General features: G+C 38.9%; 5 protein-coding genes across 22 annotated transcripts; 2 read left to right on the top strand and 3 right to left on the bottom strand.

The window, feature by feature from the left end:
• The first annotated feature begins 75,079 nt into the window (after window positions 1-75,079).
• On the top strand, window positions 75,080-91,043 carry THBS1 (thrombospondin 1). Its single transcript, XM_061998230.1, has 22 exons — window positions 75,080-75,187; window positions 75,385-75,476; window positions 76,198-76,775; window positions 77,318-77,393; window positions 77,640-77,836; window positions 78,022-78,147; window positions 79,702-79,795; window positions 80,055-80,228; window positions 80,604-80,780; window positions 81,091-81,264; window positions 81,448-81,575; window positions 81,695-81,847; window positions 82,245-82,463; window positions 83,021-83,128; window positions 83,506-83,665; window positions 84,033-84,151; window positions 85,894-86,128; window positions 86,487-86,714; window positions 86,868-87,139; window positions 87,797-87,894; window positions 88,005-88,144; window positions 88,799-91,043. The coding sequence occupies exons 2-22, from the start codon at window positions 75,410-75,412 to the stop codon at window positions 88,804-88,806; spliced, it is 3,531 nt and encodes a 1,176-aa protein (XP_061854214.1). The 5' UTR covers window positions 75,080-75,187; window positions 75,385-75,409; the 3' UTR covers window positions 88,807-91,043.
• Window positions 91,044-98,985: 7,942 nt separating this feature from the next.
• Window positions 98,986-176,626, bottom strand: FSIP1 (fibrous sheath interacting protein 1). 6 transcript variants are annotated; one of them, XM_061998572.1, is made up of 13 exons: window positions 176,277-176,626; window positions 175,908-176,138; window positions 175,050-175,181; window positions 173,064-173,139; window positions 170,266-170,364; window positions 168,692-168,882; window positions 167,713-167,797; window positions 163,770-163,868; window positions 160,780-160,880; window positions 159,968-160,075; window positions 153,646-153,810; window positions 143,759-143,896; window positions 98,986-99,997 (listed from the first exon to the last, which is right to left on the bottom strand). In XM_061998572.1, exons 3-13 carry the CDS (start codon window positions 175,173-175,175, stop codon window positions 99,422-99,424), a joined length of 1,764 nt encoding a protein of 587 aa, XP_061854556.1. In that variant the 5' UTR covers window positions 175,176-175,181; window positions 175,908-176,138; window positions 176,277-176,626; the 3' UTR covers window positions 98,986-99,421. The 6 variants fall into 6 exon arrangements, with proteins under 6 accessions (XP_061854556.1, XP_061854558.1, XP_061854557.1 ...); XM_061998574.1 differs by lacking the exon at window positions 153,646-153,810; XM_061998573.1 differs by lacking the exon at window positions 175,908-176,138.
• A 9,022-nt stretch (window positions 176,627-185,648) lies between these two features.
• On the bottom strand, window positions 185,649-229,384 carry GPR176 (G protein-coupled receptor 176). The gene is made up of 3 exons (XM_061998352.1): window positions 228,492-229,384; window positions 188,452-188,704; window positions 185,649-186,884 (listed from the first exon to the last, which is right to left on the bottom strand). The coding sequence occupies exons 1-3, from the start codon at window positions 228,718-228,720 to the stop codon at window positions 185,777-185,779; spliced, it is 1,590 nt and encodes a 529-aa protein (XP_061854336.1). The 5' UTR covers window positions 228,721-229,384; the 3' UTR covers window positions 185,649-185,776.
• Window positions 229,385-233,269: 3,885 nt separating this feature from the next.
• Window positions 233,270-275,326, top strand: EIF2AK4 (eukaryotic translation initiation factor 2 alpha kinase 4). 13 transcript variants are annotated; one of them, XM_061998681.1, is made up of 39 exons: window positions 233,270-233,526; window positions 235,956-236,071; window positions 237,149-237,251; window positions 239,674-239,847; window positions 240,269-240,349; window positions 240,808-240,956; window positions 244,646-244,761; window positions 245,726-245,883; window positions 246,284-246,819; window positions 247,215-247,324; window positions 247,846-248,003; window positions 248,262-248,674; window positions 249,366-249,435; window positions 250,468-250,551; window positions 251,592-251,714; window positions 252,159-252,263; window positions 252,499-252,556; window positions 253,247-253,326; window positions 254,233-254,334; window positions 254,836-254,886; window positions 255,778-256,014; window positions 256,565-256,640; window positions 258,114-258,235; window positions 260,088-260,137; window positions 260,231-260,399; window positions 260,845-260,961; window positions 261,585-261,650; window positions 261,994-262,164; window positions 262,773-262,907; window positions 263,036-263,143; window positions 263,897-264,025; window positions 265,978-266,064; window positions 267,340-267,452; window positions 268,997-269,055; window positions 270,119-270,213; window positions 270,879-270,947; window positions 271,557-271,601; window positions 272,870-272,994; window positions 273,936-275,326. In XM_061998681.1, the coding sequence occupies exons 1-39, from the start codon at window positions 233,371-233,373 to the stop codon at window positions 273,988-273,990; spliced, it is 4,971 nt and encodes a 1,656-aa protein (XP_061854665.1). In that variant the 5' UTR covers window positions 233,270-233,370; the 3' UTR covers window positions 273,991-275,326. The 13 variants fall into 13 exon arrangements, 11 of the variants coding, with proteins under 11 accessions (XP_061854665.1, XP_061854668.1, XP_061854671.1 ...); XM_061998682.1 differs by having other exon boundaries at window positions 233,271-233,523; XM_061998683.1 differs by lacking the exons at window positions 233,270-233,526; window positions 237,149-237,251 and having other exon boundaries at window positions 235,996-236,071.
• A 731-nt stretch (window positions 275,327-276,057) lies between these two features.
• SRP14 (signal recognition particle 14) lies at window positions 276,058-280,023 on the bottom strand. Its single transcript, XM_061998693.1, has 5 exons — window positions 279,916-280,023; window positions 279,354-279,426; window positions 278,075-278,187; window positions 277,280-277,312; window positions 276,058-276,940 (listed from the first exon to the last, which is right to left on the bottom strand). Exons 1-5 carry the CDS (start codon window positions 279,937-279,939, stop codon window positions 276,851-276,853), a joined length of 333 nt encoding a protein of 110 aa, XP_061854677.1. The 5' UTR covers window positions 279,940-280,023; the 3' UTR covers window positions 276,058-276,850.
• Window positions 280,024-288,358: the final 8,335 nt, after the last annotated feature.

Genomic DNA, 288,358 nt, shown 5'->3' with positions numbered 1-288,358 from the left:
TGTGGTGTGCAAGCCCAATTACTTTTCCTAAACAGTTCAGGATTCTCTTGGACTCATAAGTGAAAAACAAATTACACTTGTCTGATATAATTGTGGTTGGATTTCTACTTTCACAATCTGGTTGCACTCAGTATTATTCTTCCCATTTCCAAATTTAGGTTAATGGAAATTATCTACTTCAAATAAGATCATTCACTGAAGCCCCACCAAGAATCCTGCAGGCTGGAACTTTCAGTGTTGTTTAAACTAAAGCCATCTTCTACATTATTCATTTCAAAACCCAAAGCTTTTCATTGTGTGCAAGGAGTTGGAAAAACATGTATAAAAGAAAATATTCCGCAAATCAACTTTACTGACAATTCAAAATTTCCATTAGCCAAAAAGGTTTTGGAGTCTTTTCTAGATATTCTGATAATATTACAGGAATTTAACATGTGGCTGCTGGCTATGACAATGTAAGTTTAAAATGTACATTTTGAAATTCTACAGCCCATGGAGATAGCTACATATTGTTGCACAATAACCAGATCCACAGGTGTGTTAGTAACTAGGTACAGGGCAAATCAAAAAGCCACGTCACAAACTGCACTTAGCACATGGCTTTGACCACTTTGCTTCTGCCAACAAATCCATTTTCTCTCAGACTATTTCTGACATTCCAGTCTGCTGAACAATTCTAAACAACCATTGTTTTCCAAACATCAGCATGCCACAAAAATGCTTTTGACTTTCCCCTCTAAATACAAAGTTTCTCTCAGAAAATAATTCCGACTTGATGTTGACATTGAGCAATATTTATTCCTGCAGATCTAGAGACCTATGATGCCTTTCTGTAACTAGCAAAAAAGTGAGGTTTAGATTATGGGAAGAAAATCAAGCCTTTGATGTCAAAGATTGAGGGGGGAGTGTAATATAAAAGCTTATTTTTGCAACATTTTATTTTAGTCAACTCATCTATCAATCAGGTTTCTGATCTGCTTCTGCAGATTTTAAGCGTAGAGATCCATCTCCAGAATAGAAATCATAGAATCATAGGATGGTAAGGGTTGGAAGGGACCTTTAGACATCATCTAGTCCAACCCCTCTGCTGGAACAGGTCCACCTAGATCAGGTTGCACAGGAACACATCCAGGAACCTCCAGAGAAGGAGACTCCACATCCTCCCTGGGAAGCTTGTGCCAGGGCTCCCTCCTCTTCACAGTAAAATAGCATTTTCTTATATTTAAATGCAACTTTTTGTGTTCCAGCTTGTGCCCATTACTCCTTGTCCTGTCACTAGATACAATAGAAAAAAGGGATGCCCCAACCAATTGACATTTACCACTTAGATATTTGTAAATATTAATGAGATCCCCCCATAGTCTCTTCTTCTCTAGACTAAGCAGTCCCAGTTCCCACAATCTTTCCTCATATGAAAGACGCTCCAGTCCCCTGATCATCTTAGTGGCCCTGCGCTGGACTGTCTCCAGAAGTTCTCTGTCCCTCTTGAGCTGAGGAGCCCAGAACTGGACACAGGACTCCAGATGAGGCCTCACCAGGGCAAAGGAGAGAAGAACATCCCTCCAGCTGCTGGCCACACTCCTCTTGGCCACGAGGGCACATTGCTGGCTCGTGGTTAGCTTCTTATCAATCAGGACTCCCAGGTCTCTGCAGAGTTGTTCTCCCACAGGTCAATCCCCAGCCTGTACTGGTGCATGGGGTTGTTCCTTCCCAGACGCAGGACTCTGCACTTGTCCTTATTGAACTTCATGAGGTTCCTCTCTGCCCAGCTCTCAAGCCGGTTGAGATCCCGCTGAATGGCAGCACAGCCTTCTGGGGAATCAGACAGTCCTCCCAGTTCGGTGTCATCAGGGCACTTGCTGAGGGTACACTCTGTCCTCTCATCCAGGTCATTGATGAAGATGTTGAACAAAACTGGCCCCAGAACAAAATCCTTGTGGAACTCCACTGGTCACAGGCCTCCAACTCGATTCCGTGCCATTGATCACCACCCTCTGGGTTCTGTCATTCAGCCAGCTCTCGATCCACCTCACTGTCCACTCATCCAAGTCACACTGCTTGAGCTTTCTGATGAGGATGTTCTGGGAGACAGTGTCAAAAGTTTTGCTGAAGTCAAGGTAGATGACATCTGCTGCTCTCCCCTCATCAAGGCAGACAGTTATACCCGTATAGAAGGACATTAGGTTTGTCAAACAGGATCTCCCTTTGGGGAGATCATCCTGATAATCATCTTTTCCATCATAAGTTTATTAACAACATTCAGGATGAGTTATTCCATCACCTTTCCAGGGATGGGGGTGAGGGTGACCATCCTGTATTTTCCCAGGTCATCATTCTTGCCCTTTTTGAAGACTGGAGTGACATTGGCCCTTGTCCAGTCCTCAGGCACCTCACCTGTCCTCCATGATTGTTCAAAAATGATGGAGAGAGGCTTAGCAATCACATCAGCCAGCTCCATCAGCACACTAGGATGCATCCCATCAGGACCCATGGACTTATGAACCTTAAGCTTGGCCAACAAGTCTTTAAGCTCTTCCTCATCCACCTAGGGTGAGTCCTCTGTTGTCTAGACCATCCTGCTATCCTTACTGGACTGGGCTTCCCGAGCGTTGGCCTTGGCCATAAAGACCAAAGCAAAGAAGGCATTCAGTAGTTCAGCCTTCTCTGCATCCTCGGTCACAGGGTACCCTCTGTGTTCAGCAGCGGGCCCACATTCTCCCTAATCTTCCTTTTGCTGCTAATGTACCTGAAAAACTCCTTCTTGTTTTCCTTACCTTTTCTAGCCAGGTTTAATTCTAAAGGGCTTTAGCCTTCCTGGTTGCAGATAGTCCAAGAGGGAGCTTTTAGAGTTTTTTAAAAGATGAAACTGAAGAATTTTCCTAGAGTTCTTGATTTTATTTACTTCCTCTCTAATTAGGTATAGTGAAGGCCTGCCTATTTTGACTCAAATTTTCACTGCTCTGAAAAGAATTATTGCTTTCACCAAAGGATGGTGTTTATTATGATATTCCTTATTTTGCCCCCAAAAAACTGTAACTTTTTATTTTGTTTTCCATGATATTAATATTCTTTATAATCTGCACAACTCTTTTTTTCCAGTCTGTACTATGCGTAAATTACAAGAAGGTACTAGTTTTCCACTCTGAGAAGAACGCTGAATTTTCTACTAGAGCTCAGTTCCATTAGAAAATTTCTACGATGACTTCAAATGAAAACAAATTCTCTTTCACTGGGGCTATTTTTCAGGAAGGAGTTGCAGTCCACTAGAAAACAAACATTTTTAACAATGGTTTAAATGACAAGCCTTTTCCATAATCTGAACTTAAGAAGGATGTGGCAACTACTCAAGAGATTTTGGCTACTGAATTATTTAAGCAGTTTGCTGTTCCTGGCTTAATATCCTGTGGTTCTCATCCTAGTTGTAGCCTAACTCAGTCTTGTTGAAAATAGTACTGTCATCTAACTTAGGCATAAAGACACACAGAAAACTTATTTATCTAGATGGAGAATGAATGAGATGCCTAGTCTGACACACTTTTTTAAAATCCGATTCAGGTATCAATCTGGAAATTCAATCTAGAAAAGAAATGATATAATTAGGAAATTCGTGTCTGCCAGGTTTGTTACACCTGTAAACATAAAACTGCAGACTATGGTATGAGGAAAGAAGAACTAGGGTAAATCAATACCTTTTTAAGCATCTTCAAAAGACCTGGATGCTGAAAGAACTCTGATATGACATCATCAGAAAAAGAAAAAGATTAAGGACCATGAGAAATGAACAAACAGGTTTTACCAAGCAGGTATAGCACAATCTTAGGTAAAACAATTAGTGAAGGAGCAAGTAAATACCTTATAGGATTGATATTTATATATTAACAGGGCAAGAAATATTGACAAAAAATTAGGCAATCAATTAGTAACTTTTTGATCCAGATTGAAAAGAATATATTCAGGTTTGGAGATGTCATAGATTTGGCAACAATAAATTCAGTAGGCAAAACAGCCTAAGTAAAGCAAAGTACTTCTAATTAAATACTTTTCCTTAAAAGACACTTACAAAACTCAGCAATGTTAGACCCTTAGACTGCTTAGAGTAATGGAAATTGGCAAATAAAAGCATGAGCATTACATCCAGACTGACATTTGTTTCTTCCAAAGTGTCAAGAACAATAAATAATAATAACTTGAACAACAGTAGAAAAAGGTAACTTTCTTTCAAAATATATATACCATTGATCCAAGAAAACGTAGTAAAAAAGGATGTCATTTATTAGAAATGTGTACTAGTAGGAGAATACTCTTCAAAAATAGTTAGTTCAGCACACCAGATTGTAGAAGCAGCACAGTGTGAAAATATTCAATGGTCCACAAAGACAACAAGCAGATACAAAATACTATAAAAACATCATGAGACACACTGCATAGGAAGTAGTGCACTAAATAAAGAGGATGAAAATGAGCTAGGAGGAATGTGCTTAATACACATAAATTAAAACAATGAGAATTTTTTGCTCACATTTTGTATGAAGATCACTGAAAAGCAAATTGAACATCAATCAAATTCACTTTTTTAAAAAAAATCTAAATTACAAAGAGAAACATTTACTATAGATTGCAACACATGGGATAGGCTGTCTTCTCTTTAAGTGCTGAAGGGTAAATGCTAAAATCTTCATTTTCGGAGCTCTGTAAAGTATAGACTTCTATTGACTTTACAGAGGATCCAAAGAGCTTGGCTTTTCAGAATTGAAGAGTTATCCTCCAAGTATAACTAGCAGTGACAAGATAGGCCTAAATCCATCCTAATAAAATCCTCGTTTTTTTTTCAAATAGAGTGACTGGTTAAAAGGGGTGAAAGAGTTACTGCTCTGGAAATTAGTTAGATGTTTTTAATATTAAAAATGATAAAACAGATAACCTAATAAAAGTACTATTAAAGTTAAGCCCTTCTGTGGTGTTAGCATACCGAAAACAAACATGCATTTAAGAACAAAGTACTCCAAGGAGATTTAAAGAATATCAATACAAAACAATAGATTAGACCATGAAGATCCTACTTAATTTGTCCTGAGGGAAAACTTTGAACAAATTTAATTAGTCTTTAAAAGCCAGAGAGTTTAAGCAATAAGATTAAATCCTATCACTAAAGTAAAATAGTATTATGACAAAGTTTTTGTTTCAGAACAAGAAGTCCAAACAGCAGAAACAGAAAAAAAATCTCTATTTTGTTAAAAAGTTGCTTTTCATAGTTTCTGAATTGTTCCTCTAGTAAGGACACACATTTGCCTGCATTTTACAGATTAAAAACTGACACATATGGAGAAAAAGAGGCAGTTGTTTAACACCATTTAGATAGTTAAAAAGTAGACAGGCATGTAAATAATATAAAAATCTGTTCCTTCGTGACTTGCTGTCAAATGGTTGAGAACACTGCAAGCATAACACTGTGTCTGCCTCCAGAGCCTCAGCTCTGGGAAGATAAAGGGAGAAGCAAAAGAGCTAGTGACAGATGGAGATAAAAAAGCAGATTTTAGCCTTTCTTCAATATTTTTGCAAGTATGTGTAACATGGAAAACCTGGAGTGCTCCTCCTCTCTTTTTATATGCATCAGTATAGAAGATATACTAGTGACTCCAGTGCTGGATTGTTAAATATATAATCTCTAGAGTAGCCAAACCAAGGCACATGTAGTTGCATTGAAAAAAAAAAAAAAAATGAAAATCCCACATCAATGTACTTGAAAACCACTGGTAAGACTTCTGGGAACATCTCTTTGTTCTTCAGCAAAACAAGTGGCTTTAAAATTCCCACTGAATTTATTTAGTAAGGGTTTCAACGTTTTCTCATATACAACACCTTTTGGACATGAGCAAGCAATGTACCCTTGGAGCAAAGAAGGCCAACAGCCTCTTGAGTTGCATTAGGAACATCAGCTCCATCAGGCTGAAGGAGACAATCCTTTCCCTCTAATCAGCATCAGTGAGACTGCAACAGGAGCAATGAGTTCAGCATAAGAGGGACAAGGAGCAAGTTCAACAAAGGGCTACAAATATCATTAAGAAATTGGATTATCTCTCATACAGCATGTCTCATACAAGCAACGGTTGAGAGTGCCAGGACTGTTCAGCCTAGAAAAAGAGCAGACTTAGGAGGGAGTTATATCAATGTGTAAAAATACCCCATGGTGGGAGTAAATACAACAGTCACAGTGAGAGGACTTGAATCAATGGCCACATACTGAAGACATTAACAAACAAAGGGACACAGACCTGAGCAACCTGCCTTAGTCGACCTTGATTTGAGCAGGAAGGGTGGGACTAGATGATCTCCAAAGCTCCTTTGCAAACTCAGATGGTTTATTCAGGGAATATTGTGCAAGGGAGGCAGCCAGATCACTATTAACATGTAAATGTCGTGTCTATTTCTTTCACTGAAAATTATTATTCTCATTAAATGAGTATTTAATCTCTAATTTATATCCCACACCAGGCTAGCTAGTCCAAACTTAAAGCAACACTGGTTGGGGAAGAAAGTTGCTCCTCTATGAATGGGAGTTGAGTAAACGGGAAACCTAAATGCACATATTCCTTCCCTTCAAACATGACTCAGTTTAACCACTGATATAAGATAGGTAAGAGAAGTCATACTGCAAAATGTAACTTGGGGTATGCTGCATTACTGCTGGCAAGATGTTCTAATACAATCTTACAGTTGACCAGCTAACACCCTTCATTCCCCAATGAACAGCCTATGCCTGTTAGATGCAGCATTATGCTCATGAGTGGTTGCATAAAAACAAAGCTAATACTAGGGGAAATCTTTGGGTCACAACCACAGTCCATAGTGAGAGCACCACTGGATTAAAAACAATAAAAAATTTAAAATGTTGAAGTTGTAATTTCACTGCACGAGAGCTAGATGTACCCATCCTGTCTTAAGAACATTTCAGCCTTAAGAGCATTGCCACACCACAGTGTGCAACAGTTGTTATAACTTTCAGAGAGTCAGTCCTATAAACTGTTTGGAAAACATGCCCAGCTAAAGCAAGCTGGCAAAAACTAGGTTAAGCTAATACTGGAGTCGAATTCTCTGCATTGCACACACTAGTTACGTTCAGAAGTTAAATTCACCACCAGTACACATTAAAAGTTTTTCAGATATAAAGAGGTATTATGCTCTTTAACATTTTTGTGACATTAGTAATTAATCCCTAGGGATTAATTATGCTCTTCCATTTCAGTTCTTTTATTTTTTTTCCTCATAATGAAGATAATTCCCACCTTTTTTTTACCTCCCTGCAGCACAAGTCCCACAGAAAAATTCAGTAGAACTGAACAAAAAAAAAAACCAGAATTTTGTAAATATTGGATGACATCTTGCCAAATTTAAGAATCATATCATCATATAATACTTTTCAATGGTGTAGGAAATTGCTACTGAAGACATTTGAAATACTTACTAATGGATATGTACAAATAAAGACAACAGAAGCCTTTAGAATCACTGAAGCTAACTCCTACTGTTGCAGTTGATTGTATATTAACTTCTTTCCATTAGTCATAACACCTTTACCCCAAAATATCAAAAGCTTTGGAGTTCAAGATAGCAAGGGTGCCAAAAGAAAAATAAAAGGGAGACCTTAAGAGAAAAGCAAAGCTCTGCCTTTCAAGTCCAAGTTAATTCTGGCTGCCTAAAGACACACTTGTGTACTCTGACCAACATGAATTCAGTAAAGTTGCTCTGATCCTATCATCCTTATCTCAGAATTACTTAGCTTTTGTTAGTTTTGGTCAGCCCTATAATGCTTTTTAAATTTGTAGAGTTTATTTTTGTTTAAAGAAAAAGCAAACTGACCTTTTTTTTTTATCCAAAGACACAATAGTGTCTTTAACAAAAAGCTTCTGCTGAAATAACATTAGCTGTTGGGGACATATTCCGAAATCGGCCTTGTATATGGCTTCTTACATTTGTCTTTGAATTGAGATAAAGGAAACAAAGATAAAACAGATTTGTGTATCAATTCCCAGTAGTTTAAGCAGGGCAAATGAGCAATGAGCTCAGCTCACTGGAAAGAGTTGCCCAGTGAAAAAAGCTCTGTGCAATTTTCTAAACAGAAGAAAATAGATCGTTTCAATGGTTTTCAGAATTTCAAGGATGCTGCAGCCTGGAGTGTTTGAAAATGTTTTTATGGGGAGATTGCATTGATTTCATCTCTGATTTGGTGTTATTTGAGGATTAAGAAGGTTGTTGGATCTGAGAAATAAACACAATACCACCTACTAAGTACAGGTTTTCTTTCACAGGACTGTCTGCAGCAGGAAAGCTCTGAGCAGAGACTTGACATTTTCACTCTTTGAGTGACACCTTGGAAAAACTTGCAGCTATCTTAACAGGTGTTCCAACAGACCTGGCCAGGAACAAGCTAACAAATGACGGAAATACACTCCAAAGCAAAGTAGTGCAACATTGGTTTAGGAATTCTAAGTCCATGAAGGCTCACATGGAGCAACATAGGGTTTTTATGAACAGCATGCTCTGTTTTCAACTCTGCATTAGACCTTTCTTTTTAAAAGATTTAGGACAGACTATACCTTTGCTTTTATCAAAACCTCATTGTTCAACGAAAATAAACTTAGAATACTTGGGATGGAATATCAGAGCACTACCTGATAGACTGGATGCTTATGTGAGGGAAAAAAAATCTTCAACACAGTAATTTCAAAGACATCAAACCACTTGCACTCTGTTTAAAACAATAAATAGTTCATTCATTTTCCCCTTTAAAAATCAGATGATGAACTCCAGAGTTCCCAAGCTCTGATAAACTTAGAGCAGTAGGAAGCAGAAAATGGGGATAGAGTCTTGGCTCTACTGACTGGACTAACTCAGTGGTACCATCAGAATCCTGTAACAGCAACTTAAAGATCTTCTGTTACTCCACATTATCTTTTCTTTATAGTGACTTTAAAAAGCCTCACCCAATAATAACTATTGCCTAGTTGTCTACTTAAACAAATAGGTTATTCTTTTTATTGAGTTAAATCTCCATTTCTTCTCATAATTTCAGTTGTTTTCTGCAGTGCTAACACTACAGGGAAAAAATCAGGACATTCCTGTCTTAGATAAGTAACTTATCCACGGATAAAGCTACCAAACTTTAGATCCCTACTTTGGGAATAGGTTTTTCATAACCCTCTTGTAATTTAAAACCCTAGTTAAGAATGAAAGCAGTAAAGAGAAAAAAAGAAAAATCAATATCCAAAGGATTTTTATATAAGAGGCAAGCAAGAGGAACTATCTACCATGAAGCAAAATACAAAGATGATATACAAAAAATAAAGCACATGGGTCCTTTTAATAATATGCCCCATTCAAGAATTTTGCATTTTCTGATCTATATCTATTTCTGTTCAAGATAGCCAAAGACTCTCCTTACTTGAGAAACATTTGAATTAGGCTCTTAATGAAGAGCTCTGAGCCACATTAAAAATATGAGTGACAGTTGCTTTAAAAAAAGTACTTTTTATTGTGAAATGTTCCTTTAGACTTACAAAAGGAAAATGCTTTGCATTTTTTTCTCCTAAAAGAATAGGCCCCAGACATTTGGAAAATATCTGCACTGAGTCACAGGCACAGGAGTCTGCAAAGTACTTCTTTATGCAATCAAAGACACTCACCCTTCCAGAGTTATATGCACGTCAGTACATCAGATGCACTATTTCAGTTGCTCCACAGGCACTCTGACATCAGATACGGTCTTGGCAAACTTTACAAATCATGTCTCAGCCTGATCCGACACTTCAACCTCACAAAGCTGGAGTTTCAAAACGTTACCATGTCACCGAGCAGGGATCTCAGCACAGAGACTCAAACATATCAAAGAATCCTTTGACTGCCAAGTTATGAGACTCCCTTCTCCTGAGCAAAGGGTCTGGGGAAAGAAACAACATATTTGCTCTGTTAGCTTTAGAAGTCATACACTCTTTGCAGAAGGGGTTATCTTGTGTCCACATTCTCTGATCTAAGCTAATGCTTGTTTACAGAGACTCTAAAGCAGGAGAGCAGGAATGTTTCACAGTATTACTTGTGGTCTCCTCTATAAAGGTGTCTTTGAGACAACCTTTCAGGGTGTGGGGGGAGAAGTCACCTGTAACAGCCACACCAGGAGATGTCTATTTCCAGGAAAAAAAAGTCTAACACACTTTGCAGGATATGAGTGTTCATTTGGATGCATATTTTGCTTTCAATGCTTTCATAGAAAGAGGAAAATAAACCATGAAGAGTATTACAGCTCAGTTTAATCATCTTTACAGTTGGTGAGCCTAATATCCAAAATCAAATACTCCAAATCATCTACTGGTTCAGTGGCTTCCAACTATTTTTTTCGCTTGCTACTACTCACCTTGGGTGGTGTCTGGAATTCTTTGGCCCACGTTTTCAAAGAAAAATGACCCTCCAAAAGTCTTGAATGATAAAATGCTGATAATTCAGTCATTACTAGCATAAATTACTGTTTGATCACAAAAAATAGAACCCTCTGCATCATGATTTTCAGTTTCTACTTCTCTAAAATATTTTTAATTACTCCTTCCAAAAGCTAAATTACGTTCACCAGTAGCATGGATGCTGTTATGTTGATACTCATTAAATTTTAATGAACAAAGCAAACTCCCAAAGCATAACACTGTTCAGTCTCCCATGGAAAGAATCTTGGGATCACTCTGAATTTTAGATAAAAATACAGGTTGAGTTCCTCAATGTCATGGTTTGACATGAAGTTGCTTCTGGTAAGAGGGAAGGGGCTATAAAGATGGCCCAAAACTCTTCCCAGCTCTGAGCCAGACCCACTTCTGGGGCTGAGCCAATTGGATGCCTCCACGATCACTTTTTAAGAAGAAGTCGGAAGTTCTTCCTGTTTCTTCCTTCTTCTTTTCCCTTCTTCTTTTCCGGCTGGTGGTGGTGCAAGGAGTGGGAAGAGAGAGAGAAGCAACCATGTGGACTCCAAGGTCAGTGAAGGGAGAGAGGAGGAGGTGTGCTGGCGCAGAGACTCCCCTGCATTCTACAGAGAGGACTGGTGAAGCTGAGATTTGCTTGCATTTCATTAGAGACCCAGCATCAGGGGCAGGCTAAAGACCCCACATTAGAGGCAATGACTCATTTTACTAAAGACCTGATATTCACAGAAGCTGTAACTGTGGGGAAGAACTCACGTCAAAGAAGCTCGTTAAAACTACGGCCAGAGGAGACTGTGTCCTGAGTGAGGGACCCCATATTCACAGAAGCTGTAACTGTGGGGAGGAACCCACACCAAAGTAGCTCATTAAAATTATGCCCAGAAGAGGCCACGTCCAGTGGGAGGGACCTTGGATCTGCAGAAGCTGCAACTGTCGGGAAGAATCCATGCCAGAGATATTCACTAAGGACTGAGTATCGTGTGAAGGACCCTGTATCAGCAGAAGCCGCGGCTGCTGGGAACAACCCACACCAGAGAAGTTCCTTAAGGATTGTTTCTGGTGGGAGGGACCCGGTATTGGAGCAGGGGAAGAATGCCAGGAGTTCTCGTCTTCTGAGAAGAGAGGAGCGGCAGAGACCATCTGTGAGAGACTGACCTCATCCCCCATTTCCTTCCTCCCCTACCCCGAGCCATTAATGGGGAAGAAGGTAGAAATACCTGGAGAAGTGAGCTAGGCCTGGGGAGAAAGGAGGGGTAGGGGAGGGAGATTTTAAAGTGCTGGTTGTAATATTTCTCAATCATCCTACTCCCTTTTTGCTTTTTGTTCTGTTCTGTTTCTTGTAGAATAAACTTTCCTTACTGTCCTCTCTAAGCCAAGTACTGGAGTCTGTTTTGCCCAGAACTGTAACTGGCAGCGAGCCCTCCCTGCTCCTGTCTTAATCCACAACCACCTTGGTTATCTTTTTCCTCCCATCTTACTGGGGCCTCTGCCATTGTAAGAGGGTAGGGGTGGATGGGGGGGCACTGAACGAGAGACTGTCATGGTACTTCTTTGCTAGCTGGGCCAAACCGTGACACTCAGGTACTACTTTTATTATTGTTAGCCCCCCTGTTTGAAAAAGGAATTAGAAAAAAACTTTAAAAATTTAGCATCAATAGCAGCTTGTTAAGACTATTAGAGCAGATCTCCACTGCACTAACAGGTAATGAAAATATTTTTTGAATGGGGAGAAAATTTTTGTGGCTCGGGGCTACTTTCATATTCTGAGGTGTCTTCTGAGCATCCAACAAATCTGTGATTTGCACAGCGCATCCAGTTTGTCACCTGGAAAATATTACAAGGCAATGCAGCTATCTTGATTTATCAATGATTCTTTTACCCTAAAGGACCGCCAGGAATACAGGCCCAGTCCTGCCCTGGATGCATTAGGGCATGATGGAGCTCTCATGTATGTAGTTCTTATCTTGCACCTGTATAAATCACACTTAATAGTCCTCAAAACCAAGGAAAGACTGTCACTTCTATAGGTACATGTGTTTTAATAAGAGCTTGGGGCTATTCTATTCATATAAAATCCACCAATGACATTTTGTCTTGCAGTTAATATAGACATAAATGTCTGCTCACAGTGGTTTTCAATCAAACAGAAACTTACAAAAACATCAGGGGGTGTTGATACTGTTTTAGCAATAGTATTATTAGCTGTTAATTACTGTTTGGTTATCTGGATTTTTTTCTGTGCTAGCTTCACTGATTGGTTCATGAAATATTCTATGCACATTTTTATTGGCATTGTTTAGATCAAATTTCCCTGTGTAGTAAGAAAAATTCAGGTTGCAGTCTGTAACAAGCGCTCTTTACTTTTAGTTCTTCATGCCCTGTGAACATTGGAAAGCACCTTTACTTATTTAAAAAGACACTGCTCTAAGAAAATAATACTATCTGCACTAGCCCAATGCCATTGTACCAATTCCAGAAACACAGGGGAACAGGGTCTTTTTAAGTAGGGAAAGACTGCTTTAAATTTTATTTTATTTAGAATGATTTTACAAAGAAGTTAGGAAAACATTTCAATAAAATATCTCCAAAAAGCATTATCAAAAGCTTCTCCAGTGTCCTTTTGCAAGTGCTATGCTAGTACCAGGCCTGATTTGGGTATAACTTACTTGCAAGTGACTGAAAGGTTGAGAGGACAGACACATCCAAGAACACTTAATGCACTATGTGATCTCTTTATCATAGAATCATAGAATGGTTAGAAGGGACCTTTAGAGATTTTCTAGTCCAACCCCTCTGTCACAGCAGTTCCACCTAGATCAGGTTACACAGAACGCACCCAGGAAGGTTTTGAAAACCTCCAGAGGAGACTCCACACCCTCCCTGGGCAGCCTGTGCCAGGGCTCCCTCACTCTCACAGTGAAATTGTTTTTTCTAATGTTTAAATGGAACATTTTGTGTTCCAGATTCACCTTATCATCCCTTGTCCTGTTACTACATGCAATAAAAAAAAAAAAAAGGACTGTCCCAATCTTGTGACATCCATCATTTAAATATTTGAAAATATTGAGATCAACCTGCAGTCTCCTCTTCTCCAGACTAAACAGCCCCAGTTCCTGTAGCCTTTCCTCATAAGGAAGATGTTCCAGTCCCCTGATCATCTTGGTGGCCCTGTGCTGGACTTTCTCCAGTAGTTCCCTGTCCCTCTTGAGCAAGGGAGCCCAGAACTGGACACAGGACTCTGGATGAGACCTCACATCCTGTCACAGGTGATTGAGGAATCAACAAGGAGGGGTGTGCTGCTGAACCTAGTGCTGACAAATAAGTCGTAGATTTCCTTTCAGACACTGAGGAATATACTCCAGTAACTGATATCAAGATGGGAGAAGGCATTGAAATATTATTTCAACCTGCATTGTTCTGACAATCTGATGCTCTAGGTTGTACATAAGAAGAGCTAAGCAAGCATAGTGGAAAAGTAACACAGACTGGGAAGGGCTTAGGTTGAGCCATATAGCTGAATGGCTACAACTTGTGTCAGAGTTTGGGAAAGCAGGTGGGAATTATATTAGACATATTCAAAACAAATTTATTTTATTGCTTTAAAGATACATGGAAGGGAGTAGGAGGAAGGCTTTAAGGAATGCCTCAATCAAGTAATCCTGGTAAAACTAAAATATCAAATAATTTTTTTTTTAATGGGAAAATACTTAACTTTGTGCTCTACAGAAACAATTTATCATTCTTTAGCCATGACTTACACAGATTTGGGACATAGAGTAAGAAGTAGGATATTTTTAATTGTAGCACGCTTTGTGATATCTGTCCTTCCTCAACAAAACCCATTCCAGACTGAATGAAACATTAATAAATAATAGTAAACTAACAAGCCCAGGTAACTAGCATCCTGTCCATAAGGCCTTCACTCCTTTCCAACAGCAATCTTTAGCCTAGAGAGATATTTAGCTCTTGTTTTCTCAAGTACAGAATGGAATCCTTTATAAAGCAATGTTGAAGACCAAGGTGACTCTTACAGTTTTAAAATCATAATTCATAAAGGAAATTAAAAGTTTGTTCTCTTAAGAGGAAAGTCATGTTTTTCATCGGTAGGATAAAAAAAAAGCAGCCAAATGTATCTTTTAGAAAAGTAATATCTGAAAAACACTCATATAATATCAGAAGGCATTTAATCCTTGATTATGTCCAATTCGGTCACAAACACATTTGATTTTTAAGGAAAACAGAATCATATTTAATATGATTCCAGGAAAAAAAAAAATTGATGCTGTTTCCATCATTGAAGATCAATTTAGTTTATAACTCCCTTCAAAAAAACCCCACCAAAAAACCCCTTTTTTTCACTGTAAATATTTTCTCTACTTTAAAAAATATTTTTTACTTTTGTTAACTATTTCCTACTCAAAAGTAAGCAAGTGCTAGATTTTGCAATATCTACTGAAAGTGAATTTTAATTTATAACTTCAATCAATCTTTAGATCTCGTAGGATCTAAATCTACACTTGGTCTTAAGATTTTCAAGACACATAAGCAACAGAAATACCTATTGTGTCCATTTCACCTATACATATCCACAAAGAGAGATGAAGAGTCTGAGTTATACCACATCAGTAGCCTTGCAGAATTATGCTTTTTTATAGTTTATAACCTGGAAAACCTAAACATGCAAGGAAGGTATTTTCCAAAATGTATCTGATTCCTTACAACATTTCTTAAAGTCAGCAATACAAGCTGTAGGTGAGAATTCACATTTGTCATAAAAATTCCCATTTCTATGATAAACAGCCTTTAGAGGAAAGGACTATTTTTTTAGTAAATGAGATATTCTTCAGAAAGTTTAAGTGGAACTGCAGTATTCAGAGAGGTACCATTTACACAATGAACTCAGGATTACTAGTGCCCTTTCTATTTTTAAAATATTTAAAATAGTTTCCACACAGATTTGTCCAATTTTTGTGGAAAAAAAAAAAAAGCAAAAAAAGAGATCTGTTTCCTGCTGGATTCTGTAGTACGGGGCATTCTTGGAAAAAAGGGAGCTGGAGTAAAGCAAAAAGAAAAACATCCAAACATTTAGTTCTCCTTAATCCAGGAGAGTAAGTTAGAAAGGAAGATTTGAACTGTTCCTCAACTTTGACAAACTAATTTATTCATATCATCTTTGCACTTCCTTGGTGAAATATCTTTTTCCTTACCCTGTTTCACAATCGGTACAGGTAGGTGGTCATAAATTGTTCTCTGTGACTACTGCATGCTTAAGCTTAGCCTTTGAAAAAGTCTTAAAACTTTTAGTCTTCTACAGTGTGATCCTAAGTATTCTGAAGCTGTAATTTCATTATTTTTTCATATTCAGGTTAAGAGTAATTTCTAGTATTGCTGAGATCGGAAACAGTAAAGTCCTAATTGAATTTATACATTCATAGTATGTGCTTATTTTGCAAGTAACCACAAGCCCTGTGTAAGTTACAATTTTGTCTCCTTTTCACCATCAGTATCTTCCTTTCTAAGCTCTTTTGTTAGTGTTATTTCCATCTTTTTACTGATATGAGAGGTTCTCAGAAAGGGGAATTGAAGACTCAGAGGCCTTTACACAAGTCATGGGAACCTACTGCTGCTACAGAGCCAAAGGTCCATTAGTTCAACAAGCAAATTATGAGTCATTTTTCAGCACATAGAGACAAGACTCATAGAAATGGCTTTGCTTCACTTTTTGGGGATGCACTGCTTTTTTTTTCTCTGCAGTATCTGGAACAAAATTCCTGTATTTTACCATCAGTAGCCAGGAGTGAAAGCACTCCAAACAGTCTAGCTGGTAGCAACAAGAGTTTCTCAGAAATGTTTTTTGTTTTATCCTGGAGAGCAGCCAGGAAGAGGGTTTTCTGCATTTGTTTCTAAAGGGCAACATTCATGTTGTAACATTGAAGACCAGTTAAATCATAAAGTCCTCCTCACAAAGCCCCTAAAGAAACATGTTAACACATAGCTACAAGAAAAAAAAGTGTGTAGAAAATCCTTTTTTTTCCTCTTAAACTATGTTTTGCAAGCAGTAGAACCTCAATAAGCTGTCACAGTATTAGCATGACATGCCATTGCTAACCTGCTGGACTGCCTGTGCAAGCCTAGAAAGACCTTCTCTAAGGAATCCCACTCTACAGTCTATGTTCTTGCCCATGAAGGTTGTCAAGAACACCAGATGATGCACTGGTACTTAGTACCAAGACCATGGTTCTTGAAGACTGGATGGAGAATTTCAGCCTCATTATTTCAAGCTGAATTCAGAGGGTCATTTCAGCCATTCAGTTTTAAGTTAACATCTCCCCATGTGACCAAAAAAAAAATAGTGAAGCACAAAGTAAGGAATACTTCTAGAATTTTTAAAGTGGCATCCATGGACAAAAGTACATTGAAAATTTAGGGATCACAAGTCAAAAGTCTTTCCATATCTTATTCATTGTGCGATGCTTGTTTAAAATACATTCATATAACACAAAGATGGATCAGAAGGGATTATCCATACTACTATTTAATTATGTTGATAGCTGCTTGAAGTAGTTCAAACTGATCTCAGAGAAAGGGTTTTTCAAGTTTTTGTTCAAAGTACAGAATGTACTGGGTAGATCAAGTTCTAGTGTGTCATTCACCCTCCACACAACCCTTAGCCTAAAATGGGGAATGGCTTAAAGGCATGAGGTTTGTGAATGACAGCATTGCTGAGATATGCATACCATTTTTTACACCACAAAAAAACCCAACTAAAATATAGCATATTAGATCAAGTCAATCAAGGTCACAGCAGCAGCAAAATACTCAGTTACTAGATTACATGTAGTATGAAAAAAAAAAAAAAAATTGGGATCTCTTATGAAACCCGAGCCTGCAAGATTTTGTGTGTATACATTTATATGAATATACTATACCTCTTTCACTCTTCAAATATTTTTCAGTTTATAGACACTTCAGTCTTCTTCATAAAGAGCAAAAAGTTTTGTTACATTATACTTAAGCTAAACAGTAGCTAAAAGCTCACTTACTAAATAAAGGTCCTTCAAATGAAGGACAATTTATATGGACAAGGATTTGCCCAGCATTACACAGGGCAGCCACAGGATCAGAAACAAAACTCGTCATTTTATAACTCCAGTTTCTCCTCTGTGCTCTCCAGAGTTCTGGTAAGCTCCACGTGACATCATGCAGCACTGCTGAAATCATGAAAACTCTTAAGTAGAGGGAAATGGCACTATTAACTTGTGAAGCCTAGTTATGAACACACAATCATTCTAAGGATGGGACATTCACAAAGATAACTGGATCCCAAACAATACGATATCACAAGTGGCATACAGGAGGTTTCACCCCCAGCCCAGATTTTCACAATATTTCTGACACTGGAGTATCACAGTTTTTCTAGTGTAGAAGTATTGTCTATATCAAAATGAGATAAACCTGAGCAAATGCAGCAAACTAGAAACAAGATGGATCCCGATGTAGATGTGACATAATGAAAGGTCAAAAAAAAAAAAAAGATGTGTGGAAACATGAGGTAGTGGCATCTTTAGAGCCAAGCATTTGTGTTCCCAAGGAAGCTGACTCCAGGCTTTAGAAAAATCTAGAACACAAGCACTTTGTGAGCCAGGGTTGACTGCCTTCTGCTTTAAGCAGGATCAGAAAGCTGGTCCAAGTTCCACACTTAAGCTTTATAATATGCCATCACATGCATGATCTACTTAAGGAGACTCAGGACAGGCTTGTTCACAGACTGGCAAAGGTGAGAGATTACTCATTCCACAAGGTTTTCCCATTACTGCTAGTCAGTTAAGAATGTAAGACATGCACACATCAGTAAGATGCCCTTACGGCTTAAAAGTTACAAGCAAAGGATGGATCACTTGCTCTACAGATCCAGAGAAAGGAAAAAGTGAAAACTTTCTGGAGTGCCCTAAAACTATTCCTGGCAATGGAAGAATGTTGAAATGAGTAGATCTATTTATTGTCATGTACATTCTTATGGAACATTGGCATCTGTAAATGAAGTATTGGGTAATAACAGAACTCATAACCAGCTCTCAGTACATCCACTGTAACGAGGAAAAGAGAGTACAGCATCTAAAGTTTTAAGATCTTTATCATCAGTCAATTTGTTGGTCAAAATCAAGCAATGAAGCAGCAAGGATCTTTAATCCAAAGAAAGTTTAAAAAAAAATAAGGAAAAATCAATGCCCTGCATCAGTAGAGAATAAGAAGGACAAACTATAATTCAACTGAAAGAAAGAACTGGTAAAACATAGTATCATTTTCTGTTCTCCTCATGGTAATACCTTTTGGGTTTCCCGATAAAGACACTGATGAACTGCAGTAAGTTTAGCAGACAACTGCCAAGATAGCTGGGACACTTTCCAAGTAAGGAGAAGCTGAGGGAACCAGGCCTGCTCTGCCTGCACAAGAGACGGCCTGCCAGTATCTGGAGCAAGAAGCCACGTATTAAAAGGTCCCCATTTCTTCATAGTGGTATATGGAGGCAGGACAAGAGACAAGAAGCATCATTTGAAACAAGATAGGTCCAGATTGGATATAAGTAAGATTTTCACCATGAGGCCAGTCAGGCAGTGAAGGAGGTTGCCCAGAGAAAAGGTGTAATCTCCAGCCTCAGATGTTTTCAAGATTAGAATGGATAAAGCCCTGAGATACTTGGTTTCTGACCTCATAGTTGACCCTGCTTTGATATTGGACTAGAAACTTCGCAAGATCCTTTCCAACCTGAACTTTCCCACACATACATACAACACAGGGCTGCAACATTATGTATTTTCAATTTACTATGTACAATTAAACATTCAGCAGCTATAGAGAACACAGCTATCCATACTGCAGAAGCAAATTCTAAGCTGATTGTGTTTATACAGATATCTAAAAATAAGTAGTATACTTACATTACTCAACTATTGTGTTACTGTTACATTTTTATAATTCTAATCCCCTCAAACAATTAATTTATAAGGACTGTCTTTTCTGACATCTTTCTAAATCTACATAGTAGTTACTTCTTATATTACTACTCAATCTAGATTGAAATATTCCCTCTAACTACTAGTCCTCCAAAAGTCCTCCATGAAAAAAAGACAAAACCATCTCCATTCTGTTTTGAGGTTGGTTTGCTTGTTTGGGTTTTTTTCTTTTTCTCAGGATTTGCCATTTCTACCAGGCTATGCTCTCAGGTTTCTCACCACATCACATTTTACTTATCAAAATGCTGTTGAGCTGTTAAAAATGCAATAATGTGAAACTGGTCGAATTTCCTCTTTGATCTATAACAGCAGCTGCTTCAGGATACTAATGTAGGGAAAGTAAAACAAATTAGGCAAGCAGAACAGAAGATAGGTTTTTTTCTCCGCTGTTAGCCTCATTTCATATCAGAACCCCTTCTCATATCTCTTCTGAATAAATATATTAATTTGCAAAATATTTACCCTCACCAACAAAAAACCATTAAATGGTAGCAAAAAGTGAAAACTGTCAAAGTTTCAGCCTGAGATGTGGGATTCAAACTTCTTTCAAGACAAGAAGAGAAAGGGTAAGTGATCATCTAGTCTACTCACCAGACTCTCACGCTGGGCCAAAACTTCCTTCAGTGCATTTCCTCCCATCCACTCCCACAAAGAGCAATTCTGGTTTGACCCCTCTGCTTGAAAAAAATGTAAAATTTACTTGAAATCCAGGTCCAGATTCCAATCTCACTGCCAAGAAAAGAAGGGGAAAAAAATGGAGAAAAGAATAAAAAATAGTTTATGGTTGAGATTCATGTGTCTAAAAGTAAGAAGGACATAGATTAAACTCCTTTTGCAGAGTAAGATGCATATGAGAAATCACAGAGTTCAAGATAATAATTTAATGGGAAGATTAATTGGCCAGTTTCTAGAAGTACAGAAAAAAAAAGCAAGTTTTTCTTCCTTCTTTGAGATCTCTTATCAGGGCTTCTCATCCCTGAAATTCCTCAAAACAGAACAAGTGGTGAGACAAAACAAAACAGATTAAGCAGCTAGATGCTATGTATGAAGCATGTCTTCTAATTTTGCAAGGGAAAGAGCTTACGAACTCCATTACTGTAATTATTTCCATTTAATGTCAGAGGCAAAATGTGACCTTGAATATAAAAGCAAAGTTACCAGTATCGAGTTCTGAAGTTGCTATAGGGCTTGCTAATGTCATATTGAAGAACATCCGATCCCGCAAGCACTATCATAATGGGACCACTCAGATAGGAAATACAGAATTGGGGTTTTAATACATGGCCTGGAGTGAATCAGTTAACATACGTGACGTACAATTTGTCGAACAGGAACAAAACCAACAATCTACCTGATATAGATTGTTGTAAAGTGATCTCAGATCTGTAGCACCAAGGAAAACCAAATACTACTGAAATGCTTAGCATTATATCCACTGGAGCTGGATGTTGCTGTTACTTGAAAATGCTGCAGTTCCTCTTTGATTATTTGAGGATTATTCTTTGTAGCACCCAGTAACTCCAAAAACTCGCTGTATACCAGAAAGTACCAAGTGAACAGAAGTCATGAATCATTTATTTTATGAATGCCCTGATATCTAATTAAATGCAATATAGACTGCATCTACATTAAGCTGTTGGTTTTCACTTCTTTTGTATGAAGTTTTTAAGTAGTAGCCTTATTCTTTTAGTTACTGACTTATGGTATAGACAGAGGTAGTTGCAGGAGATTGTCCCATGGTATAAAATGGCACAGAATCTCTGAAGGCAATGAAAGGATGACAATTCATATCCTCTGGCTATCTGGCCATCTTCAGTTACAAGCACAACTCTTAAGTTATTTAAGTTGAACAATGTTTTCAGACTGCACTCATCTTTGAGAGCACTAGTAAACTGTCTACCTACAAAAGTCCCTGTACTTTCTGCACAAATACTGCCTTAGTCAGACTGACAAAAGATTATAGGAAAACAGTAATAGGCCTGTTTTCTTCCTGTGAATTCTTAAAGTCACATAGGAAAAGAACATCGGCATAAGAGGGTGAATACATATACCTCTGGTAAAACAAAACTTTGTACCAAATATCCTGTCCTGTCTTTTACACAATTGTCAAAAATGCAAAGAAATACTGGATCAGAGACTCTCCTGCTAGATGACACAGCAAGGTACTTGACTTTATCATTGAATTTAACGAGATACATTGTAATTTCTTCTAAATACAATATGCAGTTCAACACAAAAGATACTGTTTTGCTCTCTTTGGATGTCTAAATCCTCCTTCCAGTTTCATGCTTTTCAAATATCAATTTCTTAAATTCATGGGCTTATATAAAACCAGATAACAGTGGTCTCCTACCAGCCCAACATTTCTATCAATTAATCCAGGCCCCTCAGACAGCAGGCAACATATATCCTGGATATCAATGTGATTTTAGTAACAATCCTGGCAAAATGAAGACTTCTCCCTCATACTGCAAAATGGGAAACAGATCAACTAAACACAGCCTGGGCCTCTTGCCACTAAAGCAAATATGACTTTCATTACTCTTCTCAAAACTCTGAATTCTTTCACAAGGATAGTAATGCATGATGCAACTGCTCACCACCTACTAACCAATGTCCAAGCAGCATCACACCAATTCCTCCCAGTTTCTGTACTGGTTATGATGCTTTATAGTATGGAATAGCTAGTTCAGGTCAGCTGTCCTGGACAGGCTCCCTCCCAGCTTATTGTGCCCCCCTAGCCTCCTTGCTGTCATTGCAGAGTGAGAAGCTAAAAAGTCCTCAATGCTGTGAAAGCACTGCTCAGACAATAACCAAGACATTCCTATATTATCAACACTATTCTCAGTACAAATCCAAAACATAGCCTGTCCTGGTTTAGGCCCATCAAGGGACAAAAGACCACCATTAGACTCAAGTACCAAAGACCTGAGAATTGCCAAAGGGCAGGGAGGGCTTAATTGCCCCTTATGGACTGGAAAGAAACAGACCAGGCTACTCAGCTTGGGGAAGAAAATAGACAATAATTTAATTCAACATCAACTAAAACATAACCATAAAACCCCAAAACACAACCAACACAAAACAACACAGAGTGGTACAACGCTGAAGAGTACAACCAGCCCTTTAAGACCACCTTCTCCCCAGCCCTCCCCTCCTCCCAGGCTCAGAGCCCTGATCCCAGTGTCTTTATCTCCTCGCCTGCTGAATGGCTCTGGGGGGCAGGGAATGGGAGTTTCAGTCAGTCTGTTCTCGATGGTTTTTTCTGGTTGCCTTTCCTCAGCAGGTGGGCTCTGCACCAGTCCTCCCTGTACCTCACACACCCAGTAGCCGTGCACAGGCCGCTCCAACATGTGTTCATCCCAAAGGCTGCAGCTCCTCTCTGCCTCTCTGCCTCTCGTGTGGGTCTGCTCTGCGGGTCTCTGATCTGCTGTTCCTCCTCTAACTGTGACGTCCATGTGGTCGCCTCTATCTTCTACCACTCTTACATCTCCTCCCAAGCACTTCAAATTCTCGCCCAAATTCCTGATCACAGAGGCGTCAGACTGGCCCAGCCAGGTCGGAGGTGGGTCAGAACCCAAGAGCCTGGGGAGAGTCCGAGAACTCTTTACCAGGTCTTCACTGCAACTCACTCCCCGTTACCACGCAAAAGCGACTCCTCACCGAACCATGACACAGCCCTATACCAGTACTAGGAAGAAAATTAACTCTATCTCAGCCAAAACCAGGGCAAGGTCACAGAAGGAAGACTGGGAGGTTTTAGCCATTCTCAGTCTGGTTAGAAAGGTTAACTTCTCATACAATAAAAAAGAATTTCCAGTATACTAAAACTCCTGCAAGAATTCCGGCATTTGTACCTTCACAATTTTTTTCAGTAAGCCCTACTGACAGAAAATTAATCAACAGACTAAAATCAAACATGTTCTGGGGCAAAGGCAAGAACAGGCACTCAAAGTCAAGAGTCATCTCAAATATTATCACAATATCTGTCACAATGTCAAGCCAAACAAGACTGGTATAGTTAGTGGAGGGAGATGTTAACAATAACCAAACTGTGTGCTCTAAGTCAACATGTGAGGTACTTCAGAGAAGGGAACTGAATACAGCATCTGTTACAGCATGAAGTAGAAGACATAGGCATATTTGGCTGCAAATCAAGTCAGACATCTTTAGTATCATATTACCACACAAAGTCTCCCCAAAGAACCAAACTAGTAACTTCAGAAAATCTTGCAAAGGCTTTTCTTATGCAGGAAGATGGTGATCCTAGAGTCTTGTGTACACTGCTAGCAGTTAATCTCACTAGAATAAAAAAGGTAACTGTAGTCTTTATTCATTGTGACTTAGCACTAAGCCATCCTGGAGCAAGGAAGCACTGGTAAGAAAGGAATGGCTTTGAGAATATCTCTGTGAAATGGACACTTTTGATGAATAAAAATAAACACATTTTCCAAAAATAACTTTGTTATTTATATCTAAATTTTTATTATGTGGTCATTCATAAGCGAAATCCATGTCTTACAGAAAATAATTAGGACATTTCCTTTCAACGGCTACAGTCTTCGGTTATGAGAGTTCATCAAGGGTTGTTCATGCATCAGGAATCCCAAATATGCATCCATATATAACACAGATAAGTCATAGCATGATGCATTCAACAGAAATGAGTCAACATATTCAACAGTCTAAACCATGTATGGGGAAAGTCCTTCCTGTTCATTAATGATTAACATTAGTCAGCCCTACTAAACAGAACCAAGGGAAAAGCGTTTGCAACAATTTACTGCCTCGTCTTATTATTTATTTATTAAACAAAGGTTTCTGGAGTTCATGCTGCCTACATAATGGTATTTGAGCCTCGGATACACGATTTCTTGAGGTCTGGGTTTTCATTTCTTTAAAATCACAGCTATAATAACCCAGACCCTGGAATTCACTAGGTCATGTTATTATACCTATCACTTAAATAAACAGAATATCCTATCAGAGAAAGCTGCAAGCAGAAAGCCCTGATTTATCACATTTTACTACTGTTAAGTCCTATTTTTATATACCAATACACATTTTTTCATCAAGCAGCTCCACGTTAACAACATTATGCAAACACCACAGGTACCTGGTGAACAAACTAGCTTCTATTCACCAGAGTACTGTTCTTAAATATCAAAATCATAGGAACTGGATATTAGAAAACAAAAGACAAATGCAGTTTGAAGATTTTAATTTTCAGTAGAAAAGTATCACCCTCTCATAACTATATCACAGAAAAATGTTTTGTTCAAATTGAGGTTGATATAGAGAGGTATTTTAAAACTTCAAGTGATCAGCCAAAGGTTTTACTGCTTCAGGTCACGCTACATCTTGAGCTCCTGTACATTTGTATACTTGAGTTCTGTGAAGTCGTGTTCAATTTACTAACTGAACTATATATTTTGGCAATATTTCTATTTCAAAGGGGTAATTTCTCAGCAAAGTTGAATGGTAAAACATCCATGAAATGGTTAAAAAACTGCAGCTGAGCTACCCAGAAAAGAATTTAACTTTATTAAATCACTGGCATTAATAATGTTCAAGGATAATTTTTAGACTCTGTGTCAGAAAAGCAATTAGGCCTGACTTTGATTAAATATACAATACCACCCAAATTGATTAAAACAGGATGGGGTAGTAGCTGGAGTATCATTTTAAATTGGGAATGCTTTTCTGAATCAGACATTAACACAGAATAACAAACTTCCAAGCAATCATGTAAGGGTTTCTTAATACATGAACAGGTAAGCCCTGTCAGACAGAGCTCCAGCCTCATGGCAGCAGACATTCCAGAGCAAGCAGTGGGATAGAACATGAGCATATACTTCAGCCTTCCCAGAACAAAATCTATTTCCTCCAAGCTGCAGAACTAGATCATTCTCTCCCACTGACCCTATTACAGAAATAGCAACCTCCAGCAGGCAATAGGAGCAGTAGGGCTTTAATTTTTCAAACCACGAAACAAGATTTTCTGCAGCTCATCTGTCAACACACTTATTCCTGTGACATTTGGGGTGACAAATGTGGTGGCCAAGAATTTACTGCAGCTTATTTCCACTGCTAGGCTTCAGCTAAAACACATAAGTCCAAGGGATTCCATGACTAATATTCTCTTCTGTTTAAAATGTGTGATCTCTTACTTAATTGATAGTTAATTAAAGGTTCTAGAATATTGTCACTGCAGACTGAAGTCCTCTCTAGAGGCAGCATAGTAAGCCACAACACAGTTTTCCCCATGGCATCTCCTTGCATTTATCATCTCAGAGCAGACAGGTTTTGTCTCTGGGGTAAGAGCAAAGTTCACCAACTGTTTGGTCATCCCCTTCTTCTGAGCCTGACGTGAAGAACAGCAATTACTTCCAGCTGAGAATAGGCTGAAAGCTGGGTAGAGGTCATCAGTTTCCTAGAGCTCAGCTCTAAGAAAAAAAACCCTTTAAGATAATCAGACTGTAGTAAAATGGGATTTAGCTAGTTCATTTGGAAAACAGTACGTATAACTGAAGGAAAAGAAAATGCAGCTGCTACTTATAAATGACAGTCATCAAGCCATTTGCGTTCTCCTTTTATTCTTGCCAGTTCCTCAGTCACTAACCATTTCCGATCTAGTATAACAGCTGTAATATTGTATATAAATCTACTAATGCTCTAGGGAGATGTTCTGTTTAGGAGAACACATATTTATACATAGCAAAAAGAAAACCTAAAATGATTATTTAAGTTAGCTATCTCAGTACTGATGATTTACAGATTTCACAGGAAGCCTGCTATCAGCCAAGGCATGACCGCACAACCAAAGAATCTCTATATTTCAAGGAAACGTGTAGGCCAATTGTTTGTTGGAAAATGTACAGCTGTAATCTGGGAATGCTCAAGATTCAGTGATGGGTGGTTTTTTTCTTTTTGTTATGTTTTTTTGCAGATACTCTGCTTCCACCGGAACAGTAGCCTTATATGTAGAAACATGGGCTGTAACTTCCTATGACGTACAACACGCCACCATACATGCTTTCCCTTTAACTCATCAAGTTTTCCAGGCTCCTGCCCACTCTCTGAGGAAAGGAATGTCACTCTGCGTACTACTCTAACTCACTGCAGTGCTTGAGACCTCACCAGATTTCACATCTACAAAGGTGTGTACTGCAGGGCAAATACTGCCATGGATTTGGGCCAGGAGACAGGGTTTTTGGTTTTTTTTTTTTTTTAATAGCTGATGTCTTAACAAGATTTTTAAATATACTGTCTAAGAGTATATGTGTCTCTGAAGATTTCTTGACTATGCTACACTTGAAATAACAAAGCAAGAAAGCCCAGGATACATCATGATGATCAAATTATTCCAGTAGGGAACAAGTGGCAAAAAAAGCCTAAAAAGAAAATGGAGGGCTTTGAATTTGAAATAAGAAAAATCCACAATACAGCATATGATTTTCAGTCTCTGCTCATATCATAATAAATGCAATATTTAATTGTATTTTCCTTTGGGAAATAGGAATAAGGACATTCCAATAATATAATCCAGTAGGGTGATGATTTAAAGCAATGCAGAAACAATCAACCCGAGGTGAAGCATCTACTATGCCATTGTTATCTACTTCAAAAGGAAGAAAGTAAGTAATTCCCATAAGACCTTATTGCAGTATGATACCTAAGCTATTCAATACATCAGGAGTGAACAGCACTGAGAAGTTACGGACTTCAAAAGTGTGCAGCCTCACTGGAACTTTACTGTGTTAATCAAAATTAAACTAAAAATCTGAACCTATGAAAGACATTCACAAATGAGAAACAAGGTAAGATAAATTCTACTCATTAATTAAACAACAGAACACATAACAAAGAAGTTTCATCACTGGTTGTTCACACCTTAAGCTTCTCAAATCTGTGCTCAAGTATACTCCTTTCTCTTCTATTTGCTTGCTTTGGTTTGCTTATTTCTCTTCTAACTGCTTCTTATCAGTTTTCCTGCTGTCTCTTAATTATCCATTTTGCTTTTCAAACTACCATGTCCAGATTAAGGTTTAATTTAAATCACAGTGCAGAGCACTGACAGCCTTCAAACTAATAGGTCAACCAAACAATTTTCCACGATTCAGCTCTTTTTCTTATGTGTTTTGTTAGAACATGTTCTGTACATGTTAAAACTGTTCTGTAACCCGTTGGGTTCTTTTTCTCTCCTATGATTTCTATTGGTTACTTTGTTCCACATTAGCATGACAAAACAAAGGGGCAAGTAAACTTTCATAATGTCTTCATAATTCTAAAAACAGTGAACTACTGTAGCCTCTCAAACACAGATAATAAAACATGAAAACATAATGACCAATAATTACTTCTGTAAGTCTATCACAGTTTCATTAAGCAGATTAGAGGAGGACAGTGCCTCTGATTACAAACAAGTGTAAGAAGAAAACACAGCTTTAGCTTTTTTCTTGAAAATGAGGGAGCCACTAATCAACACAAGCCAGTCTGTCACTGTATTTCACCCTCAGTCTTTTGCTATATGCAATGATGAAAAGGTAAAGAAACTCAAGACATCAAAACATGTACTGTTTTACTGTAAATGTAACTATTGCTTGTTAAGTAATAATTATCATCAAGTAATAATAGTTATTACTTACTGTGATGTTTCCTTTCTTGTTGATTGCATTTCAGATGTGAAAGAATCGCAGGGTGATGGCTAGTTCAGCTTACCCCACAACTTCAGAGGCAAAACAGCTGTTGCAGATTTAACCTAGTAACACTGCCACCACCATTTCACAGAGTTACAGACTTATTACTTATAAAGATAGTATTAGTTTATTTGTTTTTAAAAGCTATTACAACAGTAGGAGATAAAGCAGAGACAATTAATACAGATACATTTGTTTAGTGAAGCTTCTGTAATTAAATCATATAAAATTTCAACAAATTCAACAAAACGTAGATCTGAATGCCATAATGTGAAAAACAACCAGACCATAAATGAACTAGAAAACAAATAACAAATATCTGTGTAGCAGAAAAGCAGGTAAAATAATTTTCTATTGCAATATTTTTGCTCATCTTTAAGCCTGTCTGAACAACGTTATGACTCATTGTTTATATTTGCTATATTCAGGAAAAAAGTTAGGGACTCATCCAGTCCTAATGAGTGAAGCATTCCAGTTCACTGCATTCACACTGGACTCTCACCAGTGTCTTCAGATTCAAGTAGTAGGGAATCAAAGCCAGGACCTTCTTCGGCTTCAAATCTAGGATCTACCTTTCTCACTGATTTGATACAGGTAGGTTTGGCAATTTTTAGGCAGGCCAAAGGAAAACCAATAAGCTGTCAATCACTCACAACATTTTAAACTTTTGTTTTCCTTTGATGTTTTTCATAACATAATCCAAGATCAAAGCTTTTCCTTTTTTTTTTTTTTGCCATTACTAAACAATGAAAATACCAATCATATTATGAAGAGTTTTCAGAGTTCATTTCTTAAAGAAATTCATTAAGGAATTTCATCAGATTTGTTCTTACAATCCAGGAGACACTTGGGGTTTGTCCTTACAAGTCCCTATTGCTTTGGTTTGCATTTTTCTCTGTATCTACAGTGAGAGATGTAATCATAAATCCAGTAAATACATGAGAAGGTACCTTTTTCTTCCTGTTTTTAAGCAGGAAAGAAAGAACTAGAATGAGGAGAAAAAGATCACACAAAATCTACTCCAAAACATGACCTAGAGAAGCCATACAACTTCCATAAAGTACGAGATAAAGAACATTGATGGAAAGAATTTTTCAGAAGTAATTCCCTGGTTACTATGTCTGTTTCTCCACAAGTTTCTTCAGGCTGGAGGCTGAAGGGACCATACAAGATGGTAGACTGTGGTCAAGAACATGAAATCAATTTGCTGCAGCTTTTGCTCAGAGACACAAAAGCTGCCAGAATCTGATGTTTGGGAAGAGGAGACAAGCTGGCAGTCAAAGATGAAAGCAAAGGACAAATTCAATAGAGCGCTGGTTAGAGAAAAAACCATTCTAGGGCTGCTCCAGAGTTTGTGCATGGGACAGGTTACCTAACATACACATCCCAAACCTGCATAGGTCATGTATCTGGCCGCCTCCTGATATTTAGCATTCCTATTGCATGCTTTATGAGGGTATAAATACATTGACTTATGTGTACTTTTCTGTGAAGCAAGAACTACCTTGTTTGTAAGCCTTTCAATGCATCTTACCGTGTGCTCTTTTATTTAGTAAATTACTGTTTCAAAGCTTTATGCTCTGTGAAAATAGAATCTTCCAAAAAGTGGGAAATGTCTGTTTTCTTCACTTAGCATGCAGATACCTGAATGATGAGAACTCTGGTGGAAGTAAACTGGCACAGTTCAAAGTCAGAAAACTTTTTGGGTAGAAGACGGTTACTTTCTGGCTTGCACATCACATTCCAGTCTAATAATGAACAGAAATAGGGTACCTAACCACAAAGCTTGTCAGCTTACACAACAGCATAAAGAAATTTCTCTTTCTATTGCATGCACCATTTCCCTGAAAATACTAAAGCTGTAAACTCATTGTTTTTGGAAGCACTCTGGCAAAATGTTATCTAGCACCTGACTGCACTTGTGCTCAAAATCCAAATTTCTTTAAGGTTTTGTTTGCAGCTTACTTCTATGATTGCAGGTAATCAATTGCTTACTGGAGATTCAGGCAGACAGTAATGCTTAAACAGCTCCCCGCAGGATATTTATAAAACTTAGAGGTTAATTGTAACATTGGATGGACCAAGCAGTTTAAAATGGATTAAAAAACAGCTTCTCTCCTGTCATATAACTGGCATAAACGCCCTCCAGTTATCTGAAGTGGGTGTTTCACTCAAGCAATATTTGTCAATAGGCATAGACATGGATTTACCAATGTGAATAATACCCAATCCATCCAATTGTCTTCCACAATAACAAGACTGGATTTGTGGATGAGGAGGAGCAGAGGATATCAGTTACCTCAACTTCAGCAAGACTTTCAAGCACTTTCTCTCACAATATTCTTGCGCCCAAGTAGGAACATTTCTCTCTGAATAAGTGGATGGCTACATGGGTGAACAGAATGGGTCTATCATGGGATCATCCTGGTTGACACCTTCATCAATCAGGAGGACATGTTGGAATGAGTTTTTGTCAAGTCTGCAGGTTGTATCAAACTGATGGAACCGGACAACGTACTTGAGAACAGGGCTGCCACCTAGAGAGACCTCAACAGGGTAGAGGCAGAAACTTCATCAATTTCAACCAGGACAAATGGACTGACCCACAGCTGGGAAGGAAGAGACTCTTGCACTTATGGAGGCAGGAATTGACTGAGAATCAGTACAACTGAAAAGGACCTGGTAGACAGGGAGGAGGTCAAGCAGCACAAAAGCCAGCAGTATGCCTTACCAGGAGAAATGTCTTACCAAAAGCATCCTGGGCTGTATTTGCAGAAGAATAGCAAGGGAAGCAATCACCCCTCTATTCAAAGCACTTGTTAGACCACATTTAGATCCTGCATCCAGTTCTAGACCCTGCAGTATATCAAAGGACATTAATAAACTGCAGCAAGTTCCGCAGAGAGACCAAGATGATGGCGAGCTGGAGCACTCGCCCAGTGAGGAGAGGCTGAGGGAACTGGCCTTGCTCAGTCTGCACAAGATATGGCTTTGGGAGGACCAAAGAGCAACCTGTCAGAGGGAGAAAGATGGAGTAAAAGTACTGTTAGTTACCAATACATATATATAAACATGTAGAGTAAAAGCAAGAACCATGACCTCTCTCCAGAAGAAGAAATGGTTCTCTGCTGTGCTGTACAGCAGCCATTTTGCTGTCTGCTACATGACTGAGATGGAACATCTAAGACAGTAAACCATACATCTTGGAAATACAGCTCAACTTGGTCACGCTCTGTGTGCTTATCTCCTATGAAATCAAGGTGATAAAAGAAACAAGATAAAGACTCCAGAAAAAAAAAAAAAAGCCATCAGCAATTAACAATAAGATTCATGTTGCTCCTACATAGAGCCACAAATATTATTCATATTCTGAGCACCAGCTTCTAACACCCTACTATAAACCTGTGGATGCACAGCCAAACATGCACAGGTTCACCCTCAGACAACAATAGGCCTTAAATTTTATTGTACAGAATAGTATCTTTTTCTTCTAGAGTAGGTTCATGTCCCACTCTCCCAGAGTCCAAGTTCAAACCAGGACTGGGACTTTCTGCTCTATATGGCTACCTGAAAAAGTAGATACTAGTTATTTTCAGCTCTGCTGAGCCCCTAGCAGAGTACGTCAGAGAGCCTGAACTAGTTGTATCTGCAAGAAGTAACAGGTCAGGCAGCAGCTCCCTGATTCCCGTAGTTGTGACAAGCAGCCTGCAGTAACCATAGCCCAGAACCAGCACACTACCTGACACCAGTCCACAAGTTTCCTCAAAAAATCGGCTCTGTTCAAATACTTGGGCTGACTGCAACTGCTTGGACTCCTCCACTTCTAAGCTCAGGTCCACCTCTCTTCTACCACAAGTCACATAACAAATTCCACTTTCCCACAGCCAGAGAACATAAGAAATGAGCAAAGCTACTCATGGCTCAGTGAAAACATCACTGCAGCTTTTCCATTCAGCCAGTGCTGTGGAGTAGGACTTCAGAAGACACAGGTGTTCTTGGAGACTTCCAGGCATGGCTAAACCTCTTCTTCCCTCCCTGAAACATGGTCCCATTTTATAGGTCACCCAAAGAGAGGCTTCTTCTGAGCACTGGCTGTCCTCTCTGCTGGAGGAGGCAGCAACTTGTCCATCTTAGCACAGCCACACCTGCTGCCACCATGCTCAGCTCCGTCCTGCCCTTCCAACATTCACAGTAGCCAGCTGAGGCACCTCAGGGCTTGCCACTTAGTCCTTCGCCTGCCACTCTGTGCATGCACAACCCCTGCCAGCCACAAAAATTTAGTCAGAGACAGGTCCTCATGTGAAATCACTAGTATTTATTAAATTCTGCAATTTCTGTCTTTGTTATAGAAACTTGGCCTTTAATCAGGCAAAATTTTCTCCCTGCTGTGATTTTTCCTTACTTATCATTTTATGTAATAGAATACTTGGGCAAAATTTGTGCAAGCCTCTCACAAATGTAAAATGCACAAAGGACAAAAAGTAGAGATCAGTAGCAATCAAGGCCTATGACTCGGCTCCTGATTGCCATCAGCTCTGCATTCATTGTGTTAAACCAAGAGAAAAAGCCAAAAGCCATGGTGCAGAGGACAAAAGAGGCCCTGGGGCAGAATGAGGGGAGAGCTTCGAGGATTGTTAGATCTAAAAGAGATTTTGCATATCCTTTCCTCTGAATTTGTTAGAAAGATGCTCTTTCGTTTCCCTGAAATGACTCTTGCTTTTGGGGCACTGTGTATCTGTAACACTAACCAGGGCTTTACCACCTGTATTGTTTTTACGGCCTGCTGTTATTATGTGCTCAACACTGAAATAACCTTTTCTCCACGGGTTATAGGCAATTTTGCAATAGCAAACTACAAGCTTAAGCAAGGGTGTACAGAAATAAATACCTGCTTCTGTCTTGAATTCTACCAATGCACATAATGTTTTAGTAACATTCCTATGAGGAACAAGAAGACTCTGAAGCATTTTTTTTTTCCTGTTGTAATGACATCTCAGAATTAAATCGTCATTATAAGATGTTTGACAATTCATGGGAAGGGCCTTCAGCTAGTGTCCATCCCTGTGGCTCCACTGAGCTCTGTAGAAAGCCTCCAAATCCCCAAAAAGCAATTAAAAAAGCTTAGGACCACATAAGACACGATGCAAGCTCAGCACAATGATGAAAAATAGCTTTGGAAAACGTGTGTGCTTTAGCAGACCAGTGTTGCTGGGGCTCCACTGGTTAATGCTTTTTTTCCATTTGATCCATCTTTTTCCCTTTTTCATCTATTAATACCCTCCTCTCCTTTTTTAGCCTTTGTATTTATTTCTCACTCCCTGCTTTCTCATAACCTTCCCTTTGCTACCAGCTGTTTTCCAGTGAAAAGTGACACAAGGTGGGGATCCTGGATGACAGAAGTGTCTTTGATCCTTCTCTTGCTAGTTCATTGAACTGCACAGAAAGAAAAATCCCCACTGTTGGTCATGCAAAAAGTTGTCTAACTTTGAAGGAACAATAGATCTTAGTCTCAACAGACCTACTCATTCATTCTTTGTGCATACTACCAGGTTGCTTTTGTCACATTTATACAAATCAGAGAAGGGGTTTGGTCCTGTATTCTATCAACAGAACTAAGCTCAGAGATTTCCTTCCATTTGTATTTCCTCCTGAATAATATTCTCAACATCTTCTTTCACCTTAGCCCAGATATTTTGCATTCTTTTAATAAAGACTAAATAAAGAAATAACTAACAAAACAACAACCACAACAAACCCAACCATTTTTTTTCAACTCTGTAGACATTGATATTTTGATGTAACATAATATGGTTTCCTGGAATTCAAAAGCTTACCATTCCTAGACATGCAATGATGCAACACCATGGATAACCCATTTTCAGCCCTTAATGTTTGGCAGCTATGATTGGCATGATCTGCCATGAATAAACTTAAATGAAAGCTCTGACACTGCTCCTTCAGATTTCTCTTTACTTCTTGTCAACAGGATAAGGGCGAGATATACGCTCTAAATGCTGAAGCTTCACCAGCCAAACCTGCAACTCATGTGGTAAATAGTGAATGAATAGCTGTGGTAAACAGCTCCTAAACAGCCTACCAGCTATGGATGTCACAGAAATAGGTGAATACTCAGCTGAAGACTCTCTTCAGTACTGGATGCTGTGTTCCACAGCTGCTAACAGTTCACAAATTCAGAAAAATCAGTCTGTTCACAGCAAGCTGGCAAGCAGGAAATAGGACTAAAATCACTACATGAAGAACCTATGTAGGGCTCGCTGTTCATAGGATGAAATCTGTGTCAGCAAAGCAAGATGACTTCTGTGCTTGTTTGTGGTCCTGGCTGTTTTTGACTAGCAAAGTTTAAGTTCTCAGCAATATCCAATCACCTATGATATTTATGCAAAGACATCATTTACCATCATTTTATCTTGGTTAACAGAAACAGGGTTGGAAGCAGTAGGAGACAAACTAAGAGTGTCCGGCAAGATTTGTCTCTTTTGTCCTTAACACTTTTTCTGCCAACACAGGTGTCTATAAGCATACATGTAGGAAAGGGCTCTGTAACACATTTATGCAATCACAGCATGTCACGCTCCAGGAAGAATGTCATCCACATCAGCATAACTGCTTCAATTAGAAGACTGTAAAGATATGGATATTAGTTTCTCAGTGTTTGTAAAACATTTACTGAAGAAGGGACCCAAGCGGTGCCAGATTTTATCAGCTTTGTGAAGGCTGTGGAATAGTAGTGTGTTATATTCTTTGTTGAAATCAGTTTCATGTAACTCTATGTCTTTTTTCTTTTTTCTTGAACATTGTTATAAGAGTGCAGCATCATATAAATAAGCTGAACAAGAGTTTTGAATATCTGCTGCTGTACGTTCAGTGTTAAGATAGTAGTGTGTCCAATCTACAATATGGAGTGGTTTTTTTTATATTCATGATTAAGCCAATGGTAGCTTTGCTTTGATTACTGTGTGCTGCCGCATTACAGAGATATGTTTTCACCAACATACCTTATCTGAACTATCTTTGGTGTCCCTTTTTATCAGTTCTGGCTCCAAATCCCCATCAAATTTGAGGATTACTTCCAGACAGAATCCCAAAATCTACCAGTTAAGTCATAATGAAATAAGGAATTATCCAGCAATTAGGAGTCTTGATACCTAATATTATTCCGTAAAACAGTAATTTCCTGTATGAGAACAAACTGTTGAACTTTGCTTCCTTGAAGAATCAAAACAGGTTTTCTCCTAAGGTGACTGTTTAGATTGTAGTTACCAAAGCAGTCAAAACAAACATACAGGAACACTGGAGTCCTGTTCTTCCTTACAACTGATCCATGTTAAATAAATACATAAATAGTTAAAAATAGTTTAGAATTTAAATAAACAAAATACAGACATTTTATCATTGCCACATGTTTCAATGCAAGGACTCTTTTGTTATTTATGATCTATTAAAACATAACAACAACACTATATTCCAATGAAAGTGTGCAAATATTTGTAATCTTTATTCATTTTAGTGTCATCCTGGGACACTAACTTTTAAAAATAAAACTCTGTCCTTTTCATCATCATAGAGAACAGGAGTCTCTGCACAGGAAGACTGAATTGGTTTGTGGCTCAAGAACAATTACCAGAATATTCAAATTTGTTAGCTGTATCTACTGAAATTCCCTGTAACCTATAGTCAAGATCACCTGCACACTTGCAAAGTAGATGTGAAACAGTGAGATCGTGGGCCTCCCCTGTATTACACAAGCGTGGTGATTTTAGCAGCCAATAAAAGGAAAACAAACCAAGAGCGATCACAAGAGACAGAGTTGAAAATCTATTCCAGAGCTCTTGGATCCCTTCCAGCATCTTTTTCACTAGAACATGTTGATTCCAACAAACATGGACCAAGATGTGATTAACAAGCTATTATCAAGGGACTTCTTGGGCATTTGTGTAAGCCAGCATATGGTTTTATGGTATTTATCAAGAATAAAATTTCTAATTTTGAGATTTAAATCAATCTATTGATTTATCTTGCTTAGTGTTTATGACAGGGTGATGAACACTCATGAATTGTTTTCTACCAATGGCCTCAGCTAACCAATAATCTCAAGTGAACAATAACATGACATTATCTTTGGCCTGGTTTCCTAGAAAAGTGACAACTAAATGATCAAGATATTTCACTGTCTGTCTGCACTTTCCCCAGGAACTTTTGATCATCCTGGCTATCTTCATCCAAGTTTGAACATGAAGTGAACATCTTAAAGGCAGATGAATTTTGTAAAAAATTATTGAAGTGGGTAAAAGAGAGAGACATTCAAATTAGTGCCCTAGGAGAGCCTGGCAAGCAGAATTCAGTTATCTCATATTCTGTTTGGCAGTAGATATTGAGCTAGTCAGCAGAGGGTTTGAGACCAAAATATTCAGTACATGTGCTGTTGCCAGCCTGTGGGATGCTGTACGGAATGCAGGGAAATCTAAGATTACTTTGGTGTTGAGGATTAGGTTGTAAATGTGAACTCGGACATAAACCTACGTGAAACTGTACTTCCTTAACTTCACTACTTGTATAGAGCTTTTATATTCCTTCCACAGTGGCAAGACTGTGCTAAGCATTTTTTCAGAGAGGAAAAAGAGAAGCTCCCAGCCCCAAAGCTTTCGTAAGCTAAAAAATAATGGCAACATCACTGATATTGCCGAGATAAATAACAAAAAACTAAAGATTTCTAGTAACAATCATTAACTGCTATTTTTATTTTATCACTGTATATTCCACTTCCTTTTTTTCCTCTCTTACATTCTTTTTTACACAAACTGCTACAAAGCTTTCTAAAATAAAAGTAAATTAGTGAGCAAACTTTTCACTTCTCTGTTTTATTCTGTGTAAATAAACTTGAACTTTAGCCACAGCAACTTCCACCTTATTTAGCCTTCAGATAATTCTTCCCAAGTTTCCCCAGTTCACTCCAAGATGACTTTTGCAGTCAGTCAGGAACCATCCAGAGATTATGAGCACTCAGTTGCTTTGAAGCCCCATGGAGCTGGTGCCAGTGGCAAAGAACACTAGCTTTTATTTTGCTTTTAATCAATTTTCAGAGAAAGAAAGATTGTTTAAAGGGAGTTTACATTCCTAGTCCTGCCTTTTTTATAGGCTTGATTTATAGTGACTACAACAGGATGCTGCATGAGCATTAAGACTGGATCTTTACATGTAATTCACACTATGCTGCTGCTACTGTTTTATTTGATCTCATAGAATCATAGAATGGTAGAGATTGAAAGGGATCTTTAGATATCATCTAGTCCAAACCCCTACTGAAGCAGGTCCACCTAGACCTGGTCACACAGGAACACATCCAGGCAGGTTTTGAAAACCTCCAAGGAAGGAGACTCCACACCCTCCCTGGGCAGCCTGTGCCAGGGCTCCCTCACCCTCACAGTTAAATTGTTTTTTCTTATGTTTAAATGGAACTTTTTGTGTTCCAGCTCATGCCCATTACTCCTTTTCCTGTCACTAGATACAACAGAAAAAAGGGATGCCCCAACCTCCTGACACCCACCATTTAGATCCTTATGAATGTTAATGAGATCCCCCTGCAGTCTCCTCTTCTCTAGACTAAACAGTCCAAGTTCCTGCAACCTTTCCTCATAAGGAAGATGCTCCAGTCCCCTGATCATCTTGGTGTCCCTGCACTAGACTATCTCCAGAAGTTCCCTGCCGCTCTTGAGCTGAGGAGCCCAGAACTGGACACAGGACTCCAGATGAGGCCTCACCAAGGCAGAGGAGAGGGGGAGAACCTCCCTTGACTTGCTGGCCACACTCTTCTCGATGCATCCCAGAATGCCATTGGCCTTCTTGGCCATGAGGGCACATTCCTGGCTCAAGTTTAGTTTATTATCAATCAGCACTCCCAGGTCATTCTCTGAAGAGCTGCTCTCCAGCAGGTCAAACCCCAGCCTGTACTGGTGCATGGGGTTGTTCCTTCCCAAATGCAGGACTCTGCACCTGTCCTTATTGAACCTCAGGAGCTTCCTCTCTGCCCAACTCTCAAGCTGGTCAAGATCCTGCTGAATGGCAGCACAGCCTTCTGGGGAATCAGCCAGTCCTCCCACTTTGGGTTTGAATTTGCTGCGGGTACACTCTGTCCCCTCATCCAGGTTGTTGATGAAGATGTTGAACAAGACTGGCCCCAGAACTGTGATACTCCACTGGCCACAGGCCTCCAACTTGATTGCATGCCGTTGATCACCACCCTCTGGGCTCTGTCATTCAGCCATCTCTCGATCTACCTCACTGTCTACTCATCTGAGCCACACTCCCTGAGCTTTCTGATGAGGATATTATCTATTCAATACTGATCTATTCAATACTACTTCAGGATATAAAAATCTCGACTATTTTAACAGCTCTACCAAAAGCAAGGTTTAGCTTCTGATGTGAGGAAGCTTTCTTTATCACAGATGTGGCTGGTTAGTTTACCTCATGTACACCTTTAAACATAGAAGTGGTACAAATTTCCAAAACAATTTGTGGAGTAATCTCATGAATCAGCAGAAATGCTTTAAACTTACCATTGGCATCCTGGTTCTCATAGTTTTGCTCTTGAACAAAAACAGTGGAGTTGTTCATAAAAACATTGGTTTTGATGAGGAATTAATAGTTCTTGGTATAAAGAAAGCATATGGAACACATTGAGCTTCTTCAGGAAGGGAACCACTAACATTATGAAAAGTCTGACCTTTCTCAGCTTCCACTTCTAGTCCTCACTATAGGAATTTGCTAAATCTCCCACTTGCATTTGAAATATTCTGCACCAGATGTTTGTACTCCTACTATTCCAGGGTTTTTCCATTTATCAGGGTTTGAAGTTTTTGCCCTAGTTTCTTACCTAGGCCAGTCTGTTACCTCATGTGAGTCTGGAAATTACCCACTTGTAAGGAAGCTCTTAGTTCTTCTCTTTTATGCTCACATGCCCCTCTGCTGACACTCAGCTCTCCACTCTGTCCTCATGGATAAGGAAGTATGGAAAGTGCTGATAAGAGGATTAGCTGATGAAAAAAAACCCAGACAGGCATTTGCAAGCATATAGCATTTGTGTATAGCACCATGAAGGCTGCATCTCTGAAGAGGGATATATCTCACCTAGATATTGCTATCTCAAAGTGGGCCAATTAGCCTAGGTTTTTCATCTAGGCTTCCTCTGTGTCAATGGGGAGAGAAACAAATGTCCTCTGGGAGAGGCAAATCTGTCCACCTATCTTAACCGCCCACCTTAGGAGGATATCATCCACCTCCCTTCATGGCCAATGGATGCCTGGTGGTAAGACAGCTAAAATTAGCCACTACAGAGTTTAAAAAGAACAAGTGGAGACTTCCACACTTCCAAGAGGGAGAAGAATAAGCATTCCAGGAAAACAGCAGGTTGTGTTAAGGATCACTCTTGCACTTCGTGTCAGCGATTGCCTTCCTAGATCTAAAGCTTCAGATATGGACAGCAGAGGAAATAAACAACACGTACTTCATTCGAACTGCATGAGGTGGGTGTACACATATTAAAAGAAACTGGAAAAACATATGGTCCTTGGGAGCCAGGAGAGCCATCTGCAGAGGAAGTGTACAAGAGAGCATGCGAAGCAGCAAGCGGCAAATACTCCCGAAGAGCTGCGCGTGTCTCGCACAGCAGCACATGTGACACAGACCACATGAAAGAGCCCTGGCTGCTCTCAGCCGTCACAACTGCCAAAACAAGCAGGCGTGGGGTGAGTGCAAGCAACAGCATGGTCACAAGCACACAGCACAGATACACTGCTAGAAGGGGAATGTCTGAACTGCAACAAGCAGAAAGAAAATCATAGTGGTGCTTTGAACTCCAAAAATTATTTTTGCTATCCAAAACTAGGGTTAATTTTATCTCCTTCTGTTTGCTGATGACTGAACTACACTGTAGGATTTTTGTGTTTGGTTCATGACTGAAGTTCCAAGCAGAGCCTAAGAAATCCAAGATAATAATAATGCACTTGAGATAGGAACTTTGCACAACCAAGCTAGAAATAATGTTAGAAGCCATGTTTTCATGCTAGCTCAGCACATCTAACAGTTCCATTTGAAAAGAAAACAACAAAAACAGTCAATTATGTGTTTGTGAGCCTAAGGAAAAAGCAGAAACCTGTTTTTTCTTTTTTCTTAGTAGGGGTAGGAGAGTTATCAGTACTTTTGTTGAATGCTATTTTATCTGATCTTGCTCATCCATCACAAAGTACTGCTGCTGTTGTCATGGAAGTAGAATCTGGTATCAAAGTGAGATTTTATCACTATGGATCTAACAAGAACTTCTGAAATAAAATAAAAAAGTACAGCTAGCTGGTATTTAGAAGACACAGCAACTTATTTCCTAAAGTCTTCAAGCACTTTAGGATTTGATATTAAAATCCTTATGTGACTTGACACTAAAATGACCTGCCAGAACACTCCAATTGAGTTCCAGCAGAGCTATATGTGGCACATCAAGTGTAGTTATAATACACCAACAGTAGGGAAGAAATCTCATTGGCAACAGTCTCTAATGTATTTGCACAAAATTTACTCCTGTACATTTCCTTTTCTGACCCTACGTACTCTCACAGAAGAACAGAAGTACTCCTGGAAAGTCTCTGTCAAGATCCTACACAATGAGTTGAGAGCATGCCCTCAGCCTTTCATTATAGAAAGGTCCTTGTAATTCATTCTGCTCATATTTTAATAAGAGGAAAATTAGGTGTTTAATAACTCCTCATCTGAATCTGGCTTTGTTTTGTGACATGATAAAGGACGGAAAATTATACCCTTACGAGTAATAAAATCGATTCTAAAGACAAGTGAACATTTATTTTTGTGTTTATTTTATTAAGATATGTCATAAAGCTAAAAAAAAGGCTTAATTTTTGCTTTTTCTCAAAGCTTAATTTGTGAGACAAGATTTCTCATTAAGACTTAAAAGAAATACTGTATCAGTTAGCTCAATGCAATTTCCCTCCGTGCTGCCTGCTCTTCCAGCCATTGCATAGGTACGGATCAGTGCACCTGAAACTCAGAGAGAAGGACATTTTCAAGCATAGTCTAAGGGTTTTACTCAGACTGTAAAGACAAGTAGTATTTAAAACTGAATGCAGAGCTTAAATGTAGCAGAATGTAGGGCCTAGAATGCTCCAGAATAGATTCCTCTCTTTTTGAAATCAAAGAAATAAAATAATATGTTTACTTCTGTTGGCTGACAAACTGAATGAATGCTTAGGTTGCTGTTTCTTTCCCTAATGCAGTTAGGTACCTCGCAGTACATACAAAAGCTTATTTTAGCTACAGATCTCTGCAGCTCCTGACAAAAATTCTTATCCCTTGCTATGTTTGTTCTAGTGTCAAACATGACACGCTGTGGTGACAAAAGAGTGCTCCCCTCAGTATCCCAGCTGCATCCACTGCAGAATCCCTGTCCCAGGCTTCAAGAGAGGCTGCAAGAAGACTGGCCTCTGACTATGACAGCTATCGTAATGATTTCACAAGAAAAAAGGTCCTTCCTTTCTTTCTTTTGAATGTTTTTCATTTATCATAGAGGAGTTCTAAGCAGCACCAAAAAATATTAGGATCAGTACGAACATATTAAAACTCTCAAAAAAAAATCAATACAAGTAAAAACAATCAGTGACAGGGTTAAAAAGTAAAATGAGTTGGTGGGGAGGGATATCAGAGAAATATAAATGTATTTTGTTGAATAAAATATCGAGTAGCTGTTGCTTGTTTTACAGTGTACACAGAATCACTGAATCACAGTCCAAGTTTGATCAGGTTACACAGGAACGAATCCAGGTAGGTTTTGAAAACCTCCAGAGGAGACTCCACACCCTCTGTGGGCAGCCTGTGCCAGGGCTCCCTCACTTCAACAGTAAAAAATTTTTTCCTTATGTTTCCAATACGCACGTCCACGAGAAAAAAAAATGAAGGAAATATCAAATCAGCATGGTTCTCAAATGTGTGCATGTCTATGCTCAATGCAGTAAGTATCATTAACATCTGAGTAGGGCAGCAAAACAAAAAAGGTCCTGTATACTGTAGACTATGTACACAGAAGACTGTGTATGCTAGGTCATAGCTCATTTTTATACCATTTAACTACCTAACCTGAATCCAGTTACATTTTTCTCATGAAGTGCCATTATGAATTGTATTTAGATTTTTCAGTTCCAAATTCTCCCTATATGACACCCCCTGTCAGAGAGCCAAGCAGAACAAAATGGCCATTGTGAAAATATCGATCTAGAAGGAGCTACTCCATCATTTTATTAATTATGAGGGGACTAGCAACTGATTGGATAGCAAGCAATCAGTGAAAGCATGACAAAGGGGAAGTTTACAATGCTGAGAAACATGACAGTGATACAAGTTCCTGCTTCGCGGATGTTCTCTAGCATCATTACCAAGCAGTGAAGTAAAATTCAGGCCAGTATAAACAGGATGCTGAACTACGATGAAGCTGCACAGAACTACCATTGATTTGCTTTAGCAATACTCCTTTCCCTTTTCCACTCATGGTAGCCAGATGTTGGGCCCGTATTTTCAACAAGCTTTGCAAGTACTTTGGACTAAACATCATCACAACCCGTGCAGCAAATATTTCCTATACCAGTGATATCTCTTGGGATTGTTGGTTGTTTCTGAAGACACCATAATGCTAGTGCCAGCTTAAGCAACACACTGGCCTGCATATGTTTTCACAAATCTTATTTTCCTTTCCTCTTCCACAGTGGATGAGAGGATCTGTTGTATCTTCACTATCTGCTTTCCATACATGCAGTAGACTACACTAATGCTAGCTCCTGCATCTATGCTTACATTTATCTGTTTCTGAGATAAATTCCTCCTGATTCATCCCTAGGATGCAGCAACTGTTTTCTCACTCAGTCAGTCTCCCCAGTCAGTTTCTCCATCTGTTCCCTAGAAGCCTAGAATCCTGTTCATATCCTTTGTGCCTTAGCTTTGACCTCTAGGAATAGCATCAGAGCTAGTCCTGCATTCCACTCCCCGTCTGTGTTTATATATTCAATGTTATGGTGCTGTGGTAACACCCAGCTTCCATCATCAGCCCATTGAGGAACATCTTTCAGAGCTACTAGATTTATTCTTCTGCAATAGGTGTATTTATGCCTATGTGGGTAATTTCCAGAGACATACCTTTGGGACAGGCACAGGGAAGGTTATAGGAGGTTCAGATGGATTTCAGAGCACTACAGTAGAGATGGAGTGCTTAAAGTGTAGATAACAGTCAAAGTGCAGTCATAGAATCATAGAACCACAGAATGGTAGGGGTTCAAAGGAACCTTTAGAGATCACCTAGTCCAACTCTCCTGCTGAAGCAGGTTCACCTAGATCAGGTCACACAGGAATACATCCAGGCAGGTTTTGAAGACCGCCAGAGAAGGAGACTCCACACGCTCCCTGGGCAGCCTGTGCCAGGGCTCTCTCATCCTCACAGTGAAATTGTTTTTTCTTATGTTTAAATGGAATTTTTTTGTTCCAGCATGTGCCCATTACCCCTTGTCCTGTCATTAGATAGAATAGAAAAAAGGGATGTCCCAACCTCTTGACATCCACCAGTTAGATATTTGTAAATATTAATAAGATTCCTCAGAGTTTCCTCTTCTCTAAACAGTCCCAGTTTCTGCAGCCTTTCCTCATAAGGAAGAATCTCCAGTCTCTTGATCATCTTGGTGGCCCAGCACTGGACTCTCTCCAGCAGTTCTCTGTCCCTCTTGAGTTGAGGAGCCCAGAACTAGACACAGGACTCCAGATGAGGCCTCATCAGGGTAGAGGAGAGGGGGAGGAGTACCTCCCTTGACCTACTGGCCACACTCTTCTTGATGCAAATCAGACTCTTAATATCAATGTGCCAAGAACAGATGTCTTGTAAATTTAAAGAAAGTCCATTTAAAACATGAAATTCAGCTTTGTTCTTGTAGCTGGATTAAAACCATGCTGACCTTAAAACAATGCAAAATCTTCAATGAATCTGTCCAACCTGTACAAACAGCTGAGAACCTTGACTAGTGTGCCCCTTTGTGCACACTTAACCTTAAGCAACTGGACTGTCCCTAACTTAATGCACAGGAGCAGTCATATCAAGTTCACTGCAACTTCCCACATTCAGGAAGTGAAGTATGAGAACACTTTGCAGGCATTTTGGCCCTCGTGTACATATTAAAGGCACACAGCATTAACAATAAGAATATTTTTCATCTCAAAAGTGTTTCAGAACATTTGCTTCCAATGCCCCACACAAATTTATATTGAATAGTCACTAATTCCTGCCCTGAATTCAGAGACTTCACCCCATTTTGTAGAAGCTGACCTAAGGGAATGAATCTTTACTCAATCTTATATTAAAATATTAGTTATGATTGGTTAGAGTAGTATCTGTTAGCAGCAATATGTTGCATGCTACTTTGAAAGATTTCAGTAAATCAACAACAATTTTCATTGTTAGAAGTCCCCTCTCTTGAACCAAACAAGGAATCTTCTTTTTTGCTTTTGCCAATGACAACAACAACAACAAAGTATTTTTCAAATAAATGCACACAAAATGGCCACGCTGTGGTCTGACCCAAAAGCTGAGGCAGGTTTGAATCTACATTTTTCAAAGACTTCCAGCTACATCTGAATTGATACTCGCAAAATATTGAGTTTGTGAAAAAAAAATTACCACAGTTTCAATGGAATTGCTGTGTGTATGACTTAGCTCTAGAATAAACCAGTTTTTTAAAAACAGTAATCACTGATGTTGGTCTAGTAGAGAAGAAACATAGTCAAGATAGCACTCATTATGGCTTTTCATGTTTGACTAATAAATTCTGCTTCTGTAATTATTCCTTCTGTTCGTTGGTACTACAATGTTATACAGGACTATTGAGCTTCAGATACTTTACAAAACCTGAAGATAGTCAATAAAATGTTCAAACTCTTTTATGTTCACATAGCTATATAGTTCCATAGAATCAGCCATTAAGCCCAGTCCCGGTGTCATCAGGACAAAGTTTCTGAATTAAGTAGATTGAAATCTCAGTTGGGAAGTTTAAATGAAATTTAACTAACCTCTCACACTATAAAATGCTATTATTATTAAGGCAATATTAAATATATTTTTAGATTCCATAGATGAGGTTAAAATATACCTATAAAGCTACATAGCATTTGTTAAGAAACAGGAGAAAAAAGAAGAAAAAGGGAGAGAGAATCTGAGATAGACAGGAGAAGAACAAAAAAAAAGGAAGCTACAAGAAAGACATCAAGAGAGATTCCAGCAGTTCTGCAAGAGAGCAAAGTATTTCAAGAAAAGGAAAGAGCGAGATGTTATTTACAACAAGAAATTTTCATAGATAAGAAAAAATAAATGAGTCACAGTGACACAATATGATGGAATTTAATCCAGCTGTTTGTGTCCTAGGGCAACCTGAGATAAGCAATATCAGAAAAATTAATTAGGAAATCCAGATGGCAATAAATAATATTCTCAACAATAAAGAACAGATGCCTAAAGTACTTTTGACATATAAATACTATTTTACTGTGTTCTTGTCTTCTGGCTATGACAGTTTAAAGATTGAACAAGACAATGTTGATCTCTTTTTTTAAGTTACTTCACATGCTACTCTTACTGTGTCGTATGCTTGTGTTACTGTGTTAATCCCCTCCTGCAAATTAACAAACATAGGTAGGTTCATCCTTTATTTTATAATAAACCTTCTAATCTAGTGACTTTACAATGCTATATAGGAGCAATTTTCAACAAATTTTATCTTTATGTAACGTGGTAATAGCATAGTAATTGTGTAGCACCATTCTGGAATCCAAATGCTTTAATGGACATTCTGGTAATTTTTTTTTCTCTGAAGCTCTCAAAACATTTGTCTTTAAAAGATAATTTTCCTCAAATTACGTGAGAAACTAAGAAAATATTTTCCATTATGAAAGCTGCCTGTACCACCTGTGCCACTAGAGAAGGGGAAAAGTATTGCTATTCCTAAATTCCAGCTCCTCTAGGAGACATAGGTGGGCCTGGTAATTATGGTAAAATATCACTGTGGAAAGCTGAAAGATTTTCAGTGGAGGCCATCAAACCTAGCATGCTGTACAAGTTAAAATGAAACAAGACACCTCACTGCTCCCCAAGGCATTTTTATTTAAAGACAGGTGAAATATTAAACCACAAACTGAGAAATTGCATCTGCATCAGAAAGACATGTTTAAATAATAAATCAAAACAGAAATAGTTGTCAGCTTGTTGTCTCTTCCCTACTGGAAATTGTCTAAAGGGAAGTATCTACCTCTGAAATATGTCCATAAGACTGAGAACTCTCCAGTGACAGTAAGCAGCGCATTACCATCTTTCCTCAGATATCTGCATCTAACTCCTTCTGCCTTGAAATTCTGCCTAGTTACCACATAGAACAGTTGAAGGATGCATCATGGAGATGTACCACAGAGGTGGCAGTTCCCATCCAGCTACAGAATAGGCCACAGGTCAGTTTTTGCCAAGTCCTGCTCTTCACAGAAAAAAAAAAAAAGAAATTATTTGAGGTGCACAAAACTAGTAAAAGCTTGTGGTTTTTTTTGGCTAATCCATAGCAAAAGTACTGAGTGATGAACAAAGAGTTCTGTATGGTACCTCCAGATGTAAGGGCTATTTAGATAAAACTGATCCAGCACTTAGGCTTCTGGATAAAGACAATTTGAACTAAAGGATATTCTCAACACATCCAAGGAAAAATCAGTTGGATTCAGTTTGATGGGTCTGTCACAGCAGTATTTTCTCCGTACAGAAAAGAATGATGTCTAAAAGCAATCTCCTTCGGGAAGGCCAAACTATATATCAACTTTATAGGAGGAAATGCAAAGTATTTCCTAGGGAAAAATTTGTAATGTGGCAATGCATGAGTATAATTTCCTCTCTTTCCCAGATGGATATTTGCATTCAGAAGCTTTCCTTTGACACTGGTGAGCTATCTGGATGGTGAGCATCTAGAATTGCTTACTCCTTTTAAATTGGGGCATATTTATCTCTTAGATTTAACGCTACAATACTGGCCATCTGAGTGAAACAAACTCTATGTTTGTGTGATACCTCCTGCAGTGCTTGCAAAGAGACTTCAAAGTACTCACCAAAATTACCCTTAGTTTTACCTGAGAAATTTTACTTTCTACCTCAAATTCCCATGTTTGCCATCAGGAAACTTTATCTGCCTAACCAAGAGAGTATTTAATTCATAAATGCTAATGGCAGCAGGATGTGCAGACAGGATGTACATACAGACATCTAAGTGCATAATTATCACTGCATATTTATCCATTGCCTAAACTGTGTTCTAAGAATATAAGCAATCACAATGAGGGAAAAAAATTTCCTTAAACATAACAAAAATGCAACACAGCTCAACCCCATTCTCAGAACATGACCGTGGATGACGGAGATACATGCAAGTATAAGAAGGCCAGTAGAGGTTTGTAGGTTGAAATACATAGCTGAGCATTATTTATCTGCATTTTTCATAATGTCTTCACAAGCAAGATTCTGATTGCTACAGTGTTAACAAGCCTTTCAATAGCAGCAGTTCAAGGCTGCTGTCATTTTTTAGGCAGGTGTAACAGAAAAGATGCACTAGAGGCATATAAGAGACCTATACTTACACTGTAGTACTTCTTTGCTGAATTTAGATGGCTATCTGGAATATTTGGCAGCAAAGAAAGTATCAATTAGAGCCAGGTCACTGTAGCATGAGTGAAGCTGGCTCTGGCCAAAAGGGAACTTTTCCAAGTTCTCTTCTTTTTAATTGCTTCTGACATCTCATGACAACAATAACAAAAAGCATTTTGGGGGGAAAAAAAAAGTTGATTCTGTTTGCATTTCAGATACTCCGGGGGAAAAAGGGAGGAATAAATTCTCACCTGTTGCTTATTAAGAAGAAATACAGAAAAGTCAAGAAAATCGGTCTCTTTGGTACCTATTTCTTCTTGTCTCTTACACTCCAAAGCTGCACAAAAGCCTGAGCTCTGCATAAATCTGTTTATAAAGACAATATTGTGGATAGGCCCTGAAGTTGACTTGTGACCACTAATGTCCACCAAGGGGACACAGATGACAATATTACAAGTTCAATAAACAAAAAACCCATCAAAGGCATAAAACAAAAGTACTATAGATAGTTTCAGAAATCAAGATATCTAAATCTCTTAGTCTTAAATGACACAGGACTGCTTTTAACCATTACACTTGTAACAGCTGCATGGCTCTAAGGAATTTTAAGTGGTCAGATAATGTTCCTGTTGCTCAGACAGGAGGGTATTTCATACTTTAGTATCACACTGGTTGCTTACCTATTCTGACTTTTTAAGTGAGATATATAGTGTCACAAACTTCCATGCACTGATGGTTAGGCCATCACTCCTGACTAGCTTGATTCAACTTAATACCATCCACAGCATCTGTATCAACAGAGACACTGCCTCTAGGGAGGGATTCAGTTCATCTAAAACCTGAGTGTCTAGCCTATATTAGTTTTCCATGTCACTTCTATAATCATTGGAAAGAGACAGGACCACCCAGAAAGTGAATCCTTCCAGATATGTTAGGCATTTTTTTTCAGAGATGAGTCACTTGCTGGAAGTGTCCATCTCTCTCTAGTGCTTAGAAGAGATGCTCAGTCACATAGATTAGATGCTTAACTTTCAGTTGCCTAAAACCAGCAGTGATGGATCCCACTTAAAACACAATACTGACAATTTCAGAACACACCAGTACACTACCAGCTTTTTTTTTTCTTTTTTGTATTTGAAGCTTTTCTCCAAAATCCAATCTACTTTCTCTCTGTGTTCATGAGCAGACAGACATATTGCTTAGCAAATGTATTTTTAGAGACCATGCTGTCCCAGATGAAGGGATGGTATTAGTGGTCTCTAAGTGCTAAACTCATATCCATCAGATTTGAAGTCAGATCTTCATATGACTAAAAACACAAGGACTGTGACCAATTTAAACTTCCTTTTTAGATTGTTCTCATGTTTCCAAATAACTACAAGAATGAACTTGTATGAACTCAATCTGATCTTTCATATTACTGTACTGAGATTCCTCAGTAAGACTGCTTCTTTGTGCTAGCAATGCTGTCCCGTTAGAAACTCCTGAGATATAGAAAGAGACTTCTTAGTAACATCACTGAGGAAAATGATGTTTACATCTCTGCTCTTCCTCAAAAGCGATTGTTTCATGAACAATGACAAATATCTAGGCATTAATATCCATCACATCCTTAACCTTTAGGAGACTGCAAATAATTTTTGTTCTCTAGGCATGGAGATTTCTGCACAGAATGACCATTATTATTCAGACTTCTGTTGTTTTCTGCCTTATATTACAGCAGAAACTCTCATCTCTCCAAAAACTCCAAGAGAAGAAAAAGGAGAGCAAATGTCACATATTTGCTATATCAACTCATAAAACCACAACACAGACAAGAAATGGGTTTAAGCCAAAAAGGCTGGAGTCATATCCCGATCTAAGCTCTCCCACAGAATGAGCAGACTGAGATACTCTGTTCTGGTCTGGATTCAATTCTGCTGTAGATGGAAATCATTTATACTGATTAAGAAGAGACTTGCCAGAAAAACACAACAATGCCGCTAAGTTCGAATTCAATCTCTTCAAGTCTCTCCAAGTCCATAAAGTGTCTAAGAACATGCAAAGCTGACTCTACTCCTTGGAAGTGAATCTCTGGGGAAGAAGGCAGGAACTGGCAGACCTTCCTGTAGAACTTCTTAGCTATCCACTAAGTTGACCAATTAACTCATTGACACCACCCTACACATTGTTTCTGCACTAAACATTGCCTTCTTGACTTTGTGCTGCACCTGGTTCTCAAACTGGAGTTCTGGATGCTGATGGTGTAGTGGTGCTACAACTTCTGAGGGTTCCTTCTCCAACCAGATAGTGATTGGCTACAGTTATATTTTGCTCCTTTGAACGTTGGGGAGGAAAAGGATTTGTATCAGCCTGTTCAGCCTCCTAATTAATACATTTGCAAAAACTCCAGACAGTTCAGAATTACATCACTTCCCAGCCCACTGTCCATTCAAATGAAGGCTTGTGCGGCTGCCTTTAAAGAGATCAATGACTAGACTCATTTCTACTATTTGGCACTAACAGACCTACCACAGGGGGAAAAAACATTATTCATACCATAACGACCATTACATGACTTCCTTCATTAAAATTTGCTTGTGGTTCCATACGTGAGATCCTCAAAGACTGTCTTGGATGAAAGCTGATAGAAGACACTTGAGTTAAAAATTCTCTGTTTCTCCTGGTGCTTTCTCTTCTGGCATCAATTGCTTGCCTTAGGACAAGAAAGAGAGCTGGGTGAGGATTCCTAAGGAAGCTCTGAATGTACTCTGGAGATTCTCACATCAGCAGGTAAAATTCCACCTTTGACAAGCAGGTACTTTACCATAGCATCAAGGAATTAGTAGCACCAAGGTCTGTGCTATAGCAAACATCAAAACTACCAGCTTCTACTTCTTTGGCTTGAAATGGTCAAAAATCAATGAGGACAAATGCAAGGGAATTCTTCTTCAGCAAATATTTACACATACACTAAAATCAATTTTAGTTTTACTATTATCTAAGTTGCCACTCTTATTTTTAAAATTCTTTGTACAGTTCCTTCATAGTTTTTAGTTTGTGGGTGAGAGTATTTAATTAATGTAGATCCAGATCACTGGATCTGATTGGACATCCTAAAACACCTAGTATCACTATAAGGAAGATTCACTGAAAATTAAGATCGAACTAAGAGGTTCCAGTATTATCTCATACCTGAATTTACCTTAATGTCTAAAAAACTGAAGAATCACAATGCACTGGTTGGTCCCACAATTACTACTTCAGGGAAGACAAGAAGTACCTCCTGCCTTAAATAAGTCACCAAATCAGAAAAGACTGAATAGTCACATCACTCACCCTTGACATTAAGACTCAAAATTAAATCCATATGCAAAACTGTAATATTGGTGATCTATATTTTACTCTCAACTGACTCAATTGGACTCTCAGTGGAAAATGAAGGGACCTAGATCCACTACAAGGGAAAGAGCATATTGGCTTATTTCCTTACATAAACACCTTCTGATTAAAATAATAACAGCATCACCTTATGCTATAGCCTGGTATAACGCAGCAAATAGCAACAAATATAGAAAAATAAATCTGCACATAATTTTTCTATATGCCCAGGAAAACAAATGATAACATCTGAAATGGTTACTCCAGGCATGCAAGTTCAGCTAAAGTTCCTGTATCACCTTCTGTCAAAATCACGTAGCTTCCTGGTGTTAACATACTGTGTGACAGACATTGTGATATTTCCAGCCATCCTTCTGCTTTAGACATGGGATATATATGGGGAAGTCATGAAACAACAAACAGAAGTTGTTTACAAACAATGGGCACTGGTGCAAGTAGATCCTGCTCACTGATAGCTTTTTCAGAAATATGAGGCATTAGGAAAGATTGGGGTGACTAAAGGACAAGTAGGGATTTACTGATCCTATTGATGTTGAACATCCTCAAGGATGTAACCTCATCTCTTCTCTTATGATAGCACAGATATTCATATCTTGGAAGTGCAAGCTGACACAAGGATCTGAGGTTGAACTGCAGATGCCAAAGTCAAAACTTTTAACACAAAAACAAGTAACTACTATGGCAATTGGACTGAATCAATATTTGGAATTGGCTTGTTTTTTTTCATCTTCTGCTCTCCAACAAAGATGGCCCTACAGCCTCTTAACACTGTAAAGGCTGGAGGTCAAATGTAGGTCTGATGCAGGTCATCAACAAGCTGGCTATGTTTTTCACACTGCCACATCAGGAATTAAAACCACTTTGCCCAGACAGAGGTCCAGTAATCAACAAGTCTGCTGCTACATTTTGCTTCTCTAAGGACTCTGAATCATCCTGTTCTTTTGTGTACTCCTCCCACATGCAAGGTCTCACACGAGCAGCCTATCCTTCCTAGCAAGGAAGGCTACACAGAGATTCCCTTGTGAGCATGTGTAATACTGCTGCTGAATTGGCTAACGATGTAAGGCAGAGCACTAAGAGATTGAGCACAAAGCAAGCTTGGGAGCAAAGACCAGAGCCTTGAACCACAGTTCCACCAAGCTCTATACGGTAGCATGGGAGGAGGTCAGCTGTATATCAGATTACTGAGTGCTCTACAGACAGTGGAATGCTAAGCAGGCAAACAGCCTCATTTTCTTGCATTATGTTTTTCTGTCCTTCAGGGGTGAAGGAAAAAAAATCTGATCTGGCTCAAAACCTATTTGTTTTCCGATAGCATTTATCATGTCAACTTCAGCAATTCATTCCTTGTGCAAAATTATATTGGATCACTCTCAGAAAATGTTTCTGAAATTATATCTGAGCTGAGTAGTGAGGAAGACCCACAGATATTTTTTTTCATGTTTCTAACTGTAATTTTGAGCATATCAAGTAAATGTGATAACTGTGTTGATGCTGTCAATTTACATTTCTTACAGGCTCTTCTATCTTTAAGTCATTCAGGAATTGATTCATTAAGCTGTGAGAGGCAGATAAGACAATATGGAAGATAGCAGCACCACCTAACAATGCACAGTAATGGCATTTTCCATGACACAGCAGTATTCAAAAATACTGCATTCTACTGAGTCTTACATTTCATGAAAGGATTAAGCTCAGAAATTAGTCATGCTAAACTGTGGGGAAAAAAACCCCACCAGAATCATTACTCCATACCTATTATGTGCAGAATACATCTTTATGGACTTGCCAAATAATTGAGATCTTGCTTTTGTTTAAAATCTGATGAAAAAGTGTTTTAGCACCAATGAAAAAGTATGTGTTAGCCCTCCAAGAGACACCAGTATAAGGCAGTGTGGATGGATAGGGCAGCACCCACTGGATTCCTGCTTCATTTCAATTTCATATGTGTGGTCTCCAGCATTGCTAACTGAATCACTCCTCTGGAATTGAAGGTCGTTCACAGTTTTTCAGAGGGCAAAGTTAAACTATTTTTGAACATTTGTTTTAAATCATGTTGTATCCAAAAGTGAAGTGACATCTATGCAACTTCGGTTCCGGGCATATATTAAAAAATCATCTTGAATTTTCATGTTTTACGGAATCAGGAAATTTAAAAGTAACAGCAGAAGCAGGTAAGACCTTGCATCATGCTGGGAAGTGGGCATAACAATTCAATTAGCATGGATTTTTAACGGAAAACATTTTCACACATCCCTTCAAAAGATGCTTCAATTGGAAGAATGTTTGGGTCTGTAACATTTCAGTAAATTAGAAAAGTTTCACATGGAAATTAATTTTTAAATTATTGGCTACTTTGAGTTTGTGGGAAGCTGAGATGGGAGGACCTTTGGCAGACAGAAGGATTTTTGGGGGTTTAGGGAAGGTTCTTTTAGTCACCAGACTTGTTGAAAATCTCCTGTTTTAGGAAAGATTAGTTTTGTTGTGTTTGTTTAGTTTTCCAAAGGCTTGTCCCTGCTCAAGGGAGTAACAAACTTCAGGGAGCTTTAGGGAATTCATTGTCTGATTTTTTTATACATACTGCAGTATCCTAAAGGGGAAAAAAATTAACAATCTCAGCATTATGGTGACATGTTGAAGGATGATCTTTTGCCATGCTAATGGAAGAACTCAGAAATCTAGTAAGTCATTTCCAGTTGCCATTTCTATGACTCTTGTATTTTCAGTGTGATGTAGTTCAAATGTTGCTGTCATACAGAGAGAATGTAATCCAGAAATAAGTTTATTAGCTCTTTGGGGACCAAAGATTCATGACTGTGTACTGAAGACTTGCATTAATCCACTCTGGAAAGCCAGAGAAGAAAAGAGAAAAATATGTTTGCCTCCAGGATAGAAAACAATGTTAGCTAAATTACATATATCAAAATGGAATAATATTTATTAATGTTTCATAGATTTCTTTTCCTCCTTACACCTCCAGAATTTTGTAATGAGTTCATCATTTTCCAATAAAACTCTGTACCAAAGTACCTAAATAATACTTGAGAATAGTGTTAGAGCTGAAGAATAAAGTCATCTTAATACTAGACGAGACAGCATGAATACAACAACCTCATTTCATGTGTGTCAATGCATACACATTGAAGTTTGACAAGTCAAAAAGCCCGATATTGAAAGGAAATTAACTTGAAAATAGCTTCCATCTAAAATACTGTCAAGACAACATTTCTTCTGAGCCTCACTCAAAACATCTGAAACCATTTAGGCTTTTAAAGTCTCACTGAGCAGTTAACAAACTATAGACTTCCTCCATCCACTTAAAGTGACAATAGATAAAGAGAAAAGAATGGACGTTTCAGGACATGAACTTTTCACTGGCATCTGACTGATCATTAACAGCTTTAGCATTTATTTAAAAGTAAGCAGACACATACCATAGATTGGGAAACAGAAGTATTCTGAGAGAGTAATCTAACCTGAAGGGTACCACAAAAGCTGTGAAAGAACATGATAAGCAACATTTCAGAGCAGTGTGCTAGGTGACTTAAATCTTCAGACAACGTTTGGTGTAGACACTAATTTACTGATGATTTGCAAGAGATCTGTCCTAACTGCATCTATCTACATTGCATAAATGAAAAGCAAACGCAAAAACAAATTGTATCGCATGCTACTGTCAATAGCATCAGTTCTTGTCCATACTACCTCAGGACGAAATTACCAATGCTATCATGTGCAAATGCTTTCTCCCAGCCCCTCTTCCTAGGGATGTGCGAGTTTGACTTTGTGAAAACTCACAGAAGGCTGGCCAACTGTTGAGCAAGGAAAGGGAAGCTGTGATTAAGAGAGAAATGCCTAAAGGACCTGGTTCCCTTCAGAGCCTGAAGTGCCTGGAAGGTGCTGATGGCTCACTGGTGGTTTACAAGATGCTGTCTGTAAAAAGGTTTTCTCTGGATTTGTTTGGAAATCAAGCTTTTACTTTGACTTTGGTACCTGTATACAAAATTGGCATAGGAGATGTATTCGTGCAGATGGGCCAGGCTATATTTCTGTCACTGAATGACTTATCTCAAAAGGACAATGTGTCCTGATCCTGTCACACAAAAATTTTATCTCTTCCAGCTCTTCACAAATTCTGAGGCCAATTTTCTGATACTTTGCCAAGTAGTAAAATTAGTAGATTTTACTGAAATGAAATATGTGAGCTAGTTGCTGAAGATAAAAAATGTTCATCTTAGAGAGAAATTGCAAACAAGCAAGACATGAATCAAGCCAGCTACACATAAGGTCAGAAGAGTGCAAGATGAGACTGAGCTCTATCAAACCTTTTGCGACAGTTTAATACCAGTTTAAGGTTTGTTCACAAATACTGCAACAGTTGTTTGGAAAAGGACAACATTGGAATCATGCTGTTTCTTACTATATACTTAGTAACTTTTTCTTCACTTTGTTCTTTCATAAATACATTGGCTGAGAATTGTTATTTTGCAGCTGCCAGATGCACTAAATCTCCCAGTACACTCACACTCCCAGCTTTAGCTTATTCTCAAAGAAAAGGCAAACACTGTAAGATTTAGTAAACAACTAGTCTGCAAACTGAAAACGCCCCAGAGTCCTGCCTGGTAAAGTCAGTCACACAGGATCAAAATCAGCTTGAAGCAGCAGCTGGCCAGGAGAGGAAGGGGTAATGTGTGTTTTCCAGTTTTAATTACTTGGGCAAAATGAAGACTTTTTAAAATTTTACTTCTGAGTTTGTTAGCTTTTGTTGTGATATGCACAATGGTAGTGCTAGTCAGTGGCATTGCTTCGCCAGAGACAGAGGGGAATGGGAACTGGTCATGGCAAAATGGAAGGGGTTTGGTGCAGCTGCTGGACAGAAACACCCCTGAACATCAGGAAGGGCTGAATTTGGATCTAGCATTCAGAGTTTGGTCTCATTTCTGGAACAAATAGTTCTGCTGTGCATGCTGCAAAGAATGGATGAGTGATTCACTACAACACACTGGCCTAAAACAAAGCATCTACTCTGTTTGGAAGTTGAGGTTCCAAGATGAGCCTGCAACAGGGCAAGATCCTGAGTTAAAATTAACCAAAGACAGTGAGAGATTTCTGGTGGCTCTTAGTGGGTGTGATTCAGACAAACTCTTCTCCATGCCTCAAATACTCTTCACTCTTCATCCAGACTTGCACATCACCAAGGAAACGTGTTGGAGAAGCCCAGAGGACAAGGCTGAAACTGGTAGGACTTAGCAAAAGCTCTGAGAGAGTCCAGTCCCCTTCTTCATCTTGCTAGCAGCCTTCCTTTTTTTCCTTAGTGTTGATGTTCCCCCTTGTTTTCCAGATTTTACTTTGGTCATGTCATTTGGATTTAAAACACTCTGGAATTGCAATCCTTCCACATTTTTGCCTTGAAGACAACTATAAACAATGATATGTTAATGAGATTCATACTGAAGCAGATTATATGGGCAAATCATGGGGGAAACTGTGACAATGATGCAAAACCCACTGTGTGAAAATCCACTGGGTAAGATGACTTTCAGAATTTTCTACGAATACCCTGAAACTATTCTTTAAACTAATGCTTTCATCCAACAGCCACTAACAACTGGGGAGTTTATAGGTCTATTATAAGTCTGCCAAGAGTACTGTGGTCATGGTCAAATCCAAATAGCCTAGCAGAAAAAAAATCCACAATGGGACAAAATGAAATAAGTTTGGTTTCTATGATATTTGGAGGGAGAAGAATGAAAGAAAATTCAGTGCATAACTAACAATTGCCATCTGCTGTGCTAGGACTTGGTATTTTAAATTCCCAAGATAAAAACAATAGGCTGATATGAGGATCTTACTCATGACTGCAAGAGGCTATTTTGAAGGGGAGGCTGGTTGTGAATTTAAACACTAAAAACTAACTTTAAATTAGCTCACAAATCACAACTTTCAGGGTAAACATCCAAGGGATGAGGAGGGAAGATGGTAAATTCTGACTGAACTACTCTGGGCCTTTTGCACAGAGTTGTCAGTAAAGAAAAAAAAGAAAAAAAGAAAAAAATCAAGAACCACACTATGAGCATAGGCAATGATGCAATGATTCAGCCCAAGGATAAATTTATACTGCAGTCCGGAATAGAAATGGGATAAAAGTGCCAAATAGGCATCCATTTTTCTGCAGTTGCTATTGGAACTTAAAACACAAACCTCACTCTGTACTGAGGTCTCCACAGTGAAAACTGCCAAAGATCTAGATTTTCAGTGATATCCTCCAGGCCCAGGAGCTGGGAATTAGCAGAATAGGAGAGGGTTCACCTAAGCTTTACATTGACCTCTGTTGTGTTGAAGGCCATTTCTCCTGTTACTCTCCACAACTGGACAGTGCAACTTGAAGAGCTATTTTCTTCTGCTCTTCAAAACCAATTGGACTAGACTTTGAGATCACTTCCAGTATCTATCAAAGGACAGATGGAAATACCAGTTTCCACAGGCAGGCCATGTTCATCTGTTGCAGAAAATGGTCTCTGCTGGTCTCTTGCCAGCTCAAATAATCTGCCAGTGACATTTAACCACTGCCATTTCCTATGTCAGGTTAATAGTCCTAAGATTTTGTGTCTACTGTTCATGCCAGGCCATTGTGCTCTGTGACATTGCTACAGGACTCTGCTCAGGCTCAATGATTCTTGCAAGATAAACATGGCCATAGGTAGTATGCTAAAGAGATTAACTAATCTAGGAATAACTCCCCTTTTAGAGGCATTTCTTCACAATTAAAATTAAAGGAAAGGGGGTAGGTAGAGGTCAGGAGCAAAAATGAACACCTAATGAATGTAATCCTGACTGACTGATGTGACATGCTGTACTGATTCACCTGGAGGGTGTAAGCATGTGTGTGTACATATGTTTATTTGAGAGAGAACACACACATCCTGAAACTGTTAGCAAAAACACAGCACTCTATCAGCTACCAGGAAGAAAATTAACTCTGTCCCAAATGAAACCACACCACCTCAGAAATTTCATGAGAAGATTAGTGTATATTGAATACAGAACAAAATGCCACAGGACCTATTTTTTTCTTTTCCTGGAAGTTTCAGCCATGACATCTTTGGCATCTTACCAAGAACCTTTACTTCATGCATGTCATTTTTTGAACTTAATTTTTTAAACCTAATTTTGGCCAGTGTAAGATCCTGTATCAGTCTTCCTTCTCTATGTAAACAGCAAAATACCCAGTTGAGGTCATACTTCTTTTGAGTCTATCATCAGAATATATTACTTCCTTTAACAGGGATAAAAGTCAAGTTTCTTTGCTGGCCACTGACAAAAGTTGTATGTAACTTTCAGGCACTTAAAGCATAAATGCCCAGTTGGTTCAGAGTCATGGGTCTCTTCCCTAAAATGCAGTCTAGGAAAGAGATTAAGATATCTTGTTAATTCACATACATAAGACACTTACATGGAACACTTGCTGGTGTTAACATATAAAGAAATTTCTGGGAGAGCAGCAGTTAGGAAGAGGCCTTTACTGCAAGGAGATTTTTCAGTAGTGATATAATGACTGAATGGCATTTTGACCACTGTCTATCCCATCATAAGGTTATCAAAATGCACAAGGCTGGAGAAAAAAAATTAAATCCTGTTTCTTTTTGCCACATTGAGTGATGGGTCATATCATTTGAAATAATTACATGTATTTGTCAGTTTATTTCTAGATAACCAAGGTCAATGACAACAGAAAAGGCATGGCAAAGGCCTCCCCTGGGGACAGTATACAAGCCTGGTCATTTTTATCCAGGACACACAAATAATACAAAAGGAAAAGTAGCAATCTAGACCACAAGGAACCTTTGTTAAAACTACCTAGAAGGACTTCAGAGCCTAAAATTCCATCTCCAAAAAATATTTTGACCTTCAGTTTCCATACACTTTTGCAAGTCATTGGATTAAAGCTGTAAGTCACATTAGACCACCAATGGTACAGCAAAATGTCACCAAAAACCAAGGTCGAGCAATGTTTGAAGGTTTTTTTTATACCAAAAGGTACAGGTGAAAAAATTAGAGAAGGTTTCACTTACACAAACTCTTTGTGAGCCTAAGAAGCTTCAAGCGTTGTAAACAATTGTACTCTCACTATCTTTCCTCATTTTGTGCCTTATCATCATCTTTGAATGGATATCAACTTCTGACCCAACTAGAACTTTAAAGCAGACTTTTATTTGGAACAATAACCTTGCCTCAAAACCCATAATACTATCTTGCTCAATTTAGTAACAGCAACAAAGCCCAATTAATGACTGAATCTCTACCAAAATGAAAAGCTGGGTTGATTATTTTGTAGAAAAACCTGTTAAGGATTTAATACAACTGCAAGAGTCTTGCTTTTCGCAGCTACATTTACTCTTCAAACAAATTAGAAGAGGTAGACCACTACCACCACCAAAGGGAAAATAACTAGCATTGTTCTCTAGCAACATAGCAACTGTTCATTATTCTGGCCATTGCAACACGGGCAACCACTCTACTCTTCATATGATATGATATAGTCATGCTGTCAGTGATACTCCTCCCATCCCAAGAGGATTATTTTGTATTTGTTTCTGAGGTCTTTTCAAAAACAAACATTTGTTCCTATTCGGCACATTGTGCGAGCTGATCCCATACTCTTTTGCTAGGAAAGCATATTTCAGTGTATGTCCTTTGTATTAATAATTTCTACAGTAATCTACTTTCCCCACATGACTGGATTAAAGTTTTATGGGGCCCAGGGTAAAACCAAACAATAAAAGTAACCTTCCTGTCATCGTCACCAAGTTTCACAGTGATTCTGTCCTCATGTTTTCCTCATTCTATCCTTTCCCTCCTCCTTTTTTCAGAAAATTAATTTCTCTACTTGCTGTCCCTCAGTCTGAAGTCTTCCCTGCTGCTCACATGAAAGAGTGTAAGTTACTGACTGTTGAAAACTTCAGCTGAAACGCAGTCAGGTCAAGATGAGGTTATATAAAAGTCTAAAGGCAACTTTTTTAGGTCACATTCTCAGCAGTGCAAATTCCAAATGTTTCAGTAAGCAGACTACACTTAACACTCTAGCTGACAGTATTCATTAAATTAATACTGTGTCTACAGACAGTTCTTAAAGTGCATTTCTATCATGTACACCCCACGAGCACATGCTGTACTTGTACGAATCTCAGACTACCTATACAGCCAGAATTTATTTGTACTCATGAACAGAGAGGAAGAAACTTTAAAGTAGTTGTCTTTCCAAAAATAATTTTATAATAAAACTATAGTTTTTATTTTCTTTTTTTTCTCACTATATAGAGAGTAATCAATCTTTGAAATTATAAACAAAAGGAAAAGCCTAGTCATCCTAAATACTTTATACTGTGCATGCTTGTTTTGCTTTCCTAACAACATTCCGTCTGCTAACTCTCATCGCTGCGAGGAATCTCCAATACAAAAAAAGGAGATTATTTCACTTTTTTTCCTTAGTAAAATGGCTTTTAGAGTGTTTTGGTTAAGCATTCTTATGACCGGAGATTTATCTGAAGGTTTTAGATGTGAAACTTCTTGGGGACTCTTGGGAATGCATTCAGTTTGGTTGCAAATCCTGAGCAAATGTGTTTATTTGCTCATAGTTTCACTAACTTAAATATAGCCTGTGACTGTAGGCATGAATGGATCATAAGAGACCAATAATATAGCTCTAACAGTAGCTGCAAAACATATCCTTCAGGAAAAAAAATACATTTTCCTTGTGCATTCCTTTACATTATACTCATATAATCCTATACTATATGTCTGCAGACACTGTTTTCTAACGGTTAGTATGCTCACGAGAATTTTACAGTATTTTATGAGCTTAGGGTGTACAGTACCTCACTCCAGATCCCATCATACATTACTCACTCTTCTGTGATTGGTTTTTCAGGTAAATTGGCCACATCAATGACTACAGTTTTGCATCATACATCTAGCTATACCCTTTGCTAAAATTTCAATAATGACATCTATCTCCAAACAAAAAATTAGCTTTGAGGAACAAATGCTTTTCTCACTGAAAACTTGGAAAGAGAACATAGACCCAGAGCAAAACACAAATCACAGGGAAAAAGTGAATTCTGACACTTGATCATCAGGCCAAAGATGTTCACTGTACCCACATGTATCAGTTTTCTTATTTTACTACATTAACACTCCAGTATAATTCCCTGGGATTTTCTTAGCATCACATCCCATGTGAACAATCAGAAAAGAAGAGACAGTTAAAAAAGAGATCCTGTAAGTAAGATTTAGATTGTCATCCAGAATCAGAGCCCAGGCTGTTGGTGACAGTTTGCTATTTCTGTCCTCATTGGTGACTCTCTACCTCCGTAAAGATATATCCCGGGAGGGGCACAGTAGCATGGCAGCTAGAGCTAGGTTATAATGTGTAAACAGACCCCATCAAGATGCTGGGCAGGGAATGCAGATTCAGAAGCCTGCAAAACACAAAGTTAAATTTTGGACCAAGGATAGAAAATAATCTCTGCCTTAAAAATACAAAGTGTGCAAAAGCACCTATAATTATTGACAAATCCTTAATCAAAATCCCTTGCAAGGTTTTCGTATGGTAAATATAAAAAAGACCAGACAAGAAGCCCTCTTCTATCTAGCCCTGCTCTCTCAGCATCATCTTCAACCATTCCATCCTTTAGAAACCTCCCTGAGCCTTCAGTTCTTGGCCCATGTCTTGTTACCTCAGTTCAGACAGCTGCATAAGGTTTAAATAAGGTTTCCACTAAAGCCTCCTCACTTCCTCCAGTTCCAACAGTACAGGGGTTTTTTTAACTGTTCTAAAGAAGAAGAATAACTTATCACCCTCTTTCTCCTGCTGGCTCTTGACTGAAATGAATAAATAGAAGTTTGGTGGAATGTGTAATATGATGTATTATTTGACAGAGATATAATTTATTCAAACTCTTTGAATTCATAACAGTATCATATCTTTGATATGCCATATGTATTTCAAGACTATCCTGCTGTTTGTGTTACTGTCCTCATTGAAGAGATGGGCAATCTGAGGTATGGAAAACTGATTTGGCTTGTCACACAGTAAGCAAAACAAGGCAACGGCAAGACCCAGATGTGTAGACTCTCCATTTTTCATACTCCCACCAAATGCTCCCACAAACGTTCTTTTCCTTTTTCCTACTCAAGTTCAAAATTTTCACTTCTTACCTGACTTCATAGTTGTTCACTTTTAGGTGGAAACCTCTGTGGTCATTTTTCAGCTAGACAAATCTAAGTTTCAATAATTGCCTATGCCAAAATTACACAACCCGGGAAGGCAAAGAATGAAGTACAAAACCAACATTCCAAAACAGGGTGAGCTTCCCAGTGTAGAAATAACAATGGTAATTAAAGAGGGGTTTTGAAATGATAAAAATGCTTTAACTATGAAGAGGAAATAAATGAAAATACTTTTGGTGTTGCTAAGATCCTTGTGTGATGAAACAACTACAAGCTAGTGTTCTTAAAGTGTCATTTACAGGGAGAAAGTAATGAGCCAACAGGCTCTAAAAGCAGACGGACTGCCATACATGAGTTAGTGTTTCCCCCATAAATGTATCAATGAATGCCTTATAAATACTGTCAAAACTTCCCTTTTGTGGTTACAACTGGTATGCCAATTAAACACCCCATAACCTTTCTTTACATACTTTCTGCATTTCAGTTGTATGTCTTCAGTTATTTGGTCCTCTTTACCCTCTTAATATACATAGTATCTCGTTTATGTATTAAGAAGTTCAAGACACAGAATGTCTTTTTTGACTGAAGAAAACTTCTCTTTTCTCCTTTCCATCAGAATGAGATGCGGTTAGCAATCTGTTCTACTTCATGAAGTCTCATTAAAGAAGAAAAGGACTGTTTTGACTGAATCCTCTATGCATGAAAAACACACAGGTCATGATGCAGTCAATAGCAGCGAGCTCATTCAGGGTCAGGTCTCTAATGGTTATAAGTGGTAGAACAATATCTGAACACTATTACATTACAATTTGTTAAAACTAATGCTTTCTCACAACCACATGTTCATCCATATTAAGGTGCAAAAAGGTGTGTAGAATTATCTGCTTCCAGTTCAATGTCATATATTTAATTGCTTGCTTCCAACATTCGGAGACCTGAGCTGCTCAGAGAATTTCTCCACAAATATGATTTTCTTTAATGTATCATCAGCATTGCAGTTTGAGTTTATGGGTTGATTTTTTTTTTTCTTTTCGGCCTACCTGATGTCAAATAACATCTTCTAACAGAGAAAAAAAGGAAGTTGTGAAGGGAAATGCCTGCTTTTTCATGCCAATCACACATTCGACTGCCTTTTTACTTTCTGTCTCCTGAAAGCTCTGGTTAAGCGTGGCTTCCTACTTGTTCATAGAAAGGTTATTTTGTATGGAGTATCACTGGCTCAGAAATAAACATCTTGTCAAATACAAAGCAACACAACTGATTCATTCAGCAATACAGAGGTGGTTTCTAGTATCTGATAAACTGAAAAGCTACATGCAGGTTTATTAGCTCCAGAAACTAAATGTCTTCCTGATTTTAATCTTATCTATTTTTATCTAAACCCAGAGATACTCTGTTTATCTCTCCTGAGGACATATACCTTATTAAATGCAATATATGGGTGCTTTATCTGCTTATGTTTCTGCAAGTGAATGTACTTTATCCCTGGCTTGTGACTATTGTTCATGTTCTGAAATATGTTCTAGCAGTTGTGGTTTTCTTGTATCTGTATGTTAAATAATAATCTCTTTTTAGCATGGCAAAAAAAAAATGTTCACAGCCACAAAGGCAGTATTTTGTTTTGTTGAGGTTCTTAGTGTATGAAGTAGTTTTGCAGGAAGGGTCAAAGGAGGAAAGTATATATACTGTTATTCACACAGTGCCTACAGATGTTTCTCAATAAGTAAATTCAGTGATGAGAGAGAAAAGCAGAAAGAATTCAGAAAGCCCAAAAAGGATTGGCACTTTGGATCAAAAGTCATGTCTTTCAAACCTGCATGTCTGATACTGAGTAAGGATACTCGATGTGCACACATGCATGCAACACTAAATAACTTATAGGAGTACCTCTACATTGAAGAATCGACTTTTTTGATAATTTAGTATCACTCCACACAAAGAAACCTCAGGTAGGTAAAAGCTCCAAAGAGAAAATTGCAGTTTGTATCCTCAAATCTTGACACTCATTGCTCGTGAAAAATGTTAGGCTGCCAACGTAAGGCAGTACAGCGCTTCATCTACCCACAGAGGATAAGACTGAAAACAAAGATTCAGCATTTACCTAAATGGACAATGGAGGTAGCCTTCTGTTAGCCTCTAACTGAGCCAGCTAGACATGTACCAGCTGTGGTATAGAGACACTGCCGTTCAGTGTTGTGCCTGCCTGACTTAATAAGCATAGCTGCAAGCCTGTTATTTTACTTCAAACACTTTGCCAAGATATAAGATAGTGTGTACCTGTAGATACAGACACCTGAATTGCATTCCAATTTCTGCCTTGGTTTGATGTTTTCAGATAGGTTCCTTTGGTCAAAATTTTCCAAACAGCCTTCAAGTTTGGACGCCCTCATCATCGCAGGAAATTGGTTTTCTCTTAGGAAGCAAATTGCTTACATTTGGCTGATACATCTAAGGCTGTTTTGCAGGAATGCAAAACCCACATCGTCTGTTTTTTAAAAAGTTGCTGTCAAAACCTTCATGCCTCCAATTTCCAACACTGCAACTGAAGAATATAGCTCTCTACAAATATTTAAAGAATATTCTTGAGCACTTCTGTAATAACTGCTATAATTATAATAATATCCAAATTCAAGATAAGCTTTCCTGGCTTGCTATGTGTATCACACTATTGCAAAATACATATTAATGACCCAACACTGTTTAATTAAAATTAAAGGAAAGAAAAAGTAGATCATCATCATGCCAGCTTATGTCACCAGGAATATTCTGTATAAAAGACAGTGATTGTTTTTTTTCACTAAGTCTCACTAAGGCTTCAGCTGGAACATTGCATTGCATAAGAGTTAGGGTTACCCCGCTTTTCAAAAAGCTAAAGAAAAGCTGGATAAAGTCCAAAGTGGAGAAGAGCTTCAAAAAATATGACATATGAAAAGAGATTGAAGAAACTGCGTTTGTTTAGTCTAAAAGACTGAAGGGAGACACAATAATAGGCTTTCATGTATGAAAGATTGCTTGTAAGGGGACAGTAACCAATCTCCCTCTATGTCCACTGAAGGAAGGACAAGAAATTACAGTGATTGGCAATAAAGAAAACCATATTAAGAAAGCCGTTCTACAAGTAGAGAGGTGTAAGCAAACTGCATGGAGAAGCTGTGGAATTTTATTGAACCAAAAGTTCACAAAGACAGGTTGGGCAATTACCCCTTTGGGATAGCCTATACTTGAGCCTGGTTTATTATAGAAGAGTGGATTAGGCAGACAATCATCTGAGATCTCAACCCCAATTTATTTTTCCTCATATTGCTGCTATCTACAACAAAGAATTATTACAAAAATGAGCATGAGTTTAAGTTCCTTTGTACTTGTACACCATGTTGCATATCTTCTCATCTCACATAGCTCGCTGTGCTCTGAGATGCCATTTGACAACTCCAGTTCCTCCTCACTTTGACAACCTGCTCTATCTACCCCGTGCCCTCAGTTCCCCACATACTTTAGCAGCATGTTGCCTGGGAATAAAGAAGCAAATATTGGGGCAAGCGTGGATGGAGCTCCCAACTGGCCATCCAGTAGCTGACTGGTTCACAGAAGCAGCCAACTGACGCCTTTACCTGTGTAATTTCCATTGCCTGTCTTTACCCTGCTGCCAATTCTCACATGACTTGTTAGAATTTCCTTAAAATTTCTGCTCCCCTGTCAGATTTGTGTTTTGAAAACAATTAAAGTTATCAGGTGGGAAGCAAAAGCTCCCTCTGTTACACAGACACAGCCAAACATAGAGGATGATCACACATGCCCCATGTCCTTACAAAATTAAGCAAGAAAAAGATCTACCCCTACTAACTCCACTTCATTCATATCATAGATACTGTAATCTGGGTGTCTACATTCTCAGGCCCTAGCAACTACTTCTACTACCATATTCATTAGACTGAGATGCTCATTAAAAAATTGAGGCTATAAAGGAATATGCTAGGCTGTGAATTTAAGGCCCACATGTCCCACAGTTATCTGCTAGAGGACTTTGCTATTATTGAATGAAAGCATTCTTAGGCAGAACAGTTGCAGAACGGTGCTTCTGCTTTAGTTATTTTTTGCAAGCCAAGCCTTTAGCCTTGAGATTAGTTTTATTTTTTCAGAGGAGAGACGGACGTATGTGCTACACATCATACTTGTTTATCGCCTGAATGACTCTCTCCAGAGCAGCTTACTCTGCTCCACATCCTGTGCAACCAGGTAAAAGTCAAACAAACTGCAAAGCTAACTTTCCAAATTTCCTCCCATTCCCAATAGTAATTAATGTAACACAATTTGGGAGATGACTATAGCTGCTACAGGTATCATGGTATATGTGATTTGAATTTAGAAAGCATGAATCACAGGGGGCTGCACTTCTAATAAAGCAGTGTAAGAACCTGATTCTGAAGTATTTATTGACACTAGCAGTCCTTATTCATATAAGCAAGTCAACAAGGCTAATGATGTATTTAAAAATTACAGGAATGAGAAAGGCTTTGCAAGATTCAACACTGCTGTTATGACCTCTGGAGTGAAGAAAAGGCTAAATAGAATCTGAAATTGCAAGAAACGTGCCCATATTTTCTGTGCACATTTCATTTCACAGACATACAGTACGCAGCTTGCAGTTTCACTAAGTAGCATACTGCAAGGGATTTTCTACCAGGGCGTGTCAAGGATTCTTAGTCATAAAGTTCATAGATCATTTTATTTGCTCAAAATAATCTCTTGGCAAGACATCTTACTTCCCTGCCCCCAAGACATTGTTTGTAATAAAAGTCTGCAAATAACTGTACCAGGCAATTTGGTTATCCAGTCTCCTTCCTCAACATGAAACAGAATCTATTCCAGTCTGTGTTCCCCCTGAAGTGTCTACTGTTACTCTGTATGTGCACATTGTGCAACAGCTGCCGCATCAAGCTGCTGCAGATACTTGGGCAGAATAAGGGAATGACTAAATGTTAGTACTTTGTATTTTACATCGAAGTTCAGCATTTCCCTTATCTTGTTAATCTAGACCAAGTTCCTAATACAGATAAACTGCAATATAAGATGCTTCATCATTTCTGTGAAGGTAGAAAAAAGCAGATAGATACATCTGTTGTGGCAACACAGAGAGGACTCTGGAAATGACAAGATAGGCTTTTTATTTTATTTTTCCGTCCCTTCTAGACACTACATTTTAGGCAATTGGCCCTGGAGAAGCTCCCAGGCAGGTCCTAGCACAAAGTTAATCTTCCTCCTCAGGAGCACATTATTGTTTATTCATCACTTCTCTTAGTTATTTTAAATACATATCTTTCAAGTTGTGTAATGACAGCACAGTCCTTTTTTAATATACATGTTATCCACTTTCTCTACCACATGACTGCCAGCAACACCCAGCTACATATTGAACAGACCATTCAATGCTTTTTTCCCTGATGGTTAGAAGCTATTATGCAATGTTAAGTAATGGCAGTATTAGGAGCATTGTATTGGGCCCACGAATAATTGATTGCTTCTGACTAATTAAAAGAAGAAAAGAACACAGTAAAAGTTTGTACATGTCACGGCATTTTGTTCAAATGTGGTTTCATGTCATTGGTAAAATCTGTGTGTTCTGTCTCGTGTATAACTGAGTCTTGCTTGTGCAAGGCGAAGTTAACACTGAAGAGGAGAGATGCACTGTTTGACAGGTAAACATAAACTTAAGGCTCTTTTTTGCTTCATCTGTGATTATCTTGAGAGGAATATAAGCTCTGCAGCTGCTTGTTTACAACACACAAAAACACACTGGGACACAGGTTGCTAACAGATAGATGCAGATGAGCAGCTCTCATTCACTTTATGGGATCAAAGGTCCAGTATATAAATGTACAAAACATATGTACTTATGTTCACCTCTGCTGAGTAAAACATTTGAAAATGCATGTCCACAAATATGCTCTGAATTCCAATGAAAACCAAGGAAACTCTACCACCCACTTGAATTTGAATGCATGCTCTAATGATTCACTGACTAAAAATACCTTACTGAGGCAGAGACTAGGTGCCTATATCTAAGGTTACCTTTGATCCACTGCTGACAAAGGATGTACAAGAAAAAGCCTTTTGACTGAGAATACTAGATTTTTTTCCTCTTTATTCTTTGTAGACAAAAGAAACCCCCTTGAACTTTGAGGTACAGTAAACAGCTTTTTGTTTTAGGAATAGAAAAGGGAGGGGTTTTTTGCTTCACGCTGCATTTTTTTTTTCCTTCTAGGGAAAAAAGACTGAAAAAATATTGAATGGCTTCACTTTTTCTCTGGTATTACAGTAGTACAAAACTGTATCCAACTCCTGTGAGAAAAGCCTATCACTACAATTAACTCACTTAAAGCATATTCCTTTCATCAAACTGGAGTATCCTTCCCCAAGCTCAAAATCCTACTCATAGTAAAAAAAATGTGCTGCACACTCATAATTCAAAAGAAATTCTGCTACAAATATCTATGCTTATTAAGAGGTTAATGATCAGCTCCAAAAGCTAGCTATCCATTAATCGGGCACTACAATTTCCCACATATTTTTTATACAGGAACAGGTCTGCATTTGCTGCAAGAACTTCAAAGATAAAAAAATGTCCAGCCTGACGTGTACACTGGAAGCTCATGGACATGGTTTGCACAGGGAATACACCTGCAAAGGAACAGCACCAATAAGCAGGGTATACTTCTCAAGCATATATCATAGAATCATAGAATAGTAGGGGTTGGAAGGGACCTTTAGAGATCATCTAGTCCAACTCCCCTGCAGAAGCAGGTTCACCTAGATCAGGTTGCATAGGAACATGTCCAGGCGGGTCTTGAAGACCTCCAAGGAAGGAGACTCCACAACCCCTCTGGGCAGCCTGTGCCAGGGCTCCCTCACCCTCATAGTGAAGTAGTTTTTTCTTATATTTAAGTAGAACTTTTTGTGTTCCAGCTTCATCCCATTACCCCTTGTCCTGTTGCTAGCTACTATAGAAAAAAGGGATGTCGCAACTTCTGACACCCACCCTTTAGATATTTGTAAATGTTAATAAGATCTCCCCTCAGTCTCCTCCAGACTAAACAGTCCCAGTTCCTGCAGCCTTTCCTCGCATGAAAGATATTCCAGTCCCCTGATCATCTTGGTGGCCCTACACTGGACTCTCTCTAGCACTTCTCTGTCCCTCTTGAGCTGAGGAGCCCAGAACTGGACACAGGACTCCAGACGAGGCCTCACCAGGGCAGAGAAGAGGGGGAGAAGAACCTCCCTTGACCTGCTGGCCACACTCTTCTTGATGCATCCCAGGATGCCATTGGACTTCTTGGCCATGACAACACATTGCTAGCTCATATTTAGCTTATTATCAATCAGGACTCCCAGGTCTCTCTTTGTAGAGCTGCTCTTCAGCAGTTTGACCCCCAGTTTGTACTGGTGCGTGGGGTTGTCCCTTCCCAGATGCAGGACTCTGCACTTGTCCTTGTTGAACCTCAGAAGCTTCCTCTCTGCCCAGCTCTCAGATCCCGCTGAATGGCAGCACAGACTTCTGGGGAATCAGCCAGTCCTCCCAGTTTGGTGTCATCAGCCAACTTGCTGAGGGTACACTCTGTCCCCTCATCCAGGTCATTGATGAAAATGTTGAACAAGACTGGCCCCAGAACTGATCCCTGTGGAACTCCATTGGCCACAGGTCTCCAACTTGATTCTGTGCCACTCGATTCTGTTCACCACCCTCTGGGCTCTGTCATTGAGCCAGCTCTTGATCCACCTCACTGTCCACTCATCCAAGCCACACGATCTGAGCTTTCAGATGAGGATGTTATGGGAGACAGTGTCAAAAGCCTTGCTGAAGTCAAGGTAGATGACATCCGCTCTCCCCTCATCTAGTCAGCTGGTTATGCACTCATAGAAGGATATTAGGTTGGTCAAACAGGATTTCCCCTTGGTGACGCCATGTTGCCTTCCCCTGATAACCATCTTTTCCTTCATATGTTCACTGATAACATTCAGGATGAGTTGTTCCATCACTTTTCCAGGGATGGAGGTGAGGCTGATTGGCCTGTACTTTCCTGGGAAAGACTGGAGTGTCATTGGCCTTTTTCCACTCCTCAGGCATCTCACCTGTCCTCCATGATTGTTCAAAAATTATGGAGAGAGGCTTTGCAATCACCTCAGCCAGTTCCCTCAGCACTCTAGGATGCATCCCATCAGGACCCATGGACTTATGAGCCTTAAGCTTGGCCAACAAGCCTTTAACCTCTTTCACCCAGGGCAAGTCCTCTGCTGTCCTGACCATCCTGTTATCCTTGCTGGACTGGGCTTCCCAAGGGCCAGCCTTGGCTGTAAAGACTGAAGCAAAGAAGGCATTCAGTACTTTGGCCTTCTCTGCATCCTCAGACACAAGGGCACCCTCTGTGTTTAGCAGCGGGCCCACATTCCCCCTCGTCTTCTTTCTGCTATTGATGTACTTGAAAAATGCCTTACTACTGTCCTTAACATCCCTGGCTAAATTTAATTCTAGAAGGGCTCTAGCCTTCCTAGTTGCACCCCTGCATGCCCTGGCAATGTTCCTATACTCTTCTCAAGAAGCTAGCCCGTTTCCACCTCTCATAGATGGCTGCTTTCTGCCTGAGTTGTCCCAACATATACACCAATGTACTTTTTAATACTAATTTATGTAGAGTGAGTCTTTCCTGGAATCCGTCTGAGGAGACGGGTTATACTCTGCATTCAGATCTGCATGCCTCCAACAGGTATCTCTCCCCTTTGGGAGCTAACCATTAGTTTCCTTACTAACAGCACAAAAAATGCCAACAGGGAATACGTCACAGAAAGTTGCAAATGTTGAGGTCCTTCTCATCTGATTTTAGCCACTAAAACTAAAGGAGCTATCTGTTTCTTTAGGAAACACAGAGCAGCACTAGGAGGGTATTCGTACCATCCTGAAATAAACAAGATCTTCTGAAGACTCTATTTAACCGAGGAATAGGCTTAGCAGCAAACCTGGACTAAAAGTCTACCTTTCAAATAGCAGACAAAGTTAACTCCATCAAAAACAAGCCAAAAGCATTTTATGCATCATAAAAACTGTGTAGATCTTTGCTAAATTGTAAAATGATAATAATATAAATGACCCAACTCTCTGTTGGCATTTCATATATTGATACATTCATAGTCATATACTTTATACTTTTATAGAAAGATACCTTGTCTATTTCTAAAGCTTCCCTTTTATGTGATCCTAACATATCAGATAAACTGGTGTGAATTGTTTTAATACTATGCATTTTGGCAGCATCATTCCAAAGGACATTGTCTGTCCTGTTATCCCTAAATTATAGTTTCAGCTTAAGTTAAAATTTTTACTCCTTTTTCTATATGTGTAACATTAAATTAAAAAAAAAACAAACAAAACACAACAACATTTACCATTATGCTTATGGACATGAATCATAATATCTGATACAATATATCACACTCACTTTGCTCTTCAGCTTTCTGCTGAGGAGGATATTGACTGCAAGAATGGAGCAAAATAATCTCAACTAGTATAAACTCTGAGCTAGTGCAGAACTCAGACAAGTTGAAGATCCAGTTTTATATTTCTTGGGTTTTGTTTCCAACACGAGCACTTCAGAAACCACACTCTTATCAATACTTCATTTCCACACCTGCCACTCAAAATTAATCTGTTTATTTAAGTCAATAAAGAGTTTACAAAAAGCTCTGACATTTTTCACTAAAGGCCTTATGCAGTAAGAAAAACTATTCTGTGTACAATACTTTGTACAAGTCCAAATAAATTCTGCATGCATTACCAATTAAAAGAATACATTAGAAATTAGTTATTCAAATTCTGAGGATATCATGAACATATTAATTAAGTCTGAGCCAAAGATTACAATGGAGTGAGACCACATTTACACTGACAGAAGTGAAACCATTAACAATGTTCTCCCAAATATTTAGTGTATAGCCATTATTTTTTTCCAACTACTTTAACGGTCTCAAATGAAGATATACAAAGAAGCTTTGGACTTGTAAACATATTCTGCTATGAATGCTCGATGGAAACAGAAAATGACTGTGAACTCAAGAGAAAGTAAGGAACAGGATGTGACTCCAGAATTCATGGCAAAAGAGTGAATAAAACATCCATCAAATAAAACATCCATGCACTTCCAACACCTGGCTACCAATTTTAACTAAGCTCACATTCTTGAATACATCCAAATGACCACGGTAAATCACACTTAAAAGTGCACTTAAATTGCATTTTAAAGTGTTTCAGTCATCCCTTCCCTACTAGAGCAGAGCTGAGTGTCAAATTCTGACACCAGCTGTAAGTGTGTAAATTGCTATTAGCTTCACAGAAGTCAACAAAGCTAGTTTTACACTGTGGCAAGAATTTGAACCTAGAAGTGTAGGATGTGCTGAAATTAGGGGTCAGATTTTGGCCTCAATCGTTGTGGTAATCAGATCATTCAAAGTCAAACTAATCCTTTAAACGCATTCTTTAAAATTTAAAGATGGGTCCAAATTACAAAATCTTACAATATCCATCAAGCAGGGGTAACCTGACAAACGATTCCAGACTTGTCTGTACACCTTTGGATGAAATAAAGAGATAAATTTTGAACATTATTTTTCATTTTGAAGTGGGTAGTTCCTGGTTGCTGGCCCCGATCTCCTCGCTTAACGTAAAAACACTTTTAATGTTCTCTCACTCCTTTCAAATCTAACCTCAGCTTGACTTACTGCCATATGAAGGAAAGCTTGATTCTAACACTTCAGGCTCCAAGGTATAAGCTCACATCAGCAGCAGCCCCTTTAGCTTCCATGAGACAATCCATCAGAGAAACTCACCGTTATATAAAGGGCTTAGTGGGCTGACTACTAAGAATTAAAAAGTACCTGTCAATTGAACCTGCCCAGGCAGAAGTAGTCAGTGTTCAGTGTTTCTTTCTTGCACTCTTTCTTGCTGGTTTTCTTTTGCCTGGTGGGGCTCTCATCACCACCATCAACTTTTTTATCTTGACACACTTGACATGTTTCTTATATATCATTATACAATCAAGCAGCCAACTTCAGATGGCGTACTCTTAAAGTAATCTTAATCTTAATCTCTTAAATAAAACAGGCAGACAATCACTATGGCTTTACCCTAATATACACAATTCTGCAGTTATCTCATTCTTTGGGTCAAGAATTTCCCAAGGCATTTTCTGGGATAATCTGCAGAGCAATAATGCCTCCACATACATGAGCCAGTTCAATTGCCTGATGTGTTTTACACAGCTCAGTTTAGAGCCTAGTCACTGTTTGGGGTTAAAAAGCTCACTCCAATTTTCCCTCCACACACATACAACTGCCTGACAAGATCCTTCTCATTCACGGACACAGCTTTCTGCAGGAGCACATGCCAAGCATACAAAGGCCAGGGAATGCAGAGGAATTAACCATTTTTGGAATTTTATTACTTCAAGGCTGTCTCACACACTCAAGTCACTTTTGGTCATGCAGAGTATGACATGACACAAAGAATCTGTCTTTTCAACCTTTTAAAGCTTTCCTCTTACCTGAAATCTATATTATAGGGGAAATTCTGAGCTGAAGTACTATTAGTCACTTTGTTCATTAAACAAAGCCGCCACGGAGATTCTCAGCTGCAGTACAGCATTAGTCATTGCATTCCTTAGGTGATGTCGTTAACTGGGGGTCACCCCGACACACTCTTCTGCAGCGAAATGTTAGGAGCATTGCATGAAAGCCAAGGCGCCAGGCCTGCGTTTCCCTGGCCTGCCTTCCTTCACACCACCTTTCCCTCTCTGCCCATACACCACCCATCGCGTGCCGGTCTCCAGGGTCACGGGAAGACCTCAGCACAATTTACGCTATTCCCCCTTTTGTGGGCTCAGTGTCCCATGTGCAGTGTAGTGCGACTGGTGGGCAGGGAGAGAAGCTTTTAATTGAGTTAATTAAGCTAAGATTGCTCTCATTAAGTGACTCAGACAGCGGGAGGCAGCGGCCTCTGTGCGTACTGCCGCTGCACCGCGCAGCCGGGCCGCCGGCACACGCCCGCACGGCCATCCTCGCCCCTCGGCGCGGGGCAGGGGTCAGTGCGAGCGGCGGAAGCCGAGGGGCCGGGGGGGCAGGGCCGGAACGCCGGGCGGGTAACGGGCGGCCGGCGCGACTCACGGCCGGGCCGGGGCGCCGAGGGCCCGGCCGCTGCCAAGGAAAAGTCTCAGGGACCGGCGGCGTCGCGCGCGGGCCCCGGAGCGCGGCCGCCGTCCGAGCTCGCGGGGCGCCCCCAAGCGGCGCGGCCGCGCCGGCCAGCAGCGGCTCCGCAGCCGCCCGCTGCCCCCGGCGGCCGGGGCTCGGCGGCGGCAGCGAGCCCGTCCCCACCCCCCGTGGAAAGTTGTCTCTGGCCGCGGAGCCGCCCGGCTCCCGCCTCCCGTTTCCTGCCCCGCCGCCGCCGATTGGCCCGCCGCGTGCCCAGGAATGCGAGCCACCCTTTAAAAGCGCGCGCGGCGCCTGGCGCCTGCAGTTCTGCAGCGGTGTGGCTCTGGTTGCTTGTACTTCTTTGCCGGGATAGTCGGGAGCTGCCTGAGGGGATTAGCCGCCCGGTACTCGGAAGGTGCGGGAGGCCTGCGCTGCCAGCCCGGATCGCTCTCCCCAGAGGTAAGTGCTGAAGCGGCTCCAGACGCGCTCGCTGTCCATTCCGAGGGCGGCGGGGGGCACCTGTCCGGTCCCCGCCGCCTCTCGCCGCGCAGTCTTCCTGCTGCCGGGACGCCTCGGGAGCCGCCGCCGGTGCGCCGGGCGGTGCGTCCTGGGTGCGACGGCAGCAGAGTGACCTTCTTCCTTGTGCCTGTCCCCAGGCTGGTTTAGAGACAGACCTTTGCCATGAGGCCAACGACTGTTCTTTGCCTCCTCGTCGTTCTCGGCGTCTCCGAGGCCAAGCGCACCGCAGGTAAGCCTGGCTCTGCGCTGCTTCTCGGAGCTGGCAGGGAAACGGGGGTAGGGGGGAAAAAGGAAAACACTCCCGGTGTCTGTGCAGGCAGCTGAAACTGTGCTTGGTCGGGGAAGAGCTCCAGACCTTTCAAAGAACAAAAAGCTTTTTAACCAAAGGATTGGCTAGTTAGTAAGAGGAAACTTTCTCTGGTGTAGAATTCATGTAACCTTTGGAAATACAAATGCAGGGTCTTCAGGACTTGAACTCATAGTTGTCTTCCTCTGTGTTGGGCAGAGGAATGTGGGAACACAGCGTAGGAACGGACCAAAGAAGGAATGGGGCAGTAGGCTACTGGCATGCTACTACAGATAAGCGGTTACTGTGCTTGCTGTCACCCATCTGGACTAAGTAAGCAGAGGAACATTGCAGTCTGGGTTTCTGCGCTCTGTTTCTCTGCTAGAGTCTAATCAGGTGCCAGAAGAAGCTGCTATTTGGTGTGTCAAGCGAGTACCTGGCACTCCTGTGTTGCCTGGCTCCTGTACAAAAATGCCAACGTTCTGCTGCTCAGCAGCTCCTGGAGGAACTGCTGTAGCATCAGCACGGCTGTCTGTGCTCCCATACTAGACACTGTACCTACTGCTATGTGCACCACGAGTCTGCATGGTAAGCAGTGCTGGGAGACAGACAAATACTCTCTTCTTGTCCCTTGCTCACGATGCATGTTCTGATCCCTCTACAGAGTCCAGGAGTGATGACAACAGCGTCTTTGACCTCTTTGAACTCATCGGCTTCATTCGGAAGGGAGCTGGGCGCCGGGCACCTGGGGTGCACCTGGTGAAGGGACCAGAAACCTCCAGCCCTGCTTACCGCATTGAAGATGCCAGTCGCATCCCCCCTGTCCCAGACTCCAAGTTCCAAGACTTACTTGATGCCATCCATGCTGAGAAAGGCTTCATCCTCCTGGCCACTCTCCGGCAAGCCAAGAAGAGTAGAGGCACACTGCTGTCTGTGGAACAGAAAGATGGCTCTGGTCACGTCTTTAGTCTAGTATCAAATGGCAAGGCAGGCACCCTGGACTTGAGCCTTTCTGGTGATGGCAAGCAACAACTAGTGTCAGTAGAGGATGCCTTGCTGGCTACAGGACATTGGAAGAATATCACTCTGTTTGTGCAGGATGACCGGGCTCAGCTCTATGTGGGATGTGAGAAAATGGAGAATGCTGAACTGGACATCCCCATCCAGAACATCTTCACTAGGGACCTGGCCAGCAGTGCCAGACTCCGTATTGCCAAAGGGGGACTCAATGACAACTTCCAGGTAAGACCGTCACTGATGTTTTTGTCTAGTGTATTCAGTCATCTGCATTAAAAGTGCAGTAGCTTCTCAACCAGCCTAAACAGCTACAAAGACATGGGTAATAGGGAGAAATGGTTCCACCACTGACTGTACACATCTGATACGGACCACCTCTAAACCTACTAAGCTTTAGTAATGGATTCTGAAGGGTAAAGCATAATTGGCAGGCATAGAATTTTCTGCAGCACAAAGATGACACTGAAGCTTCCGAACAGGTAGTTGTAACTTCATTGCTCAGCTTCTTATACAAGATTCAGAAGTTCATGGGGTTTTTCGTTCCTGGAGAGTTGCCAGGTCCTTGTGGACAACAATGATAATTTTAAGAAGCAGGGCTGATTATCACTAAGGAGAACAAAGCAATAACTTTCAGTTTACCATTTGTCTGTCATGAAATCCCCCTTAATGATCTAAAGTGACCTTAATTGCCTACAAGCTCTCTCCATGCAAGTTGTACCTCTTTCCCTTGCAGTTAAAAGTCACTGTAATCCTTCCTCTGTCCTCAGGGGCTGCTGCAGAATGTGCGGTTTGTGTTTGGAACTACTCTGGAAACTATCCTGAGGAACAAAGGCTGCTCCAGCTGTAAGTTTCCAGTCTTCTGAATGCAATGACCTATTAAAATTAAGATTCCTCGTGATGTTAGAAAGACAAGTTGAAACAGAACTCGAAGTATGCTGACATGCAAATCCACATTGCATAAGAAATAAGATTATCTTTCTGCAGGCACCCTAGTGAGTCTGGTGGCAGCTGTTTAGCAGGTGTTACCTTGAAAGGATACATGCACATGGTAAAAAATGCATTTACTTTATGCCTGTTTTTATTTTTTAGCCACTAGTGCAATCATTACTTTGGACAACCCCATCAATGGTTCCAGCCCAGCTATCCGCACTAACTACATTGGCCATAAAACAAAGGACATCCAAGCAGTCTGTGGTTTTTCCTGTGATGAACTAACAAATATGTTTGTGGAACTGCAAGGGCTCCGTTCCATGGTTACAACACTTCAAGACAGAGTTCGCAAAGTGGTGAGTGTTGGTTAAATTCATGGTACCTTTCATTAACTGGTACTTAGTGAAATGAATTATAACCTGCCCTGGGAGAGCCTGGGTAAACGATAACTATACTATGACCTAAGTGGAAAAGGGTTTTTTCTGTAATAACTTCTAAATATCTTCTCTCTGCTTCTCTCCCATGCCCTGCCCCTCCCAAGACTGAAGAAAATGAACTCATTGCCAAAGTGGTCCAGATCACTCCCGGAGTATGCATTCATAATGGAATCTTGCACAAAAATAAAGAAGAGTGGACTATTGACAGCTGCACTGAATGTACCTGCCAGGTAAGATTGCTCTCGTTCATTAAATTCTCTGTAGATGAACTCCTGAGTTGGAATTAACAGATTATTTCTAAATGACTTTCTTTGTTAGAGTGAATCCTACACAGAACTGGGCATACTGCAGTATCCAGAGAACTACTCAGTTCAATTCATCCTACTAGCTCTCTAGTATCAAGGGCAGCTTTCATACAGTGTTTTATAACAGCAGTATTTTAGAAAATGATACAAACTATCACTCCATTACAGCTGTTTAACACACTTCTGGCCCTGTAATCTGGGGAATGCCTGTGTTCTTTAGGTAAGCCCATGAGCAAACTAGAAGTCAGCATCAATAGAACAAATTTATAGTACTATCAGCTTTGCTCCCTGAAATAGTTTAGATCTACCTTCTGTCCTTGCTGAACCTCCCACTGGCTTAGTGAACGTAAAAGACATTTTAGTACTCTCCTAACAAACTTAATGAGATTTTTTTCTAACAAATGCTTCTAGGCTGTGTATTAGCTGTTACATATTATATGGAACAGCAATCCCTTTCAGACTTCAGTTTAGCTGTTTAAATCCCAGGATCACCTGGCAAGATATTATACTTTGTGTTCCGCTTCTGCAGAATGGTGTAAAAGTACAGCAAAACATACAGTTTCAGTTTCTTTGAACTCTTTGCTTGCTTCTTTTAACTGTAGGTACACCATAGCAAAAGCATAGTGGAGTATCAGTCTACCAAAGAGTGGGTTAACTAGCATGCCTCTGAGAAACTACACGAGTACATGTGCACATATCGATGTCTTCTGCATCTGCTTCTATAGGTCTCTACATCACTTGTCTTGCAGAAGGCAGAAGTCAGTATCATTTTCTGACTACATTTGCCTCTTTCCTACCAATGCTGTTACCCAGTGTTTCTAGTAATTGTCCTAATGTAGTCATTTGCTTGAGGAGATTAGAGTAGTAATCATGAGAGCATTCTTCTGGCCAAGCTGCTACCTTCAAGAAGCAAAACTGCCGGCTGCCCTTTAGCTCTCACTGAGATTGGAAGTGGATGTTCTTATCCTGCCTGCTTGGCTTAAAGATCAAAGATCTCTAAGTGCAAGTTATAGATTTCATGGCTCTTAAAGTGAGTTTAGTGAACTCTGCTCATCTTTACCATATAATCAGCTTAAATGCATATTATCTGAAGAGAAAGCTGGGTTCTCATTCTTGTTTCATTCCCTTGAAGTCTGAACTTATACTTTGGGTATCGTGTGATAGAGTGAAAAGACTATCTGGCATCTTTTACTATAACTGGCATCTTGTAGCTACTCTTGGTCAACTTCTGCAAAACCAAAGTACTTCCATTCTTGGCTGAAAAATAGTGGGTGAGAATGGGAATGAGATGAAGTTTGACTAAAAATACTTGTGACTACCCTTGGGTTGTGTTAGTTCTGCATACATCAGTCTCTGCTTTGGATGTGCTGACAAGTCTTTAAGTAATGCAAAAAAGTTCTCCATCAGAGAGTTCTCAACCAGAATCTAGACATTGTTTATACTCCACTTGCTTATTGCAATGCTCACAATTCTTTATAGAACTCTGCCACTATATGCCGGAAAGTGTCCTGTCCTCTCATGCCTTGTTCCAATGCCACAGTTCCTGATGGGGAGTGCTGCCCCCGATGCTGGCGTAAGTACTTCATACCTTCTTGCTTCTATAGCAATTGGATTTGTCTAGCTAGGACACGCCACTGGAGTAAGGTTAGCCCGATGCTGCTTTGAGGTTAGTCACTTAGGTGATGAATGTGAGCACTTGAAATATTTGAGTTCATGGCCTTTATCTTGTGAAATGCATGTGGCTTTTGAGGATAGTTGTGTCCTTCTTTTATTTTTTGTGGAGGTGTGGGAGAAAGGACTGGAGTCTTATTTAGAGTTGTATCCCCCTGCAGCTAGTGATTATGCGGATGATGGATGGTCTCCTTGGTCTGAATGGACATCATGTTCTGTGACCTGTGGGAATGGGATTCAGCAGAGAGGGCGATCCTGTGACAGTCTCAACAACCGCTGTGAAGGGTCTTCTGTACAGACTCGGACATGCCATCTTCAGGAGTGCGATAAGAGATGTGAGTACTTCATCCAATCACACTGGTAATAAAACACAGGCTGCTTTTATTGGCTTAACACTAACAGCAAAGACTACCTCTGTCACTGGGATGGAGCACTGGCTTCTAGTTTTAAGGACTTAGGTTATTTAGGGCAAGGGAAGCAGATAGTTAATGCAATAAGTGAGCATATTTGGGCACCACTCCCAGAACAAAACTTGAGGGCAGTTTAGCTCTGCCATTCCTCTAGTGACAAAGTAACTTTGTCTATGGTGGTGCTGAGACTACCCAATATATATGGAGACTTTGGTACAGTTCTGGCACTGGCTATGTCCTAGGTGCTGTGCAGCTGAAGTGTGTTCTACAGAAGCTATTAATAACAAATCTCTCCTGCAGTTAAACAGGATGGTGGCTGGAGTCACTGGTCACCATGGTCATCATGTTCAGTCACTTGTGGCACGGGCATCATCACTAGAATTCGTCTCTGTAACTCTCCAGTACCACAACTCAATGGAAAACCTTGTGAGGGTGAGGCAAGAGAAAACAAATCCTGCCAGAAAGATCCTTGCCCAAGTAAGTATGTTTAAGTGGTAACTGCTATTCAGTAGCTTAAACGATGAACTTCCTGAAGTAGTTGCTATATAATCTAGTTCTAGTAACCTTTTCTAGTAACTTAAAGATAGGCTTGGCAAAACCTCACAGGTTAGTTTCAGATGAAGCTAAACTGGTTTAAACTATTTTCTCTGGCACTTCCATGGAGTCTCTTAATTCTGTCACGTCTGAACAATGTCTGAAGTGCTCTCACTGCAAAGTAGCAGTCTTTAGGTAGAAAATAATTGTGCCCCTGAACTTACCATGTCTTCTAACTTCTGTCTCCCTCTAGTTAATGGCAACTGGGGACCATGGTCTCCATGGGATGCTTGCACAGTAACATGTGGAGGAGGACTTCAAAAACGTAGCCGTCTCTGCAATAATCCTGAGCCCCAGTATGGTGGGAAGACTTGTGTAGGTGAAGCTAGAGGGACTCAGGTCTGCAACAAACAAGACTGTCCAATTGGTGAGTAACCATTTTCTCAAACAGCTGAACGTTGTAGACAATGTTGAAAACACCTATTAAAAATATTTTGAGCTAAGTCTAACCCAAGTGCTAGAATTTTAAACTGGCGTATCAGCCAAATAAAGTAACATAGCAGCATAGTTAAGTGTCCCCCATCATAACAATTTCTCATTTGTTTCTCAGATGGGTGTCTGTCTAATCCCTGCTTTGCGGGGACTACGTGTACCAGCTCCCCTGATGGTTCCTGGAAATGTGGTGCCTGTCCTGCTGGCTACCATGGTGATGGCATCCACTGCCAAGATATAGATGAGGTGAGAAGACTAGAGTTTGCCCCTTGAAAGAGAATGAAAGAAAATGGGAAAGGAGAATAAAATCCTGACATCTTATCACTCTAACTGTTGCTTTCCTCTATCTGGAACTCATATTTCAGTGTAAAGAGGTTCCTGATGCCTGCTTTGTCTTCAATGGAGTGCACAGGTGTGAGAATACTGAACCTGGATACAACTGTCTGCCTTGTCCACCACGTTTCACTGGGACACAGCCATTTGGTCGCAGTGTTGAGGATGCCATGGCCAACAAACAGGTATTGTCAACTTGAGATCTGTGCTGGGTTATGAAGTCTCAAAGTTTCTAAACAGAAAGCGCCTATGCATTTCAGGGAAGAAGGACTTAGTATAGTTAATAAAACAGCATCCTCTGTGATTCAGAACAGGAGGAGTGTTAAGCAGCTAGTCCTCGAGTGCCTTAGATAGTTTAGTGCTTGGTTCCGTTTGAAAAATAAAGGTTCAAACAACAAAAATATTAGTGCTAAGACTGCTACTGTAGTTGGGAGTGAAAGCAAATATGAGGCTTTTTTCCTGATTGTAGGGTCTCTGATCAAAACAAGCATGTATTTTCCATGTTTTATTTGAATCCCTAGACAAAAAAATAAGGGATAAAAAGATATTTCCAGTGGATTTAATTTCTCTGTGGTCATCTAGGTCTGCAAGCCACGTAATCCATGCACAGATGGAACACATGACTGCAATAAGAATGCCAAATGCAATTACCTTGGCCACTTCAGTGACCCCATGTATCGCTGTGAATGTAAACCTGGCTATGCTGGCAATGGCATAATCTGTGGAGAAGATACTGACTTGGATGGGTGGCCAAATGAGAACCTTGTTTGTGTTGCCAATGCTACTTACCACTGTAAAAAAGTAAGTTTATCCTGTTTTCCCATCTGATTATAACAGCCTCATTCTCTGAGGAAGAGACAGCATATGTTAGGTTTGTGGTATAAATCAAGTCTCTACCTAGTTAAAGCTATTCAAATCCTCTCTGCAAATAAAACCAGTAAAATACTCCTCTGTGTAGGGATACTATTGTCAGGGTATTGCTAGGAGACTTTTGCTGTTGCTTTAAATATTCCTGCATTATGGGAAAAACTTAAGTCTGATGCAATTATGAATGTTTGTTATAATAAGGGGAGGACCCTATTTTAGGCTATACCAATATCAGCTTTACTCTGACAGCTATCTATATCCAAAGGAAGAAAGAGGATAAGATCCTCAAAAGCAACTCAGCTTCAAAACCAGAAGTTATTTGCTACAGCTTTAAGACTTATCCTCACAGTGACAGTTAGCTAAAATTGAGAGAATTACAGTAAGATAACACCTACCTGGGGCATTATGATTTTGCCTAATGATTAGATCTCACCTGCTAAAATCTCTATTGTAATCATGCCAGGGCTAAACACATTTTTTCTGTTTTCTAGGATAACTGCCCTAACCTGCCAAACTCTGGACAGGAAGACTATGATAAGGATGGGATTGGTGATGCCTGTGACAGTGATGATGATGATGATGGTATTCCTGATGACCGGGTAAGATGACACAAAAGAACAGCCTTTGAGAATGTAGCTCTCCCATTCCCTTCCTAAGGCTGGGGTCTAGCTTCTAACCTTAGTCTTAAGAGGACTATAGAAAATTGCTGGCACTTACAGCTATCCTAGAAAACTTTAGACATGCATAACATAACTATGCAGACAAACTTTCTGCAGCTGGCTGAGCTTTGGAAGTGAATCTTCAGTCTTATTCAGCCATTCCATACTTGTGCAAGCAACAGGGTATTTTGAGATTAGAACCATTCCAGTTTTAACTGTGCCCTTGCCTTGCCTTTCTCATTTCACACAGGGGAACAAGCATAAGCTTTAACTGCACTCATTTTTTTAAAAGCTTGACTTCTTTCTTGCTCTTGCAGGACAACTGTCCATTTATCTACAACCCACAGCAGTATGATTATGACAGGGATGATGTTGGTGACCGCTGTGATAACTGCCCCTACAATCACAACCCTGATCAAACTGACACTGACAACAATGGAGAAGGAGATGCATGTGCAGTGGATATCGATGGAGATGGTAAGTGGCCTTTAGATGGTTTTGTATCAGAAACTAGTTACAGATCAGTGGTACATTTGATCAGAGTTTCCTCCCTGGACAGAGGTTCCACTCTAGTATCTTCAGGACATAAAGACTACTGAAGTAATGGCTACAGCTAATAGAAACTTGAAATACATAACTTTTGGCACAGTTAAGTTCTAGCTCTATTCTCAGAAGCAGTAATAACAGGAGTGCGTGACAGGTAGTGATGAAGCAAGCTTCAAAGCTTTCAAATATGGTCAAAACTCTTTCAAAAACATACCAAGAAGTATGTGGTGGCTTCATGTAGTCCTTTGCAGAATTTAGATGTCTGATTTCCATTCATGAACTCTCCTTAACTTTGCAGGAGTCCTTAATGAAAGGGACAACTGCCAGTATGTCTACAATGTAGACCAGAGGGATACAGACTTGGATGGTGTTGGAGATCAGTGTGATAACTGTCCACTGGAACACAATCCTGACCAGGTAAGGGATTGTGTTATATGAGTAGAAGACTGGTATTAATTAAAAAATGTAGCATGTTGGGTACTGTAGAAAATATTTGAACAACAATTTTATAGCTTTGATCTGTGACAAGTGAAATTGTTCTCAATAATTTGCCAAATAGTGCCTTTATCAAATTATATTCTGTCAGAGTTTATAAGTTGCTAGATATTTTCTGAAAAGTAACTCTAGTGAAGGTCTTTGATACTACTGCATGCTCTAGTCTCCTAAACACTTCTTAGGTTTGTCAGGTATGGTGATTCTCATAGAGAAGATGTGAAATCCGTGGAAGCATTGTATGAAATCTAGATTGGTAGGAACTACCCTCTTCATAGCCTGTAGTGCTGTGTTCACTTGAAAACAAAGTTGCTCTTTAATCTCTGTCCTTAAGTTTGAAACAGCTGCATTTGAAACAACTTTTTAACTAGTAAATCAAAGGCAGTACAGGTTGCTTTTTCTCTAAGGAAAAGGCATATTCTGACACTTAAAATTTCTCTTCATAAACATCTAGTGAGACCCAGCCTCTGTGATGCTTCAAAAACATTTGAAGGCAGTAAATAAAACCTGTGCCATCCTGTCAAGTGTAAGGCTGTAAGTTTAGTAGCTTCAGGGACGTAACTGGAATGTTTGAAGGGTTAGAAAAGCTATAGCGAATCTGTGGAATCTAGTGTAGTATGGTCATCTAGCCTAAAAGCACTGTTACTTGAGGGATTTAAACAGGTAATATAAAGTTTCTTAGTCTTCTGAACTTGCTTTACTACTTCTCTACCTGAGGGTAGAAAGTGTCTGAAGATCCTTTCAGGCAATGCTTCTCTTAACGCTTTGAAATCTTAATACAAGACTAATTTTCTTTTTCAAACACTTTTCTATTCAAGTTCTAGAAGCAAAGATACTAGATTTCAAAGGACAGAACTAGTAGCTATTCAAACTGATGTGCCTTCTGTCTACACCAACATCAGGGTGATGACGAGTTGACAAGACTACTAGACTAAACCTTCAAGCAGCCTCAGTGACAACTGAATTGTTGTTCTTATTTCACAAGCTCTCTAAGCAAATGACTGGCTAAAATAGGTAATTGGGAAGCACCAATAGTTCCTGTACTCCTTCACCACTAAGGAAAAAATTGTCTTTAATGAGTCAAGGCGCATGGAGAGCATTATAGGTTTTTTTATTATGAAAATTATGACATTGTGCAGAAGCTGAAAAACCAAGACTTATTAGACTTTGTTTTAATATTACAGTCTCTACTGGCTAGGTACAGAGTAGCCCTACCCTGTCTGGCCCTTGAAACCAGGGAGCTACTAGACACAGATACCCTGTATTTAGTATCGTGGACTGGTAACAGAAGGCAGAAGGGAGACAAGATAATGACTACATTGCTTTTGGCTGCTGTAGAGTCAAACTCAAATCAGAATAATCATAGAATGGTAGGGAATGGAAGGGTACTTTAGAGATCATCTAGTCCAACCCCCCTGCAGAAGCAGGTTCACCTAGATCAGGTCACATAGGAACATGTCCAGGCAGGTCTTGAAGACCTCCAAGGATACTAAAATAGCTTAAAAAAAAACGTAGACTGCTTTATGTAAGCATATATAAATACTAGTACCTCACTATATCTATCTTGGCTCTTGCTAAAGCAATGGGAAGTCCCAATTAACTGCAATTATTCAGCCTTTTTTAAGTGTTTTTTTTAAAACATTTGCTGCTTCTCTACCCTTTCTTAGGAAGACACAGATTCTGACCGCATAGGTGATGAATGTGACAACAACCAGGACATAGATGAAGATGGGCATCAAAATAATCTTGATAACTGCCCCTATGTGCCTAATGCCAATCAAGCTGACCATGATAAGGATGGAAAAGGTGATGCCTGTGACCATGATGATGACAATGATGGTATCCCTGATGACAAAGATAACTGCAGATTGGTTGCCAATCCAGATCAAGCTGATTCTGATGGTAAGATGGCCTATATCATAGTAACACTTTACAAATATCTTCCAATAGTTTGATGCATTTTTTTCCCCCACTATTTAGGATTGGACAAAACTTTCAAGTAACAAAGACAGAATGTCTGTACTGTTGTTACAGTGCTCCTCAGGAGTAAGGAGCAATATAAAAATGATCATATATCTAACTTATTCCTAAATCCCTATCAGGCTGGAGTGAAAAAGCATTTATATGGTAGCTGTTGTGGCTTGTGTAGTGTCTGCCAGCAGTACCTGAGCAGTCAGGGATCTGCAATTGAGATTTCAACTCTTAAGTCTGAGAAGCAAAGATCAGTGGTGGTATAATGGTGAAATTACCTGTCCTGCAGGTGATGGACGTGGAGATGCTTGCAAAGATGACTTTGACCAAGACAGTGTGCCAGACATTGATGATATTTGCCCTGAAAATGTTGACATTAGTGAGACTGATTTCCGAAGATTTCAGATGATTCCCCTGGATCCCAAAGGAACATCTCAAAATGATCCAAACTGGGTTGTTCGTCACCAGGGTAAAGAACTGGTTCAGACAGTCAACTGTGATCCCGGCCTCGCAGTTGGTAAGGGGGAAACTTTAAAAGGCATTATTACACTGTTTAGTTTTTGTTTGGAGTGGAGTGGTGGGAAGGAGGAGGATCTGAGAAATTAAGGAGTTGTTTATGAATTGCAAAAAAACACAATGCCTAAAACTTTCTCCTTTAATTCCTCTATAGGTTTTGATGAATTCAATGCTGTGGACTTCAGTGGCACCTTCTTCATAAATACAGAACGAGATGATGATTATGCTGGCTTTGTTTTTGGCTACCAGTCTAGCAGTCGTTTCTATGTTGTCATGTGGAAGCAGATCACCCAGTCCTACTGGGACTCAACACCAACCAAAGCTCAAGGCTACTCGGGTCTCTCCATCAAAGTTGTGAATTCCACTACTGGTCCAGGAGAACACCTTCGTAATGCCCTGTGGCACACAGGAAACACTCCTGGCCAGGTAAGTGGCAGCCTGCTTTTCTGCACTATAAGGCACGCTGTTCTTGCAAGTTAGATGTCAACAGGAGGTCTGCACATGCTAATCAGAATGGCATAGTCTTCTTGGCAAAGACAACCAACTTTGTAATTAGCTCAAATCATGAAAAATGCTGCATAAAATTAACAGAATTGCATGCTGCAGACAGGCTTTTCAGCAGCAGTGAATCAATTGTTTCTGGAACGGTGAAGGAATATTCTATTTGCATACTTAAATGGGAATTTCATGGAATCATAGAATGGTGGGGTTGGAAGGGACCTTTAGAGATCATCTAGTCCAACCCCCCTGCAGCAGCAGGTCCACCTAGATCAGGTCGCATAGGAACATGTTCAGGTGGGTCTTGAAGACCTCCAAGGAAGGAGACTCTACACTCTCCCTGGGCAGCCTGTTTCCAGGGCTCCATCACCCTCACAGTAAAATAGTTTCTTCTTATATTTAAATGAAAGTTTTTTGTGTTCCAGCTTCATCCCAATTTAAATGTGGTTGACCTCAAAAGGCCCCACTACAGTGCCTAATGACTTTAAAACTTTGAGTCATCATAATGATGAAGGCATCTCCATGTTACTATAATTGCTATGTTATCTCTGGCTTTTGGTTAATAAAAGAAATACTCTTTCATAGGTGAGAACTCTGTGGCATGACCCTCGTCACATAGGCTGGAAAGACTTCACTGCATACAGATGGCGTCTGAGCCATAGACCAAAGACTGGCTACATCAGGTGAGCATCATCCTTTTATCTGAAGTAATTATCACAAGGAAAGTGGATGTCTTTAAAGATGAGCTTAACAACAACTTGTCAAAGATGGCTGACCTATTGTCTCTTTGTAGGGTTGTAATGTATGAAGGGAAGAAAATCATGGCAGACTCAGGACCAATCTACGATAAAACTTATGCTGGTGGTCGGCTAGGATTATTTGTTTTCTCTCAAGAAATGGTGTTCTTCTCAGATCTTAAATATGAATGCAGAGGTAAGGAAGACATTGTATTTAAGAGATCGGTATAAAAAAATTTGTTCAAGCAAGCTGCTCTCAGGACAATGGATGGAGAAATAAGAGCTATGAGAAAGTTCACCCATGATCTTTCATGGCTTGATCTCAAATGAGTGCTGCAGGCAGAAATAGGACACATTGATACACTCTTCACAGTTAAAAGGTTAAATGTGTAAAATCTAAGTGTGTTTTTATCCAGTTACTTCAAAGTATCAGAAATCTGTGTTAAGTTACAGATGTTTCCTGTCTTAAATCTCCTTTAAAATGCTGACCTGAATCAATCAACACAGCTGACAGGCCAAGGTGCAAATGCAAAATATTGACTTTAGCAAGCAAGAGGGTAGTGTCTGACATGAAAAACCAGGTTGTCTGAAAAGCAAGCTAAGTACAAATGAGTCCATATATTGCATACATGCAGTTCAGTGAATGTAAGTGCATATGACTAGTTCTAGGTGCCTTAGTCTTCTTAAACGGTGACTTGACTATGTAATGGTAGATTAGATTCTGAAGTCTAACTTAAGCACTTTCAGTTGTCTTTACCAATATGTCCTTTACAACTGCCTCTAGGGATTAATGTCCTAGACACCATCATGCATAATAGAAGTATTTAAATATTTTTTTTCTTTTTCACAGATTCATAATCACAAAGCTGTTGGATCCAGAGACTGTTTAAAAATGCTGGTATTGCACCTTCTGAAACGTTTAGCCTTACAAATCCTGGGACCATTATATTATTCCTTCCTTTCTTCTTTCTGCGTAAATGTGGACTCGAAACACATGACCTGCCTCAAGAGAATGTTTTTGGGAGAATGAAAGTGAGAGCATACCAAGTATCTGACCTCTGAAGTGGAAGGAAACAAACGTGTCTTGCAAATGAGAATTGTCTTTACTGAACAAGCATACTTCACTTCTTTCAGTAGGAAAGACATTTGTTTGCTGTTTATCACATTGCAGTGTCACTGCCTCTCAAACTGGAGGTCCCATGGAGTAGCATTTTATAAAATGAACATCTTTGGATGTGCTGTGGACTACTAAAACTGAAGACCTTTCATTGTGTGGGGAAAAGGGGTTTTGGGTGGGAGGGTGAACTCCTTTTTGTAGAGGAGAAGAGTTTTTTAATGAGGGCTGTGCTACCTTGGTTTACATCCATTTAACTTGGAGAAATTATTGTTTTATATGTTATCTTTCAGATGAACATACAGCCTGTTACTCTGTGGTGAGCAAGGTTAGCTGCTCTACCACACATGATAAAACAGATATCTTAAAAGTGACTTCTGTGGTGGGAAGGGGTAAGAATAAAAACTGGCACACTGGATCACACCAGCTTTGGGAAAACTGGGATTTACAACTAGATTCTGGTGTGTTTTTTTTGTTTTTTTTTCCTGATGCAGATCTTTCTTTCTTTTAAATGTTTTGTTTCAGAGATGGTGCCAGAAGGCACCACCATCTCAGCTAGCACTGTGCTGTCCCTTGAGGAAACCAGCAAGTGCTTCACTTTTTTATGGTTAAAAAGGCACAAAAATAATGAAAACATTCCTTCTCTACATGCCATAGATGCTTTAAACCCTCCCTGCAGAGTGGAAGGGGCCTGTAGATAAAATACTGAAATTGTAAAATATTTATTTTTACCTGTCCTTAATGTTATAATGACTGAGGGATTCTTACAACAACAAGAAATGCGTCAAGACAATCTACTTAATCATTGTTACAAGGTCTTCATGACTGTAAGATTGTAAATACAGATTATTTATTAACTCTGTTCTCTATTGAAACCAGAGGGGTTTTAGTTAAGAAAAAAAAAAATCTTGTCTGGAGCAGATAGTGGGGATGTATTTGTTAAAGAGCAATTTTCCCATAAAGGCTTTGAGGTGCAGAAAAAAAAAGTGGTGGGGTGGGGAACAGGATGTTTGTTTTTTCTCAGTCTAAGCTCAATGTTGGCTTCTCCTTTCTTTGTGCAAGGCAGTTTACTAGCCTACTAGGGAACTGTTCTGCAGTGCTAAAAGTTGAGTCCTGTCACATGGTAGCAGTTCTTGTCTCATCTATTGTGCCAGAGAGGAGGGGCTGCTGTCTTAGCAGTTTAGTGTTGGGAGTACCTGCCCTGAGGAGAGTGCAGAGGCACAATGACCCCACTCAGTAACTGTTCAAGCTGGCTATTTTGTGCTGATGCACACTATTATAGATAGTGATGTGCAACTACAAAAGAAGGAAATCTTCACAAACTCCCTGGAGCAAAGGGAGGCTTGATGTACATTAATAGAAGATTGTGTTTTCCCCAACCAAAGGGCTACCATCCTTACCCCTACAATATTTTATCTTTTCAAAAAAGGAAAAGACATGAATACAGTGAAAGTTTTACATACAAATATTACCTCATTGTTGTGTGACTGAGGAAAAACCTTTGGATTAAGCAGAGTTCAAATGTCTAACAAACTTTAAAGCTACTGTAGTACTAAAAAGTTAATGCTGTACATAGTCAAAATTTCTTTGCAGAAAATGTATTCCCAGTATGGAAATAGCATCAGAATAAAGTCAAACACAATTTCTAGTGTTGTGTTATATTTTTTCCTGTCATCTTCTATACCAGTGCTTGTATTTTTATAAATTATTTTTCTCATTGCCTTTGTAATAGTTATTCACATAATTGTGTAATATGCTATTTAAATAATTTATCAGGAAATGCTACCTGTAGAGTTAGTATTTCTATTTTTATAAAATGTTTGCACACTGAAGATTGGTTTTTTTGCTTCCCTCCTCCTGATGTTTTTGCTAGCATAATTTTCTAAGAACATGCTTTTTTGTAAACATTTTTAACCATTTTCCATTTTAAAGTTGTGTAAGTTGTATAATAAAGCTTCTTACCTACAACGAACAATAAACCACCAAGGACACTTACACTTCTTTGTGCTCTAGTCTCATTTGTATTTTGTAATACTTCTGTCAATCACTGACACTAATCCTGGCAATTTGGGCTACTCTACATTAAAGCTCTAACCGTGGCTGCACCTATGCTTTCACCCCAGGTGTAACAGCTTTTCTAACTCCAGGCCTTTCTGCACTGAGAGAGCAGGCACAGCTGCCAAAGTTGACTCTGCAGGCTTCACTCAATACTTCTGTTAAGTGTAGATGGAGCCATGCTGCCATTCATACAGCCCCAAGGCAAAATTCTGAGGTATTTCAATCACTCCTAAACAGGCCTACCTCCTCTTTCTTTTTTCCCCATGAAAAGAGGCAGCATGATTGCTAGCTGCAGAGGTGGATGAATATCTGTTAATATCTCTTAAAGATTGAGACTGCTAGTGTGATCAAAAAGCTGATGATGTGGCACTGTATCAACTGCTAGAACATGCTGTTTTAATGAAAGAGCAGTTAAGATGATTTTCTTACTCTTTCCTTGCAACAGCTGTTTGTCTCATGATCTCTTTAGCAAAACCAGATGCTACCATTATGAATGGTAGACAGCTCCATGGAAGTGTTATTTAAGGAGTCCTGAAGATATACAAAAACGAATCTTTACATCTCTCTTTCCTGAGGAGGAAGCTTTTTTCTATGAAGCTTTTTTCCTGGTTTTCTGTCACTGAACTTTTTATGACAGTCTTCTCTGTTTTATCTCAATGAGAACAAGGAGGAAAAAAGACAAAGAATGCCTGAACTGTTGTTTCCAAAATACTAGTGGCTGCTGAAATGCTGCCTTCACTAGTTAAGAGAATTATCTGCTTCACTTGTCTAAGAGCGGGACATGGTAGTTTTCTCTGGGAGTGCCCTGTCAGTGTAACCCGTCTGATACTATCTGAGCCTACTGCACCCAATGTGATACAGGTCTGGTCTCAAACACTCTTCTTACCTCCCAGGGGCAACAAGAAGAGTGAGAAATATGAAAACCATAGAAAGTTGCCAGCTGGACAAATCTCTCTCTGCACTTGCAGGAAGTATGGCTTCCTAAATCCAGTGTATTTCAATCAGTTGTATCAGCAGATATAATTATATATGGATATACATAGAAGCTTAAAATCAGAAGCTTAAAAAATAGAACTACTATTGACGCTGGGAAAGATGGCCTTTAGCAGCCCATTCCAATGTTCTGAGCCCAAGCCAAACTTTCATGCTAATTTACTGCATGTGTTTATGTAGCTTATATCAATGTAGTATCTGAATTACAGATGTTACATGTCTTAGAATAATAAAGGCAAGTCATATGCCTCGTTTTAACCCATTTACATCCACTGACTCATTGCTTGGGCAGTGTAGATACAGCAGGACAAAAGAGTGAGCTATGGCTGAAGTAAGTTAGGCCTATAGTTGCCAAAACAACTGTCTAAGAAAAAATAAACTGGAAAAGCATGAAATATGGCCACCCTTCACAGGGTAAAATCTCCATAGGTGAAGCCTGTGAGAAATACGTTGTTCCTAGTCTTGGAGACTCATCAATGGGACACACAAGTGTATCAACCAATGCATGCCACTTCCAGGGTTATTGGGTACTTGGCCAATGTTTTTTTCATATATAATCTTTTCGAGTTTCATGGTATTGCAGAGTGCAATGTTCTCTTACCATAGTACGCTCTTCTCAGAGCCCATGCTAATACAGTAGTTTAAGGTTTCAAGTGGTCATCTGTACCAACCTATGTTCAAGAGCTGTGTGTAGTAGTTTGATAATCTGTGGAGATAGTGAGATGACCATAGCAAAACCAGTATCATTTTTACCAAAATTGTCATGATTTTGTGATGAAGTTTGTAGTATGGCAATTGGCAGATTTTCAACATAAATTCATTATGGAATGCCAAGAATATATGAGAACTTCTTACTATATCCATGAAGTTCTAGCTCTTATTGCTCATCTTTTCCAAGAGAGAAAGAATATGTGCACAAAGTTGCACCGGAATATTTGAACAGAGTTATGACAAGAGGAAGAGAACCCATTAGAGAAAAAGTTTTGGCCAGCAAAGATAAAATCTTCCATAGAAAATCTATAAAATTAGGCAAACATCACAGAGATGACCTGGATTTTCAAATTCAGACAAATCCTAGGTAGCCCAGCCACCACTTAATCTTGTCTTTAATTTTTCATCTGCTTTCAAATTCAAGAACTGCTAGCCTAGGCAACACATACAAGAGCACAGCTGCTTAAATACTGTGTCAATGTCCTTTGATGACTTCACTCACAAAATGCACACAGAGAGACCGTTTTAGTTATTGTAAAATTAGGGTAGAATGCCTCTGGCAATACCCTTCCCACCAAAACTATGCATACCAAACACACAAAGCAAACAATGGGAAAATAATGGCATAGAACAGTATTTTCACAAGACAGCAAATTTTTAAGTAGAGGAAAAAAAAAAAGAGTTCTAAATGCAGAACACTTGCTTATAAATAAAAAATATTCATGCACTTTAGCACTCCAGAAATTAACATATACTTGTGATTATTCCAGTTTGCTAGGGTTTTGTAAGCATAATAGAAAAGGTATTGCAGACTCAGTTGCAAGCAGTGAAATATTTCACATAGACTTAAATGACAGGCAGCCTTTTATTCTAAGTACTGCACCTGGATTCCAGCCAAACCCTCAGTGAAACATATAATTGGATAACCGTAGGTTATAGTATTAGTACTATTCAAGTGCCTCTATTCTATTTAAAAAGGAAACAGTTTTCTTGACCTTTAAATCTGGCTACAGATAAAACAGAAATTATTTCTCAATAAATATATTTGTTGATTTTTTTCTAGAAAAAGTTATTATTTTTCCTAGATTTCCAAAACTTTCCTAATTTAACAACTTCCCAAGCATCTTCCAAATCACCTTGTCTTCGGAGTTCACCTTCAAACTGTGAGATTCCCAGTGAAGAGACTCTTTTTTTGATAAATGAGGGAGGAAGCATACTTTGAAGTGTAAAAATTGTAGTCTGTTTTGCACCTAAAAAGAGAGAGAAAGATGTCCCGTAAAACTGTGGTTAGAAAGCCTTTCTAAGGAGCATACCAAATAGAAGAGGTGCATTCTCATTTTTTTTGCTGAAATTTTATCCAGAAAACAGGGGGGTTAACAAAAAAGAAAAATTCTAATATTCTTGAAATTACAGAAATGGAGCTGCAAACAACAGCCTTTCACCTATCCCTCCCTGATTTGGAGGTAAAATTGTATCCTTTCTGGCATATGATTTTTTTTCCTTCTTCCAGACTAGTCCTTGCTACTCTGATTACATGTTTAAGGAGCCCTTTCCTCTCTGATCTATGCAGCAGATAATTTTTGCACAGCCTGCTTTCACTCTGTGCTCAGCATGTCCACTGACTCTGCAGGAGTTCTGCTCGGGAAGTAAGTGGGAAAGCATGCACTACAGATCCACAAAGTAGATACCAGCCATGGTGTGGCTTGAGAAAAAGCATTTGGCAGAGAATTTTTCTGGGGTCTTTTTTTTTGGTTGGTTGGTTGTTTTGTTGGTTTTTTTTTTTTTTTTATGATGAAGCTGAAAGTTCTTTCATCTCTTGATAGAACTACTTTAATTTAAACTTGAATTCTGGACGTATAAGAATAACTTCACTCATCTTGTCATTGTTTATAATCAATGGCCACAAATCGCTTACAAATAGATGCAAGCACACCAAAATCTTCTCTTCATTGTTCTGTTGCTTTCACCAATATTAAAGTTTTGGAACAAAACTTTATCCATCTCTGCTGTAAAAACATAGCAGGAAATAAGGAGCACCTAAAATTATATGCACACACAAAATTTCTTATTCCTCAGTATAAAACATCTCAAAGCTCCAAAATCAGAAAGCTAACTTTAAAAACCAGTTTCCTCTGCCTTGCTGTGTTTTGGGATGAAAGGAGCTAGGAAAGACTATGAAGAAGTCAGTTAGCAGCCTCTTCTACCACATATAACTTAGCCTAAAAGAAGACATGTATTTTGGAAAACCTGCTTCAAAATTCTGAGTTAGGCTGGAAGTGAAAATTCATTTAAATGTCTTAATCATCACTGCTGCATCACTCCCTGAGGAGAAGCCATCGCATTCCAGTGCAGCTGGAATTCCAGAGGCAAGGCTGGTGGAGGGGTTATAGCAGGTCACAACACAGACACATTGGAAAAAACAAATCAAAACCCATGAATCCTCCTGGGCTCAACTTTCGTTTTACCCTGATATTGGCAACATTTCAGCAAATGATATTGTCACTGTATTTTACATAATATCTCTGTTTGTACCTCATACCAGTAATCATGTTTTACCAAATAATTTTACTTCCTACGGTCTTACTTAAAACTGAAAATAAATAAATTAAATAGGGCTTTAATCGATATTTCATCTCTAATAAGAAGAAATAAAATCTTTGTGCTATTCAATATAATGCACTAGAAAACATGCACAGTTAACTATTAGGTCACTAATTTTTGGCAGTTGGAATTTGTGTACTGGCCCCACGTACCTTTGAAACCAGATTTCATGGATGTTAGTGCCCTGCAGTTTGCAGTGAAGACTGGTTCAGAGTGGTCAGCACCTCCCAAGGACCTGAAGTAACAGTGTTCCTATTGGAACATACACTTGAAGGTAATAGTCATTTAAACTTACTTGTTTATCCCTGAAATGCCAAATGTGAAAAAACGTATTCATGGCTTCAGGAAACTTGTAAAGCTTAGTTAGCAACAGCCTCTTCATTGAGGGTGCTAGAAAAAGCATTTTTGTAATATTGAGATATTTAACAAAATACAACAGAAAAGTAATAATTCATTAGTATATCTCTTAATATACTTTGTAGATAATCTACATATAAACTTGAAACAGAACTTAGTTATCTTCAAAAACTGAGCACTTTAACACTGTTTCTGAGAAGGACTCTATAAAACACAAGTTCCATGTGAAAATAACTGGAATGTGGAAAGATCACAGCCAGTGGACAGTCCTGCAAAAATATCATACAGGCACAGAAAATACTGCTGAAAAAATGTGTTGATAGTGCTTTGATTATATTTATGGTAAATAAAGTATGATGCAGGCTTAATTTTTTTAAGGTAATACATCCAGGTAAGATTTGCAAAGCTGCATGACGCATGCTTACATCAACCTTATGCAGAGCAATGGGACTATGCAGAATGCTCAGTACCTATGAGTTTATGTTGCAGAACAAGGAAAAAGTTCAGAATGATAAAACAATAAATAGAGCTTGCTTGTCTCAAATATAAGGTCCTATTTACATTTTTAATTAGAGGAAAATAGGTTAGGTTCTAGTGTCTCTTACATCCACACAAGTACCACTTTCTCAGGGATGTACAGCCACTCAGACTGGCAACTCTGTAAATGAAATGAAAACCTAGGCAAATATGTGCCTTAATTTAAACACTCAGACTAATTCAAGTAAACCTTATGCCATTAACACTGCCATTGTATAGTTAATCTTCTATCCATACATCCTCTCTTGTTGAATGTTAAATGGCTAGTGTAGTATCTGAGAAAGAATTTGTCCTTTCAGTTTGTGTCAAATGAAAACTAATCAGTGGGAAAATCTATTGAGTTTTCTCTGCTAGAATATCTCTTCCCCCTCAGAAAAAAATTTGAAAAGATAACCATGTATTTTTAATAACATCTTCTTATTCTGACACTGCAGTGCATGAATTGAAAACCTAACCATCAGTAAATAAGTAGGAAATTCAGGAGAAATAGTATTTAAAGAGTAGGCAAGCAAAAACTTGTAATGACTCTTTACTACTACCTCAAACAGCTGTATTACCTCCCCCTGCCCCACTAGCCATTACTATAATGGTTTCACAACCCAGTAACTGCTAGAGCAAACTTCTGAAACCTTGTCACTTTTAGCCACATCAAGCCTTCACCAGTGACTTCAATCCTTCATCACTTAGTTATGTTTCTTAAATACTCTTTGCCAGACCAAGAATTGGAGGCAGCTGATCTCTGCAGGTCTCCAGTCAATCCAGTAGACAGCGCAGAAGCAGAAAACTGAGTACCATTTAGGTCCTTCACCAAGTCAGGGCACGGTAATCAGACAGGCTGCAAGCGCCACTGAACTGCACAAGGCTAACAGAGGCCAGGTTTCAGCTAATTTAATGAAAAAGTATATTGTGTGTAAAGGAAGAAAAACAAAATTATTATCTTTATTTCACATTCACTAACGAAGTCTCATCAGTAGAAACTGAGCTTTGTAAGTCATATTTTACATTTTTCATTAACACATGCATGTTTTATCAGACACACAGCTACACAATTATGTAAGTACATTATTTATTAGATAGAACACTCCCAGGAAATTTAATAACATGCAAGAGTTTATTTCAAAATCAATTGCAACAATATATCACAATACTAATTGTCTCTTAAGAATAAATAAGCCCACGGTACAACTTTCAATTATGGTAATTCATTCCCTTTAGGTTCATAGAATAACAGAATGGTTGGAAGGGGCCTTTAGAGATCATCTAGTCCAACCCCCTGCTGAAGCAGGTCCACCTAGATCAGGTCACACAGGAACATGTCAGGTGGGTTTTGAAAACCTCCAGAGAAGGAGACTCCACACGCTCCCTGGGCAGCCTGTGCAAGTGCTCCATCCCCTTACAGTAAAATAGACTTTTCTTATTTTTAAATGGAACATTTTGTGTTCCAGCTTCATTCCATTACCCCTTGTCCTGTCACTAGATACAACAGAAAAAAGTGATGCCCCAACCTCCTGACACCCACCATTTATATACTTGTAAATATTAATGAGATTTCCCCTCAGTCTCCTCCAGTCTAAACAGCCCCAGATCCTGCAGCCTTTTCTCGTAAGGAAGATGCTTCAGTCCCCTGATCATCTTGGTGGCCCTGTGCTGGCCTCTCTCCAGGAGTTCAGTGTCCCTCTTGAGCTGGGGAGCCCAGAACTGTCTCCAGATGAGCCCTCATCTGGGCAGAATAGAGGGGTAGGAGAACCTCCCTCCACCTGCTGGCCACACTCTTCTTGATGCACATCCCAGGATGCCATTGGCCTTCCTGGCCACAAGGGCACATTGCTGGCTAATGGTTAGTTTATTATCAACCAGGACTCTCAGATCTCTCTCTGCAGAGCTGCTCTCCAGCAGAACAATCCCCAGTCTGTACTAGTGCATGGGGTTGTTCCTTCCCAGGTGCAGCTGTTGTTCCTCCCTATTGCAGTTGTGGCTTAAATCTCATAATGGGCAAATATGGCAGGTGAGTCTTGATACAAAGTTTGTCAGGCAGTATAAAACCAGCATTAATAAGCCTCCTTGCTTTCTGACAGGTAGAATCACTTTGAAAAAATACCAACTTTCCCTTCACTGTAGAAAGCTTAAGTACAATCAAAGAAACAGTTGTGACTATAGTTAAGAAATTATAACACAGTATAGAGGTACCAGGATGTTCCTTTACATTAGCAATGAATGGGAAAAAGTTTCTCCAAATCAGAAACAGATCAGAACAGAGTACCACTATAACAAAGATGGTGCCTTGATCAACCTAGAAAAATTTAATAGAATCATAGAATTGTTTCAGGTGGAAGAGACCTTTAGCACTTCAATCACAAATGTCTTCATACTGTCACATCTTTAATGAAATAAATTAAATATATAGATGTACCTGTGTAAAACCTGGGTTATTTGAACAGTTTGCTTTCCAGAAAGAGAAGTGGTTGTAGGTCAAAAAATCTAAATGTAGATTTAGATTACAATATCACTACACAACTGTATTTAAGTAAAGGACAAAAACCACAGACATTTCCAAAATATTTTTATTATCATAAAGTGAATTTTTGCTGGTTAAAGTCTGTTCTTTCTTTTACTGAACTAAAAGTATTTTATAGAAACTATGCAGTATATATTCATTTTAATATCTTCTATGTGTAAATTTGAGCATCCAGAAAGCAATTTACTATTTTTAATATAGCTAGGTCATGTTTTTTTCTATACTATTGAGTTTTTATTAATAGCACTTGAATTTTTGTGTGAGTTGTTATACCAACTGCTGGGAGAATATTTGCTCCCCACAAAACACTTTTACTACCAAAAAGATAATCTATATGTATTGTCAATATGGTTTTCCGGTTGACAGAATTAATCAGCATCAATATTATAGTTCATAAGTGTTTAGCCTTACAGTCACTTATGTGAGGACAAGAATTTTAATAAACATCCTGCTATTTTATGTGTATTATTATTGGCACAGCTTTATGTTTTATAAAAGTACATCTTTGCCAACCATAACAAGCAGCATGTATGGGTGCATACCTTTGGTGAGAACCTGCCTGGGTTTTTTTCATCATAATCAAAAGCCTATTCTAAAGGGTTGTTAAGAGTCTCACCTCCTTTGGTTTGCAGTGGTATGCTGAGAATGTCAGCCTCTGTGGATCGCTCATTGTTCATGCTGATGCAATATAATGGTTCATCCAAAAAAGAAGGTTTCTTCAACCTTTTTGTGTTGAGTGCTCTTGACATAAAGTAATGTTCAGTAATTCTCTTATCTCTCATTTTCTGTAAACCTTCTAGGTCATCAAGTTCCTCTGTCTGGGCCAATGAATCCTTTGATAAGTGACTATCAGCCAATGTTTTGCTGATATAGTAGCCAGTGATTTCACTTTCTGCATTAACACATAAGCTTTTGTCTTCCAGTCCAGCCTTTTCCTGAGCCATTAACATCCCTACAATATGGTCTTCAACTAACATTTTGGAAAGAGTAGATTTGGAGTGAAGAGCGGAGTCTTGACTTGTGTAACAAGGGGGACTTAATCCAAGAGAAAGAGATTCCTGAGACTTTGGCATGGTAACGTTGCTTATTGTTCTCTGAGGCTGCATACATTCTTCCAGAAGGGTCTTAAGCTGCTCTTCTGAGAGGCGTGTTTGTTCTTCAGTCTGAAAAAAAATAAGAGGGAAAGAATTTCTTCTGTGAAAAATATAATTTATGAAAATCAATGCCATAAATAAAAGCACTGGTAGAACTCTTAAACTGATATCAATGTTTTTCAATTAAAACTGAATGTAAATACAATTTACATAATTACACAATTTATATAACATCTTCACTAGGTTCTAGATAGATTAGATGCTAAAACTTGGGAAAGAAGTCTGATGTCCACAAGGCACTGAGAGGCCTTTGATTTTGCTTAGTGTTCCACTAGATATCACTGGGTTTTAACTATCAAAGCACACACTTTTTCATGTATCTTGGTTTGCTGTGTATACATACAGACATACGCACAGACTTTAAGATTTTAGCTACTGAAAGCTAAACAGAGTATTGCTAAGATTTTCAGCTGTTGGGAGTCATGCAATTGGAGTAAAAAATGGTTATGAACAGCACTAGCCCACAAAGATTGTCACATACAGACTGAAGTATTCCCAGCCACTCACTGTACAAATGCAACACGACCTCCCTCAACCATGTGATAAAAAACACATCAGGTACTCATCTACAGGCCCTATCATGTCAAGTATATCCCATGGCATGTGACAGAAGAAATCCTCATCTGTATGACAGTTTTACTGCTTTCTACAAGCTGCACTGCTTGGATAGCTCACAGATGTATCTTTTCAGTTTCTTGTTCAGACAGCATCACACTTCCATCCTTTTTATCAGGCAGGTTTCCTTTACTGGACATTTCTTAACATTTTACATTAAAGATAATGACTGATACTAGCTGGTAATGGTGTAAAATAACGAAGGATATTTTGTTTAGAGAGGTTTGCAATGCAGAATTACTTCCAGCCTTTACAATCCTTAATGCTTCTTGGTAATAGAGAAACACAATGCTCCCTGAAAATTTAAAGACTAAAATGAAAAGTAAAGACATATTTTAGATAGGTACATTACCTTTGCCCATGAAATATGAGATATACAAGATATAGTAATAGATACTATAAAGGTTATAAAGCTATAAAGGTTATAGCTACATGTAATGGAAAAATACGCTTTCCTTAAGCAAACCTCAGTTTTACGTAACCTCCAAGAGACAAAGGACTGGTTAACAAGCTGATCAGCTCCTTAAGGCTGCAGTGATTTATGTCAAACGATGACTTTATTCACTATGTAATGACTGTTACACAGAATTTGCTTTAAAATGTGATACAGCACAGAGCTACTGTCATTTCATCAGTATCAGATGCCTAGCTGAGGTTTTTTTGGCCCTGAGGGCCTCTTATCCAACTACAGGAGTGATATGATGAGATTGCAGCATGGGGTGTATGGATTACGTCTGAAAATGATTATTCATATTCATGAATGGGGACAGTTTGCAGTCATGAAGGAAAATGTTTTGGTTTTGTTTTAAACTTCTTGTGGCTATTAAAAATTAAATGGTAACACTACAAAATAAACAAATACAGACATCAATACTTATAATCACCATCCCGTATTTACATTTTCAAACATTAATAATATCTAAGAACTGCTACTATAGACTGATTACAGTTCAGGCACTAGCTGATGTAATTAAATTCAGTTTTACAGATTTATTCAACTTACTAGTCTTTTTCTGTACAGACCAACTACCCTCCCAGAGACACTTTGAGTACACTTCCTACACACATAAGAGAACAGCATTAAAGAAATTGAGATGTTAAGGGCTTTTAAACAAAAATAAAAACAAAGAACATCGACAGACTACCATTGTTTGTAGAAAGCTTTATTTAGGTGAATATAATATCAGGCAGTTACATTGAGATTCCACGTAACAATCAATGTACTTTTGATAATACAAGTCAAACCACAACTGTATTCAGATAACAAAGAAAAATTTATGACCTCTTTAAACTTTTCTCAGGCTTTTAAATTTTAATCCTGTGCAGAAAGTACTTATTAATGAAAAATAAATTAGAGAAAAACAATTAGTACAAAAAACAAGAGGCATTCACTCAAGCAGAGCACAACAGAAATATACCACTACTGGAAGCACAGCTGCAACTACAGTATATCCGCAGAGCAGAATGTTACGCTACAGAAACATCCTTGTATCACAGAAAATTCTCCCATCTGGAAACTCACATGGATTTCCATATGTTTTTTAGTGTGTGGTTCTATAATAACATATTTCAAAGCTCTTGGCCAAGATCATTCAAAGCTAATTTTATGTTAATGACAAGGCAATTCATGCACTGCAGAAAAGAATCTTGCATCTGGAGTAAATAAATTACTGAATACAAAATGTGTTTTGTATTGATAATTAGTTCACAGATTACCTTGCCAGGTGAGGAGATTTAGAGCTTAAAGTGAATGGGGAGGAGAATAACAGCTATAGAGTGAAAAAGTTTGTTAACTTGTTGGTTTGTTTCCCTCCAGAGCTATGGGCCTGCAGGGAAAGCAGACAGTGTAAAACGTGACCTATATTTGTTCTTTCTTAACCTCCTTCTTCCTTTGTATTGCTGCTCGAAAGGATGAAAAGATAAGGAAAGTATTTAATACAGTTGTCCATAAATTGCATTTTAAAGTACTAAAAGCTCACTGTTCACAATTTTCTTGTGCCAAATTCACTTTAGGGTTAAAAATATACAATAGAGGACAAGATAGCTCTTAAATAGTCATCAGTCATCCACCAGCAGCAAGAAATTTACATTGAAATGAGAGCAGAAAAGCTGCTGCTGAAATCAGAAAACTGAGTTTAAGGAAACACGTAATACCCTAAGGAGAGACACATAATACAAAAAAAGGCTCTGCATTTGCAACTAAATGAGGATTTTAATTCATGGGATTGCATCAGGAGTATTAGTAATTAGATCACATTAATCGTATTAGGAGTTTGCAAAGTATACATTTGCACACACTAGAAGAAATGCTGCCACAGCTAACTGTACTATTTTAGTGACAAAATTTGAAATCAGTAACTGAGTCTCAGGGAGACATAAGATTCCACTTCTCCCAAGCTTTCACTGCCCTCACTGTAAATAATTTACAACTTCTATTCAGAAAAAATACTTCAGGATATTTCCTTAAAAATACAAGGATATAAAATTAATGTAATTCAAAGTGCAGAAAGCCCACCAGACAAGGGAAAATGAGGTATTAGATGTGGTTCCCATTAGAAATTGGAAAACCTTTTAATTGTTCTGGCTAATTTTTAATAGGACAGTGAGTCCTATTCATTTCCTAGGCTTTTTACCGTTAATGATCCAAAAACCTAATTCCTATCCAGGAGTTAAAGGAGCCTGCTAATGACCTTTACTGTTTATGTGTGGCTAGTTTTTCACACACTTGTGGCCCTTCCCTGACTGAATATTTCTTGTTCCTTTCTGAATTCCTCAGTGACATGGGACTATAGAGAAAACCTTACTGCATGTAGCAGGAATGCAAACTCGTAGATTGTTGTGGATAGACCTGCTGTGACCATAGGCTTGCAAGTTCAAAGCTTTACGCTTGTTTTCCACATCTACACAGTAACAGAAACAGACTAACACCAAAAGGCCTTATCAGATTTTAGCATAGGGAAAAAGATAATGTATCAAGGTTGTTTCTAATTGTAGTAAATAATCAAAAAATGAGACACAGTAAATGAATAAGCAATAGAAAGCCAAGACTACTGAAGGACTCTGTAGTTGACATGTCTATAAATATGACTATTTTTTTGCTTTATCTGAAAGTATTACAATCAACAGCTCTCACGATACTTTATTTTCTTGAAACAATTTAACTCAATGCTCTAATTTACTTACATTTTTACTGATCTGTAGGTCTGCAACAGTCAATTCTAAGTGCTCTCTTCCTGATGAAAAAAGAGAGTACACTGATCTATTGAGACAACATTCAGATTGTTGACATATCAGCACAGGAAGGTTTTGTAAGTTTTAGTTATAGTTTCTCAAACAGCATTATTCTGCTTTGAAAAGGGAATCCTTGACTTCTATCTCCACTCTACTCGACATGCATCATGAATTCCAAAGTCTCAACTTTATGCATCACACCGAAGCATCACACACTTGTCTACAAACAAGTGTGCTACTGTGGCGTATTACTAATATGCTGCACGAAAAACCAGACACACCACATCATTGTGTAAGGATTGTTTACAGAAATAGTAAATGTCCAAAGTTCTTCTGCACCACAAAAGTCTAGACTGGTGTCTATAACTTCTAAACTAATTTTAGTTGTGCAAGTATGTCCTTAAAAGGCTGTTGTGGGTTAACCCCAGTAGACAGCTAAGCTACCACCCTGCTTCCCTATCCCAGTGGAACACAGGAAGAGGAAAGGAAGCGTAAAAGAAATAAAACTTTTAGATCAACATTAAAAAATGTTTAACAAGCAAAGGAGAAAGGAAAGAAGAAAACAGAACAACACTCACAATCTCCCATGGGTAGATCAATTCACGGCCAGTTCCTGCGCAAAAGATGGGTAACTTTCTAGAAACTTCTCTATTCCCTTTTCATCTGTTCAGCATGGAATATCCCTTTGGTTTGTTCAGATCATGGGCCTCGTTGTGCCTCCTCTCAATTCTCCCCACTGGGAGGGCAGAGTGAGAAACCTCATGCTGTTTACCAACAGCTAAACCATGGGTGTATCTTCAGCATTGTTTCAGTCACAAATCCAAAACACAAGAACATACCAGCTGCTCTGAAGAGAATTAACTCTGAGATCCATACACCCACTTTTACAAAGAAATTGTGTCCAGCATGTCATGTTACATCTTTTAGTGCTTGCTTGTTTCTTTCAAAAACACTACATTACTAGAAAGAGCTTAATGAATGTGAAAGAAAAAGTTAATCCTCCTGAAATAGCCTTACTGTGGGAAGATTATTATAGAACGTTATGAGGAAAAAAAGTAACAAGAGTAGTTCAAAACATGCTTAAAACTCAGTGAGCATGTTTCTGGAGAGGACAGTAATGTGTATCAATTTGATAATGATAAAAATTAAGACTGGAAGCTGAATAATGCATTTGGAAATTAAGAGATCCGTGTGCTACAATCACAAATTACCATCTGGTGGTCCTGTGCTTATGTCAGTTTTCATGGGTTTGGAGACTTCTGTATTGTTTCAGGAAAGAAAAAAATCTTTAAGAATGAACAAGATTCCTAAGTCATAGGAGAAAATATCTTGGTTTTGCTCTTCTCCTCCTGCTGTCTTTCCTTCAGATGGTTACATTTTCCCTTCTTGTATTTTTTCCACTGTTTGTGTAAGGGCTGAATGAAAAGGTCAGCTAGTCAATTTTCTGAAGTTGCTGCTGCTAAGAGCCAGAAAACAGAAAGGACAGAAGTACTTGGGCAACAAAACTGGAGGACCAGAGGAAAAAGAGATTAGAGGGCATGTGGCAACATCACTATCTGAAAAGAAAATTCATCTTGTTATATCATGAGTGATCAGAACCACAAAATCAGCCTCATGGAATTAAATACAATCTACATTGAAAAATAATTTTAAAAGAGTATAAAATTTAAGAAGAGAAAGTGAACTTTGGTAATAAATTATAAATTAAAAACGCAAAAGGATTTTTCCCCCAATCCTGTTAAGAGCTCTCTTTGTCAGAGAAATCAAAAGTGGACATGACTTTATACCATTTTGCTCTTATTTAGAGTAGCAATGTAAGTAAAAAATTGTGAAAAGACGTGGTAATTGCAGCAGTTATTTGTTTTTGATCTTTAAGATAGCCTACAGGTTATACAAGTAAAAATAATTATGACAAGTTTTTGCAGGCAAAGCTAATTTAAACATCCATATTTTAGTCATTACAAAGAGGCATACATTGTTTTTACATTATCCTTCTCAAAAATATCCAGCCAATTGCTTGTGGTTTGAATGTGAAAATAATCAAAAACTGCTTCATCAGCTATGGCACACCAGTAGACTTTAGAAAAAGAAAGTAACTGGTTGCCAGAGGTGAAAAAGCAGGGAAAAAAAAGAAAGCTAAAATACATTTTGCCATCATTTTCTTCTCATTTGATACAATAAACACTAAGCTACATTTGTTGCAGCTGCAGAGGTTGCATGGTACTACACTAGATTATAATTAATACGTTTCAGTGGCTCTAAGTGTGAATTTCTTCTTGGAAGCATATGGAAATGATTTTATAACTTTTGGAGGTCCAAAAAGCTTTATTTCTGAATTGCTACAAGTTATACTTTTTACTCTTTATTTTCTGAAGCTTACATTCAATTTTAGCTTCATTTCATGGTAGGTTTTTATCTTGAGGTTATATAACATTTTCTAGATGCCTGCATATTAGCAATGAAGTTTTCACCAACAGATAACAAAGTCTAAATTTCTATGTCCTCACATATATATCAGTAAAAAATTTAGGATTTTTAAAGTAAATGAAGATTATTCTACATTATTTTTTTCTCTATTGCCTATGTATGTATTAGAGGAAGACTATGACTCTGAAGTTCCACTGTCAGTAACTGAACCAAATATAGTCTTTTTCAACTTTAAAACCTAAACTATGATAAAAATTTCTTACTTAAATCACTTTGAATTTAAAATCTATCTACTTCATGTTTGTCCATAGATGTTTGCCAATAATTCAGCTTTTCCAACTTCTGATTAGTTCGACATTTAGTTCATCTATCTACTGTATTTATAGAAAGAAAAAAAATATTTTTCTCTCATTTCTAAAATCTTTCTCAACAAATGGATAGCTCCCTGCCTTTAGACCACTTGATTGAATACATTTTCAAGTATTCTTAGTTTAACAAGAAGGCTGTTCTTAATTGAATGCATTGAACATGTGCAAAAATGTAAGGTACAAATTCCTGAACTGGTATTTACAATCATCCTGAATAAGACACTTTCTATCCTCTACTGAAAAAGCATAATTTCTGCAATCTAGGCTATTTAGTATTCAAAAACAGTTTCCTAAACATCCTATTTTACGTTTTTAACTGTTTGTTATTAAGCACTTAACAGATTTCATTCCATAGAAATATCTTACTTGAATATTATTAAGTTGTGGCTTTAATTTTCAGAAAAGCCAGTAGGGTAGACAAAAATGCCTTGATGTGGTTGCAGCTGTTTTTTGTTACAAAAACACATTTATTTTTCTTTTTTTGGTCAAGTTGGCTTTTATTTTTCCACGAAATAGATACACTGTAGCATAACAGTACCACAGTATCTTACTGTAACAATTTTAAAACTCTGCAAACAAAGTCTCTTTAGATTTCAAGAATATTTACAGGTCTAAAATCTCTTGGGGTAACAGAAAATATTAATTGCAATAAAACTAAGGGCATGGAGATTTGCTTCTTCATAACGTAAGAAACTTCCCTGCAAATGCTAAAACAGCAATAAAACTCACAAAATGCCTCCATCCAGTAAGATGAAAGACAGGGAAGCCACAAGCACATGATCTAGATGACCTATGTAAGTTAGGTGCAGTTTAGTCCCGCTAAAATCAAGGAAGTCTGGCCCGTGGAGCAGTAAGCCATAAAGACTCATCAAAAGCAAGTAGACAGAAGCTTAGAAAATAATGAAATAATATCTTGTGTATTCTAGGAATTCAGGCCACATTTCCTGATATGCTTTGGGGATATCTTTTAAAGTAACTCTTCTTAATTGGCCCTGTGTATCAATAGCAACGGGCACCTCTGAATACTGATGTTTTTCTCTATGACATATAGATGCATATAGTAAGCGTGAGCTGTAATACATATCTTGGAGACAAAAATATTCTCTCCCAATAGCAGAAGTATGTTATGAAAGAAACTCTGCTATATGTGGAATAAAAAGATACAAAAATCCACAGTGAAGTAATATAGATGGTGTACTCCATTATCTGAGTTGAGGAAAAAGCACAGAGTTTCTTTTATAAACGTTGTTTTCTTACAGAGTTTTTGACCCTGCATCAAACACAGATGATAGTATTCCTTTCTTTGTTTCACATGCCATCTAAATCAAGAACCTCAGCCAAGTCAGCTGTCAACTCTAGTGCCCTACTGTGCTCACAGGTGGCAGAGACATCAGCACCTCAGATTGTAACTCAACCTAGCTAAAATCTAAAGAATGAACACTTAGAATTTTAGTTACAAATTATTGCTTTAAAACTGCCTTTCTGAAGACACAATTCAAAGCAAAACGGGATTGAATAGGTAGAATGAGAGATTAATATTACAGCAGAAATTTGGTAAATTAGTAAAAGGTATATAGGACACTTCTTCTCAAAAACTGGTTTCTAGAAATCTGTTGCAGTATGGAATTGTGAAGACATCTAGTTTTAAATAATAAGACCCATAATGTACCACACTGGCTTGGCTTTTGTTATCTTCTTGATGCAGTTCCTCCCATAAGCTCAATACAACAGCATGTACAGTATTGTCAAATGCAAACACTCATATACTGAGGGCCAGGACATCTCTCCAAAAATATCAGGTCTAACACATTTGAAACTTTAAATTTTTTCTTGCTTTGATATTTTAATTGTTACAGTTTTAAAGAAAGGTTTAGGTTTGTCTCTTTTTTAATACGTGCAAGAATCCTAATGCAATTATAGCACTGCAATAAGCTAGAGCTTTAACAGTATCAAAAATTACATGACTTGTGGGAAAAAGAAAGACAAGTTAGCAATATTTGCACTTATGAGAATTGCAAATATAGAATCTTACCTCATAATGGTAGAACCATTAAGTCTCTTAAAAAAGAAAAAAACCCACAAGTTCCTATTTACTATTCATGGAATGTTTCTGACCTTTTCAATTCACAGCATGAATAATTATACTCGCTGAGGACCAGCCCACCTAAAATCTATGAAATTGTCATTGCTTTTGAGAAAAAAATTACTGTACATGATAAATGGGTAAGGGTAGGGATAGTTTTGCCACCTCTCAGTCTCCGTTTATGAGACATTAGGGAAAGAACTGATAAAGAATCTGATTTTCTTTTTGTGTTTGGTGAGGCTTGTTGCCACAAGACAAGTGCAAAGTTTCTATAGGGGACATCAGGTTGCAGCTGTGCTTGTCGATGAGAGCATATATTATATGGAGTGCTGAAAAAAACATTTTTAAAAAAAGAAAGAGAATCATGAAGAATTGTTTCCTTTTCTAAAAGACTATTTTGAAATGAGATACCTGCATCTGGCTCTTCTATCTCCATTCAAAACGAAAACTCAAAACCCTTTAGAAAGAATGTCATGAACAATACTGCCCTGGGCAAAACGTTTTATTTGGAGTTTCAAGCCTGCCTGCACCCATTCTTGATTTTAAGGAAAGTCGGGGTAGATCCTTTCAGTAAGTACAAGAGCAGGAGGTAAACCTTGAAACATTCAAATATACATTACCAGAAAATTTACATTTACCACATAACAATAAAAAAGCTAAGACTGAGATAAAACAACTGCAAATCTATTATTATTACTTGATGTTTGACACTGTTTTTTGTGGGTTTTTTTTTAAAGTAAAATAAGAATAGTAATTTTTTTGGTGTAATTACAAAGCTCACACTTCAGAAGGTCTAGTTAAAGTAAATCTTAGTTTTGATTGTTTATTAAAATTCCTACTGTTTTTCCTCAACCTTGCTTAACACATATAGTAAATGTGCAACAGTACTTATGACCAATATTCCTGCTAGCATGGTAAATTTCCTATATTATTATCATCACCAAAATCCATGTATTTTATGTCTGTGCCAAATTAGAAACAGCATAAAAAAATTAAGACCAGATAGGACAGCCAACATCCTTCTTTTTCTTCTGAGACAATTAGGAAAAATGTCACAGGTAGTCTGCTAAGTTTATAGTAGTTTTTGATTCTCTGGGCTTTAGAAATAAAAAAAAACCCTTTCAGCATCTTCTGTTCAGTTTCTCAGTCACAGAACCTTTATCATGTCTCAGAACCATGACATATCAAAAAGTATAAGAATTCAAAATGTAGCAGTTTTTACCATTATTATCCTGGTTCATATCATTGGAAGCACAGGTATCTACATACAGATAAAAAGCAAGAAAGCCTTTACTCACTTTCAGAGACAGCAGGTCTATGGAAGCTATAGATCAATACGTACATAATGCAGCATTGTAGTACACGTTTCTTTCCCTCCCCTTAATCAGTTCCTGGTAAATAAGAGATGTCTACGTGTTTGTAACTCAAAGCAACGGCAGCATTCGACACACAATCAGCTAAACATGATCCTGTACTTACTCCTCATCACCAAAAAGAATGTCACAAGCCAAGTGGCCAGTGTACAGGAAACCAGATAGCCCAAATAGCATATAATAAGCATAAGCACACCAGCTTTCCTGTACCGGGGACAAAAAATACTTATGCTCCTGGAGAAATCTAAAAGCTTCACAGTAAAAAGCCTCAGTTTTACAAATATTGTCTTGATGATAAAGGAACATCAGTGTTTGAAATTTTCAACCATTTTCTGCAGAACATGCTCAAAACAGCTGTGTAAACACTGATTCTGAGAAATTTTTGGTTTAGGGAAATAAATACAATTCTAGAAACAACAAACAAATTATCACCATGTAAAATGGTACAGCTGCATGTAGCACACAGAAAAGTTATTGTTTTGCAGTTCGAAATCTATTAATGTTTATATGAACAGCTAAAATGTTTCTTTAAATGAAGCTTGGGAAAAATCCATTTATACTCAATAGTGTACATCACTGCACAAAAGAAAGGAAAAAAAGTCTCATATTTCCCTTAGTAAAAGACATGAAAGAGACATGAGTCACCAAGACACTCATGTTTTTCAAAAGAAAGTTATGTAAATTTATCATGTGTTTGGGATACAGGTGACTCTACTGGAGCTAGAGTCTGTCTTTTGCCCATGAAGTCAAAGATCACGTCACTCATAAGAACTGAAAGATTAATTTACAAAAAGTCTGTGTGATCACATTACAAGGTCAATGGCTTAAACACAAAGCACTATGTACCCCAGTTGCTTGGAACTTACTTTACTGCACATTGGAATGTTTTTGCCCGGTTGCTTTGGTAAAAAAAAAACAACCAAAATTCACAGCTGTGTTTCTGATGAATTAATGATGACATTGTTGGTTTTAGAGGACACTACATTACACTACTCTCAGTTATGTGGAATCACAGCTACTGAATCAGTAGGGAATGACACAGTCAAGTGTGCTTCTTCCAGGCAGTTAGCAGAAAGCTACTTACTCATTAGGCTAATTCAGACAGAGAGATCCTGTTGAAATACATTGAGAAAAGAACCAATTACACTTTTTGAAACAAGAAGTAGAAGCTTAAGGTGGATGATAAATACTGAAAAGTCATAACTTCTTCAACTAAGGACATTCATTGCTTAGGTTAACATGCTTTTCCATTAAGCTTATTAATATTTCAAATTTTTAAAGGAGTTTCAGGATAGATGGGCAAATTATTAAAGTCAAATGTACCAAGGATCTGATTGGAACACAGTTCATAAGAAAAGGATAACAGATGTTCAAAGAAAAATCATATTTTAGCAGCAGTTTCTAGTAGAATTATACTGCACAAGGTGTAATAAGAGAATGTTAGAAGAGATGGAAGTTCGAAGTATCTGATTTTTTTTTAAGCTAATGACAAGAATAAAGACATATATAAAGATCTAGCCTGTTGCTGTTACAGATATAAAAATCTACATAAATACCAAGACTGGATACAGCTGCAACATGGAAGGATAATACTATGCAGTTGCATAGCCTCTACAATGTGATTATGTCTGTGTATACCAGACTGGTTGGCAGGACTTGAGACCTATATCTAATTGCTAGAATCAATGAGTTTTAAGAAAGAAACATCATGGTTCTGAGCCACATAGTGATATTCTATACTTTTCAGAGACATCAGAAATCCATTCCTTCAGGAATTTTAAGAATGAGTTGTTGTGGCTCTCACTGGTCTGACTGGCAGGAGACACAATAAACTCGGTTTTGACTTGTGGAACTTGTTCATGCAGGTATCCCCTCATGGTACTAAGCATCACTTGATAACAGGATCTCCTCTAATGCACCTGGTGGATTTTATGTAGACTATGCTTTACTTTATACATTATTGGAAGTATTTTCCTTACATGAGTCTTTTTTTATAGCTTAATGTTGGCTAGTGAATCAATTTTCAATGACAGCCATGAATAGTGCTGCACTGAATCTATTCTATAGCTTATTGAGGACAGATTGTTTTCTCTTAGAAATTTCTATCACAGACGTAGTTAGAAACAGAAGGCTTACAAAGAAATAAATTTAGTTCTTCTATTGCTAGACAAATGTTTGAATTGTTAGATACATGGAGTAATTATAAGAGCTTTCCTTGTTTGAAGCAACTGTTTTAAATGTGCCTAGTTTCCTGACTGAAGGCAAGATGAAATACCTAAACTCCAGAAAGAGTGAGAGTCTAGCCAGGTTTGAGTTTGGGGTTAGAGGGGTTTTTTTTTTCTGTTATAAATTAGCTTTAGGCTGTTCCCAGTTTAGTAAACTGGCTGCTCTGAATATTATTCTAAACCACATAATCCTCATTCTGAACTGCAGAGAAAGCCTAGGAATTAACATATATTCACTCAACAGAGCTTTAACTGACTTGCCCAAGGTGGGAGCGCAGAGAGTTAGGTGAGCCACTCTACCCATCTTTCTCTCCTGATGTTCTCAGATCCTGCTCAGTAGAAATTCTGTCTTGTTTAAAAAAAAAACAACAGCAAAAAAAAAAGTCTCACTAATGAAAACAATTCAGTGATTTATGACTCTCTCATGCACCAATCTGGAGTGGGGGGTCAGGGTGTGCAAGTGTGTATGCATACACCCACCACCCTAATGCATGAATGTAATCACTTACTGGCTTCTTCAAAAAAACAGAAATATGTACCAGGATGCACACAGGAAGAGGATACAAATAAAAAACAGTATAAGATAACAAAATATTAAGAATAAATTAGTAAGCGAAGTGGATGCATAAAAATCAAATTTCTATTCTTCAATATTAGGTAGTCAATTATATAATTTTTTTAAATCCCCATATTTGACTTCAGGACATGCAGAGAAAATTTGGATCGCTGTATCTCAAAACCACAAAATAGACCCATATGTTCATGAGATAAACCATATGGAAAAAATCCATCTTTTAAAAACACTCATGAATACAAGACTCATCAAAGAATTCTAGTAATTTCTATAATGAGGAAGTTAAGATTTTTTTTTTTCATGACACATTAAAAAAGCTCATGCTGAAAGCCTTAAAAGGTTACTCTGATGGAACAAAAAAATAAGAAAAGTTGCAGTTATTCATTAATACAACAAATATAATGACAAAATAATTAAAAAGACAACCTCCCATCTCCAAATGAAGCCTGTTTATTTTCAATGAGAAGTACTTGGTTGAGAGTTCAACCAAGAGGGAATCTTCTGGCTTTTGGACTCTATTTCCTATGCAAAAAGTAGCATACTATGACAATGAGATGAGAGAAAGCCTTGCATAGCTACAGTAGAAAACCATACTTGTCCAAAGTCACAGCATCACAGGAAAGGTGCAAAAGGTTTGGGGATAAGGACAATTTGAGAACCACAAAACTAACAATCCATCTCAATCTCTTATCCTGACACAAAAGTGAACCTGATCCTAAATTTAAAAAACATCTGTAGCTATTCTGAAGCTGTTGGAAATTAAACAGGAGGAGTTTAACCTGCTAAACTTCAATTGCTAATAAAAGTTCTACATACAGTTTTTCTGTTCAGCCATTTACTGTACCTCAGGTTATCTGAAAAAAAAAAAAGTCATTTAAGAGACAAAATGGCTAAATCAAATGCTGGACTGGAAAGCTCTCAGTTCCCAAATAAAAGATATTATAGGAAAAAAAATCAATATGGGCAAGCTATGCAATGCAATATTATAGTATATGCTTAAAATGAGAACTCAGACTTAGAATTCACTTCATACCGTCCTGTGTCTTCATTTGTATAAGTGATTGCAAAATTGAGATTACAGCAAAAAAAATTAGTTTGAGAAAGGTAAGCACAAAAAACATCAAACAATTAAGAGAAAATTGCCTTCTATATTTCTTCTGAAAACATAAATTATAAACTAGAACACTGCAAGTGATTAAGTGCTACATTATTTGAACATTAATGTAAAATATTTTATTAAGAAGCATACAATGGTAACATTCCTAAAAAATAATGGAAAGAGAAAAACATACTGACAAAGAGGGCCAAAAATTAGAGGCAACATATATTCTAAAAATCAAGGACTGTTTCATTCAACCTCCTGAATTATTGCTGCCTTCATAAAACATTTCTATAATTTAGGACTGGTTACTTGTACTATCATTTTCTCTTCACACAAAGAAAAATAACAGAAGCAAATGGACTACAGCCTATTCATCAGCACACATCTTTCAATCTCTGCATATGCATTGACACAGACTGTAATCACGTCTGATTTGTTAGTCCAGTTCAGTGAATCTTTTATTGCTATTTAATCCTGACTGCTATATATCCCATGACTGCCAACTATCTACACAGCCTTTATTGGACATCTGACATCCTAAAAGGACAAAACTATAATTAAAATTACATTACTAGATATACTAAATGCATTCCTAAAGAAGAGTGCCAAGTTCTGAATGCAATTACCTTGCACAGTTTACAGTACTATCTGAAGACAATATTTTGAACATATTTTGAACATATGAACAATTCAGATGACAGAAAATAACGATGAGGTAATGCCACGGCATATTGATACACACTTTCCACCTGCATATTTCAGAATTCTGGTCATAAACTGACAAGGAGCTTGAGCAGAGCCACAGACGATATCCAGATGTGAGATTATGTACGACAGACCTTTAAATAACATCATGGAAATTCCCTGCTGTCATGGCTTGACATGACAGCTGTTTTTGGTAATGGGGAAGGGGCTGTAAAGATGGCTCCTGTAAGAAGTTGCTCAAATCTCTCCCCAGCTCTGAGCCAGACCCACTTCTGGGGCTGAGCCAATTAGACGCCTCCATGATCACTTTTTAACAAGAAGCTGGAAGAGGAGGGTGATCCAGCGATTTGCCCTCATGGCCAAGGCGGCCTCCCTTGACCTGCTGGCCACACTCTTCTTGATGAATCCCAGAATGCCATTGACCTCCAGCTCCTACCATTCTATGATTCTATGAGTCATTGCTGGCGGGGCAAAACCACAACACCTGCTAGAGATGATTTTTTTCCTGTAAAACATGAGACCTTTATAGTTCCTATATATCCTGTAGCACTTTTACCTAGGGTATTTTCACCTCAAGAGATTAACATATCTAGACAAAATTCCACTCTTACAATTTTCAGACATGTATCTTATCCCAACCTTGGCAGAAGTCAAGGATTACTGTCACTAGATTTTACCATGATACCATTTGGGGGAATAAGATTTCAAGTATGCTGCTCATACAATCAAAAAAAGACTCTTATTCATGCTTTTAAAGCATTTCCCCCTTTCTTGATATCCATTAAGAATACTAGGCTTGTCTGACTTCATTCAGCATGAAACAGTCAGTGAATATATTACGTCCAATAAAATAATGAAGTTTTAAAAAATAAATACAAATATCCATTGTTTCAAAGAAGCTTATGTAAGTATACATCAACCATTCCATCAGATTTCTTCAAAAGTATCAACATATTTTATCAGATATAGAATCATAGCATAGGTCCCTTGGAAGGGACCTCTGATAACTGCCTAGTCCAAACACCCTGCTCAAAGCAGAGTCAACTAGAGTAGGCTGCTCAGGGTTGTGTCCAGTCAGGTTTTGAGCATGAAGACTCCACAAATTCTTAGCCACCTGTTCTAGTGTTCAAACTGTTTTACAGGTTTGGGGTTTTTTAAACCTGATGTTTAAAAGGAATGTCTTGTATTTCAATTTGTACCCATCTTTCTTTTCTCTGCAGGAAAAGATGTGAAAATAATGTTTGTGAAGCATGATTTAAGAGCTGGTTTCCACCAAATCCATTCTGATTCCAGTTAAACAATAATAAACTTGAAATACTTAAAGGAGTGTCTGAAAAAAAATTTGCACAATGCCAGGAATTTAGTACTCTTAACCAATACAAGATTTTAAAGCTTGTCCTTAAAAAACTAAAACAATATGTGTCACCACCAATAAGAGCAAGGAATAAGGAAGACTCTCACATTTCACCTTCTAACACCAAGTTAATTTGTTTTCCTTTAACAGTCTCAGTAAATCATCATAAAATTTTAACAACATATTGTTCACAAACATTTACATCCTTTTTTGGTCTTGCTAGAGTTACTATTCGCTTGACTACTCTAAAAAACACAACATCATCAGCTAATGGTTGGGTTACAGAACATGGCTGAAAAACAAGTCTTAAAAAAAAAAAGCAAACCCACACATGTTAAATTCTAAATACATAAAAAATGTATGAAATTCATATGAGTTTTACACTTTAATTTGTTGTCAAGATAAACATTTGCCAAGTACATTTTAATACAAAACTGTGTGTCAAATGTATCAAATGCACATGCAAGTCTAAAGTTCAGTCTGGACTGCCACTCTAAAGGAGAGCTGCTGTTTATCCAGCCACACATAAACTATCTTGAAAACTGCTGTTAGCAGACAAACCATGGCAACAGAGAATTCAACTTGGGCTAGCTATTATGGATTCTACTCAGGATTTCTTAGACAGCATTTGCAACCCTTAGTGAAACCACTCAAATGACAGCTCCATAATCAGTATTGGCACCACTGGTTCAGTCGTATTTCAGGACTCCACAGTTAGAGGTGACACAGGTGATACAACACTCATATTCTTAATGTTGCATTAACTCATAAAGAAATTGCATACTTCTGTGTTATCTTTCAACCCTATCATGACAATGGGTCCTCTCTGCCCATCTTGCTGATTGCTACCTTCATATATTTTTTTTTTCCTCTCCAGATGGTTTTAAGGGCAGCAGACTTGCCAAGCACTTACCAAATTTGTGCTAAACATTTTATCTATTTCCACAGTGCACAGACAAGTGACTTCAGAGCCCCAGCTTCCTCCAGTTGATAGTGTTTCTTCAACCACAAGCCCCAGACAAGAAGTTAGGAAAAACTCCAGAGATTTCTAGTATGACATCTGCACAATAAAACTAAAAAGCTATAGCTTCTCATGAAATCCAAGTGAATCATATAGCTCAAAGATTATTTTAAGCCTCTCAGCTTTGTCTGAAAGCTCTTATTTTATTCATGAAACTATAAGTTAATAATAACACTCAATTGACTTCTTCAAAGTCTCCAATGTTTTTCTTCCTATCTCTTCTTTTAAATATCAGTACAAAAATGAGAAGTTTGTCTCACTGATGACTAATGCAGTGGGTTTCTTTAACAATAAGAAATTTACTAGATGTGCCTTTGTAGACCAATAATTCTATTTCATGAATCAGGAAATACTGTTCTGTACTGGGGTTATATAATGAATCACTTAGGAAAAAATGTAACAATAAGGTATTCACATTATGAAACCAAGTGCAGGTCTCAGGTTTAGTTAATTCTGCACATCCTAAGATGCAAAATATTTTCAAATTTTCCTGGAGCTTCACAACTGTTCAAAGAATCAAATCCATACATAATGCTTTCAAATGCAATAGAAGTAGGAATAGAATAAGAGATATATCAAAGAAAACATTTACTTGGCAATGTTATATAGTTTGTTAACATACATGAAAAATAAATTACATTACACATTACATAGTACATGTTGATCAATCTTCTTTTAATAAAATAATGCTTATCTTAATTCTCTGCTTTACTACCTGAGGATGTTTTACACACACTTCACAGATGACAGTTACTGAATTGCTTTCAGTTGTACAATGGTTTGTATTCAACATTTTACAGGTAAAGACATACCGACAATTTAAGGAAACTGTAGCCTTCCCACAATGTCTTGTGCAGCATATCCACACCAGGTCTTGTAATAATTATTTCCTTTAAGGACTGCAGTTTCGCTATTGCTATTGTCTGACCTGTTAGCTTTAGCTTGTAAGAAATTCTGTGACATTTCCCTTGCCCATGTAAAAAAATTAGACATTTTGAAAACAAGCATAAAAAATCAACTAGAAGATACTAGAAGAGATCACCTCCAGAAATAAATTTCAACTATCCTCATGCTATTTCCAATACAACTTTTCCCTAATTTCTTTTCAAGTCTCTAGCCAATGGAGGTTATATAAGAACCCTATTGACTTATTGTTTTCTTTATCTCACAGAAACACAGAATTGTTTCAGTTAGAAAAGACTTTTAAGACTGTAGAGTCCAACTGTTAATCCACCACTGCTAAGTCCTCCACTAAACCACGTCCATAAGTGACACCAGTCTTCCAAATACCTCCAGATATGGTGACTCATTCACTTCTCTGGGCAGCCTGTTCTTATGCTTGACAATCATTTCAGAGAAGAAATTTTTCCTAACATCTGACCTAAACCTCTCCTGGAGCAACTTGAAGGCTTTTCCTTTCATCCTGTTGTTTGTTACCCCATCACAACCTCCTTTCAGGTAGTTATAGAGGGCAATAAGGTCTCCCCTCAGCCTCTTCTTCTCCAGACTCAACAATCCCAAATGTTCTTAATTTAAGATGTAGAAATTTAGAATAATATGAACTATTTCTGGAAGAAAGGCAGTAATTGCATGTGAAGTATTCCCAACTCCCAGTGAATAAACTGAAATGCAGTAATGCATTTCATACATATACAAGTTTATCCTCAAAAAGGACATAAATTTGCCCAAAGTTGGGAAGGCAAAAATCTGTAAAGTGGATGGTAACCTAAATAGTAGTAGACAATATTCTCAGTGTTTGTAAATACAAAAATAAGATAGAAAAATAAGATAAATCACTTTAAACAAGAAAATATCACATAATCATAAAAATTTAACAATTACTGTAAATGAACCTGATGTTAAAATTACTTTCATATCAAAGTAAACTTTCACAGGAGATAAAGAAATGAACTTTGACTTCAGAAATAAGTCGGAGAACATCCAAAGTTTAGTTATTAAACGGATTTTACAACTACCCATTTATTAATATTCAGATGATGTGAACATATGGAGAACTGCATACTCCAAAAGGCAAACTCGAGACAATTATGGATGTGGTTGTTCAGTTCTTCAGATGGCATTTAATATGCACGCTGGAGTCCTAACCTCTTGCTTCTGATTTTAGCTTTGTCATATTAAAGGAGCTCTCAATATGACTTCCTTCTCAGGTGAACAACTTTGCTTCTACCCTTGCTGAATTTCTGTTTCCTCTAACTCCTCCAACTTGCTGAATTTTCTCTGGATGGCAGCCCTGTCCTCAAGTATATTGACGGGTGTCACCTCCCCACCTGCCCAAGTACGTCCTCTATGTAAATAATTCTTCCCAGATTCATCCTATTTGAAAATATATTATCCAAGCTAAGAAGCCCATGATTAAGTAAAATCTAGACTCTCGAGAAAGTGTCCATATCCCTTGCATCTCCAATTAGTAGCTAAATCATATTTACTTTTCTAAAGTGATAGAATTTTATGTACTAACTGAAGCTTTATATCCAGCTTAAACCAACTCTGTTACAACAAGAGAACCTGAAGTTATACGCTTTCTCTGACTGGCTGGATTTCTGCCATTCATGCTTACTATACAACACAATACCATTAATTGATGTCACAGTAGAGGTATTTTCCTCCCCAGGAGTCACATAATCTAGAGAGAGCATTCAGGACAAATAAAAAATTCGGTACCCAATTGCAAGTTCATGCCAATAAAGACTGAAGCAAAGAAAGAAAAAAAATTATAGCTATATTAATAATCACAGCATTACTCCAAATTTTAAAAAAGTCTCTGTAATTTATATTCACAATACTTCCCCATAAGATGAAGTTAGAAGTGACAATGGACCGAGCCTTTCTCATTGAGGGGAATTTGGGCAGAAATAACAATGTATGCTGCATTGAGAGCAATAATGCAAGAAACAACAGGGGTTGGAGGATTAAAAACAGTTTGAATTTAGACAACAAATAGACAAAGATACCAAAAGAATAACTTCACTTTAAAAAAAAAAAATCTTAAAGTATTAGTCAGTGATCCACTGTGTGCTATTTAATTCTTATTTCTGAATGAAGAAAAGAATCTCATCAGGGTAGGTACTGTGAAGTGGAATTCAACAAAGCATTGTTCACAGACATTGTCTATTCATCTCTGCCACCTGGTTTTGAATCCAGTTTCACTAATGGCAACTAAAAGCTTCTTGAATTCAAAAGCTTTACAGACTAAAAGCGGTATAAATGTATACAGCATCAGTGGAGTTTCAACCAAACAGTGATTCATGCTGTGTTTTAAACAAGAACAGCAAGTAGCATCCTTGGATTCACCTGAAGTGAGGATTTTACATTTCAAGAATTGTAAAATTCTACTCTTCTCAAAAATCTAGTAGCAAAACAATTACGTAAAGTATGGTTGTAACTCTATTTATTAGATATGAACACCTTACCTTGTTGATAGATCAACACCATACATCATACACCATCAGATATGAACACCATACCATGTTAAAGGACTCAGTAATCATAACTTCTCTTTTTAAACAGATTTTTAAATTTCAAGCCTTCAGTTAACTCTCCCTTTTTTACAATACCCACAAAAATGTTCTCATTTATAATTTCAAATAAAGATCTCCAGTGTCAATGACAAGAAAATCAGACAGTTGAATGGCAGTAAAGAAATTTTAAGAGCAGGGGGGTTGGACTATATGATCTCTAAAGGTCCCTTCCAACCCCTACCATCCTATGATTCTATGATTTATAAAAATCACTGGACAAAGCAATTTTTTCCATAAAACAGACTACAAACTTTTTTTCCTGAGTTGCAAATCATCTGGATAGTGGCTTGAAGATCCAAATCTTTGAAACGGAACTCTATTTTGGATTACTTGGAAAAGATAGTCAGGCCTGCTAATTTGATCTGGGTACAGATTGTCAAGCTGTTTCCCTACTAGGGAAAAAGTGCTTGTAAGAACCTATTGAGAGCAGGGCAAGAATTTCCCATTCTGGTTCTATCTCTTTCTTGCAACAAGAGGAGAAAAAGAGTCCAAATGAAATATTATGTTTTGTTTATCTATTCTTACACTCCTCTCTCTACCTTCTCTACAAATATTTGTTTCTACAGTGACTAAAAATCAGAAATTTCTTGCAAGAGACATGGAAGAGAAAGAGCAAGCAGGGACAAAAAAGGGAAGATAAATAAACTGAAGGAGACAACATAAAGCACGAGGCAGTGTTAATGATGGAAAGATACTGTAAGAAATTAAGAGATGAGATGAGTCAAAAAAGACCATGCCTGTTGTGGGGAAAGAGAAAGAAGGCAAGAGGAAACGAATATGACATCAGAAGAGGCAAACAGGTGTTCATGTGCGAAATACCAAAAAATACAACACAACTCAAATTTAACAAACAAGAGGTGGGGGGGGAAAAACCCACAAAAATATTTTCCACTTAAAATACTGATTTACCTCAAAATTTTATCAAGATCCAAGAATCAGAAGCCACAGTTCTGTTCACCTTACTGATTGCCCTGCTACTTTGTGCCACGTGAAATCATCTATAGAAAAAAGAGTAAGGTGCAAGAGGCAACTCTGCACTAAACAAAAAAAAAGGCAAGTCATGATAAAAACAAGCAGTAAACCCCAAATTTTCAGAAAACAGTACGAATGCTGAATGTTCCCTGTTACAGTGTCATTTCACCAAGTGAAAGCTGTAAGCCTCTTATTACTGGTGTACTACAATAAGAAATGATAAGAATATCATAAAAATGATAAGAATATCATAAATGGATAGAGATGTTCTTGCATTCCCTTGCATTCTGGCTAGTATTACAATGCTTTTAATATGACAACATTATATTTAATAATTAAAGTCAGTAACATAACTATATTTATTATGGCTTCCTTTGTGGCATAGTGTTACTTGGATGATTTCCAAACACAAAGTTCTCATGGACATTTGATACCTAGAGTGCTAGAATGACTTCTAAAATGTTCCATAAGACTGTGCCTTCAGCCACAGAGAAGGCTGTGAGTCAAGAGAAAATGTGGGGCATTGTTTGGAGTTTTCCCCAATATGAAATGAATCTGGAAGGAGTTGCTGGTTCAGCAGAAGACTGTGCTACCATTCAGCAGATCTTGATTGCCTTTGAGAGTTGGATAGAGAGGAACTTCATGAGGTTCAACAAGGACAAGTGCAGAGTCCTGCACTTGGGGAGGAACAACTCCATGCACCAGTACAGGCTGGGGGTTGATCTGCTGGAGAGCAGCTCTGTAGAGAGAGACCAGGGAGTCCTGGTTGATAATAAACTGAACATGAGCCAGTAATGGGCCCTTGTGGACAAGAGGGCCAAATGCATAAGAAGAGTGTGGCCAGCAGGTGGAGGGAGGTTCTTCTCCACCCTCTCCTCTGCCCTGGTGAGGCCTCATCTGGAGTACTGTGTCCAGTGTTGACCTCCCCAGTTCAAGAGTGATGGAAAACTTCTGGAGAGAGTCCAGCAAAGGGCTGCCAAGATGATCAGGGGACTGGAACTTCTCTCTTACGAGGGAAGGCCATAAGACCCGAGGCCATTTAGCCTGGAGAAGAGAACACGGAGAGAGGATCTTATCAACATTTATAAATACTTAAAAAGTAGATGTTGAGTGGATGGGAATGTTTTTTCTATAGCACCCATTGTCAGGAGAAAGAGTAACGGGCACAAGCTGCAACACAAGAATTGTGAACATGAACATGAGGAGGCACTTCTTTCCTATGAAGGTGAGAGAGCCCTGGTACCTCCTGGCCAGAGAGGTTGTGGAGTCTCCTTCTCTGGAAGTTTTCAAAACCTAGTTGGATGTGTTCCTTTATGACTTGATCTAGGTGACTGTTTTAGCAAGGGGTTGGACTGGATGACCTCTAGAGATCCCTTCCAACCCCCACCATTCTGTGATTCTGTGATGGCATTCTCTCTAAAAGACTCATTCTTTATTTAAAGGCATCTACACACAGTACTCCTCCTTCTGGACTTAACCACATGAGTTTATTGAGCTTACTGACATGGTAATATACTCATGGTTTGAAGACAGAACCAAAGTAGTAAAATTAACATATTTCCCTGAAATAATCTAAAAAGACAAAACCAAAAATCCATGGAAGCAACCAAAGGTGAATAAAATAAAAATCACAAAAAAAAGAGGCAAACTTGTAACCAGTTAAGTACTCATGTTCTGACCCGAGTATAGAGGTCTCGATGACTCAGTGAGTCAGTCCAAATAGAATCATAATTACCAGTTAAACACATGAATAGGTCTAGAAAACAAGTATTTTAACCCTACACAACGAGATTTATAAAACTAATTAGGCAATCAAATTCCAATGACCTCAGCATGAGCTGTGCAATTTAATTACTCCAAAAAATCTCCAGCCCTAGAAATTGTATTTCCCCCTTTGAAACAGTGCATACATCTCATTGCTACCTCCTCAGTCAGTGTTCAACTTTAGACATAATTGGCACAAGTCAAGTACTGTTCTCCCACACTTTTACTCCTGATGTTTGTAAAAATTCCAGATGTTATTAAAAGAATTCCTAAAAAGATAAACAATAATAAAAGACAGAAGTTTTGCGCAGTCAAATGTTATTAGAAATTTGATGCAAAATGCTTTGTAGTGTATCATGATCCTGTACTAGTACTTTGTACCCAGGGTTTAAAAGTAATAATACTGTAAATTTGAAAGTGAAAACATGAATAATCATATTTGCTAACTATATTTCCTAAAGACCTCGGATTTTTCTAATTGCTATGTGACCTTAACAGATTAGCACTGAGATTTTCATAACCAGAGGGTTCTAGAAAAAATGAGAGTGAATATTTCTGTGCTTATCCAAATCCTAATCTTCTTCTAAATATTTTCTTCTAAATTTAAAAAATATCTTTATGGAATATGTATTTATACAGTGTACTTCTGAACAGCAGTTAACTCATCTGCCTAATTTTTTATCTCTAACTGTCATTAATATTTCTAATAACAAACAAGTACTCAAAAGTTTTTATATAAGACCTCAAATTGAAAGGTATCTGCTAACATAAAAATGGTATTCAATTAAATATTTTTAGTATTAGTAACACAAAAAATGGACTCCTGCCAACCCAAGTATTTTATTAAAGATGAACATTAAGAGTTAAATTCATTATCTAAATAACAATTGCTAGCTAAAATTTTCAGATCCAGGAGAAGCAGTCACAGAGTTCATATTAATTTTCTTCAAAAGCATTAACTGCAGGGTAATTGCTGTCTCACCACAGCATGTCTGCTGCACACTGACTAATGGCTTGAAGTTCTTTTAATATATAATTTCTCATATGTTTATCTTACTACCATATTTTTCCTCTGAAATAAAGTTGAAAACTAGGAAATAATACCAACAAAATCCTATTAATAAAAAGGGTGTCAGGGATTTTGCTAGGTAAACATAAACTATCATCTCCTTAAAGTAATGACACATATCCAATTCAGAAGAGGTTATATATGCACTGCCTATTTATATTACAGTTAGTGATGCAAGTGGACCTATATTTCTCTCGCATTGCTGTTTTCCTGCCTAATATTTGTATGTAAGTTTCTTAAGAGTACGATAAACTTACATATCTTTCAACAAGTTTCTGAGCATCTCCAATTTCTGCTGTCATTACCATAAGCAAAACACATTCAGCAATGTGTTGCAGCTATATTTGCACTACGTACCTATACTTGGTAAAGTCATTGGAAGTATACAGGCATGGAACAAATGCTTATAAACAGGAACAAATGCACAAAAGCAAAATGTTAATCATATGAGCAACTGAAAGGTTTAACTTTATGACTTTAGCGCTCTCTTTTAGAAATATATTTCTCCAACAAAAGATTAAGCAACAGCTTAACAGTCAGATATACTCCTTACAGCTACACAATTTAAGAAACAATATTAAATCTTAGCAGTAAACTATCTTCAATATTTTGCGTGCCTTTGATATTGAATTTTACATCTGCAGTTAGGAGAAAAAAAGACAATCGTCTCACTATTACTCAGCAGGATACAGATTCCTTTTTGTAAGTGGAATTCCAGACATTCCATCTGTTTCCCATAAAAGAAGAAAATAGTTGGTCTTAAAGTAGATCAGTAATACTACATCTGTGAAGGTAGAAACCACATCCAGGCAAACAGCACATCTATAGCAAAAAACTTCCTCATTCATTTATACAAAATTCCTGTACATGAACCATTGCTTAAGGATTTACATGTGAGAAGACTGATATTTCTTGACCAGTAAAGAAAATGAACTTTTTAAAGTCAGATTTACAAAATGACTGAATATAACAGACAACTACCAAAACAGAAACAAAGAAACATCTAACCTGTTTTCACTGTCTTTTTCACCTTCCATCTCAAAGGGCTATAGCTACCATGTAATGTCGCATCTGTCCACGCAAAAGCTTTTTTCACATAATCAGAGTTATGCATCTAATTTATTATTATACAGAATGGACACTATCCTATTGTAAAAGCAAATCTCCATGTTACTATGTTAAAAACAATATGCAAACATTAACTTTCATGAGAAAATGACTCCACACACAGAATAAGTGCCCTGTGCACAGTTTAGTGATATGATCCTGTTTCAGAAATGTTGCCCTGGTTTCTTTTGCCTCACTAGGAAAGACAGCATTCTAGGCAAGCATACACATGTACGTGTACAAAGCTCATCTACTGATAATTTTAAAGTCACACAAAAATCAGACTTCACACATAGGATTGTCATAATTCTTCTCTTCAGTTTTTGGTGCAACAGGAGCAAGCTCAAAATTAAGTTATTGTCATAAAGGAAATGTAAAATCTAACTATCCCACTTACTATATATGACCAGACAACTGAAAAAATGAGAAAAAGTTATGTCTAGAAATATTGCTCTATATTGCTATATCTTTCATATATGATATGAAGAAACTCAATAATATTTCTCTAAAGTAAAACACTTTGAAATCCAACATGAATTCTTAATCACCTTAACTGTTTAGTCTACTTGTCACACTAACAAAATCCCACTTACAGCAAGGCTTCCAGTTTTATTACAGATGGTTGTGTAGATATATGTCAATATATCATAGACATAATTAAGGGATGTCAAGAGCTAGAAATAAACTATTGACATTTCAGACACACTGAGCCAAACTATCATCCTGCTTTTATAAACAATATACTTGAGTAGCATGTCTGTGATTTGTATATACGGTTTTCCACAGAAAATAAGTCTAGGACATTTCCTACTAGTTTAGGTTTTTTATATGAACAGTCCTGATAAATCTGTCAGGATGAAAATTATACTACCTTACTAACATCTATATAATCACAGCTTTAATATTCCCTTTTTTCCAACAAAAGTAACCCAAGTGTTAACTTTGAAAAACTGAGAAGATAAAAAAAGTGTACTGAACTAAATATACATCATTCATTGTGTTCATGACAAGGGGTAATGGGATGAAGCTGGAACACAAAAAGTTCCACTTAAATACAAGAAAAAACTATTTCACTGTGAGGGTGAGGGAGCAGTGGAACAGGCTGCCCAGGGGGGTTGTGAAGTCTCCTTCCTTGGAGGTCTTCAAGACGCGCCTGGACATGTTCTTATGCGACCTGATCTAGGTGAACCTGCTTCTGCAGGGGGGTTGAACTAGGTGATCTCTAAAGGTGCCTTCCAACCCCTACCATTCTATGATTCTATGATTCTGTACTGTACCACTGACTCATTATATTTTGAATAGCTACTTCCTTTTCTTTTCTACTTTGCACAATTGTGGTATTAATAATGCTAAAACACTACAGTATTTTATTTATTGATAATTTTACTATGTACTAAGTCATCAGAATCAAAGAAGAGGAGCAAAGAACCTGGTGGAATGGTCTAAAGCACATGTCTTATGAGCAGAGGCTGAGGGAATTGGGGTTGTTTAGCCCTGAGAAGAAGAGGCTGAGGGTAGACATTATCACTCTCAAAAGCCAGGTGGGTGTCAGTCTCTTCTTCCAAGTAGCAAACAATAGGACAAGAGGAAACAGCCTCAAGCTGCTCGGGGGGGGGGGGGGGAGAAGGGGCTGTAAAGATGTCTTCTGTAAGAAGTTGCTCTAAACTCTCCCCAGCTCTGAGCCAGACCCACTTCTGGGGCTGAGCCAATTAGATGCCTCCACAATCACTTTTTAAGAAGAAGCCGGAAGAGGAGGCTGCTTCCTTCTTCTTCTCTGCTTGTTCTTTTCTGGCTGGTGGTGGTGCAAGAAGTTGGAAGAGACAGAAAAGCAACCATGCAGACTCCAAGGTCAGTGATGAAAGAGAGGAGGAGGTGTGCTGGAGCAGACATTCCCCTGCATCCTGGAGAGAGGACTGGTGAAGAAAAGATTTGTATGCATTTTGTTAAAGACACCACATCGGGGGCAGCGATTCTCTTCATTAAAGACCCCATGCCAGGGGCAGTGACTATGGCCAGAGGAGGTTGTGTCCCGTGGGAGGGACTCTATATTCACAGAAGCTGTATGAGGAAGAACCCATGCCAGAGATGTTTGGTAAGGACTGTGTCCTGTGGAAGGGACCCTATACTGGTGCAGGAGCCTATCTGTGAGAGACTGACCACATCCCCCATTCCCTACCCCTCCCTGAGCTGTTGAGGGGGGAGGAGGTAGAGATATCAGGAGCAGTGAGCTAGGCCCAGGAAGAAAGGAGGGATGGGGGAGGGAGATCTTAAAGTGCTGGTAGTAATGTGCTCATCATCCTACCCTCTTTTTGCTTTTTTTTCCTGTTCTGTTTCTTGTAGGTATTAGAATAAGCTTTTCTTATTTTCCTCTCTACGTCGAGTACTGGAGTCTGTTTTGCCTGGAACTGTAATTGCCAGTGAGCCCTCCCTGTCCTCGTCTCAATCCACAACATCCTTGGTTATCTTTTTTCCTCCCATTTTGTTGGAGCCTGCAACATCCTAACGAGGGTGGGGTTGAATGGGGGGCACCAAGCAAGAGACTGTTGTGGTGCTTCATTGCTGGCTGGGCAAAACCACAACATATGCGATACAAATATTTGTGATACTTAGATAAACATTTTGAAAAACTTGTACATTACCAGCTCACTAAGTCCACTATTTCTATTATCTCTAGTTTTCTATTCCAGAACTCATTGTGATGACTTCTGTGTTCAAACAAAAAATATCTACAAAGAGGAAGAAGATAAATTTTTTCAAGAAAATTAATTTGGTTTGGAATTTTCTTTTCTCAAATATATATTCTGCTCTTTCTCTGTCACAATAAGAAAAATATAACAAAGAATAAGGCTCTTCATTCTCCAGCATGAACATTTGTGATAAACTCTGTTCCAAACCCACAAAGATTACAGTTCATTAAACAATTAACTACTTTACCTGTAAAGATTACTATTCATGTATGTTTGTATCTAAATAAAATTGTTAGCTTTAAAAAGAAGCAGTAATTCTGAGTGACTAATTTACAAAGTTTTAAGAAAGCATAAGAAGCAGCAGAGTATCAGGCTACCCTCCCCACCCCCCTCTGCCAAAAGACATTAAAGAAATCTATGCCACAGGTAATATATTCCACTTGATTCATTCAAAGTTTAGAGAGGCAATAAATGCTGAAGGAAATTACCACATAAATGGCATTCCTTGAAACTACATGGGCCTGAAAATGAAAGAGTTATTTTATCTAAGTAATAATACTCATCCTGTACTCCAAATGAAAGGACAGCTCTCTACATTCTAGTTCTTTGGAAGGTAAATTGGTAAAAATCAGTCTAACAGACATTTTAATGTTACTAATGGCAGTCACGAGCACAGATTATGACTAGCTTTAGCTTGGAACCTTAAACTGACTTAGACTTGTTAACAAGCCCCTTAAACATTTCAAGCACAAACTATGGAACTGCAAGAGATTTTTTTTTTATACCTTTTAAGCAACTCGATGTCTAAGCACAAACAGTATGCATAGACAGCACGTGAATGCACATGCAGGACCACAGCTGTATGAAATTAAATTAATTCCACTTTCTTACATTATGCACTTGTTTATATAACATCAAGGTTTTCTATAGTTACCATTCTTTTAACGATTTAAGCACTTATGTGTAGCTTATTTGAAATAGATGCAGTTTTTAATAGAAGATGAATTACCAGATTATTCAGGAAAAAAAAAAAAACAACTTAACTACCCATGGAAAAAAGAATATATGGACTTATAAATGATGTGCAAGGAATTTTACTTTTCTGAACTTATCTGATACCTGCCTAACCCAGTGCAACTTCACTTAGAACCTTCAGAGTAGAGCAAGATGCATACTATGCTTTCCACACATAGGCATTCTGTGAAGGATATGGCAGTACAGAGAACTTTAGTCAGACTTCCCCTTTCTTGACAAAAATAAATTCAAAAGCCTGAAAGAACACTAGCTTTCAAAAGTGTGATCTCAGTACTAAAAGAAATCTAGTTTATTCTTGTTTTAATTATTGTTTAATTATTTGCAGACTGCATTTTTTGTGCCAGTGTAATACTAGTTCATCAAGTTGAAATATGCATGTTAACTACTTTAAAGCATATTATGCTAGACAGCTATGCAAGAATGATTCAAAGAACATTCCTGCAATTTCAGTCCAAATTAATATTTAAGTGTGATTTTAAGAAGTTTTTTCTCTTTTTTTCTTGCAATAAAAACTAACCAAGAATGGAATGTTTTTCTTCAAAGCAGAAACTACCCACAGTTTTCAGCTTGGGCTGACAAGAGGCTGTTGTGAAAAAAAAAAAGGCCAAAGTAAACTCATTGCAGGGGACATTCATTTCACAAAGCTGTGTTAATGATTAATTGGACTGCACTTGAAATGCTGTCCTATAGACATTGTTTAGCTAGTTCAGTCAAACCAATTGTTAAAATTACCGTGTTCAAAATTTAGCTCACTATGCCATAAAACCCACAAGAACAGGCATTTTTCAGTCTTACATATTATATTGTTCTTATACTGAATTGTTTTACTTGCTTTTACCTTCAACTAAAACTTTTATTAAGAACATTAGTATCACAGAATCTTAAGGGTTGGAAGGGACTTTGAAAGATCATCTAGCTGAATCCCCCATGCCAGAGCAGGACCTCCTAGAGTATGTCACACAGGAACTCATCCAGGTGGGTTTTGAAAGTCCTCAGAGAAGGAGACTCCACAGCCCCTCTGGGCAGCCCCTTCCAGTGCTCCCTCACCCTCACACTGAACAAATTCTTCCTTATATTTCTTTGGAACATCATCTGTTCCAGCTTGTACCCATTGCCCTTTGTCCTGTCATTGGACATCACTGAGAAGAGCTTCGCTCCATCTTCCTGACACCCACCTTTTACATTAGTAGTTTCATTGTATTAAAGAGATCAAAGTCATTCCCATCTTTACTTTGTATAGTTTGTTTTCTTTTGTCTACATCCCATTTGGTTATGTTTAGAAGAGTAGTAGGCTCTTTTAAGGCAATATTTTTTCTATTTTAGTGAAAATGACCTAGTAATGCCTAAAGACATGGAGAAAAATTAACACATGGCACTTAACTGTTCATAGAATCATAGAATGGTAGGGGTTGGAAGGGACCTTTACAGATCATCTAGTCCAACCATCCTCCAGAAGCAGGTTCACGTAGATCAGGTCGCATAGGAACATGTCCAGGCAGGTCTTGAAGACTTCCAAGGAAGGAGACTCCACAACCCCTCTGGGCAGTCTGTTCCACTGCTCCATCACTCTCATAGTGAAATAGTCCTTTCTTATGTTTAAGTGGAACTTTTTGTGTTCCAGCTTCAACCCATTACCCCTTGTCCTCTAGCTTTCATGAAAACATAAATAAATTCACTTATTTCTGCATGAGATTCTGATGTTCTGTACCAAAAGTGTATATCGACACTATTTCATTTAAACTAACCTTAAAGTTGACATATAAATTTGCACATCACCTGTCAGCTTATAGGTCAAGAGTTATTATTAGGTAAACTACAGAAATGGTTTAATATGGAGACAAGTAAGAGCCAATTGAATTAGAAAGTGTTTGTTGCATGCTGTGTTCTAGAAAAAAAATTAGGGAAACCTATAAATCAGTATTAAATTTGCACATTAAAATACGTTGTCCTCACAGTTTACTTTTTCAGTTATTTTTATGCTAAACATAAGAGGAACAGCACAGAACCATAGGTGGGGCTCAGATCTACCATTGCCCCCCTCCCACTCAGTGTTGTTAATCTAGTCACACACTTTGAAATGCAAAGAGAAGCACTACAAATGACAATAAACAGAAGACAGAAAGCCTGAGAGACAATAGAGAAGGAAAAGCAACGGCAACAGCTGTGAAGAGTACTTTCCAAATAATCCACTCTCTGGAGTTACTGTCATAGGTTCTGCCAATGTTTACACTACCTGCATCAAATAGTCTGTGACACAATGTCAGGTGTTACAAATAATTTACTTGTATTTAAAAGTATTTTTGGTAAAGGAATAACAAGTTGTGAATGAAGAACATTTAAGAGTGAAGGTGGAATGCAATTTTTCAGACAAACAATACTGTTAGCAGATATTCAAACACACTTTTCCCCACAAAATATTCTTTCCTATGTTTTTTGTTTGGTTGGATTGCAGGTTTTTTTCCCCTTCATTGGATTACACATAGGTCAACTGTGAAAGTACAAGTAAGACTTAATATAATCATTTTCTACCTGGAAAAATTCCAGATAATAAGTCAAGAAGCATAATACAATTAGTAGCTTGGAGTTGTTTTGTTTCATGTATTTGCCTGTGAAGCACGCTTAACTGTTTCAGATTTTAATGAAAGATACCTCTAATGATCAAGGTCTTCCCTTCCCATAGTCTCAGCATGAATTAATTGATTTTATCCATTGTTAGCTGAATTCTCAGATAATTTATGTCAAGCACCAAAAATACTATCATGAAGGTCTTACCAAACCAGAGGGCAGGCTACCAAAGCCTGGCTGCTAAACTAGGCATTTACTGAAAGACCCAAGTACCAAAACCAAGAGGTTTTAAACCTTTAAATTTTAAAAAGACTCTGCCCATGAAGATCTCTGTGACCACTCATACACCTCCAGGAATTCTCTACACATTCTGTGGGATTATACCATGTCTTAATTGATTTAAAGTCTAAGAAAATGCAAACACAGAATAGTATGACAGTAATTATGAAGCAATATGTATTAATTATGAAGTGATTAGGTAGTAATAATTAATAATGCACAGCACAGATACACATATAGAAAATAATTATTTAAACAGTTCATCTAATTTTCCCTTCTTCTCAGAAATGACTTAGAAAAATGAGAAAAAGATTCTCAAAACCAAAAAGAGTCATTGAATGTCATGTACCATCTGTCTGGTAGATTAGAGGTACCTCTTCTTTAACTGTATCAAAATGCATTCAATACATAAAGATTACTCTTATATTTAACAATTCAAATATTTAACAACTCAAAATAAGCTACTCAAATAACTTTTACTTAACAAATGATTTTAGCATATTTGTTTCTAGAGACTATTGCATCAAACTATTTAAATTGTCAGTTATAAAAATATGTCAACTCTTGAGCAGTGCATATGATTAGAAAGAAAATAAAAAGAAACCCAACCAACTAACATACAACTGACAGAAAAAGAAACATCTGACATGAGAGAGTAGTTTAAGTAGGAATACTAAAGTTATCTGAGCTAGAATTGGCTCTGGCATTGATGTTTGTTTATTTCTACCATAGCTAAATATAATGCTGCCACTTAAATATTAAAAATCCTATTATTTCAGTTCTGTTTCGCTGTTTACATTGTTACTTCCATGTCAAGAACGTTGAAGGAAATCCGAGTGCTCCAGTTTAAGAAAATCACCAAAACAATGAAAACAGGTTCTAGTCCAAAAGAATATTGAAAGTTGAGAAGATAGGAACTCTATTTTTATTCTGTTTTTTTTCTTCTAATAAACATAATAAATTTTAAAAATATCTTGCAACTTTTTTCCCTCAAGAGCTGAAAAGTAAGCACAGAATCAAAATCACTATTTTTTTCCATCTTATTAAAAGAAGTTATGTCTGAAGCAGTGAATAGTTTTCAGTCTAGTAATAAAGAAAATCATCTAGTAAAGAAAAAGTTAGTTAATTGTAGCCTAATGCTGATGACATTAGTTTCTACTCTAGTTCTTTCCATTACACCAAATTTGAAAGGTATAGTTGCATCATCAACTTTGTCACCAGCTCACCAAGACTCTGGCCACACTTCTTTGTGTCCACTATAGCATTCATAACGTATTCAGCTTCCTAAAATGCTTTGACTTCTCTAACACAATACCAGAACAAAATAATTATGTAATACACTATTGTTCTTTTGAGGCTTTTATTTTCCAACATAATTTTTCTGATTTTACAAAGCATTAGTCGCTCACATCATTTTCATTTTTTTTGCCCACTCTTGACACATAGTGTTCACATGAAGGAAAATGTCTGGTTTATCACTATCATTTGAGGAATTTGCATTTGGACTCTTCATTTTAAAATTTCCAAGGCTTCTCCAATGAGCATAATTAACTGAATTAGGAAAAAACCCACACAGTAAAAGAAAACAAGTCTACTCATTTCAGCTCACTTTCCTAGACTTTCTATAGTAGTTTAATCGCATAAAATCCAAAGTAAAGCCTGTTAGGTACTAAAGAAAAGTGCAAGCTCCCAATTTAAGGACTAGTTACAACTCATTAAAGTAAGTACACATATAATTTGAAGCATCAGAATGTTTGCTAAAATATAATCAGTGGCTATGCATTAAACCTGGATGGATTAAACTAATTCCTGGAATGCTATTATGGAGAGTACCTTGTGGAGAAAGAATGATCCTTCTGTTTGAACAGCAACTAAACAGCTTCAATTTACTTTTAAAATTGACTTGAATAGAGATAAAGGCCGAGCATTTCAAAATGTGGCCTTCTAAATATAATCAGCCTGAATTATGCCTGTTTCACACTGTGATACTTGCAACCTGGTTACAGGCAGCAGGGATAAGGCTGCACTCAGCTTACTTCACTGCTTAATTTATATGGTAATTACCACACCACAGCCAGAATGGAGAGCATCTGCCAAAACTGAAGGCCCCAGAATAATAAAACTGACATATGCTGTGATATTGTTGAAGTGCTGACTAAGAAACTTCTTTTATCTCCTCTTGAAGCTATAAAATGGTATTCGTGTTATTACTAGCAGGGAATTTTAACAGCCTTGCATTGACAGCAATTATGTAACACATGCACAAAACAATAGAGTTTCACATCACTTAATAAATCCTTGAGCTCTCTTAGCTCCAGATCTCTCGCTGGCTGGATTTTATGGTCTGGTAGTTCTATCTGACCCTCAGAACACTGAAGTGTACAAACAACAAAAGTGGCTTTTCTCACTGTTAGATCTATTTAATGAAGAAGGCATGATACATAAACATGGAGGTTAATTAAAAGATTTGCTCACTCACTTTTCTCTGTAGCTAAATGCACTTGTGAACTCCTGGTATTAAAACATGCAAGATACAGATATTACTTTTCCTACTAATCTAAAATTATCCTCTTATTAAGCAACACTTGCACCTGATTTTTCCTGCTGATATTGTCAAATCAGTTTATAATATTGTGCTTTAATATTTTAGCTTTAATATTTTTGCACCTGAATCTCCTAGTCAGTACCAAAGCTTCAAAAACAAACTAGAAACATTCTATTATAAAGGTTTTAAAACACCAAATTTTCAATTATCTTAAATGAAAAATAGGTAGAAGATACTGAACATAAGCAACAATTCTAGCAACAAACAACTGTACTTTCCCAATTACATCTGTACACCTGTTAAATACATGATAAATCCAAAAACTTTTTAAATGTGCTATATTTACATGCAAACCTTTTTAACCTAATATAAGAATATTTGGATTTTTCTTAATGAGAAAGAACATTAACTGCAAAAGCCTGCATTAGCAAAAGCTTCTCCATAAGAAGGTTCTGTGAAATTGAGAAAGTAACACACATGGCTTCAACAAAAAAGGTAAAGTCCTGTAGACTGCTCCTCACAAACCTGGAGCTTCCCACATCTACTTCTATTACACTTAAGCCAGTAGCAGAGGATAGGCATAAAATGTATGTTTCCTGTAGAATGAAGACTCTCTACTGAGAAACATCACTTTTCCTTGAGATTTATTTGACAGAAACCTTTGATTTGCAGAAAGAAAATTTGTAGTAAGAATAAAAGTTCTGCTACAACCACATGTTCATGTTTGGGTAAGCAGTTATGATTACACTACTTTGCAACTAGGCATTACAGAAAATTAATTCACTCAGAAGAAAAATATATACCCTCTAACAAAAAATAGTTTAGGCAGAAAAGACTAAATAATGAACACCTAACAGATCCCACCAGAAAGGGATGGGGAGCCCCCTGCACATCAGAAAATTTAGACTACCACATGAAGAATGTGAAGGTGGCCTAAAAAAAGGACAGTCACACAGGGTATACAATGGGAGACTTTTAGTATGGAGGTGTGTCTAACTTTGACTGCTTTTTGCAGTTCTTTTTTGGGAAAAAGAACTGACTATGTGATTTGGTTTAGTCTTTAAATTACAAAGAAGTAAAAAAAAGGCCCTGTGAAGACACAGTGCAAGTACTCTTGAAGGAGTAATTTAAAACTGTGGGACTCTTAAATATAATTGGCAGAGTAGGAAAATAAAAACAGGTCTTATTAAGTAGCAGAATAAAACCTGTCTTACAAAGTCCAGTGAGTATCTTCAGTATTCCAATACCAATTTAATATAACGGACTTCTTTTTTAGGTACTATCTGAAGAGAAGAAACTAAAGGTTTCTTCTAAGCAACTTAATAAGCATATCTCCATAAATAAGTCCTCCAAAAGCAAAAATTTGTAAAGATATTCACTATCATGTAGCATTATGTACCAACATATATTTCTCAGTACTTGTAAGCAGACAAGTACCAAAAAGAAGAGATAAAGGGAAATCAAATCAAAAACTAAATCAGACAACAGAAAAAAGAGCCAAAGAGAAGAGCCTATAACCCTCCTTCTTTCAGAATCAGATGACTGTGCTAAAGATTACGATTTATTACAATGTGGCCATGCCTTTTAGGTACACACAATCGATTTGTGTTACAACAATTACACTTGCATGTCATAGTTACAAAAGTACATGCTCCAAGGGTAATTTCTAAGTCTCAACCTAATTCCCCTTTTTATGAGATAAGACCTCGACAACAAAGATACAGGCAAGTCTGAAGAAAAACTCTCTTCACCACAACCCTGAAACAAGGCATCAGATAAACCAAAATTTATAGTGTTACAAACCACTAACCTACATCAACAGTGAGATTACCACCTGCAAAAATCAAGTGCCTAGTCCCCACACAATAATCTGATTATGCTTTTTGCATGAGAGAATCAAAGTTTGTACAAGCAATGCTCAGAATGTTATCTTCCTTTCTTCCAGAGGCACATTCTGCCCACCACTGCGCTCAACAAATATTGTCTTTCTAATTTATGCTGGTTTGGCCCAGAAATTGTGTTTCCAGATTAGTGTCTTCATCTCACCATGGGAGAAATTATGTCTTTCCTTCTTTCAAACTTCTCAAAAAACTATGTAGGGATTTTCACTCGTGTTAAAAAAAAAATAAAAATGACACAAGGTTACTTAGATTACATTGTTGAGAGTGAAAAAAGTGGAGAAGCACTCCAAGACAGATGCTAACTTCCTAGGTTGTGTTTGTGAAAGAAAATCTTGATCATGACTGGTAACATGCTTTGCACTCATGGCTGCTTGGGTATATTGGCATGCTCTCAGCACATCTAGCAAGCAGCCCATAGACAAAAGAATGCTCAGTCTGGAAATTAAAAAACAGACTTACGCATGAAATAGGCCATGAGATACCCAACTCTGCCAAAATGGCAACCAGCATGAATACTCAGTAGCAGAATGTTAGGTATCTACATAATTTTTCCATCAAAAGTTTATATGCCCCCAGCTCATCAGATTCTAACAATAGGGAACATTTTAAGCTAAGATTCCATGAAAAAGGGACATCATAGCTTCCTAAATATTTTTTATGCTAGCCTGTACTGTGCAGCATAGCTAAAAAAATATTCTGTGTAATTAGACAATTTAGATCAAGACAAAACATTGAAAGCTTTTCTCTAACCAACTCCAGAAACTACAGTCATTGCATTGAATGTGATGCTAAATGTTGTATGAATACCTAAAGGGAAAGGAGAAAAGAAAATCCCAAATCTTTATGTATATCCATACAAAAGCTACATATACACAAGTAGTCAAGTACTAGGAGAACACTGAAACTCCACTCATCAATATGCTTGACTGTTTTAAACCAGAAAAGTGTTCTGGAAAGACTTTAGGCACAAGGGAAGCAGAGAAATATGCAATTGTTTGAAAACAAAACAATTGTGTGTTGAAGGGCACTCTCCTGCTTCAAAGCCTCATATTATCTCAAGCATTAGATGATATTCTCAACTAAAGATGACATGTTGAGAGAAAGGGAATTAAGAAGTAATGAAAAAGAGCCTTGCAAGTGTATATATGTAACCTAGTTTAGACCTGATGGTAGGAGAAGTCAAGGCGCAGAAAAATAAATGGCATAGTAAAAAAAGTAATAGCAAATATGGGAACACTGTTACATCATTATTTGTTGAGGCTGGAGAGGATAGAAAGTGTAGCAAAGGATATACTGAAAGAATAACATAAGAACATAGAAGCAAATCATTTTTCATATATTCTGTCATCATGTAAGACTATATATTTTCAATAAGAATCTGTTTGATGGTGTTGAATGCCACCTATAAAGACAAACTAAGTAGTGCAGTTACAGTTAAATCCTGTTAGAGACGCAAAACTGAAGGAGATTGAACAGACTGCAAATAGCACTACATTAATTTAGAGATGAGTGGCTATGGTTTGTTTCTTGTTTTAAGATGTCAAACATCATTATACTCAGGAGAAAAAAAAGGATGAGAAAGCTCAATTCTACTGAAGAAAATGAGACCATACACAAGACATTGGGAAAGATAATGGTAATATAGTAGTTGGAGGGAAAAAAAAGACAAGACCAAGAGTTTTCTTTGTTCAATATCAGCTGAGAGAAGTACAAGAAAGGAGATGCTTCTCAGTCTTCTACACAATTTGAGGCAAATGATTAACAGAGTCATTGTCTCATCTGGAAACTCTCTATGTTTTGTCGCAGGAGGATCAGTAAACCGAATGACAGAGAATATGACCATTGTTGTCTAGAAACCTATTACATTTAAACCTGATCTTATTGCAGATATTACATTCCAGCAATGAAATATCACAGAATTATAGAATGGTAGGGATTGTAAGGGACCTCTAGAGATCACCTAGTCCAATCCCCCTCTGAAGCAGGTCCAACTAGATCAGGTCACACAGGAACGTGTCCAGGAAGGTTTTGAAAGCCTCCAGAGAAGGAGACTCCCCACCCTCCCTGGGCAGCCTGCACCAGGGCTCCGTCACCCTTACAGTTGAGTAGTTTTTCCTTAGGTTTAAGTGGAACTTAACTTTTGTCCATTACCCCTTGTCCTGCTACTTGAGACAACAGAAAAACATGCCACCCCATCCTCTTGATATACACTTTTTAAATAATTGTAAGTGGTAATGAGATACCTCCTCAGTCTTCTCTAGGCTGAACAGTCTCAGGTCCCACGGTCTTTCCTTGTAAGAAAGATGCTCCAGTCTCCATTGATATACATTATCAATGCATAACTAACATTATGATACACGTTGACAATGTCATTTACCATCATATGGATGTCATTCAATTTCACTGTCTCTAGAATCTATAAAAATAATACTTAAATATTTTTCCATATAAACTAGTTACAATTTTACATGTTAAATTTACATTTATGCTTTTTGGCAGCTGCTTCATTCTTGCCCACAGTATTGTGAAAAAGTCAACAAATAAGAAATTTATTTTAATCGTATGAGTGAAATATTTAAAAGTTATCAATCTGCTATTAATATTATTGCTCTCTGCATGGGTATAGTAGCTGTTAACTGAAGAGAACAAGGTTTTCATATTAATATTTTCTTTCAGGTGGAAACATTACTATATTTCATTCTGAAACAATTTTGTAGAATCACATAACAAAAATGAATTCCATTAAAACTTGAATAAACAAGATCTGTTTGAAGCTTGGCAACAACTTGGAAATCAACCTTAGGAACTGTCAGATATTTTCTGAAGGAATGATGCAGAAAGTGGTATATATTACTGTTCAGAAACCAGACACTACATATTATTATGGAAGCGAAATAAAGACATTTGGTATTTATATGTTACTACACAGATATCAGAAGAACTTAGAAGGACTACTGATGCACAATGTAAAGTACCAAAAAAATATGCTCCTGTGGTCAAAGCTATTAACAATTAATTTCTGCAGACATTGTGATTGGATTGAAAACCATATTTTGGGATTGTCTAGTTGGCAAATTACTCTCTAAATATATGATAGGACTTTATTTTGCCCTCTTCTTCCCTGTAAATGGGAAGAAAAGAATTATGGTATAAGTCAGGAACAAATTATTCTCATTTTCTGTAAAGTGCCTAATAAAAGCTCAGGATTAGGTGCATTGAATTTAATTAGTTTCAGTGGAAAAGCGGAAATAAATATAACAAACCCTCTCATCATCTTGATGCAGGGTAAACCACAAAATGGTGTGCGAGACTCTTTCCAGCACTATCAGTAATTAATTTTACCCTGAGGTTTCCTTCCCCACAGATATACATTATTCTGCCCCAACACCATAAGAATGCCTTTCAGATTAAGCTCCTGCAGGTAAATCAGCGATCTAGACTGTTTATATATTCACTACTTTTCAATTTTGGTTCTTCACCATCCACACCAATTACTCACCTTCTTGCAAAGTTCATCTACTCAGATAATACATACATTCATACTATTTGATACTAAAAAAGACCTCAATAATTAACAATCACATACTGTGTTTGGACACCAAATTTCGGATACTTGTGAAAAATCTAATTTGCAGAGATGCACAGACACATGACGATAAATTTCAATTTAAGACTATGTAAACTAGACTTAGCCTGTGTCTTATAAGTACTTAGCAGACTTGTTTTAGAAATTGGGTATCAGTATCTCAATCATTCTAAGGGGTAACACTATTTATACATATATGTATGCATACATACAATTATATGACTATATATCCAATATGCATTTGAAATCTTTCTAAATTAATTCGTTTAACCAAACCCCTGAAACAGGCACTTGTGGCTGGACTGTGGCAGGGAAGAATCAGCTTCCAGTGTAAGATATTTGAAATAAACACATATATAGCCAGCAAAGGTGAAACTATTTTAGTTAAAGCTTGTTTGTATGTGCATTTATAGCTACTGCCATGAAGTAATTCAACACATTATCAAACATGCTAGTTGAGTATTGCAAATAGCCAACTAGTAGAAGCCATAATTGAAAAAAATATCTACATTTATTATCCTTTCTATATAAAATTCTTTTCATTAATGCTGAGCAACACGCATTTGGCAGCTGAATGTTTTTTTTAAGCAGTGGTTAACAATGCAATTCACAAAACAAAGATAAGCTCAATGGTTTCCAGGAAACTGAAAGATGAAAGAATGTGGAGAGAGTCAGCCATGGTTTCAAATGAAGAACAAGTGAACTAAGGTCAAACTAAAACCTAAAAGAAATTCAGCAAGGGCCCAGAAACCATGGTCAAATACATTTCAGTTAGATTGAAATTTCACAATGCATTTCAACAATGCACACAATGCATTCTTTGGTATATTAATTCACTGGTGACATTTTTTTCACAAGAAGAAGAAAATATTTTCTGAGAGATTTTTTAAAATACCGTCTAAAATACATCTGAATAGTCATGTAATAAAACACATTTTTAAAGTAATCTGTCAGGCATGAAATTTGTACAACATTTTAAAACTATAAAAACCAGTGTATCCATGCATGCAGAAATAACATTCCTACCTGCTGATAAATCACCTCCTCTGCTCAGAGTAGAGAATTTATTTCCAGTTTTACACAGGGAATTACAGTGGTTTAGTGCAGAGTAAAGGATAAATTTAAATGCAATGTCAATTTTAGATTGATAATTTAATTAGTTGAACTAAATAAAAAACTGAATGTTAAAGCTGAAGACCTGAAATTTTGCCAAAAGGGAGAGGCAGTCTCTGACAGCCTGTATCTTATACCACAGAAGTGACATTTTCACCAGTAATAACATCCTGGTGAACCATGTCTAGGCAGTCTCCCTCTGACACACAGTGAAGAGTGCCACCTATTGAATAACAAACAGTATGTCTAGAAATAATTAAATTATTCTGGAAAACTGTCATGTATATACTCTCCTCAACCCAAGCCTTCAGCTTAGCTTTTCATTGTGCATTTCCCTGTCAGAGATCAGTTTTGCTGCTAATGTTAAAGAACTGATGACCAAAATGCTACTTTGGTATAGAAACAAGGCACCAAATCCACACTGCATAGGTGTTTAATTTTTAGACACTCCTACATCAAGTAAGAAAAATTTTATTCAATTATGCATGCTGTATCAGAAGGTGATATCACACTGGTTTGTCCCATCTTCTCTAGTAATAACTGTATTTTTCATAAATAGGATTAGAAGGTATCAAGGACATGAAACTAAAAAGTAAAGAGGGCTGTTCTTTGACCATGTTTTCTACATATTTTACTGTTAGAAGGAAAAACTTATTTTCATGCAGAGTTGGATACTTTATTTACACTAGCAACCAAAGTATCTCACAGAGGACCTAATACACAAATATTTTATATCCATATGAATCTGTTATCTCAGAGTCATGCCACAGAGCAACAACTGAAAAGACAGTACAGTATGTCCTGTTACATCATTACACTCTATTGATTTAGAGTTCTAAATACACACAATCTGGCCAAGGAAAAATATGTGGTATGTTGCAAGAGTCTGTGTGTAATATGATACCAAACAATACTGCTATAACACAACCAAGACTTGGAACTGACCCATTTATATACAAAACATTTGAATGAGTCAGCACCCCACTGTATTTCCCAGGCCTGCTGTAGACTATCACCCAGTTCCCAGACACACTTCCTCAAATTGTGTTTGCCTCATGAACAAGGTCAGTAGCGTCAAGAAGTGATACAAAGGTCAATGACTAGGAAAAGATGGCAATTCATAGACTTTATCTGTTTGTTTATCTGTTTACCTATTAACCTAGTCAATATGCTAAAGTTCTACAGAATTCCTCCAGTTACTTGCCTTCCACCTTTTAACTGACTAATATAATAGAGCAATATATTAAAATGAAGGTCTATCGTTTTAGTACTGTGAACAGACAAAAGCCAAATATGCTGCCTTACTGTACTCACACATACATACAAGAACAGTCTCAAAAGCAATCACTCTCTTCTTGTCTGAAGTCTCTGTTCCCATACTCTGTGAGCATTTAAAATTAACTAACATCAAGGAAGGATTTGTCAGCTACCCTTTTTTCCCAAACCAAAGATCAGATTGCATAATTGTATCCAAATTAACCTTAAACCTGCTAAAGGACTAACCATACTGGCTGTGCAGTTCCAGCACTGCCAGCATAAACTCTGCATATGCAGACAGTGGCTGAAATTTTTGCAACTGTAGCAACAGTGCTATCCTTAACTGAAATTACGTTATCTGAATCACAACAGTTTTTATCCACACTGGAGATCCCTTTTTGAGGGTGATAAAAGGTAACTGGAACAGTATTTGTCCTCATTACTGCCTAAGGCAAGCCTAACGCTGAACAAAGACATCCACACACCAAAGGTAGACTAAATGGATTTTTGGTCTGACACAACAAACTCATCTATTAATGTTTTATTAAAAATTTCAGGAGTTTTTTTAAGGGGGAAAATTAACTCTGTCCTCACCAAAACCAGGACATAAATACATGAAAAAAACCCAATAAATCAGCTACATACAAGAAACAAATTTGTACAATGTACAGCCATGAAGAATTATTATTTTTCCTTCACTGTAGTGATATTACATCCCATTGCTTAGTGGTCCTGCCTGCCAGCTTACAGAGAGAACTAGTCATTTCTTCAAAGGCTTCAATCATGCTCACTATTCCAAATCACCACATTTTTCATTTGCATAACTCTTATGTCAATTAACTATACTGATGCCTCTTGCTAATGCATACAAATACTTGTGGTTTCCTAGTTAAAATTCAACTTCATCAGGTTACCTATGCCAGCTGTCATCTCACCTCAGTCTCTTGTACACTACTGCACTAGTTTGTCTTGTCCACATAGTACATTCTATGGGGAAACAAAAGCTTTCTCATCTCAAAGCAAAAAAAATAACACAGATGTTAAAATCTTTAGAATATGCATATATATATATATATCTCTCCAGTATTTGTACCACTATTGCCAACTCAGTAATGCAGTGATATAATATTTATTTGCAGTAATGTATGTTTCTTTGCAGATTCCTTTGGGAAATCACACAAGGTTGAGAATTTGATTTAAGATACATGGTATGATAAACTCCAAAGTTTTCAAACTGAGAGAAAAAGAAATGGGACAAAAATAGGAGACTTACAAGATTTCTCCCCAGGGATTTCAGCTGATGATCTATTTCTTTCAGACGATTCTGTTGATCACGTTGTTCCTTATTGTCTCGCAGAACCTTTTCACCTGGAACTGCTTCCATGCTTCTGTTTGCATAAACTAGAGACTCCTGACAAAAGTAAGAATGGGCAGAAATTAAACATATGACTTTATATTGCTTCAAAGCCAAATGAGTGTTCTTTTTATTTCTCTCAGGAAACCACTCAAGTGTTTAGAATAATATGATCATTTCAAATTTGTCAAATGTATGAATTTCATTATGCGCATTTTCAAATACAATAGCTAAACATCAGCTGGATTTATTTCAATAAAATAATTCTTCCCCTTCACATTTTAAACGGAATTTCTTAGTCACCAGAGCTAACACTTTGATGCTTAAAGTCTACTACAACAATAATAATGCACTGAGAATCAAGGAGATTGAATGAGGGGTTTAAAGCATGCTCCTATTAACAATATCAGGATCAGAACTATGATAGAAAGGAAAGGAAGAACTGAACTGAAATGACTGTAGGTTTTGTTTACAAGATAACACGGTAAATGAGAAGTAACCCCTCTCTCTGTAAGTTAGAATTAGACTTACAATCATTATTAACCATTTGGGCTACACATTCTCATGTGCTTCAGTAAATTTGGATCAGATTTTCAATTTTCTATCAGTCCTGAATACATTCAAGGTTCAATATTACATGTACTTTAGATCATCAAAAAGAACAAGTATTAGCAAAACAACAATGTTATGTTGTAATTGAAAAAATTGTGCTTTCTCTTGCAAATCAAAGATTCTGTAGAAGGTAAAATTCAAATAATGGTAGAGGGAAACTAACCAATCAACTCATCATCCCACCCCCCCATTAGTCAATTCAATCCAAAGGAACATGAGCAACCATTTAATAAGAACAAACTCCATTCTCATTTCCAGAAGCAGCTCAAGCAATTTTAAAAAACACACACAAGGAAAATAATTTCAAGTAGCACATCTAGTTGGAAGGAAAAACCTTTGCAATTTAACGTTCAACAGAAAATTCCACAACTACAATATAGCAAAAATTGACAGCATCTGTAAACAACTTTTTCTAAACATCCAATAATTCTGAGTTCTGACACTTAAACCAAACTATTAGTTGCCTGAAAATAGACATATTTTAACATAGTACAAATCTTTAAATACTTACAATCAATGATAGCTGGCAGTATCATAATGCTAGCAAATTTTTCTATAACACATGTAAACACAAACATGTTTAGTGACCAGAATGACTAGAATTTCTCCAAACTGGACTGAAGTTTAATGTGGGCCCCTTAAAGACAAACTTTTAATATTGAGAGTTTTAAAGTTAGGCTTCTAAATACAGAGAAAGGTCTTTTAATTAAATATAATACTCAATGGCAGGAAACCACCAGGACTGATAAAAATTGAAAACTAAAAGAAAACAAAGGACTTATTTAAACTTGTCCTTATTAATACATGAAACAAGGACATGACCTTTATATCTGAAACATATAGAGTTGGCAAAGGAGCTCAATGTGTAACAATTAAAGCTCCCTCTAAGAAGAGGCGTTGCTTTTATATGGCTCTGTTCTTCCAATAATTTTAATACAAGTGAAATTGTTCACGGAAGGGCAGGGAGGAAGATGATGGCATTGCAGATCTTTTCCTTTTTAAAAAAAGTTATAGATATTTTTGGAATTACATTCGCAAATCAAGACTTTTGGTCTGTGCATACATAGAGACATTGATGTGCGAGCAGTTAGTGCTCTGTATTGATCAGAGCTGTGACTATGATTTGTGTTAAAAAGAAATGTTATGCATACACCTATAAGAATATGCTCCAAATACTACATTGTACATCCCAATATATTATTTTGGGGTTGTATGCACAGATTACTAGTTGATAACTGATTGATATTTTTACATGAACTCAGTCGTCAGTGAAGAAGAGAGCTCAAATTGCAAACAGCATCTCTGAAAATATTATCACCACAATACTAGTTAGATATTAAAGGTAATAGTGAGATGAGCCATACAATAAAAAAAGTTACTATCTTCAAATTTCTTGCTTTCTTTTCCATGCACATTTCTGAGTAAAGCTTTATGTAGATCTCTGTCTTAAGTATTTCAAATAGTTTCAGGCATACATGTTTCATTTTACAGACAGATCAGGTGCGGAAAGCACTTAGAAGCATCTCTTCAAACTTTACAAAAACGATGTATCGTAAGTTATTTTTCCTTTTATTACACTCAGTATGATTTTAATCATGGTTGCTTCTCTAACAAGGCAATCTTGTTCTATCAAAATAAATACTTAATTGAGATAAACATGATGATTACTCTCTGTAAACTTTTCTAGAATATTATATCTGCCATGATACCTAACCAGTTCTTATCTGACTGCTAGATAAAACTTGAACTATGAACATTTACCAGAAAACAGAAGTAAAAAGTACTTTTTTCAATATTTCTCCAACATCAGCATCAACTACTGATATAATTCTATTTAGAAGAGATGGTAAAAAAAATTGTTACTTTTACTCTCTATCAGTATAATTGTACATACTTCAATCACCTGCTCTGTTCTGTTTTCCTTCCATAACTGTTCCCAATAATCTACTTGATATTTGACCACTATGAAGTATTAAGCTGCTGCTTTCACAGAAGCAGTTCTTACAGTTTCATTTCTGTTATCCCTGAATAGTAACTGATCAGAACTCGCATCACATGAGCAAATGAAGACTTTTCCTCACTATTTTTTTAAAATATTTTTCTCAAAGTACCATGAAATAAATGTAGGAAGTTTTATAGCACAGTAAACATTTTATTGTCCATGTTTCAAATGTTTCAAAATATTTTATGCTTCAATTACACAGCAAATGTAGGTACTGGAAGTCTATTTGAGATTAATAAAGAACTAAAAATCTTAAAGATTAGGTAGAAAATAAAACAGATAGGTTATACACGGGAAGATATAAGTACTTAGAGATAGCCGAAGTTGTAATGGTCATAATGTAAAATTATGCATTTGAAAAGGTTAAAATTATTTGTGGCACTCAATGTGACCTGATCTAGGTGGACCTGCTGTGACTAGATGATCTCTAAAGGTCCCTTCCAACCCTCAGCATTCTATGATTCTATAATTTTCTTCAAAATAAATAAAAACATCCACCTAATGAAAGAGATTATGTTCTTGAGACACAAAACTGTCTCATCAGCTTCTAAGAGATACCTGTCAAAATTGTCTGGCTTGGTGAACTATAGGCTATCAAAAAGTTGCTTAATTGAAACAGTAGGGCACTTTCAGAATTTTGTATCATTTTGAGTATTTATTTAAACTGTAAACTATAATCTACTGCTATTATTGAAAAATGGAATCTTTTTCTGATAAAAGAATTCCAATTAGGTATGACAGAACTCACCAGAGTAATATAATTACTTCATTACATTATAATATTGTGTAAGACAAGCAAGATATTACTGTTTCTTTAAATATCATCTTCATTTGCATTTATTTTCAGATAGTTGTCCAGTTTTTCAAGCTGGAAACTGTCCTCACCACACACAGTCTTACACTTCATATTCTTCATCCTATGATTTTCCTGTCTCTTCCAGGATTAAATTCAACTTAATTTGTTCTTTCCCAAAAATATTAAGACAGAAGCATTTTTAAATATTTTTAAAAGTTGGCACCAGACCAAAGAAATATTTCAGAGAAAAATACAGTTCTGATCATAGAATCATAGAATCACAGAATGGTAGGGGTTAGAAGGGATCTTTAGAGATCATCTAGTTCAACTCATTTGCCAAAGCAGGTCCACCTAGATCAGGTCACACAGGAATGCATCCAGGCAGGTTTTGAAGACCTCCAGAGAAGTAGACTCCACACGCTCCCTGAGCAGCCTGTGCCAGGGCTCCCTCATCCTCACCGTAAAATAGTTTTTTCTTATGTTTAAATCGATTTTTTTGTGTTCCAGCTTCATCCCATTACCCCTTGTCCTGTTGCTAGACACAACAGAAAAAAGGGATGCCCCAACCTCCTCACATCCACCATTTATATCCTGGTAAATATTAATGAGATCCCCCCTCAGTCTCCTCTTCTCTAGAGTAAAAAGCCCAGTTCCTGCAGCCCTTCCTCATATGGAAGACGCTTCAATCCCCTGATCATCTTGGTGGCCCTACGCTGGACTCTCTCCAGAAGTTCCTTGTCCCTCTTGAGCTGGGAAGCCCAAAACTTGACACAGTACTCCAATGAGATGAGAAAAAATTCCATGTAAAACAGAATATTAGTAATGGAGAAGCATTCTGAATCCAGCTGGACTCACTGCACAAAAAGATGAATCTGTATGCTTCTCTATAACAGCTCAGTTACGGTACTGTAGAATAATTAAAGCCAGTTGTTTAAAGTTTTCAGAGTCAGAGCATAGGTCCTATATCCTGTCAAACTATCTACCAGTGGCAGAAAGAAAGCTCTCCCACTGAGCCAGTGGTGATTAAGTGTTTGCATTTTGAAAGTTATACCTAATGCAATTCTTGGAATAAAAGAATGTGCAGCTTTATGATAAGAAATTCTAAGCTGGTTTTAATTACTCTTAAAACTCTAAATGAAATTCCAAGCAGATGATTTACACTGACAGTTTTTCCCAACGTTCCCACCACTAAAGCATTATACCCTACTCAACCATAACAGACAAATAAGATCTCATGGAAATCAGAAAGGATTTCAGCACTTATTTTTAGAAGTAAGATTAATGTCATTGAAGTCAGTCAAAGAAAAGGACATCCATGTTCCAAATCAAGATATGTGTCTTGTAACAACTAGATTCATTCAAAATAAATTCTGTATGTTCAAAATTTTTTTAGCTCTCTTTTGGCACCTTAATTAAAAAAACAACAACAAAAACCTTTTAAAAACCAACCAAACTCCTAAGAAACAAGTATTGCCGTGCATTCAAATTCGCATTTCATACAATCTGTGCCAACATCTTTATCTACTACTTAAGTTTATAGAATGTACATCAGTTATAGGAAAAGTAGTTATACAATCTAAGCTGAAACTGAAAAAAAGTCAGTAGAAACTTATGTGAGACTTGAACAATACCATATTATCACTATCAGTTTTTAATACTACAGGTCCACAGTTTCATCAACAAAAGTATTGCCTCTCATAAAGTTTAAAAGAATAATCATCAGGGTCAGTAAATAGGGCAATTCCTGCATATTTAATTCACTCTATTAGTGTGTTCCACTTTTAACTAGTTTTACAGAGGGTAGCTGTACTTCCTCATTTACTTGCTGTGGTCAAATGAAGAAGCAATTGACAATCTTGTTACTGGACACTTGAAATGAAACTAAACAGGAAGTAGACAACCAAAACTCTTACTGTCCTTGTCACCAAGGAACTGAGAGTACACTCTTCATCCAGGTTGCTGATGAAGATGTTGAACAAGATTGGCCCCAGAATCGATCCCTGTGGAACTCCACTGGCCACAGGCCTCCAACTCAATTCTGTGCCGTTGATCACCACCCTCTGGGCTCTGTCATTCAGCCAGCTCTCAATCCACCCTACTGTTCACTCATAGAACCCAAAGTCTGAGCTTTCTGATGAGGATGTTATGGGCGACAGTGTTAAAAGCCTTGCTGAAGTCAAGGTAGATGACATCCATTGCTCTCCCCTCATCTAGCCAGACAGTTATGCCCTCGTAGAGGCCTATCAGATTGTTCAAACAGGACTTCCCCTTGGTGAGTCCATGTTGACTCCCTCTGATAACCATCTTTGCTTTCATGTGTCTAGTGACAACATTCAGGATGAGCTGTTCTATCATGTTCCCAGGGATGGAGGTGAGGCTGACCGGCCTGTAGTTTCCTGGGTCGTCCTTCCTGCCCTTTTTGAAGACTGGAGTGACACTGGCCTTTCTCCAGTCCTCAGGCACCTCACCTGTCCTCCATGATTGTTAAAAAAATGATGGAAAGCAGCTTAGCAATCATATCACCCAGTTCCCTCAGCACTCTTGGATGCATCCCATCAGGATCCATTGATTTATGAGAGTTAAGCTTGGCCAACAAGTTTTCAATCTCTTCCCCTTCCTCCCAGGGCAAGTCCTCTGCTGTCCAGACCATCCTACCATCCTTGCTGGACTGGACTTCCTGAGGGCCAGCCTTCGCTGTAAAGACTGAAGCAAAGAAGACATTCAGTAGTTTAGCCTTCTCTGCATCCTCAGACACCAGGGTACTCTCTGTGTTCAGCAGCACATCCACATTCCCTAATCTTCCTTTTGCTGCCAATGTAACAGAAAAACACATTATTATTTTCCTTATCTTTCCTGGCTAGGTTTAACTCTATAAGGGCTTTAGACTTCCTGGTTGCACCCCTGCATGCTCTGGCAAAGTTCCTGTACTGTTCCCAAGAAATCAGGCCCTGTTTCCACTTCTCATAGATGGCTGCTTTTACCCTGAGTTGTCCCAGCAGATCCTTGCTCATTCATGGAGGCCTGCTGCCTCCTTTTCCTGCTTTCTTAAATGTGGAGACACGCTGATCCTGGGCTTAGACGAAGCTCTCTTGGGCACTTCAACCTTTTAGGATCTTATCCCATGAGATCCCTCCCAGTAGGTCTTTGAAGAGGCTAAAGTTATATAATCATACAATGGTAGGGTTAGAAGAGACCTTTAGAGATCATCTAGTCCAATCCCCCTGCAGAAGCAGGTCAACCTAGATCAGGTCACACAGGAACATGTCCAGGCAGGTCTTGAAATCCTCCAAGGAAGGAGACTCCATAACCCCTCTGGGCAGCCTGTTCCAATGCTCTGTCACCCTCATAGTAAAATATTTTTTTCTTATATTTAAATAGAACTTTTTGTGTTGCAGCTTCATCCAGGTCGGCTCGCCTGAAATCCAGGATCACGTTCCTGCTTTGTGCTCTGCCTCTTCCACATGGCATTTTGAACTCTACCATCTCATGGTCACTGCAGCCGAGGTTGCCTCCAACCTTCACATCCCCAATCAGACCTTCGTTATTTGTCAGTACCAGTTCCAGCAGCACACTGCTCCTTGTTGGTTCATCAATCACCTGTTACTGGAAGTTGTCGTCAGCCATCTGTAGGAACCTCCTGGACTGTGTGTGCTTGGCTGAGTGGCTTTGCCAGCAAATATCAGTGAGATTGAAGTCTCCCATGAGGACCAGGGACTGAGACTGTGAGGCAGCTCTCAATTATTCGTAGAAGGCCTCATTCACTTCCTCCCCCGATCAGGTGGCCTGTAGCAAACTCCTACAACATCATCTATCTTACCCTGCCCCTTGATTTTCACCCATAAGCACTCAACCTGCCCCTCATCCCCACCCAGACAGAGCTCAATGCACATTAATTGCTAACTCACATAAAGAGCAACTCCACCTTTTCACTTTGTTAGACTGTCTTTCCTGAACAATATACAGCCCTCCATGACTGTGCTCCAGTCATGGCAGCTGTCCCATCACGTCTCTGTGACTGCAATGACGTCGTAGCCCCGCAGCTGCACCCACATCTCCAGTTCCTCCTCCTTATTCCCCAGGCTGTGTGCATTGGTGTAGAGGCAACACAGTGGCTTACTCAAATACACAGGTTTCCCTGGACGGATGCAGGAGGATCCTCCCTGGTTTGGCTCCCCCTCAGGGTGGTCAGCCCTCTGCATCTCAACTCACTAAATTCAAAATAGTCACCAATTTCTTGGCTACCACAGCACATTATTTCTTGTTTTCTTGAAAACGCAACCGTTCGAGGAATTTCAAAACAAAAGCTGTTGAGAATGAAATCACATTATCAAGCTCAGATCTTGTCCTATTGTTATTGGTATGTATGAAGAGGTACTTTTTTTACCTACTAAAACAAAAGTAACTATAACCAAGAACATAAGACTACAGGCTAACCCTGGTACAAAGCTTCTGCAGTAAGCAGTCAACTTCCTTAAATTTGAGACAACTATTTTCTCCTCTACCTACCATAAAATTAAAAAAAAACTATTGAAATTCTATGTAAGTATAAACAAGGCCTGTCATGTCACACTGACAAATAAAATCAGATTGCATCTATCAAATCAGGCTTCATGAAGAATGTAACACTGACTTGCCTAAGGACTGGACCACAATGAAACTAAAGCAGCTACTAGACACCTTGTCCTCTAATGAGAGAAGCAGCTCAGGACACACAGAGCAGGCATTTGGAAATCAAAACACTTCTAGAATTAGAGAGCTGCAGAGTGAAGGGTTTGCTTTTGCTGTTTGTTTTGTTGAGTTTCTTTCAATTAAATTTGGAATTATACAATTAGTGTCCTTCTAAATCCAGTTTTAAATAACTAAAGCCTCCTACTCACTTCAACTTAAAATTATTCTGTGTAGTCTTTCTCTAAATTTATAACACACCTTTAAATAGTCTTATTCTTTGGTAGCTTTCAAAAAAATAATTCACACATTTTAAGTTTATCTGAACAAAACAAAAAATGACAAGTGTAATCCTAGAAGTGTTTCCCACAACTGCAATACCTGAAAGCCTTTTTTACACAGTGCAAAACAAAGTTGAAAGGCAACTGCTAATGATGGGTAATTAATGGAATTAACTATCTGATTTCAGTTGTTAAGTTTAATAGCATTCAAAAAGAAAATGTATCTCTCTTCAATAAGCATACACATAAATGCAGGTTTCCCTTGCAAATACTGCCTAGTTTTTACCTGCAAAGCAAGCAACAACAACCATTTGGATAAACGTTTCCAAACAGAGCGTTAATTATCACAAGCAGTGATGCATCGTAACAGCAAACACACGATGCAGCAGTCTTTGGCAAGAAACTGACGTTACGGGGTAAGAACTGCCTTTAAGTGATCACCCACTAGATGGAGTCGCCATTTCACACATTACAGTTGGAAACTGATTCCCAGCAAAGCGTGACACCTCTCTGCAACGGCCACGGCAACAGAAAAAAGTACTGTAGACAAAATAAGACCTGAAGTTCAGAAATAAGTCAGTACAAAAAATGGCATTAAAGTGCTTTCAGAAAAAGAAAACAAAAACCACCCCGCAGGTATTTTAGCCATTCAAAGAGATGTTTCTCATATATTGATAACTGAAAACATAGTTTTGCCTTCTGTTATACCTGTTCTGGCTATAAACTGTAAAGTTTACAGAAGTAAATAAGCTTTGTACAAATTAGTGCAAAATAGGAATTATTGTATTTTATGTTGTATTTCCCCCATTATATCAGGAGCAACATTACTGGGACATGGGATAAATTAGTTTCCTATGTACAAAGTTCAAACAATCATTTCTCTAGGCTAAGAACCAAAGGCTCTTAATATTGACAGCAAAGGAAAAAGACAATGGCCATTAAAACCAAGAGACGTACAATTTCAATTGATTTTCCAGTCTTGAACCTTGCTTATCGGTAATTGGTTTATCTTTCAGATCATAGACAAAGAGGCACTTTTGGAATAAGAGATAAGAGGAAATCTAATTCTAATTCCCAAAGATGAATTGTCAAGGGTAATGTTTTACTGTGCTGACAAAACCACTGAGGCCCTCATGCAGATAAAAATGTCTGAGTTATCAATTCCTGCGTATGAAATTAATGGTGAAAGTGTAGAATTAACAAATGTTAAAAACAAGAGTCCTTGAATTATAGACCAGATAGCGACATACTATTCTTCCATATTTCTGTAGCCAAGGATTTCATTTTACTCTTTAACATATATACACTTTGAGAACAAATACAAGATACTAAAAGAAATGCAAAAAAATACAAATACAGACACAAAGTGTATTTTCATTTCTATCACATCACATCTCAACAAACACTACAAACACAAAATCAGCAACATAATCTTTGTTATGTAATATACCTGATAAATCTGGCTTGGAGATTTTGAGCAAGAGCTAGAAATGGCAGAAAAACTCCCATCTGATAGCAGAACTTGAAGCTTAATGTCTATCTCACTTAGGCGATGAAATTCCATCGGTTCAGGTGTATATCCTTCTCCTGGTGTTAGCCAGACAGATATATCCTCCTGTTGTAGAAAATGTAGAAAATATTTAATCTTCACTTCTAAAGGAAACAGACTTTAAAGACAGTTACACATTAAGGGTATTGAATTTTTCAAATAAACCACACTTCAAAAGAAAATCTAAGTATTCATCCATCTCAGTACATAGTTAAAATCTGCCATATATTCATTTTCCTAGCATACACAACAGCAGATACAGAAGAACAATTAGAGGCCGACATTTTTCATTTCTAAATATAAACAAGCCTACAACTCTAAATGGACTTCAAAATACGTGTATTTATTTTTAGAAAGCACACGCATCTATATGCATTGTTAAAGTGTACTAACAAAAGGTACTGTGTTAAGCCAAAAAGACTTCTGCTAGTATTTTACTTCTATAAAGTACAAAAAAGCCTGTGTCCTCACTGACTTATCTTTCAGAAGCCCTAAATAAAAATTGCTCTAAAGCCAGACACTTTTCTTCCATGTCAGCTGGCCAAAGAGCAGTCAGACAGCTCTCAAGTTCCCCATCCATTCTTCTGAAGGTTATAAAATTCCCTGGTTCTCTGATGCCCAAGAGAAGCACTTTGGATAGCTGACCCCTTTTTCTTAACAATGCGCCTCACTTTACAATCTTTTAGCCAAGTTGGTCAAACTTTTAAGTTTGATGGCACACTCTGTCTTTTGCAGCTCCCTTCCATGGATGCAAATTCTTCCCATGTTATGGTTTCCGTGGTTGTTCAACATGGTAGCCCCAGGACCCTTTTGAAGGAATAATTTCTTGTCATCATCTAAATTGCATTTAGATCATGCCATCCAGTGCTGCACAGTAAGCATCACTGTGATGCTGCCATGAAAATCAGTTCAGTAGTGTTCTCCTTCGCAAGACAGTGCAGAGGTTAGAGATGAACAGGAAAGCATCTGGCAGATGTAGATCCACCGGTCCAAAGTTAGAAAACACCAAGAACCTGCTATAAGCTCACATTTTCAATGCTAATAATGAAGCAGAAAAGCACAGCTCCCAGAAACTGCACTAGAACTGTCTTCAACATCATCCTGAATCACTTCTGTTATGCCTTGCATCTCAGCATTCCTTGTTTGCACACTTATTTTGGAGACATCATATTACAGCTTAAGTCTAAGAAACCATACAGAGAGTTAACTACATGTCAAACTTGAGACAGCAAGAGTTTTATTTTTTTTAAAGGACTAATGTAAGTCAACAGACATAAAAATGTGATATTCTCAACTACACTCAACACATCTTGACAAAATCTCTCAATGAATTTTCATCACAAAATCTGGCAGCAAATGCAGAGACATGTCTATTATGATACACATCCAATCACACCTGCACAGCTGCACATTAGGAGTCCAAATAAAGTGGAACATATACACTGCACTTTAATTGTCCTCTGAAGGAAGTGGAAGCAACACACTCCTGTGCAAGTCAAAGAAGGAAGTAAAATCAGCAACTATGTTTAACAGGACAACCACTTTCCATCTGATAAGGGGTTAAAGAGAGAAATCCTGACAAAATCAGGCTTGGAATGAAACTGCAGAGGTTGATGGTATGGCAGGAACCATTTTGAGCCAAATCTGAAAATGAGGGTATGAGATGTAATGTGACATGTGTAACTAAAGAAAAAAGCAAGGCTTCTATATGAAAGCAAAAGAACTGCTCTGAGGTGAGTAGCTGATGCCCTTCTAGAGCCCCAGTACATGATCACAGAAATACTGGAGGAGACAGAGAGCACAGTTCTTTCCCTGATTCTGATTTACACGGTCTTTTCCTCTTGGTAGCAGTAACACCTGACTAACCAATATGAACACGTGCTCTTAGTACAGATAGTTGCATACGGTGAGTGAGCTCAGCCCACTTAACCCAAACAAATTAGGTCATATTCACAAACAGATGCAGGTTCTCCACAGTAATGTGGCACTCCTGCCTCACACTCAGAGAAGCAAGTCTGCACAACCACCATTCACTAGGAATGACACTAGCAGATTACATCGCTGTCCTGACTTCTAACAACCCCAGGTAGCACCTTGGCAGAGCAGGGCAGGAGATTTCCTTTGATTTTGCAAACAGAAGGGGGCCAGCATCTTCCCCTTAGACTTCAACATCTGTCTTTCAAGGGATTCATGTCTATCACTGCTCTACAGCTTCCAGACTATCCCTCTGGCTATTCAAGCAGTTGCATCCACACAAGATGCAATACACAATTACAATACCACCACTATAAGGTCATCCCTGGTTCATGTCCATTAACCTAAAGCATACTAGTAGAAAAGCGAAAAAAGCATATAATAAACACCTGTCATAAATTACTTCCATCCTAAATTTTAAGAAAGGGAGAAGGGGGAAGATGGAAAGGGAAAAGTCATCTCTCTTGTGAAACAAAATCTGTTCTTCTAATGCTTTCTCATAAAAGTGTGATGATGCAACTAGTAAGCCTGACCAGATATGACCTGTTTCCAGAAATTCAGAAATACCTCTAGAAGCTTGAAAGCTTTATGGAAGCATTGTTCAGGTGAGACAGTGATCATTATAACGTAAGTATCCAGTGCAGTACTATACTTGTGTCATGTTAACCACCCCCTAATCAGACACTGGAGAACATGGTACAAACACACAGAAGTGACTCTACAACAGTCAAGCTGCAACTGGACTCATCAGCCTCAGGTCTGTGTCTGTACCCCCACTGTCATATCCCATTCTCTAAGTATGCAAATTACTCCGGTAGTCACTTTACTTCAGGGTTAAATGAACTCACACATTCTCTTTTCTATTTTCAACATGGCTTTACTTGGAAAATATGCATCTGTCCTGTCAATGTTTCCTGTGTGTTAACTCAGACAATACTTTTATAACAGCATAGTCAGTCTTTATTACTGTGAAACATCTGAAATAAATTACACCCCTGCAGCTTGCACAACTATATTAACATGAACATGTACTTCTAAAACATTTTAAATACTCGTAAAACACTTTTTTTCAAAACTAGTAAAGTGCTGTTTGGATATTTCACATATTTAGTAGTACAAGTCAAATGAAGTTACCTAATCCACATTACATTATACAGGGGAATTCAAACTGCCTACCCAGCTCTGCTTTGATCAATAACCTCCAGAAGTTACTGAAGCCAATGAGACAGCACTAGCTTTTTAAGTCAGACTGAAATAAGATGAAAGTGGCCATCAGCTGGACATTTACCTGGGTAACCTTAAAGGAGTCTAGATTACTCATTGGCCGATAATTTCCTCATGATCTTTGTTATAAATCAGCCACACAAAATACTTCACCAAGAATATAAGTCAAATGTGGGAGAGAAAGAATCTATCTCCAGACTAGACATGTTTAGGTAACTAAGTATTATCCTCTCTTTTGTTCTACTTTGGCTGTAGATTTAGGAATCGTCTTCTTTAAAGAGATGTTCTAGTATGGACTAGACTAATCCACAAATTACCATTCCCATTCTTCTCTTTCATATAAAAACCATACAGCAATGTACACATCCTGTGTAGTGATCCATTTAAGATCAGATAGAAATAGATAGATACAAACATACATATATACATCTTTATATAATAAAGACAGATTGATTGATAGATAGACATAAATCCCTAAAGATACATGCCCATGTAACACTGACATGTGTCAAATACAAAATTGGGATGTTATACTTTTCCATTGCCTTGATGCCTTGAGAACTGGTGCAAAAAAGGTACCCATTGCTAGTCATAATTTGTATTAGCTATTCTGCATAAATGCCTCTCAATTCTGTGAAGGACGCTACCTTAAAAACCTAGTAACTATGTACTAAACCAGAAGAGATTACAAACAGTAAAATAATAAAGTATTTTAAAAGTCACTCTTCTCTAGGTCACAAAAATATTATGTTTACTAACAGAAGGCTGTTTAAAAGATCTTCAGATTTTAAATGCTGACATTTATCAAATGAAGGATCATCTCCTCAAACTGAAACATGTCCTTGATCAGGAAAGTACAGAAGAGATAGTATTGTTAATTAAACACTGACTAACCTGATATCCTTCTATGGGTACATAACTGGCTGGCTAGATGAGGGGAGAGCAGCGGATGTCATCTACCTTGACTTCAGCAAGGCTTTTGACACTGTCTCCCAGAACATCCTCATCAGAAAGCTCAGCCAGTGTGGCTTGGATGAGTGGACAGTGAGGTGGATCAAGAGCTGGCTGAATGACAGAACCCAGTGGATGGTGATCAACGGCACAGAATTGAGTTGGAGACCTGTGGCCAGTGGAGTTCCATAGGGATCGATTCTGGGGCCAGTCTTGTTCAACATCTTCATCAACGACCTGGACGAGGGGACAGAGTGTACCCTCAGCAAGTTCACTGATGACACCAAACTGGGAGGACTGGCTGATTTCCCAGAAGGCTGTGCTGCCATTCAGTTGAATCTCAACCGGCTTGAGAGTTGGGCAGAGAGGAACCTCATGAGGTTCAACAAGGACAAGAGCAGAGTCCTGCATCTGGGAAGGAACAACCCCACGCACCAGTACAGGCTGGGGGTCGAACTGCTGAAGAGCAGCTCTGCAGAGAGAGACCTGGGAGTCCTGACTGATAATAAACTAACCATGAGCCAGCAAAGTGCCCTCGTGGCCAAGAAGGCCAATGGCATTCTGGGATGCATCAAGAAGAGTCTGGCCAGCAGGTGGAGGGAGGTTCTTCTCCCCCTCTCCTCTGCCCTGTTGAGGCTTCATCTGGAGTCCTGTGTCCAGGTCTGGGTTCTTCAGCTCAAGAGGGACAGAGAACTTCCGGAGAGAGTTCAGTGCAGGACCACCAAGCAATAATATATAAAGAGGGATTTTAGACACTTTTTTTTAAAAAATTAATTAAAAGAATCAGCTCTTGAATTTCTTCACCACCTTTCTAGAAAATAACTCAAAATATGAGGAGACAATTAAAAAAAAATACATTGCACTTGCTTTTGTTTCTTGCTCTCACATCTAATTTGTTATTTAACTTACCAAAAAGTAATTTACTCCAGATCATTTTTAGCTATAAATTAAACATAAACTGGATCTGGGATATATTTTGTTCATTTTACAGAGTTCTTCAGAGTTTCTTCTTAGTTACTGTGATTCAGTGTATGGTTACAAATGTTGTGAAAAAAGTTCAAAACACTACTGTAGACTTAAAATAATGTACATGTTAATGCAAAATAAATTAGAAAGGTCACCTAATTTCTGTACACAGAGCAATATTTCCCAATATTTATTCTTATTTATTAAAATACAAGTTTCTTGAAGCATAACATCAAGTTTACATAGTCTGCAGATGTGCATTCTATGAAAACACATGTACCTTTAGCATATTTAATACCAGTAGCGTTCTGATTACTTCTGTAAAATAACAGAACCTTTGAGAATTCCTTTCCTGGGACATTCCCCTCAAAGCAGTAAGAAATAAAGGCTCTTTTTTACTCCCATGAGGTAAGGTATTTCTATCTACTTCAGTTCTTGCCATCCACTGCAGTATGCAGACTACGCCCTTTAACAACATTATGTTAAAGCATAACTGTCTAATATTTACGCAGACCTTGGCTCCTCTGTACACTTCTAGGACAGAGTGAGTCTGTCAGGATAAAGATGACATGTCATCTTCTAAATGGACATATAAGCTTCATCAATGTATATTTCCCCAGTTGTTGCATTCTGAAGTTCATGTCCTCAAGTTCTGGAGTTTTTTTGAAGCAGTTGCTGACCCTTCTACCTGAGACTTCAACAGCACTAGCCACTCACATTGATAGGCTGCACCTGCTTCTGCAGGGTGGTTGGACTAGATAATCTTTTAAAGGTCCCTTCCAACCCCTACCATTCTATGATTCTATGATTTTATGCAGAGAAAACAGGTCATCTGATTCTCTGAGTTTCTAAGGTTCCTTCCACCTATGCCTAACTATTCTTTTAAGTTCTGTCGCTTTTCTAAGCCCAGGAATGTCCAACCATTAGTAACATGAACAGAGAAGCCAATGAATATTCACTCTCAGAGTCAAAGCCAGTTGAATTTGTCCAGATTTTCTCTCATATCTCAGCAGCTTACTTCATGGTACAACTAAAACTAAATCAAATTTAGATTTATCATAAAAATAAGCCAAATACAACAGGATAGTACAAATTAAAGTTGCCATACCTCAAGACCTTGCAATTCCGTTCCATCTTCTATATCTTTCAATAGTTCAATTAGCCTTTTCCTCTCTCCTTCAAGCATAACAATCTGGTTTCCCGCATCCTTTGCTAGCTGAAATATTTACACAAAGAAAAAATAAATTTTAGCACTAATTTAGCCCAAAGAGCACCAAAACAAAGTTTTTAAACCTTAGCATCCAAATCTTATTTATTGCCATAATGCTAATTATCACATCTAGAAGCCTATATGTAATAAACTGATAATCTTATAACAGCCTTTGACAAAGCGGGGGTGGATTTTTTTCAATGGATAGAAAATCATTACAGTTACTAGTCATCAGGGAAAAAAAAGCATGAAAATCAAGGCACCTATTTTCTGACAGAAAGAAGTCTTATTTAAATAAATGTCCCATGCAGGCTATGCACAAGCAATTAGCATGCTAATTCCTTATCTATGCCTTAGAATATTTTCTTTTAAATTAACAGTAAATACATGTAAAGGAAGAAAATATCTGCCCTTAAAACAAGCTATGTTCAGGCACAAACAGAACAATTCTGTTTCCAGTACACTTTAGAGAATACACAGAAGCAGTACTATCCCTTCGATATAAGCATCCAAGATAAGAACAGTCAAGAACTATCTTACACAGTACTCTGACATAGACAATACTTTTTAACAGCAAGCTTTTTTCATTTGTGTCTAATTAGCTTTTTATGTTTGTGATTAAAAACGCCCAACTGTCTCCAGAAGTACTTATATACTATTTTTAGTTAACATTTAACAAACTATTAATGTTTTTATGCTATAATTCTTACCTCTATGTTCTTTTTAATGAAATCCTGACTGTTATTACTTTTGCTATGCATTTTTTCTGCTTGATTAAGAAATTCATTTGTTTCTAATTCACGTGGATAATCTGAGTTTGAGGAAGAAAAGTTACTAAATTATGATAATTCCTTTTCTGATTCAATGAAGCTGTAATAACAGCAATGCCATTTAAACTTTTAACAAACATATGAACAAACTTTTTATATGCTATTTTTACTATTTATATAAAGTATATTCCTGTATTTAAAACACAACTTATCAAAATATAACCTCATTTTTAATCTTCTCATGCAACATTGTAAAGGCTAAAATACTTCGGGATTTCCAACCTCAAAAATGTTAAACATGGTGACTTTAAAAGCCACGGCATTCCTTCAAACCCTATCATTGTTTCAGTTTTATCATCAGTACAAAACCAAACAATATTTTTTTTGAAAACCACAGAACTATTTCGAGACATATGAAGTACATTTTTTTAAAACAAAACAGCTGAAGAACAGATGATATAGTTGATATTATTATAACACAGCTTATAAAACAAATTTTATTTAAAAATAAAACTCATCGTAGAGCTGTAAAGCTATAAAACAGCTACATAATATTCTAACAACATCACATGTTTGTTTCTTTCAACAACGAGTTTCTATCTACACAAAAATGAACACATATGTTGTTTTTCAGAGATTTTTTCTAGTTTTAAAGAGCAATCCAGCAAAACTTTATCACATTAAACAACAAGTCTAAGCACATAGAGTCAACTTCCATGTCTCAAAAACTACATCAAAAGGAGGCATGGTACTTTTTGTTTTTCTGGAAAGTAGATATTTAAAAAATAGGTGGGCTATTTGCCTGTCAAAAAACCCAATTTAACATGTCAAATAACAGACGACAGGCTACAGAAGTTTATATGGAGGTAACTTTGCTTTTAATCTACTTGCACTGAAAAAAAACCTCCAAAAGGTATTAAATAAATTCCAGGCATCTTTTTACACACTATGGGCAAAAAACTGTGCAACATTCTCACCAATCAGACTTACTCTCAAATTGCAAGTAAACCTTAAAGGACTGAAGTGTTGGAGCTGAGCAAGAAAACCCTGTTAAAGTTCAAATGTATGACTGGGTAATGAAAGCATCCCAAACCATCTTTGACATTATTTGTCAAGGAACTGGATCATCTAAAGATTTATAAATATAAACATGACAAGAAGTATCCTGAAATAAGCAAAACACACCAAACACCAACATAATATGCAACATACATAAAACATTACTTTTAAGCTACATCTTTCTCTAACTGTGAAATAAGAGGAGGGAGCTGTCATGCAGAGCATCTCAGAACGTGCAAGTAAAGAAAGGACAGACATAGACCACTGGGACAAAGAATACACTGAAGATTGCTTTGCTAAGAAAAAGACTGTAGCTCAACAAATTTTTGCATGTGAGTTTTTTGTAGATTTGGTACAAATCTTGATTGATAAAGTAATATTATAAAACTAATACATACATTCTTCTTCACAAGTTAAGTTCCTCTTGTTCAGAGTCTGCTTTATGACAACTTTTACACGGAAATCCAAAACCAGCCAAAACAATATGGTCTTATTGGCTTATTCAGAAACCATATCAAAAGCCTCCAGCAGAAACAGTAAAAGTCACTGAAGGAATTTATTGCTCATAATTTATAAGTGATCTCTATTTCATGTGTTTCCAAACTAGGAGAATGTAGAACATCTGAAAATAGTACAAGCAACAGCAACTCTCAATCATGCTTCTACTGGGAGCTTCATAACCCATTGCTGTCCTGAATACTGGTAATGAAACTTGCCATTGCTATTCAACAACACTCCAGTACAGCTCTGAGACTGTGAAGGTGGAAGCTAAGGATAAAGCTTCATTAAAGGAGGAATGAAGACACATAGTAGGAAGACAGAGAAATGAAAAGCACCACACTGCTCCAATCCAGTGTGAAGAAACATGTTAAGGTCACATAATAGTGGATTAAGACAAGTGATAATAAAGTCCAGGTCTAAAAATTAAAATATGCAGTCATAGTCCAAAAATGCAGAGATTCTACTGCCATCAATGGTTCAACCTTGAGGAACACTCATTTACTATGTCCTTCTGATCTTAGTCACCAGGAAGATAGATTCCTTCTGTTTACATAGAACGGTAGATGACAAAGAAATAAACAATTGCAGCTGATAGCAATGGCAGCTGAAGCTACTCTTCTTATGTCACAACACATGTGAGAAGTTAATCAACCATACAAATCTGAATTTCAATTAGGGAAACAACAGAGGCGCAGAAGTCCATTTATTTTGAAGTGTTGGACACATTACAGTACTACCAACATTTGAAACCTCTATACAGTGAATGTAAAGAAGTAATGTCTAAAGAATCAGCACAGATATTTCATTTTTGCTGGGAAGTACTTAATCCATTAAAGTAACACAGCCTTTACAATAATTAACATAAAATATGAGTTTTCCTAAAGATTTAGGTTTGTCACGACATCCATACAATTTCTCCTGAAAACAAAAAAATGCAGAACGGTTGAAACTATATACAGCACCACTGTTCATTTTCAGATGGTTTCTTGAATATAAGCCTATTAATGAATAAGTTCCAGTACCTTAGAATAACAGCAATGACAAGTTTTTTCCATGAAGATCCAATGATAGATTTTACAATGAATCAGTTACACATCTGATCATTTTGAATGAAAGAAATCAAAAAGTTTTATAAGCTCAACAGTAATACTTTTCTTAGTATTAGTTTTCTTAGTTTTAGATAAGTCACAGACAAAATTATTCTCTTTTATCATTTGCAAACAACGAGAACTGTTGCCATTTCACCAAGTAATCTTGCTTTTTCAGATTTCATTGGCCTAGCCACAAAGGCCAAGTCTTCATTATCCACCTATTGTATATTTTGTTTTGCCATACCTAGAAATACAAACTATATAATTAATAAACCTTACCCTGATTATGTTGGGTTTTACAGCAATCATAATCTTCTGGACTAATTTGTGTATGAAATACTGAAGTATGTATTTCATCTTCTTTAGCATGGGAGGGATCTGGAAAGAATTTTTTCAGAAAAAAATAACTGAAATATATTTAAGCAAGATCTAATTTCATGTGTATCAAACTGATCTCAGATATGAAAGTCAAAGACATTTACTTGGATAAATTACACAACTACTATATTTCTCAAGAACTAAAGAAGGGAGAAAAGTGCCAGGTGTCTCATGAAAAATTATGCTGGTTTTAGATGGCTGTGTTTTTAACAACTACTGCCGGTACAGTCCAACTAATTCCATTCTAGGAGACACAGCCCAAGGCCCTAAAGTTCAAAAGCCTTTGCAGACACCATATGGCAAATCATCTAGAACTTTGAGAATAAAGTATCCAGGTTTCACAGCTGGTGTCTGCTGTGCATTATTTCCATGTGGTCAAGTGTATAGTCTAGAAAAAAGTGTTCCAACAACCTAGCATGCAAGAGTTGTTTCAGTTACTCAAATTTTAAAATGCTGTCATGGTTTTGACATACATCAACTGGTATAAGTTAAAACATTAACATGTAGACTATACACTGAGCACTTACAGAAAAGGATTCATATTGCAAAGAACTATATATATCACAAACGAAAATTGTGGTTTTCACCATGAAAAAGCCAACCAATATCCTGTAATAATGTTTAATGGATTCAACTGAAAGTACGGTTTTGTTAAGGGTGCACAAGGAAATTAATTTAAGGATGTTTAATTAACTCCTGATTTACATTGTAGCCATGAGTGTGTCTGAGGTTTTTTTGTGCCTGAGAGACTGGGACACAGAAGTTATTAATGATTTTGTTCCCGGAACTTGTGTTTGATTTCACAGCCACATTAAAAGGTGTAATTCCTCACTTCCTAACACTTCCCTACATAATTTATTTAATAAAGGTCTTTATCCAATCAAACTCTGAAAAAGCAAAATATATGAATTGCATTCCATTTCAGTATCAACCAGGGCAGCTACCAGGGCACTCATTTAAATATATAGATAGATACATAGAGAGAGAGAGACATCGATCAAACCTGACTAGCATGTCACAGAAAATTCAAGATAAAAGATCAAGCTTGAGGAAATATATAAACTATGCAATGTTTTGCTAGTGCAGTACACCGCAACCCATATGATGCACATGATCTCTACAGCAAGGAGTTACCTTTGAAATAAAGGAGGAGATGAGGCATGGGGATCATTAACTACTGTATAGTCTTACTTGTCTACTGTTTTTTTACTTTATCCTGACATCTACTGGAGATTTTTTTAATATCATCAGTATCAAATTCTGTGTTCTTCCCCTAACGATCCAAACTTTTAGCACAGAAATAAAAGCAAGTTAGCTTGTAATAATTAGCTTTGTTCAAATGTTTTCAACGTACATTGCTACCATTATTATGCACCTACTTCAAACATTCAAGATGATATTTTTGTTCAGCAATAACCTGTCAGACCTCAAATCCTTGTTCTCTCCCTAACAAGAAAAACGACAAGATGCACAATTCTCCTTTCAACCACACAGATGAAGGATGGGATGCAAAATGTGCATATGATTGACACACCTCTGGGATCTCCAGCACCAAAAGAGAGTATTTAAATAGTAATTTTTATTAAAATCACTCTCAAGTAGTTTTGTCATGGTATCTTCTGGACAAACACAGTCTGTTCTTTTCCCCTGCCCTTCCTAATATAGATATGGTAAGCAGAATGCCTACAGTTTGTTCCAGTCTCTCCGTCAGTAAAGGTCTAGCTACAGAAAGAAAAAGGACATCATGAAATATCCAGTATTTTATTTTTTAATCTCTGTGAGCATGCACATCCTCTCTGCATTCTTAAAGAAAACTACCAATACATCAGAATGTGCTTTAACCAAAATTGTGTCCTTCTCACTCAGTAAACATTTCTAAACAGATATGAATTTTAATTTTGTTGTTCACCTATAGCTTTACACTATTGATATTGACTGTAATTTTGATTATAGTCTTTTTTGTTACATATCACATCCCATATCTGTATCATTAACCATTTGTTTATCTTTCCTGTTAAAGAACTCAATCTTTCATTACCCATTTGTCTACTTCCAATACAGCTATAGAAGTTGGTGTTTTAAATGCTACTTAAGATGGAAGTAATTTTTACTAAAACACCAAGATGCAAGCGTTTATTCTTCTTCATGTGTTTACTTCCACTTTGAGTATTTTGTCTTCATTGTCACATCATGATTAAACTCAGAGATGGTTAGACTTCCTGGTCCTCCTGAGAACAGCCTGCTAGCATATTGTTAACATAGTTTCAGTTTTCAAAATTGCTATCTATCCTAAATTTTCTTCCCTTGAATTCTAAAGGCAAAAGACAATTAAAAATAATATTTGCACCTTTTCCTTAGAATCACACTCCATATTATTTGGTGATCCCTTTCACTCAAATTCTCTTTCACCTGGAATTCTGAACCTGAAATTCTTTTAGAATTTAATTAAATGTAACATAGAATCATAGAATTGTATATAATCAGTATCAAGTTTAATGTAAATGATCCATACTCTCTTTTGGGCTGTGTAGGCAGTAACAATTAATTAACAATATAATATAATATAATATAATATATAATGAAATATAATATATAACATATAAACTATAATAATAAGCAATTGTTCTGTTAACAATTCCTAAAAAGGCTCAGGATTTCCCTCTTTCTGGACTTGTCATATTATGACATTCTTACCATGGCATTGCCTTTGCTTCATTGTCACTCTCTCCCATTCCAAATGCGTGGCAGGGCCTGCATCCCTAGAGCTTCAAAGTACCATTTTTAGGCCCAATACTTTTTAGCTGCCCGCCTTTCCAATGCCAAGTACTTCAACCTGGTGAGCTCTCCACAACCACCAATAACCACACATCAGTAACTTCATTTTGTTTGTTTACCAAAATGATTTTGAATTCTTTGCATACTGCCCAAATGCTCCAAAATGGTAAAAACATTCAAGTTTTTCAGGAGGTTTAGGCTCTTTGTTTCCCCTCTACCTGCTCTCATTACCTTAATTACAAGTGTTATCAACGTACATCCTTTCTGAAACCATCCGTTTGCCATCAACTTGAAAAATGCAAGCTTTACTTAACCTGGATTTCTACCCTTCTACAGTAGCCAATACTTTGAAAACAATGAGGTTTCTATAAACAAAATTAATGTTACAGTACAACTTCTACATTTGCAATAATGCAAAAACTATTTCAGTTAATTTTTTTTCAAATATTATCTTGACATCCTTTTAGATGCAAATAATATTTTAGTTTAAAGATTTCATAGAATAATAGAATGGTAGGGTTGGAAGGGACCTTTAGAGATCATCTAGTCCAACCGTCCTGATTAAGCAGGTTCACCTAGATCAGGTCGCATAGGAACATGTCCAGGCAGGTCTTGAAGACCTCCAAGGAAGGAGACTGCACAACCCCTCTGATAAAATAGTTTTTTCATATATTTAAATGGAACTTTTTGTGTTCCAGCTTCATCCCATTACCCCTTGTCCTGTTGCTAGCTACTATAGAAAAAAGGGATGCCCCAACCTCCTGACACCCAACATTTAGATATTTGTAAATGTTAGTAAGATCTCCCCTCAATCTCCTCCAGACTAAACAGCCCCAGTTCCCACAGCCTTTCCTTGTATGAAAGATTTTCCAGTCCCCTGATCATCTTGATGGCCCTGTGCTGGCCTCTCTCCAGCACTTCCCTGTCCCTCTTCAGTGGAGGAGCCCAGAACTGGACACAGGACTCCAGATGATTTGAAAGCTTTATTTTTATCGTATCCAACAAAAATATGAATATTAATCCAATGCAGGATAATAAATCAGGGTATTCACATCTCATTCTTACTTACCAGCTGTATCCTGCCATGATGACATCAAAGCTAAAAAATGGTTTGTGTTTTCTATCTCCTCGTGGCTTCCAGTGGTTCTGAGAGACTATTCAAAAGAAATAAAGCATAAGTATAGAGATACATGCATATACTTGAAAATAGTTTAAAGCAAAATATATTGTCTGCTTATCAGGTTGAATGAATATCGGGCATTATTAAAAATTTCTTGTTCAGTGGTAACATTTGCTTACTGCTTTATTTTCTTCTTGAGGATATCTGAACATCAGAAGTTATAATAAAGGCACTGTGGAACTTTAAAGCCTCTGTTATATAGTGCTGTTACATGGAGATAATATTCACAAGACAAAGTTCTGTAATGTATATATGGCCCTGAATCCAAATCTCTTGAAATTATGAGATGCAGTCAAACCAACTCCTATCATGTCTTATTAGCTATTGACATTTGTATTTCTGTAAATTATATGATACATACCTTGGAAAAATACTAAGTCTCATGTTTCAAGGCTTAAAGTGACACTTAACTTCTAGAGACCAGGACAGCAACAAGGTGAAGGAATTTGTGCTGTAGCTTTCTTATGCCTCTTCAGGAGGCATCTCTAATTTCTTCAGTGATAATACTGAAACAGATGGGCCTTAAGAACAGTTACTTTTTTAGGTCTGTGTTCACAGATATTACCTCTTTTCACACCTTATCATACCTGCAAGTAGCAACCTCAAGCATAAGACTTTGCTGATACAACTGCTTAGCTGTGGCTTACATTTGGCTATTAGTCATATGAATTTTCAAGCACCACAGTCCTCTTTCAAAGCCTGCTTAGCCAACATATATTAAAACATATTCAAAGTTACTTTTTAAGATCCATTTCTTCACTTTAATCATCCAACTGTGAGTTACTTAATAAAACAATGAGACTATGAAACATAATTCTGTAAGATACACAACATAAACTATTTACAATGTAAGCAGAGCAGTTCTAACCTGAAGTTCTTCCCAGAGCTTTGCCCTCATTTGTTTGCCTTGTTTTTTAATTGTTCTCTCCTTAAATTGTTTTTTTGCCAGTATTGTGTCAAGTTTATTCATTCTCTTTATAGCTGCTTGAATCTGAGGATCTACATCAGTTTCTTCAGAATATTCCAAATTGGAAGAGTTTGCTGTAGAAAGAAAGAGTCCTCCCCCATTTTGGGTAAGTGATTTATTATGGAAGAGTGGAACTTATAGGGGAAGAGTAACAATATTTCAGCCAAAAAAATAGACAAAGTAAGCTTAGAAATTAAAAAAAAAAACAAAAAAAACCACTTTAGCTTGACTAGAAAAATATATGTTGAAATGTCACTGATTAAAATGAATCATTCTGAAGTTAAGAGAGACTGTAATTCTCTACTTTTAAATGTTATAGAAGCTTCAGTCTTGATTTATATCTCAGTCAAACCAGGCTCTGATACTGGTTCTAGAAAAATGTTCGTTTTGAAATGTAGAAATAGTGAAACATTATGGAAACTACCATTATTTAATTAAAATAGACTTCTGTGTTGTCTCTTATTTTTGTAAACATGCAGATTACCATTTTTTATCTTTTTTTAGCTTTTCCTCTTCCTATAGCATCCTGACGCTCTGTCCTACTTTTTCTGTTCAAACTTAGCTTCCATAGCAAGAGTAGAGGAAACATTTTAGCATTGTCCCCATTCCACAGACTTTCAAGTTTTGCAGTCCAGCAGATTTTTTTCATTTTATAATCTTCTGATATCAAATGCTTTATGCATCCACTGCTTGCAAGCATTTACTGTGATGAATTGGTCTATTTTATGCCACAAAAATTGATGAGTGCTACAATGGGAGAGCTATAAAAATCTAACTGAGCTCTAGGGAAGCCCCAAGGACAGATAATTTCTTAAAATGCAATTATTTCAACAGGCCTAAACTCAGCAGTCGTATTTGAAGTTGAGTTCTGTTCAATTTTTGTTCTGGATAGAAACACTACTGGGTTATAACTTATTAGATTGGTAGAACCTATGTAAAATTCAAATAATATCATATACCTAAAGTGAATATCCCTCAGTAATCTTTAAAGAATTCATACAGTGCCTCTTGAATATAAAAATGCATATACATTTTCCATTTGTATACTACATGATATACACATATAGAATCATAGAGTAGTAGGGGTTGGAAGGGACCTTTAGAGATCATCTAGTCCAACTCCCCTGCAGGAGCACGTCCACCTAGATCAGGTCACATAGGAACGCATCCAGGTGTGTTTTGAAGACCTCCAGAGGAAACTCCACATCCTCCCTGGGCAGTCTGTTCCAAGGCTCCCTCATCCTCACAGTAAAATAGTTTTTTCTAATGTTTAAAAGGAACTTTTTGTGTTCCAGCTTCATCCCATTACCCCTTGTCCTGTCACTAGATACAATAGAAAAAAGGGATGCCCCAATCTCCTATCATCCACAAATACACAAATACATCATGGTCCTAAACTCACCAGAAGCATTAAGAAAAGGAGAGGGGGGAAAGTTCCATTGCACAGTTCACTTTCTACATCTGAAAAGTAATACCTGCTTTTGCATTACAAGGTTTTCCTTCAGGAGGTTCACAGAACTGTAAAGTCTGTGTTTCACTGCTATTATCTCCAGAGTCTGAATTAGACATATGTTCTGAAAAGCACAAGAAAAGAAATAAACGCTTAAAGATATTGTTTGAAATGTTAAAAATTAAGAGACCAAAATAATTTTTTTTCAGTTAGGCATCATCAGAGCTTCTGTGTCAGGTTACTGTTTAAAAAAATGTATGTATAACAGTACTAGTATACCAGGACTTATGTTAGACATAGCATTAGGAATCAAGGGATTCATTTTGGCCCTAATTGTGTCATGAACTCTTACTTAAACTTGAAGAAGGTATCTAAACTTCCTGCTTCCCATACTGGCCTTAGCTTCTCTATTTTTAAATAGTTAGAAGTTCTGGAAAATTAATTTATTATCATTTTGTCCTGATTTCAGGTAGGATAGGGTTAGTTTTCTTCCTAGAAGCTGGTACAGGGATGTGTTTTGGATATACTGTGAGAATACTATTGATTACACATGGATATTTTGGTTGCTGCTAAGTAGCATAGACTGTCAATGCTCAGTATATAAACAGGAAGGAGTGGGGAGGTAGGAGGGGTGTCATGGTTTGACATGACAGCCGTTTCTGGTAAGGAGGAAGAGACTGTAAAGATAGCTCCTGTAAGAAGTTGCTCGAAACTCTCCCCAGCTCTGAGCCAGACCCAATTCTGGGGTTAAGCCAACGAGACGTCTCCACGATCACTTTTTAAGAAGAAGTCAGAAGAGGAGGGTTCTTCCTGTTCCTTCTTTCTTATGTCCCTTCTTCTTTCCAGCTGGTGGTGGTGCAAGGAGTGGGAAGAGAAAGAGAAGCAACCACGTGGACTCCAAGGTCAGTGAGGAAAGAGAGGAGGTGTTGCTGGAACAGAGACTTCTCTGCATCCTGTGGAAAGGACTGGTAAAGCAGTGATTTGTTTGCATCTCATTAAAGGCCCCACATCAGCGGCGGAGACTCATTTTGCTAAAACCCCTGCATCAGGGGCAGTGCCTTCGTTAAAGACCCTGTGCCAGAGGCAGTAACTATGGCCAGAGGAGGTCATGTCCCCTCAGAGGGACCCCATATTCACAGAAGCTGTAACTGTGGGGAAGAACCCATGCCAAAGAAGCTCATTAAAATGATGCCCAGAAGAGGCCATGTCCAGTGGGAGGGACATTGTATCTGCAGAAGCTGCAACTGTGGGGAAGAACCCATGCCAGAGATATTCATTAAGGACTGTGTCCTGTGTGAGGGACCCTCTATTGGCAGAAGCCGTAGCTGCTGGGAAGGACCCACACCAGAGAAGTTCATTAGGGACTGTGTCCCGGGGGAGGGACTCTGTATTGAAGCAAAGGAAGAATGCCAGGAGTTGTCCTCATCTGAGAAGAGAGAAGCAGCAGAGCCCATCTGTGAGAGACTGACCATATCCCCCACTCCCTATTTCCCCCGAGCTGTTGAGGGGGTGGAGGTAGAGATATCAGGAGCAGAGAGCTGAGCCCAGGGAGAAAGGAGGGATGGGGGAGGGAGATCTTCAAGTGCTGGTTGTAATTTTCTCTTCATCCTACTCCCTTTTTGCTTTTTGTTCCATTCTGTTTCTGGTAGGTAGTAGAATAAACTTTCCTACTTTCCTCTCTAAGTCGAGTACTGGAGTCTGTTTTGCCCAGAACTATAATTGGCAGTGAGCCCTCCCTGAGCTTGTCTCAATCCACAACATCCTTGGTTATCTTTTTTCCTCTCGTTTCACTGGGGCCTCCGCCAGCCTAATGAGGGTGGGGGTGGATGAGGGGCACTGAGCGAGAGACTGTTGTGATACTTCTTTGCTAGTTGGGCCAAAGCACGGCAAGGGGCATCACTTGCTCAGGCATCAGTCTGATAGTGAGCAACTGCATTGTGCATCACTTGGGGTTCGGGTTTTTTTTAGTTTTTGTTTTATTCTCTCTCCTTTTTTTAACACTCCTTTTTATTACTGTTGTTGTTATTATATTTGATTTCATTTTTATTAGTAAACTGTTCTTATCTCAATACATGAGTTTCACTTTTTTTTTCCCTCATTTTCCTCCCCATCCCACAGGGGTTTGGCAGGGGGGCTGAGTGAGTGGCAGCATGGTGCTTAGTTGCTGGCTGGAGCTAAACCACGACACATTTACAGAATGTCATCTGAAGCACTTCCACAAGTGCATTCATTAAAATGAGATATTGCATATTTACATTTAAAATGTTATATTAGTATCGTCCAGTTGCTAAATACTACAACTTATAGCCATAATTTCCAACTTTTTGGACGAGTGAGCCATTATTAGGATATAAAATTTCTAACAAATGATCATGATCTCTGTGAACAGTTTTCTAAAAACTGCTTATTGAAAACACTTCATAATATTGTTCTATGGAAAACATGCAGATGATTTCTCCTGATCTTTTAGGCTTTAACCAAGGTGCAGGTCACAGCTTAGATGCCATGAGACCTACGCTATAGTGATAATGAAAGTAATAACACACCTCACTCAAAGATGGATTCAAAATAGTGAAGAGAAGTGAAGGTATGGCTTTTGACACCTCTTTCTCTTCTAGAATTTTACCTGTTTGTATCCTCTTTCCCTAAACTACATGAGTATGATACTGGTCTAGCCACAACAAAAGAAAGTGTTAGTCATTCCCACACTTTAAAACTCCATAGGATTCAGTATACATTCCTGCAGAAAGAAGGTTGTACTCTCCATTGTGGTTTGCTGATCTGTTCTTACTTCCTCAACATCAGATTTCTCTCTGTCATTACCTTTGTTTTCTTCTGGACAGCCGTCTTCTAGACTGCCTCTTTGATGACTACCAGTCAAAGTGATTGATGATTCAACCTATGAAATGCAAATTAATTACTACCATAAAATTAGAAATCTTTTGGAGGAAGAAAAAGATAATTGCAATAATCACATATTATCACAGAGGCTAACAAAGATTCTATGTAAGATAGTATTTTTTACCAAAGAAAAAAAATTCAGATTTGATACAGAGTTCTGTTTCATAGATACATTAATTCTCAACTTCATCATTCCACAACCTGACAGATGTGAGATTGCCAAGCTAGAAAATTATTCCTAAGGTTTATGCCATTTCTGTTGCAGCAGAGAGTAGAGACAACTAGTTAAGAATCTGTGTGTACAGTAGACTCATCCATTTCCTAGCACTGTGAGTGCTCTGCACCAGGTAGAATCCCAATCTTTTGTTCACGCTATAAAGTTTTTTTAATAGTCTTTGATGAATTAAGCATAAGTTTTTCAGCTTTTCAGTCTCAAGAGACTGCAATTGTCATGCAATAGGCTCTGATGTTAAGGTCAGAACTTAGGTTCAGAATTATCTGAATTATCTTAATACCCAACTGTGAACCTTAAAAAAAAAAATTTGTAATACTTCAGTGAAGCATCTAAGTACAATCCCATTGAGACAGGTGAACAAAGGCACGATACAATACCAATCTAGGTAAATCAATCTAAATCTCCAGTTCCCCAAGTCTCATTTCTACATCCTAACAAGTGTAACATGCATCCCATTCTCAAAATGAAGTTAATCCCCAATATTAATTTTGTTAGAGAATGGATGAACATCTGCTTCCAACAAACTTTGTTAAATCCCTGGAGCTGACATAGTGCTTGGAATACTATGATTTTTTTAAAAAAAAATCTGATTTAAACACATCCTGTGTTTAACCCCAGTCAGCAACTAAACACCACACACTCACTCTCTCGCTCCTGTCTCGGTGAGATGAGGAAGAGAATCAGAAAAGTGAGAAAACCCAAGGGTTGAGCCAAAGATAGTTTAATAGCTAAAGCAAATGCCACACATGCAAGCACAGCAAAACAAGGAATTTATTCACTACATCCCATCAGCAGGCAGGTGTTCAGCCATCTCCAGGAAAGCTGGGCTCTATCAGGTGTAATGGTTATCTGGAAGTAACCATTACCCTCAACATTCCTCCCTTTCTCCCCTTTCCTCCCATCTTATATGCTGAGCATGATGCTATATGGTCTGAAATGTCCCTGTGGTCAGCTGTCCTGGACATGTCCCCTCACAGCTTCTTTTGTACCTCCAGACTCCTTGCTGGTGGGGTGGAGTGAGAAGCAGAAAAAGCTTTGACACTGTCTAAGCCCTGCTCAGCAATATGGAAAATACTTCTGCATTATCAACACTGTTCTCACACTAAATCCAAAACACAGCACTGTACCAGGTACTAGGAAGAAAATTAATTCTATCCCAAATGAAACCAAGACATCCTGACAGAGTCCTGCAGTCAAAAATTCAACTTGTGAGAATTGTTAAAATGCTTTAACAAACAAAATTCCAACTTAAATTGAAAAGCACAAAGGAGACAGAAGTGAAATTATGCACATATTGGCTCATGCATCAAGAGCCTATAGCTGTATACCTACACATTATTGCCAGAATTTCAAATGTTTTTCCTTAAAACACAATTTATTTAATAATCTGCTTAAATATAAATAGTAAGACAACAAAGTTTTCCAGGTTGTAGTTCTGAATAGTCGTTTTTGTGGCAAACATAGAAGTAACGTATATTCAGGAAAATGATATTAACATCATTCCATGCATGCATAAGGTCCAGACCACATTCCTGAATTCTGACATAACCCCTTAGCACAACTGCAGAGTCAGAACTCTATATGATGTTAAAAATGGAGAATCTTATTGCTTTGGCATTCTACCAAGAAGAATTCAGCACAGACTTTCTACCTTGCTGAAAATGAAGAATTACCTTTGGCACACATGGCTCTGGTGTTAATAACTCCATAGATCTAGTTAAAGATCTACAATTACGATGAGCTCTTGAGCTAGATGCAGGCCTTGAAATTTTATCTAAGCTCCCCCTTGTAATATCCATGGTGACCTAAAATTGGGGGAAAAAAAATGAAAAACCTTCCAAATTATCAATTTCATAATAAAGCAACACAAGCCATCCAATATTTCAGATGTAGATTAAACAAGTTTCAAATCTTTTCTAGAAATTCGATATTGAGAAGTCATTCCAGTACAGACTAGCTTGCCACTCAAGAATACACTTTTTCATATATCTAGGAATACAAATTTATGTCATCAAGACAACCGAAGTATTCAGATGTGCTTACTGTCAGAGAAACTTCAAACGGTTTAAATCTTAAAATTAATCTCACAACAAAGGAAACTCATGGCTCTTTTTCGTTTTTCCCTTTTTAAAAATCATGCGACAGTTGACACGGCAAAGTTAACATCAACAAAAGAACAAGGGTATTTTATAGACATTCTCTGCATACGAAATAAATCAGCAAAAAGCTTTCTATATTTTGTAGTTCTAAATGGGGAGAGTTCCCAAATCCAAACAATCATATTCCAAGATTCAGTTCAGTTTTAAGTTTAAGCATCAGAGAGGCACAGTCCTCTACAAAAACTCTGAATTCACAGGAAATAGGTATCAGTGTATGTGATGTGCACTGGTAATTTTCAAAAGGCTCAAGTAAATACATCTGTTTATTTCGGTACAAGAAACAGGACAAACTGAGTCACGTCCACAGGTCCATAACATGTCACAGTCTATCTAAGAGGACAGAGAAAATTAGAGTAATTTATAGTCCTTCACCTCAGGACTCTCAGGCTCGCTCACTGAAGAGGCCCCTTGGCACCACTCATCGCCTGCGTCCGGGACCGTTGCCGTTACAGCAGCGGAGCAGCAGCGCGTGGGGGCGCTACGAAACGGGCCCGAACTTCCCGCAGCGGGAGCGCACGGCCGTGCGGGGCCCTCGGGCCACCTCCTGCCCTCCGCCGGCCGCCCGAGCTCCGCAGCGCCTCAGGGCTTCTTAAGCACGTGTTTCTTTTTCCCAGGGCAGATGGCAAAGCAAGTGCAAAAGACGCAAAAATAACATAAATTAAGAAACCAAAGATAAGCAACATCTGAGACCCAAAGGCTTCCGAAATGAAAAACCAAGCATACAAGCAAACAACAAATCACCTCTCCGGAGATTTCCACAAGCAGACAGGAAGCCCTTTCCCGCAAACACTGACGAGGCGCTGCTCTACGGGGATCGCTGCCCACAGCTCCTACCGAGAGAGGATGAGCCTTCCCCGACCGGCGCCCGCCGTGACCGGCAGCACCGTCAGGGCCCGGCACCCCCGTGGCTAGCGGCACCGGCACCCCCGTGGCTAGCGGCCCCGGCACCCCCGTGGCTAGCGGCACCGGCACCCCCGTGGCTAGCGGCACCGGCACCCCCGTGGCTAGCGGCACCGGCACCGGCACCCGTCCCTACCGCGGGAGGGCAGCACGGCGGGGATCAGCAGAGGCAGCACTTCCACCGGCGCCGCCGTTCCCATGACGACAAACTCACCGAACTCTCGCGATAACTGCGTGATGCCGCGTTAAGTGCGGGCGGCACGGCCGGCTGGGGAATGGTGGAGGAGTTGTTATTAGCTTGTTCGCAGGGGTGTAGAGACGCTCGAGCTCTCACCTGCCCGCAAAATCTGAGACACCTAGTAACTCGACTGAAGCTCGTGTTCTCCGTCTCGATAGTGAGAAATACTATGTGGAGAGTGACCTTCTCCCTTCCCCCTAAACGTAGCGGGGCTGTGCCGGGCCCGCTGCTGGGGTGGCAGTGCCGCGGCTACTGTGTCTGTGTGCCGGCGCCGGACTGGGCCATGAGACAGGGCAAGCCGGCCTCCGAGCCCTGCAGACACCGTGCCCGGGGCGTAGGGCGGCGTGGTGGGCATCCATCCTTTCGGCGGCTTTCGTTGTCCTGGGGAGGCGCATCCTTCCAGGGCGCCGATGCGTGCGGACGCGAGGCCCTTAGCTGCCAGGGCCCGGAGAACGGGAACGGGGTCTGAAAAGTCGCGCCGCTTTCAGTAAGTGTGTGCTGTCAGCGAGGTGGCGTGCGGGTGCAGAGCCCATAGCGCCGGCTTCCCAGGCCTCAGTGGAGCGGCGGCTGCCCGCGCCCCGGCGGCTGGTACAGCCGCGCCGCTGAGGCCGCGCTTGTGCGGGGCTCAGCCAGGGCCGTTTCTTTTCGTCAACCTCGGCCCCTGAGCTGGGCTGTTGGAGATGGGAGGTGCAACTGTGTCCATGATTGCAGAATTCTCACAGCTGCGGACTTTCCCGCTTCCGTAAAAGAACAATTTTTAAAGCGTTTACTCCAACAGGAAAAAGGTTCCTGCATTGAGCCTTTCGAACAGTATAGCTGTGCTGTGAACTGTTGTTCCTTCTTTTGGTAGTCTGTTTGTCTCATCTCTCGTGTAAGTTGTGCCATGTTTACTTTTAAACAGGGATAGTTAACTGACTTTTAAATAAGTTCATGAATTCTGTGGCCACCATTTTTTACCTGAATATTCACTGTATATAAGGAATTTAATAAAGGGAGTGTAATTACATTTGTAATCTCATCCTGTTATTTCTTTGCTACATTTACATGGGCTGAGGATAAATGCCTGTGCTCTGGCTAACTTGTAAAAAACGGTAGAGACAGTTAACTGGTGCCTGTGATTTCCTTTGATACCCGTGTATGTTAAAATCAGGTTTTCATTGGCAGCAAGGATTTACAAGAAGCAGTCTGAAGAAACACACTGCATCTTATTGAAAGTAAGGTTTTGCTTGACAAATTTTTCTCCTAGAACAAATCTTAATTTGTGGGGGGCACATATTTGGTGTCTGCTGTAGAGTTTTTATGTTTGTTTATAGTGTGTGGCACTTGAGTGTCATTCCTGGAAGCACCAGTAAGGGAAAAACATTTTTTGTCGGTATTTAGTGTAGTAGTGAGGCAATGTGGTTTACAGTTAAGAGTTGAAGACAAATACAGATAATGCACTAGTGAACCGTATGTATTTTAGCTTCCTTCCTAAGCATGCTGAGCTCCAGTTACATTAAAATGTTGACATAAACCCTTAATTGCTCATGCAATACCGTAGTGATGTTTGGAATGGGTAGTGCTTTCCAGATGGTGCAGATCCTGATTTGAAGCAAAAATAGAAGATTGAATGTTTAGTATTTAGAGCAAATAATGACCATGATAAAGCAGCAAAATGGGTGGTACTAGCTAAACCAAAATACATTTTTTTGCTGTTACAGGACGTTTAGTAGCTATGAATAATGAGGTATAGAAAGCAGATAGGTGAAACTACCCCAGTATTTATTTATTTCTACAGTAGAGTGTATATGCTTAGCAGATGTCAGAGTTTGACTTGCTATCAGCTTCCCAGATTGCAAACTGCCTCAAAAGAGCCCATGAAAGAAGAGAGTCCAGCTCTGCATTTGGTAACAAACAGACATAAAACTCCTTTGAAAGCGGTGCCGGAATAGGCTCCTTAATGCTGGTTGTCTGCTTAGCATCACTGAAGGTTTTCAATCAGGCTGTGAGACCCAAGAGTTAATAATAATGGTTTAGCAGGGATATCTCAAACCACAGTTAATCTTAGTGTGAGTGTTATGTGTCCTAGAAGACCTAGAGACGAAAAGAAGAGGTTAATAGAGTTCATCTCAAGTCCTGCAAGTGAGGTCATAAGAGTCTGTTTCCAATAACAGGACTGAACTCTGTAAACATCAATAAATATTACAGGATCTCAAATATTCTTACAGGTGGCAGGTGTATTTATAATGAATGAGAAAAGCAAAAAGAAGAGTTACGATTTCCTCTCTCTTGCCACTCTGGGAATAGGTCAGTTTTCTCCGTGATAAACTAGATGCTTATACATATATGTGTGTGTATATATATATATATATATGAAGTACAATGGTTTAAAAACAAACAAAAAATGTTGCTAACTAGGAAGGGGACAACAAGAAAAGCACTTCAAGATAGGTTACAACATGATGAAGACATATTTAGACAAGCTGTCTTGATACTCAGAATACAGTCACCATAGCAACAGAATTCATTTATCCTTTTCTCCCTAATCCACTCCAGAAGAAACAAATGAGGGGGGAAAATACAGGGAACTTGTTCTTGTAACTACTGCTTACCTTCGTACTCCTCAGCAGAACAGCATTTTAATAAACACAAATAGGTAGCCAAAACACTTCCCTTTGTCTCACAGGTTGGAAGGCAAATTATCAAACTTTGTCCAATGCCTGTTAGTTTGATATTTTTAATATTCTTTTGTGTATTCACCTGAAGTCGCTTTTCTTTACCACGGGCAATACCTTTAAAGTAGACTGTAACAGTTCTAGTACTTGGATCAGGAAGAGCATGGTTAATTTTCACTATATTAATTCCCCTAAATGTTGGGTGAATGAACAGACTTTGTTCTTGCAAAGGAGAAATAGGTTCTGTACTAGTATCTTCTGACCGCTGTGTGCCAAGTCAAGGGAAAAAAGCCAAGAATTTGGGTCCATATACCAACTTTTCCAGACAGCCTTGGGGAGATTGAGTTTGGCAGCATGTTCCATCAGCAATAGTGGTACAGTATGGTAACCTCTCAGTTGAGGAGGAAAGGCTGAACTAATATGCTAAGTCTGGAATCAATGGCAAAACTTCCATTGTGCTTAATAAAGCCAGGTTTTCATTCTTTGCCTTGCATTGGAAAAGGTCCTGCCTTGACAAGGCTGTCTTCCATGTTGCCACACCTCCTTCTGCTGGAAAACAGCAGAGTTAAGGAAGTAGGAGCTCAAAATGAATTGTGTTGTGCTGAAATGTCCTAGTGCTGTGGAGTGTGGCGTGTTGGAGTTTGGTACCTGACCAGGTGCAAGGGGACCAGAAGAGTGAGATCCTGCAAGTGTCTAAGGACCTTCTTTCCTGGCTTAGGATACAGTCCAGGCCAAAAGTAGCAGGTTTAACTTCACAGAAAATAGAATCATGGAATCAATTAAGACAGAATACTACTTAGGTAAGTACTGTGCCCAAAGGAGTTTTGGGAGTAAATCCCTATCTCAGTGCATTATCTTTCACTGTCAGGAATACAAATAAATGGCTGTGTAGAGAAACTGGTTTGCATTACCAAAAATGTACTCAGGAACTGGATCTGACTTGGTACTTCTTACACTTTCTTTAAAAATAGTCCAGTTTCTTCTCTGGGAGGAGAAAGAAAACAATTGCTCCTATGCATGTGTAGAGGGGCTTTCACTGCCATGAAAAATGCTTGTGCATCCTGCTCTTGTGGTGGTGTCCCTGAAGAAAGCAATCAAAGAAAATGAACCTCTGCATACTCGTTACCAGTTTGGTTGGTTTAGCAGCTTAAAATCAGACATGGCACAAAGATCACTTGGGGCTGGTTCCTGCTGTTTTCCCTCTGTGTGCTCAAGGGGAGGAGAGGAATCCACTTCCTCATGCATGCTAGTGTCTGGAGTTCTGCAATCTTCTACAAGATGTGTTTTGTTTTGTTGTGTTTTTCTAAACTCTCCTTAAATTACAGATTACTGAAGATTGCAGTGACTTTGTGGTCCCAGTCTGATAGTTAAGGCCCTCATTATAATTCATTCAGAAATCCTGCTAATATCCCTACTTTGCATGGAGAAAGCCACTTCAACTAAAATAAGCAGCAGTTTTTTGCAGAGATAAGAATGTTTTAAGTTTGAAAGCAATGGCTTTAACCATATCTTTTGGGGGGAGCAAGTCCTTTTTGGCCAAAAAACAAGAAGAAAAAACCCTGAAACCATTATACCAACTTCTATGCAAGGTTAAAGCACAGTTACATAGTAACATATCAAGTAAGATTAGAGGGCAAGGATTTTGCTTTTTTTATGTTTACATTCTTTATCAGATTTTGTAGTGCAAAGTCAGGTGACGGTGAATGAGAGAAACTGAGTTCTGTGGGACATGTAATCACCTCCAGAGCTGGTTACCTTTGCAGCAGCTTATGGCATGGCTTCTGTTTAGCTGGAACCAGCTGCTAAACCTCTAATCTGGAACCACAGCCTGACTTTCCATTCTTCAAGTTATAGCCCACTAATATAGGAATATTTTCCCAGGAAACACAGAGCAGAACAGAAGAAAACTCACTACAGAAATCCATCCAGCCTTTTCTGAAAAAAAAATACCTATATAAAATACCTATGTGTATTTTAAAAGCAGAACGAATGCATTCATTAAATTACAGCAGCTTAAATAAATTAGCTCATACAGAGTAGAATACTTGAGGAGTGTCTAGAAAAGAACTGCTTTTCTCTGGAAGTTTATCCCATGATACAAAATACATTGTTGCCACTGAACAACCAACATAGCATCATTTGGTGCAGAAGGACTATGGGGGGGTAATTTTTGTAATTTTTACATGTTTGTTTGAATTTAACTATTTCTTGAGGATATCTAGGAACACTAAATTGACATTGTCCCCACAGTCTTTTCATCCTTCTTCCTTGGTTAATAGGAGCTCCATTTTCTACTTTTCTCCCCTAAGTGCTAGAATAATGAGTTTTAACTTTACTTCCTCTAGGTTTATTCTCCAGTTTTAAGATTTAGCCTTTAAATCTATTTGCATAGGGCTTTCACTTCTCCAATTCCCACAGCTTTGCTTTGTATTTCACTGTCTTTCAGCAATAATCTGGAGAGAAGAATTTATCTTACCAAACACATGTCATGGTGTCATGGTTTTGTGAGGAGCCATTTCTGGTAACGGGGAAGGGGCTATAAAGATGGCTCCTGTAAGAAGTTGCTCAAAACTCTCCCCAGCTCTGAGCCAGACCCATTGCTGGGGCTGAGCCAATTGGGTGCCTCCACCATCACTTTTTAAGAAGAAGCTGGAAGAGGAGGGTTCTTCCTGTTTCTTTCTTCTTTTCTGGCTAGTGGTGGTGCAAGGAGTTGGGAGAAAGACAGAAGCAACCATGCAGATCCCAAGATCAGTGAAGGAAGAAAGGAGGAGGTGTGCTGGAGCTGAGACTTCCCTGCATCCTATGGAGAGGACTGGTGAAGTAGAGATTTGTTTGCACCTTGTAAGACCCTGTGCCAGGGGCAGTGACTATGCCCAGAGGAAACGGTGTCCCATGGGAGGGATCCCATATTAGCAGAAGTTGTAGCTGTTGGGAAGGATCCACACCAGAGAAGCTTGTTAAGGACTGTGTCTTATGGGAGGGACCCTGTATCGGAGCAGGAGAAGAATGCCAGGAGTCATCCTCCTCTGAGAAGAAAGAAGCGGCAGAGCCCATCTGTGAGAGACTGACCACATCCCCCACTCCCTGCCCCCCTGAGCTGTTGAGGGGAAGGAGGTAGAGATATCGGGAGCAGTGAGCTGGGCCCAGGAAGAAAGGAGGGATGGAGAAGGGAGAACTTAAAAGTGCTGGTTGTAATTTTCTCATCATCCTGCTCTCTTTTTGCTTTGTGTTCTGTTTGTTTCTTAAAGGTAGCAGAATAGACTTTCCTTACTTTCTTCTCTAAGTTGAGTACTGGAGTCTGTTTTGCCCAGAACTGTAATTGGCAGTGAGCCCTCCCAGCCCTTGTCTCAATCCACAACATCCTTGGTTATCTTTTTTCCCTCCTGTCTCCCTGGGGCCTCTGCCATCCTAAGGGGGCACTGGAGGGCAGTGAGCAACAGACTGTCGTGGTGCTTCATTGCTGGCTGGGCAAAACCATGACAGATGGTTAAAAGCAACCATCATAACAAAAAACCCCACCCACTTTTGCTTATCTTTAATGTGATGAAAAGAATAATACAAGTTTTGATTGTTTTTGTTTGATATGGGATGCTAGAGAAGATTTTGCCCAGTAGAAATCATTTGAACAAGCCAACAGACAGCAGTAATGACTCAAAGTTACCACTACCTTAGATGAAGTCTGATTTTTAACTCTCCAAGTCAAATATTCCACTTTGCTCTATAAAGAATCTCCTGAATTAGTGTTTTCTGATGACAATTCTAACACAGAGGCTGTACTATGAATTTTACACAGATAATTCTTTCTATCCAAAGATGTGGTTTGGTGTATCTTTCATTTCCCTTAAAACTTTCACATGGATAAACTGTTGAAAGAGGAACTAAAGCAAAACACGTCCAAATAAATCTTCATGTATAGAAAACCACTGTAGTTAATTTCTTGGTGAAAGGTTTCAGTGTTTTTGGACACAATCTGCTGAAAAAAAATCAAGCAAGTTTTTACATGTGTCCTCTTTGAAAGAAAAAGATATTTTTGTGTCAACAGTCAAAAACCACTACAAACTCCTTGCTTTCCAGATATGATAAGACTAAATTCTATATGATTTCTCTCTTTGAATTTATCACTGGCATTTCATTCAACATGAGTTGAAAAGGACAAAGCTAAGACTAAATTTGATTTCCTCAGAGGAGTTCAGATCTGATTTATTCCTGTTCGTTACTTAGAGAGGCTCTGACCAGTATTTATATGTGAGTGGGCTGTAAATATTAAATTTAACCAAAATTCATACGGAAACTATAACTCCTACTTTGCTTTTGAGGTTTTCATGATTTTTTCAATGGGATCTGTTCTTTCACTAACTTTGGAAAAACAAACATTCTGTTAAATGACTTGAAATTACTTGAAAAAAATGTCTGCTGTGGTACTTCTCTACCTCTGCCACAGGAAGGAACACCTTTTCCTGGAATATTTTTTTCTGTCTGATTTCAGGCAAGCTATGTCTGCCTTCTCATCTCTGTATCTAATAAGCAGGGTAGCTGGGGTTCCCACCACCCATCTGGACCCATTGAAGACAGCTCCTCACTCCAAAGCTGAGAAGTTCTTGAACTAGGAAGAAGTAAAGTACACTGCAACCAGAGAGGAAATGGAAAAAAACATAATTTATGCAGCAATTTATAAACTTTTTTTAAAATACATTTTTATTAAGACATTTGCTTTTAATGCCTTGTAGAAATCTACCACCTTGGAGCCATCAGAAGCTGCTGACTTTCTTCAAACATGTAAAAGGAAGAACAGGTGTATCTCCAAATTCTGCTTCAGTAGATATTTTTTCTCATTTCTAATAGCAGCCATCTGAATTTAGTAAATTACTGTGAACTCAGCAAGATTCTTCACCTTGTCCTTTTAAAATTATGCTTTAAAGAAAACTACTTTCATAAGCAGGCAGTAACTACAGATAAAGGTTCAGCATGCACCAAAGGGCTAACACACAGAAGAACCACAAAAGAGTACACAGATTTTACTAGATTGTGCTTTTAAGAAACTACCCACAGAGACAACAGTGAATGGAGATACGGGAGAAGGAAAGACTGCTTGCAACTGAACAAGGATTAAAATGCCAGGATTACAATAGTTTCAGGTCATCCAACAGACTGATACAGGTTTAAATTCACACTCAGTATAAATGAGACAATATGCCTATGATGATGCAGGGAGCCAAGCTGCAGTACAATGCCAGAACTCTGACAGAAAGGCTGGTATGCTGATACCAGTTATGGCATGACTGATTCACTCAGGAATTAGGCACCAGATTTGAAAGTCTCAAGTTTATACACTGGGTAGTCTCTTCTGCAAGAAGAGTGGAGTGGGATGGTTGGTACTTGTATCCATAAAGGAAAATCTCTCTACCTCTGACCATAGTGAGCAACAGCATTAACAAACCTGGCCTTTTGGGGTCTTACCCTTTTCTTCACCTAGCAGTTCAATACAAGGCTACCTGCATTTCTGACCCATTTCTTTCATTTGCTAGCTATCCCATAAGAAATCAGCAGAGTGCAGCTACAGATGAGTCTGTTTTGGAGCTGACCCCTTGGTTACTTACACAATACATACATTACACTGTTGGGACATATGTATATGCCTTTTATCACAGGATCAAAGTATTCCATTTATACCCTTAGCACATATGTACTTGTTTACTGGAGTCAGGATTGGTTCTGCATGGGCTCCGACCCAGTTGTTACTTAAAAGAATATATGGGAGGGGTTTTTAAAAACTATTATTTCTCAGGTTTGACACACATGCCAATGTGGCTTTGCTGAAGTTTTAAGCCAAAAAATAGTGGTTGAGGTTTCACAAAAGGTTTAGATGTTTGGCAGATAATTGGTAACTAATTTGTGCAAAAAGTCCAGCAAGTTTTTTTTTTAACATTTATTTTTTAAATGGACTTAACAGAAAACAGATGTACTTAATAGTCCATCTTACTATGATATGTGCAGAACTTTACTGTGTCTGTTTACAGGAGGTCAGGACTTACTCACTTTTCATCTGTCTTCTGCTTTCCACAGCCTCTCCTATTAAGTTGCTTTGATACCCTATCTAAAATAGATAGGGTATCAACTTGAGGCTTTCCAGCAACCTCTATTTCCATACTTCAGCCATACAAAGTGTTCCCAAGTCACGTGCAGGTTTTGAAAGTTCATCAGGCAGGTATCATTGTAGGGATTTCACAGATAAAACTAAGAATCACGTTTTTTTAGTTATATTATTTTCATGAGAAAATAATAAGGAACACTTGTATACATGTTTCCCTTTTGAGTGTTTGTTTGTTTAAATTATATTTGGCACCAAAAAAAACCAGCCTGTAAGACATTTCAGCGTAACAAAGATCCATGGGATCACACATATAATACAAGATGACCTTCCTCCGTCTCACTGAAAGCTCCTGTTCTTACTAAGAATCCACTTTGGGAAAGATGCTGACTTTATTGTTTCTGCTGATTTTTCTTTCAGCTTTACACTTAGGCTGCTTTGTCTGGATTAACTCTTCGGGGGTATTCCCCAAAGGAGGCAGGAGTCGCTTCTTATTGTTTCGGTTTTCTGAGAGCCATTGTGGAGGCAGCTCAAAGGGTCCAAAACCAAACTGCATGGAATACTTGTCATTTATCATATCAGCTTCTGTGGGCACAGCTGGTGCCACCTGAGCTGCAGAGTCTGCAATTGTCTGTGGTATAAATTTGTGAACCAAAGCGTCTCCTGCCTCTGCACTGGAAGTAGGAATTTCTTTCTGTTGAAAGTCACCAGAGCCAATGGATTTGGTCTCATTCTCCTCATCTTCTGTTGGCTTGAAAATTTGTTGCTGCCCAATATGAAACATCTCCAGGAGCTGGCTCCCTGATCGGACAGTGGGCTCCAGATTAGTGTCTGCAACACTACCTGAGCTGACAATGTTTCTTCTGCTATACCTTCGGTGCAGCTGTACTATTGCCCCCACTAAGCACTTCCGTACTGATTTGTTAACAGTTAAAAATAACAGAGGATTGGCCAGCAAAGAGACCTTTGGCAACCAAATGGCAGTGAGGAGCAAGGAAACTGAAATATCTGAAATATTGAGTATGGTGCGGTAAATCACCAAAGTCACGTAGGGGACACTGCAGAAAATAAAGATCATCACCATGGAAAGCAGCATGGCATGGAGCTCAGCTTCTCGCTGGGAGGCATAGGGGATAGAAATTGTATTCTGAGGGGTCCTTAAGGCAGCTATGATGACTTTTTTCTTCTGGCTGGCACTCAGTGCCCTGCGAATAAGAATCATAAAGAGAAATACCACAGCCACTGGTACAATCACAGTGGTGATGTTATAGATGATGACGTAGATCAGGTGGCCAAGGGAGTAACTCCAAGACTCAGAACAGGTGGCCATGGCATAAATATCATACACATTGGTCACAGCAAATACTGGAATGCTAGCCACTATTGCATGGGCCCAGATATAGATAACCAGGTCTCGGGATTTTGCATCAGATATTTTTCTTTCCAGGGGGTATAAAACAGAGTAGTACCTGCCAAAAAAAAAAATTAGTTAGAAATTACAGCTGATAAAATGAAAAGGTGAAGTCTATACTGAGCATAGTGCTTATGAGAAGCCTCTCAGGAGTTGTCTGAGCATAATGCCCCACATCCCTAACTGAGTTGCCGACTTACTACCTACTAATGAGAGAGGAAAAAAAAATATATCCAAAGGTCTGCCTTTGCAGAAAAAAACCTAATATTCAAAAGTCAGGACCACACTATTGACAGTGAATATCACTATATCACTTTGGCTGATGTGTATGAACATTATTTTGAAGATTTCATCATTTACTTGTAAACTGGACAGTATATTGCACACAGCAGAACATTTCACAAAACATGACAGCAGCACAGATATGTCATATTGAAAGACCAGACTCATAGTTAATTTGAAAAGCTGCTTTATGACAGACTTTTTTCTCTGGATATTTGGAAAAAGTTGTTGGTCACAAATTACATGTACCCATCTACTCAAAGTACAATGGTGTTTTGTTTTGCACAAGCTCAGGTTGGCAAGGCCCTGAGCAAAATAGCAGTCAAACACTGAACATGCTGTGTGGGATAAAAAAAGGAGAAAAAAGTGTCTCTCTGACATGTACTTACCATTATAGGCAGCAGCAGTTTGTGCTTTTTGTGAGGAAGATCACAAGTTTTACTGGTGAAGGGCAAATGATTGCTGTTCCAGGGGCAACACTGTTGCGCATTACAGATAATGATACTTCATTTACATGACGTTAACATTAAAATAAGAGACATATCACTTCAGTAGGTATACAGCTTGTTTTTGCAGAGCTAATGTATTCTGTGGTGAGACATGGTAACAGACTAACAGTAATTTCTCCTAACATGTTCAAATCCACTGTTTTAGTATATACATTGATGTATCCATTGATGTAGACTATATTAAACCAGTATCTACCCTTAAAAATACCTAACTTAAAGTCACTGTCAAGATGTTAGAGCCTTTCATTTACATGGGATCAGTGACTTAATAAAAATGAATGGAATCGAAAAACTTACAGTCCAAAGGGCCACTTTTGTGTCAGACTGATCTTCTACATATAAAAACCTTTCTGAATTAATTCTGATTGTTTTAATATTGTTTGGGTTTTTTAACAAACAATTCTACATTTGAAATTTGAAACTGATGGACAATCTACCTTAAGCATTGGTATATTCTACTGATAGGCATTGGCTCTCAACTACCACAGATAAAAATGTGCACTTCATCTATAATCTAAAGTCGACTGCTTTCAAGTGCCTTTACTGAATAAGAATTACTAACAGGAAGACAGGACAAAAATTTCTTTGAAGAAAAAGTCTCTCTTTACAGTCTCAAAGTCCTTTGTAAGTGTTCAAAAATATCGACATAAACTGAAAAGTAAAGGTTTTCAGTGTTACAGAGGAGAGTATTTATCCCAATACATTCTAGAAAGAAGCTGTACACTGTGAGCAAAGCACTGGCACTAACATCAAGACCAGTATCATAGGGAAAAAAAACGGTTTCAAAGAAAGAAGAAAAAAAAATCAAGGATCCTGGCAAATTTATTCTCTTACCTGTCAAGAGCAATGGCTGGAAAACTAAGGATGGTCACAGAGCAAAAGACTTTGTGCAGGAATTTGACAATTCTGCAGAAGAGCATTGTATATATCCACCAGCAGCAGTGTGGACTGGCACTAAGAGCAATGTCAAAAGGCACGCAGACTAGGCTGGCACAGATTCCCGAGCAGGCCAAATTCTTAATGAATCGGTTTGTTACTGATTTAAGTACTGATGTTCTGCAAGTTGACCACAGCACCATGATGTTACCTGCAGGAAGAGACAGGAATGATAAACAAAGCAAAAACAAAAACTAAAACCAAACTAAATAATAAAACCCAAAGAAAAAACCCACAAATAAATAAACACCTCCAAAATACAACAACAATCATTTGAACAGTACTGCAAGTAAAAATACATGTTTCAAGTTTGACAGAAGTCATGAGCTATTACACCACTCAAAGTAAAAAGTCTGTAATGGCTAGTGGTTTTATAAATCAGATTACTGAAAACAATTACTGCCCAGCTATCTCCTTCCTCCTTCAAGTAATGAATGAATTAGGGAATTTCAGAGGCAAATGTGTTAGGAAAATATCCAGACCATGTTTTCAGATGCATACATTGATTTCTGCATTAAATGAACCATCCTGTGTATTTGAATATAGAAAATTTGCTTAAATGCTCATATTTTAAGAACTAGTGCATAATCCCTTTTAAATGATAAAAACACACTGTAAGTAAATATGAATACAATTAAAATATAAATATATGGTTTTAATCTGTTTGTATGTAAGCAGATCGTAAGAGCTGGCTTTGCTTTTCCACTGACCACTTCAATGGCACAGACAGGCCTAGATAAAGCCATATCCAGAAGAGATTTGTCTTTTTTCATTTTTTTCAAGAAGTTCTATATATATACATGATGATATATAATTAAATAAAGAGGACAGGCAAAAAAACAAACAAACAAAATCTTAATGCACATAACTTCACAAAAGTACACACAGATTACAACCCACTGTTTTGGATATTCAAGCCCTACACATTTGTTTCAAATAGGATGAATAGCAGTGAAGCAGAAGTACAGAGAGAAACCAGCATGAGATAAGACAGTATTTTTCCCTTATCACTCCATCTTATTCTATCCAGATCTCAGAAAGAAATATCCTATCATAGAAACAATTTTTCCATTGCAAATGTCCCTATGACTCTAACTCACACAGCAACAGCGCAACAGTAAGTGAAGCAATATCTTCTTACTGTGTGCAGCTCTGGGCGTCTCCTAATGCATACCAAGATGCCAAAAAACTCAGAATACAGGATTTTATATCTCCTTTAAAAACCTGTCTTTAGTAAGATGTTTAAAAAATACACAAGAGAAACCCTACCATCCCCCCCTCAAAAACAAAAAAAGTGTGCCACTAGAAAAAAAAAAAGGCTTACTAGACCTGTACAAAAATGAAGACTAATATTAAAGTATTATCTTCAATGTCATTAAACATAATTGTTCACTGATGACACCAAACTGGGAGGACTGGCTGATTCCCCAGAAGGCTGTGCTGCCATTCAGTGGCATCTTGACCAGCTTGAGAGCTGGGCAGAGAGGAACCTCATGAGGTTCAACAAGGTTCAAGAGTCCTGCATCTGGGAAGGAACAACTCCATGCACCAGTACAGACTGGGAGTTGACCTGCTGGAGAGCAGCTCTGCAGAGAGAGACCTGGGAGTCCTGGTTGATAATAAACTAAATATGAGCCAGCAATGTGCCCTCGTGGCCAAGAAGGCCAATGGCATCCTGGGATGCATCAAGAAGAGTGTGGCCAGCAGGTGGAGGGAGGTTCTGCTCCTCTTCTCCTCTCCCCTGGTGAGGCCTCATCTGGAGTCCTGTGTCCAGTCTGGGGCTCCCCAGCTCAAGAGGGACAGAGAAGTGCTGGAGAGAGTCCAGCACAGGGCCACCAAGATGATCAGGGAATTGGAATATCTTTCATACGAGGAAAGGCTGCTGGAACTGGGGCTGTTTAGTCTAGAAAAGAGGAGTCTGAGGGGAGATCTTATTAACATTTACAAATATCTAAATGGTGGGTGTCAGTAGGTTGGGACATCCTTTTTTTTCTGTTGTAGCTAGCAACAGGACAAGGGGTAATGGGATGAAGTTGGAACACAAAAAGTTCCACTTAAATATAACTATTCTACTGTGAGGGTGAGGGAGCAGTGGAACAGGCTGCCCAGAGGGGTTGTGGAGTCTCCTTCCTTGGAGGTCTTCAAGACCCGCCTGGACATGTTCCTATGCGACCTGATCTAGGTGGACCTGCTTTATCAGGACGGTTGGACTAGATGATCTCTAAAGGTCCCTTCCAACCCTACCATTCTATGATCCTATGATTCTATGAATGGAAAAATAAAAGAAATAAGGTGGTTTTTCAGCTTCAGAAGCTGCTAGAGAACTCCTGAGCTATTCTTCAGGGTCCTCCAGATTCTAACATGAGGAAGAATGTTTAGACAAAGTCAGAGCCAATGATAAGCAGAGAAACATCCACTTGGGACGCTGGAAGATTAGTGAGTGAATATCTCTCAGGAAAACATTCTTTATCCACTTGCAACTATGAGTAACTTGTATATTAATAAGCCACTCAGATGAACCAGATCAGCTTCAGTATAGACTAGTAGATCTTTCAGCTGATACCTTCAAATCAACTATTTCCCTTTATGCAACTTAAAGCCACCCACTCAAGAGAAAAAAAATCCCATCAGAAACTTTGAACAGTGTTAAATATTAAGAAGCTACAGAACCAAACTGCATGCATTTCTTGTTTCACTGTTATCTCTCCCCAGCAACTCCTTTCCATGGAAGAGGATAACTTTCCAGACAACAAGGTAATTGAACAAGCATTATAGCAATCATGCTCTGAATCTTTTCACAATGTCTAGAGGCATTTTCTGTTCTGTATTAGTCATTCACTGTTAAACCTGTGAAAGACACTGGCCTAACACCAGTACTCTCCTTGCCTTACATCTGTACTTGGCTGCTGCAGATCTTCATAGTGGGCAAAGCTGTCATTTTCTACCATGGGTTAGTTTCTGAGGTGTTTCTGATGGATAACTCATCCAGGGCTACATAACCTTGGATTCAAACTTCATAATGGGGTTGTACCAGTTAACTAGGAGGCATTCAGGAAAACCTGGTGTGAACAAGTAGCTGGAAAGCATAGCATTTTGTTGTTTCATGTAAGTCAATACTGCCTGGGACATGAGTATCACTTATGAACAATCACACCTGACAAAGCATTTTGGTGGGAGACGTGTTGGAGGCAAGGCTTGTTTATTTTTGGCTGAGCGGTCAATTGAGGTAATCCAGGGCTTCCTGGAGCACAGGGAGTGGAGGAGAAGTGTGCAGACCCACCAGGAGCCGGCAGCTCTCATGAGGGAGATGGTCTTGCCAGGACATGGAGCCACAGCAACCGTGGGGGATTTAAACATTCCTCAGGGAACACGAGTGACCAGAAGCGTGGTGACCAGGTGTAGCACAACAAACAGGTGTGGCACAGCAGTTTGCGCAGAAGTTCCTGCAGGCAGGGTGAGCAGGGAGGACGGGCAGGGAACAACCCCACCGCCCACACAGAGAGACACAGGTCGGAAAAGTGCTCCTGCTTCAAGCTAACAAGATGGTGGGCACTTGTCTGAGGGCTAAAGCCAATGCTCAGATGGACAACACCCTGGTGAAGGTCGAATCCAGACAGAGCCAGTTAGCATGGACACTTCTGGTCCAGTTGAAGTGCAGGGAGTATTTAGCATGTTTAGAGACCTATGCTTCTGAGGTAAGTATGTGTCATAGGTGCCTTCAAGTTCAAGAACTGCAGCATCTGGTGAAAGAGCTGCAGGGAACCGTTAGTAGATTCTGTAGTATTAGAGGGACAGAGGTGGATATCGACAGAGGCTTCCACAATCAGGTAAAGGCCTCCGATACACCTTGGACCCTGATAACAAAAAAAAAAGAAGAATTTGTCTTCAAAACCCTTCGAGTGCCAACTACAAATAAGTATGAGGCACTGGCAACAAGGGACTTTGATAAGGAAGCTCCAGAAGGGGAAATCCCAGCAAACAATTCACTATTAGCTACTCCACAAGCAACAAGTCATGGGCACCACAGAAAGAAGTGATGGGTGTTTGTTGTGGGTGACTCATTGCTAAGATGCACCGAGAGACACATCTGTCAATTGGACAAGGAGTTAAGAGGTGTGCCTGCCAGGAGCCAAGGTCTGCAATGTGGCTGAGGGAGTGCCACGGCTCATCAGGGACGCAGACTGTTATCCCTTACTTGTGTTCCATGTGGGTATAAGTGATGTTGTACAGCACGGTATCTCTAGAATCAAAAATAATTTTAAAACCTTGGGGGAGCAAGTGAAAGCTAGGGGGGCACAGGTTATTTTCTCTTCCATCTTATTCACCAGAGATAAAGGGGAAAGCATCAATGAAAAAATCAGTCAAGTTAACTCCTGGCTAAAAAGCTGGTGCTGGCGGGAAGGTTTTGGATTTTATGACAACAGATCCTTCTTTGAAGACTATAACTTATCAAGGACAGGATGGAATTCATCTCTCCCATAAGGGCACTGGAATATTTGGGAATAGGCTAGCCAATTTGATAAAGAGAGCTTTAAACTAAAGGACAATGAGGAGGGGTCTGGTGCTAACAAATGAGGAGGGTCTAGCTGGGGATGTGAAGGTTGGAAGCAACCTCGGCTGCAGTGACCTTGGAATGATTGAGTTCAAGATCCTGTGCGGAAGAGGCAGGACACAAAGCAGGACCACGATCCTAGCTTTCAGGCGAGCTGTCTTTGGCCTCTTCAAAGACCTGCTTGCAAGGATCTCATGCAATAGGATCCTAGAAGGTTGAAGTGCCCAAGAGAGCTGATTAATCTTCAAGAACCACTACTTCCAAGCCCAGGATCAGTGTGTTCCAACATGTAGGAAAGCAGGAAAAGGAGGCAGGAGGCATCCATGAATGAGCAAAGATCTGCTGAGACAACTCAGGCAGAAAGCAGCCATCCATGAGAAGTGGAAACAGGGGCTGACTTCTTGGGAAGAGTTGGGAACTTTGCCAGGGCATGCAGGGGTGCAACTAGGAAGGCTAGAGCCCTTCTAGCATTAAATCAAGCCAGGAAAGTTACGGAAAGTATTAAGGCATTTTTCAGGTACATGAGCTGCAAAAGGAATATTAGGGAGAACGTGGGTATGCTGCTGAACACAGAGTTCCCTGGTGTCTGAGGATGCAGACAGGCTGGGAGTTGACCTGCTGGAGAGCAGCTCTGCAGAGAGAGACCTGGGAGTCTGGATTGATAATAAACTAAACATGAGCCAGCAAGGTGCCCTCATGGCCAAGAAGGCCAATGGCATCCTGGGATGCATCAAGAAGAGTGTGGCCAGCAGGTGGAGGGAGGTTCTGCTCCTCCTCTCCTCTGCCCTGGTGAGTCCTGTGTCCAGTTTGGGGCTCCCCAGCTCAAGAGGGATAGGGAACTCCTGGACAGAGTCCAGTGCAGGGCCACCAAGATGATCAGAGGACTAGAACATCTTCCTTATGAGGAAAGGGTGTGAGAACTGGCACTGTTTAGTCTAGAGAAGAAGAGGTGGGGATCTCATTAATATTTACAAATATCTAAATGGTGGGTGTCAGAAGGTTGCGGCATCACTTTTTTCGATGGTAGCTAGCAACAGGACAAGGGGCAATGGGATGAAGCTGGAACACAAAAAGTTCCATTTAAATATAAGAAAAAACTATTTTACTCTGAGGATGAGGGAACCCTGGCTGATGCTGCCAAGGGAGGGTGTGGAGTCTCCTTCCTTGGAGGTCTTCAAGACCTGCCTGGACACATTCCTGTATGACCTGACTTAGGTGGACCTGCTTCAGCAAGGTGGTTGGGGTAGATGATTTCTAAAGGTCCTTTCCAACCCTACCATTCTATGATTCTATGATATCCCATACTGGTTGCACAGTATTGCACCACCAAAAGAAAAAGTTGAAGTGGTTTTCATTCAAAAAGCAAAAGCATATCTCTGGTCTTCTCAGAGAATGAGCCAACTATGCTTATCTGTGCCTTTGAAAATTTCTCTAAGTAAAAGCAGGAAGAGGAAATATTAAAAATAGCCACTGCATGAGAAGCAGGTGTTTTCACATTAGAAACAAACATGTCTAAAGTCTACCAAACAAAGTTTGTTTTATCCTCTTATGTTATCGTAACTATCAACTTCAGTAAAATCTCTATGCCAATTCCACTGTATTCAGATTGAAAGGATGGTTGTTTACAGTCCTCTGCTTTTTTTTTTTTAATTTGAAAAATACCACAAGGAAGCAGCCACACAGTGCATGAAGTAGCACAGAAGCACACTGAGAAATAAGCACAACATTCCAACACAACATACTGCCCAGATGTCCTTCTAGCTTTATAGTGCTTCAAATTCACTAAAGGTTGAAGGGATAACATTCTCTAAGCATGAAAAGATACCAGAATGTATTAATCTGTTTCAAAGCAAAAAAAAAAAAAAAAAAAAAAAAAATTATTTTTTTTACTCCTCTTCCAAGTTGTGCTGTCCTTGGATTTCACTGCCAGACACAAATTGTCGATGCTGACATCAACAGCTAAGATAATTTTGAAATATTAACTCTTGGCAATAATTTAACTAATGTGAAAGGTTCTTTATTATTAAGACTACCTTTAACAAGCAGAAAGGACTATCACCATGGAAACCACAGACTGTTCTCTAGAACAAATGCAGTCATCCAAAACCAAAGACTAAGAAACATTGTTCTTTGACAATTAACTCATGGAATCTATTATCTTGTTACAACATTCATCCTACATTTTTGTTAACATTAATCAGGATGTGACTGAACCAAAACAAAGTCCATGCTTTAGCAAAATCCTCCTCTTCACAGCTTGCCTTCCTCTGCTTGCTGATTTCCCTCCAATCCAGAATGGAGTTCTGGGGATCCAGCCATCCTTCCCAGCACAGGAAAGAAGCTGGCAGCCCACTTTCAAAAAAATATAAACAATAAAATAAAGTAAGAAGCAATGAGAAAGGTTTGAAACTGGGCTTTAGCCATCACAATCTTCCATTAAAAACAATTAACTGAAAAAGTCACAGCTTTTGTCAACACAATGAATGGGGAAAATTTCTCTCCTGGAAACACCAGGATGATTACATTCCCAGTGCTCGAACTCTCTCCTCTTTATTATAATTTTCTGAGGTATTTTGATGAAGGAACAAAAAGAAAACTTCTTGAAACCAAATCCAACCTTTTTTAACATTCTAGCTACCAAAGTACAGTGACAACGATTGTATTCTAATTAAAAAGAGTGGGCAGTAACTTAATTTGTTGTTTTAACTTATTTCTTTCCTTTTCAATTTGTGCATATGTGCAACCAAATGGTCTACATCCAGGAGGAAATGTCTGCTGCAAGAGAACTACCTTGGAACAAGGTTTTCTGTATACAGAACCTTTTGTTTTCCTTCATTAAACAGGTGATGCCCTCAATTTTAATATGTTGTTTCTCACTCCTATTCTTAGAATTCTCATTCACATGTTCCTACTTACATCATAAATAGAAGTATAATTATATAAGAGATTTATCAGCATAGAGCTCTGGTCACCACACTTGGCTCAACTGAACTAAATCAAGCATGAATTTGCCTAGCACAAAGTAGCTACCTGCAGATCCAGCACAGATGTAAACTATATGGGAAGCCCTTTAATTTAGAGTGTGATACCTGTCTACATCATTTCTGTTACCAAGAAAGTGTATAGTTAGAAAGCAGAAAAGGTTTTAGGGAAGGAGCCAGTTCATAGCAGCTTAGTCCCAGTGAATGATCACAAGATTTCCTTCCAGAAACAGGTAAGTCATTGACTTTTGTTGTGGTATTGCCTAGGACTAGCCCAAGGCAAACACCTGCCTATACAATCCATGGGCAGCAGCTACTGTGACTTATGAAGACAGACTAAAGTGAGAAAACGTAGATGAGGAGACTTGAAATTTTCCTTACAGCAAGCATATCTGTGATATGTTGGTACTGTCAAAATCACTATGAGAAATGATCGTTAATATCATTCCATTTGTGACTAATTTTTACTGTAGTCCTAAGTATTTTATAAATTTATTGTCTGTAGACAGATTCTAAAGGAACTGCATTATGCTAAAGGTCCTAGACACCCACCTGTATTTCTTTCAGAAATATTTATCTGAAGGTAAACAAGAAAGTGCTGCACTAATAATTAATTCCACTGATACCCCCTGACACTTTTCCCCACCTCACATTTTGTACTTAAGTAGACAGGAACAATTTCTGTCAAGAACAAGAATTTTCTCCCTTTCAATAAGCTACAGTCCTTCGACAGCCACCATGATAATTTCATAGAATCATAGAATGGTAGGGGTTGGAAGGAACCTTTAGAGATCAGCAAGTCCAACCCCTCTGCCAAAGCAGGTCCACCTATGTCAGGTCAAACAGGAATGCATCCAGGTGGGTTTTGGAAACCTCCAAGTAAGGAGCCTCCACACCCTCCCTGGGCAGCCTGTGCCAGGGCTCCCTCACCCTCACAGTAAAATAGTTTTTCCTTATGTTTAAATGGAACTTTTTATATTCCAGCTTCATTGCATTACCCCTTGTCCTGTCCTGTCACTAGACACAATAGAAAAAAGTGATGCCCCAACCTTCTGACATCCACCATTTAGATATTTGAAAATATTAATGAGATCAGCCTGCAGTCTCCTCTTCTCCAGACTAAACAGCCCAGGTTCCTACAGCCTGTCCTCATAAGAAAGATCTTCCAGTTCCCTGATCATCTTGGTGATCCTGTGCTGGACTCTCTCCAGAAGTTCTCTGTCCCTCTTGAGCTGAGGAGCCCAGAACTGGACACAGGACTCCAGATGAGGCCTCACCAATGCAGAGGAGAGGGGGAGAAGAACCTCCCTTGACCAGATGGCCACACTCTTCTTGATGCATCCCAGGATGCCATTGGCCTTCTTGGCCATGAGGGCACATTGCTTCTGGCTCATGTTTAGTTTATTACCAATCTGGACTCCCAGGTTTCTCTCTGCAGAGCTGCTCTCCAGGTCAATCCCCAGCCAGTACTGGTGCATGGAGTTGTTCCTCCCCAGATGCAGGACTCTGCAGCTGCCCATGTTGAACCCCATGTGGTTCTTCTTTCAGCCACTCAAGAAAACAACCAAACCTGCTTATTTTGCTGAAGTACACTTGTCTGGATTTCTTGCTGCTATTTTAAAGCAAATGTCCTCAAAGAACTTGAAACTCTTCCTGCTCTTTGAAAGGAAAAAAGTTTAAAGAATTTTATGTCTGCAACTTCAGGACCTTGGATTGTTCCCATGTCAGGGAAACATGACAAATGTATAGCATTACCTTTGAAACCTAAGCTAGGAATTAAAAAACCTGAAAAAGAATGTCCAAATTTACTGCTCTGACCATAAAACCATGACAGCAATATAAATATTTTTGAAGTTATTAACTTTTTGAATCACAGTGCATAAGGGACCAGATTGTTTTACATATTGCAAAAATATAAGTACTTTATGTAACTTCCATTAGAGTCTTCCATGATACGGGGACCAGTATTTTTACCTCTTCTACAGAGGACAGAAACAGAAATAAAGGAAACCAAAATAGAAGAGGAAAAAATATTGGATGCCCACATCATTAACATATACTAAATCATTAGCATAAGTACTGGATCCTACACCTCTTTGCCAAACAAGTATCACACCCAGTAAACCAGCTAGCTATTTCTTACACCAGGCTTTGTGCCAGTCACCCCCAGAGAGCAAATCTGATGTTGTTACTGAAACACTACAGGGCCTGGGATGCAAGTGAAGCAGGCAATTTTTCTGAACAGTCAATCTATCTGTTCTTCATTATCCTTGGTACAAGAGCTTTTGTCTCTTTGTTTTATAGATAACTCAGTAAGGGCCACTTTCAAGCTGTATCTCATGAAACTACTGAGAGGGTGCAATAGTCACATGTCTTATGCAAGGTTATGTCAAGGAACATGGCAATTTACTTATTCTCCCCTGACTGATGTACCTAATCCAAATGTAAATAGCAGTCTCAACACAGGCATCAATTACACTGAAGAAGTGCTTTCTAATAGTAACACTGTCAATACCTCTTTGTTTGTAGTGAGCCTGTAGTTACTTCTATTGGCAGATTCGCTATGTGTGCCCACACATCTCTTCAGATGCTCTTTTTTTTTTGTCTGACTTCTCACACATGCGCCTGCAATTCATATGCAGGCGTGTTGGTGATGTTAAGGAGATGTGGTCACCAATATGTGACTTTTCACATCACAAATGCAGCTCAACTTTGCTTTACTTACAGGACCAGCCTGCCTCTACTAGGTTCTTCCAGAAGAAACCTGCAGGACTCCCATCCTCTCTGCATGACATGTCAAGGTCAGGTTCAGAAGGTGACAGACAGATTTGCAGTTGAAAAACTTACGTCTTTTAGAGCAACTCCACCATCTGGTCCAGGCTGTAAGATGCTCCAGCATCCACAGCAGATGGGAACAACTTTCTACCTATACTCTGGATCTGACAACCACCTGTGCTATTCAGACTTACTCCCTCTTGCCTCCACTCTCTTATCTGTACAAAATGCTAGCAGACCAGAACATAACACAGACATGGTCAAACAACATCATCCTTACGTAAAATTATTTTTTCTGTGTCTAATACTTTCCCAGTTGTTCACTCAAGATAGTAAGACAAAATTTATAAAAGAAATAGTTGGTGTGTCACATTGTAGTAGAGTGGATATGTGAGATGGTTGTATTCTATTAGATAGCCTATGACTGGACAATCTGATTAAATTACTGGTTAGCTGCTTTTCCCTGGATTGCGTATTGAGGAAAAAAAGCAGAAATGCATAAAATTTAAAATGAATGATACTTAACAGAAAAGCACAATTTCAAAAGCCTGTGATAATTTTTAGTAGTTGGAAGACAGACTTTATATTTTCCTTGGTAATTGAGGCTATCTTGCACTCTTGATTAAAAAAAATAATTCCTACTCATTAGAATCAATTTTCATCCTCTATTGCATCTGAAATTACAGACTTTGTGGTTGAAAAACACCATAGTAACAGCTGTTTCATAGAGCAAAAATTATTTTCTGGAATACCCCACAGCCCTGTGACACTTTTTTTTTTTGGTTTACACAACTAGGAAAGATTCTATGTAATTTCTGCATCAGTTTGACTGCACTTCCCTTTTTCCAAAGTCCCAAGTTATCAGAAAAAAATCTACTCTGTATATCGTTCTGCCATGCAGCTATTCAGCAGGTCACCAGCTGGGTGTATTTGCTCTTGATTCTTCATACGCAGATGCTTACAGAAATTACATATGCTTAATAAGTCTTGTGCTGTGTGACTAATTTATGTTATATTTAGAAACAAGCTTTCTTTCTTCCCTCCACAGCTGACTGTAATGAATGGTTCTCTCCACTCCTCTCTGCCCTGTGTATGGACTCAAATGATTCTTGCCAGAAAGAAGTAGAGCTGGGGACTCTGACATATGTCTGAAACACTATGAGCTAGAAACTGAAAAAAAACTGGTATGATCCTAAATCAAATATTCTAAAAAAATTAAAAGCACATGGAGATATGTTCTGTCTAGTTACCAGAGTGACGTATTTCACTGAAGAAATATGAAGTTACAGAGCCAAATGAGATTTATTCCAACTTGACAAAGGGAAGAGATGTGTTTCCATGGGATACCTTGGGGCAGGCAAGGTGCTTCATTGTCAAGATGACAGTGACATTTCTAGCCTAGATAATGCAATTCTAGTCCAGACAATGCAAGACATAGGGTTTTTGTTTTCCTTAAAACACATAGAGTCCTGAAGTAAGATTTGAGATTCTGGTGATCAAGCACTGTACTTACAAAGCTATTTTTGATTGAGACTCTCCAGAAATTTCCTCTCTTATTTTGCTACAGTTGCTCATCTATTACAGAACTCCACTATAGAACTTCTGCAGTGTAGTCCACTTTCCAGACTGCTTTCTTTTAGTTACTGAGTTCCCTTCTCTTTGCTCAGAATCCTCCCAGCAAGAGACTCTGCTCCGTTCTCTGCAAGACAGCACTGTTAAACCCAGAAGAGCGTTGGGCTTAGTGTAATGGCCAACAATCATTCATTCTTCAAATGCCTGCGTAGAAAACACTTAAAAAATAGTATTATTGGTTTCTGCTTCCATATTATTCCCTTTTTTTTAAAAAAAAAAAGCCATAAATTCAGCTTGATCTACATTTTGCAAGGCCAATGGGTAGTAGATCATGTAATCAGGACTGATGACTCACAAACATGAGAAGTATAGTGCCTATAAAACTTTATGACATATTTGTTAATCTGTCTTGGATCCAGCAATGGTTATTTTCATTGAGATTTGATTCAGATAATATCTGAAGTCACTTAGAATGCTGCTGTCTGGAAGACCATGAAGTTGAATTTAGGCCTTTTAAGTGGATACATATGTACACAGGCAAATGTACAACCATGTGCTTATAGGCATGTACCTGTGTTGCTAGTGAGTTTCTTGGAAATATAAATAATTTGGGAGGACAAGTGTAGAGTCCTACACCTGGGGAGGAACAACTCCATGTACCAATACAGGCTGGGGATTGATCTGCTGGAGAGCAGTTCTGCAGAGAGAGACCCGGGAGTCCTGGTTGATAATTGACTGAACATGAGCCAGCAATGTGCCCTCATGGCCAAGAAGGCCAATGGCATCCTGGGATGCATCAAGAAGAGTGTGGCCAGCAGGTCAAGGGAGGTTCTTCTCCCTCTCTCCTCTGCGTTGGTGAGGCCTCATCTGGAGTCCTGTGTCCAGTTTGGGGCTCCTTAGCTCAAGAGGGACAGAGAACTTCTGGACAGAGTCCAGTGCAGGATCACCAAGATGATCAGAGAACTGGAAGATCTTTCTTATGAAGAAAGACTGCGAGAACTGGCACTGTTTAGTCTAGAGAAGAGGAGACGGAGGGGGAACTCATTAATATTTGCAAGTATCTAAATGGTGGGTGTCAGAATGTTGGGGCATCCCTCTTTTTCTGTTTTATCTAGTGATAAGGGGTAAGGGGATGAAGGTGGAACACAAAAAGTTCCACTTAAACATAAGGAAAAACTATTTTACTGCGAGAGTGAGGGAGCCCTGGCACAGGCTGCCCAGGGAGGGTGCGGAGTCTCCTTCCTTGGAGGTTTTCAAAACCCACCCGCATGCTTTCCTGTTTGACCTGACATAGGTGGACCTGCTTTGGCAGAGGGGTTGGACTTGCTGATCTCTAAAGGTTCCTTCCAACCCCTACCATTCTATGATTCCATGAATGTCCAGGATTGACTGAAGTAAAGGGAATCAGATTCTCTTACTCAAATCAAAGAAATACTGATTTTTTTTTCCTGACCTTAAGAATAAGAAATGGTTTTAAATTCTAGGTCTGGACATCCCCTAACAACAAAATAGTTCTGAGGGTAAGATAAGCTATAAAACTGCGTAACAGTCACTCCAAATACACCCCTCATGTGGCAAGAATTTTTAAGTTTTCTTTTAAGCTTCCAAGAATCCAGATAACTGCTCTACTAGAAAAGAAAGATGACACATTCATTTTTACTGTCTCTTTTTTTCCCCCCTAGTGTTAGAAATACAATTAACCATTCATATTTAGACTTCCTTAGGTGAATGGCACGGAAGAAAATACACTGAAACCTGCCAAAACTTTGCCATGTGTTTTCTTGCACTGACGTGGGCTTATGACCCAGCATGGGCTGACGACACAAACTCCTTCATCAACCATCCACATCCAGCATAAAATTTTAAATTTGTGTTTTGCTGACAGATGCCACTGAAGATAATATTTTTGCTGATGTATGGCATTTTCATGTCTATTAGCATCTAGAAATCATCTAAAAAACCCTGATACACAGCTGGAATAACATAACCTAATATTAGGTTTTAGTTTTCTCAAATTAAAAAATTATTTCATTATCTTGCTACATAGGTGTAACCTGATAAGGTCTATCATGCATTAACCATATGCACGCAGAAATTAAATGAACCTAAGACACACATAACATACAACTAGCCCTGTACAAGACAGCAGCCACCCTCAAAAATGAGAGAAGAACTCTTTCACAGAATCACAAAGTGGTAGGGGCTGGAAGAGACCTCTAGAGATCATCTAAGCCCAACCTCCCTGCCAAAGCACCTAGAACCATCAATGCATATCCAACCTATTCCACCAAGGATGACTGCACATAGGCAGTGACTTGTTTGATTGTGGAGAATTAGCAAGTGGTTCTATCAAATCACTTACAGCTTGCTGTGTTTTCCTATACACAATGTTCATTAGCAAAGCTTTACAGGTTTCTTGCACCTGTTCTCTGCAGTCATCTGTAAAAAAAACATTTCTTCTTGTGATGCAATTAATAAATTCACAAATAACAGAGATGTTAGTTACTGTATAGTTGTCCTCTGTTTATTAAACATTCAACCCACCCAACAGTACAAACCAAGGCATTTATTATTTATATTGCTGCAGTTTTCTTCTGTATTTCCACATTTTTTTATTCACTTCCTTCCTCTTGCTTTCCTAGAAAAAATTAGTTGGGAATGCTTCCATGATATATTTGTGTAAGTGTCCCTCTCTTGTTCTGAATCACCCACTGTCAGCAGGTGAAAATATTTCTTTCTACACCATATGGAAAGAAACAAACCAAAAACAATCCAACAATTTCTCTCAGATTCCCCAGATCAAGTAGCAACAAAAATGTATGCCAAATGTCTATAGCGATTTCAGCTCTTCAATGAAGGAACTAAAAGATGTCCATTCACAGATGGAATCCCTTCAACTTTGCAACTAGATATAAACTTCCCAATTTTAAGTAACAGCTATATAATTAGTCTTGTTACCTTAAAAAGAAACATAGACACATTTCCAACCCCTACCACTTTGTGATTCTGTTATTTTACACTCTTCAGGGTCAATATGAAGAGGAAGATTAAGTCTGCGTATTTTACTAGTTCCAGGGAAATTGCTACTTCAAATCCCAAATTCAATTCAAGACAGCAGAGCCAAAAAAAAAAGCTCTTGTTATCTACAAGTGTTTGGCATTCTTGAACTAACTAATTACTAAATTAGTTCTAAATACATGAAAACTGTGTGGATCCTTTCCTGAGGCATTTAGAGACTTGCCTGTAGAGAATTGCAACAGGAACACTAAAATCAGCCTAAATGAAACAAGAACAGAAGGAAATGTCTGTGAAAGCATCAGAAGAGACAATAAAATGAGGGTTAAAAGAATGTCATATATTGATAAAACAAGGACACCAATTACAGCAATAAAATTGGTAAATAGGGAGGAATATGCTGTTTGCATCAAGACCAAGAGGCCTGTGCTCTGTAATGGTCACAGCAGAGATGACTCGTCACCAGAGGAAGAGGCAGGAAGCAACAGGAAGTCAGTACAGCTATGATTCTCAAAACACATAACATAACAAAGACAAGAGGCAGCAACCTTGTCAAGAAACTACAGAGGGTAAGACTCACCCGTAGTAACTGTTAAATCCTAACAGGTTTTAAAGACCTGTGGAAAAAACATTTGTTATCTTTCCCATTCCACACAAGTAATCCAGACCACTTGGACACATACCAGCTGGTGCTAGTGAGCACATACAAGAGAATAAGGGCAGAAATAAGTTGTTGTTTAAAAAGAAAATCGTATCTCTCTTTCATAAGGTTTCACACCAATTTTTGTTACACTAAATTCTTGTAAAATTTCAGATATTAGTTTAAATTTAGGTTTGTTTTTTCTATCTCCTTAAATAGGAACCTCCTTCTAAGTAATTAGTAATTATCTAAGTATTATCCAACATCAATCCCAAAACACATCAACACCTTGCAATTTAGACATAAATCCCACTGGTGGAATCTGAATGAAGATAAAAAGCTTCAATTATACTGAATTTCTATTCACAAGTGTAGTGGTTTTGCCTGGGCCAGGTTTTTTTGGTAGCAGGGGGGCTACAAGGGTGGCTTCTTTAAACAAAGATCTGCCAGAAGCTTCCCCTGTAGCTGACAGGGCTGATGCCAGACAATTATATGATGGACCCCACAGTTGACCAAGTCCAGGCCAATTAGTGATGGAGGTAACTGGGGATACAAATATGACTTGAACCAGCCACATACTTCCTCAGTTTTAATAAAGATGGTAGGGATAAGTTAATGCAGCTAGCAAGCTGCTTCCAATTATAAGAAACAGGTGCTGCAGGTTAACTAGTTGAACCCTGGGTGATCACATGCACAGAAGCAGCATATAATGAAGTAGCTATCAAACAAAGGGTGGCTTTGAGTCGACCTTGCCAGTTGTACTATGTTGCCTGTATGCATCTTTGTACATACATTTTCTAGCTTTTCTACATCTCTGAATGAGCATCACTCATATTCATCGCAACAGGTAACACCTCTGCCAACGTATTTGAGAAGAGTTGCTGTGTAGTTGCTGAACTGCAGCAGCAACAGGGAGTGAGAATGTGAAAACATCTCCACAGACACCAAGGACAGGGGAGGAGTGTGAGGAGGATGCTTAGGCCCTGAAAGAAAGATTCCCCTGTGACCTGTGGTGAGGACTATGGTGAGGAAGCAGAAATCTACTCGCAGCCCATGCAGGACCCCACACTGGAGCAGGTGGATACCTGAAGGAGGCCATGGGAAGCTCACGCTGGAGCAAGTTCCTGGCAGGACTTGGGAATCTGTGGGGAGAGAGGAGCCCGTGCCAGAGCAGCCTTGCTGTCAGGACTTATGATCCTGTGAGGTACTCAGGCTGGAGCAGTTTGTGAAGGACTGTATCCCATAGGAAAGACCCGCGCTGGAGAAGTTCATGAGGGACTGCTTCCTGTGGTAAGGACCCAACACTGTAGCAGTGGGAAGTGTAATGAGGCCCCCTGAGACGCAGTAGCGTTAAAGTCTATCTGCAATGAACTGATCACAACCCCCCTTCCCCATCCCCTGTGCTGCTGCAGGGGAAGGAAGAGGAGTCCTGGGAAAAGGGAGGGGTGGGGGGAGGTCTTGTAAGATTTGGGTTTATTTCTCATCTTCCTGTTCTTATAGTTTATTAATAAATCAAATCTTTTTTTCTCCCCAAGTTTTGTCTGTTTTGCCCATGACATTAATTGCAGAGTTAGCTCTCTGTCCTTGTCTCGACACACAAACTGCTCATTATATTTCTCCCTCCTCTGTCCAGTTTACGAGAGAGAGTGATATTACAGCTTGGTGGGCACTTGGTACCCAGCCAGGGCTAACCCACCACAACAAGGTCTCAGTTACATAGTCTCAGCAACTGTTCACAGCTACACACCCAGAGGCCAGCCCAGCCCAACCAGCAGCAATCAAGCAGAGAGCAGGATCCAGGCTACAATTAAAGCATCCTAAAAGAAGAACTGGTCTACACCTAGGGCACTACATCATTTTTTCCATGTTTTTTTTCAGTTTCATAATACCCAGTTGTAGAGTTCTTTTGTCTGCTGCTCACTTCATATAGCTGCTCTGTTCCAGCTACACCACTCAGTAGGATAAAATATATTATTCCTCCTCAGAAACCTTACCTTCCTTAAATCCATAGACCAAATAATACTGCACCAGAGAGAGGCAGTGCAAACCAGTTCTGCATCTTTTTGTGGTCTTATCCAATGTGAGCTGTGGCACATAAAAAATTAAATTCTTCTTTGCTGAAGTGGTTTAGCTAATTTTCAGAAGAAACCTTTAAGAAACTATCAGAAGATTTAGCTTTTTAAACGATATATGACTATTTTTGATATGGACAAAATTTTAATTGCTTCAACACTCCAGTGCTCTCCTAGAAAAATATTCAGCACAGGGAGCTACATGACAACCCTGTCCTGCTAGCCCACTCTTACATCTCTGTGGATCTTTATGCTAACACTGTGAAAGTGACACAAACTACAACATTTCTCTAAAAGCTTTCATTTATGAGAAGTCCCTTCAGAAGTAGTCTCTTTTAGAAAAGCATAGTAGAGCAAGACTTCATTGGTAAAGACACAAAGTTGGAACTACAAGAGCAGATTTTCAAGACTGAAAGTAAAGAAAGAAAACACAGAAAGCTGATAGCCTACAATCACTCCTGGATCCTACTCAATAAAAAATTAATTTAATAAATTAGAACTATAATGATAACAAAACAATCACTTCATAGGAACTCAAAGACATGTTACTAAACCCTGACTTATCATATCATCCCTTGTGTAAGAAGCTCAACAGACCATAGCAGAACCTGCACGCTGAGGAGAGCAAAGCCATCTCGCCTGTATCCTAAAGCAAAGTTTACGTGACACTGCACCTCCCTGATTCCTATAAAATCATTTTTAGTGGAGATTTTTTGTTCATGCTGCTGTGTTCCATAAGCAAATAAATAAAAAAACTCCTGGTATTTCAAGAACAGAGAAGTTAATTTACCATTTCAAGATTTTTTGGTAAAATATGCTAACAGTGAGATGTAACTGACAACTATGATGGTTAGAGAAATATTTCATAAAGAACCTAGCATGTACATAAATGCAATATTAATGTTTGAGTTGTAAATACATTAATAATTACTGTTACAGAATTGTTGAATAACCTACTACTTACAAGTCTTAACCTGGCAGTACAGAGCAGTAAAAATTACCTTTTCTGAGTTTAAATGGTTAAACTAAAGAATGCATAAATCATGTATCTAATTTGCAATGTCTGTTTTTTAAAAAAAATTAAAAATAAAATATAAAATAAAATTAAACTCTCTTCCAGGCCAAATACACGGCCACTGATTCCTGCCACATGGCTTATTGCAATATTAATGGCAATCACGTGGCTTTATCTTCTGCAATGTTACGAAACCACATATCACAGATGTGCCTACTAGCAAAGACAGCTCCCTGACAAATGTTGGTGGAAGGCACTACTCTCTCAAGACTGCATTTTTAATACGACCCAATAATGATACTCAGCAAAGAAAATGGAAATAAAAAATAAATTCTATAATGCCAAACACTAAGAGAACTGGGGAATGACCCAAAGGACTACTTCCATTCTTTGGAAGTTAGTAGACTTAATTGGGACGCATTTTTCTATATCCTCCTTTTTGTCGCTCCAGTGATGCCAGGCTGCTTGATTTATGAATTAGTTGTAAAACATTTCATAACTAGCTCTCCTTTTCTAAGGTGATGGAGTCTCTGTAGGACACACACAAGAGACTTACATTGCAAACACATGCCCTTAGAAAAGTTAAAATCAAAATAAAATACAAAACTGAGACCTGAAGACAATTTTCATCCTTCATTCAGGCCACTGTCAATGAAACTGTCTGTCCCAATACTGTAGATGAACATGATCATAAAGCTATTTTACTACTTTCTCAACCCTGCTAAGATTGTGACACAAGCAATGACAGGAAAGCAGGATTTGCAGGTCATCTCTAATTTTCCCTGCTATGGACAATTGAATGAAGAGGAGAAGACGGACAGTTTTCCTCTACTCTTTCAACTCTTTCATCAGGTTAATAAGTGACAGGAAGTAATGTCACCTATAAAAAAGGGAAGTGGGGTTTTTTTTCTCTGAAATACAAGCAGGAAAAGAAAAGAAATACAAAGAGACTACTCCCTGAATTTAACACATGCCAAGCTCAAATTCTACTGGGACTATAAAAGTATAGCTTCAGCCTTCTACAGGCACAAACTCAGAGATCAATCTGTACTGATCTGATCAAGATTTTTAATTTGCCCCGAAACAAAACTCCAAGTCTAAGCTGTCAGCAGACCTTTTATTAGTACTTTATTCCTCACATCATCTAACATTACTTTAGGGTGATCAGCATTAACATACCTCAGTGCTACTCTCCACAGCCTACAAAAAGTACCAGAATGCATTATCTGGTTAAATTCCTATTTCCTTCAAACATGATATTTAGACGAACACTGATAATACAATTACCGGAATCACACTGTTCTGAAAATACATAAAAACCGTCATTCGGTGCAACTGGCAGTAAAATTATTCTCTTTCCTCTACTCTAACTTTCGTTTTGTTAACTTATTATTTTAGCAATTTCATGGTGCTGTGAAACTGAATAACTATTGTAGAAGAAATGCATGTCTCCTCCCTTTTGCCCACATACAAACTCCTAGGGCAATTTTTTGTTTCTAAGAATTCCTTAACATATTTAAAAATATGCACATTTACAAAGACTGTTTTCACACTGTGTTTGTTGGCTACAATAGATATTAGTGGGAATTTCTTTTCTCTGAATATATTCTCTTCCTGCCAAGTGTTATGTTTGTGAATATTATTAATTCCATTTACTTACTAATTATCCATTTTTACCCTATTTGAATTGTTTACAGTTGTTTGGGGGAGGGGGGGAGTTAATACATTTTCAATACCTGTAACTAAAGCTGTATTGGAGTAGTCATGTACATTTCATAAAATTGCTCTACCGGAGAAGTCTCGGTATTTTTTCAGAGGATGAAGTATAAAAAAATTTAATCTCAGTTTACTATTTCAGTACATCAGCCACAGGAACCACAGCCCTACAAAGGAATGAGAAGCAAAGATGGTACAGGAAGCAATGTATTTTATTAAACCAATTGCAGAAGTTAGGGTGAAAGAAAAAGAGAAGCTTTCAGGCTGAAGACACACCACTCTTAGATATGAGAGCTATTCAGTGTTCTTTGATCTGTATTATTATTTACAAAACCTCTTTTTAATCTGTTTTTAGCACAAACCTGGTAGGATATTTCTTATATTTACTGAAATGCAAGTAAACAAAATGCAAAATAAAGCAGAGTTTATGACAAATGTGAGTACTAAGTCATCTCCATCTAATGATGCTGTCATTGAGACAAATACTGCATTAACACTGTACTGTGTACACAGCTCACCTGTTCATTTGTATGGAATAACAGCACTTAGCTATTTTTAACTAGATACTTTCCAGCAGATTTATAAAAAAAAACTTTAATCATATGCCTTTAAATTTAACTTTCTCTATCTGGGTTATCATTGCACTTGTTCCACACATTACACAGGCTGCAATCAGAGCAGATGGAGGTAAAACTTCAGTATAACTGCTTTTTATTTTTTTTTGGTCCCAGTGGCAGGATCATCTGCAGTTCTTCATTTTGCTTTTTGTAGACATTAAAAATGTGGGGTTTTTTTCTAAAGATCACAAAAGTGAGCACTGAAACATATAGCACTCTCTGGCATGTTTCTTGGGTAAGTATTGCTGCCGTAAAGGTCTATAATTTAATACTCCCTGCTGACAACTAACACACTACTGGTATCTGTGGCTGCTGTTACACGCTGCTGTTGCAGTACTTACTACATCAAAAAGACAATTCTCAAAAAAATATCTGATTGCACTCAAGAGGTTTAGCAACAAAACAGAGTCAAAAGGTTACAGAAAAAAAGGAGATCTGAGGAAACTCTTCAGTCGGACTGCTGTCTTCTCCACAGACCAAAGTAAATTTCTGTAACTCACCTTCGTAAGTACAGTCAAATTTCAGTCTTTATTCCAGTTCTTTACAGGATTTGCAACTGTCGGAGTTTAAAAAGCACAGAGTGGGATCTTTTTATTGCACGCTGCTGTGACAGTCTCAGTTTATAATCAATCTTTTGGGAAGCCCTGAGCAGCAGCAATTTGTTCAAAAGGCTCTCCAAGTTACGGTAGAATGAATCCACACAGTGGTAGTACCCAATTAATTGGAATAACTGAAAGCACTTGGCAGCCAGCAGGGTTTTTCTAATTAAGACTCTTCCAATATACTCGATCATTTTGCAAATCAAATATTAAAAATAACATATGAAACAAAATAGAAACTGGGCGTTTTTTGTGTGTGTGGTTTGGCTTTTTAAAATCAAAAGTAGATTAAAATATGATTTCTTAGAGCTTCTGAAGGTACAGCCTGGCCACTGTCTAGAATGAGACATCAGAAATAGGAGTACTGAGATAAGATCACAGGGCTCCCTATGCAGCTCCATTACCTTTGGAAGTAACTTGGCACAATTTTGCAAGAGCAGATAATGATTCTGCTGGGTGACACCCTAAGACTGATATTCAGGAGATGGCGAATATCCATCTGTACAGTTTCTAAGGACAGTCAAAACTCATAATTTCTTACAATTTCAGTTGCATGGACATATATGCACATCACAACCATTGCTCCTTCTGCTCTTACTTTCATGTACTCTAGTTTCTTTTACTGTTTCCTTTGCTCTTTGGGCTTAGAAACCGAAATTACAAACTCTCCAGACAACTTCAGCCAAAATTAAGAGTGACTTATAGAGACATATTGAAGGCTTCCAAATGGTGGGGAAGCACAATTCTAAATTCTGTAATGCACAATACATCTCAAGTTTAAAACTTCAGTAAAATTACTAAGTCAGGGAAGAAGAAAAATAAAAAATAAATTACTTCAAGACACCACTCTAGAAATTAGAAGCATTGTAGACATGAAGTAAATTGTTATGGCAAAAAGCAAAGTTACATAGTCTTGACGAGGCTGAGGCCGGCCACTATCTAGCTTGACAGATTTGAAACAGTTTCAGAAACTTAGTGGTGTCTGAGCACTCTCTATTCATTGTCCAAAGGATGTTGACACTGGCTTAAATGCACACAAATATACTCAAGAGGGCCTATAGCTGATGGAATACATGGACTCCAAAGTTAATTTAGTGATTAAAATACAAGCAAACAAACAACAAGCAAAAGGAGAGAAACTGAGAGAGAAAGGAAGTAGGAATAACTCAGTCCTATGGTGACAGGGAAGGGAAGCAATGCCAACATTGTCTCAAGCCAAATCTCCTCCTCTGTGTTCATGCCACTGCAGCAGGTAGTGATGAAGACAATGAGGCTGATGATGACCTCCACTATGCTTTTCTCTAGTAAAATAGTACTTTTCATCAGAACCCACACAAACGCCCCATTTGCCATGTACAACTATGACACCCAGCACTGCCTGGAGCAGTGGAAAGGTGTAGGAAAGGTACATCACTCTTTCCTAAGGTTTGTGTACATACAGGATTGAGAATGCTTATCAGACATTTAAACAGCTATTACCTATTCTGATATTCACCAGTCTTGTTCTTCCCCCAGTGTTAAACTAAAGGTTAAAAAACAAGAGGTTGGTGAAGGCAGGAGAAAGATTGGGAGGTTTTTTTCTGTTGGTGGCTATCACTTGTGTGTGTGAAATTAAAGATGTTAAACAAGCTTAATGACAAAAGTATTAAAGCTCAAGAGAAATTATTCTGCTATCAGATTTAACTAAGTGGTTAAAGAGCCTGTCACTTACTAAGGCCAAGCATCTAAAAATCTCAGCACATTGTGCCAATATGTTTGTCCCCAGGATGTAATAGTTTAAAGTGACACTCCAGCATAGGATGGCTGGTAGGATGCATTACTAGGTGCAAAAGATCACTTTAATTTCATTTTAATCTGAATAGAATGCTGAAACTGAATGAGTGATTATTTAAAGCAAGTTTACATAAATGAATGCAAGTTTGTGTGTAAACACAGCTTACAAATGATAACCTTTAGATTAGCTAGTATATTGCCTGAATAAGAAGACACACCAGATAAAAGCTTTGCTCTTAGATAAATAGTTTCAACTACTACTTAGCAAAGCAAAAATGTGTACAGACATGGATATTGCTTGCCTTTTTTTTTTTTAACACCAAGGCTGTCTTTTTAAGATAAATTTCTATCCCTCCCAGAAACACCAACTTTAAAAGATGACTGGATAAAGAGATTTCATTTGTTGCACAGCAAAAGTGTGTTCTTCTTTAACATGCTTAGATAAGTTGGTGGTAAAGCCAAATACTTCAAGTCCATGTCTAAAATAAAACAAAGATATTTGAGACATTCTATGCATGAAAAGCAACCAAGTAAACACAACTACTTTCTTTAAAAGCTGCTGCTACCTTGTATTGATCATGCTGTATTTAATGCTAGCAAATAAGAAACGCAATAGTGTTTTTGCTACCTGAAGCTCCAATACAGACTGACAGAGCCACTTACTTGCAGTATGACATGTGTAGAATGACTTCATGTCGAGGTTATTCTTATTGAGTTTACACGTTCTTTCTACCCTGCAGTAAAGCAAGACAGCCACCTTGCCCCAAGCTGCTACATGAGTCTCAGAGATAATCTATTTTTGCACTAGAGCTGGACATGCTGCACAGAAAGCCTGTCAGTTCTCAGCAATTTAAAAGAAAGAATAGTCTCATTCTTCCAGGCTAGTATTATTGGATAGACATGACCATACAATATGTGAAGATGGACTTGGCCAAAGGCTGAACAAGATTCAAAGCCTGCCTGTCTTCCAATCCACAGAGAAACCTTGCAGACAGTCTGCAAACAGCCTAATTCACCCAGGGACAGATCTGAACCAGGTCAAAATAATAATAATTAAAAAAATCTCTTTCAGATATCAGATTCCCAGGACTGTGAAGTTACCTGCTCTCTGAAAATAGTGGAATGTACAGAGAGAGACTGTTAATAACACTTCATCAATAATGATAAGATACATGTAATTGTAACACTATTAACTGACTACTATATGAATAGTTGCCATCTTTGTTAGCTCTCTACAAGATACTAAAAGAAGACCACTTCCTAGTAGCAAATATAGATATCGGAGGCTCTAGGGCTCTATTGGCCCTTCCCAGACATTTCCACATAGAATTTCTTTGGTTCAGACCCTATCACCTGAAATGTCTTTGACCATGTAACCCATGTTTTTGTTAAAAAAGGAATCACCTCTGACCATGGGATTAGCCACAGAATATAAAGTATTCTGAGATCAGAATACTTTTTCAGATTTGTCCACATTATGCTCTAAGAAACAAGAAGTAGTTTAGTAGTTTTCAGCTCCTTTGGAATCTAAAATGCAATTTTACTTTCTTAAATGCTTCAAATAATCAAAATAAGTCTTCAGAGGCTGGTATAATACATCATGCAGTATCAGCCTTTGCCCACTGCATGCGTTGTTTCAGAATCTCCTTTAACCAGCTTCTTTTCTTCTACTGACCATGTTTTAAAAACTGTGTAAAATAAAAGGATGTCTTTGCAGTCCTATTACAGAGGCTTGTTAGAGATAGATTATTTTTAGTGTGTTGGTAATTTACTTATTTTTTTGAATTAAATTGCAGACATAGAATACTGAACTTAGCCAAATCCAGCATGAACACTAGGTAACAGTACTGGATGAAAATAAGGATAATAGATAAAAAAATTCTATAAGTGAAGTAGAAGAACATTCTGTAATACACAAAAAGCTGCAGAACTCAGTAGTGTAAGTATTACAGTAATTCTGCTGACCTGTACATGATGTTCCCTGCAATGTTCTCTTTTTCTATTAATGCATCAATGTTTGGCAATGTGATGCAGGCAAAATAAGAACTCTACCTTTTAAAACGTGCTCAAAAAAGGTATGGACACGTTAAAGAGCACTGTACATGGCAACATCCCACTATAACTTCCTAAAGATTAGTATTCGTATACACAGCATTACTGTACACATACATGTAGTTCCCCAGACTTAACCTACACAAGATGGAGACAAAATGTATCTGCAAAAAAAAGGGATGGATGCTACATCCAGTCATCACAGGCTGGACAAAAAGACAAAATACTTATCTCTCTGCAGTGGAAGTACATCTGGCAAACACAGTACAATCAGACGAGGCAGGTGACACAGCTGTTTTGCCCAGGAAAGACAATAATATTGGGAAAGCAACGTAGTTTGGGACTGGCTTGCTTCATTTGGGGACCACATGCTCTGGCTAAGTGGGAGTTTGCTGAGGCTGCTCTTTTTGCTGAGTAACTTCTGTGGACAATATGAGAGGGTGGGATTCAAAGAGGTCTGCAAGGAGGTCCCTTGATCCTGACAATGGGGCTGAGTGTATCTGGGGATGAGTTGTCATCAGGTTAAAAGGCAAAAGCTAAATAACCAGAGAAGTGTAGTGAACAGGGGCAGTCAAGACAGAAAAGTGTACTGGGAGCCTGCACTGGCAAAGGCACAGATAAGCCTGTTTCTCCATAAGTGTGTGTCTATGTCATACAGGCAGTATCTTACTTCACTGCCAAGGATCTTACAAAGGCTACAGCACAGTAGGAGGACAGCAATCTTAGGCACTGAAGTAAAAGACAAGCTAAAATAATAAAACTTTTTTAAAAATAGCTGTTCAGCTCAATGTGCCAGTCAAAATCCAGGAACAGACAGCACTACTGGCCAGAGTGCAGCATGTGTGATCACCTATTCAGGGGCAAGTTTGGGGTTTTTGTGTGTATGTGCACACAAGTTCCTGACCCTCATCATCTTCACATAGAATGGCTCTACGGGAACAGTTAAGAGAAATAAAAAGGTCCCAGACAAGGCCTACGGGGACATTGCTGCATACTCTCACCTCCTCTGCAGCAGCTCTTGTGCTGGAGATGCAACTCCCAGGGAAGGACAGTATTCATCTGGGGTAGATAGCAGACAGTGTCTTCTTGCATGCTGGATGTCCCAGCAACAGAAAAGACCCCAAAGACAGGAAGCAGCAGTGGCAAGAGGTTGCTTTACACAGTGCAGAGCTAGCTGGCATTGAGACATTGGAGAGGACCAACTGCCTGGTAACTTCCTATTGCAAAGGGAGTGATGCTTCTGGGATCTCCATGCAGCTCACGAGGAACAAGAAAGTCAATGGTCAGTCAAAATCAGTGCTAGTGACACAAGAAAGTGTCAGAGAGATGTTCTGGAGGCTTAGATCAAGCGATGAACCAGAATACTGAAGCCCAGGACCTTCATAACCACTGTCATTAAAATACTTACTAAGAGCTGCCAAGGACAGGCAGTGATCTGGACTCTCAGTGGATGGTGATGCTAAGAAGGAGGTTTTAGAGATGTTAAGAAATGGGGTACCTTTCAGGACGAGACAGATCTGTAAAAGAAGGTCAGGCTGGCTGTACCTTAACTAAACTGGAGTCAGGCTGAAAATTGCAGGAAAGCATTTCAATGAAAAGATGGGGAAGGCAAAAAGACACCAAAGAGCACCTAATTCAGACTGACTCTGTCCCAAAGTGATTGTAGCTAATGCTCCTCTAAAAAGGCTAAGGGAAATAAAAAGTGTAAGACAATCAATAGAACAGGAAAATCAGAGTTCTCTCTCCGTTCTAGATGTTCCTTTGAAACTACAAATAGTAAATTGAAACAATGTCATATCTGAGAATCTGAAAAACAATCTAGTTATGCTGTAAGAAACACACTAAAGCAGCCTCTGTCCCCCAAAAGTTACAGGCTTTTTTTCCCTCCAAGTGAACTGTCAGAACAGAAGGACCACATTTATCAGAAAGGAAGCCAGACTATTCATGACAGAGAAGAATGTAAATTACAGTGTTGAATATCATAACTAATGAAGTATTTGAAAAGGCAGCAGCCTGCAGCAATTTCCTACTAATCCCTGACAACCATGTAGCAAGACCATGAGAAGTGAATAAGACAATTAGAGCTCTACCAGCCGTCATCGTTTCACTTCACTACTGCTTTTGTTACTATCATAATTGCCAGTTGCATTGCCTGGCTGATCTAATGCCTTACCATGAGAGGTTATATGATTTCTTATGCAGCCAACCTTCTAATCCAGGATATTTTCCTTATTGTAATGTTTCTATGGAAGCTGGCTGAGTACAAGGCACTGGTTCATGTCCCCGCTTCCAGCTGCTAAATCTAATTTAAAGATGCTAAAAATAAAAGGGCCTACATGTAACAGTACTGTTCAGAAAGCAAGATGCTGTACTTTCTACAGGGATAGCATTTAATTAGCAGTGAAATGAAGAAAGGTACAATACAATATTTGTTTCAATGGCATTTCTGCCATTTGCAAACTTTCCAGTAGTACCTAGCCTACTCTCTGAAATTTTGAGAACTCCTTCCTTGTTAGATACTGAGACAGCATGTATAGGAAACATAATACAGAGAAGTCCCAAGTCTTTGGCCATCCAGTTCAGTGGTTACCTCTGCGACCAGCTATACTGGACACTCAAAAATGCAGGGTCATTTACAAATTCTGTGGGGGTTTAGAGGGAGAACTCAAAAGAAGTATATTGTCATAGTTTGACATGACAGCCTTTTCTGGTAAGGGGGAAGGGGCTGTTAAGAGGCTGTTAAGATGGCTTCTCTAAGAAGTTGCTTGCAACTCTTCCCAGCTCTGAGCCAGACCCACTTCTGGGGCTGAGCCAATTAGACACCTCCAAAATCACTTTTCAAGAAGAAGCCGGAAGAGGAGACTGCTTCCTGTTCCTTCTTTCTTCTGTCCCTTCTTCTTTTCCAGCTGGTGGTGGTGCAAGGAGTGGGAAGAGGGAGAGAGAAACACACATGTGGACTCCAAGGTCAGTGATAAGAGAAGGAGGTGTACTGGAGCAGAGATTCCCCTGCATTCTATGGAAAGGGCTGGTGAAGCTGAGATTCATTTGCATTTCATTAAAGACCCTGTATCAGGGCAGGGACTTATTTTGCTGAAGACCCCAAATCAAAGGCAGAGAGTCATGTTGCTAAAGAATACCCCTTGCCAGGGACAGTGACTATGGCAATCACTTTAAAGACCCCACATCAGGGGCAGTGACTTCATTAAAGACCCCATGCCAGGGGCAGTGACTACGGCCAGAGGAGGCCGTGTCCTGTGAGAAGGACCCTATATTCACAGAAGCTGTAACTGTGGGGAAGAACCCATGCCAAAGAAGGTCGTTAAAACTATGGCCGGAGGAGGCCATGTCCCAAGGGAGGGACCCTGTATCTGCAGAAACTCCAACTGTGCAGAAGAATCCACGTCAGAGATGTTTTCTAAGGACTGTATCCTGTGTGAGGGACCCTGTATTGGCAGAAGCTGCAGCTGCTGGGAAGAACCCACACCAGAGAAGTTCGTTAAGGACTGTGTCCCGGGGGAAGGACCCCATATTGGAGCAGGGGAAGAATGGAAGGAGTCATCCTCTTCTGAGAAGAGAGAAGCAGCAGAGACCATCTGTGAGAAACTGACCACATCTCCCACTCCCTGCTCCTCTGAGCCGTTGAGGGGGGAAGGAAGTAGAGATAACAGGAACAGAGAGCTGAGCCCAGGAAGAAAGGAGGGATGGAGGAGGGAGATCTTCAAGTGCTGGTTGTAATTTTTCTCAATCATCCTACTCTCTTTTTCCTTTTTTTCCTGTTATTTCTTGTAGGTAGTAGAATAAACTTTCCTACTTTCCTCTCTAAGTTGAGCACTGGAGTCTGTTTTGTCCAGAACCGTAACTGGCAGTGAGTCCTCCCTGCCCTTGTCTCAATCCAAAACAGTCTTGGTTATCTTTTTCCTTCCATTTCGCTAGGGCCTCCACCATCCTAACAAGGGTCGGGGCGAATGGGGGACATCAAGCGAGACTGTTGTGATGCTTCTTTGCTAGTTGGGCTAAACCATGACATACATAAAGAAAATAAAACATCATCTTGATCACCTGGGAATTCTTCCTTAAATATCTACAGGATGTATATAAAATCCACTTCTGTTTTTCTCTGCAAAACACATTGATATTCTCACTAGCACACATACAATCTGCTGTATGATCTCAGAGCTTCATCATACTCCAACTATCAAAAATAAATGCAGTTTGTGGCTTATTTTAGGAAATGTGATTACAGGCTTGCCTCCATGAAGACAAAGGAGCAGAGAGAAAGAACAGCAGGAGAAGGAACCCCAACAACATCCTGCTCAGGGAGTGGAGCCCATGCCCCAACCCCTCAGCAAGCTGTCACAGAGAAGCCTAAGCCTCATGGGCTAGGAGTGTCTCCATCCACGTATCTGTGGGGGATGCTCTTTGGGTCTCCTTTCAGGCTGAGAGGGTTTAACCCAAGGGTATGGGAGTCATTGTGAGATGCAGAGAACAAGTACTTTGGGATTGTACATACCTGATAATGGGACATTTATGGTAGATGGGAAAAGGTGGGTAAAGGAGAGTTCAAGGTGGTTTGCGGAGGAATATGTGTGGAAGACCAGAGACAAAAGAGGATAAAAGCCATGTACACTTGTATGGCCACACTTTGCACCATCTTCCCATTAAACTCTATTTCCAACTCTATATATTAGTGAGGGTCTCTCTACTCCATGGGTCTGGGTGCACACAGAGGTCCAAGTGCAATAACTGGAGTCAGACCATAAGGGCTGACACAAGAGAGGTGACAACAACCGGAGAGACCAGAGAGTGTACATCTGTGTGAGTGTGCATGTCACTGTGCAATCACTATTGAACATCAAACCAGATTAGCCAGCAAGTAGGACAAGATGCTTAGGAGGTAAGCATTGGTATGGTTATAAGTCTGGGACAGACAACTGGATGGGGCAAGAAGCCTCTGAAAAGTTAGCTAGTGGAGGACCAAGAGATATAAGCCAGCTACTGGTGAAATTTTGGGTTCTGGAGGTCAGCTTGTGGTAAGGACATGGTTCCAGGCCAGCAACTGGAGAGGCCCTTCTACATCTGTCTGTATATGAGGCAACTGAGAGACCAGAGGATCCTTGGCCAGCTACTAGGTAGACTGTGTGTCTTAAGACTAGCTACTACAGAGGGATCCATGCTAATGTACATATGTTTACATATGTAAATGCTTATGTATTCTATACTAATGGGCTTTCACCATGAGCAGTCAGAGATGGAAAGAGGACAAGTCATAGCTGCTTTTTGTGTTTGCAGGAGTGTTACATTTTCTTTCTGTCATTCTGTACACTGCTCATGCATAAGTGTATATACATACTGTGTGCATGTGTGTCTCTTGCAAATGTGTGCTCAGCCTTGCTATGGCTGGACCTGAGGACACACAGCTGTAGCAAGCTCACCTCCATCAGTATACAGGATTCAGCAGCACCTAAACACTTATCAGCATCTTTTCTGAGTAGGAGTGAGAAAAAAGTATGTAATTTCCTAGATCTTTAAAAATGTTACAAATAAGTGGCAAATCTTACATTCTCCAACACCATATAAATTACAAATTCAAGACAAATAGAAAAGAATAGAAACCTCATTTAAGTGCTCACAGCACCTGCTTGGTAGCAACTCAATAAATGAGATCTGTAGCAGAACTAACCATTTTAAATTCTTCCTAAGTGCTTTGTTCATTCATGTCTAAAATACTAACTTACTGCTCATAAAACCCAACACAAAATCTCAATGTATCTAAACTTCACTGAAGTTCCAAACAATTGATGATACACAAACTAGCTGACATTTGAGCAAATGTAACTCGCAATGAAAAGCAAAACATGGTATCCAATCACTAAGTTAAACAGCTCTGGTTCATAGCTGTCATTAAAGTGTTCACATGGGGACTATAGATAGTAAAATGATGACTGATATCAATCAATTTCACCCTAAATAGAAATCAGTTTAACATCCTTGACACACATGACATTTAGACATTGGCCAAACCCCGGTACATGTCACAGGAACACTCTAGCATACTGTATCCCTGAAGTATCAAACACTTGCTTTTGAGGTGTAAATCATTGCATCTCACACATTTCCAGATCAAGTAAATTATTTCTTTTCCCCAACAGCTCTCTTCTATCCAAGTAGCCCTTCAGCCAACGCCAGACAAGGCGCTGCTGCTGAAGCTCAAGGAGAGGTCTCCATAGCAACGGAGACCACAGAGGCCTTCACAACCTCTCTTCACCCACTCCCCAAACTCAATTTTTCTTCTAAAGAGGATTGCTTAGTTCACCTGAAAACACACAAAAATGAAAAGCATAATATCTATTTCAGACAGATTTTATCAAGGGTGCAATCAGAACTGGACTTAATCCTGCAGGGTCTGTTATTTTTGAGGCTTGCATCCATATGAAAATGCAGCAAGAAACATAAAGTTACAATAATGTAATACATTATTCCTATGTAATTATTATTACGTGCAAATATTACCCCTCACATTTGCCTGATGCTTCTTGTTACACTTGATTTTCAGCCACTTCTTGTTTTGCCAAACATTAACTATTCCAGCTAATCAGACACAAAGTTAATCTATGCAAATTGCCCAGTTGAGAAGATTTCATCTAAAACAATTTCATTTTTTCAAGAGTGACACCAATAGAAACAAAACACCATCCTTCCCATCCTCAGACAGTTCTACTTTTTTAGGGAGCAGGGCTACAAATTTTTGTTGGAGCTATTGAAAATATGCCTCTCATTCTTTAATAATTTTCTCAGTCTATGTTTTAATCAGGTACCTGCAGTACTTTTTATTGCAAGATTCCCTTCTTCCTTCTTCATGGAAGATGACTGTGGCAAACTTCACTGGTAGCTATTCCCAGATAAAAATATCAGTTCCTTATGCTACTATACATCTGCCTTCACAAACACATTACCTAGACTGCCAGTTACTTTAGGATTGTATCTCAGAATTGACCTATCCCTTTAAAATTAGGGGTTGTAACATTTCCATTTAATATCTCTGTGCACAGGTGTCAAGAGAGGAAGGCAAAAATCAATTTCAAGGGCAGTGAGAGGCTGGAGACAAACAGCTCACGGGAAATTCTCAGGAAAAGGGGTGAGTCTGAAACCTTGCCTCTTTTTTGTCCGGCAGGACACTGGGAAGGCAGGAAGGGTTCATTTTTCACTTGGTAATCTGGTATCTGTTTCAAAACACACTGTTTTCTTTCAGAGGACACCTCTGTTTGATGTCATCACAGCATGATGTGAAACCAGGAGGCAAACAACCTAACCCACAGCTTCCAAAAAATTGCTATGACCACTACAACAGTGTTCAAACTGTACCAGAGCATTTTCAGCTTTTCCAGTCAAATTTCTGAATAAGATGGATTTGGGAAGACAAAAGAGCAAGTAACAGCATCATTCCCCAAACCTCAATTAAGCCACTGATCTACAAAGTCTGCATTTTCTACTAAGTGTTAAATGCCTATTCAGTTTGGGGAGGACACACTCCCATCGAGGACATCTCTTTCTTCTTTTAATTTTCACCAGTTGTCTAGTATAGGAACTTTTTCCTAAATGGCCAAAAAAGAATGATTTTTAACACATAAATTAATGCAGTTTTATCTACATGGCTTACATTAAAATTGTGAACAGATTCAAATAACCTTGGGAGCATATGCAGACTTTCAAACCCATGAGATATGAAAAGAACAGAAACTACAAACCATGAAATGGGATACTATCTCATATAAGCCTAACATGACACAAACGTTCAGCTACATCCACACTGCATTCAGTAAAAACACAACTCTCAAACTCCCTATTTAACTGTAGTTAACAGTATGTAAACGCGTGAACGAAGGAAAAATCCATGTTAAGAGTGACAAAGACCACATTCTGATCTCCTTCAAAACTGTTATTCCTGGTCTTCCTTTCCTTTCTCCTGAGAATAAAAGATGTTATTGTCCATTGCATTTCACCCATCAATTTATTTCCTTTTCAAGTTAAGCTCACTGTGCATTCTAGCTACAAGTGTTCTTTGGAGATCCTCTTCTTCATTTCCAAGATCCCCTCACACTGAAAAGTAGCCATAGTCACCTCCTGCAACCTCTCTCCACCAAAGCTTGGAAGTAATACTCCCTTTTGTCAAAGGTCTGGTTGCTGTGCTAAAGTACTCATTAGTCTCTGCAGACTGATTACGTCTAACAACAAGAGAAAAGTATCCTTTTTAGAGCTCTATTCACTGCAAATCTGAACTCAAGAATCTACTTTGATAAAAAGAAATCTATCAAAATTTTACTTAAGAGTCCTGTCATTCCAAGCTTAAAAACAAAAAAAGTATTTTTGATTTGCCATTCATCAGTTACTTAAAAGTCACTGTCCACCCATTTTTCAAAGTAGTGACAGCCACAAGAGTAACAGCACTAACTCCATATTCTTCTGAATCAAATAACTAGTATTTTTTCACAGTAACCATGTACAAATACTCTATTTTTGTAAATTGTTTATTATTTTTTTTAATAGCAGCCAAGAATGTACTAGAGCTTTTTGGTTTTAGAGCTTTCATGCTGGAGGAGGGGGTGGAAGGAAGAAATTATCTGAACTAAAAAATACTACAAATTTCAGGTTACAAATTTAAATTCTTAAATCCAACTAAAAGCCACTTATAAATTTTTCTCTACCCTTTTGACCTCAGATTGAAAGATATGAAGCCTCTATTTCTTCCAACCACAAGTGTTTAACATGTATCATCAGCATTGGTGATGCCCTTTGCAGCCTGGCTGCTTTGCTGCACATTAGTGAAGCACATTGCAGTGCTAATTGCAGTGCAACCATGCTGTAGTTAATCCTCATGGCATGCTCTGTATATAAAAAGCTAGAACATCCCAAAATATGCCCCAAAAAATGGAAGAGTGAGATTACTGCATGAGCTCCATCTCACTATATGGTCTTAACAATGAGAGAACAAACATGAGAAAAATCTAGAGTGCAACCAGTTTACACAGGTCTCAGAAGGTGGAGAACTGCTATGCCAGCAGAGTCTCACTTCCCTGACTCATTGATCTCAGCTAAATCAGTCTTCTCTTCACCACATTAGCAGGCAACAAAAAATGATCTCCCCTTGAGAGGCTCCTGATCTTCCTGTTCTGCACTTCTCTGTGTAAACAAGCCCCATTCATATATGGCAAAGGTACTGGCGGCCTGGCACAATGAAAGAGTCATGGGCACAACCATCATTGGCTTGCACTGACACACTGACCATTATGATCATATCAACCAACTTACCATGGACGTGGGAACAACACAAATTTTCCTTCTCTACCATTCCAATGGTACGTGTCAGTCCTCTTCCAAATAAATCCCTACACAATCAGCAAAACTCATCAAATCTCTTTTTTTGATTTAAAGAAAAAACAAACAAAAATCCACAAGCAGAACTTTACTTCTACTTAAAGAAAGCTAACTTCATAAACCACACGAAAAATTGTGCTTTTGTTATGAATTTGTATCACTGATGACACTCTGCTACTATGGCAATAGGTGGCAGAACAACACTGTGAAATGGACAGATCAGAACAAAGACTCTGAAACAAAAACCCAGAGACAGATGTTTGAGTGACATGCCAAAAAAAAACCATCATGAGGATGGAGAACATAGTCTCCATCTTCAAAACTTCAGTAATTTGACAAGGTAGTGGTTCTAAACCTAAATCATATTTTATCCTTTTATCAGCTTCACATGAACACCACCATCTCTTTGATAGCAGATGTTTGAATTTATCAGCTAAGGAACCTAGCCAGGATTACCATGACTGCAAATCATCACCCAGTTCCACAAGTATTCCTGAGTGTTATGCCCGGAGTAACTACGACTCCCTTAAAAACGGGATCATAGTTACAACCTGGGATCAGGCACAGTGACCACACCTCCCCATGGTCCCACCAGAAGCCCTCCTGGGCTTCTCAGTTAGTCACTGCCCCAGGCTTGGGAGTTAAAGCTACTTCCTCCCTATTGAAGGGCCTCAGTAACCCTTCAACTAGTATCATAATTTGGTGAAAAACAACCCTATGCCATTATGCAAGTGCCAATGACCCACTATGCTAAGCTAATGGTTGAGCCTCTAGTTGGGGGGGGGGAGCAGTACAGTTGTGAGGGGAGCTGTACAACTTTGACACCCTCTTAAGTGGCTGTTAACACCATGCCACACTACCCAATGTAGCCACATTGGCAGTGGCAATGACAGCCACAAAATTAAGAGATTAACCTTTCGAATCTCCAGGGCATTTCCATCAGCCCCCGCCTGTGGGAGGCAGTGACTGAAAGGGAGGCACGCTCCTGTAGTTGTGCAGTTGTTGGAGGTGCAGTTCCAGGTTGATTCATCCAGAAGAGGCAAGCATGGACACATTCATCACATCAGAAAGGCAGGGTGACCACCTGTGCTCATCGGTGACTAACTGTGTGCACTTGATCCCAATGATCTAAGCCATACAGCTCCATGAGACTCTGAACTCTAGGGCAGGATTGTCTCTCATATCAGGTGCTCTGCTTGATGGCCCTTGCTACTTTAGGTATTCTTGTCAATACTGCAGCTTGTAATCTTCTCTGAGTTCTGTACTGATGGCAACTATTGTAGTTTTTAGTTGTAGTTTGTAGTCTGTGTAGTTATAAAATAAATCTATCCACTTCTGAACACCAAGTTCCACCCAGCTGCGGTAATCACGACACAGAATTTTGTTCCATCTATATGATCAGTCGCATTACCATCTTCACAAGTCATGAATCTGGCCGTGACTCAGATGGACAGGCCACCTGCACTTAACCCAGAAAAGAGACATCTAGTATGTTTTTCAAAATAGCCACATCCACTTAATGGCAAGTTGAGGAAACTGGCCTGAAACACAAGTCTGACAAAACAAAATAGTTCCTGTAGTTCTTAAAAGGCAGAAAAACCCTATCCAACCCAAGTCAGAGAATACACGGAGACCACAAAGCAGACCGATCTGTGCAGCATTAGTGGAAGTGAAGCAATCTGAAAGCAAATCTCTACCATTCTTGTGCTTCCATCGATGACGTCTACATTCTATCAAAACAAGTTAGAACATGTAAAGCTCAAATCTCTTGACACCTTTTCCCACACAGGAATAGGTCAAATGAAGGGAATCAGTACTGACAGCATGTGTTGCTTCTCAAGTTACACAGCTCCTGTCTGCATCATTCCAGTGGCCAGTAAAATCAGCTAGTTATTTCAACTGGTGCCTTTCACTTTCCTTCATATTTATTTTTCAAATCCAAGTACAGTTTAAAAAGTGGAATGAGATACACAGGCAGCAAGCATTTTTCATTGTTTTATGCCAGCCCTGCCTTCAGCTGACGGGCTAGAAAATGCCATTAAAAGGTATGGAGTTGCACAAGAAGACAGTGTTTAAATACAGCTTTCTACTTTCCTACACCTTGTACACTTGATAAATCCATCAACATGTGTAAAGCACTTAAAGTTCCCTAGATTAATTTCCCAGTTCATCCATTCAGCTAAGCATAAAGCTTCCCAGATGAACTCCCCAGTTCCTGTATTCAGCTAAGCATCACAGACAAAAATGCCTTGCAATTTTTGAATATACTGCAAATCTTTCCCTCAATAAAGGCAAACCAAGCTGCTGATTAGGTAACTAAATTTATCAAATTCGTCCCTCCAAGCTCTCCTGTTTCTGTGGAAACCTTGTGGCAGTCTACAGCCAAAGGAGCATATAAAGGGTAGTACTCGCTGGGTTAAAAGTACAGAGATGAAGATTTACCACATCTTACTCCTCAGTCCTTTAAAAACAGTTTGAATCTTCCATGCCCTCAGCAGGTATCATGAAATATTCACCATAGCACTCTCACAACACAGCAAAAACTAACATAAGAATCTTTCCAACTGTTCCAAGTCTCCCAACGGATGTCAAATAATGCTGTTAAACAGGAGGAGGGGGAAAAAAAAAGTGTACATCTTTCTCACAACTGACTATAATTATCACATTTTGCTCAGCAGCAGGAACCCAAATTAAATTCACATCCCCAACTGTGATTTTCTCTATTGTAGGACCTGGACCTCTCCATGATGCAGACTGCTGCTTATGTCATACCTCAGTATTCACGATCAAGAGTGAAGCGTACAGGTTTGTTCCCTTTCAAGCTGGATGAAGAAATCATTTCTTCCTTTTAAAAGAGTAGAGCTATTTTATCCAATAGTAAAGTGGCCTGGACATGCGCTGACACTGGAGGATGTACAACTTGCACATCCACTCAAATCAGAAAGGATTCAAATCCACACATCCTGCCTCTTAGGAGAGTGTCTCCCATCTCATCCTTTAGGAGGAAGGATAGTCCTAATTCACCTTGAAGGGTTTCCCCTCTGCACAGAGGAACCTGAGGGGCTCATCTGATGGATAAAAAGCTGGATGTCCTCAGAACGTGGATGGCCTTGGCAGAGAACAAATGAAGAGGAAAACTTAATTAACAGCATCTGTGTAACTGTGAGATAAACACCAAGTTGTTCTCCCCTGCTGCTGCAGAGATAGGGTGCAGCACACGCACAAGCAAAACTTCTAGTACATATGAGGGTTGATCATAAAGGCACTGACACCCTGAGGTCTTCTGGAGATCAGGGCTTCAGCTTCTTTGTGGCTTCGTTTCCATTCAATAAAGAGTGAATAGCAGTATATTTACAGGGATGAAACGAAAAGACATTTTAAAAGACCCTCAAGTTTTCAGCTGTTAGAACAGCATGTGTCTCAAATATTCCTAATATAGTGTTTGAGGGCAGTAGGGAAATTGGAAAAGAAGTGAAAATTGATTACCATCACTGTAAATTCTCAGAACCTGTTACTAACATTTGTCATTGAACTACTGCATTTTCATATCAAAACAAAACACAACATTATTTCCTCTCCTGTTTTGCTTTCTGATAGGCCTAGAGAAGTTCCTGATCTGGAAACTTCATCAGCCTCCCAGCCATCCAATCTGCCTTCTAAAAGGTCCAAATCTTTACTCAAGAGTCCACCTCTTGAAAGAAAACTGCACAAGTGCCAAACTATGACTTAGAGAACTCTCGAAAAATCTATGGCTGTGGTATTTTTCGGTTGGGTGGTTTTTAAAAACTCCTAGCTGCTGAAGGCATGATTACATGAGAGTGTTGTTTTCCTCTTCAAATAAAATTGGAAGATCTATGTTCATTAAAAAGTCTGGACATATGACCCATATGTGCAGTCTTAGGGCTCAAAACCTAGAAGACAAAGAACTAAAATTCTGACTTTTCTCATCTAGTCCTATAATTTCTAGGAAACTATTTGCTGGCTATCATTTTGTGCCAGGCACTATCTAACATACAGAAAAAGAGAGTATTTTCCCCAAATTATTTAAGTGCTAAATAGAAAGAAAGCAAGAACCATGATGACCCCCCCGGGACAGAGGATTGACTAATCAAGGCCAAAAGACTCAGTGATTTATAGTACTAACCAATAAGCTTATCACTGACTGATGTGAAAGCTTAACGTTGTTCCATGACTACACTTACCATCTTATTACAAATTAAGTGATATTAAATATTACCAAGAAGACATTGATATTATAATTAATTACCATGACCACAGAAATCGATTTTAGCATTACTCATGATCAGCAAAAAGAAAAGCAATCTTTGCTAATAAGAGCCAATGACCACCAGCAAAGTCCTAATGAACTCTCCTAAGAGAAATGGAGATGGAGACTTTCTCAGTCAAGCCTTGTGTGAAAAGTGTTATCATTTCCAGCAAACAGCACTGAATAATTTAGGTAGTAGTGGCATTTTACTGAAATCCAGCTTACTGATCTCACAAACTGCACTAACTTAACTCACCATAAAGCTTATTTTTCCTTTTTTTTTTAATTGTTGGTAAGAAACGTATGCGTATTCCCAATAAAGCAGCGTACTATAAGCACTAAAAAAAGCAAGCATACACACATTGGTAAAGTTATATGGCAATATATTACCAGTTTACTACCACATATCTAAAGTGAATGACTCCTACTTCAAGGATAATATGTAGGCAAGATTGCAAATGGTTATACATATTCCCATCATGAAGTACTTCCAAACAAATAATTTAAAGTTTACAGGACATAAATACAGAATTAATGCAGTGTGAAACTGAAATTCAGTAAAACTTATTTAGAACACTCCATACTCTTTGCTATGGTAAAAAGAAGAGATCCCATTATAGTAAAAAATAAGGGTGTAATCAACCCATTTAATTTTTGACCACTTAAATTCTGATAGAAAAGTTTACTAAGTTAATACATACATATAATGTACCAGTTCTCATCTGTAACTAATAGCATTTTATAGTAATCACTTTTACATATCAAAAACCTCCAAGGGACATGAAATCACATGCATAGGGTCCTAAAATACAAAAATGAAAGTCACTAAGGCAGCAAATTATGTTAGCTACCATTTGGTCTGCAGTCCCTGACCACAGCATAAACAAACCACACCAACAAAAAACTCCAGCAACACTCACCCAGCAAAGAGCCTATGAAGATGACAATCTGCACCGTGGTTGTGAAGTGCCTGTAAGTCTGCACTTCACCGTGCTCCTCGCTCTCCGTGGAGGCAGCCTCGCTGTTGTTCCCACCCTGCCACACCATTTGCCCAGCTGAAGCGTTCCTCATTTCCAAAGCTCTAGTGACAGCCTGGTATGGGGCATGCACGCTTTCGTTCCTTGAGATCCAGCTTTTGTCAAACCCCATGGTGGAGTTGCTGCCTTCCTTGCTGCCACCTAATAACTACAGGTTATAGAGCCTTTGCCTTTAATGACTTAAGAGAGCCCACAGGCAAAAATTTGCTTCTGCCCCATCTCTGAGGCATCTTCACCACATCTGGTGTCTAACAGAGCAGGGTTGGCTTCTCACGTTTCTACCATGTAAATCATGATAAAGAAAAGCAGAAAATAAAGCAGGCTCCTCCTTACATTTAGCTGTCCCATACTTCTTGCTTCACAACAACACGGTGTTTCCTCATCATGTTTTACTGCAATAAACGTAAATAAGAAAATAACAGTCCATGCTGCAGCTCATCTTCCTGACCGAGCCAGAAGGTCACCTCGCACGTGTCGCATACGTGCTTTGCACGTGGACAAACTTACTATACATTAAAACCAGTTTGGAAAAGTTGATGGACCACAAGCTCTGTCCCCCCTATTCCACTCTCAGCTTTGGCATTAGCTCTTCTCACAGCCCTGTGGGAGGAAAGACTCCTCTTTCCCCGTGGCACATCTCCTTGTGCCCGCTTCTCCTGTGGTGAGAAGTGGCTCCGTCCCCCGTCTCTCCTCGCTCTGCACAGCACTGGACACCAGGACAACTCATACACAGTGTCCAGAAAGGTAAATGAACGCTCAATGGCTTCCACCGCACTCCAGCTGTTTCTCGGGTAAGATTAATTTGGTTCTGAATCCCCAGGCGGGGGGGCACTCGAGCCGCCGGCGAAGCAAACAGCCTCTGCAGGATCCTGCCTGACCCGCTGGGCGCGCGCCCGGCACCATACACGACTGGCGCTAACAGCCCAGCTCGTACAGGCGCAGACATGCCGTACTGCTGGCCCGGCGAGACGAGCTGGGGCGGGGCGGACGGGCCGCCGGGCTCCCGCTCCCGCCCCCGCCCAGCTCCCGCGGAGTTGAGGGCGCCGCCATCACGTGGCCACAACCCTCAGCGGGACCGCCGCAGCCGCCATTTTGCCCGGGAGCGGTGGGGCGGGCGTCGGTGGGGCTAGCAGGGCGGCTGCAGCTTCTCATTTGTAGGCAGACGCCGTCTGGAAGGCAGGATCTCTAAACCAGTGTTTTAAAATAGGTCTGTAATTCCGAGGATAGAATTTCAGAAGTCAGTGCTTCTAGATATAGGTATCATTCGTTAAGATAGATTATTTTTAATACTTAATTTGCCAGGAAGGCTCCTCTGTAGGCATAATGAGTTGGGGTTTTAATTGTACAAAAAGTGCACATCCATTGAGCAGCTGCACATTTGAAAGGACTCCAAGCAAGTGCTGTCCCCTGTGAACTGACCTGATAAGTGGAATGAGGCATGTACCTTGCCGTGGGTTCTTGAAAATATGCTGACCACGGGAAGAAAGGCTGCCACCACTGCATCCCACCCCAGGTCCTGCTGACTGTTGGCCAAACCTCTGCTTGTACCTCTGAATGTTTGGGCTCTGCCTGTTGAATCACCCAGGCTGTTGAATCCTAAGTCTCTGAGCTCACTACTCCAGGCTCAAAGATTTCTGAGCAGTCAGCATCTCTTCCCCACCCCTGGCCAGGCCCACCAACTCACCCTTTCACCCCTGCACTCAACTCATTCACCTTGTCCAGCCAGTCCCATTTTTTTCCCACCTTCCCCAGGCTTTTCCCTCATATTTGTTTCCTGGGACTCCTTGGCCTCTTCCTCCTTTTGGACCCCTAACATTCCTGAGGCCATTTTAGCCAAACTCTTTGACCAGGCTCTGATCTCCCCTTTATCTCTCAGCCACTTGCAAGGCATGTTTCTTCATACAGCAGCCCCTTTCTTCATCTCCTCTGTCTAGTACCTTTACTGTCTCTCCCATGCTTCACCTACGGAGACTCATCTCCCCTTACAATGCACAGGAGGAAGCAAAAGCACACTCTTACATCTCACATCATGAAATTTTAACAGAATAAAATTTTAATGTTGTGGGATGTGGGAGTTTTAAATTTTGCCTTAACTTTTGGAAGGGAAGCTTCATCCAGATGCAGTCTGCCACATGTCTGGGGCAGGTGGACTCTTCAGTGATGTGCATTGTACTCCAGTAAGTCTCTGTTCACCATGTGAATACTCCCCCCCTCCCCAAAAAATAGTTTACTTGATGCAGGTTTTCACAAGGCTAGCTAGCAAAGCCACAGGACTTAAAAAGGTTTTCTCTTCCCCTTGCTCATCAAACTTTCACACTTCTGCTGGGGTAAAAGATTTCTCAGAATGTTTTTAGTATGTTGTTATTTTTCTCTGTCTTTCTTCTTGGAAATCATGAATCACTGAGTAAGAAATTAATAAAAAAAAAATAAAGTAGCCTGAGGTAGCCATATGGTCTAAACATTTCATCCCAACTGGTTAAAATTTTGCCAAGTCACAAAGAACGGGAACTGTTGGGAAGCTTTAACAATGCCTAATGTTACCTGACCCACCCATTGTTATACAACGTGAAGTGGGAGAAGCACTAAGTGCTTGGGAAAAGTAAATCCATAATTTGTGTTAAAGAAAATTTTAGTCAAGATTCTTAATTACTTGCAGCACTGTATCTTCATATTGACCACTCTTGCTGTGTGTTTCTGTGGTAAAGAAAATGTATACCTAGAAACCTTTATTTAACACAGAGAGACTGTATACAAATTGATAGATGAGCACACCTAACTGCACCAGTGGGTCAAATACAACAGTTAATAAGGTGCAAGAAACTCATGTGGACAATTAGATCAACCCAGGTCCCATTTGACTTTGCAAAATGGGATCTCTGTTGTGAGATAAACTCTACATGCTTTGGTCATGCATTTCCAGTAAAGAAAAAAAAGATGAGACAGGAAAATGCTGCTGGTAAAAGCACATTCCAGGCATTCTCAGACATGGTAAGGAACAGAGAACTGCACTAGAACACTGATGCAGTTTAAGATTTGGTTTTGGTTAGATTCTAGTGAAGTTGTGAAGTTACAATCTCAGCTGGAACCATAAGAATTTAAGTGAAACAGAAAGATAAGTATGCATGCTATAAGCTTTCCATTTCAGAAGGAGAAATTGAGTAAGACCCTCCTTAAGTAGCCTATTTATAACAAAAAGTCTGTACTCGAAGGCCAGGGAGTAAAATGAAGATCACCAAAATTCTATTTATGTAAACCTTGTAAGTAAAATAAAGCCAAGTGTCCAAAGACTTTTCATGCAATTACAAAAGACAAATTGCATCCATTATACTGCAACAGTAGAGATTTTAAATAGTGCAAGTATGGCTCTGAAAATTATTTTGTTTTCAATTAAGATGACAGAACTTATATTTAGGGATAAAGATACTATAACGAATGGCGATCCTGGTATGAACATGACTAGATCTAAGGCAGAAGAACTCAAAAGATTCAGTTCATTCAGTTTCAGAAACATTTTCTCTTGTTTCCTTATGTTTCCTAAAAAATAAAATCACCTAAGTGTAGCATTGCAGCAAGTTACAGAGTACTGTTGCAGTTTTCTTTGCCTGGGTATTACACACCTAACAGATGAGCTTGTATGTGTGAATTTACTTGGGGGGAGGGGTCATTAATATCCCCAAACTTTAGGGGCTACATTATATTATGGTAATCATGTTCAGTAATTAGCACATGAAGTGACTGAAGAAAAGTGCATTTTATTCTCTGCTTACCTCTGCTTCCCTGACAATCCCCGTCTGCCTTTCTCTGGCAAGTCCCACCAAGGGGACCCAGGGGCTAAAAGCGTGCTCACAGGGTCTGGCCCCACTTTGTCTTTGCAGTTCAAGCAGCCAAAGACTGAAGCTGCTTGAGCTCCACTCGAAATAGTCCTTAAAGCAATCAGCAGTGGAAACATTTTTTCATTTCCACATGAACTTGTATCCTGCTCCACCTCTACGTGAGATCTATTCTGAATTTTGAGGGTCTTTTTCCCCTTTGCAAATCTTCCTTGAGGACTATAAAAAATCTGCACTGTAACTACTTATATTGGGTGCATGTCTCTGTAATTGCACATACACATGGAGGCATCTTTTGTGGAAGTTCAGACTGGACTTTTGGAAAAGGTTCTGCACTGAGAGGGTGATCTGTCACTGCTACAGGCTTCCTAAGAAAGCAGTTGTGGCACCAAACCTGTCAGAGTTCAAGGAGTATCTGGACTACTGTCTTAGTAGTTTCAGCTAGTGCTGTGACGAGCAAAGTGTTGGATATGATGATCCTTATGGGTCCCTTTCGACTCGAGATATTCCGTGTTCTGTTGAGGCACCTGCTCAGCTGTGAGGATGAGGCGTTGGGGAGCAGGCAGGCGGGACCACGAATGGCCGCAGAGGCTAAGCAGGGAACGACGGCGGCGGTAGGCAATATGCCGCTGTTCGTAAGGGGGAGGCAGAGAGGTGGCCGCCGAGAGCTGTCGGGTCCACGTCCCTACAGGGCTCGGGACTGAGCCCTACACACGCCGACTCTTAGCTCCCACGAGGTCTGTAGAAGCAGGACCGGCAGCAATGCCGGCCTCACCAGGTCCCGGACCGGCAGCTCCTCCCTGCTCCGCCGCGGGGGCGGTGCCGGGGCGCGGTTGAGCGCGGCCGCGGTTGGCTCCGGCGCCAGTCCCACGGTGGCAGGGCCGCGGGGCCTTCTGCGATGGCTGCCGCCGGCCCCCGCCCGGGGAGCTGACATGGCCCGGGCGAGCGGCGCGCAGCGGCTGCCAGCGCAGGCAGCCGTAGAGCCGCCGGAGAGCTACCAGTTACGGCAAGAGAACGAGCTCCAGGTGCTGGAGTCCATTTACGGACAGGACTTCCAAGATCTGCGGCAGAACCAGGCCTGGAAGGTAGTGAGCGGGGTTCCCGCGGCCAGCCCGCTGCCGGAACGGGGGCGGCCGAACGCAGTATTGCCCTTGGCCTGGGCCCTACCCGCTGCGCTTTCAGTGCATCCCGCCCCTGTTCATCGCTAGAGAGGCAGGGCCGCTTGTTTCCCTTCCTCTCAAGTGAAGGCGAAGCAGGAGGAGGCCCAGCAGGCCCATGTGTGCGGGTCAGGGTGGTGGCCCTTGCCTTGGCCACGGGCGGGTAGTGGGTGGGCTCTTGGTGTTTCTGCCCTGGTGTCCGGTCCGAGTGTTCCTCGCCTGACGCATTTCACGTCTTGCTGTAGACTGCTTCGGTCGACATCCGTGTAACTGTCTGGCTTTGTGATTCATCCTGCAGATCGCTGCCTTAGCACTATAATTCATTCTGTGCATATAATTTGCGTTTTAATTAATTGACAGGATTTTTTTAAAGTTGCCCTCTTTGTTCATACCTTAACCAACTTAACTGCACACGTGCTTAATTACTTAAGCTAATCAGTATACACGTTGCTGATCTTTGCATATTTACTGTATGCTGTGGTTTACTCAATCCGTGGCTATTTCTATGATACTACTGCAATTTTGATGATTAGTTGTTTTTTATTACAGTCAATTTATACTCAGGTTTAGGACTCGCTACTCTTTTCCGTTTGTTTTGTGTGCATTGTGTACACAATGTCTAATTGAGAATTCTTTTCCAGCTGCATCTCTGGCAATGTTTTGCTGTACCTAGAGGTACTCATCACTCTATTTCCCCAAGCTGATTGCTGCTGTCATTACTTTTTACGTTCTTTCAGGTTTAGTTCTTACGAAATATGTCATAGTTTCTGCTGTCTCTTCGGTAGCCCTAAAGCCTTTTTTTCTTGAAGCAGCAGGTTTTTTTCTTTTCTTTCTTTTTAAAATTTTTCTTCAGGAAATTTTATACAAATATTGTTAGTAATTTGCTAGGTTTTCAGAAGTGTTGCAGATCTCATTCTTCATTAAATTTATACCTGACATCCCCTGGACTTAGCACATTTTTTGCCCCTCTAGAAATGCGAAGGAAAAGTAGTGAGGATAATGACTGTCTTTCAACCTGTTTCTTTATTTGTTTTTCCCTGTGGTCTTTTTTTCCCCTTCCTATTTTTGATGTTACTAAGGGCTAGGTCTTTGTGTTTGGGTTTTTTTTTTTAATTATTATTTTCTAATTGAAAAGAAAAAAACCTATATGAATGAGGGTGTTTAATGTTATTCTCATTTTGAGTAGGCAGTTTGAACAGGATAAAGGGCAAGGAGCAGAGCTCGTGCCAAACCCAAAAATATAGAAAAACCTACTATCTATTTGTTTAACAGCACAAGGTGTGTATAGATGGTGTGTGCAGAAGGTTTTAATCTGTTGTTATGTCAGAAAATAAAATATTGACTGGTGTTTGTTAGTGATCTAAAAGGAACATTATTGTTATTATAATGCATGCTTTAATTTGTGATAATCCATAACTAACCACTGTTATTTAATTTTTTCCTGCTACTAGTCTACAGTAATCCGAATACAGAGGCTTTAATAATAAAACCTTTTTCCTCAGCCTGAATCATCTTGCTAATAATCTCAAATACACTTACCAGAAGTTCTAAAAATACACTGCATAAACTGTAATAATCACTGAACAAGTTCACTCTCATTGAGCAATGTTAATACATTAATGTATTATTTTCACAATTTAGATGATCTAACCTGAACTCTACCATAATATAATTTCATAGAATCACAAAATCACAGAATGGTAGGAGTTGGAAGGGACCTTTAGAGATCATCTAGTTCAGTTCCCGTGCTCAAGCAGGTCTGCCTAGGTCAGGTCACACAGGAACACATCCAGGTAGGTTTTGAAAGTCTTAGAAAGAGACTCCACACCCACCCTGGGCAGCCCGTGCCAGGGCTCCCTCACCATCCCAGTAGCGAAGTTTTTACTTATGTTTAAGTGGAACTTTTTGTGTTCCAGCTTCATCCCATTACCCCTTGTCCTGTCACTGGACATACAGAAAAAAGTGTGTCCCTATTCCCTTGACATACCCCTTTTAAATACTCGTAAGTATTAATGATACCCCCCCCCTAGTCTCCTTGTCTCCAAGCTGAACAGTCCCAGATCTCTTAGCCTTTCTTCAAAAGAAAGATGCTCCAGTCCCCTGATCATCTTGGTGGCCCTGCACTGGCCTCTCTCCAGAAGTTCCCTGTCCTTCTTGAGCTAGGGAGGCCTAAACTGGACACAGGACTCTAGATGAGGCCTCACTAGGGCAGAGTAGAGGGGGAGGAGAACCTCCCTCCACCTGCTGGACACACTCCTCTTGATGCATCCCAGGACTTGTATAAGATTTAAATTTGTGTGCTTTCATTAAAAAAACCCTAAACACTCAAAGCCTATGTTAAGTTTTGCTTTCCATTTTAGGTACGACAACCTCCTGAAATTAATTTAGTTCTGCGTCCTCAGGGATTGACTGGTGATAATGAAGTATATGCCAAAGTTGACCTGTGGGTCAAGTGTCCACATACTTACCCTGATACGTGAGTGAACATTAAAATGTAACCTTTTTTCTCTGTTTTCCATAGTGAAGTATAAATTGAAAAAACATGTAGTTTTATTCATCACTCTTATTCTTACATTCTGTATGTCAGTAGTTGTTAAGCCTGTGGTATTTTATAATAGGCAACTATAAAATTTGTCAACTAAATTGCATGTGATCTTTTGTGCAATGGATAGTAATAAGGATGCATTTATCAGTGCAAGACTGCAGCCCCAGCTTGCAGCTTGGATCTGTTAACACCTTAGTGCCCTTTCTAAACTTTTTCAGCTCATGACCTGGTGAGAGAGGAACTGAATCTTCATTTTTAAAGCAATCTGCTGTCTTAGTTGCACCTACTATTCCCATTTTCTGCTGGATTAGTCTTTTGGATGAGTTCTTCCATAGAAAACATATAAAGAATTGTGTGATTGGCCTCCCCAACTTTTTGGTTTGGCAAGTAATGTTTCGGTTAAGTGTTGCTCTGTGCCCCATTTCATTCAGTCCCTATGCCACTGGTTGTGTTTGAAGCCTAACTCCCTTTAGCCTATGCATTTGTGCTGTGGCATGAGTGGTGTACAAGGAAAGTGCTATTCCTTACCAAGTGGTAGCTGAGTTGTACACAGCAGGCACTCTAGATAGCACAGCTACAGACATTTTACATGCTTGCTTTATTTTAAGCTTTTTTAAAAAATATTAGCTATTATTTATTTATTGCATATGTTTCTTTAGGTTTGTGTAACCTTCATGGTGGTGATAAGTTTTAAATACCTAGATGTTAAGAATTTTAAAATATTTTTAAAGGACTGTTAAGTGAATTATAGGTTACGAGTCTGCAGGGTTTCATGGGTAGTTCTTCAGTTAAGTGACAGGTAATCTACAACCAGGAAATTGATGGTAGGGAACATAAATCAGTGTTTCTGGCTTTATTCTGTATTGTATAGGTAATATTTATGTAGTGCGTATTTAAGCATTGAGCAAGTGACTATGAACTTCATTCTTTTCCCTCATCCACCGTTTTTGTCAACATTCTGTTGGTTTTTACGCTCAGTTTGTTTAATGTTTTATTGCTGTTGTCTAGGGTCCCTGAAATAGAACTAAAAAATTCAAAAGGCTTGTCAAATGAGAAAATAAATGAATTAAAATCCAGACTAGCTGAACTGGCAAAACAGTGCTGTGGAGAGGTAAGAGTTTTTCATTTACTTGAGAAATACAATCTGGACCTAAGTAGTTCTAGAAACATATATAGTACAATGGTATACATCCACTTGGAAAGTATAAATTCCATTACTCCTAAGGAATGGGAGACTTTCTTAAGAATGTTTCTAAATAATGAAAGCTAGGAATATTCATATTCTGAAAATACAGTGCATGTGTAAATGGCGCAAGTTTTAGTGATATTTAAAGGCAGAATTAAAGACTTGTAATGTTCACAGAGTTCTTTCACAGTTTGAAAAGCAATCCTAACTCTAAAATAGAGAGTTGTCTCTACTTTTAAGGTTAATTTTAATAATATAAGTGGCTAGACCTGTTTAGACAAAAAGCTATTATATGGAGAGTTGTTCAGTGTGCTGAACTGAAGGGACAGAGACCTTGGTTATAACAGCAGCTCAACAGTTATTTTTGTGGCTGTGGCACAGTCACTCCAAGCCATTTTGCCTTTTTTTCTTCTATGTTCAGGAATAGTGATACTTGACTTCTTCCTGAATAAGATAAAAATTTGGAGAAACATGTAAAGCTTAGTACTTGTATATATTTTAAGGGATTTTTTAAGTCCCCAGGTACCTTTCTATTAACACTACTTTTCTGTTATTGCTGAGGACTGATTACTAGCAAACATTGAATTTTGGTTAAAGCGGGATTTATGCAGTGTTTCCACTGTTTGGAAATGTTACAGGAGAACACATTTAATTTGCTTAATTTGCCATTTTAAAAGTGAGAAATACACAGCTGTGGGAGTTACTGTGTGCTGAAATGGGATAATATTCTGCCTTCAGTTTCATAAGTCTGTCACCTTTACAGATTTGGCAGGGATTACTTGTTGTTTGGTATTGCCACATCAATCCTTTTTTGGCATTTGCATATTGTATCTCTGTTTTGATTGCCTTTTTTTTCTGCAGATAGTTTCAAAAGATACTGTTTTGTTCATTCTGGTCAATAACAGAACTTCCTAAATTTTTTAAGTATAATTGGAAATCATCAGTTTAACCACGTATTCTGGATTATTTCTTTTTTTGTAATGACTGTGCTTTGGACAATTGATAGGAAATATAAGGTTGAAGTTCTATTAAGAAACCATTAAACCATGTGATGCATATACTCAAGTCAGCTTACAACTGACCCAAGGACAACCGTTGGCCTACAGGGCTTTAAATCCCAGTTTGATTTCTCATCTCATTGAAAGGAGCTACAAACGTATCACAGGTCTTCCTAATGTTAATTTTCCAAAGCAAGAGTTGTGCTGTCTCCGGTAATGTATACAGTTGTGTGTTATAGGTGTGATACCCATTTTGATGAATGACATACACAATGCAGTCCTGAATTACTTTCTCTGCAGGGAAAGGGACGTAACTATTCTCTCTGCCTTCACACATATTCTCCTTTTTGTAAATGTGTGTGTATATGTTATCATCTTTCCTTCCGAGTAGCAACCTGGGAGAGACATTTTAGATGATATATATATGCATATTGTGCTATTCCTTCTATTCTGAATTGCCTCCTGGCTTTGTTCTTTCTTTCAGTCCTCTAAATATCATCCTGTTACAGGCATATGGTACAATTTAGTTTGGTTATTCTCCCACCTATACATGCAAATCTTGTTCAGTGCTGCTGCTGACGGCATCTTTATGATTTACTGTTCTTCAATTTTGGAGATACAGTGGTCTGTTAGCACTGTAGATTGCTTGAATTAATAGAGAGATGCTACTAGACTGATGAACGCTTAAGTCCCAACAGGTCAATAGAAATCAGTATGTACCCAGTTCAAGTAAACAGTAACTGAAAATGGTTTCCAGCCTTGCAAACCATACAGTGGAATTCACCTGAGTCTTCAGTGCAGCTGTTATTTTAGTAGTTGTGGTTATATGAATGTGGAATGCCTTAAGTGGCTTTACAGTTTTGATTATGGGGCTAGTTTGCAGAGGAAAGATTGAATTTTGTGTTAGCAATGAAATAACTATTTCATACCAGTAGATACAGCAATAGACAATTTCAAAGGGTTTATTCCATTGTAGCCCCTGTATCACAAATGCATGCCTTTGTGCATAAAAAAGTAGGCCAAAAAGGTGAGAAAATTATTAAGGCTTTTTTGCTTGTTTTTTAGAAAAAGGTATTTACAGTTGGCTGTAAATAATTCAGTAATAATTATCACTATAAATAATTTCAGTAAGTTTTGCCTTCTTTGCTAATATGGTCAGGGATTTATCATATTGCAGTTTATTATTAAATAATTCTGAAAAAAATACTGAAATACAGTAAATTCTCTTGTAAGAGACAAAATCAGCAGTCACAGTGCTGCTGTATTGCTATTGGGAGTTGGGTATCGATTTCTATGTGATACACTTGTTCTTTGAACTCTCTGTGACATTTGTATTTATTGTCTTTCAGGTGATGATATTTGAACTTGCTGACCACATACAGTCATTTCTCAGTGAGCATAATAAACCACCTTCCAAGTCTTTCCATGAAGAAATGCTAAAAAATCATCAAAAAGAGCAAGAAAGACTGGCTCAGGAGGAATTGCGTAGGGCACAAGAAGTTAAGAGAAGAGAGGAGCAGGAGGTAAGAGAATTAAAGTGTGAAAAACCCTGTATTCTTAAAATAACATAAACAATCATGATCTTGTAAGTCATGGTGGGTTTTAGTGAGTTGTCAGAACTGTCAGTATGAGCTCTTTATTTTTTTTAAAAAGGGTAGTTTAGCTTATTCCTCTGAATTTTCTGTGTATGAAACTGCTGTCAATAGAAGCAGGGTTTTTTATGTGTACAGCTCCATTCTGTTGTATCATACAATTGATGCTGTTCACTTTTTCAGGAGAGCTAGTTTGACTTCTGTTTTTTATTCTTGTGAAATCCTCAAGTCTCCTTCAACACTTTTGAAAAAATCAGCAACACAGCTTTTTGGGGTTTTTTGTCTAAGTAGAGTAAGATTAGCAGTTGCATTCCATGTTCATTTTCATCTCTAACAATGAAATTCATTCCAGCAACGTGAAATCCTTAACGAGATTCAGAGGAGAGAGGAAGAGAAAAGAGAAGAAAGAAAAAAGAAAGAGATTGCCAAACAGGTATGCTTTCTAAGCACTCATGAAAAACCTGTTGCAAGAATTTCTTCCTGGTACTGTAGCAGATGATTATAAAAATTTGAGAGACCTACAAGACTGAATTGTCCTGAACATCTTTCCTAATCCAGTGCTTCTAATGGATCTAGGTTAAAATAGGTTCTTGATGATATGGGATTTATTTCTGGGAAAGTGGTTGAAGATACTAGCATCTTAAGTGTACTGAGATAGTATTTTCAAAGAGACACAGAAGAAGATGGTATATTAATGTTTTCTGTGTTGTTGTAATCTTTACATTCTTGCTCATGGACAGTGCTGAAAAGTACTTTCTGAATGGCAGCAGTTGTTTCTCAGCCTCACATGTACATTTATTATGAAAACCACTTTATTTCTGTGACCTGGGTGACTTTATAGAATAATAAAACCTCCTATTTGGTGTTCTGTACTTCTTTCCTGGTTTGTAGGAACGTTTGGAAATAGCTGCTCTGACAAGTCAAGAAAATTGTCATAGGAGAGATAATACAGGATATAGAATTCCTTCCAGTTTAAATGGGAGCAGTTTGGAACATGGAGTGAACAATAAACACCGACCAAATTCAGCTGGACGGTCAAAGTATGTATGTCAGTTTGCATGTGGGCTTTATTTTTCTTTGCAAACATCAGGTTTCAAATTGAAATTTAAAGGCAGGAGAGTAATATGCCACGTTGTTCAGCTCTTCATTTTGGTGTGTCGTCCCCCATCTGCCCCCCAACTTCCCATTCCTCCCCCTTTTCATTTGGCATAGTTTAACTAGTTAATATGCTGTAGATAACCGGGGAGCTTTCTGTTTGACAGAGTCAGCTTGGCCTGTGGTTTTGCCTAGCCTGCAATGAAGCACCATGACAGTCTCTTGCTCACTGCCCTCCATCCACCCCCACCCTCTGTAGGATGGCGCAGGCCCCAGCGAAGTGGGAGAGAAAAAAATAACCAGAGTTGTTGTGGATTGAGACAAAGGCAGAGAGGACTCACTGCCAATTATGGTTCCGGGCAAAACAGACTCCACTACTCGAGTTAGAAAGTAAGGAAAGTTTATTCTACTACTTAAAAGAAACAGAATAGAATAAAAAGCAAAAAGGGAGTAGGATGAGGAGAAAAATACAACCAGCACTTTAAGATCTCCCTCCCCCATCCCTGCTTTCTTCCCGGGCTCAGCTCATTGCTCCCAATAACTCCACCTCCTCCCCCCTCAACAGCACAGGGTGGGTAGGGAATGGGAGGTGTGGTCAGTCTCTCACAGATGGTCTCTGCTGCTTCTGTCTTCTCAGAAGAGGATGACTGCTTCCATTCTTCTCCTGCTCCAATACAGGGTCCCTCCCACAGGACACAGCCCTTATTGAAATTCTCTGTTGTGGGTTCTTCAGGGTAGTTACAGCTTCTGCGAGTACAGGGTCCCTCCCACAGGACACAGGCTTCCTCTGGGCGTAGTCTTAATTTCGTTCTTCCCAACAACTACAGCAGCTGTGAATATGGGATCCCTTCCATGGGACACAGCCTCCTCTAGGCATAGTCACTGCCTCTGGCACAGGATCTTTAACAAAGTGCAAACAAATCTCTGCTTCACCACTCCTCTCTATAGGATGCAGGGGAGTGTCTGCTCCATCACACCTCCTCCTCTCTTCCCTCACTGGCCTTGGGATCTGCATGGTTGCTTCTGTCTCTCTCCCAACTCCTTGCACCACCACCTTCTGGGAAAGAAGGAAGGACTGAACCAGAAAGAACAGCAAGAACTCTCCTCTTTCTGCTTCATTTTCTTAAAAAGTGATGGTAGAGGCACCCAATTGGCTCAAGACCCAGAAGTGGATCTGACTCAGAGCTGGGGAGAGTTTTGAACAAGTTCTTACAGGAGCCGTTTTTACAGCCCCTTCCACATTACCAGAAGCAGCTTAATGTCAAGTCATGACACTTAAAAACTATTCAGCAATGATTAGAAGGTGTGTTTAGGGCTTAATTCTTAAAAAATGCAATATGTTGACAATTGCAGAAAGCTATCATTCTAAATGGGTTAATAAAGGTTCTGAAATAGCGCTGTAAATGAAAGCTTATATTAATCTCAAAACAATTGCTCTGAACTTATATTGGTGTAAGCTCCCTGTTGGAAAACTGGATAATGCTGATTGCATTTGCAGAGCAAATTGGAAGGAAGATTAGAGTTATTTGAGGGCTCTTTTGCCCATAGTTAACTCATCTAGGTTAGTATTGGTGATGATACAGGTAAATTAGATTAGGTTAGGTTGGTTGGGTGTTTTTTCCCCTTTCCTTGTTCATAGCTGGTGTAACTGTCAAGGACAGTGAAGATATCCGGGTATTAATTCATATAGTGCCAATGACTTCTTTGAATTGTTGTTCTAATTGAAGTAGTATATTCATGGTTTTTTCTTGTCTATCGAGTTCAAAATTGCTTTCACATTATTTATCAGCAACACTAGATACCTGAAGCAGAAGTTCTTTTTTGATCTATCCTACTTAGACTCTTCCTGCCATCTCTTCCCGTTGTCGTATTTGTCAGTTGTTTCTGTACAGTGTTGGATAGTCCATAAGTCGCTCTTCCTATCTTCTCACTAATCTTACTATAACAAAAAAGAGATGCTGTCTGTGCTTGAGGAACAAGTGTCTCAAAAGTTTGTTATTATGCAGGACAGATACAATGGACTTAAGAATTTGTATGAAAAGTTAACTTGTATTGCGTCTTCTTATTTAAAATGAAAAAACTACAAAAACCCACCAAACCAAAAGAACTATCACAGTGGTGAAAACAGTCAAAAAGGGGTTATAAATATTGAAACTTCTCCTCATGCTGTGCTTGTAGAGTTGAGCAAAAGCTAGACATGTTTAGTTTTCTGAGGTCTATTCCACAGGAATAGTAGTGTTGTACATTTAACTTTTTATGAAGCCTGAATATTTGGCTATAGGGACAAAATTTTAGATTAGTAAAATCTAAAATAATTTCCTTTATAAAATATGTTTGAATTCAGAAAGCCAGATGCTTTCTTTGTATATTTTTCTTTATACAGCACTTGTAAATAATTCCCTGTGGCATCTCCTTTTTATGTAGCACTTAATACTTTTTTCTTTTTCTTTTTTTTTTTCCCAATGAATTCAACATTTTGAAAGGGCTGTTACATTACCCTTCATGTACTCCTGCGATTTCCATATGTAACTATCTTTATTTGGAGGATACTCTTGCAGTGGTGACTTTTCTATTAATTTTGGAATAGATTGTATTCTATGAAGTAATAGAGGTTGATTTGAGTTAGTGGTCTTGAGTTCTTTCTGATTTCACACTCAGCTCTATTTTTGAGCATGTGAGAAGAAAGCTTGCAAAATTTCCCTTTTCTTGAAGCAGTAGTTTACAGTAGTAAAGGAGGCAAACGAGATACCCATATAATCACAGAATGGTGTAGGGGTTGGAAGGGACATTTAGAGGTCATCTAGTCCAACACCCCTGCTAAAGCAGGTTCCCCTAGATGAAGTCACACAGGAAAATGTCCAGGGGAGTTTGTAAACCTCCATAGAAAGACTCCAGACCTTCTCTGGGCAGCCTGTGCCAGGGCTCCCTCACTCTTAGAGTAAAGAAGTTTTTCCTTGTGTGTGAATGGAACTTCTTGTGTTCTAGCTTGTGCCTGTTACCCCTTGTCCTGTCGCTGGACACTACAGAAAAAATTGTCACCCCATCCTCTTGACATACACCTCGTAAGTGTTTATTAACACTTGTAAGTGTAAATGAGGTCCCCCCTTAGTCTTCTCTAAACTAAATAGCCCCAATTTTCACAGCCTTTCCTCTTAAGGAAGATGCTTCAGTCCCCTGATCGTCCTTGTAGCCCTGTGCTGGACTCTCTTCAGAAGCTCCCTGTCCCTCTTGAGCTGGGAAGCCCCAAAGCGGACACAGGACTCCAGATGAGGCCTCACCAGTGCAGAGGAGAGGGGAAGGAACTTCTTCTGCTTTCTGGCGACACTCTTCATGATGCATCTCAGAATGCCATTGGCCTCCTGGTTATGAGGGCATATTGCTGACTCATGTTTGATGTACTGGCATCCTAAGATGCAGGAGTTTTAAGGCTTTGAATATAGAGACCCAGTGCAGCATGATGTTGCAAAAATGCTAGATTTTTAGTCAGACAGGTATCTCTGCATAAACTCGGTGTCTTTGAAATTAATAGATATTATCATTGGATGCAGAAGTGTCTGATGGTATCTTTAAGGACTGGAAACTGCAACAGTACTATCTTTTTTGGTTGGAGAGAAATGTTCTGTTCCCATTGCAGACGAGAACGCCAGCTTTCTGTTAGTAATAGTGAAGAGTCCCCTGGAAATTACGAAGCTCTGAACTTCAGCACAAGTGGTGCCGGACAACTTATTGTCCATAAAGGAAAATGTCTAGGTAAGCAAAATTACAATTGCAGCTTGAAATACTGGGGTTTGGGCTATTTTTTTATTTGAGGGGGAAAACGTAAACCATGTTAAACAAGTACATGCAGCAGTGGTGAAGAGAGTATTGTCAATTGTGAAATGTCTCAGTGAAGAGTGGGAGAGAATAGTAGGAGAAGTTACTTTATGGTAAATATTTTGTATTTCATTATTATTTTAAGTAAAAAAAAAAAATGCTTCTCCAGGTACAATTACATAACTGAATAGTTATACAAAAAAAAAACTTCTCAGCATCTTATAATCTGCATAACTAAAATAATATTGAAAACTATTTGCTTTTAAATTTAAAGAGAGAACTTGTCAGATACACCTGGCTACCAGGCAACAAGTCATTTATCTTTCAGTAACATGTGAAACCAGTGATAAGCAGACAGTTATCAAGGCTTAGAAATCTTTGCATTGCTGCTGATAGCAATGGCATAAAAGCATCAGTATTAGAGAAAATGTAAATACATTCAACAGTAGGAGACTTTCACAGCTGAAAGGCCTCTACGAAGTGCCCATATGAATGGACTGTTAAATGTTTTCAGTGTTTGTTTTCAGTGTTTGTTTTCAACATAGCACTTCTTCAATGGCACTGTGAACAGCCTGAAAGTCTCTGGAGCAAAGACAATCTTATTATTTTGCAGTTTGAGGATGATGGATTAGGTTACTGTGTGTAGAGCTTGGCATTTGCTCAGCAGGAAGAGTGTGTGTTTGTAAAAACATGAAATTCTTCAAAATGTGCAGGAGTTTTTGCCAATGTGCTATCGCTTTCATTTGCCTACTGTTACATAGTACCCAGTCCAATCAGACCTGATATTTTCCATACCCACTATGTGTATATGGATATTCTTGATGTTTATTTAGTGTTTGCGGGAGCACTTGTTCTCAGAAACAAAAAGAGCCCTGTTCCTCTTCCTTCTCATTATGTATAGGCAAGGATGAACAGCTTGGTAAATCAGTCTACAATGCCTTGGAAATTCGCAGTGGAGACTTTGTGTTGATATATGAGTGGGTTCTACGCTGGCAAAAAAAGATGGGGAGGTTTCTTACAACGCATGAAATAGAAAAGATTGAGAAGTGTAAGAAACAGGTACACTGCCCATATTTTTGTATTTGGCTTAGTAAAAGTTAGATGGGATTCAGTGCTTTTCCTGAGACTGCTAGTTTAAAATAAACTTTAGAGGGTGATGAAGAGCTTGAAAATGCTAGGCTATCTGCACCATAGAAGAGGGGTATTCAGGAGTTCATGTACACTTTCTTGCATTTATATTCTTGTAAATAAAGTAATACTAAAATTCTGAAGAAAGAGGATATTAAGCTTACCTGGCAGAAACCAAAGTTGCTCTTGCCCCTTGTCTACAATACTGCCTTTTCAGAAAGAGATAAGAATGTCATATATTATATGTATATTTTGTATATGTTATATATTTTAGTAGTGATGTGTTCATGAGATATGACACAATGCATGTTATGTTGTGTTTCTCTAACAGCTTCAGGGTGCAGAAACAGAGTTCAGCTCACTGACGAAGCTAAGTCACCCAAACATAGTACATTATAAGTGTATGAACCTTAAAGAATGGGACGAGTCAATTGTGGTGGACATTTTAGTGGAGCATATAAGTGGTTGCAGCCTTTCTACGTACATACATAAAGAGTCTCCGGTTCCAGTTGAGCAGTTGCGCCATTATGTGACCCAAATCTTGTCAGCTCTCGACTACTTACACAGTAATTCAGTAGTACACAAAGTTCTTTGTGCTTCCAGTATCCTGGTAGATGCTGAAGGAAACATCAAGGTGACAGACTACAGCATTTCCAAGCGCTTAGCTGATATTTGCAAAGCAGATGTTTTTGAGCAAACCAAAGTTCGTTTTAGTGAAGATGGTCTTCCCAGCAAACCTGGAAAAAAGGGAGATGTGTGGAGTCTTGGCCTGCTTCTGCTTTCACTCAGCCAGGGCAAAATAACCAAGGAATATCCAGTTGCTATTCCTACCAATTTACCTGCTGACTTCCAAGACTTTCTGGAAAAGTATGTTTGTTGTGTTCCTGCATCTTTTTTTGTGTTTGTGTTATGGTTTTGTGGGGTTTTTTTGTTTGTTTGTTTTTTTAAAGACTTGAACAGTTCTTTGAAAGAACAGCTAAATCCGCTTGTGTTGCTAGTTATAGTTTTTAGAGAAGAAGTGATTGCTGCCTCATGGCTCAGGCTGCTGATTTGGGATTGAGGAGAACAGGTCTGGTGCTGTCTTCTCTGCCCTGCACCAACTTTGTGTGTCACTGTGGATAAGTCATTCAATCTATCTTTGCTTCTGATTCTCATCTGAATAATAAAGGTGATAATTTTTTCAATATAAGGAGACATCTTTGAATATTTAGGCCTGAGAGCAAATAGATCTTTGAACAGTTCTCTTTTTGGTTTGCTATCAGATGCATTTGCTTAGAAGATAAGGAACGGTGGACCCCTCAGCAGTTGTTACAACATAGTTTTGTAAATATTCCACAAATGAAAACACCTGTAGCTGATGAAAATGTAGATGGTAAGAAACTTCTTTCCATATTCTTCTAAATAAGCAGACTACACGCCTGCAGTAACAGCAAAATTGAGCTGTGCTAGAGCTTCACAAGACTGCACAGATGTTTTACATTAACTTAAAAGCTGGTGTGGTCCTTAACTTCTATATCCATGGCTAGCCGGCTTGACTGCTGTTATCTCTTCAGTAGAAGAAGCTGGTGCTTTAAACTTGAAAATTCATCCACCTCCTGCATGGTATAAATGTAAAACATAACTTTGTCCTTGGAAGACGCCGTTCCATTGAGACTTCTTCCCTCATTATGGTTTTGTTAGCATAATTAGTATTAGTAATTTTTAAATGTATTGAGCTTAATGCTTGTGCCAGAGCTCGAATGTACGCAGCAGAGCACTTCTGTATTGTAGGTTGTAGGTGCACTTAAAGTTATCTAGGTTTTATCTTCTTCCTGATGCATATTTGACAGTCCTTTGTGCCTTATCCTGGTACCCTCGTATTGCTAGCAATTGATTTTGGTGTCTTCATTACAGATTCAACAGGTGTAGATTGCATTGAGACAGTTGTACCCAGCAGTCAGATATCCAGTGCTTCGTTCTTCACAGAAACACAGAGACAATTTTCACGCTACTACAATGAGTTTGAAGAGCTAAAATTACTTGGCAAAGGGGCTTTTGGAGCAGTCATCAAGGTATGGTATAAAAATTATGTCCCTTTATGGAATCCTTTTTGGGTATGTGTTTGTTTCCTCTGAAGCAAAACATTATGTTATCTTTTACTTAACCCTCTGTGTTGTGGGAGTTTTCTTCTGGAATTGAGTTTTGTGAGGGATATTTGGAAGTCTGGGGAGAAGCCAGTTGGTATGAGACAGCTTGCATGAAATTACTTCTGGCTGTACTTGCCAAGGCATTTATAAGCATTTGGCTTTAGATTTATTTGAATTTTGCAGGTGAGAAATAAGCTTGATGGTTGCTATTATGCTGTGAAACGTATCCGCATAAACCCTGCCAGCAAGCAGTTTCGGAGGATTAAGGGGGAAGTCACATTGCTTTCACGCTTGAACCATGAGAATATTGTCAGATATTACAATGCTTGGATAGAAAGACATGAAAGTCCTGTTCCCACCATGTCATCATCTGAAACAACTGAAGAGAAAAGAGTGCCCACCAAAGCTGGTCTCTTCATCCTTGCCCCAGAGGACACAAGTGATGTGGAAGCTAATGCTCCTCCCCCGGTTTTGACAAGTTCAGTTGAGTGGAGTACATCATGTGAAAGATCCTCCAGCAATAAATTCAGTGGAGCTGATCAGGAGTCCAGTGATGATGATGATGATCATGATGGGGTGTTCTCACAGTCATTTCTGTAAGTAAGCTTCAGAACTGGCACTGCAGAGGAAACATTGTTCTCACTTCTTTTGTTAGAGGTAGTTAACTGCATTTTTGTTCTGTCCCTTGGTTCAAAAATAGTGTATTTGCCAGTAGTCAGTAGCCAGGGAAAGAAAATTTGTCACTAAAAACTGATGATGTGCAAGGAAAATTTTGAGTTAGGCTTCTACAAGTTTCTTACCATTTGTGTCAGATTACCTGTCTAGTTACTTTATGTTGGACAGTATTTTCTAAGCTTGAGAGTAAATGTTTTAATAAACAGTAACAGAGAAATATTACAAGTCCTGAAAAATACCTTTTCCTTTCTTTTTTGTTTTTATTGACGTATTCCTTTCCTACCTGTTGGTAGGGAGGGGTTGTTTTTTGTTTAAGCAAGTAAATAAACTTATCTCAGTTTTGCTTATTGAATATAGAAATGAAATTCTACTCATGCAAATATGTATCTTCCCTTTAAGGGACTTGGCTGTCAAAGGAAGTGTTGCTTTGTAAGCAGAGTACTCTTTGAGGTTTGGTTTTGGTTTGTTTTTTTTGTTTGTTTGTTTAAGGCATATAGAAGGTCTTCAGCAGAAACTTAGATTTTTTTTTCACACAAAAAGTTCTCAGATCTCTTAGTAAATATTTCTTGTAACTCAAAATTTGGGGTTTTTTATTTTCTCTCTTTTAAACAGGCCAACCACAGATTCTGAAAGTGAAATAATTTTTGAGAACGAGGATGAAAACAGTAAAGGCCATTCTCCAGTAAGTATAAAGATAAAGCTAGTGAATATGAAAACATCATAAAGTAGCCTTTGACAGGCAAACATGCCAATTGGAAGATTTTGTTTCACTCTGATGTAAGTACAGAACTGATGTAAGGTTGTGTTCCATCAGAGGAAATGTTCCATAGGAATCAGTCTGATGCAGCTAATCTGGATTAGGTTTTACGTAGTGTCGATTTAACAAAATATGAGTTGCACTTTATAGTCATAGGCCTGGTTATTGCAAGTTAAACATTTCAGTATGTACCTGATTTATCAGTTAACGATATGGATTGCTTTACATCACCTGAAAGTTAAAGTTCTATTCTCGTTTTAGATTATATAAATCCATATATTTGCTCAGACTAACCACTTCTTTTGAAAGTGGTGACAGTACATTTTGCTAGCGCTGAGAGATATCAAATCAGAATAATGTGTAGGATTTCACCTTAAGATTTTGTATCACATCAGTTCTGTGAGCAACCAGTGCACTGTATCACTAGTACATTGTTTTCTGTATCATCTGGAATCTGTCATTGCTAGTCCTGATGATCTGTAAAATGCTCTTGTTAAAGCTTCATCTCCTTCTTCTTTCTGTTGTAGTGTACACTGGAGTGAAAAAGCATTAAATAATAATATGGCAGTGCATTTTTGGTCACTGTATCTATCTATATATACACACATATAAAAATTGTTGATTAGGAAATTAAGCTTTTTATATTCTAGTTTTATTTCTTTTTTAAACGCGATGCACTTCGATATTTATATTTCATTCAGATCTTCTGGAATATGATGGCAAATTGTTACTTGTTCTCGTTTTGCAAATGGGAGTTGGGTCACATCCATTTTTCTAGTTTATTTAAAAGCAGTGTCATTACAAAAAATGTCAATATATTATTTTGCTGTTATTCAAATCTAGACATAGCAGATGAGTTCTCATCAATGTGTTCCAGCCATTAAAAAATAATATGTATAAAAAAACCACAGAATGACTTCCTGTAGCTAACTGTTCTGTTACTTTTTTGTGATAAAGGATGAAGAAGGCAATGAGAAGAATGGCCATGGAGGAGAAGTCAGGACACCAGTCACTCAGACAGTGCATTACCTGTACATTCAGGTACAAACGTGCTTTTGTTTTCAGCTAAAACGATCTTGTTTATTCCAGCTTGCAGAGATTAATTGCTGGTTTTCATGAGAAAAGTGATGACCTTTAAAAAATGCAAAAGAGACTAAGTTCAATGTTGACTTTGCAATAGACTGGTCGTGTACAGCTAAAAGCTGGCAACTCCTGACCTAAACTTAGAAAAACCCAGCTAACCTTTCTGAGTCCATGGCTTCCAAAGCATTGTTTTGCCTTGTGCTCGTTATTTTAGAGTATCTGTTCCAAACCTAACACTATAGCAGATGTTCTTGAGTTTGGTGATGGTGTGAATACCCAACGTGGGGTTGAAGCGTACTGTGTTAACTTCCAGAGGGGAAGTTGTATTTCACAGATGTGGAAACTTCCTCATTCTCTTCGAAGGCCCTGTATTGTGTATGCACTTCCTCTTAACAGGAAGCCGTATTTGCAGAGCCATTGTATGGCCCAAATGGCAGGCACAGAGTAAAATTCCTGTCAGGAATACTGACAACATCTCCTTTGTGTTAAGAGTTGGACTGTTTCTGGGAGAAGTCAACTATTATAGCTAACTGTTCTGTGGTGATGTGCCATTTTTTATAACACTCAGTGCTAGGGCTTGTCTGAAAGGAAGATACAATTAGATAGGATTAGATTTTAACTTGTCTTATGCATATTCATAATATAAGTAGTTAAGACACCAAGAAAAATGAAGCCAGAGATTCTTTAATGTTTGGCTTAAATCTACTTTATGGCCTGGCTCATTTCACCTTGTGTTTAACATTTATATTAAAGAATATTCTACACTACAACCCCTACCATTGTTCCAGAAAATGGAATAGGACCCATAAGTGAATGCATGATTTCTAGCTAAAAGACAGCTCCCAGAAAATCTCCAAACAGGTGAATGTTTTGGTTATACTATTTGCACCAGAACTGTGTATTACAGAACCAGGCATTAATATGCATAGAGGTCCAAGTTTCTGATGGTCTCTTTTCATGACAAAACTGCTTGCTCTTCCCTCTGTCCATAACTGAAGATGGAGTACTGTGAAAAGAGCACATTAAGGGATACTATTGACCATGGATTATACGAAGATACCAATCGGCTTTGGAGGCTTTTCCGAGAAATTTTGGATGGATTAGCTTACATCCATGAAAAGGTTGGTAAATATGACAGGGATGACCTCTCCATAATATCTAAATTCTATATCTTTCTGTATGAATTTCTTCATATTCCATTCATCTTTTGGTGTATATCATTCCTTGCCCTGTCCATTATTAGTCTGTTCAAGGGTTCAAGAATATTTTATAATAAACTTGCATTTTATAACTGAATCGCTTCAGATATTTCCCTTTGTCACTGAAATTTGACCACCCTTAAAAGCATTTTGGCAGATGTATCGTAACACTGAAAATTCTTTCTAGCTTCCAGGCTATAGCCTGTACTTGAAAAGTAATCATCAGTGACTTAATGCAGTAGATTTCCCACTGTAATAAACGTATGTAATATGATTTTCCCATCTACTTTAAGGAGAGTTTTATTTTTAATTGTGTTTATTGCTTAATGTTCTGTGAATCTCTTTTCTGTTCTCCTGCTTCAACAGGGAATGATCCACAGAGACTTGAAACCTGTGAACATTTTTTTAGATTCAGATGATCATGTAAAAATTGGTGATTTTGGTTTAGCTACAGATCATCCAGCAAATGCAGTAAGTATATCTGAAAGTCAATGAAAAAAAAGCTTGAATTTGGTGTTGTCATAGTGTGAAAGATTAAAATAAAACGTAGCATAGCACTCAATCGACTTTATGTTGTGAATGCCATAAACTTTTTTATTTCCAAAGGTTTTGTAACTAAATCATGTACTGCCAGCCAAGGCAGCAAGAAAAGCCAAGAGAAGCAGTTTAAGTGCCATTTGCAACATGTCTGTTTTCCTGATTTCAGATAATCGCTAAACAAGAAGAAAATCACTCTGATAGTTCTGCTATCTCTGACCCATCAGGTTAGTTTACACAGTAGCTTGCTCTAAATTATTTTAAGAAAATGTTTATATTGTGCATTCTTGTGTACTCTGTTAGAACTTTGATTTGTTCTTTAGGGGGAAAAAAAAAAAGCGACAACCACCAACTGTTGGGTAGATACATTACAGACAATCTGGCAGCTTTGACTGTTACCTAAAAATGAGTTTGCTTCCATTACTAGCCTTCTGCCGTAAATCGCTGCCTGTTCTCAGGGTAAGGTATACAGAGATCTTGTCTCTCTGTTCCATCTGGACTTCTGTTCTCTTGCCTGTACAGGACAATTTAGACTTCAGGAATTTTTGTTTGTTTGGGTTTTTTTGACATCTTCCATAACAGGCTGAATTTTGCGTTTTGAAAACTTTGGTGCATTTTGTGTCTTAAGATGAGTATAATGGACATGAAATTTAGTTGTATCACTTGTGTGCTGACTTATTACAGTTCTGTAAAAAAAAAACCAAAAGAAAGTAGATAGGTTTAGCTAGTAGAGATAGATGCAGATATTTGACATGGGAAGGCAAGAACTGTCTGTTTTGCAAACTGTTCCTGACTGAGTCTCTCTAAACCAACCTAGAGGAAATGAGGACAGCAGATGAGGGAGTTATTTCTTGCCTTTGGTGCTGCATTTTCATCCCATTTTCTTGAAACGAGTACTCTCATCTTTTGCCACATAGGTAATTTGACAGGGATGGTTGGCACAGCGCTGTATGTCAGCCCAGAGGTCCAAGGAAGCACTAAGTCTACATACAATCAGGTATGATTAGAATAGACTTAATAAAAAGGTCATATGGAATCTAAGGTATCAGGTACAGTTTAGATGGTTCCTCCTCAACAAAGATGAACTGAAGGTGGAACAGGATGTGGTGAGACTACTGTGACAGTCAGCAGAATAAGAAATACTCCCTTGAAAGTCGAACAAGAGTAGAAAGATATGGGCAGTTCGGTTTTTCTGCCTGTGCTGTGACCATGACTAGATGCAAGTGACTTCAAGTTGAAGGCAGATGGAGGATCTTTACAAATGCATCTTACAATCTTCAGTTAAGGTAAAATGTCATCATCCAAAGCATTTATTGCTCTCCCAGATCCCTACACTAATTTTGATAGGTGGGAGTGCATTTTTTCATCAAAGATGAAAAAAAATGTTTTATATTCAGACATGGAATCATAGAATGGTAGGGATTGGAAGAGACCCTTAGAGATCATCTAGTCCAACACCCCTGCCAAAGCAGGTGCACCTAGATCAGATTGCACGGGAATGCATGTAAGCGGCTTTTGAAGACCTCCAGAGAAGGAGAGTCAACAGCCTGTTCCATTGCTCACAGTAAAACAGTTTTTCCATATGTTTAAATGGAACTTACTATGTTCTAGCTTTATTCCATGAGCTGAATTTCCAAGCAAGAATATTTTCCAAGTAGGAGTCCTTTAAACCATGGCAGTGCTATGATGATAGAAGTCATTGAAGTCCAACAAATCTTAATGGATTGTGTCATTTAACCAAAAAAACCCACAAAAAACCACCACCCCAAACCCACAAAAAAGTCACCCCTCTATCTGGCTGTAATAAATATACTGTGAAAATTAACCAAAACATTGTGAAATTCTCTGCAGAGAAAAAAAATAAGTATTACATTTAAGTTTCTATTTTTATTTTGCTCCTTAGAAAGTGGATCTGTTCAGTCTGGGTATAATATTCTTTGAAATGTCTTACCATCCCATGAGTACTGCATCAGAAAGAATCTTTGTTCTTGGTCAGCTAAGACTGGTAAGTACACAGATATAAAAGATGCTAATTCTGTGTATCAAATAGTGTAAAGGAGGTAAAAAATGTTTCCAAAGGGAGTACTCAAAAAAAAAAAAAAAATTATAAAATATATAATGAAAAGTGAAGATTAAAATAGGAGCTGATACTGATATTCTTTTAACATACTGTCGATTCCCTAGTGCTATTATCATCAGTGATCTATTTGTGAAATTAATTTTTGTAGTGCAAAACATGAGAGGTGTAGATACTGGATTAAAGGCGTCTTCATTGTACAAAACATTGTGGAAGTATTCCAGCAACATTCTTTTTAGCTCTTCAAACTAGACGTGTCATATAGGCTTTTTTTTGTTTGAGTGAGAGTTTTTTCTCCTAGGTCAATAAAAATGCTTAGTTTCTCTGTTTAAATATGTAGAACTTAAAAGTGAGGCTAGCCTGGGCAAGCTGGACTGCTTGTTGTAATTCAAATGTGGTTTTAGTTTTGTTGTAATTTTTTTTTTGTAGCCCACTATCGTGTTCCCTAAGGACTTTGATGAAGTCAAGCATGCAAAGCAGGTAATTTTGAAGACATTTTAACTGTTAGGTATTCATTGCCAAGAAGCCTTAATTGCTGTTTTCCCACTTAATTTTAAACTAACAATCTCTGCCATGTTCTTACTACTTGCCATTGGAACAAAATAAGGAAAAAAAACCAACTGAAAATAATACACAAAGTTGATGTGGAAATTCCCTTACCCACAAAATTCCTTGAGCACAGTCATAAAGAAATGAGTTCACTGGCCTGCCTTTTAAGCTTTGACATACAATTTTGACTTTTACGCTCAGACAAATAGCTGTGTTGTTTAAGAAAAGCTTCTGAAAGAAGTCTGTGTCACAGAAGAGAGTGCAAGCAAAACTGACTGCCCTGAGCTTGAAAAGAGCTGCCGAGAGCTGTTCTGGATGCCTCCTTGACAGAGAAATGAAGTGATAATGAACACTGAAATATTTTCTGGACCATCTAGATAACACTTTCCTTGTGTCAGTGGACTCTTCTATTGATGACTGACATTAGCTTTTTGTCTGTTATGCCTATGAGTCAGCAATCTGTATATTACTAGTACCATTAAAATGTTTCCATGTCCTACAGTTTATTAAAATATGCCAGGAATGTTCCCCATTCTTTAATATCTGTAACACTCGAATCTTTGTTGTTATGTATATGATTCTGCTCTCTCCTAACTCTGTTAATAGAGATGCCAGAGCTAACATAACATAAAATAACAAAGGAGAGTAACTATTTTATCATCCCGGGAGACACATGTGTTTGTCTTTTAGTAAAGTTTATTCAGATAATAAAAAATACTTAGAATTTAATAAGCAAATAATATCCACCCCAAAGATTCGGATCCTGGGGTTTTTTATCTCTTGTTGAGCTCCTAAACTATAACATTTTTATGTAATTTGTAGAGATTGGTTATTACATGGCTCCTGAACCATGATCCTGCAGCACGACCAACAGCTGTGGAGCTGTTAAAAAGTGAACACCTTCCACCACCACAGATGGAAGAGTCTGAACTCCATGAAGTACTCCACCATACCTTAGCAAATGTGGATGGCAAGGCCTACCGAACCATGATGAGTCAGATCTTCTCACAGCGTATCTCTCCAGCTATAGACTACACTTATGACAGTGACATGCTGAAGGTTTGTGGGTGTTTAGGGGACGCATGGGTGTTTTTTAAAAAAGATGTTTATAACATGTTTGAGAGAATTACATGATGTCTTAAGATGTCTTCAGATAAATTCCTTTTTAAAGCCCAATATGTACTCCATGGATTTGAGTAACCACTTCCTGTTTGAACCTTGCATTCATTTTTCAATGAAGAAATGAGTGGTGTTTGATTGTAGCAGTTAAAGCTTTAAGCTAATGTCCAGATGATTATTTTCTTTATTCTGAATTTATGTCAGACTACTTTCGCCTGCCAACAGAATGCATTACCGCTTTCTAATCATGGCAATCAAAGTAATCCTGCTCAAATTCTCAACTCCCAAATCTTTCTAAATCTAAAGAAATGCAAGGCAAACAGTACAATAATGCTTTGTGTAGCTGTAGTTATTTTTTGTCATGTAAGCACTACAATTTATTATGGTGGGATGCATCTTGCCTATAAGACATGGAATGATTGCCTGTATTGCCTGGAGTGTTCACAGCATATGAATTCATATATGTACATTTTGTTTGTGATGGTTTCAGGGTAGTTTTTCTATTTGGGCAACCAAGATACAGCAGCATGTATGTGAGACTGTCAGCCGGATATTTAAAAGACACGGTGGGTGTGTTTACAAATGTCATTCACTTCCTTTTTCGTGACTGAATGGATTTAATAGAGTGAAATGGTTTTACTGCCATCACGAGTCAGAAAGTATATTCAGGAGTTCCATATCATTTGAAGTTTTACATTATTTTTTGCTGTTATTTTGACATCTCATTAATGGCTGTTTACTTAAAATCTGAATTATTTAAATTTTCTACAGAAAGAAAAGTGAAAATCTTAATTATATCTTTAAATGTACTCAGTTCTTCTGGTAAGTCTGTACAAGCTTTTAGAAGTAGGGAATGTTATGTAAAATCCAAATCTGAATATAAGGATAGGTCTGTAGGGAAAGAACAAGCATCCATATAGCAGAGTAACCCATCTCTGAACATAGCCAGAATGGGAATGGCCTAAAAGAGCTTTTTTTGCTTCAAATTACTTTTCAAGAGAGGAAGAAAACTTATGCACACACAGTCTCATTTGAAATGTTATAACTGCATTACTTTTAGGAGTTCAGGAGATTTCCCAATATATCATAATGGGATTAAGCATGATCATGGTCTGTTGATAGAAAAGAACGAGAAACTGAAAAATGCAATGTCGAGTATGGAGAAATTGCTTCCCTACCACCACCACCATTTGAAGCTTGTCAGACTTTGGAAAGCATTTGTCAGCATTTTAGAAATTGAAATGTTTAAATTCTTTTGGAAAAAAACACTGGGGGGATATCTGTCTTTTTTCCGTTAGATTTTATCTGCTGTCTGTAATATTTCGAAGCATTTACTTGTGTTTGACGTGCTTTTTTTCCCCTCAATTTAAATGTTTATGTTGAAATCTAATAGAAGCAATGAGTAAAGTTTTTATGATAAAATAGGTGTTTGAGAATCAGTAGGTAATTTAAAACAGAATAGTGTTTTTCAGTGATTAGTGATAATACTGTTAATAGTTAATAAAGTCTTCAGTGAAGGCTGGATTCATATAGACAAGTGGTTGCAAAGTATAGCCAGGAAAAAAATATTTATGAGGTCTTAAAGTGAACCGTAAACAGTTCTGGTACATTTTTGAGACATGGGATGTAACACCTCTGAAGAGTGTTTGTTTTCTATGGAAGTGCCTCTAGTCCAAAACAATACTACTGGTATCTGTAGTTTCTCATCTGTTTTGAATGCACGTTTGTGTTGAAGATGGTGTGTAAAGAGGGAGGGCAAGGTGAGGATACTGCTGGGGCTATGGAATTGGCAGTTCTCCTCCGTTTCTCTGTGGGCTGCCTCCTGAGCCCCAGAAGCATGCAAGATTGAACATCAGAGTTTGTTTGATGGTTTTCTTTGAATGGTGGAAGACGGAAGTCAATTAAGGGCACTTGAATAATGTCATTTTGAAAAGGCATTGGTTGAGATTATCATGCCCTGTAAAGTTTTTCACAAACTTTTAAAACACAGATGTTACTTCTGAAATGGAAGATAAAAGTATTTTACTGGTTTTGTGCAGGAGCCATCAAGCTGCACACTCCACTGCTGATGCCCAGAAATAAAAAGCTATATGAACATAATGAAGCTTCGTATTTCATGGATCACAGTGGGATGCTGGTAATGCTTCCTTATGACCTCAGAGTAAGTAGTATCATCACTGCAAACAAAGCTGAGTTTCAGGAGTTCTCTGGTGTTTGTAGGTACCTTTGATTCACTAGTCACAAATTTGGTTTAGGCTTACACTTCTAGCTGTTCAAGTAGTGTATCTTTCAGTGTCTATTCCTGTATCCCTTAGTGCTGTATTCCTCATCTTGACATCTGGATCCTTCACCACATAGGGAAGAGATAGACTTTTTCTTTTCTGTTTTCTTTCTTTTAACACAAGTGAAATTACTGCCATATTAAAATGTGATATATGACAGTGCTGGTTTGTTTGTGTACTGGCACATATAACATAATGTTTTTCCAGGGACAATTCTAATTTTCCCACTCCAGTCTTCAAAAAGAGCAAGAAGGAGGACACAGGAAAATACAGGCTGGTCAGCCTCACCTCCATCCCTGGAAACATAATGGAACAACTCATCCTGAATGTTGTCGATAAACACATGAAGGAAAAGATGGTTACCAGGGGGAGTCAACATGGATTCACCAAGGGGAAATCCTGTTTGACCAAGCTGATAGCCTTCTACAAGGGCATAACTGGTTGGCTAGATGAGGGGAGAGCAGCAGATGTCATCTACCTTGACTTCAGCAAGGCTTTTGACACTTCTCACCCATAACTTCTGGAAAGAGTATAGTGCAGGACCACCAAGATGATCAGGGGACCGGAGCATCTTCCTTATGAGGAAAGGCTGTGGGAACTGGGGCTGTTTAATCTAGAGAAGAGGAGACTGAGGGGGGATCTCATTAAAATATTTATAAATACCTAACTGGTGGATGTCTTGTGGTTGGGGTATCACTTTTTTTTTGTTGTATCTAGTGACAGGACAAGGTGTAATGGTATGAAGCTGGAACACAAAAAGTTCCATTTAAACATAAGGAAAAACTGTTTAATTGTTAAGGTCAGGAAGCCCTGGCACAGGCTGCCCAGGGAAGGAATGGAGTCTCCTTCTCTGGAGGTCTTCAGAACCCATCTGGACGCGTTCCTGTGCGGACCTGATCTAAGTGGACCTGTGTTTAGTAGGGTGGTTGGACTACATGATTTCTGAAAGTCCCTTCCAACTCTACCATTCCATGAGCTCTTTCTTATTTAAATGTCTTTGTATAAAGTCAGTTTAATCTGCCTGAAACAGATGTTGTCAAGGATCATTCTGTCTTGAGAGGAGTTGCTGTTTGTGCGTTTCAAATTCTACCGTCCAGGATTTATCTGTCAATAATACCCAGTTATGTACAATGTTGGCCTAATTAATTACGTTGCACTCAGTTTTACACCTGAATTCTTTAAGCTGTATTTTTAATTTATCAATGATGGTTAAAGAATCTGTCCTTTTTATATTCTATTTCATTAATTTAAGGTCAATTTGACTTACCTTTCCCTTACATGTATAACATCAAGCTATACAACATGATTCGCTGTTCAAGGTTTGTGCTGGATCTGCAAAATTAATCTTTCTGTTGGACTTACTTGTTTTGGAAAATGTGTTGACCAAAGGTTTATTTAAAACAAACTTTATTCTCTTTATGTAAACATCAGAACATCTGCTTCTACATTTTAATATGCTCATAGTCAATTTATAACGTATTATTTTGCATGCATTAGGGTGATTAAGAAATGTCCTTGTGTCCCTCTCCAAGCCCTTCTAGGAACTTGGAGGGAGGGTGGTGTTTTTATTTAAAATGCAGCATGGATGGTTAGATTAATATTACTTGTGTATGGCAAATATTTAAGGTACACATGAGAGTAGTAGTGCACAGTAGTAATTAATCTCGAGTTTCAGATCCTAGTTAGACTGAATGTTTTGTTTCAACATTTTTCTTGTATTTTGATTTTCAGATTCCTTTTGCCAGATTTGTAGCTAGAAATAACATAACAAACTTGAAAAGGTGAGGAACGTAGAGGTGAGGTTTTGCATGGATGTCATGCTTTGTGACACTGACCACTGAAGACGTTGATTTGTTTTTCAATGTTTCCTTCAGGTACTGTATAGAACGAGTTTTCAGACCTCGGAAGTTAGATCGCTGTCATCCCAAAGAACTCCTAGAATGTGCATTTGACATCATTACATCTACTGGAAATAGCTTTTTGCCTATAGCAGAAACAATTTATGCCATTTCAGAAATCATTCAAGAGTTTCCAGTGCTACAGGTAGATGATTTAATCCTCCTCATTGCTCTCAATACCACCCTAAAATTTTAGTCTTAAGTAAACATTTAATCTAGTGTGTTTAAAAAGGACAGTTCCTTTATCATTAGTGTGCACAGGACTGATTTCACATTTCATTGATAGTCAGTTATAAGACACTGTCGTTTAAATTAAAAATAACACTTTGTGGGTAAAAATGAAGCATAGGTTTGTGTGCAGAGGAAATACTAATTGAATGCTATTGAAGTAACATCTTTCTTCTGTCAGACAAGTGATGGCTGTAGAATGGGACTAGCCCTGCCATTCTTTAGTTCTAGATGGAAGGTAAGGTGCTGGAAGGAGAGGTCTGCAGTTAGTTTTGAACTATTATTAAATGTTTATGAATTATTCAAATGGAACACAAGTAAAACTATGTATTTTCTTCCTTTCTTTTTCTATCCTTTATTAGGAGAGAAATTACAGTATTTACTTGAACCACACTGCCTTACTGAAAGCTATACTTTTGCACTGTGGGATACCAGAGGATAAACTCAATCAAGTCTATATCATTCTGTATGATGCTGTGGTAAGATATTAATTATTAATCTAATCTCTGTAGTCATCACTGTAAAGTAGTTTATTTTTGGAACTGTCTCTAAAAACGAGTAACAGCCAGCACAACAATGAATATCTTGTTGATGCATAAAAAGACTGGCTATCTTTGGGCTGTGAACTTAGTTTTCTGTTACTTCTGGGTTGGGAAGTTTTATTATTCACCTGTATAATGAAGAACTGGTAGGCTATTAAATAAAACTCTGAAAACACATCTTTATATCATGGGGTTTTTTATGCCTTATGAGCAAACAGATTAAATTCATTTGAATAATTAAGATAATTTTTAAATTCCAACAAAGTATCTTTTTTTATTTAATTTTATTCTTGTTTAAATTAATAAGCATTCCACTATTTATGCAGAAGTGCTTTTCTCAAAGTTGGTATTTTTCTACTTTTTATTGCTTCTTGAAACCAAGCCAAATCTGGCCTCACTACAAGACCGGTGGAAGATGTGTTATTTACCGTTCTTTTACAGTGTTATTGCAGTTTGTAAATGCAAAAGCATTGGAAACTTGTATTTTAATTCTTCTCGGCAATAGTAACTTTTTTTGGTAACGCAGTTGTTGAATATGTTTGAATCTGTTTCTCTTGTAGACTGAAAAGCTAACTAGAAGAGAAGTAGAAGCCAAATTCTGTAATCTTTCTCTCGCATCAAATAGCGTAAGTACTTTTTATTCAGTGCTCATTTCCTTGTGACTTGCTACAAGTTAGTAATATTTTGCAATTAGTAATTTTAGTAAAATTTTAATCGTCTGCAAATGTTGATGAATATGCAAAAGAGTTGAGGTTCACTTCTGGACACCCCAATGAGACTTGTTCCTGTCCATTCCATTCTTCAACTCACAATAAGAACAGGCTACTGCACAAAAGAAGCAAACAGGGTAGATATTTTTCTTATACCAAATCAAATATTTTTCTTCTTTTTTAGATACGACTTGCTGTGAGTGCTGTTAGTAGTGCCACCTATGAGGGTTTTTTTAATTTGATTTTTTTTTGTTTTTAGCTTTCTCGACTCTACAGATTCATTGAGCAGAAGGGAGAAGCAAGTAATGTGTTTCCATTTTTAAACACAACAATAAAGCAAAAGCCAGGTGTCACTCAGCTGTTGAAGCATGGCATGAAGGATTTGGAGGAAATCGTTGGTCTGTTAAAGCAACTTGGAATAAAACTTCAGGTTTGTAAAATATTCTGCTAATAAATCAGTGGATCTATGGGCTTCTGGGCCTTGTAATTTGGCAGGAAACAAAGTAATGGTATTTTAGAATAGAAACGTACATCTTAAGTTTATTTTGATGGCAAGTAAAAATACTGGCATTGATTTGTTTGTGTGATTTGTTTTGTTTTATGGGGTTTTTTTAAGATATATTTCAAGAAAAATACCTCTTCCAGTCAGAAGTCTATGGCTTAATTTCCGTCTAATGACACACTTTTTTACCCCAGCCAAGATTGAAGATATTATCTAGAACATAAAGGAATTTTTCAAGTTTTGAAACAAACTATAAATATTTTTAAATGACAGAAAGCTAATGATTACTAAAGGCCTCCCCACTTCCACCTGCCTTCAGACTTGCTGTTTGGGTTTTGTGGTACAGGTCTCTCAAAATATCACTTCCTTATTTTTAATAGTATTTTAATTGTTTTTTTTTTAGGTAAAGGAGTGTTTCTGTATGTCTTTTGTTTGTGAGAACAGTGTTCTCAAATTATCCTGCTAAAAGAAAATCAGTTATGTCAGCTGGTTATATTGGTAAAGGTCTCGTACACACACCAGTTTTTATTTTACAGGTTTCTATAAATCTGGGACTAGTTTACAAAATACAGCAGCACAATGGCATTATCTTTCAGTTTATAGCATACATCAAAAGAAGACAAAGAACTGTGCCTGAAATTCTTGCTGCAGGGGGTAGATACGATCATCTGGTATGTGTTCATCTCCTTTAATTAATTTAAATTTAAAAAAAAAGAAGAAATTAAGACAACTTTGACATTTTGCAAAGAGAACTATTTCTTCATCTTCCATTTTGTTGGTTTTTTTGTTTTGTTTTGAGATTCCACAGTTTAGGGGACCACAGACAGTAGGACCAGTTCCTTCAGCTGTTGGAGTCAGCATTGCTATCGATAAAATAACTGCTGCTGTATCCAGTGTGGAGGATTCTGTAAGTCAGTTTCTTGGGAGGGGGTGGTTTGTTTTTTTTAACTCCTGACAGTTCAGGAACCTAATTAGAGACAGAAAAGAGGGAAAAACAAAGATGTTAAGATGTATTCCAAAATAATACCATAATTAAACAGACGGCAAACATCACGACGACCAGTTTCCTCTTGTGTTTCTCTACATAGAATTATTTAGTAAAATAAAAACTAGGGAAAGAGGGGATTTTCAGGCTTCCATCCTTTTAATTTAACGGGGATGTTTTTCTCAGCCTGTAGGTTGTTTCAGATGAAAGAGTACGACTGTAGATATTTAGCTTAATAACAGTTGCGTTGCCTGTACCACTTCTCCTTTTATAAAAAAAAGTGTAGAAGGTGGAGATGGAAGAAAACAATATAGGCTGCTTTGTAGAAAGCACTGTCCCACAATTTCACTTGGTTGTGGAATGTGTATTTATTAACTTGTCTTTATAAAAATAAATAAAGATTGCTAAGCAGAGTGGGAAGGAAGGAAGGAAGGAAGAGCACAAACAGGCTAGGATGCTTGGCAAGCTGAGGCTGTCTAGATGGAATTAAGCTGCAGTGACATTCAAACATGCTTAGGTGGGTTATGGCTCTAAAAAGAGGTGAGTCTAACTCAGCCTGATGCATTTTGGAAAATGTCAGTATATTTATCCTTCTTTGTTACACTAACTGCCTTATGAAGGGGAAAAGTGGGTGTTGCAGCTATTATTGTCCCCTTGTTTTTAATTTCCTTTTAGGTTTCTGTCAGCTCATGTGACTTGCTGGTTGTAAGCGTTGGTCAGATGTCAATGGGCAGAGCTATCCATATTGTTCAGAAACTCTGGACTGCAGGAATTCCAGCTGAAATAATGTATCACTGGTCCCAGGTAGAATTTCTGTCTCTATGTGTTAATTCTATTTTTGTTCTGTAAGATTAGTGTGGCCTCAATCCATCTTTTTTTCTGTTTATTTTCTAGTTTTTATTCAGTTAGACCCATAAAACTGAACATGTAGCCCCCTGATGACCAGAGGATTGGAGCATTCTAGGAGGAAAGGCTGCAGGATCTGGGGCTGTTTATTCTAGAGAAGAGGAGACTGAGGGGGGATCTCATTAATATTTACAAATATCTAAATGGTGGGTGTCAGGAGGTTGGGGCATCACTTTTTTTCTGGTATATTTAGTGACAGGACAAGGGGTAATGGAAAGAAGCTGGAACACAAGTTCCATTTAAACGTAATGAAAAACTGTTCCACTGTTCAGCCTGGCACAGGCTGCCCAGGGAGGGTGTGGAGTCTCCTTCTCTGAAGGTTTTCAAAACCTACCTGGATGTGTTCCTGTGTGACCTGATCTAGGTAGACCTGCTTTAGCAGGGGGGTTGGACTAGATGATCTCTAAAGGTCTCTCCCAACCCCTGCCATATCTGTTACTCAGATACAGGAATATTAAGGAAGTGTCACTGGCCTTGCAGCATTCTTCCTCTCTATCTCCTGGAATATTTGAAAGTGCGATGGAGGATCTTTATGCACTTCTCAGAGCACAGAGGAATTAAGTGACCTTCCCCGATTATACACTGAGCATGGAGTCCCAAGGCCTATTGAAATCAAGGAAGTGAAAAGGTATAATGAATTTAAAATGAGGCCAGTTAGTGAGGATCCTTCAGAGAAGCATATTTTATACTAGTCATGGCACTAAATTTTCATTTCAGTGAGGGCTGCAAGTAAAGTCCATGAATTAATGAGTTAATCCTTAGTAAAGGGCATGTCTGGAACAGAAATGTAGCAGCAACTTTTAAATATATCTAGATGGCTGGAGACTGTCAGAGAGGGAATATTGACATCATTGTACTATTAAAAAAAACAGTTCAGTAAACCAAACTACTAGATACACTGTGGGGTCCCCATGTAGTCCTTGGAGAGGTATGTGGTAGAAGGGAGAGAAAGTGGCAAGCTGATATGTGCCCTTTTTTCTCCAGTTGAAACAAAGTAGACCTTTAGCCACTACTGCCTCACTGGTATAGTGAGCTACATGGCAATGCTGGTATCTCTTGTAATAGTGGCTGCAGTTACCTAAGGATTAGGAGTCTTGTTCACCTTCAAGTATGCCAGTTGGTGATTAACAAAGAAACACTCTGCAGCTGCCCATTCTGTCATGTGCTGCCAAGCAGACTGTTTGGAGCTCGCTCACTCAATTGACTTGACTGTTTTACAATCTTTTGCCATAACCTTTCTGATGGCTTCAGTCCCTTATGATCATTATGCTTGTCTCATGATCACCCTGTGTTCCTCTCCTGCAATTCATAAGGAATGAAGATTTAACTAGTTCTTGCCTATGCCTAATGCTATCCTGCAAACTACTGCTATGTCAGCATAGCAGGCCCTTCAGTAAGCTCGGCGCTGAAGACATTAATCGGTCTCGTGTTTACGTGAAACCCACCTGGCATCAGCTCTCATGATAGAGTACCAGTCCCACAGGACTGGGCTGTTGCTGGACACTGCAGAAGTGGGCCAGTAACTGATTGGTGCTGCATTGCAGTTACGTAGACCCTGCACTTTGAGATCCAGCCAGACCTTCTATGTGGAAACCAGAGCTGCAAGGCCTAGGTATTCTCTCTGCCCAACACAGACAGATTACCATTTTAAGGAGCATTAGGTGGATAAATTTACGTATAATGAAGTTTCACCTCGTGGTCTTAGTAAAGTTTTCCTCTCAGGAGCTTATAAAATCGTTGTAACAGCTCCCTATTAAGTTTCTTTAAGGACAGGAGACACTGATTACTTAAGTGATCATTTTATAATGTGTCAAATTTCCGTCCCATTCCTCTTCCCGTTGCCATTTTAGTCCCAGGAAGAACTGCAGGAATATTGCAGATGCTCTGGGATTACATACGTGGCTCTTGTGTCAGATAAAGAAGGAAGTCATGTGAAGGTAAGTGTGGGATCAGAGAATGCTTGAAGGCGTTTCAGATTTATAATTTGTTGTTCCACATGTCTTCTTTTTATTAAGATGATTATTGTTTTCAATAACATATATAAGTAGATGGAATTCGGGTACAATTTCAGTTGCTAATTATTCCTCCATGACAGTGTTATTCATAGCCCTCCTTTACTCAAGAAAAGTAAAAAAATTAGTGCAAACATTGCGTGATGTTGAATTATTGATGTCTGTACGTGGAAAAAGCTTTCTGTTGTTTCTGACTTCTTTGAGTCTACAGAGTGAATTAGTTGACTCATTCCAGTTGGCTGCTTTTCATGTTACAAAACAAACAAAACTAAACCATAAATCTAAAAAAAAATCCATATAGTTCAAACAGACAAGAGTCTGAACCACCACACTCCTCACCTCTGGAAGCTGAGGTTAAAATGGCAAAGACTGGACTGTGTCACAACATGAATTACCACTTTCTGTGCTGTGCAGCCTGTGATTCTGGTACCCGTTCAAAAGTTAAAAGTTTTTAAATATTCCTGCTTTTGGATCATTAGGAAAAGGATCATTATTCTTTGACTAAAGATTCATTCTTTGACTGAGGAAGAAATAGCCATTTGACAGCATCTGGCACAGCCATGTTACGTAACCAGGGTGCATTACTAAAATATTTTTTATTGTTATTCACTCCTCTTGTCATTGAAACAGATAGTAAGTAACTGCAGCAACTGTATGAACAAGCAGATTCTGACGATGAGAATGCAATATATCTATGTCTTCCACAAGACTACTATGGAGCACTGATTTAATGTAGCTTTATTGAAGCAAAGCCAACACAGAACATGCTAGTGAGGTGAATGGTGGTGTTACTGATTAATCTCTTACCAGTAAAGGTTGAGCAGATATTCAAAGGTTTAAATGTTTAAGTCTAACTCTTGCAATCTGAAAGGCAAGCCCTATTCTAATTCCTTAGTTCAAAAGCCCTAATATGCTAGTATTAATATGGTATTTGCACCATTCTGTTAAAAAACGCATTATCACCATGTTAAATACAAGTAGTCAAGGTAGTTTAAGCTTTAGGAATGCAAAGACAATTAGTTGGTTGGAAAAAGAAAAATGTAATCAAAGACTGGTTAGTAATGATGATAGCTTCCTACCTTTGACTGCTTCACCTTTAGCGGGTGAATAATCCAGTTGGGTTTTTATTAAATTTAATAAGTTTATTCATATGCCATTTTAAGAATCAACAATGTTAAGAACCGCTGAACTACATCATAGGTGAAATCCTTTGAGAAAGACAGACAGACGGAGAAAAGGATTTTAGAATCTGACTTAGTAGATCACCTGGTCCAGAAACTGAAAACTAAAGTCTGTGATGAAAGATGTAGTAGGTAAGTAGTATAATATGTCAATGTGAATCAAAATCACAAGTGAATGTTTGGGGTTTTTTAATGAAATAATTTTTAAGATCTGCTCAGTTAAACTTTGATTTTATTTGATACAGGATAAGAACTTTGCAGAATCCCTTCTGAGGGGAAAAGAAAGCAGAAGGCTTAGTTATAAGATTTTACTGAGATTAAGAGAGAGACTGATTTTCCCTAGGTGCTTTCTACTCAAACATCCATAGTTAACAGGCCCTGTGGTTACCCATCTCAGCTGCTACTAGAGCACCAGTGGTATGGCAGGACTGCCTGCAAGTCCCTGATAGTGACCCAAGCCCGTTACCCTCATGTGGAATCAAAGAATTAAAGCAGCAAATCCCTTTTGTCCTGGGGCAGTGTTGGTAAGGTACAAATGAAGTTGTAGTTGTAGCACACCTGTACACGCTGGCTGGCACAAGTGAAAATAACACATCTGTCAAAGACTCAGCGTACACAGCAACACCCCATCATCCTATCTTTGTTCAAATTACTGTTTGTTGTCACCAATGGAAGTTTGTATGGAAATGACAGGAGAGGCTACAGTCACACATGTGAGCGTAAACAGCATAGCTGTTCTTCGCACAAATCCCTTTGTAAATATATATTTGATCTGTGTATAGTTATATATTTATATGTGTATACATATGTATGTACCAACAGCAGGAAGAGATGTGGCTTAGCCACATAAACTAAAATTCAGAAACTAACAGGTTTGACATCCATAGAATTTCTGAATAGACTTAACAATGGAGGAAATTGTTCAGCTGGGAAATGCTTAATGTGAGCAGTAATTTGTGCAGTACAGGTGGTTGTTCTCTCCTGCTGCCTGCTTCTTCATTCTCTTTTTTTGGCCTCAGCCATTCTTGGCATTTCACTTTGCAACTAACCTGTGTGTGACAGATCTACAGGATCTATTAGAAGCTCTAAAAGGAAATAATTCTTTCTAAAACTTACCGTATTTTTAGATCCTGAGAAGAGAATATAGAAAAACCTGTATTTGGTAATACTAAATAGAGAAATGCAATAACTATGATTATAGTAACACTAGCAAATTTCTTTGTTAATCAGTCCTGAATATGGAAAGTAAAGGGACCCAAAGTAATTTTGAATATGTGTGATTTTAAGTATAAATATTATTTTGATACTTAAGTATTATCTCATAGAAACCTGTAAGAAGTTGTGGATTAAATTAATAACGTAGAGATAATAGTATCACAAAATAATCTAGAATTAGGATCTAAATCAATGTTGCATCATGAGGAGCAGAGTTTTTTTGTCCATAGGAAGCATAAATATTGCTTCTGGATCTGATTTTGTAATGTAATTTTGTATGATTTCCTGTCTCTTCCAAAATACAATTTAATATGCAGCTAGGAGCTGGGAAGTATCCATAAATTGCTTTATCTGTTGGAATGAAATAAGTACGTTTGTATGATAATCTGAAATGATGTCTTATTACAGTATTTCTTCATTATTTTAAATTTGTTTCCCTAACTGTCTTTGTTTGTTTTTAGAGAAACCTCAGATAATCTTTCAATACCAAATCAAAAGGGATCATTTACTAACATTTCAGGTATTTAGTCTCTAGGTATAGAAAATATAAACTGTTTCTCTTTATGCTTAAAAAATGTTTGTAAGAAAATAATGCCGGAACACAAATTTTTAAAGTTTTACCAATGAGCAAGACAATGCTCTCTAGCAGTGCATCTGGTTAGAGACACTTCCTCCTAATCTCAGATGTTGTTCCAAGTGACCTAAAACTGAAACTTACTTCAAACTAATGAAGTAAGTGCTCAGACCAACAGACAGAATGTTCCCCATACATGTATTCATTGATGCAGTGATTCAGGAGAAGGAAAAGCAAAAATTGTGAACACTTTCTAGCTGATGAGAAATTAATGTCATGCGGATAAAGAATTACTTGTGTCATAGTTAGTGTTGACATCCACATTCATTGATTGACCTGTTCTTGTACTAAGATTTGCTGTTTCGTTTTGTTTTGTGGATAAAGGTCATCATTTTTATAATTATTAAATACTGCTCTAGTGTGGTGGTAGTTGTTTTTAAAGATACACCTTTTTACCCCTCTTGCAAAACAGTGAGGGAGAGAGGTGGCTTTTTGAGGTTTTTTGTGTCTGTGGAGTTACAGGTCCCAATTTGGATTTCAAAGTAAGCCATTTCAAATTTCATTGACTGATATTTGGGGGAGCTGAGGTTTATTAGTTCATTTTGTCATTGACTCTGCTGTGGGACTGAGCATTAAATATTTGCCTCATTGTAATAGATTTTTATATACACATATATATATACATATATATATATATATATAGGGTACACAATATTCCTCTGTATAATTCTACAAGCTATCTCAAATCTTTTATTAATTTCAGGGAACACTGATGTAAAATACAAAATTTCTTAGTCTTAACAACCAGTCCTTCAAAGTCGTAAGTGAGCACTTAAGAACTTACATATGTGTGTTTCACTGTCCTATTTGACTGACTTTGGGGGTTTTTAGCAGCTTTCCAAACCCTATACTGTGCAGAACTTAGCTTTTTAATCTGTGAATCTTCTGTTTCTCACTATTACTTTTATGAAAAGAGGATATGATATAAATCTCCATGTTTGCATTTTAGGTGTATATGACTCACATGGAACTCTGGTGCCTAATGTTAGTGTCATAGCTCCTGAAAAATTATCTGCCAGTGTCAGGCGTCGTCAAGAAATTCAGGTATACTGAAGTGATATTTTCTCCATCACCTAACTTACTATGAGCAACACAAAAGGTTGAAGGCAAAGACCAACTTTTGTTAAAATTTTGGATCTTGGGGATTATCTGTGACGTTGTGGCTAAGCCATCGTTGTACATACATACTAGAGATCTTAATTTAATAGGAACTCTGGTTATGTAATTTTCTGTTTTTTATAATAAATGCTGAAGTGTTTTAGAGGTGCAAGATCAGTGTGCTTTTAATGTGTAATATGTTTGTAACAAATACTCCCATGTATTTCACTATGTTGTCTCAAAGGCCTAGGAAAAATGATGGATTTTAAAAACCCCCAAAATGCTGTCTATAGGGTGATTTTATAATAATGTAGAAAAGATTAAATGATGCTAGAAACAAAAGTTAAAATTTGCTAATTTAGGATTATTTGCTTCAAGGTACTTAAGAGTATATGGCAAAACAGAACTGTAATCTTATGCCCTTTTCTGTCTAAATTGGGCTGTGCAACAACAAAAAAATGAATCTTACTTTAAATGCAGTGTAGTTCTACATCTTTTGTTAGAAGCAGCCTCTTTTGTTCTGATCATCTATGAAATAGAAATTAAGTGTTCCCAACCTGTGTCACAGAAGCAGTCAGTGTATTTTAATTTTGCCCATCTTTTGTTGCCAGGTGCAAACAAGACTTCAGACATTCATTTCTAGCCTGCAACAAAAAACAAATGAGATTGAGATTTTAGCAGTAAGTATTTGGCAAAAGCCTTAAGTAATTTCAATTTTTTAATTTAATTGGATGATGCAGTAGCTATCTGGAACTAGTGCCAGTACTCTCACTTCAGAGATAACAAATCAACCAAACTTCTGGTTAAATAAGAGCTTTGTCATTTTTTTTTTAATACTTGAAAAGTATCTCACTGTGTGTATTGGATACTTGGATAGAACACAATTTAACAAGTATTTAACTGTAAATTCTTAAGCTGTACTTAAGCCAACTACTATGGTAAATTTAATGACTTGTTCTTGCTAGATGTACCCTTACATTTAAACCAACATAGCTTTTGTTTGTGTACAGCTTCTAGACTTTGCTGACCATGTCACAAAGGACTTTAAAATGATGTATGCTTTTCAGGAAACATACTGCCTATTTCCTTATACCTCTTTGGAACTTTCTATAATGGAATCTGTTACAATTTGTTTAAAATATTTAAAAGTTTGTTAAATTCCCACTCTGTCAGCACAAGTGCTGCTTTGAGTATCAAGAAGTCTGACTCCCTTCAGTATAGCTAAACTCTAGTTGGCAAACTGATAACAAAACAACTGTTAAGTATTGATTTCTGGATATTTTTTACAGGTAGATCTTCCAAGAGCAACTGTGATACACTTCTTATCGTTAGAGGTAAGCAATTAAGTATTGGCATTAAAATCCTACTTTAACAATAGATGGTAAAATTGTGTTCCTGATGAAACGTAAAATGGAATGCAAAACTCACCCATCGTAGTTTTTCTCCTTCAAGGAGTTTGAATTAAGTTTTAAAACTTGATTGATTGATTTATTTATCTTACCCAAGGAGCTTGACTGAGGCTAGGAAGATCTTTTTGTCCAATGCCCAAGGTTACACAAGATACCATTAGGAAGTCCTCATCCAAAGCCCTATTTTTTTTCCCAAGAATAGTTAACTGAAATCTTAGGGTCATTTTCAGAAATCACTAAGTATTAATAGCGGTTTCAATAGAGGTGTTTCCTGAAGCTGTTAATGAGGAGAATACAAAATAAAGAGGCAATTGTTTTGAGAACAGTAGCTGAATCATCTCTTTAGCAAAGCCAAGATAAAAATCCTAGAATCATAGAATGGTAGGGGTTGGAAAGGACCTTTAGAGATTGTCTAGTCCAACCCCCCTGCTGAAGCAGGTTCACCTACATCAGGTCGCATAGGAACGTGTCCAGGCTAGTCTTGAAGACCTCCAAGGAAGGAGACTCCAGTATTATGACACCTTTAACAACTCAGAAACTGCCCAATGAAGGGGAGGAAAACCACCAAAGACAAAGCTTGTTTCTTTCCTCTAATGACAGCAGTAGCTTTAAAGTCAGAAGTTCTTTAACTTAAGAGATGGATGCCTTTCCACCCTCTAAAAAGCAAACTCAAGAATGACACTTGCTGGAACTGGATTTAATACTTCCATACCTTTCTTCCATCTGCTGCTCCGAAGCAGTGCTTGTCTGGTAATCGGACCCCAGTGGAACATTGGAAATATTTTTAAAATATTTCGTTAATCCAGTCTATCCAAACGTACTTTTAAAATAAATTAAAAATGCACACAGTGAGCTTTGCATCATTTTTGACCACGCTTACACCACAGTTCTCATATGCTATCCGGCACTGTGAAATTAAGAGCTCTCTTTCGTTTACACCTTTTTAGCACTACACTATTGATGTTAAGAAGCTCATCACTGAATTCTTAATATATTTTATAAAATATTTAATATTTTAAAATATTTTTTAAAAATTAACACGTGTTGTTTATAAGTATTTTGTTTGAATCCTGTTTAATTAAGGAGTATTGACATTACAGGGTGTTCAGAAGACTGAATCCTATTGAGAAAAGTATTTCCTTCACAAGAGAATATAAACTGTGTCCCAGTTCCTTGTCAATTTTTTTTATTAGTTTGACAGAGACAGACAAGCCTTTGATGCTACTGTGAGACAACTGATGTCACGATGGCCAAAACAGAGATGTTCATACTTACAAGCAATTTGTGATGAAATTTACAGTATCAAAATGGAAAAGAGGTAAATTTATTAAGCTCTCCCAGGTACATAAAATATCTCAATTATTTGTCTATTCAAACTTCACTAATTAAGCTGCTCTTAATTTGTCCTCCCTTTTTCCCCCTACCTGAGGGAGGAAAAAATACTCAGGAAATGTGCATAATTCTTTGAGTACTAGGGGAAGAGTTCACTGGTTGTCTAATCCTTACTTGCAGTAAAAAGGAAATTCTTTGCCCCGTAAATTTGCTTTTTAAACCTTTTCAAGGAATTCTGAAATTTATTCCCACTGTTACCCCATTCACCACTTTGTTCACAAAACTGAATTACAAACTACTAGATACATTCAGGTATTCTGCTATTCTGATAGATAGTAACTCTCTTCTCATGGGACAGACTAAGCCTGCCTTCTAAAACTCACAAGCACATTGAATTCCTCCTGCTTACAAGGAATACAACAGGAGTCTGGCACAGCTGACAGACTGCCTTGCTTTAAGCAAACACAATGCACGCTCTCCCAGCATGTACAGTAAAGTCTGTTTCTCTTTCCTAAACATAAAAACATTTTATGTCCAACTCAATCTCGTTGGATTCTGAGACAGCTGAAACAGATTGTCTGGACACACCCAGCTTTAAACTTCTGATTTTAAACTGTTCCATGTACCAGTACAATGAAATGAGACCTGGGTATTTATGTCTTGTTGCAGGTTGTGCTTACCATACATTTTGTTAAACCTCTGTTCAGCTTAAAGCTTTAGCCTTAAGCCATCACCCCCTGAAAACTGAACAGGATAGATACATGGAAAGAGAATGAAGAGGAAAATGGCAGTCACAGCCAAAGGAATTAAAACCAGTTTTTCTACTGAATATTTGCTGTTACCTGTGGCAAGTCTTAGCAGTAAGCTATTGTAGCTTTTGAACCTGCTGTTTCAAAGTTTAAACATACTTTTTCTTTCCCTCTGCAGGGTTCCTGCCCTTATCCTGTACAGTTACCGAGACGACTACAAGGTGTTGTTTTAGTGCTTAAAGCATCTCTTATAGGATGCTTTTATTAACAGACAAATGTTTTGTCCAAAGGAATTTTTTAAAGTTGAAATAACACAAAGCAGGCAACTAATGCCTTTTTATGTGTCCAGATTGAATTTCATGTGTAATATAAACCTGTACATTTCTGTCAAAGTGGAAATAAATGTTTTATAGGCAATTAAGGAGCAAGTCTGACTACAGTCACGGTTCTTGCCTCTTACACCACATGAGATAACCAGGTGTTGGTGCAAGTGTAGAACTTTAGTTTTTAAAATAGTTCCAGAATATCTTATGTCAGTGTGTGTCATGGATTAGGCCCATCAAGGGAGAAATTAGACTCAAGTACCAAAGACTTGAGAATTGCCAAAGGGCAGGGAGGGCTTAATTGCTGCTCATGGTCCAAGACAAAACAGACCAGGCTACTTGGCTTGGGGAAGAAAGCAGAAAATAATTTAATCCACCACAAACTAAAACATAACCACAAAACCCCAAAACACAACAAACACAAAACAAGAATGGTACAACAATGCAGAGAACAACCAGCCCTTTTAAGACCACCTTCTCCCTACCATTCCCCTCTTCCTTGGCTCAGAGCCCTGATCCTGGTGACTTTTTCTCCTCACCCCCTCAACGGCTCAGGGGGCAGGGAATGGGTGTTTCAGTCTATTCCTGATGGCTTCTGCCATTTGTCTTTCCTCAGGACAGAGGGGCTCTGCCACCGATCCTCCCTGCGACAACCCTGCAAGGGCAGTTCCAATGTGCATTCATCCCAAAGGCTGCAGCTCCTCTCTGCCTCTTGTGTGGGTCTGCTCTGGTGCCTGCAGGCTCCAGCACAGCCGGTGCCATCCTCCTCACACAGTCTCTTGCCCGTCCAGGTGCACTCACACAGCTGCTGGTGGCTCTCAGTCCTGCCATTGCCCCCCATGGGTTGCAGGGGCACAGCTTGTGTTGTCACCACGGGTTGCAGAGGGGTCTCTGGTCTGTCACTCCTCCTTTCTTCCTCTGACTGCAGGGTCCACATGGTCAACTCCATCTTATACCACTCTTACACCTCCTCCCAAGCACTTCAAACTCCTGTCCTTAAATAGTGATGGCAGAGGCACCAGATTGGCCCAGATGGGCTGGAGGTGGGTTTGAACCCAGGAGCTGGGAGAAAGTCTGAGAACTCTTTACGTGGTCTTCATTGCAACCCCCTCCCCGTTACCAAGAAAAAGCAGCTCCTTCCTAAACCACGACAGTGTGCAACAGTTGTACTGAAAGGTGAAGCTCAGTTCATGGATTAGAGAGAGGATGAATTATCTTCAACAAACGGGATTTAAGAAAGGTTTTAATGTAATAAAAGGCCTTCTTTAAATACATATTATGAGCTTTTTGTATTGTGGTGGTGAGTTTTTTTAAGCCTACTGTTTTAATTTCTATGTTAAGAGATGGTAGATTTCAAGCAGAGATTGTGGCAAGCCTATGCTTGTCCTGCCTGTATTTTTACATTCAAATCAAGCAGCAGCATCCTGAGAGATGAATTAAGATCTGAAAAACTTGTTTCAGACCTAGAGGACCTAAACCTAACACTTAAGAGAAACAGCAAGCTGCATGTGCTAGAGGTTTAACCAGCATTTTGAACTAGCTTTCTTCACATCAGTTATCAGATTAATTTGAAGTTAAAGTCATGGTAATGATGGGAATCCCACCATCATGTTCTTGAAGTTATAGAAGGCAGGGATTTCTAGAAATATACTGGTGTTCATCCTCCCCATCCTGTACCTTTTGTTTACATAGCTTACTCCTGTTTCTTTAACCAATGACTGCCTTTAGCACATCAGGCTCACTGAATTAAGAAATACTTACTGACCTTTTTCTGCCCCTTTCTTGCAGCAAAGAGAAAGGCAAAGTATGTAGAGGTAACTTTAAAGACAAGCCCAAGAACTTGTGGAACTTGAGAACCATGAAAGCTGTAGCAGCCACACACAAACCAGCATATCAGGAGTCAGTTCTAAAGGCACAGATACCCACACCACTCCTACCAATTCACCAAGACAAGCCACATCAGTCATTGCAACCAAATCCATTTCTCATTGTGTTTAATAGGAACAAATAAGTATCCATCTTTTACAGCTGCTCACATGAAGGAGGTACTTTAAGATGTGAAGTATGGGGAAGTTCAGGTCCCTGAATATACTGAAGGATGAAGCTTTAAAAAAAGTTTTGGTGACATGAGCATTTGTTAAGTCTTGTCTGAAGATAACATGATGCAGGCCCTGCCCTCCCCCAACCCAGAGCCAAGGTCAGCACACCTGGATCAGCACAGAGCAAAGGCCCAGGTGCCTGGCTCTGCAAGACCTTGATCACTGCACTGGCAGCCTTACAGACATCTGCACTGCATCATGTAGACAAGTCCCTCAGAGTAAGACAAACAGCTGCTGTTCCTGGTAATATGTTGGCACCCACTTTCCCTAGTACTACTGAGGCTTATCTATAAAATTGAGCATCTGTTACCAAGATGACTGCGCCAGTCTTACTTTGCCCCTGGTATGGTGCATTTCCCTCCACCCTGTGTTACTCTCTCCCAAACAGGTTTTACACTGTCCACTTGTACAACACAAAAAGCCCAGTAGTATAAGGACAAAACTATCTGACAGCGGAGTGTAAAGCTCTTCCAGTATAACCCTGTAAATACTCCTGCCATATAACAGTCCTCAGAAAGCACCTTCTGCTCTCAGTTTGAAACACAAGTACTGATCACATCCCAGTATCCTGCTGGAAGGAAAGCCAAAGACAAGTGGTAACTCAAAAAGAAATGGACTTTGCTTTGAGCAAGGGGTAAGTCTGTTATAACGACGGCAGGACACTGCCCCCATCACTGTGTTGCTTTACTCTTCTTGTTTTTGCTTTTCTTGTCTTTTTTCTTCAAGCCATCCATGTTAGCTCTCAGCAGATTTGAATATGCCTGAAACAACAATAGGAACCATTAAAAGAACAAATACTTAAATGAGAATATACTAGAAAAAACCTTTTACATAGTGCTAATACATGAGTATCTATATTTTCTCAGATAAGATAATCATGTTCTGACACTCCACACTGGGAAATGAATGTTTCTAAACCAATGCAGAAATTAGATGAAATACAATGGGATTTTTCAAACAAATGCAGATAGGTGAGTAGCCTAAAGTGAATCTGATGGCACCTCAGCACTGAATCAACCCATGCACAGCTGTCCAGTGCTTCCCACTGACCACTCCCCCCTACCTAGAGAAAAAGACAATAAATGGCATGCAAAACTTACCATCTGGAATTTATTTACTTCCTTTGAGCTCACCTACAAAAGTAATACTGGAGATTAACCAAGAAAATATTGAGCTAAAGACAGCTAAAGCTTTAGCCAATCTCTTTCAAAATAAATACACATCAGGTATTCAACTTCCAGTTAACATTTCCTGAAATACAAACATCTCTGTAAATAAGAAAAAAAAAATAGGCACATCAGGCAAGATTAAGGCTTAGAAGAGTTTAACCAAGCACACACATTCTTGCCAGGAAATAAGAATCCCTTTCCTTATGTTTCAGTTTGAGAACATTTCAATTCTTTCCTGAGTTGTAACAATCTTCAGTAATTCCATCAAAGTCTACAGGAAACTATCTCTGCTACCTGAGGCCTGAGTAAGTGTGCAGGACTTTTCCTCTCAGAACCACACCTTCTGTCCTCATACTGCAGGTTCCTTCTGTATCTGCCCATATCTGTCCTGCCCATATCTCTCTAGAAGTAGTTTTCCCCTTCCCTCCAAACAACTTCACCTGACTCTTTTAAGCCAAGGTGGTTGAAAACAGGCAGGGTCCCTCTCTGCCATCCTGCAGAAGCAAAATACAGAGCAAAACTGTAAACTACTGTCCCATCTGTAACACTGAGTGGAAGCATTAAGTCTTAACACTTCAGCATCCTTCAGGTGTGTGTTTATCATATGGTTTCTCTGGAATTAAGAGGGTAGTGCTCACAAAACTCAGGTAAAGACAAATTTCACTGAAAATATAGGGCATTAAAGACAAGTAGGGCCACTAATCCTAACCCAAAGGTGTCACTTACCACTGTGCTAATTTTCTTCTTTCCATCAGTTGCTCTTAGAAGACACTTATTGTCTGCTGGTTCGAAACTTTCCACATGGCCTTTGCGTGGAACTGGCTTTGTTCGGCCATCATCTGTATCGACAGACAGAAGGTTTATTCCCATTTCACTAAAATCACCAGATGCCTCCTAACACAAGATGTTAAAAATTGCTTATGAGGAGCTCTGTAAAACACCTTGCGAGTTTAAGACTATCTGAACTGACATTACTGACAATGACCACGGACTCCTTCCTCTGTAACACCATGTCCTGGTTTCAGATGGAATTGAATTAATTTTCTTCCTAAATACCACAGGGTTGTGTTTTCGATTTAGGATGAGAATAATGTGGATAACACATTCATGTTTCAGTTATCGCTGACAAGGACTTGCACAGTGTCACGGGCTTTTCTGCTTCTCACCTTGCCCAAACAGCGAGGAGGCTGGGGGACACAAGAAGCTGGGAAGGAGCATGGCCAGGGCAGCTAGCCTTAACTAGCCAAAAGGCTATTCCACACCTGAGCATCATGCCCAGTATAGAAACTGGAGGGAAAGCTGGCTGAGAGGCTGCGGCTCAGGAAAAGTCTGGAGCTGGTGGTGACCACTTACTTTTCTTGTGGGTTTTTTGCATTGTTTTTTTTTGTTTGTTATATTCCTTTACATTTTTAAAATGATTACTACCACTATATTACTTAGTATATTTTAATTATAAAACTATCTTTACCTCAACCCACTAGTTTTCCTAACCTCATTCTCTTCAGGAGTGGAGGGAAGGAGGTGTGTGTGAGTGAGCAGATGTGTAGTGCTTAGCTGCAGGCTGGTGTTAAACCACAACACTCCTGAAGAATCTGTTCTATAAACTGCATCTGCCCTGAAAAAGATGTAAATCCTTGCCCTGGCCTGCTGTATCAAGTGCCTGCTTCAGCAGCAGCAGCGTGTTTTAACACTGCAGCCTAGGACACTTGACTGGTCAAGTAATGCCTGCCAGCTAGAAACCAGAGAGACACAAAAGCCAGACTATCATTCCCTTTTTTGTACAAATCTAAGAATTTCCAAATATTGTTTAATAATCAGAAAGTCACAGTATTTCCTGCAGTTGAAATGTTCAAGGTTATCAGTACCACTGCTAAGACTGATTTGTCCATATGACCACTTCTTTTCAGACACTCTGAACTGCAACTATATCTTCTACAATACATGCTAAAAATACTGTTTGCTTTAGAGGAACATCTCTTCAATTTAACCATAGACTTAAACTTACATTTCTTCAGCGTTATGAAAACGCTCCCCGAAGTTCTGCACTTTTGAAAGAGTCGGGTAAGCTCTGTCAGGAACTGCAAGAGAAAAACACCTCATCCTTGGCTGGCGGCCCCCAAAAAGGCGTTTCTCCTCTCTGTGCTGTTCCGCGACGCGCTTCCCCGGAGCAGCCCTCGCCTCGCTCCAAGCACTCGACGGGCTCTCCCCAGGCGCAATGGGAAGGAGAACTCCCGGTCCCTCCCATGCTGAATCGGCAGGACACGAGGTCCCAGCCAGGGACGGCCCAGCCCGAGGTTCTGACGCCGGAAAACGAGGTCTAAATCCCGCAGACCCACCGCGGCCCCAGCGGTCCTGCTCCCTCTCTTTCCCTTGCAAGTCACCGAGGACGACGACGCTCGCTTCTCCGCTGCCAAGGCAGGCGAGGGGACGGCCCTGCGCGGGCCCTGGGGCACCCCGGGCCTCTGCGAGGCTTCCTTCCTTCCTTCCCTCCCCACCCCGCCGCCGGCGGCACAGGACAGACCCCGCGGCCGACGACCACCCGCCCCTGAAGCCGCCCCGGCCCGCACCTGCTCACTCTCCAGCAACACCATCCTGCACCCCCGACCGGAAACAGCGCGCGCGCGCACGCACGGACGCTCACCAGGGCGCGGGGCGGGCCCGCGCGCGGCAACGCCCCCTCCAGCCCCTCGCGCCGCGGGAAGCGAGGCGGGGCGGGGCGGGGGCGGGGCGGGGCGGGGCGGGAGAGGCGCCGCCCCCGCCGCGGGTAGCGCCACGTCAGCCGCGCTGCTGCGCCCGCCCGCCCCGCCCCGCCGCGCGGCTGGGCAGGGGGCGGGCCCGGGCGGGGGGAGCGCGGCGCCAGGCGCTAAGCGGGGCTTTCCCCACGCGAAGAACTTGTGTGTAGGCAGTCACTCCTCACGCAGCAGCAACCCGTCAGGCCCACGGCTGCCTCATCTCTGGGTGGCCAGGTCCCTGCGGCCTCCCTGGGCATGGGGTCAGAACTGTGGCTCGAGAGTTGCCGTCGCCCACGGCCAGCCAAGCGGCTGGACACTTATCGTGGGCGTGGAACAGCATCGGCCAGCTCTGACCCTGTGGTTCCTGCTGCGAGGCCATGGACTGGCTCCAACCCCAAGCTTCACACTGCACTCAGCCATGGGCCAGCTCTGGCCCCAGGCTTCCCACCACACTCAGCCATGGGCCAGCTCCGGCCCCCAGCTTCCCACTGCAAGGCCATGGGCCAGCTCCGGCCCCCAGCTTCCCACTGCAAGGCCATGGGCCAGCTCTGGCTGCCCACTTCCCACCCCTTGGAGTGGGTGTTTAAAGTCACATGTGCCTCAGTGTCCCAGGCAGCCTGAGCAGCCAACGGCAGCCACGTTAGCTTTGTGTGAAAACGGAGCTGCGGCTGGCTGCCATTCCCCTTTGCTGTGCTGAAACGGCAGGTGCACAGGGTTCCAGTGAGCGTGACCAGTTGAAGGCTGGGAGGGTGAAGAGTGTGAGTGGAGATCAAATGAACCAGACCCCTACCTTTGTGCAATAAACAGCTGAGACGAAGGCAGAATCTGGGTGAGGTGAGATGGCATGTCACACCTATGGTACCTGAAGCTCCTAAGGGCCAGATTCTGGACAGGAGAAGTTTTCTGTCAGGCACAGGTTAGCTGATCTGGGAACACACAGAAGCAGCATTTCATCTAGTGCCTTTTCATGTTTCTCACTATCAAAACTTATTTCCTTTTCCTCTGTGAACCTAGGAAAAGTGGAAGATAGTAACTTAGAGATAAAAGGAGAAAGAAAACCACTCTCAAACTTGTAGGTTCTTGAGCACCTGAGGAATTAATTGTTGTTCATTTATGTGCTCAGGACTGCATTCTAAACAGAACTGAAACAACTTCTTGTGTCACAATTCTCATGGTATGTGAGGGGGTTTGCATATAAAACAACACTTCATAATCAGAGAGTCTAATCACTTCAAAAGTCCTTTTAAATTTATAATCCTTTACTGCAGTTTTGCAGGTTAAACAAGAGGCAGTAGATGGTGCTGTGATTGCACACACAGAAAGGAAACTGTCTAAAGAGCAAGGAAACAAATACCCAAGAAGCAGGTCATCACAACACTGCCATGGTTTATCGAAATCTATCCATTTATTAAAGTAACTCCATTTTATTGGAGTCAAAGGAATTGTAGAGATCCAACACTGCTTTCCCTGACTGTGGATGGTATTATCCACCCTATGGTGTTGCACTTGTATTATTTGCAGTTTAGGAGGAGAGACTTCAGAAAAACAAATTTCATTGTTTTCATAGCATTCAGAATCCCATAAAAACCAAAGTGAGGAGTCCTCTGAAAACGGCCATTGTAAAAGAACGTAATCAGTGCTGTGGTCTGCAGTACTGACAGGCCAATGTTTTGTACAATTGGAGTAAGTAGTGGTCCCTGCCCCTAAAAGCTCACAGTCAGTGTCCACAAGTGAAGATAGGTGGATGCAAGAACTCATTGCTAACACATGCTTGCTCTAACCCTTCCCGGTTGCAGGAGTCCTCATAACACACTCCTAATTACAAGAGGTTGTTTGGCCAGAAACTGAAGTAGGGTTATGTTTTCCAGAGAACTCTGAATGAGAGTGATGCAATAGCATTGCAGATTTTTATAGGCCGACTTGTGAAAGAAGAGCAGAAATGGAAAAACTAGAACAATTGCAACATATTCCCCCTTGGAAACTACCACAGTCACCGACACTGGAAGGCAGAAGTGCATTTCCACTCATGCTTGCCAAAAGAGAAGATGGGTGGTCTCATAGCTGAAACGTGGGGACTACAACTCTCACCTGAATTCTGACTCTTGAATTCACCACAGAAAACTTGTGTTGCCTTAAACTGTTCTCCTAACTTCCCTTCTTTCATACAGGCAGAGAAGTATATGTAGTTGTTCTCTCTACCTTTTATGCAACAAAAGCATCGGTGCCTGTGGGCTGAGCACCATGGAGGGTTTTTTCCCCTTTTTACACACACACACACAAAATCAACCCACAGTTAGGAGCTACTTCTGCTGCTGAGGTTGCTTTCAGGACGCTGTCGTGCACACATTTATATGGCTGAGATATGAGTAGCAGCATAGCTACGGCATCAGAGATACAGCTGTACAAAGATACTGGCCATCTACATATCTGGGTAGATTTCTTACAGGAACCTGAAACACCAAAGCTTCTGGCTCTACTGTCTGCTGAAAGAAAGGGCAAGGGGAAAACCACTATGAAAAGCTCCAGGGAGCTGCATAAAGTTTACATTATTCAAATCTGTTGTTTTGTCAGTATTTTTTTCCTGAAAATATATTTGTCTCATTACCAATAAAAGACATGGCTCCACTGAGTTGCTAAGTTTCTTTCCCTAAGAAAGAAGAAGGATTTTTCTTGTGTATGTATGTGTATGCTAGCTTATCTTCCTGATCTTGAAGTTATTTTTTAAGCCAGAATGTCACAATTTAATTGAGGTAGAAGCCTTCATCCCAACTTGCAAACAAGGTGAAAACGGAATATTTTTAATGATTCTTTTCCAAAAAATAGACGGAACAGGGGAATGCTGACATTGCTTTACTTTTGCCAAAAGCTGCCAACACTCAGAGGGAATAAGCTATTCAGCTGGTGAAAAAGTGCTGAACAAACACTGAGGAGCTAAAGGGATACTCCCAATCATGATACACTTGCTTTTCACCTATCTCCTGCCCCAGTCCAGTGCCTCCCCCTTCACCCCCTGCACTCAAGGGAAAAAAAAGTGCAGAAAAAAGAAGAAAGAAAAGACAGGTTGGATTAAAACAGTAGCAAGAGGAATTGTTGGATCCTGAGAGCTGGCAGGGGTATTAGTATTTTGTAACCTGATCTGTCATGTGACTAGAGCCAGGCAATAAAAATAAGTCTCCTACCAGCCCTCCTGTTTGCTCAACTTTATTATGTGGTATCAGTGGAGAACCACTTTTTTTTTTTTTGGCAAAAATTTAGCAAATGAAGCCACCTGAATCATTAAATCCTGAAGGAAATCTGGCAGAGAACTAGAGGAGGTTGTTGCTGAGCTTCCAAGTTTTTCTGGAAGCAAGTGAGTGCTGAAGAGAAACGGAGAAGGTGAAACCGGCTTCTCTCCTAGATGTGGTGGGAGGGTCAGAAAGCAGAAAAACAAAATTATTAGACGCAAATTGAATTCTTGATCAACCTTTAATGGAGGTTGTCAAAGATCTGTTTGAATTAGCTAGAAAAGATTACTTCTCGTTATGGACTGCCACACACACGCATTCAGCTGCTGCACACCACAGTGAGTAGAAATGTAATAACGTACTGTAAATTACAGTTTTCTCACCACAGTGCTCAAGATGAGTTAATAACAGATAATGGCCCACAATTCACAAGCAGATCATTCTGGTAATTCTCTTTGATCTGTAAGTTCAAGCATACCATGTCAAAGTATAGCTATGCCCAGGAAAAAGAGTCAGTGTTATAGCAAACCCCCAGCAACAGCCCCCCCTTCTTTACAAGTCTATCATTAGCACAGTAAAAACAGAGATGCACACCTTGCTGCCTCACCAGCCTTGCCAAAGTTGAGATTAATGGGCTAAGGAAAAGCCTTCCAGAGCCAACATTTAACAGTGGCTGATTTGGCACAGAGACTATTAACCCTGGAGCAGCTACCAAAACATCCCCAAGCTCTGTGCCAGTGAAGAAAAGATATTTTAACAAGAACAACAAAGAGTTTTTGTGTGATTTTTTTTTCTAGTGCTAGGTGGATTTCCAACAAAGCCATTAGCAGGTTACATGGGTACAGGTGAATGTCAGTCCCAAGACTAGGTCTTAACTTTCCTTATAAGAGACCTTGTGAAAAGAAATAAAGGATGTGCAAAGGGATGATTATCAGAGAACTGTTGAACAAAATAGATATAGAGGCACTGTTATTTGCATGCTCAGCCAGTAACTGTGAAAAAGAGAGAAATTCTGAACACCTTATAGATTCAGACAGAGATCTAAACAAGGCATTTTAGGTAGATCTTCCTGGGACGAGGATAAGCCATCAGAAAACTGCTGTGCCCCTGGTGAGAAGGCCAGCTTCCAACAAGAAGCTCTCCACAAGAAACAAGAGGTGTTCTGTCATGTTGTAGGAGTTGGTTCATGTACCCTGAGCTCTTTCCTAAACATATCTGTTCATCTTAGTGAATTCCTCTTATTTAATACTATGTTTTGTTTACACAAAATGAATTTCAAAGATAGATTAAGTGTAACTTTGAGTTCAACAGGCTATGTAATAGCCATGTGAATGGTGATTTATATTTGGTCAGGGAGACCAGGAAATATATATAGATACACTTTGTAAAACTCTAATGCCCTACATTTCCAAAGCCTATCTGGAATGAGACACAAAAAGCTTCCCTGTTGGAAAAGGGCTTCATGGTTTTGAAGTGCTGTCCACATTTTAGAAAGCTTCTCTGTCAGGGAAGATAATGGATGTATATTTACTATATGATTAAGCAGCTCACATATGCTCAAAAGGGTTTTGTGACATGCCCTCATCTCATTAAAAAAAGAAAGGCAAAAAAAAAAGGCCAAAAGAATGGCAGGCCAGTTGCAGAGTTGGTCATCTGCACAACTGATGGTGGAAGTCATCTCTGCTTTCTAGGTAAGCCCTGTGGCACAGCTCACTCTGGGGGGCTCAAAGCAACAGCAGGAGTGCGTCCCTGCAGTGAGATGCATGTAATCAATCTGTGAATAATTCTGCAGTGCACAGCATACTTCTGGGAACCGTGACATTAAAGAGGTGATTCAGTTAACTCCCAGAGTATGAGGAAACACCTGGGGAGACGCAGCAAAGTGTCACCTTGTGTGTTTACTTTTGAAGGACGGGACAGACAAAACAGTCTCACAGACCTCCAAAACCAAGGCAAAATGGTCAGATTATAAAATAGAGAGACATGCATTATGTGTACTCTTGTGGCCAAGAAGGCCAATGGCATTCTGGAGTGTATTAAGAAGAGTGTGGCCAGCTGGTCAAGGGAGGTTCTTCTTCCTCTCTCCTCTGCCCTGGTGAGGCCTCATCTGGAGTACTGTGTCCAGTTCTAGGCTCCCCAGCTCAAGAGGGACAGGGAAGTGCTGGAGAGAGTCCAGCACAGGGCCACCAAGATGATCAGGGGAATGGAGCATCTACCTTATGAGGAAAGGCTGCAGGAGCTGGGGCTATTCAGCCCAGAGAAGACCAGGGGGAGATGTCATCATCACTTATTCGTACCTAAAGGGTGTATGTCAAGGGGATGGGGCAACACTTTTTTCTGCAGTGTCCAGAGACAGGACAAGGGGTAATGGGCATAAACTGGAAGATGAAAAATTCCACTTAAACACAAGGAAAAACTTATTTGTTATAAGACCGAAGGAGCCCTGGCACAGGCTGCCCAGGAGAAGTATGTAGTCTCCTTCTCTAGAGGTTTTCAAAACCTGCCTGGACACGTTCCTGTGTGACCTGATCAAGGATAACCTGCTTTAGCAAGGGATTGAATCAGATGATCTCTAGAGGTCCCTTCCAACCCCTGCCATTCTGTAATTCTGTGATCCACACTGTGTTTTGAAGATACATTGGTCCAAATAACTTTCAGTTGCAAGCAGAGCAGAGGGGAGCTTAAGAACATGTTGTTCTGAGGGAGTGCACCTGCGAGGTGCCACAGCTGAGCTTTCCTGGCTTGACCCTGTGACCTCTCAGGATCTCAGGTGGCAGCTGCTGCTCTCAAGAGACCCTGTGTTGTACATGTGGATGTGAACTATAGACTGCCTGGGAAGAGCCTTCTACTGCCTGGCAGAATGAGCCTTTAGAAGTGCAGTAGCACTGGGTTTGGGTCCAGATAAATGAGACACTCATACAAAACCAAACAAAAAAGTAACAGTATGTGCTCTTATCCTCACAACCCAGAGATGCCCATGGTGGTTGAATTCCCAGTGTATTTTCTCCATGGCCAAAATGATAATATCTCATCAGTTATGCCTCATATTATTTGTCACTCTTAAAACCAATATATTTTAAATTTTTAGAGATGTGAAATTAATTTCAGTTTACACTTCACACATTTTTGAGGCTTACAGGGCTGCTCAAACAGCAGAGCTTGGTCTGTCTTTGAACCAAGAGTAAGTTTTGCAAGGCATAGAGGCATGTCCCGTCCACATTGGGGTATGAACTTTCACACAAGGGACTCAAAGACTTTCTGAGAATAAACCCTCAGTCTTCTTCCTTGCAATCCCACTGGCATCAGTACAGCCATAGCAGTATACAGGAGGTCAGAATTTGGGAGCTGTTGACATTACTCTGTCGTCAGAGCCCTAAACTGTAAACCACAAATTCATTGAGGTTAAAACTTTGCTATTATCTTTAAACCAGTTTTGTGAACCAGCTTTCAGTGTGGTTTCAGTAGGTCTTTGAAAGTCATCTGTGAACTCCAGCAGTGCAGGATCAGACCTGTACAATACAATGCACCACCTGGGTGCTCTAGAAATAACATTTACCAAACCTCACAGCTCATCTCTCCAGCAGGAAGAGGGTATATAGTCATCACTTCATTTTGTATGGCAGATTTCTAAGCAGACACAGAATGTCTGGTTAAGAGATGAACAAAGCATCAGAGAGGTAATTAAGTTGGAGCTCAAGAGTAATGAGGTGACAGAGACTGGGCTGAGTATCATTTCTTTCACACTGATGTGTCCTACTTTCAGAAACACAAAATGCAGTTGTGAAAAATTTCCCCCAGACATTCCCAGTGAGTTTACAGATTTTTTTTTTTCCCATGGAATTTTTTAAGAGACAGAATGAGGAATATCACATCATGTTAAAAAAAAAAACCAACAAAACAAAAACAACCCAAAGCAAGTCAATGGGAATTCTAGGTCAGCAGAATGTCACCAGGGAGGACAACATTTTCCTTGATATCAGAGAACACCAGGGAATGTGTAATTAGAAAAGGAGCCACAAGGTCTTTGCTATCCTCCATTTACAGTCTTCTCAGAAGGACAGAAACCCATTGAGACTTTATTCTCTTGATACAGTGGAGTGTTGCTGTCTCAGGAAGAAAAGGGTCACCTACCACCTCAGCAGCACTGTTTCCTGCCTCTGCTGAGGCGGCTCAGCAAAGCCAGATCTGGCTGGACTTCTGACATTTAAGGATCACAACACAATGTGCAGTGCCCGCAAAACAATAGTTTCTTCACAGCTCGAGTGGGGATGTCTGATGCAAGAGTCAGACAGCACAACAAAGAAGAGACAGTTAAGTTAGCTACCAGATGAGAGAGGTGACAGAGATTGGTTTAGACGCTATTTCCCTCACTTCCGTAAGCCCTAATTTTTGGAAACAAAAGAGACAGTTTTTACTGTCACCACCAAATATTTCCAATAGTACTCCCTTCTTGTAAGAGCTGCCAAGTGTACCTGCTTATTCAAGCTTTACTAGTATTTCTTGCCCTTTGCGAACACTCCTCCAAATGTCCAGACACTTTCTAGGAACAGAGTGGTGTGGGGAGGTTACCATGCAGCCCGTAACTGCCATGCGTTCGCTGTGTCGGCAGCTGGAGGAAGGGGTTTCCTGTTTTGCTGGTGCTCAATGCCACTTAACAATAGGGGGAAAGAAAAAAGCTCAGGATCTAAGCATAGCAAATCTGTTTTCTACATGAGCTGTCCTCCTGCCTCTGCCCTGGTCACCCCCTGCCTCACGCACCCACGGCAGCAGCGGTGAGGGGGCAGAGGCACGCTCAAGGCTGATGTAACGAGGGCTCAAAGGCCTCTCTGCAGTGTCCTGGAGCCTTTGGCAGTGGGTCCAAAACAGCAGGCTGAATATTACCAGTTTGTGTCTTTCCTTCTGCCTCTCATGTGGGAGAAAATGTGAGTCACGTGTGGCATTTCTGGAACATCACTTTTCAGCAAGATTCACTCGTGCCTTCTTACAACACCTAAAAGATCTTATCCATCCTAGCAGACAGTTCTCAGCACCCTCCTGAGATAACCATTTGCAGC

Source organism: Colius striatus, chromosome 6 (assembly GCF_028858725.1).
Source record: "Colius striatus isolate bColStr4 chromosome 6, bColStr4.1.hap1, whole genome shotgun sequence".
NCBI classification, from domain to species: Eukaryota; Metazoa; Chordata; class Aves; order Coliiformes; family Coliidae; genus Colius; species Colius striatus.
This window is presented reverse-complemented; position numbering and strand designations above follow the sequence as displayed.

Excerpts from the sequence above, each read along its gene's own strand:
- THBS1 (XM_061998230.1), top strand. The coding sequence starts at position 75,410 with ATGAGGCCAACGACTGTTCTTTGCCTCCTCGTCGTTCTCGGCGTCTCC. Across the intron at positions 76,776-77,317 it reads GACTCAATGACAACTTCCAG|GGGCTGCTGCAGAATGTGCG; the intron begins GTAAGACCGTCA and ends CTCTGTCCTCAG. Across the intron at positions 80,781-81,090 it reads CCAGAAAGATCCTTGCCCAA|TTAATGGCAACTGGGGACCA; the intron begins GTAAGTATGTTT and ends GTCTCCCTCTAG.
- SRP14 (XM_061998693.1), bottom strand. The coding sequence starts at position 279,939 with ATGGTGTTGCTGGAGAGTGAGCAG. Across the intron at positions 277,313-278,074 it reads AGAAGAAAATTAGCACAGTG|GTGAGCTCAAAGGAAGTAAA; the intron begins GTAAGTGACACC and ends TTACTTTTGTAG. Across the intron at positions 276,941-277,279 it reads AAGTAAATAAATTCCAGATG|GCATATTCAAATCTGCTGAG; the intron begins GTAAGTTTTGCA and ends TTGTTGTTTCAG.
- FSIP1 (XM_061998572.1), bottom strand. The coding sequence starts at position 175,175 with ATGGATATTACAAGGGGGAGCTTAGATAAAATTTCAAGGCCTGCATCT. Across the intron at positions 170,365-173,063 it reads CTGTCCAGAAGAAAACAAAG|AACATATGTCTAATTCAGAC; the intron begins GTAATGACAGAG and ends TGTGCTTTTCAG. Across the intron at positions 153,811-159,967 it reads CGGAATTGCAAGGTCTTGAG|GAGGATATATCTGTCTGGCT; the intron begins GTATGGCAACTT and ends TTTCTACAACAG.
- EIF2AK4 (XM_061998681.1), top strand. The coding sequence starts at position 233,371 with ATGGCCCGGGCGAGCGGCGCGCAGCGGCTGCCAGCGCAGGCAGCCGTA. Across the intron at positions 240,957-244,645 it reads AATTCAGCTGGACGGTCAAA|ACGAGAACGCCAGCTTTCTG; the intron begins GTATGTATGTCA and ends TTCCCATTGCAG. Across the intron at positions 246,820-247,214 it reads TTCCAAGACTTTCTGGAAAA|ATGCATTTGCTTAGAAGATA; the intron begins GTATGTTTGTTG and ends GTTTGCTATCAG.
- GPR176 (XM_061998352.1), bottom strand. The coding sequence starts at position 228,720 with ATGGGGTTTGACAAAAGCTGGATCTCAAGGAACGAAAGCGTGCATGCC. Across the intron at positions 188,705-228,491 it reads CTTCATAGGCTCTTTGCTGG|GTAACATCATGGTGCTGTGG; the intron begins GTGAGTGTTGCT and ends CTCTTCCTGCAG. Across the intron at positions 186,885-188,451 it reads CCAGCCATTGCTCTTGACAG|GTACTACTCTGTTTTATACC; the intron begins GTAAGAGAATAA and ends TTTTTTTGGCAG.